Source organism: Spermophilus citellus (assembly GCF_964194105.1).
Source record: "Spermophilus citellus genome assembly, chromosome: 5".
NCBI classification, from domain to species: Eukaryota; Metazoa; Chordata; class Mammalia; order Rodentia; family Sciuridae; genus Spermophilus; species Spermophilus citellus.
The window spans coordinates 158292143-158580500 of record NC_138186.1 but is presented as its reverse complement, the minus strand read 5'-3'; the positions used below and the strand labels follow the sequence as shown (position 1 = coordinate 158580500).

Sequence of the window (288358 nt, the reverse complement as noted above, 5' to 3'; positions counted from 1 at the left end):
TCTGTTGTGATATTGCCTTTTTCATCCCGTATGTTAGTAATTTGAGTTCTCTCTCTTCTTCTCTTCATTAGCATGGCTAAGGGTCTGTCGATCTTATTTATTTTTTTGAAGAACCAACTTTTAGTTTTGTTAATTTTTTCAATAGTTTCTTTTGTTTCAATTTCATTGATTTCCGCTCTGATTTTAATTATTTCTTGCCTTCTGCTACATTTGCTGTTGTTTTGCTCTTCCTCTTCTAGGGCTTTGAGATGAAGTGTGAGCTCATTTATTTGTTGTTTTTTTCTTTTTTTGAGGAATGACCACCAGGCGATGAATTTTCCTCTTAAAACTGCTTTCATTGTGTCCCATAGATTCCGATATGTTGTGTCTGTATTTTCATTTATCTCTAAGAATTTTTTGATTTCCTCCTTTATGTCTTCTGTAACCCATTGATCATTCAGTAACATATTGTTCATTTTCCATGTGATGTAGGATTTTTCCTTCCTTCTTTTATCATTGATTTCCACCAACTGATTCTTTAAATGCTCTGGAAGTTGTAAGATTGGAATCAGGCCTGGGGCAGGGAAGGGCTCTGGAAAAGTCTAGACAGAAGTACAAACATCCCTGCCCCCCCAGGCCATTTGATACAGCAGACAACCATGGTACTAGAAGTGTCTGTGGAGTTTGTGGGAAGCCCCAATGGGAGGATCTCAATGTAGACCCTAGAGTTCTGGAGCAAAACCATGTTTTTTTTTTGTTTTTTTTTTTTTTTTTTTGAGAGAGAGAGAGAGAGAGAGAGAGAGAGAGAGAGAGAGAGAGAGAATTCTACAGAATTTGAGAACCAATTCTTGGTATACTACTTCTTGCCACTGGTAAAGACAGAGCATTTGGCTAAGAGATATTAAGCCACCCATGTTAAGCACTATCCATAGTACTTTCAGACACACCAAGTCAAAGACTGGGTAGACTCAATAGCCGTCCATTGTAGGATGGAGGAGCACCTTCAGGACTGGGAGTGGGCAGGGCTAATGGGCATAGTAAGCTGCACTAGCAGGTGGCCCAGGCCCGAAACCTCCACAGCTGTTACACATGTGAATGTCTAAGGCTACATGGGTGTGTAAGGGGAGGGGATCTGAAGATCAGGAGAGGAAGGAGAAAAACTCAAGTTTAGTCAGATTGGGTTGGCTTGGAATGTGGGAGCATTAAAAGTGGACGCAGATACACCCCTCAGGGGGGTAGGGGGCAATCTTACCAACTGGTGGTACCTCAACTTCAATTTTGTATGGAGAGAAAAGTGGTCTACAATAAGATAAATGGGATGTTGGGTGGTGACAAATAACTTTGCTGGTTGGTTTATACTGTGTGGTCTAGAAAGAGAAATATTGGAAGATTGAGGACAAGGGTATCCTAGGAGAGGCAGAGGCATGTAGAGTGACCTTCCCCATGAAAAAGGCACTAACCAAAGCAAACAGTGATAACAGCTAGGCCCTGAGATGGCCCACTGTGATGTTGGCATATGGGCCCATGAACACAGTAGCTGTCATCAGTAGCTGATGACAGGGTTGAAATGACATGTTGGCACAGACCCACACTCATCAAGACAGTCCAGCTAATGTGCTATGCAATGTCCAACCTGCCAGAAAGCAACCCTCAGAGAATCTCTAATATGATACAGTTTCTCAGTTAGTGACATATTAATGACACTGGAAGAGACTACAGTTCATCTTGACATGTGATGAGTCTGCCCATCTACCCCCAGCATTTCTGACAGGACCACTACATAGAGGGCTTGTAGTCTGTGGGATCTCATGTAATATCTCTTAGGACCAAGGGATATACTTTGGTAGGACATACTTTGAAAGTTGGGGTGGTGGGAGCAAGACCACAGGATCCACTGGTCCTATTACATAACACACCACCCAGAAGCTCCTGGTTTAATAAGATGAGGAGACAGAATCTTATAGCATAAGTAGTTCCAATTTGCAGATGACACTTAGAAAGAATGAGGTGCATCCTCTAAGATTTTGTCTGTACCCTAAATCAGCAATCAGGATATAGTTATGGTTCCCTAAAGGTTAAATAAAAGATCTAGAAACTAACAGGTAGAAGTAGGAATGATTCATTTTGCATTATTTTCGGAAACTCATTGAGAATTTGTGCTTTCTATCAGAAAAATCTTAGGCCCTGTGGTTCTGGGGCTCTGGGTTTTAGAAGGACAGCATCTCCATCAGGAGAGCAGTAAGAATACCTTTAAATGTTATCCTGCACAATCAGCCTGCTGCTTCTGTTTCCTTGTTCCAAGAGAACAGACTATAAAGAGTCAGCATGGTAGCAGAGGCATCAAGGTGATTAATTCTATTCTCCAGGAGCAGGTAGGTAGGGCTGTAGCTACAAAAGCGGGGAAGGGAAGAAACATGTGACTATCATGTTACAACCTGGCATGCCTGCCTCTGCTACTTCTCTTCCCAATTTTGAGAGTAAATGGATGAAATCAGCATCCATGACCTAAGAAGGACATAGTGACCACAGATATGATTGACTGCTTGTAACAAAGGTGCCAATGGAGGGGATGTTAGTCTTTTCAAAAGCAGTGTTGATACAGCTGGAAATTCTTATGGAGAAAGTGTGAAAATTATAACCCCACATTGACAGGGCCCGCCTAAGAGGCCCCAGAGCCAACCGAAGGAGCTCCCGGTGACCAGTGTTGAACAATTGGAGCCACAAAAGAAATCAAGTAGTACTGGATTACAATCCAAATTATAAACTAAATGTTCATGAGTCCACCCTGACATGGACAAGTGATGGAAAAAATACATAAATAAATAGGAGAGAGAAGAGACCAATGTTATATGCAGAATTCCAGTATGATGTGAAGATACCCCACCTAAAGACAGGAGGCACAGTTCTCACTCGTAAAGTGTGAGCAGCAGTGGTGAATCTTTCTAAGTAATGCAGCCTGGAAAGGAGGAGAAGAGAACAGTTCACAGGGGAGAGATCTGACAAATGCTATTTCAGCCCCCTAATCAAGGTCAATGTCAATAGGTGTAAATCATATTGGTAATTTATACCCTTAATGTGATGTGATGAAACTGGCATTTTACCTCCCAGGTAGATATCACAGCCAGGAGAAAACAAAGGGATAAAAAACAGATCAATTAGACATCAGAAAAACTGATAATTTCTGCTTTTAAAAGACTGTTAAGAAAATGAAAAGATGAGAGACAGACTGAGACACATACCAACAAAGGATTTCTACTGAAAATAGATAAGAACTCTCACAATTCAACTTAAGAAAACAAACACTGTAATCCTATGAGAGAAGAGAATGATCTTTTTAATAAACAATTCTAGGTTGGTCAGATATCCTTAAGGAAATTTTTTAAAAAGAAGAACTTTGACCCCTAATTCACACTGTACACAAAAACCAATTCCAGGTACTGTAAACAGTAAAGTTTTAAAAGAACATATAAAATATATGTGCGAATATATATCTCCATTTTCATATAGGCATATTTTTAAGGTTTCCATCAAGATTAAAATAATAAAAACCATGAAATTTTCTTTAAAAATATTAAAAATTAGAAATACAAGTCATGGATTGAGAGAAGATATTCTCGGTAGATATACCATCCAGAATATTTTCCATATAAAAACTCTTATTGAACTTATATTTCAAAAGATGTTAGGGTTATAGCAGAGAAATGCACATTAAAACCACAACGAGATCTTACAACACATCATCAGAATTGCTGGTGGGAATGTGGAACAGGACAATCGCAATGGAAAGCAGTTTGACAATTTCTCATGAACTTACAAGGATCATATGACCGTCAATCTCCACTAGGTGTTTACCTATGAGAAAGGAAAATCTATATCCACACAAAGACTTGTACACAAGTATTCACAGCAGCTTCACTCAAAATATCCAAGGACTGGGAACAACTCAAACATCCATCAGCAGGTGAGTGGGCAAATGGTGGTGTATTTACGTAACTGACTACTATCATTGATTGAAAGGAAGGCACTGATACATGCAGCAACAGGAGTGAATCCTAAAAACATGATAGCAATATACAGAGCAAAAGAAGTCAGGTACAAAAGAATACACACACACGCGTGTGCACCAACAAACACATACTCATACTCACATACATACATATGACCCATTTATATGTAATTCTAGAAAAGATAGTTTAATCCATGATGACATAAACTGGGGTTAGGAGTTCATCCAAGAGAATTAACTGGAATGGAACACTGGGAATATTTTGAAGATGATGGGAATAATCTACACAATTGTGGGTGTACTAGTGGGGTACACTTCAAACAGGTACATTTTGTTATAAGGAAACTGTTTCTCAATAGGAAACTTTAAAAAATGATTGAAGCAGTCCATATTCCTACCATGACGTATAGGTCCATTTCCTGATAATCCCCATGTCATTAATTATTGTTGCATTTTAAATTTGTTGCCATTCTAGGGGGGGATAATGTTTAATTTCCAACTTTTGAGATTATCTTGTTGATTGTATGATAAGTGACTATGAAAGAAGACCGAATTGCAGAGTTACACCCTAAAAGTCATTGCCAATGAAGCTGTGGCTGATGAAGAAGTTCATTTATTTCCTTCAAGCTTGCCTTTCTAAACCCAGATCCTAATATTTCACTTTTTTAAAACAGGATTTCAACATTGTAGGTTTGTTCCAACCTTGTGGTCAGTGTTCGTCTGTCATTTTTATCCATATTCTTATTTCTACCAAATCCTACATTCACATACCTTAGAGCTGAAACCTGCATGTAGCACCCATTTTGGGGGGTGTGGACCACTGATGTATCCTCTGTCTTAGGAAAAGAGTTGTGCAAATGTTGTTTGAGGCTGGCTTGACCTCCTCCCAACCTGGCTGCTGCCCCTGAGTGACTGGACTTGCTAAAGTCATGACTGATCTTGGAAATCAGGTAGTCCAACCTTCACATTTCACAGGAAAGAAACCTGTCAATTTTCACACAGCTGAGAGTCTCAGAGCTGGAACTAAAATTTAAAACGCCTAACTCCCTGCATCTGACTCTTTCTACTACATTCCATTGATTCATTAACCAGCAAAATTGCTGCCTGGTAAAGCATCCAGATGTGACTACCCAAACTTGCAGTTCTTCACATGGCAAAGCTTTGGGACACACCAAAAATGTGTGATATCCAGAGCTTATCCGGATACTTTGTCTAAAGAAAAAAAAAATGTGCTTGTGATTTTTAAGATTTAACAAACAATAAGACAACATGCTGGAAGATTCCTCAGTGACAGCTTAATTAAGGACAAAAACATTTTTTTGTCTAGTGCGATGATTACATGTTTACTCAGAACAGCGCTGGACTCTGACTTTGTCCTGGCATAATGCTTCATAGTGCCTCCTTAACTCCTTGTTTGAAAGATGAATTATCACTGTAATTACAAGGAATTTCTAGCTAATAAGCTGTCTTGTCCCATTTGCTTATTTTTACTGCTAGGAATAAATGGGGAGTGTTTGGGAGGAATGGCTTATTATCAACTACAAAATTATGTTTGATTAGGAGAAATTAGCACGTTTTTCTTTTTTACTGTTTTTTTTAGGGGGGGGGACTCATCTCCATCAACTTATTGCCAGATTTGTTCAAGGATCATCTCAAAAACACTGCTTTAAGAACATTTCAAGATTCCAAGTGTCCATTCATTTATCTGCTTCCCATAAGTAAATTGCAGCTTCATTTTGGAAGAAAACATTCAGATGGAATTTGGTACTAAAGCTCATCAGCCACATTTCACTGGTATACTTGGTGAAGAGTCTGAATCCTCCTCCACGTGAAACCCCAAAGTTCAACAGGACGCGTGTACTATGTGTGTTTGTGTGTTTTAAAATCTCCTGTTGTAACTTTTGGCTACCTATGGACTAAGCATAAGGCCAGGTTTCTAGCACTCTGGATGTCACATGGTGCCCAAGGTCCAGCTTCACTGGGAGGAAGCCCTTTATGGTTTGTGTTGTCAGGTCACAGAGCTCTTAAGACAAGAAACTAGGGTGGCTTAATTTCTGTGACTCCCTCAGTTACTAACCGTGGGCCTTTTGGCCAGGAGTTTCTATAGATACTGATCCAACAAAGGACATATTCGTTCAGCCCTGACTAGTGGGCAGAAGCAGTCCCCGAGTCTCTAGAGGCTGCCGTCACCACAGGCTGGTGATTTAAACCTCAGAAGGCATCGCGTCACCATTCTGCAGGCTGGAAGTCCAAGAAGGAGGTTTGGGCAGTGTTGATTTCCTTCTGAGGCCTCTCCCTTATGCCTGGGGTGTCACATGGCCTTCCCTCTGTGGGGGTCAGTGTTCTAATCTTCCCTTCTTATAAGACACTGGTCACACTGGATCAGGGCCCACCCCAACAACCTTGTTTTAACTTCATTACCTCTTAAAGAGCTTTCTCCAAATACAGTCCCAATCTGAGGTTCTGGGATTAGGACATCAACATATGCTCATATTAGGCATAAGATTTTTTTCAGTAGCCAATATTGAAAAGCATTGCAGGTGCTACTGCCTTGTCACTGGCCCCACTGGGTGGGTCGGGGGGTGTCAGACAAGGGAAAAGTGAATGTACCGATTCACCCATGGTACAGGCAGCAAGCCAGGAGGCACCTTCAATTAACCATGAGCTGATCAGGACGAGGGCATGTCTCAGTGTCCCATCCTGAGGGAAGAAATGCTCCTTAGATTCACTGTTGGAACGCCACTCATCCTCCCAGATGAGGCAAAAACACCACCTGTTCCTGGAGTCCCGATCTCTCTCCTCCCAGCTCCTGCCCTGTCCTGCAGAGGTCGGGAGGACCACACAGCACCCTCATATTGGGCCCATCTCACCTGGTCGTTCTCACGCTGTTACACTTCATATTTACTTGTCCTTCCCATAAGATCTAGTCTTCCCTCTTCTGTTCCCTTAGCATCTGGCCAGTTTTGGTCATGTAGTAGACTGTTGGTAAATAAATAGGTCACTTGGTGTGTCTAGTATTCTTTCGCAAGTAAGGCTAGCAGACAGCTTAGAGGACACACTAACAGAGGTCGACATCAGCCCCAGAATCATGTGCAGAGTTATTGGAAGATCAGGGAACATCAAAGTTCCATTAAGCACCATTACATCAGTGTGTTACACACAAGCCTCACGCAGAGACGACATGCCCATTTGTCAGATGATTTGTTTTCCATGATGGTTATGTGAGACAGAAGAATGAACTCAAAATTGCAGATTAAACTCTGGCCACATTGTCTCAGTGTGAGTGCCAGTTCTTTCATTGATTGGCTGTCTGGCCTTGGGCAAGCCACATAACCTCTCTGCTGCGTCTCAGTTTCCTTTTTATGTAACAAAGATAACATCAATAGCAATAATACATACATACATTCATACTTCAAAGTCTACTTAGAGAGCTCAGGCTAGTACCTGGAAGATAATAAGTGCAATATAAGCTCTACTACGGAGTTATGAGCATCAGTGTTATTAACGAAAGGCAATTCGTTTAACTTGGTTGCATGCTGCCATCGTAATCCCAATCAGCCTTGAGAGTGGACTGCCCTACCAGGGGTCTTGCACTGCAGTCTGCCCCCTTCCTCAGGTGGCCAGTGGTCATCTTGGGCTGGGCCTGCCCTGCCTGTCTCCCGCCCAGCAGCCCTGAGGTCCACCTGTGGCTTCCCAGGCAGCTGCTGTGTAGCCCACAGGGTCTGTGGGGATAGTGCCTTTCATTCTGTGGCCCGAGGCTTTGAGGTAAAAATAATGGTCACAGCCATCACCTCTCCCTCCCCCCACCCCCGAAACAGGAGAGGGAAGAAGGGGGAGGGGTTTGGGAAGCAAGGCCTATGCTTTTCCACACTGATCAGGAGCAGGGAGGACTGGGATGGAGGGGGATGGAGGGGTGGAGGGGTGGAGGGGAGAGGGCTAAGGAGGAAAGGAGGTGAGGGGGAGGGCTGGAGGGAGGGGGAAGAGGGAGAGATGGGGGAGGGAGAGAGGGGGAGAGGAGGGGAAGGAGGGGAAGAGGGGCAGAGGGTTGGGAGGCAGTGGGTCCCACAGGGACCTGGGAGCTTTCCAATGACTCCCCCGTACAAAAACAGCCAGGCCCAGCCTCCCGCCCCACTGGGCCAGCTGTTTCCACTTCCTTGACATATGTTGGCTCACCTAAACTGTTTACTCACTTTAATGTCCAGAGGCTTTTAAATAGAGGAAAACCTGGGGCTCGTCTGCGCCAACCAGAGACCAGAGATAAGGGGGAAACGCAGGACAAACAACAGGCGCAGGCGAAGGGCCCAGGGCACCCGGCTGGACCAGGGGCATGCGGTGCCCTTTGCTTTTATGGCTTCCTGAATTGTCAGGGAACTTGGCTGTCCCGGGGCTGTTCCGCAGGCTAAAGAAGGGGCATATCGGACATGGACTGACTTCCAGATGGAACCAGATAACCAAGGACAGGAGAAAAACAGCATCAGCAGGCAGCCACCTACCGAAAATATTGTACTTGAAAGCTGGACTCATGGGTAGACCTCCAGCTCTGAAGCCCAGCTCTGCCACCTGGGAGCTGTGTGACCGGTGCTGAATTACCCTCTCTGGGCCCATTTTACCATCTATCAAATGGAGGTGGAGTTTTTAACTCATAGGCTTGTTGTGGGGTTCAGTGAATTAATAGGAAGCACTTTGAACAGCATGAGGCCTTTCTTAAATCCCATCTAAGTGTTTGCTTTTTAAATTCTATGTGTGTGTAGGGTTTAACTAGTTCTTCAAACTAGAATTTTTTTGTTCCTGTTCAGTGTCATGACATAGGATTTTTCTTGGGCTTCTGGCTTAAATGTTGGGGCCAACGTTCCTCGTAATCTTTCTGCTGATACCACCATGGCTTCACCCTCAGAACCCCCAAGTAACTCGTGCTTATAAAGCGCCTGGATGTTCAATCCTTGCGAAGGCCACATGCCCGAAGCACACAGAATTTCTACAGATAATAAAATCAATGGAGAGGTGCTTTCTTTTTTATCTTAATCCATATTTTTACCTCTATTTTTATAGTTTTTTTATTATATATTAACAAATTATAGTTATACATAATGATGCAGTACAAAGTGATGTTACAATTTTAATGTAGAGTGATTCTCTATATTTAAGTATTCTCAAATATTTAACATGTTTTTCATGACAAGAACATTTGAAGTTTATTCTTTTAGCAATATGAAAATGTAGGACATTCAATTATTAGATGGGTTCACCATGCCATGTGTATCAGTCAGCTTCACATTGCTATAACAAAATTCCAGAGGCAATTAACTTACAGTGAAAAAAGACTTGTTGTGGCTCACAGTTCTGGAGGTTCCAGTCCAAGACTGAGTATTCCCATTGATCTGGGTCTCTGGTGAGAGTGGCATATTGTTGCAGGAGCACATGGTGTAGCAAGCTACTTACATCATGAGCCAGGAAGTAGAGAGCAGCTCAGAAACCGGGGTCCCACAGTCCTCTTGAAGGGCATATCCCCAAGATTCCCAAGACCTTCCACTAGGAACCACCCCTTAAAGATCCACAGCACCTCCTAATAGCACCTCTCTGGAAACCCAGCCTTTAACACATGGGCCTTCAAGGAATATTTAACATCTGAACTATATTACCACGCCATAGATCTCAAAAATAAATAAAATACTTTTCATCTCGTGGCTGTGGCCAGGAGAAGGGGACTATATAGGGAAAGCAAATAAAGATTATATAATACATGTAAGCACTAATTTAAAAATCATAAAATGTAATATAAAAATATTAATAACAATTAGTATTATGGAAAAAATATAAAATATTAGTGTAATCAGAAAATTAGACTAGAATTACTATTTGGGTGATAAAGGTCAAATGTGGGTAAATGTTACTACAGAAGTAAAAATCCAGTTGGCCATAAGATCAACTAATAATCATCCTGTTTTCCTGGTGTGTTTTCCCCATGGAGTCTGCAGCCAGGTGGGGTTACTAAATTGCTACCAAGATCCCCTTGGTAGACAAGCAGCCCTCTGAGCTGCCCCCATTAGTCCTTTGACAAATGCTTAGAGTTTTCATTATGTAAGAAGTGAAGCCAGCTGTGGTGGTGCACACCTGCAATCCCGTTGGCTCAGGAGGCTGAAACGGGGATTGCAGGTTCAAGGTCAGCCTCAACAATTTAGCAAGGCCCAAAGCAACTTAATGAAAACGTATCTCAAAATAAAAACCAAGAAGGGCTGGGGATGTAGTTTAGAGGTTAAGTACCCTGAGTTAAATACCTAGTACAACAATAACAACAAAAACCTAAAGAACTATGTCTGGAAATGTATTTTCTGTGCATTCTGGGAAAATAAATATTCTTTAGAGGGTTAGACTAATAGGACATAGCTCAACAGTTGCTTCTGTTTGCTTTTTAATTCTTGTGTTTTTCTCACAAACATTTTGGAAAAATGTGTACCCAGCTAGGAGCTTTAATGTAGGAACACGCACAATATTTCTGATAATTTTTGTGATATTTTCATTTTGGGGAAATAGATCTATGGTTACCTGGGGCACAGGGCTATACAGAGCAGTTTCTCCCTACCCAGGCAGGTGCTTAAGGAAGGCACACGAATGTGCTGGGGGCCATGGGAGCCATGGGGTTCCATCATCTTCAAGTCCCAGCAGACAAAAGCCTCCAGCCCACATGTGCTGCTTCCCATGGGCAGGTGCAACTGGGGTGGAGGTGGGAGACACAGATGCACTTCAGACAGCGCCAGGATCTGATCCCAGATTCTCCCTTTCATTCATTTTCAGCAGCATTCCCGAGGGCCAATGCATGCCACATGCCATGCCATTCTCAACATCCAGAGCACAAAAATGAGTACAAGATATGGAGCCACTGCCCTAAGGGAGCCTGCATCAGGGAATCAGAAAGAAACCAAGCACATGGATAGCGGAAAACATGTCTCAGGAGGTGAGAGGTGCAATGAAGATAAAGCTGAAAGGTACATCAAATCCTCTCTTCTGCTGCACCTTTCCTCAGGCAAACACTTGACATGTTCCATGAGGTTCTGCAAGACCTGACCACCCTCCTGGTAAGGTCTCTGCCCCACCTCCTGCTTTTCACACATCTGCAGCTGTACTGGCCAGCATGCTGCTCCTGGAATCTGCCAGGGCTAAAGCCAGGAAGTCCCCCGAGGCCACAGCAGTCACCCAACACCAGGCATGTTACTGCCAGATGGGGTTTTGTTCCAGCAGGTCCCCTCCCAAGGCTGTTCCTCTTCACCTGATTCCACCTCTCACTCGGGCTGTCCTGACTGCCTGGTCGATACTGAGCCTCCTCCCTCCCCAGTGCCATATCTTCATTCTCCTACTCCACATTTTCCTTTTCCCAGGTCTTACCAAGGTCAAGCACATCCCATAAAATACTGATTATATACCTCAGTGTCCTTTTGCTGCTCTTGCTTCCAAAGGCTCATTCCTATAATTCGGCAGACACTGCCCTTGGTGGCATCCAGTGCCCCTTATCCCCATGTACACATGCCTGGCCACAGCAATCTCTACTTTGCCCAAACTCTACTCTTCTTCATTTCCATCTTAGCTCATCAGATCCATGGTGTCTCATTTCATAGCTTTCTTGCAGGGGAAGGACACTAGCATGTGCCTTGTTCTCAAACCAAATAGACTCCATTCCGTTGCTCTACAGACCTCCTCTGAGTGTGGGGGCATGTGCTTATGTGTTCCCTTTGTTTCCTCGATAGTACAATCTTCTAGAAGCAAGCACCTCTTTCCTCCTCCTACAAGCAGCCTGACACTGCCAGGACTGCTCAGGATACACAGTGGTACTCAGTCTTGGCCTCCCTGTGCTCTGACTAGTTCCTTCCAGTGTAACACCAGGGAAGAACTAGAGCCCTCTCTCCTCAGCATCTTTAAGGTACAATTTGCTTCCCAGCATATGGGCATATATGCACAAGGACAGGCATGCACACACAAACACATGCATACACTCACAAATACACATAGGCACACATGTGTGCATGCACACACTTGCATGTATGTGTCTACACACACACACACACACACACACAGTGTCCACCACAATTCAGGGAATCAATTTCCAGTGCAGAAACATCAAGCAGGACTTCTCAAGATAGAACAGATTTAGAAGCTGAGGGAAGTAGACGTAGACGGTCACCCTGATCCACACTGTGGAGAGTTCCTGAGGCCAGCTTTGCCTCATGCCTACTGATATTCTAGGTGAGATGTCACCTATAACATGAATCCTCAACTACCATAAGGGAGGAAGATATATTTTTTTGTTTTTTCCCCAAATCTTGTGAATGCTGGGTAGGAGGGGGAGGAGAGGGAGGGAGGTGCTGGCAGGGAGTTCTTTCCTGGATAGTTGTTTACAGGTCTGAAGACACAGGTTTCAGCAAAGCCAGGTGGAAGGCCGCCAGGTGACTGCAACAGCTGATCTCAAGGGCTCTCTGGTAGAGCTTTGCCCTCCTGTGGGTTACTGAGGTTGTGTTTCCCCACGGTGCCCTCTTAGCCAGCATACAGCCAGGATCAGTGGGTGGCTGAACTAAAAAGATCTTATTCTTCCTTTGCACACACAGCTATCTAATCTGGCTTTAACCAAAACTTTACCTTCAAGTGGCCAAAGATTTGGAGAACCTAGTGAGTATGGTAAATCCCCCTGCCAAAGCACTTGTTTCACCCATGAAGAGGTTTAAAATGATCAGAGAAGTGTTAAAAGAGTCCCTGAGGCTAACTTTGCCTCATGCCTCCAAACAGAGCAGTAGACACTATACATTAGGTTTTTCTCCCAGGGACACCATCATGGGTCATAGTAGATGATGAAAATAATGGGGAAAACCCACACTTCTTTTAAACTCAAAAGACTTCTTCGGATCCCATCTGGTGTAAACATGCAGTGTCTACTTCCTTATTCATCACCCACAACATGGACTTGTCCTTTCCCCAGATCAGGTATACATACTGTGACAACTGAATGCATTTTCAAATATGTATCCAAGTATCTGTGCAGTCAACTCTTGGTTAGCCACAGTGCAGGATAATTGTGCTCTATATGGCACCTGTCCACCCCTCAGCTTTTCTGAAGTGTCCTTTCAGGCATCCCAGTGCTGAAGGCTGGATGTCTCACCTCCTGCTGACCCCTTAGAGAGGTGACTTAAGGGGATGGCAAATGGAAAGAAGAGGTTGGAGCCAGTTACGTACCACCTTGGCTAACTGCGATTATTTCTCTCCTTCCTCACTGTGGATAACTGGGCTGTGAGCACATACCCTGAACATGCTGCCTCTAATCTTGCTGGAATTACCTAGACTTCCATTCTCAAACCTGGCACAGGACATAAGCTGAGAGTACGTAGTACGTGTCAACTTTTACGCTAATGCTCGAATAAAGCAATGAAGACTTCTCTGAATGTCTTTGAAAGATCCATTCCAAGTGGTGTGAATTCAAGGCAAGTTGACTCATTTATACAAAACAATTCCCTCATTTCCCTTTGAGCGATTGTCAAGTGTGCTTGACGCAGAGCAAGTGACCTTCAAATACGGAGGGGGTTTGGCCTGGGCTGTCAGTGTGGATTTGGCAGCATGACTTGCTCCAAAGAATCCTGATTTCTTATGCATGAACTGCTGACCCCGCCACTGGGGCCAGGAGAGTGGACGGGAAGGAAGGTGAACTCCCGCTGATTCAGGGGCCCGCGGCAGGCTTTTCCACCCTGTCAGCAGTATTTACCTTGCTTTCCTCTCCTCCCTCTTCCGCCCCACCGTAAGTCCTGTCCCTGGAAGCACTTTTCATTTGCAGGAATCATGAACATTAGGAAACAATCCAAAAAAACTGGGTGGCTACTGGAGTTTCCACGGCCCACGTGGCCACGCTCAGGTCCTGGCCTTAGCATTGGGTCATAGGTGTGGAAACAGCCTGGTGCAGAGGAAGGAACCTAGGCCAGCAAGGGAGGCGTTCCGTGACTCCGGCACCAAGCCAGGGTGGGGCCCAGGGCAGCCTTTCTTCAGGGCCTGTCTTGGAGGCGACAGAAATATTTGACTTTGCTATTAATTTGAAGTCCACCAACACTTAAACGTTAAAAATGGATACAACCACTTTGGAAAGCAGTATGGAGATTCCTCAAGACTAGGAATGGAAGCACCATGTGACCCAGCTGTTCCACTCCTTAGAATTTATCCTAAAGAACCCAAATCAACATGCTCTAGTGATACAGGCATATCCATGTTTATATAGCAGCACAGTTCACAGTGACTGAGGGCTGAAACCACCCTGGGTGTCCATCAACAGATGAGTGGATGGAGAAAATGTGCATGTCTACACAGTGAAGTTTTACACAGACATCAAGAAGGATGAAATCGTGTCATTTGCTGATAAGTGGGTGAAAATGGAGAACATCATGCTGAATGAAATAGGCCAGACTCAGAAAGTCAAGGATCGAGTGTTTTCTCTCATATATGGAAGCAAGAGAGAAATAAAATAAAGTGAAATAAAAGGAATAATAATAATAATAGTAATAATAATAATAATAAAGAATCTCACCAAAACAGAAGGGAGACCAAATAGAAAAAAGGAAGGAGATTGAGAAGGAGGGGAAGGGAGGCCATGGAGAAATACTGGGGAACAAAATCCACCCAATTATTCTGGATAGTTGCCTACAGGATTGGCAGGAGCAGCAGGCACACTGGGAGGTGTGAACCTTGCTTTCATATAATGCACTAATTAAAATAATAATAATTAATAATAGAAGGGATGTCAGTAGAGCATAGCAAGTAGATCAGGTGGAGCGTGAAAGGGAGGGAAAGGGAAAGTAAGAGGGAATGAGATTGACCAAATTATGTTGTGTGCTATATAAATACAGCATGATGAGCCCCACTATTATATATAATTATAATGCACAAATAAAAGGTATGTTCTACTGGGTTTCCAGGGCTCTCCTCTTGATTTATATCTCGAAACCACTCTTTCCAATGTTGAGATGTGAGCCTGAAGATTACGCTTGGGTGACAAAGACAACCAGGTCCTGAGGGCAGGGTAATTTCCAGGGGATGGTAATAGAACTGGAGGGAAGGTCCTAGAAGTCCATATCCGTGCCTGTGGGGGTCCCAGAAATCCTCTTAATTGCACTATTGGGTCTTAAACTGCAGAGATATCTCCTTTCTCGGAGTTCAAGCATGGCCATGGTGCAGGAAGCATTTCAGGTGCCTTGATTGGAGAAACAGGCTCCCGGGGCCTCCCAGGGTGTCTGCTGCTGCTGTCGATGCTAAGTGGGAAGATGGGCTGGGCAGTTACTAGCTCTCTTTTGACAGGAGGGTCGACAACTTTATGTCAAGCAATGAGGGACTCGGGTATGGAGCAGATGTCCCTCCTTCATGTTTGACAAGGCCTTCCAAAAGTGACAGGGGTGAAGCTTTCCTCAGCCCTCTCCAGCTGGACATCTGCTCCCCTCAGCTGCCTCTGAGCCTCTGGCCCTCTCAACCCAGCTCTCGGATGCTGAAGTTGCTTACTGACTCCTCTGATAGCTTCCTGTCCTTGGTTTTCAAGTTCACCCCAAGGTGTCCCACAAAGAGCCCTGTATGCCTGCGCACATGCTACCACTGATAAGGCCACTGCGTGGTGAGTGGTCCTTCCCACACTGCACATCCGTAAACCTTATCCCGGGATTTGTGTGGGGGCACCTGTCTGCATGGCCCACCCTGACCTGAGAGTCTGCTTCAACCTGGTTAGGTTGAAGACTCTTTCTAGTGCTCACATTCCTGTGAGCTATGTCAAGTGGGTATATTAGCGGTGCTCACTGGAACTGACCAATAAGATCACCTATTTAAAAGTTTTCTGTGCTTTGTTTTAGGGAGAGATGTTAGGCAGTCTTAAGGAAACAAATTGATAGCATGACTTTTGAAAACATCAACCAACAATAAAATATCTCCCAGAACATGCTGGATTCAACACACACAACACCCCGCTTTTCACTCTTCGTACATTAACATACACTCAAGAATCGTATCTGATTTTAGAATGAAGAGCTACTCAGGGCTCCTCAGCAAACATCAGAAAGAGACTGTTAGGTCCCATATTTTACTCTAAAATGGGAAGTTGAACCTGAGTTTTTAGAAACAAATATTAACTAACAGAAAACATAACAGAGAAATTTACTGGCATTCTTAGGGGAAAACTCACTTTCTGATACAGTCAAGATTTTATTGTGTAATCTCTATAATCATCACTTTCTTTTCATTGCACTTGGTCCCCAGCCTCTGTTATCACTGTAGCAGCTCAGGGACACAGAGCTTTTAATTGTCCCTGTATCCACGAAGACACTGGGATCATCTGATGATGAAGCCACCTAGTCTTATGGCAAGTGGGCAAAAGAGAGATTTTGAATTTAGGCATGCTTGACTCCAGAGACTAGGTCCCTACTTTGAAGCCAAGCCTATACAAAATAATATTTTCATTTTTTTTTAATTAAAAAATTTTTATTTTTAATTAACAAGTAATCCAATAAAAAAACAAGTAATAATTGTACATATTTAAAAGGTCATGATATTTCAATACATGTATATAATGTGCATTGATCAAATCAGGGCACTTAGCATTTCTGCCTCCTTATCATTTCATTTTGGGGGAGACTTTGAGCTTCTTTTATCTAGTTCTTCCTAAGCTACATGGTAGGTCATTGTGAACTACAGTCACCCACTATATTGTGGAACTCAAGAACTGATCCTCCCATTAACTTAGTTCTAGCTAACTTTCCGCATCCCACCCCTTCTAGCCTCTAGTAATTACTATTCTACTTCCAGATTGAGTTTTTAGCTTGTACAAATAAGTGAGAACATGTGGTATTTGTCTTTCCACGCATGGCTTATTTCATTTAACATAATGTCCTCAGGATCCGTCCATTCTGCTGCAAATGGTAGGATTCCATTCTTCTCATGGCTGGGTAATACTCCATTGTGCATATATACCACGGTTTCTTTATTCATTCATCTGTCCATGGACACCTCGTTTGATTCCATGTTTTGGCTGTTGAAAAAAGTGCTATGGTAAGCATGGGGGTGCACATATCTCTTCAATAAGCTAATTTAATTTCTTTTGGATGTAGATCTTCACTAGTTTTTAACAGTTGATTAAGAACTATTCAACCATTCCTGAATACTTACCACACCTTAGCTGTGTCAGGGAGTATATAAATTAAAAAGTTACAGCCCCTGACTTCACTTGGGGAAAAAAAGACTTTCTCTAGGGAATCTTTTGAAACACTTCCACAAAATATTTCTAATTGAGTTTGAGATGTTCACTTGACTCTTTTCATTAATTTTTTAGCCAACGGATTAGCTATCAGAATGACAATATCCACAGCATTGTGCTTTCTGTCTGTGTTCATGCATTTACTCCCTGACTCATGAAAAGCTGGATGTTTTCTCTTGAAGGAGAAGATGCAAGTATCCTTTCTTTTCACACTATGAAGATGTAGCATTTAGTTTCAAAACAAATTATACCTATTAGCTTTAGATAATGGTTAGGTATTGCTATCTTTAGACCATAAAAAAAGGAAGCAAAACTAAACCTGCTCCAAGGTATTTTATATAACAAGTTTGGAGTGTGTTTTTGTTTTTGATACTGGGGTTTGAACCCAAGGGTGTTGTTTTTACCACTGAGCTACATCCTCAGCCTTTTTTTTTTTTTTTTTTTTTTTGAGAATGAGTCTTACTAGGTTGCTGGGGCCTCACTAATTTGCCCTGAACTTACAAACTTTCTGCTTCAGCCTCCCCAGTAGCTGGGATTACAGGTGTGTACCACCACATCAAACTGGAGTGTGATTTCTAAAAATTGTAATTTCACAGCGATAGTGGCAGTTGCTAGATAAGAATTCTATAACTAGAGCTACTCATGTGAGCAAAACTGCTTCATATCTAAACTTACAAAGTAGACAGCCGTTGTAGCCCGGAAGAAGTTCCCAAAAGAAATTGGTGAGCTAAAGTTGTATATTTATGAACATTTTTAGTGTTTTTAGTCTTTTTGGAGCACCTGGTAATGGGCTCTGTGGAAGACCACATGTAGCACAAAAAGGTCATTGTTTGTATGCACTCACTAGGATGTTTCTAGAATGTGTCTTTGTAGGTGAATAAAGGTGGTTATTGTTGAGTCTCTCTTCACCAAAAAATAATAAAACTGATTTAGTAGGCTGATTTGGAAAAGAGCCTAGTAAAATCTGCTGCAGAGTGAGGGTTTGCTTTGAAAAGTCTCTCTGTCCTGTGAGGCACACCAATGGAGTGTTTTCAGGCAAAATTTTGAATTAAAAAATGCATATAGGAATTATATTAATAGCATATAACTCACTAATGTCCATGTCCTCTAGTATCCAAAATATGCGATCTATTACAATTTTTTTCAGCAGCAACTATTTTTTTACTGTTTTCTGATCTGTCATAAATTTGTCCAAAGAAATGCTAATTTTCATAATGATAGAAGGAAAGTGCTTTCACATAGGATGCTACACTTAACCACAACATAACCTTGGTGCAGCAGTAGCAGCAGGGGGTAGAGAGATGAAGGACTGATTTAGCAAGCTGTGAGTAGACTCACTATGGAAAAATTGGATCTTGATGGCTGCTGAGTCCTCAGGCTGAGCCCAGTTCAGTAGCAGCATGAAGTTAGGAGGGCTCTGACCCTTCTGCATCAGTGCATGGCAGGGGGACTGAAGGTTTTTGGTGTTATGCAAGTGCTGCAGTTGCCCTCTGTATCCATGTAATCTGCTTCCACAGACTCTACCAGCCTCAAATAAAAAATACTCAGAAAAAAAAGTCACATCTGTGTCGCACATGGGCATATTTTTTTCTTGTTATGATTCCCTAAACAATACAGCATAATAAATACTTACATAGCATTTACATTGTATTAGGTTATAAGTAATCTAGAAATGATTTAAAGTTCATGGGAGGCTGTGGGTAGGATCTATGTTGAGACCATGCTATTTTATTGATATCCATGGATTGTGGTTTCTTCAGGAAGATCAGGAGCCAATACCCTCAGATACTGGGGACCACTGTGATTAGACAGATGTGCCAGCACTGTTCTAAGTGCTTAGTCTTTACTAGTACATGTAGGCTTAAAAAACTTTTTTAGAGATGGGGAAACTGAGGCAAAAAGAAGCTACGTTGCCCAAGTTCACACACAACTGGTGCTGGAGTCTGGATTCAGAGCCTCCCCCCCCCCCTCCTGCTGGGCTCCAGACTCTACACACCACTGCTGTGCTACTGCAGCCTGCAGCCTCCTGGGTATGCCACTGTGCATTTGTGTACTCTTGCAGAACTGGCTCCATTTCTATGCAAATGACCCACTCTCTGTGGCCCAAGATACCTCACCTGCCTGTCCCTAATTCTCACTTTCACAAAGTTTGTATCTGTGGGTGAAACATTGCTCCTAGACACTACTTCAATGGAAATGTACTATTAACTGGGAAAAACTCTAAGGCCATTAGTGCTCCATGACACGTTGTGAGTCATCGGAAAGAGGGCAGGGCCCTAAGAAATGAAATACAAGGTAACTTTGAGGAAGGTAAAGCTAGCATCAGGTCTGCCATCAAGGGTTCAGAAGGGAATTCAGAGAAGCCTGCAGAGAACTTGATAAGGAGTTAAAGTTTGGCAGGAAATTCACTGAAACTTTATTTTTAATAGTGGGAAAAAGGGAAACACCCAAATATCCATAATGAAATGAATAAGCATTTTATGTTCATCTGGCGAGCTAATCCATAGCCATGGGAAGATGTGGCTCTGTGCGTTAGATAGGCGACGAGAACCAGCACTGTGAAATCCCAGGAGGATATACAGAAATAGAAATGAGCAGTTATCTTTTAAGGGATGGGACTGCTGGAAAATGTACTTTTTGTGCTTATAAATTTCAGAATTATAGAATTTTGTCATGCATGTGCATCATTATTATTACAAATGAAAAAATAATAAAAAGGTTTTGCTCTTTTTTTCCAGAGCAGTTGAGCACACATGTTTGGGAGTGAAAGAGGGAGGTTCACAATGTCCTTAAAGGGCGGGAATATCATTGAATAGGTTGGAAATGTGGATATGCAGGATTTGCTTTTCTCTCCTCAGCATACTTCCTTAATCTCACAAAAACTGCTTTCTTTTTGAAGGCACTTTGATGCTTTTTCATTAGCCTCTTGAGTAAAGAAAGAGACAAAATGTGATCTCTGACCTTTGAAGAAGATCCTCATGTCGCCTATTTCTCCTGGTTTCCTGATCTAAGGATTCCCAGGAGACATCTTGCCCAGGCCTGGTGATGGTGACAAGCTACTTTCCTGAACATTTTAGACACCTTTTCATAAGGAAGCTGTGATCCGTGTGAGTAATTGTGCATATCTCTTTGCCTTGAGTGGTGGAAAGAAAATTTTTACCTGTTTAGCAGTTATACAGACCAAACAACAAACAAAAAACAATACCAAAAACCCAGATAGTATAGATGTGATGTGTCTCTCTGACAGCTAACTTTGCTCTGATTCCTTTTACCCTTTTATTCTTTTGTATTTTATGTGTCTTTACAACATGCCTCAAATACGTACGTTTTAAAAGGAAATCATTGTTGAATAGCCATTGAATAACACATGTGCCACCTCTCCATGACCTTTGCAAAGGACATCGTTTGTACTGTGTGGAGCCTAGGGCTTTGTGTGGGTGCAGTAAAGACCATTTTCACTTTCATCTGCTTTACAGATTGGGACTGTAACTGGAACTTCCTTTAATAAAAGGATTCAGTTTCTTCAAAATAGATTTTGGAAACCATCTAAAATAGAAGCAGTTAGGTGCCCTTTAATGCATGTCCTTGAATCACTTTACATAACATTTCAGGTTTCATGTTCCATACAGCAGTCTTTCAAAAATCTTCACCTGTCAGTACTCGTATGTTTTATAGGGCATGCTAACCTTGGCCACATGCATCCCTGCAGCTCCGCCCATCTCTGTTCTATTGCTTGGAGCCAAACCTCTCAAGGGCTGTCTCCACTCACTGTCTCCATTTGCCCACCTCCTGCTCACCACTCGACCCATCCCATCTGGCTGTGGCCCTCATCGCTGTATCAAAACCATCTGCCACAGCCTCCACGTGAGCAAATCCAATGTACAACTTCCAGGCTTTTGGCTTCTCCACAGCATCCGACGCATGGACTGCGCACCGCCACAGTCTCTGGTTCTTTCCCCCTACAAGTCTGGTGGCTCTTTTCTTGCAGTTTCTCCTCTCTCCAGCCACCTTCACTCGGAGGCTCTTGAGGCACCTCTAGGTCCTCTTTTCTTCTCACTTTGCACAGGGCCCCAGATGATTCCATGCACACTTATGTTTTCAAATACAACATTGTCTCCCAAATTTGTATCTACTTACTGCAGACTTATGGGTCTGACTGCGTATCCAACACATCCACACGGTGATTTCAAATCCAACAGGATCAAAACTGCACCTAGGAGGACCTCATGGTATTCTGCATGAGCCAGGTTCCTCCCAGGTTTTCCTACCTTCCTGAATGAGTCCCTCGCTCATCCACACAAACTGGAAGCCCACAGCCTCCCATCCCTTCCCCACCCCAGCCCCTATGCATCTCACAAACCTTGCCACAGTTCTTTGTCTCCATAATCACGACTTCCATGTGAGCCACTGTATTTATTTCAGTGGCCTCCTAAGGCCTCCTAATCTAATTCAGGAACATTCTTTATACCATAGCCAAAGTGAAAAATCTGATCACATCCATCTACTAAAACATGGCTTCCCACTGCTCAGAAAGCAAAAGTGCCAACGCAGCTTAAAAGGCCCTGTGTGGCCTCGTCTTTACTCTCTCCTACACCTTTCCCCCCCTTACTCTCAAGCTTTGTTTCACTTTGTATATGCCACTGGACCTTTGCATGTGTTCTTACTTCGGCCTGGGATGTTCACTTGCCTCACCATCCTTTTTCTTTTAATTTGTATTCTTATTTGGATCTCAGCTCAAACCTTCTCTACTCCTAGACCTCTCGTGTCATGATTGATCATTCATAGACCCCAAAACGTTTCAGACTATACATTTGTCTGTGAGATTATTGGTTATTGTCTCTATCCATGCTAGACTATGAGCTCCGTGATTGTAGGGAAAACACATGTAATTGTGATTGTCCATTATTATGTCCCCAGAAACTAGAACTGCATTTGACCTATGCTGATTCTAGGGAAATATTTGTTGAATGGACTGAATAAACTATTTATAATAATACCTATTAGGTATTAGCCCATGTATCACTGATTTTTTTACTAGGTTCTACATCCAGTATTTTTTTGGAGTCTAATAGGTTATTAGTAGTTTCTTTTTTGGGCGTTGAACTTAGGGGCACTCAACCACTGAGCCACATCCCCAGCCCTATTTTGTATTTTATTTAGAGACGGGGTCTCACTGTGTTGCTTAGCACCTCACCATGGCTGAGGATGGCTTTGAACTCGTTATCCTCTTGTCTCAGTCCCCTGGGCTGCTGGGATTACAGGCTGGGTCAGCGCACCTGGCTATTAGTAGTTTCTAAAAGAAGATAAAAGATAATCCTGAAAATTTGTAATAAAACAAACAAGAAAATAAATAAAATCTGAAACCAAAATACTGTGGATGATTCTTTAGGAAGATAAAAAGAACTTACATATACCAAACAATCAAAGACACAGTTCAATGATTACAGTTAATTAGAAAATAAATTAATAGTCTCTGTGGATTATTAGGGATTTATATATTTTAAAATGATGAGTTAGTAAGAGCAATGATCTACTTTAGAGATGATAGAATCACTGAACCAGTAAAATGTTTTATTACTAAGATGTTACCTGTCAAAAGACAATGGCTGTCCTTAAAAATCAAAAGAGACCAACAAAATGAACAGATGAAAAGCAATCTATTAGTATGTTGGTAGTGGTGACTGAATTGTGGGTCTTGAATCATCCAGTGGCAGAGTTAATGCCTTTCTTGGGAACTCTCAGTGTGAAGACTGCCCAGTTGCTATGGTGATGCCCTATTCAATAGGAGGTTCTGTGCCAGTCACTGAGCTATTTGGTTCTTGACCTTGAGGTTCAGATGCCAGCTGCCCTGGGGTAGAAAGTTATGGGTGCAAGCTGATAATCATAATCGGGTTGCCCATACTCACGACCTTGGTTTTGCCTATTTTGAAGAAACTTTCTTACAGTAAATCATTTTGATGTTTATATCTATATAATAAATGTCCTGTGCTTGTTATGTGTCACTACCAGGGAGTAGTCAACCACCAAGACCAACTTTTTCTCTATTTATGTGTCTGTTTTTCTTTTCTGCATCCTCTCACCACCCGGTCAGGGAACCTGAATTAATGGCCATGGGGGTCATGGCACTAATCGTTGCCCTCTGCATCAGTTTTTACGTCTTTAAACCCAGGCAGCCTGGGGAGGTGGGGTGAGAGAGCTGACGGTCACAGATCAACATGGCAGGCGATTTTCTCTGCTCGAGAAATTATGAGACCGTACACTAAATGACATCAGAATGAGCAGTGCAGTAAGTGAAAGAGCAAAAGGTGACCTGTTCTTAGAAAAGACCCCTCATAGCTTTGCGTCCCCTTGTCCACACATCTCGAGTCTTTGTCAAGATGTTGACAAAGATGCTGTACACACACTAGACTTTAGGCTCAGTCTGACTCATTACATGACTATCCTTCAGAAAGTGCCATGAGTGGACAGGGAACATGGAAGCCACATGAAGGCCCAGGAGCTGTCAGCCACTGAAACAGAACAGATTCAAAAGGAATCACACCTAACATGAAAAGCACACTCCATATGTTCACATGTTGGACTTCATCAACATTAAAGAGTGTGGTCTTTAAGGTACTGTTAAGAAAATGAAAAGACAAGACAGAGATTCATCCATGCATTGTCAATACCTCATTCCTTTTTAAAGAATACCTTTATTTATTTATTTGTTTGTTTTCATGTGTGCTGAGGATGGAACCCAGTGCTTTGCTCATGCTAGGCGAACGCTCTACCACTGAGCCACAATCCCAGCCAGTACTTCATTTCTTTTTATTACTGAGGAGCATTCCAGTGCATGGACAGGATTCAGATTGACCATACATTCACCAGTTCATGGACATGGGTGTTGTTTCTAGTTGTTTTTTTTTTTAATAAGACTCCATAGATAATTACTTATGTGAATAAAATGTCTGCAAAATCATAGATCTGAAAAAATAAAATAATAATAAAAAAAGAAACCTTGTAGCCAGAAAATATAAAGAGCTCTCAAAACCCAATAGTGAGGCTGGGCATGATGGCACATGCCTATAATCTCAGCAGCTCAGGAGGCTGAGACAGGAGGATTTCAAGTTCAAAGCCAACCTCAACAATTTAGCAATGCCCTAAGCAACTCATCAAGACCCTGACACTAAAAAAATATTGAAAAAAGGGCTGGGATGTGGCTCAGTGGTTAAGTGTCCTTAGGTTCAATCCCTGGTACAAACAAACAAACAAACAAACAAACAAAAAACCTCAATAGTCAATCAACATCCTGGCTAAAAATTTAGCAAAAGCTTTGAACAGGAACTTCCTCAAAGAAGATATATAGATAGCAAATACGCATGTGAAATATGCTCAATATCATTTGTCATTAGGTGAATGAAAATTTAAGAAGATACTCCTATATAACTATTAAAATGTTAGCAAAACAAAACTGACACTGTTAAAATGCTGTTGAATGTGTAGAGCAACTGGAACTCTCATACACTATTGGTGCAAGATGGCACTGCCACTCTGGAAAGCAGTTCAGTCCTTTTTGTCAAGTTATATACTTTTCACATAATTCAGTGATCTCACTCTTAGGTACTTACCCAAGTGTAATGAAAACTTATGTTCACATAAGTGATTGTCTAGGGGGGGGCTGGATCTGTCATCATGCAAAACCAGAAACAACCCAAACGTCCACGACTGGTGGACGCCTGACCAATCTGTAGGGCATCTCTACACTGGAATGCTACTCAATGGTAAAAGGGAATACAGTACTAACATGTGCAAAAATGTGGGAGAATCTCTTCTGTTCTCCGTGCTCCTAGATGGTGACAAGTCAGAAGCCCAAGTTCACCTAGGGTGGCAAATGCCCTCAGAGCAAGATGAGTGCTTCTCCTCCTTAACGCTCAGGGTTTAGCTTTCACTTATATTTTGGCCTCAGTCTTCCTTACTGTCTTCTCCAGGCTTCAGTGTTTCCAAGAAGAGATTTTAAAAATTTATCCAGAATTTTTAGTTGTAAGCAGAATAATTGGTCCAAATAACATAGTCCATTATGTCTCCAGAAACGGAAATTGAGTAATTGTGCTTGTGTGTAGCAGTCACAGAGGAGGACAGGTGTGGGCAGGCTTTGGGCAAAGTGGAGATATGTTTGGGGACAGGGGATGCTATCCTAGTGTTACTTGTATGTCATCATGGCGGTGGGCACCTGCTCTCGAGCTGGATTGGGGTGGGACTGAGAGCAGTACCATCAGAGGCATCTCAGGGAAAAGCACTGAGCAATTCTCATGTGGAACGAGGCCAGTCCTAGGGTTTCCTTTAATTCATCACCACTTCCCCACTCTGTGTAGCCAGAACCATATAAACCTGGGACCTGTGTGGCCTCAGCCTGCCCGGGGTTCGTCTCATCCCTCCCAGGACAGGATCCACGTTGCCCTTTCCCTCCGCAGTACTCTTTACTCTCACACTGGGTACTGCCTTCCCTGCTAGTCTTTGGGCCCCCTACCTGGGGTTTAAGCTCCTCAACCTTCCTACTCCACTTGGCCCTGGGCCTGCCTGGGAGAGGCCCCTCAGAGAATGGCAGGTGCTGCCTTCACCAGCCAGTGTCAGCATCCAGAGCTCTGTGCAGGCTCCGCAGCTCTTTGCACAAGAGCCTTGAAAGTTAAGTAATTCAACCTGCATATCTGTCTTCACAGGTGATTCGTTTTTAGGGTCAAGTGCATTTTAAATGCTACTGAAAGACATGTGTTTCCATTTCTTACATTTTAATATCTTACAGGAGTGAGTCATGTTTAAAAATTCTTATAAAAATGATTTAAAGTCACTCTGACTTTAACACCTTTTACTTGTAGTGTCTGTATCAGAGCCAAAAGGAAAATGAGCTCCATATGCAGAAAGCATTCAATTGTAACTAACAACTGCTTTTTGGTTTTTTTTTTTCCTTTTAGTCATTACTAGTAAGAGAAGTACAGAAATCAGCGTTGGGGGCATAAAAGGATAAACAATTGGATTCATATTGTGTTGGAGCTTAAATAACTTGTTTCCTAATATCTAACATGGTTTTATGTGATAAAGATGTCTCACAACTCGTAAAACATGAAGCCTGAGGGTTAGTGGACCACGTTGGTTAAGTGTTTCAACAACACCCTGCAAGCCCCAGGCTCACCCTACTCCACCATCCTCAGGAGAAGCTTTTGGCCTGGGATGAGTGAGGCATAGTCACAGATGGCTGCCAGAATGCTAAGCCCAAGGCTTCACCAGTCCTATGCCTTGACAGCAAGGAGGGCAGGTGACTCCCGTCCCACAGTCCTCTCTTTCTATAAGGAAGCAAATTTCCTCACTGAGCACAGAACATGCCATCTTGGTTTTCGAGGGCCACCTTCACAAGGCACACAGACTGGTGGCTTAAGCAACAGAAATTTGGGGTCTGACAGTTCTGGAGGCTGGAAGTCCAACATCAAGGGCCACCGGGCTGGTGCCTTCTGAGGGGGGGGGGGGTGATGAAAGACTCTACCCCAGCCTTCTCTCCTTGTAGACAGCCACCTGCTCCTGGGGTCTCTTCACAGTGTTTCCCTCTATGTGTGTCTGTGTTCAGATTTCCCTTATAAGGGCACCAGTTGTCCCCCCACCCAATGCTTTCTTCTTAGTTATTTCTGTAAAGACCTGATTTCCAGGAAGGTCACATTTCGAGGTACTGCATATTTAGACTCCAACATTGTGAATTGTGTGTGGGTGGAGGTAAAATTCAACTCACGATACACACCTACTCCTAAACCAATCACTGCCACAGGGGGATTGCTGCGTTTGGCCCCGAGCAGCCAGATTCATCTACTGGATCTGAAAACAAGCCCACCTTCCATGAGCATGGCCACAAGAGCAGACATGGATTTCCACAGATGAAGGAAAGGAAACGGTTATTTGGGGGACCAAGGGCGATGTCTACTACAGATGCCCCCTCAGTTCACTCATGAGGAAACTGAGGCCTAGCAAAGTGCAATGACCCACTTTAAGCCACGTAACCAGGTAAAACAACCCTGTATGCACTTCCTCTGACTCCACGCCGACAGACGTGGTGTTAGTGTCGGGATGGCCTGTCTTCCCTGTCCCAGAAAATAGTCTGTCTTCCTTTCCTTCTCTCCTGAGACTTCTCTCCTCAGGCAGAGTGGGGAAAGGAAAGCCCTGGTGGTACGACTCGACAATCTTTCCTCCCTTCCCTGCCCCAAAGCCCAGTTTTGATTTTGTGTTTGCTGCACTTCAGCCCAGTTACCCCTGTGATGCTACTTGGGTCTGATTCCAAAAATCATAAGCCAGGTAAGCCAATACAACCTTAGAGTTTGTGTGAGTCAGCTTTTTTTTTTTTTTCACTGCTGTGACTAAAAGACCCAACCAGAACAATTACAGAGGAAGAAAAGTTTATTTGGGGGCTCATGGTTTTAGAGGTCTCAGTTCATGGACAGCAGGCTCCATTCCTTGGGGCTCTAGGTGAGGCAGAACTTCATGGCAGAAGAGTGTGGCAGAGGAAAGAAGCTCACATGATGACTAGGAAGCAGAGAGAGAGGAGAGGTTTCCACTTGCCAGATAGAAAATATATACCCCAAAGCCATGTCCCCAGTTCCCACCTCCTCCAGCCACACCCTACCACTTCAATTACTAATCAGTTAATAGGGATTAATTCACTGATTGAGTTAAGACTCTGACCAACCCAATCATTTCTCCTCTGAATCTTCTTGCATTGGGTCACCATGAGCTTTTGGGGGACTCCTCACATACCATCCATCACAGAGCATCTACCTGGTGCATAAAGGAAAGATGGACATGGCCTCAGCCTTGATGCGTCATGATTGAAATGAGGTCATACACAGGCAGCAGGAGGGGGAAGTATTGATCAGGCTGAGTGTCCTGTGGCCGGAACATCCTGCCATGGCAGTCACTAAAATAGAATCATGTACTACAGCTTCACAAGCTTTACTCAAAACAACTTTTTGCAATTCAGCTGCACCTTCCTGATCAGTCCGTACTCCTGTCAAGGATGTCTACTGACCTTCCACCTCCACTGTTGTGCCGCACTGTCTCTTTCCTAAGTGCAGGAAGCACACACAGGTGTGGTTCCCTGGGCTCACAACAGTTTCTCAGGAAAACCAAACAAAATGGGAGCTGAGGAATCCTATGCCATGTACTCATCTTGACATTCAAGTAGAAATACTTACTGCAAGTATTCCACAGCTGCTTCAGTTGTCTCACGTATGTTTGGGACTTTTTGAAACAAATGTTGGCTGGGTCCTAGACGATCCTCAAAAGCCCATTTGGGTCTGTAATGTTTCTGAAGAACCTAACTGTGCATGTAACATACTATGTATATCAGCATAAAAGCACATACACTCTCATATCAGTACACGTACTCTGCATATAAATATAGAAGTATGGAAGAAGTCAGGCACCGTTTCTGACAGCTTCTCTATGGAGAAACGAAGGCCAGCCTGAACTGTCGGGAGCCCCCATCACGTCCTCCCCACCAGCAGCCTTGACGGTGACTCCACAGCTGGGTTCCACCCCTCACCTCACTTCCCTTGTCAGGGGTGGGTGGGAGGGCTCCCTTCTCACCAGGCCCCACTGGGGCCACGGCAACCCCAGTAGAATGAGTTGTGAGGAATAGGAGGGGGATTAAGGAATAGGAGTGGGTGGGTCCTCTTCCTACTCTCCCCTCCCCACTGCCTGCAATACGGACCCTGGTGTGAGAGGTGCCAGGGATAGTGGGCAAACAGGTGCCCGCTCTGGCCTCCCCGCCTCCTCTGTCCTCTCCTCAAGGCTTCCTGTGATGATGACTGGAGACGGAAGGGCCCAGATGTGGGCAGGGGCACCCTGGAGGAGGCCCTCCTCCCTTCCTCCCTCTCTGAGACCTTGAGGAGACAGTCAGGCTGGAGAGGAAGAACTGGGGAAGGGGAGTAGGGAAGAGTTGTACCATGGAAAGGGAAAAGAACGTCCCAGAGAAATGGAAGCCTCCAAGGCTGGCTGCATGGTGATGGCAAAGATGGCGGCCTATGTCAGGCCGCCACTGAGAGTCTCCATTATCCTTTGTCCTGCTTCCTGTTCACCACAGCCGGCCCTGCTCTCACCTCCAAGGAGTCACAGGTCGGTGGAGTGGAGGAAGCAGCTGACTCCCTCGCTCACAGCTTGCGGAGGGAGACTGACTCAGAGCTGTCACCTCCTTATACCTCAGAAAGGAACCTGTAGCATGTAATGAGCTTTTGTTCCAAGGCAAGTAAATGACATCATGCCTTAGTGACTTCACACTTCTCCTTTCTCCTAGGTCTCTCTGCCCCAGTCCCCACGCCCTCATCTCTGGTATTTTTAATGTTAAAATCTGTCTGGAGTTGTTAAAAGGACAGTCCACCAAAGGAAGACAGTCAAAGGTTCAAGTAACTGAAGAATCTAAAGCGAAGAGAGAGAACTGTCTTACATAGATATGGTCCATTTTATTTCACAAACTCCTCTAGAGATGACTGAATAGATCTTCTAATATATGACCTCTCCTCTTTTAGTCAATGGCATGGGGAAGGGCAATCCCTGCCCTTTTCCAGATTTTCATCAGAGGCAACATTTGTGCCTTGGGTTATTTTTGATCCACTTGAAAAACAACAGAACCAACTAATTGGTCATTATCTACTACTTGAGTGTCTGCAGTATGATTTCCTAAAATTAGGCATGACTTCTTCTCTGTCCTAGCTGTGTTTTGCATTTTTTAAAAAAGCATCAATGGGGTAGAAATTTTAAGGTGTTTACCAGGATTGAAGAAAGGTTTGTACTTTGCTTTTAATCCCTTTCAAGGTGATGCCAGTACTACTGTGTGACGTGGAGAAGACAGGGGAGATTATGGGTTTGAGACAAGGCTTCAGAGGTTCTGTTTGGCCATGTCCCACTTGAAGTGTCCATTAGACATTGGACTGGCCATTATCCAGGATCAAGGGAGAGTCAGGCTTGGGGCTCCATGTTTGGAAACCATCAGCGGAAGAATGACGTGTACCTCCATGACAATAGCTGGATTTGCCTTGGGAAGCCCGAAGACTGAGTCCCACACAACCAAGGAAGACTGAAAGGAAAGACCAGTAGGATATAAGGAAAATAGTGTAAGTGGTGGCCTGGAAGCCAAGTGCTTTAAGAAGAAGTGGTTATCAGTTAGTTAAATGCTGCTCGGAGGTCAAGATATGGATTAAGAGTTGGCCTTGGTTAGATGCAGGGTTCAGGACTTCAATGGCTTGAATGTGTCTTTAATTGTTGATGTTGGAAATTAAATCCTCAAATCCATATGTTATTAGTATGTGAATACAGGTCCTTTGGGAGGAAACTAGGATTAGATTAGATCATAAGGCCAGAGCCCACAATGACATTGGTGGCTTTGTAAGAAGAGGTAGAAAGACTGAACGAGCACACTTGTTCTGCATTGTGTTGCCCTCCGCCATGTTATGATGAAACAAATTCTCACTAGATGCTGTGGCCTTACTCTTAGATTTCCCAACTTCCAGATCTGTGAGCTAAATAAACTTTTCTTTTTTATAAATTATTGAACAACAGCAGAGGAGGTAGAGAGGGAAGATGGGAGGGGAGGGGAGGGAAGGGGGGATAGTAGGGGATAGGAAAGGAAGCAGAATACAACAGTCACTAATATGCCATTATGTAATAATGTGAGTATGTAACAGTTGTGATTCTGCAATCTGTATTTGGGGTAAAAATGGGAGTTCAAAACCCAATTGAGTCTGATGTATAAAAGATGATATATCATGAGCTCTGTAATGTTTTGAACAATCAATAAAAAAAAAATAAAAAATAAAAAAATAATAAATTACTCAGTCTCAGAGATTTTGTAATAGCAACAGATCAAGAGAAAGTCATTGTCATGAGGAGTATCTATAGAGATATGTGGATAAAAACCCGAAAAGGAGACTAAGAAGGGAATGAAAGATGAACTGGAAATATCAAGTTGGAAAGTAGAGAAGATTCTACCTCCTGGAGATGGCTTCTCCCACTAGGGAATCATTCTTTAATATTTCATTTTAACCTTAGCACTTGTTTTCTCTATCTAGCTTCCTTCTTCTCTAGCACAGAATATGGCTCTCCAAAAATCTTCTCTTTTGGATGGAAATCTTCCCCACTGTGTTCAAACTAAAGAATAAATCCCTCCCGTGGCAGGAATCTGAACAGTGCAACACTCCCCAAATAAAGCTGCTTGTTTGTTATGCTGCCTGGTCATAGGGTTTGACTTTTGACCTACATCATGCTTATTGTCCCAGGGTCAAAGAGAAAAAAAGGGTTGGATTTTTAAAAATCACTATTGTCATAAACAATCAGATTTTGTTTTATGTAAATTTAAATACTTCCTTTCCAAAATTTATTGGTAGATAGAAATTTGAGTTTAATATAATGCCTGAACATACAGTTATTCTATGGATTTTATCTTCTAGACAAAGGGAAAATGCTGGTGATACATTACATTGTAAGGCAGGAAAAGAGAGTTTGTAAAGCCTGGTGACTGCTTTTGGGGTGAGTTAGGGATTTTGAAGGGTTGTCTCTCTAGTGGATGAGGTGAAACCCTCAGGTAAAACCCTCAGGCTTAGAGGGACAAGACACCTGGCACTGGCACCTGGCAGGAACGGTCACAGAAAACAGGTCCCCTGGGGCTGTCTCTGATCCCCAACCCACGGGCAATGGGGGTTTGAATCTTCATTTCCCACCCCCGAAGGCCCAAGTGTTCAAGGGTGGCACTATTGGGAGGTGATAGAATCTTTGAAAAGTGGGGCCTTATGGGAGGGCCTTACATCATCGGGGATTTGCCCTGGAAAGGGAATGTGGGCCTTCCCCCTGCCCCTTCCTCTTCTTCTCTTTTTTGCCCCCTGGCTCATGAGGAAGCGAGTGGTCTTGCTCTACCATGTGCTCCTGCCATGATGTGCTGCCTCACCACAGGCCCAAAGCAACTCCAAAACTGTAAGCCAAAATAAACCTTTATTCTTTATAAGTTTATTATCTCAAAATATTTTGTTGTAGTAATGAAAAGCTAACACAGTCACCTGCTGCACACTTTTTTTTTTTTCTAGCACAGGTATTTAAAGACTTTAAAAATAAATGAGTTGACTTTTGACTTTTGAGCAGCTGGTGCTGTGAACATAAACCCAAATATTGTTCAAGAATAAAATGAAAACTCAGCCAGGAAAAATTTAAAAGTGCTGAAAAAGAGGCCAGGGGTACAGAATTATTGAAAACTAGAGCTGGGAAAGGGCTGCTGTTAGAAATTATCCAACTGAGGCCCTGAGCGCTGTCCATCCTGCCTTAGGTTCTACCCTCTCAGTAAGCAACATCTAGCGGGAGGGAAATTAGAAACCTACCCCCAGGTCTCCTGAAAACACCCATGATTTCCATCTTTCTTTCTTTAAGCATTTTTTAGATGATGAAAAATACCACATATTCTGAAGAACAGATCTGTATACCCTCCTGTTTCTTTTTTCACATTTTTACTGTGGAAAAAAAAAAGTCCAGGATGCCAAGTATGAGCCTTGTGTATTTCTGGGCTGGAAGGGCAAGGGTGGGGTGACAGGAGTGGGGGCCGCCTACGTCATGCATACATTACCACTGCTGTGCTGGGGGCCTGTGTGGGATAACCACCCCACCCAGCCTGGTTATCTCCCTCAGCCCATGCTAGCAGGATCACGCCCAGCCAGCTCTGCTGCCTGAGCCCCATTGCAGCTGGCCCAGTATCCCCTGCCAGGCAAGGACAGAGCAGCAGGGGCCTTCCTGTCTCTGCTGTCACTGCAGTCTCCTCCTGCAAGAAGTTCCAGGGGGTCCAGTCTTACAGGAGCGCCTGCTAACTGCACAGCTTAATCACAATATTCACAGGCACCAGATGCATGCAAATTAGTTACTCAGCTCATTGGAAATAATTTGAAAATCTTAGCTCCAGACTCTCAATCCACACGATAGAAGCCCTGTTATCCCTATCAACGATAGGATCATTATTGACTAACCAGTCATCTAATTTAAAATAATTCAAGTGAGTGGGCTGTACGGATAACCCGAACCCCACTTTAGCTTAAAGAAGGTGGCCTTTCATCAATTCTCCAGTCTGATTGCTAGGGGTAACGAGGACCCGCCGTCCAAATGGATGGCATCACCACCCCACTTTCTTTTCTTTTTTTTTTTTTTAAACTTTTTGACAATTTTTATTTAAAAAAAAAAACACAAAACACAAGACTTTTTTTTCACTTCAGTATGTGGTATGTTGCATTTTCCAGTTTGTTCAATGCTTTAAAGCTCAAGGATGCCTCTGCTTTCAATTGTACATGGGCCTGAAGCATCCTAGCTTTTGGCAAGCAGGCAGGAGACTCAACAAAAATCAAAATAGGAATAAGGCAGACTAAATGCAGGGCACATCTGTAAACATATTATACATTTGAAAATTACAATATCAGTAAAAGTGATACAGTTTACAGGTGAAATGAAACTATCTGGAACTGGCCTACCACAAGTTTCTGAACCTGGACTGATACAATAAGTTATTATATATATATGTGTATATATATATATATATATATATATATATATATATACACACACACACACACACACACATATATATATATATATATATATATATATTATGTATAAAAAGTTTTGTTTAAATCAAGTGGAATTGGCAATCCATGCTTATAACTTTTTAAAAAATCTAAGCAGGGCAGAAATCCAGACTAAAAAGATATTTTCTCTACATTGAGTCCAACAGCTTCTTTCATGAACTACTTATTAAAAGCCTCAAATAATCAACAAAACAAGAAAACCATCCACACTACAGTCGCTCAAAACTGGACATTTCTTAAGCAAAGGGGTAGAGCAAAAAAAGCAGTTCCTTTCTCCCCAGATATTCCTAGGGGATCCAGCTTATTTTATTAGAAGACTACAACTCTATGTAAACGCCCTGCTATTTTAACCTGTATTTGACATACATGGATATACTAATTTCTCTCTGTGTGTATATGTGTGTGTGATGTTATGCTGTGTCAGGCCAGAGAACTTGTTATTATATCACTAACATCACCCAATCTTAAATTGGACCCTTAGTTTCTGCACAGACACACACAAAAAAATTTATTTCAGTATGCTATACACAAGCTGCATTGCAACAGGATGGCAATGTGATGATAAGACAGGGCTAATGCTCTTTTCTGCCCAAAAGAAAATTTCAGAATTTCACATTATTTTCCTTAAAAACCCATTTTGCTCTAGTAATAAAATATATTTACTAAGATATAATTAGAAGCTAATAAGCTCAGAAGTATAATTTGCATGAAAGCACACCTTCTATAAGCAGGGTTTATTACCTCCTCATTGGCTAAAAACATGAAAAGTTTAGTTTTCATTGCCTTTTTCCCTTCCCCTTTTAGATTTTGCAGAGAAATCAAGAGAATTTACAGAAAAGTACAAGTTTCTCTTAGATGTTTGATGTAAAACAAGGAAAACTGCACATTTAGTGTTAGTGACAGAGAGCAAGTCTGGAGCACCTACAGTTGAAAAGCAGAATATATTTTTGCTCCCAGTTATACAATTACATTAAAATATGGGCAAAGGATTCCCCCCATATCTAAGCCAATTGCTTGTTCTGCAACTTTTCTTTAAATGACACTCATGGATTCTTCAGTTGTTAAAAGTTCAACATATAACCAAAACAAGTTAACTATGTACCCACCAACTACTCCAGAATTGTAGAACTTCAATGCCTTCCCCTATCCCCACCCCACAAAAAACAAAAGGAAAGAACAAAAAGATTTCCCCAATACCCCACAGAGGCTGCTTAAACTCCTGGCAAGACATGCCAATCATATTTGCTAAAAAAAAAAAAAAAAAAATACACCCCTGCAAACTTCAAGGCATTTATCCAGCATTCTCGCAGGGCTTAAAGTAGTATATCACTTTAGTCACAGAACAAGATACAGAGATCTTTTAAGTGGATTTGCCTTTCCAGTGGGTCATTTGTTGCCCAAGTTGATGACAGCAGGAACTTTAGAACCACGCTTGTAAGTCTGTATTCATTAATCACTTGCATTCACACTTAAACAAAAACTTAAAAATGAAAAGAAAAAAAAGAGAGAGGAAAACAACAACAACAACAACAAACTATTCAGTACCGGAGATTAAATAACCATGTGTAGTCTCTTGAAATAAAGTTGATTCCTTAATTACTTTCAGTTGCCTTTTTTAAAATAACTATATATATATATATATATATATATATATATATATATATATATATATGTATGTATATATTATCCTGTGATTCTACTTATGGTTCCTCTGCTGCATTGAAGATCTAGGAGCATAAAAGCCTTGTGTCCCCCATGAACGGTGGCTCTAATGCTGCAGAAAGGTTACAAACAGGCAGTCTGGTCCTTCATTGATCTGGACTATCCATGGCTTCATTGTAAGTGATTATCCTTTTGGGATCTTGCTTCTGCAAATTCCAAATAGATTCCATTTCTTTAGTGTGATATACAATAGCAGCCCTCAGGTCAAAAGAACCCCAGCTATCATTCCTTTCTAGGCCTCTCTGGTATCTCTGTTCTTTGGCGGAGCCTAACAAAGTGTTCCTGGAGAGGCCAGAGGATTTTGATTTTCTATCTCGTAGTCCTTTGAGAGAAACACTAAAGCACCTTGACTACTGGTGTCTGCTTTCTGCAGGTCACCTATATGACTGGGTTCCAAGGATAAGGCTCCACTCTCATTAACAGTCCCAGGTTTTAGAATGCTACCCAGAACTTGAGGACTAGTCCGTTTTTCCAGCTCATAAGCCTTGGGAAACACAGGATGCTCCGTTCCTGAGGGAATTATTTCAGCACCCTGTGAAACCAAAGTGGCAGGATATTCTCCTTGAAATGTCACCTCCATCACTTTATGATCTGATGACTTCCCAATAACAGTCTCAGGGCCAGCACTGGGCTCATTTATAAATGAAAAACCCCACTGATTCTGGAAGATATCCCCCAGGTTTTGCTGATCTGTCTGAGAGGGCAGATCCACTTGTGCTGTGCTCAACAGCACAGTTTGCATATTTGAAGGATAGATAAAAAGGCTAGACTTAATTTGTTCAACAGCTGCTGAAGTTAAACTCATGTCTTGGAGTACTGAATCAGTTCCAGAAGAGACGGGTGTTAGAGTATTAGCAGCAGTAGTTAGCAGTGGCTGGCCCCCTGAAGGATACACACTTCCATCAGTCCCTGCTAAAACAGGCCCATTGGAAAAGTTGGCAGAAGTAACAGATTTCAGTGCTGACATAGGGACCTGGGATAACCGACTTGAAGACTGGGTCTGAGTTTCCCCAGCAGATGACGAAGAAGATGAAGATGAAGATGGTGAAACAGAAGAATTTTGTATAGTTTTGTTGAGGTTTTCCTTAACTTTGCTTGCATAACTTATTTTAGGAACTATTTTAGCACTGCTATTGTCCACTGGAAAAACTGGGGGTGGTTTAAATAGGGTCCATGAGTCCTCTTTGGCGGCAACAGCTGAGGCATGCTTTCCTTTGGGCCGATCATCAAACTTTTTGCTGCTCACACCAGGTTTAATATCTGAACTTTTACGAAGTATATCACCCATGGAGGTTTTCCTCGAGTTGCTCCTCCAGGCCCAGTCTCATATTTCCAAATGGGCTTTGAACCATCTACTCGATTTCCCTTTTGTTCACTATAGTCAGGCTTGAAAGTTTCAAGTCCCTGTTTTAAAGTTGGGACGCTAGTCTCTTGTTGCATTATTTTGTCCTGCACTAAATTAAGGTTTTCACAACCCTTGGCACTATTGCGCCACGCTTTCCTTTTTTTTAGGAGTGGTATATCCACTCTCAGATCCACTACCATCATTATCTGCTCCTTTGCCCATATAACCATTAGTAATGTAGCCTGAATTATTTGTTAGGACACCATTTGGAATTGCTACAGTATCGGTCTTATCTACAGACTGGTTTTCTCCAGATTTATTTTCATAAGACTTCCCATTCTTTTTGTCCATACTGTTTTTCTGAATGAAATTCTTGGTTTTAATTCCTGCTTTCCCAAAGGTGCTGGCCTTTACAGTCTGCTTCAGGCTAGTGTCTACAACTTGCTGGTTGCCATTGAGGACCCTGGAAATAGGGTTGGTAGCTTCATCAGAACCCAGGCTCTTTAAAGATATTTATCTTTCTCCAGCATTACCATTTATTTCACCATAGCCCCAAATTGTTCACATTCTCTCAAAATTGCTAAGCTGTTTCCCTTCTTATTCTTTATTCCAGGATAAGACATTGAAGAATGCCACCTTGAACAGATCAGGGGCTGCTTCTGTTTTCTTCTTCAGCGTTTCCTGTTGCTGCTGGAGGGTGTGTTTCTGCTCGTGTTTCTGCTCATGTTTCAGCGGCTTTGGCTGGGCCTTGGGGCTGCCCTCGGCTCCATGCTGCAGGTATTGGTGAGGCTGCTGGTGATGGTGGTGGTGGTGATGGTTGTGGCTGTGGTTGTCGAAATAATAATGGTGGTGGTGGTGCGGCTGTTGCTGCTGCTGCTGCTGAGGATGATGGTGCGGATGGTGGTGACTGTGATGGTGCTGAGGCTGTGGCTGGCCAGGCTTCTCCTCCACTGAAAGCGGCTGGGACTCCCTGGCTGAGGCTGCGGGCTGCTGCACCGTCAGGATCTGCCCACTTTCTTTTCTTTACTCCTAAAGGACCTTCTTGCCTCAGGGCTGTTGGAGTCCAGAAGATTTTCAGGTCCCACCTCTCAGATCTACTCTCTCCTTCTCTGTAGCCAGACTTTCCCATAGAGTGCCCAACTGCCTCAGCCTTGGTCCTGCAAAACCTCCCTTTGTCCCTTAGACCCATTTCTACTCCAAGTTCCAGCCATCAAGTCACCATCCAGACTCAGACTTCACTGGCCAGAGGGGACAATCAGACAATTCACGCCTCACACGCTACATTGTGGGAAGCTCTTTGTTGCCCCAGACATCCCCCCAGGCTCAATGTTGGCCCCAAGCCTGGTTCTACTGCTCTGTCTGATGCCCCCAGCAGTGCCAGAGATGAGACCTTGGGGTTGCCCTTTTGGTGCAGAGTAACAGAACAGATTCTTTTGGTGTTCGAGGGTCTAATTACAGCTGAAGAGATTGTGCCTAGGGGTCAGAACCCACTAGAATCACTTCTGCCAGACCACCACAGGCAGCTGAGACAGCTGTGGCCTGAGATCTTCCTGTACTTCCTCCCACCAGAAGGCTTAGATTAGCCATGCTCATGTGCACTTGGTGAGAAAGAGTTTTGGGGAGCAGTGTCGTGGTGGGGAGTCCTCCCTGAGGAGGGCAGGCACTGCCTTGCTGGCTGCACTGTTGTCAGTCTGTATTGTTCTTAATTCTTCCCCGCTCCTTTGCCCGCCAGGTGACTGCACAGTGTACCAGATGGGGTACAGTATACTTGCCCACATGTGACCTGGAGCGAGCTTTCATGAAGCACTTTGGGACATGAGATGCTTATTGGACAAGATGGTTAGCCTTGGTTGTGAACTTGACTGGATTGAGAGACACCTAGAAAATGGCAAAGCATACTTCTGGGAGCATCTTTGTTTATGGGTTTGACAGTCATCTTGCGTTCTCAGCTGCTGCCCTTTCCCTGTGTCCTGAGTGGCTGCTCTATTGTGAGTACCTGGCCTGGGGTGGAGGTCTTGTCGGAATGCAGAAGGGCTGCCCAGGCTGGCCGCCCACTCAGTACTCTGCTACTCCCTGATCAGCTGCCCTGACCCTCCTGCTCCGGCTCCTTCCACCTCCAGGAGTAGAGCTCCTTAGTGCATTTCCTCTTTTGTGGGTGACTCCTCTGCACGTTCCTTGGCCACCTCCAGGGTGCTGCCTCCTTTTTCCGTCAGATCCAGCATGCATATTGACTTTCAGAATTTGAGAAATTTGCCTCATCTACTAAATCTTGTTTGTAACTAAAAATCACATTATTTATTCCTTCTCTTGTCTTGTCAAATAACTTCAGTGAAATAGTCTTTCAAAAAGTCACCTACAGGGCTGGGGATGTGGCTCAAGCGGTAGCGCGCTCGCCTGGCATGCGTGCGGCCCGGGTTCGATCCTCAGCACCACATACCAACAAAGATGTTGTGTCCTCCGAGAACTAAAAAATAAATATTAAAAAAATTCTCTCTCTCTCACTCTCTCTTTCTCTCTCCTCTCTCTCACTCTCTCTTAAAAAAAAAAAAAAGTCACCTACATAGACCAGATTTTGAATATAACAGCAGACGGTAATAAATGAATAAATTCTTTTAAGGGGAAAAAAGCAACAAAGGAAATGGTATTTCCAAACACATAGTGTATTTTCAAAACCCCACATTTTGGTTTGTCCACCTAAGGTAATCAAATTCCAAAGCATCAAATTCTTCCCACAGTCCTTGACAACACTTCTCTAAGCATCTTACTGACAAGAATTGGTTGGAACCAAGTAATTATGTCTGTTCTAAGCAAACTCACTTTTGCAAGCTAAAGAAAAGTTATTTCATTATTTCAGGACCATGTAACCTTGCTCTACTTATACAACACAAATTCTTAGTAGATGAATTAACTCTCTTCAGTCAATTAGACACATTTTTAGAGTTGCTTTAAACTTTCGTGGGTACGCAACCTGTTCCGTGATAAAGGTCCCTGAACTCCAAAGGGCTTAAGGCTCCAGGTGGAATGTTGTGCTCCCACCATCACAGCACTCTGAATGATCTTTGAACAGGAAGTCCTGATTTTCACTTTGCACTGGGCTTCACAAATGATGTGGCGGTTCCTGCTTTCAGGTCATTATTAAGAAGAGAAGGCTCTAAGAGGAAGTTTGGTACCTTTTGCTTTCAGATTTTTTATTAATTCACACGCATGTATGGAATCTACTTTGGCAACTGAAACCCTCTTCCACAGTAGACTGAGCTCTTAAAAGCCATCTTTCACCCCTTTTAACTGTGGCAGGAGGGGTCATGGGAGTTGGTCTGATCTCCGTGGCTTTCATGCCACCAGTTAATTCGGAAGGGCACCCCGCCCCTTAGCTTCTGTTCACCATTCCAGGCCGACTTTGCTGCTTCTCTCCTCCCAGAAATAAAACAAACGTGGGAATTTGCTCTTCTGGGGGAAATGACAAGTTTAGCCAACTTAAGTCTGCATTTGTGTCAATGACATGAAAAGGAAATCCAAAACGCGAGGAAATACGAACTTGGAAGGCAGTGCCCAAGGACTATTGATTTGAGATGCAGGGTGTGGAGGCTGGGACTGGAGACCACGGAGGCTGGCTCCAGGTGATGTGGAAGCACCTCCCCTGGAGGAGGAAGCCATCCCACCTCCTCGGGAAGACGGCCTGGAAAGGCTGTGGGCTCGGGCTTATGAATATTTAACCTGTGCCTTTTAATGGTTTGGTCTTCATCATCTTTCTTTTGTAAAAATAAGTCTGACTTCATTCTCCCCTAAACGTAAACGGAGGCTGAAGAGCGCTGAGCAAGCGTTTCGTCCCCTCCCTGATGTCTCTTCTCGCCCAGGCCCACCACTCCCCGGGGCACTTGAGGCTACCAAGTGCTTCGTCCTTCCGCACACCCTCCCACAGCTCCTGTCCTTCCCCGGGTCTGTGCCCTTTCCTGGAAGCATGTCTGAATGATGAATCATCGATCCGGAACAGGGTCCCTCGTGGGTGTTCAGTCGCACCCACCTTGTAAAACAGTGAGTGTAATTAGAGTTCACTCTCCCTGAACAGAGAGCTCTAGGACATCTCAACCTGCTCCCCAAGCTCAGATTCGTGGGCACCATCCCATACTGAAAGTCACGGGAGGAGTGACGCAGATGAGTGATAAGCACCTCTGGGATAAACTGCAAGAGGTGAACAGGACTGAAGAAAGGCAAGGTTTAACATCTAAACTGCGCCTCGGTGAGCCCACCCTGCTCGCTTTAGTACATCAATGACGGCTCATGTGTATATGGTCTTCTGCTGATGATAACTTGTCTTTTAGGTGCATTATGGTATTTTCAGGTCCCTGATGTGAGTAAATGCACAGGGTGAATCCCGTTGGAGATATTCCTTATGGACTTGGAAAATAAGCAACAAAGACAGGAACTTTTTGGAAGCTGGGAAGGGCAAGATGGCACAAAAGGGACACCTGGGCCCTGCTCTCTTCTGCAGAATGGTCTCATAGTGCCTACGCACCCTGCCCGGGGCCCTTTCTGTTCTTCTCTGCACCCCCACCTTCGGCCTCTGTCCCCTTGAAATACTAAGTGGCTGACTTGCCACTTCTTCCCACTTGGCCTGAGCATTCAGGGCTTGCTGCGTCTCCCTGCCTTCTGGAGCTCCGATTACCCCAGGGCCATATCTGAGCTAGGCCCATAGCCACCCAGCTATGTGGCTTCTTGGTCATCTCAGTGTCCTCTCATCCTCAGCCTCCTCACTCAAGGACACTGCTTGGAGCAGGCGGGTGTGCGTACACTCTCTTTTCTGGCCTCAGGCATCTGCCCCGAGAGACCCTTCTACCTGCCCCAAAGGTCCACACACTTTTCTGCATTCAAGAGCTAGAGACTGAGCACTTGCTGCTTTGCAGGACACGAAGTCGGTTACCAGGACTCAACTCACAGAAGCAGTCACCGACAGCGCGTAAACCAACGAGGCTGCGTTCCCCTACAACACGAGTTAAAGAAAGGGAAATCAGAACTTCCCATCACACTGTGATGGATTATAAAATGTTACTTTGTCTCTTGACTTTTTTCAGGCTCTTAAAAATGTAGAAACTAGTCTTAGCTCATGGGCATATAAATCAGGCAGCAAGGCTCACCTGGGCCCATGGGTGTGGCTTGCCAATCCCTAACCTAGACTATTACTAGTCTTTCCAGCCTCACCAACTGTTACCTTCTGTGGGAACCACCCTGAATGTTGGGCAAGTTGGGCACAGGACCTTCTGTGCTCCCAGGGGACCAGTGCATATGTCTTTGTCAGCTCTCTCCATAGAGAGATGATCTGTGCGTGTGTCTGTCTACTACTAACTAAGTCCCTCGGGGAGGGAAGGTGCCTTTCTCCTTTTAGGCTCCTGACCAGGCCTGCTGCTCCCAGCTAGCTCCGGGCTGGGTCCCTTAGTGGTCCCTGGGCAGAGTTGGCCATTCTGAGATGGTGTCTGAGCCCCCTCCCTTGCCTGGGACCCTGGGGAACAGTAGGTCACTATAAGCGAGAAAGGATCACATGGACCACACTGTGGGCCACTCAGAACTCGACCTGGAGAGAAGGATGACGTGAGCATAGAAAGCGCGTACGTCCACCCCAGATTCCTGTGTTGGAATCAACCCAGGTGTGGTGGCATCAGGAGATCTCAGGCAATGAGATTACAAGGAGAGTCCTTCTGAATGGGGTTGAGGCCTCATACAAGAGGCCCCAGAGAGCTGTCTTGCCCTGCCGCCTGTGAGGACACAGAAGAAAGGTGACATCTGTGAACCAGGAAACAGGCTCTCAGCAGACACTGACTGCCAGCACTTGACCTTGGACTTCCCAGCCTGTAAGACTATAAGGAATAAATGTTTATGAGCCACCCAGTCTGTGGGATTCCATGACAGCAGCCCAAATGGACTAAGACAGCATGAAAGGATACTTGAGAAGCCTGGAAGGAGAGAGGTTCCCCCACAGGGGGCACATGCAGAGGAGGGCATGTCTCCCTACTGCAGGGGTCTACTGAGAGCTCAGGGTTGTCCTCCTGTCTCATGATAACCAGCCCTTCCTCAAACCTACAGGCTCAGAATTCCCCGTGAGGCGTACTTTCCCAAACTTTTGGTTCTTCTACACACTGCAGCTGTGAACCACTCCGTCCTGCTTGAGCACAGACTGCTTGGCTCTCTCTGAAGACTGATTCGGGCTGCATCAAAGTTGGAGAGATGGGGAGTAACAGTTGTGCTGAGTACCCATATAGCTCCAGCAGGGAGCAAAGATACCCCCAGGGCTCCCAGAGGTCCTGGACAACACACGTGTGACCATCAGCAGCAGAGTGGACCATGGTGTATCCATAGAGGTGAGCTGAGCAATGGTGGGCAGTGGCCCAAGCAATGGCAAGACTTGAGACTGAGGTAGAGATCCAGGTATGAGGAGGTGAGGCATGGTGGTGGGGATGGGAGTGGGGTGATAGGGGGCCAGCAGACCCAGGACAAGCCTAGAAAGGAACCTAGCACAAGGTCAGATGTATACACTGCAGATGGCCTCTCTGCATTTGAATCCCAGATCCACCTCTACTCTGCTGGGTGACCTTGGGCAGGTTATTCCCTCTCTCTGCCTTGTGTTTCACTAACAAAATAGTAAAATAACAATCCTTAGCAGGCTTGTTGTGTGAGTGAAATGAGTTACTCATTTGAATGGATTAGGATAGCATCTAACGTGTTCATACCAGACTACTGTTTTTATTACTATTATGGCCACCAAGACTCTGCAAGCCAGCAGGACCCAAGGGGACATTCATGTTACTGGGTTAGAAAACAGCTGCGGAGATGCACTGATCTGACATGCAGGTGCAACCTGAATTCCTCAGCACTCAGTGTGTACCATGCTCCAGAACAGACTGTGCCTTCCTCTTGGGGCCCCCTGTATTCCCAGAGAAGTATCTTTGATTTCAGGTGGGCATAAGAGCCAGCATGAAGGAACCACTTCCAATTTCTAGAATGTACCCCCTTGGTTTTGAATACTGACTGCCATTCAGAATATGGCCAGCTGTTTAAACTCTCCAAGGCTTGATCCTCTAGATTTAAATGAATACCATTCTGTTTAAGTAAAATCTCCTTTTCTCTAAATAGACAAGCAATCTAACTAAGGTTATTTGCATACTAATGAACTTGACCTGGTTAGGGTGGCCAGAGAGTGAATCCAGTTAAAACCAACACAACTCTGATGGGATAGGATTCAGTGGTCCTCTCTTCTACCTGCAGCCTATGATCAACCTACCACTCCACATCCTATAACAGAACAGACTGCAGAGATACACTGTATTAGTTAGCTGCTCCTATAAAATAAATTACTCATGAACTTTATGACTTAAACCGACAATAACTATTATTATCTCACACCACTTTGGTGGGTCAGGAATTTGGAGCAGCCTGAGGAGTGGTTCTGGCTTGGGGTCTCTCAGGAGATTGGAAGTCAAAGGTCACCTAGGACTTCAGTCATTTGAAATCTGACTGGCACTTGAGGACTTGATTCTAAGATGGCACACTCCCACGGAGCAAGCTGGTGCTAGCTTTAGAAAGGACACCTTATTTCCTCGTCCTATGGAACTTTCCATAGGGATCCTCAAGTGTCCTTACAATATGGCAGTTGGCTTCTGCCAAAAGTTCATCATCTGGGAGAAACAAAGGAAAGCCACAAAGACTTTTGTGACCTGGCCTTGGATTCTGCACCCTTCATTTTCACTACATGCTATAGATTACACAAGTCAGCCCTGCTCACCATGGGAGGGGACAACACAGGGTATGATTATCAGGAGTCATGGGGGCTTGTTGCAAAATATGCAAAATAGCATAAAGCTATTTTGTTTAAAGACTAGATTAAATCAACTTTAAAAATATTCTAGTTTTTCGAAAAAGTCCCTTGGTCAAGACCTCACCAAGATTCTTGAGTCTAGGCAGATACTAGAAATAGGAAGCTATTTTCCAGGGCCAGATTTTGCTTATCCCTTATTATGTATGGGGTGAGCTGGCAGCTTCTGTTGCAGGAGTACCTCAAGGAATGGGGCATGGCATTTCTTACCCTGAAATAAATAGTTCAGTGTTTCCTTAAATTGTATAGTCCTGGTGTTTGTGTGTATAGTAGATTCCAGATTAGTTCACGTCAATATCCAGGTTCCCTTCTTCTGGTTAGGTCTTTGGGACTAGCTACCACCAATGGAAGGGAAGCAGAAATTATGTTTGCCCCTCTGGTTGGAAGGAGTTGAGTAGAGTGTGATTTATCTATTCTCCTCAGTCTTCATACCTGTCAATGGGCTGCAAATCATTGGAAGAGGAAACCAAGGAACTGAAAGATGACCCGCAGCAATCAGTTTGGAAAAAATCTGGATCCCTGAACCAGCAGGTGAAGCAGAGCCACCTCCCTGCCCCCTGAGAGACTCACACTGTGCTGTGATGAGTGAGAAATAAACCTTGATTTTGTCAGATGCTGAAATATTTGGGTTTTGCCTCTGCAGCCAGCATTATTTGTTATGACTAATATCAAGTATAAGTCATACTCAAATCTTTCCCATCCTGAGATTCAATTTAATTGTTGAAAAACTGAATCAATGTCTACTTCCTTTAGTATTTGAATTTTCTCATAGGACATACAAATTTTAAAAATAAGGATGCCAAAGCTCCAGAACATAGTTGTAAGGTGCAAGTGTATAATGTCACAATTCATTACATGACTTCTGGATCACAGGACAGGAAGGTGTGGTTTAAAAATAAAAAGTGAATAACGGTTATAAAAAATGCAATACTATATAAAAATTGATCCAATGTATTCTAAAGTTAAAGGCACTTTACCTCCTGATAAATATCCAAGTATCCAAGTACCACAAGATTCTTTTTATAGCCCTGGGTCTCAGCAGTTAAAACAAAACAAAAACCAAAACCATATAGTTCCAGGATTAAAGGTCAATTTAGGAGACCTCTGTAACACACTTATAAATAGCTCCTAAAATCCTGTCCACACAATCAAGGGCTGTTTCCCATTCCCTATAAAAAACTAGATCACCCCCTCATTTTGGAATTTCAGCTCTATTCATTTTTGTCCTTTCACTGAACAAACTGAGTGCTAGAAGGAAATTGGGAAAAACTTGACCAATGGGCCTACCCTCACCCCATCACCCTCCACCGCAGGGTGTGGTCCTTTTCTTGCCATCCTCCACTTTGGGGCTGCCACCACTTCAGCAGGTGATCTCATGTTTCATGAGATGTCAAACCCAACCATGTCCTGGGCAGCAGCAGCGACAGGGCTTGTGGAATTCCCAGATTCCCCTGGGGCTTCAGAGCCTATGGGGTATTCTGCCTTCAAACTCCAACTCCTAGCTGCGTTGGCAACATGATGACCTCAGGATAAACACACTTATTCCTGCCCATGAGTCTCTTCCATTATTGTCTTTTGCAGTCTCTGAACTTGTCCCAGATGAAGGCCTGCCAAGCTTCCCTGTGGGCTGTGTGTGTCTGGCTGCAGTGGGTGCTGAATTGGGGGTGGGGACGCCTGGTCTTGCTGACTTAGCCCTGAGAGTAAACTTCTTCCTTTATTTATTTTAAAATAAGATGATAGAGTGACCATTTACTTTGTGTCTTTGGACATTTCTTTTCTCTAACATCTTCCCCCCAAACTGGAGTTCCCTAATCCCTGATGCAGGGCAAAAGAAAATGGGTGACACCTTTAAGAGGGCTGAGAAATTTATGTGCTGTAAAAGAATTTCCGGTATGTTAAAGATGAGTAATTTACCTCTTTATCAGTATGTGTACAAAAGAAAAGAGACCCAGGCCACTGATGTAACTGTGTGAAAAATAAAAGAATGTGTTGCAAAGGAATAGTCCAAATACTTGAACTGAAAACAAAGTGATCATTTTTACAGGCTGGCTCCGGTTACTGAAAAGTTGAATTAGATGACTAACACACACATCTGTATTTACACGATCTGGAAGACATAAATTACCAACACATAGGAAAAATCTGGAACCACAGTAAACCAAACTCCTAGAGGATGTGATGAAGTTACCCAGCAAGACTCTCCTCACCCGGGAGCAGTCTCTGCCACATCCGGCACCACTGCGCCACCTAGCGGCGCCACAGTACCTGTCTCACGCCAGAATCGCATCCGTTCAAAAGGTGCTTTGAGTTTCCCAGGAACCACGATAAAAGGAGATTGGAGGAGCGTGTTTGTGGCATCCACACGCAGCGGTTTCCAAGTTACAGCCACGGAGTGAAAGCTCATGAACATCATGCCTAATATTTATTATTATTATTATTATTCCTCCTCCTCCTCCTCCTCCGATTGAACCCAGGACACTCAACCACTGAGCCACATCCCCACCCCATTTTTGTTATGTTTTGTTTTGTATTTTATTTAGAGATAGGGTCTCATCAAGTGGCTTAGGGCCTCTCGCTAAGTTGCGAGGTGAGCTTTGAACTCGCAACCCTCCTGCCTTAGCCTCTGAGTCGCTGGGACGGGCACACCTGGCCTCAAATGTCTAATTTGAAACTGAAGATTTGTGCTGTCTGCAAGCCTCCACTCAGTGCCCCAGCCAGTGAGCTGTGGCTGTAGGCGAAGCACACCAGCAACCTCTGTGAGCTCAGTCACTGCCCCCCTGAAGTTTATCTGAAGTTGCGGGCTTCTGTTCCTTCCGTTTATAAGGTGCTAGGAGCAAGTAATGAGGATGCAGAAGAACCAACAAACTCATCAAAGCCACTGATAAGCAGAGGCTGATGTAGTTCACATGGCAGCAATACCGACCTACCGAATTTCTTCCTCTGAATTTTTGCCTATCTTCAATAATTTTTGCTCTAAAGTTGGAGTTGAGCCCCACAAGCTGCTGGCTCCCCTTACTTTGCCTGGGTTCTCTCTCTGTCTGGCCTGTGCTCTCATCTATACTTACCTAAGCTTCTCCCAGCTCTCAAATGTCCCCAGTTCTGCACAATTTCGTACTCAGCCACCTATATTCTCAATGGGATGAGGGGGGAAATCAATGCCAACATACTGAAAGAGTCAGAAGAAAGTCGGGGAAGACACATTAGAAAACAATGTCCAGGGAATGAAGAGTGTTATAGCTGTACATTTCAAGTAGATCTGTAGAAACATATGAATATAGAGAATGATAAAATAGCTGAGCTGGGAAGGAAGCTTGGCTAGGCCAAAATTTGGGAGACCAGAGGGGAGAGTTGGAAAGATTGACATATGTTGTAATTTTTAGAACATTCCATTTTTAAAGCCAGAATATTCCAAATAATTGACATTATTTGTATTGGTATTTTTATGATAAATAAATCGCATAACATAAAATCCACCATCTTAATGTTCACATTTGAAAGGTTTTTAGTATATTCACAAAGTTGTTCCACTATCACTTTAAACTAATGTTGTGACATTTTTATTATCCCCAAAAGAAGTTCTGTGTCCTTAGCAGGGACTCCCAAGTCCCTCTTTCCTGCTTCATACCCTGGCAATTGCAAATCACTCTTCCATCTGTATGGATTGGCCCATCCTGGACATCTCAGAGAAATGGAATCACATCATACGTGACCTTTGGTGTCTGCCTTCTCTCACTTAGTGTGATGTTTTCAAAGCTCATCTATATTGCTTCATATGACTGAATGATATTCTGTTGTATAGTCATCAGGGGATAGACACTTGGGTCATTTCTATTTTTGACTATTTTGAATAATTCTGCTATGAACATTCATATGCAAGTTTTATATAAGCATGTTTTTCAATGCTCATAGGTATATATCTAAGAGTAGAATTGCTGAGTCAACAGTAACTCTATGTCTAAGTTTGAAGAACTGTCTGGTGTCTGTATAATTTACATTCCCACCAGCAATATACAAAGGACTTTAAGTTCTCTGTGCACTTGCCAATGCTTTTTATCTTCTGTTTTTTAATTACTACAACACACATCTTAATATTATAAGTGGCCATTGATTTTATTTTTAAAAGCATGTATTCATGCAAACATAGACTAGAAAACAAATGGATGATCTTTGAAAATAGAAAGGCCTCTAAACATAAAGCCCAACTACATACTTCCACTTACCTTCCCAGAGGAGAATCATTATGTGACTGTTCACATGTTTTCTGCTCCCAGGTGTTTATAAAATCACAATCTTAGCCCTGAACTGTCTTGGAGATTCCTCCCACTGATGCAAGAAAGTTCTCTGCAATTCACTCAAAAGTTAGTTATTAGACAAAGCACACAGATTTCTACTGGTGATTGATACCTTTCATTCAAGTGATTTGCAGAGAAGTCATTGCCTTGGGGAGAGGAAGGAGGTGGTTGAGACCCAGAAGGAATTTGTGAGGTCCCATTCATTTGGAATGCTTTCTTTTCCTTATTCCAAACAAAAACATGCAAAATTTCCAAATAAAAAATTCATTCCAAGAGCTGGGTTCTCTACAGTTGCCCTCACTTTTCAAGTCATCAAAATGATATTTCCAAAAGCAAATGTGCAGATTTTAGTGCAAATCAAACTGCCCAGGCAACCATACTTTTTGACATGGCTAAAGGGGAGATGAACAAAGATGTTTGCAATTTACCACCATAAATTTATCATAGGTCAGTAAGGATGTAATTAAAAATGATTTCAGCATTGTTACAATATTCTTTGTAGTTTTTTTAAGAAGCCAGCTCACCTCACGACCCTAGGGAGAGGGGAGGTCCAGAATTCACTAGTATCTTGCTGATTCCTCCAGTAGCTCCAACAATTAGCTTTCATTTAGAGAGGCAGGCCAGGCCATTAGGAAATGAGCTAGGAATAAGATCATAGCAAATGCAAATTGACTGCCTGTGGTGGCAACTAGGAGGAAACCAAACGCATTTGACAAGGATTATTTCTAAGTTACAGGATTCATGTACTTTTCATATATGCTCCAAATATTCCACAGAAAATAATAAAAATTTCCTTTGATACACCCCTTTGTCTTCCAATGTTTTAGCATTCACCTAGAAGTTTATATGTTCTAATGCAATGAAACCTGAAACATGATTGAATTTTCAACTACTGTATAAAGAATTTAGTCCCATGCTTGGGAACACATCTCTGCTTCTCTCTGTCTCTCTCTATGTGGTGCCCACCTAGTAACCACCAATGCTCACTTCTGAATTCATGTCATTTCCTCCTGTTTCAGACCCCTCTTCTCTCCTTCTAAATTCCTAATTCAATTTACTATATGCTGGGAAATTCAGTAACTATGTTTTTTACAATCATTTCTAAAACAGAGTACATAGACTTTAAAATATCTGAAGAATTTGTTGTGGAGGATTGTTCTGGATCTTTAGGAGAGCTTTTCCTTAGGTCTCTCTTGTTAAAAAAAAAAAAATCACCTCTGAGGTTGAAATGCATGAACTAGAGGATTTCCACAAATCCAACAATCCATCAACTGAGTCATCATTATATTTAATAGAAATTCCTTATACATCTCACTTCCCCCTTACAGAGAGCATGAATAAACCATTGGCTGCCACCTTGGAAATTAAAGCCAAGACACGTGAGCCATTGTGAGGACATTACATTTTTTTTTTTTTTTGCAGGGGCTGGGGGTCTATTTCCATACTTTATTAGATAACAAAATTCAGCCTTCTGATTTTTCTAAATCCATCATTTGGAGCAAATTTACTTTACCTGTGTCCTGTGGTTATGTCATTTAGACTAGATTGTATAGACCGGATAGACTGATTTTTGCAGTGCTTTGCAGACTACAATTAATATAATTTTAAGATGTATTTTAAGATGTATTTCCTGTAATTCTTAAATTTTCTCCCAAGCAGTCAGGGATCAAATCAACTATGATGTGAGGCTGCAGTTCATTGCAAAGAGCTGTGTTTTGATTTTTCAGAGATTACTGAATTATTTTTATTCCATTTTAGAGTGACTATTTATTTTACTTGTCCTTCATAATAGAGGGCAATGTCATTGATTCTATTTTATAGGAACACAGTTGGGATTATTTTGGGGGAGTAAGAATGGCTTGCGGGGCTGGAGATGTGGCTCAAGCGGTAGCGCGCTCGCCTGCTATGCGTGCGGCCCGGGTTCGATCCTCAGCACCACATACCAACAAAGATGTTGTGTCCGCCGAGAACTAAAAAATAAATATTAAAAATTCTCTCTCTCTCTCTCTCTCTCTCTCTCTCTCTCTCCCCTCTCTCTCTCTCTCTCTCTCTCCTCTCTCACTCTCTCTTTAAAAAAAAAAAAAAAGAATGGCTTGCATTCAATCTCCATTATTTCTGTTCCCATTGTAATTGTCATTCTAATATCTACATAATGATTTATAGCATCACCATATAGATGCTCTTATTGGATTCATAGATGGACAGTGAGAGCAGGCATGGCCAGTGCTACCAGAAAAAGAAAAACACCAAAATTGTCTGTGACTTCTGGAAGAGGAGACACTTGACAAGGCAGAGCAGTTGTAGGCATCCATCCTGGACACGTCTGATTTTCCTGCAATCAAAGGATCCTGGTCACTGTTGGACTGGCAGTTTCGACTTGTATCTGCTCCCTAAATTTCAGGTGTGATGAATCTTAACTACAAGTTTTCACTTTTTACATTAATGATTCCAAAAGAGAAACACTGAACTCCACACATAAGTTACTCCAGAAAAAAAATCAGTAGGCTGTCAGGATCTCTCCTTTCTAACCTTGATGCTGGAAAAGATAGAGCTTCTGGTAACTGCCTGCACGTATTCCAGTTTACTTTCTAAGATTAATCTTAGAAATATGGCATATAGAAGGGAAAGTGGCATTTTTAAATGCTATCTGTTTGTATGGAAGGCGTGGAGTTGTTTGAAGATCTTGATATCATTTATCATTTTGAAGTGAGCCATTTGTCTCCATGGCTGGGAACTATGGCTTCTGAAATCAAGAAATGCCACATGTGAAGAGTGGCTAAGGTGGCCGTTGTCCCCAGTGAAAAGCAAGCACTGACGCCCTCTTCAGGCAAGCTTACCCACACTCTATTTTCAAGAGACCTTGTTTAGATAACTTAATAGAGTGGGATCATCTTGAACTATATTCTGTATATTTGCACCAGAGTACTGGGAAAGGGAAGCACCTCATCAGAAGCTGTCTTCCTTCTTGTCTTTAACCTTTTGTTTTTTATAGTATGTTTCAATCGTGTCAATTGCCTTAAATCTTTATTGAAAATAGACATATTAAAAAAATAAACAAGAGTAATTTCATGCATTTAACACACACCAATAGTACATCAAGGATGGACTTGACCATCAAAACAAGCCCTTGGGTATGAGGGTTTAAAGAGTTAACACTGCCGTTGATCAGCTTTGATTTTCACGTCCTGCAGTTGTTTTAATTAGTGGACATCCTGCCTCTTTAAGCTGGATTTTCTCTCCAGCTTATCCCCCACAAATTTTCCTTAGAGGTCACTGCCAGAGTTCAGGCTGGCTCTGGTTGAGTTTCTGCCTCTAAGCTAGGAAACTCTGAGATCTGCTTTCAACACGGAAAAAAAGTCATGCGTGGATGAAAATTGGCACAAGTTAAATCATTCCCTTAATTAAGGGAATCGCAGAAGTGTTAATTTAATTATATTTAAATACCTAATTGAAAAACAGAAGTCCACTAACTTCTGGCGCACAGAGTCTGTGATAAGAATTTTAAAGGATCCATTTCAATTTTATGAACTGAATCTTATATTTGGGGGCAGGGGGCTCTTATGTATTTGATAAAGTCCTATTTTGTTCCAGTGGTTCCTGTGTTGAGTTCAAGGCCATGGGTGCTTATGGAACCACTAGCCCAATTTTCACTATTTTAGAGATTAATGCTATAGTAATTTATATTACATTATCAATATATGACATATATTAATACTGTGACTTTGAAGGTGAATAAGAAAGGTGATTCAAAGTATGTGTTTCCTGAGAAACCAGTTTACAGAGGCCTTGGGCAAACTGCTGGCTGCCTGGAATGGTGCAGGCACAGGCCTTTCTCCCTGGGCTGGCTCCTCTGCATCCATCAGGCTCGCTGGCCTGGTGCTGGGTGGCCACATCACAGTGACCGTAGGGCTCTGACTCTGCAGGTGCAGCACAAGAACCCTGGGGCAGCAGCTGAGCTTGGCAGTCATTGAAATGTCATTTTGAGACAAAGGAGAGCCTCCTTTCGTCTTTCCTACTTCCTGCTTCTAGTCTGAGTCCTAGCCAGATGGCATCTGGCAGGATGCCACACTGGTGCTTGACTCCAGTGGAAACAGCAAGTGGGAATAAGGGCTAAGAATTGATGATATTTGATCTCCACCTCCAAATATTGTCACCGGAGGAGGATTACTCCTGTGGGTAGAGCTGAGAACAGGTGAGGACCTCAACCCCACTTTGGCAGCCTCTCACACAGGTGCTGTTCTCGAGTTCTCAAATTAACCCCCTAATCCTTACCATAATCCTATGAAGTAGGGACCACTGCCATTTCCTGTTTTCTGCAAGGAGAGAGATGGAGGTGTGGAGACACTCACCCAAGACAGTCACACAGTTAGGAGTGGAGCCAGGTGGTCTGGCTCTAGGGCCCCACTCCTGCCCCTGTCCCTCAACAAGTCACTTAGGCTGGGGAAGATGTTCTTCTGCAGTCCCTTGGGCACTTTGAGGTTAGGAGGAAAGTGACCATCCCTTACTATTGTCATGGCTACTGAGGGCTTTATAATTTTTACTTGTTCATGTGCTGTTTTCTTTTCTGGTGTTACTAGCAAGCTATAAAAATTTACTTTCTCCTATGTTTTTTTGTCTTAAACACAAATGGGGAAAGAGGCAGATGCAGTGGTGCATGCCTAAAATCCCAGCAGCTCAGGAGGCTGAAGCAGGAGGATCGTGAGTTCAAAGCCAGCCTCAGCAAAAGTGAGGCCCTAAGCAACTCAGTGAGATCCTGTCTCTAAATAAAAATACCAAATAGGGCTGGGGATGTGGCTCAGGGGTCGAGTGCCCCTGAATTCAATCCCCAGGACACCCCCACCCCAAAATATGAGAAAGAAGTAAGGAGAAATGAAGATAGGGAGGAAATTGGTTCAGCAGACAGGAAGCACTGTGGGAAGAAGAGACACAGTATTTCTCCTGGCTGTGACTGCTCTGGCACCAGCCCCTACCTGACAGGTCAGCTTCGGTTCCAGGTCCTCCAGATGGTCTCAGATGCTTCCTTTCTGTCCCTGCTGCACTAAATACCCATCGTCTCCCTGACCCCTTTGGCTTCCCAGTGTCCCCAACACATGTGCAGTTGGTCTCTTCTTTTAAATTCTTCTCTGGAAAGTCTTAGAATGGTGTCTGTCTCCCTGACGGTCCTGTTATGCCCTGTATTGCTTTTCTTAGAGTTTAACAACATGGGGCTTTCTTCCCTGCAAGAGTAGAATATGGGCTTAGAAAGAGTCTTTTGATTCCTTTCCAGTCCAAAAATTTACAAAAGCAAAATGTTTGGTCAGTCCAATGATCCCAGTGCGTGACCAGAAATTAAATTATAAACCCAGAGTAAAAGCGAAAGAGTAAAGGTTACATGTAGTTCAATCCCTTCCTGCCCTCCACACACTACCCCCACCCTCCCCAAATTATGTGGGTTTATCTAACTACTAAGTCTAAGACTCAAGCACCTTTCCCCCAAGAGATTCCCACCCAAAACACAGAAGCGGTTTCAGTGAAGCCTTCCCGCCATCTAGTGATACCATCCAAATTGCTGGGACTCTCTGCAGTGTCTGTTCCACCAGACAATCCTTACCAAGGACCTGCAAGTGCCAGGCCCTGTGCTAGGTGCTCAGAGGACACAGATCTGGGTAGAATGAGCTCTGCTCTCCAGGAGCTGAGATCTGGTAGAAGGCTTCACCCAAGGCAGATCCAGGGTACGATAGTGCACTAGATTTCCAGGCAGAGGGATGGGCCAGCTTTGGTCTTGCCCTGTTGAAGTCTGATTGGAAAATCTGGGGAGACTCCTTCAACAACACAACATCAGGTTGGGCCTTAAAGAATAGAATCATAAAACTGGGAGGAGGATGTGGAAGGGAGTTCTGGGTTTGGGCAGGGAGGCAAGCTGGGAAGGAAGGGGCACAGCAGATGGTCAGAACTGACTCCCTGTGAACCTCACAGGGAAGCCGACCCTGTGATGGTCAAGCTCCCTGGAGCTGAGTTTCTGGGCTTGTTCTCTTTCACATTCTTTCAAGAGGGCTCAGTGTCTTCTCTGTCTCCAGGTATCTGACCTCGCAGAACTGGTCCTCAGGGAATGAGGAGGCCCTGTCCCAGCTCCTGTGAGCTCCTGTCCCCAGCTTCTTTCTGCCACCCCCTTCTCTTCCCGGCTCGGCTTTCTCAGTTGCCTTCTTCAACCCCACTCTGGGGGTTTTGGTTTCCATCCCTTTGGTGGCTCTGTTGTTTGGTTGCTCGCTAAGTGATTTATACATTCCAGGCTGGATCCAAGACAGTGTGGGATGAAAATCAAATGCAAACGACTAGAAAGACAGGCCAGGAGAAACACCAACAGAAAGGCCTCAGACTAACATTTCCAAGCTTTGCATACATCTGAGCTGTCCCACTAGATGCTCCACCTGGGCTTAAAGCAATCTCCAGGCCACCTTCACCAGGACGTGTAAAGAGCTGGGGAGAAGGACGCTTTGTGTTTCCTTCTTTGTCATTTAAACTAAAGACTGATGCAACCTCCCTTTACAAAGGGAGCCTCTGCTGGCTTAGTAGAGTGGGCCACTTCCTCTGCTTGTTACCTGTCAGGATCCTGGAGCCACTGCAGCCCCATGGCCCCAGGAGCTGCGTTCCTATACTCAAGTCCTCACCTACTAGAGAATATTCCAGAACTGCACCTCTAATCTGCACTAGGAGCATGTATCTGGTCCACACCAGTCCAGACACATCGTGGGAAGGTGTTAGGGGCATAGTTATTTATTATAATTTTTATTGTTGTTATTTTGGGGAGGTACTGGGAATTGAACTCAGGAGCACTCAACCACTGAACCATATCCCCAGCCCTATTTTGTATTTTTATTTAGAGACAGGGTCTCACTGAGTTGATTAGCACCTCGCCATGACTGAGGCTGGCTTTGAACTCAAGATTCTCTTGTCCTAGCCTCATGGGATGCTGGGATTACAGGCATGGTTCACTGTGCTCAGCTATTAGTAGTTTCTAAATGAAGATAAAAGATAGTCCTGAAAATTTGTCATAAAACAAACAAAAAAGTAAATAAACAAAATTTGTAATCAAAACACTGTGGATGATCCTTTAGGAAGAGCAAACGAACTTAACTTATAGATACAAAACAATCAAAGCCACAGTTTGATGATCACAGCTAATTAGAAAAACCTGACCTCCCGAGCTGCTGGGATTACAGGTGTGCACCACCGTGCCTGGATCATTATATTTTTTACATGTATTTTTAAAAATTAATTTTTGTTGTGGTACTAGGGATCAAAAAAAAATCAGAACTTCATGTATGTTAGACAATCCCTGTACCACTGAACCATATCCCCAGCCCTATGTGTACATTTAAACTATTGCCTTCATTTAAAAATTTATTAAACAATAAGTGCTCTGAAAAGAATAAATGTCTGAAGTGACTCAGAGTGACTGGGGCTTAGTGGGTGACATGCTGGTTATGGTCAGGTCTGGAATGGCCTCTCCAGGCTCATGCGTCGAAGACTCAGTCCCCAGTGCAACAATATCCAGAGGTGGGCTTCTGGGGAAGTGATTGGATCATGAGGGTTCTGACCTCATTAGTGGATTAATCCCTCGACAGCTAAGTGGACACTGGGTGGTAGGACCCAACTGAAGGAAGCAGGTCACTGGGGTTAGGCCTTGGAAGGGTTTCTCCTGTCCTCTCCCTACCTCTCCTCCTTCTGCTTCCTGGCTGCCAGGAGCTGAGCAGCTGTCTTCCACCAGGCCCTCCTGCCGTGATGGTTCTGTGTGGAGCCAGATAACTGTGAACCGAAACTCCTGAAACCATGGGCCAAGGTGAATCTTTCCTCCTGTAACTTGTTATCATCAGGTATTTTGGTCACAGGATGAAAAGCTGACCGACACGTTGCTACAGTTTGGATCTTAAGTATCCCCATAAGCCCCAGTGTGGTGCTCTTGGGAGGTGGTAGAAACTCTAAGAAGAAGTTCATCTGGTCATGACCTTGAGGGGGCCATGGGAGCCCACCCCCTTCCTGTTTTTCTGTTTTGCCTCCTAGTCATGAGGTAAAGGCTTTGCTATCTATTACACACTCCTGCCACCATGGACTGTCCCCCAGGGACCTAAAAATATGGCTCTGCCTGATTGATCATGGGCTAAAACTTCCCAAATTGTGAACCAAATCAATATTTTATTAAGTTTTTTACTTCAGGTATTTGTTACACAGATTTACACAGAAGGGCCCTGTGGATTGAGTGGCCAAAGGAAGCTTGGTGGGAGGAGTCCCAGTGGAGCTGAAATCATGGCTGACATGAAGGAACCAGACATAACATTATCTGGGGGAGGAGCACCTCGGATAGAGAGAACATCCGGTGCAGTGTAGGAACTGTGCCGGGCCAGAGAGGTTACCCCTCTTGCCAGTTAACAAGGTAACCTGCCTTGGTACTGTACCTGCTGGCAAAAGATTCGAGACTTCTGGGCCAGAGCCAAAGATTTTATTACTCATACCCGCAGACAGTGTGAGCTTTCTGTTTATTGCTTCTTCATGTTGTCTTCCAAGGGTCAAAGTTCAGAGGTAGAGTCAGTAATACTTGTTCATGCATTTGAAAGTGGGGATGAGAAAATGAAAGAAATTTAAGATGATTTTTAGATTGAACCTCCTCCCAGAGGAGTATGCATTGACCCAGGCAAGGGGTGAGATGGCCTGAGAAGTACTACTTTGAGCATGGAAAGTTGAGCTGCCTGAAAGACATCTCCAGGGAAGGGCATAGAAAGCTGTTGGGTGTAAGTTTAGAGTTTAAGGGTGAGGTCAAGCCTGGAGGGATAGACCTGGCAGATGGAAGAGACTAGTAGTAGTCTTGGGACTGATGCTCTGGCTCAGAGTGCTCTCACCATGTCTGGCCTACTCACCTGGTTGACAAAATCACTTGAAGCACCTGTTAAAACAGACTGCCAGATCCTCAATGTTTTTATCCTAACAGTTTATGACTCAATAGACTGATATATACATACATACATACATACATACATACTTCTGCTTGCATTTAGTATTTCCCAAAATTTTTGAGTGTCTGTTTCCAGCATTGTGCTTGGTTGTGATGGGTGAAGTTATACCAGCATTTGGTGGTTATGAAAAATGGCCGAGGGAATTACTGGTCTCACCTAATCAATGGACTTGCATGTGATATCTACCTCCAAACTCATTATGAGAGGAAAATAATCCCCTATTTGCTTGAGCTGATACAGATAGGTTTTTTGGTATGAAAGTATACTGCCCTTGCTATGACTTGAATGTGTCTCCCCACAAGCATGTGTTGGAAACTTAGTCCCAGATGCAATAGTGCTGGGAGGTGGGGCCTAATGGGAGGTGTTTAGATCATGAAGGCCCTGCCCTCATGAATGGATTAAGCTGATCATAAAGGGACTTGAGGTTGTGAGCCGGAGCTTTTTCTCGCATGCTCTTTCACCCAGGTGATGCAGTCAGTCATGTTATGACACATACCAAAAACATCCTCACCAGATGGGGCCCCTCAACCTCTAGGATTTTGGGCTAAATAACTTCTCTTGTTTGTAAGTGACCCAATCTATGCCATTCTGTATTAGTAGCACAAAACAGAGTAAGATAGAACTGATACGCATATTTTATTATTCTTTTGATGAATGTAGTAGATTTAAATAAAATGAAACTACTCTTCTTTTGGAAAGCAGGAATTTGATAAATGCTTGGTTAATGCAAGTTGAATAAGCTAAATTTCCTTAAATCATTGGTGAATCTCCACTGCTACCTCCCCCTCCCCACCTATTGTGAGTCAGCATCTCATATCGAAGAGAACATTTGGCCTTTTTTGTTGTGGGGGGGGTTGGTTTATTTCACTTAGCATGATCGTCTCCAGTTCCATCCATTCACCAGTTTATGCCATAATTTAATTCTTTATGGCTGAGTAATTCCATTGTGTATATGTACCACATTTTCCCTACCTATTCATCTGTTGAAGGGCACCCATTTGGTTTCATAGGTTAGCTATTGTGAATTGAGCTGCTATAAACATTGATGTGGCTGCTTCACTACTGTACAGTTTCTAAGTCCTTTGGGTATAGACGGAGGAGTGGGATAGCTGGGTCAAATGTTGATTCCAGTCCAAGTTTTCTGAGGAATCTCCATACTGCTTTCCAGAGTGGTTGCACCAATTTGCAGTCCCACCAGCAATGCATGAGTGTGCCCTTTCCCCCACATCCTCGCCAAGAATTATTGTTGCCTGTATTCTTGATGATTGCCATCCTGACAGGAGTGAGATGAAATCTTAGAGTAGTTTTGATTTGTATTTCTCTAATTGCTAGGGATGTTGAACACTTTTTCATATATTTGTTGATCAATTGTATTTCTTCCATTCAGTTTCTTTGCCCATTTATTGATTGGTTATTTGTTTCTTTGGTTGCAAGTTTTTTTGAGTTCTTTGTGTATCCTGGAGATTTATGGTCTATCTGAGATGCAAGTGGCAAAGATTTTCTCCCATTCTGTAGGCTCTTTCTTCACATTCTTGATCATTTCCTTTGCTGTGAAGTTTTTTAGTTTGATACCATGCCATTTATTGATTCTTGATTTTATTTCTTGTGCTTTAGGAGTCTTATTGAGAAATTCAGTTCCTAAGCCAACATGATGGAGAGTTGGGCCTACTTTTTCTTCTAGTAGGCACAGGGTCTCTGGTCTAATGCCCATATCCTTGATCCACTTTGACTTGAGTTTTGTGCAAGATGAGAGATGGGGCCTAATTTCATTTTATTACATATGGATTTCCAGCTTTCCCAGCACCATTGTTGAAGAGGCTCTTTTCTCCAATGCATGTTTATGGTATGTGTCTAGAATAAGATAGCTGTGTTTATATGGTGTCTTCTGTTCTGTACTATTGGTCTTCATATCTGCTTTGGTGCCAATATCATGCCATTTTTGTTACTATAGCTTTGAGGTATAATTTAAGGTCTGGTATTGTGATGCCTCCTGCTTCACCTTTCTTGCTGAGGATCGCTTTGGCTATTCTGGGTCTCTTATTTTTCCAAATGAATTTCACGATTGCTTTTTCAATTTCTATGAAGAAAATTACTGGAACATTGATAGGAATTGCATTAAATCTGGTATGGCAATTTTGACAATATTAATTCTGCCTATCCAAGAGAATGGGAGATCTTTCCATCTTCTAAGGTCTTCAATTTCTTTCTTTAGTGTTCTTTAGTTTTCATTGTAAAGGTATTTCACCTCTTTTGTTAGATTGATTCCATTCCCAAATATTTTATTTTCTTGAGGCCATTGTGAATGGGATAGTTTTCCCAATTTCTCTTTCAGTTGATTCATCGCTGATGCATGGGAACACAATTGATTTATGAGTGTTAATTTTATATCCTGCTACTTTGCCAAATTCATTTATGAGTTCAAGAAGTTTTCTGGTGGAGTTTTTTTTTTAATATTTTTTTAGTTGTCAACGGACATTTATTTTATTTATTTATATGTGGTGCTGAGAATTCAACCCAGAGTCTCACACATACCAGTCATACTGAGCCACAAACCCAGCCCTCTGGTGTTTTTTTTTTTTTTTGTTTTTTTTTTTTTTTTTTTTTGCAGGAAGAGTCTGCTAAATATAGACTCATGTCATCAGTAAATACTGATAATTTGAGTTCTTCTTTTCCTATGTGTAACACTATAATTTTTTTCTTCTGTCTAATTGCTCTGGCTAGATTTTCCAAGATAATGTTGAATAGAAGTGGTAAAAGAGGGCATCCCTATTTTCTTTCAGTTTTTAGAGGGAGTGTTTTCATTTTTCTCCATTTAGAGTGATGTTGGCCTTGGGTTTAGCATAGATAGCTTTTACAATGTCTAGATATGTTCCTACTATCTCTAGTTTTTTTAATGTTTTGAATATGAAGAGGTGCTGTATTTTGTCAAATGCTTTTTCTGCATCTATTGAGATAATCATGTGAATCTTGTTTTTAAGTCTGTTGATGTGATAAAGTACATTGATTTCTGTATGTTGAACCAATCTTGCATCCCAGGGATGAACCCCACTTGATCATGGTGCCCTATATTCTTAACATGTTTTTATATGTTTTGATTTGCCAGTTTTTATTGAGAATTTTTGCATCTATGTTCATCGGGGGATATTAGTTTGAAATTTTCTTTCTTGATGTGTTTTTGTCTAGTTTTGGTAATAGAGTGATACTAGCTTCATAGAGTGAGCATGGAAGGATTCCCTCTTTTTCTACGTCATGGAATAATTTAAGGAGGATTGGTGTTAGTTCTTTGAAGGTCTGCTAGAACTCAGCTGAGAATCTGGTCTTGGGCTTTTCTTTCTTGGTAGGCTTTTGATACATCTTCAGTTTCATTGCTTGAAATTGATCTGTTTAAACTTTCTATGTCCTCCTACTTCAATTTGGGTAGGTCATATGTCTCTAGAAATCTGTTGATTTCTTCAAGATTTACTGTTTTATTAGAGTATGGATTTTTAAAAATAGTTTCTGATTATCATCTGTATTTCCATAGTGTCTGTGGGGATAGTTCCTTTTTCATCATGAATTTTAGTAATTTGAATTTTCTTTCTCTTTGTTAGCTTGGCTAAGGGTTTATCAATGTTATGATTTTCTCAAAGAAAGAACTAACTTTCTGTTTTTTCAATTTTTTGGATTGTTTCTTTTGTTTCAAGATCATTAATTTCAGCTCTGATTTTAATTATTTCCTGTCTTCTACCACTTTTGGTGTTAATTTGTTCTTTTTTTCTAGGATTTTGAGATTTAATATTAAGTTATTTATTTGTTGACTTTCTATTCTTTTAATGAATGAGCTCAAGGCCATGAACTTTCCTCTTTGCACCGCCTTCATACCTGTCCCAGAGATTTTGATATGTTGTATTGGTGTTCTCATTTACCACCACTGTCGCCAGCTGACTGGGCTGGCGAGATGAGCTGGGCTCAAAGGAGCTGGCTGCAGCAATAAGCTGAGAATACGGAGAAGAAACCACACAAAACACAAGCATGAGTTTCAAGAGTGGGACTGCCTCAGTGACCCCAAGGATCAACTCCACGCTGGATAGCTCTGGAAGGAGCAAGAGAGAGAGCACACCTGGAACCCCGCTATTATTGGGGAAAAGATACTCAATAGACTATTCCACCCCAATAAAGCAAAGAGTAGGAGTCTTGCTTGGTGATGTCTTGTGGTCAGCAGATTGATTGACATCTTGGCAAGTCACAGCCATCTCAGGTGCTGTGTGGGATCATAGGCAGAGCAAGAGGAAAAGCACACTTGTAGGCAATGCCAGACCAGTTTCTTCATATGCTCAAATGTGCATAGCTCACACACAGCCCATGGATGGTTCATGACACACTCTGTACTTTTTTTTAATTTCATCCATGATTTCTTCTGCTATCAATTAGTCATTCAGTAGCACATTATTTAGTCTCTAGGTGTTAGAGTAGCTTCTATTTTTTTATTTTATCATTGATTTCTAATTTCATTACATTATGATCTGTAGGATGCAACATATTATCTCTATTCTTTTGTATTTGCCAAGAGTTGCTTTGTGGCCTAAGATATGGTCTATTTTAGAGAAGGATCCATGTGCTGCTGAGAAGAAAGTGTTTTCAGTCATTGATGGATGAAATATTCTTTATATGTCTGTTAAGTCTAAATTATTAATTGTATTTTTAGGTCTATAGCTTCTTTATTTAGTTTTTGTTTGGAGGATCTATCCAGTGTTGAGAGAGGTGTATTAAAGCTACTCAGCATTTTTGTGTTGTGATCTATTTGCTTCTGAAAATTGAGTAAGGTTTGTTTGATGTTCATAGATACTCCATTGTTTGGGTCATAAATATTTACTATTGTTATGTCTTGATGTACAATTCTCTTAAGCAGTATGAAATGTTCTTCTTTGTTCCTTCTAATTAACTTTAGCTTGAAGTCCACTTTATCTGATATGAGGGTAGAAACCCCAGCTTATTTATGAGATCCAAGTGAATGATGTTTTTCCCCATCCTTTTACCTTCATTCTGTGGATGTCGTTGCCTATGAGGTTAGTCTCTTGGTGACAGTATACTTTTGCACCTTTAAAACAAAAAATCCAATCTGCCAGTCTATGTCTTTTGATTGATGAATTTAGGCTATTTACATTCAATGTTATTGAGATAGGATTTTTTATTCCCTGCATTTTTATTTATTTATGGTTTTTAATTTGAATTAGTCTTTCTACATTGATTTATTGTTCTTTTAGTGTAGTTCCTCCCTTTACTGGTTTTCACTTTTATTTTTCATTTCTTCTTCATGAAATATCTTGTTGAATATGTTTTGTAGTGCAAGCTTTCTAGTTGTGAATTTTTTTATCATGAAGGTTTTAATTTCATCATCAGTTCTGAAGCTTAATTTTGCTGGGTGTAGTATTCTTGGCTGACATTCATTTTCTTTCAGAACTTGATATATATTATTCCAAGACCTCCTAGCTTTCAGGGTCTGAATTACGAGATCAACTGAGTTCTAGATTGGTTTCCCTCTAAATGTTATTTGTTTGTTTTCTCTGGCAGTCTTAAAAATTCGATCCTTTCCTGAATGTTAGGCATTTTTAATAATATGCCTCATTGTGGGTCTGTTGTAATTTTGTATATTTTGAGTCCTATAAGCCTCCTGTATTTGATTTTTCATTTTATTTTTAGGTTTGGGAAAATGTCTGATATTATTTTATTGAAAATTTTGTGTATTCCTTTGATTTGTATCTCTAAACTTTCATCTATCCCAATAAATCTTGAATGTGGTTTTTTTCCCATATTTCTTGCACATTCTGTTCATGGTCTCAACAACTTTTTCCATGGTCAGCTTTGTTTTCAAGATTATATATTTTGTCTTCATTGCCTGAAACTCTGCCTTCCAATTGATCTAGTCTTATTGGTGAGGCTTTCATTTGAATTTTTAATTTGGTTTATTGATTTCTTCATTTCATGGATTTCTGCTTTTGTTTTTCTTTCAGAATCTCTGTCTCTTTATTGAAGTGATCTTTCACTTCCTGTATTTTATCTCTGATTCCACTCACACTGTTCTTTACTTCATAGATCAGTTTAACTATGTACATTCTAAAGTCCCTCTCTGACATTTCTTCCACTGTGGTGTCAATGAATTCTATTATTAGAATATCTTGGTTTGTTTGGGGTGATTTGTTCCCTTGATTTTTAATGATGCTTGTGTGTCTTCCAATCTAACAGTATGGATTTGAGGACTTAGAGTTTCTACCACGTGGACTTATAGTGTTCCTCAAGGTTTCCAGTACCTCACTGTTTAGGGAGAGACAAGTAATCACAACAACCATGCAAACAATATATAGCATTAAATCAAATAGTTCCTACTATGATGTTTACAGTGTTAATTATCATAATAGACAGAAATGATATGATCATTTATTGCTTACAATAAAAACAGCAAGTGTGCAAAAGGGTTTACAATTTCAAATGGTGAACAGGGAGAGAACAGAAGTTATACAGGATGTGATGATTATGAGGGAAGAGGAGAGAAGATAAAAGTAAAAAATTAAAGGAAGAATGAAAGAGAGAGCAATAGAGATTGGCTGTTTATTGAAGAAAAGAGAGAATCAAGGGAAACAGGTAAGAGAAAAAAATATACATGGTAAAATTTTTTTAAAAATTAAAAGTAAAAATGAAGGAATACAAAACAAAACTAAAATGTATTAATCAAACATCCTAGTCCTCCAAAAATAATCCATCAAAAATAACTGGCTTAAAAATTCTAGAATGAGAAAAAGCAAATATGAATATATATTGATGCCCATGTACCATTAAGGCCATAATTAAACAGAGAAAATAACTTTTTTAAAGAAAAAAAACCTGAATGAAAAGTAAGAATTGTTTCCATTTGAGTTCAAAAGATTTTCAGTTTCTCTTCTCAGTAATTTTAGGTGGAGTCATCTGGAGTGTGATGCTCCACTGTCTGGATTGCTGGAGTGAAAGAGGTAATCCCATAGGTGGAACTCCTGGAGGCAGGGTTTAGGCTTAGGTGGGCTCCAGGCTCTTTACTGAATGCCAGTTGGTCTGGAGATTTTAAATCAGTGCACCTCCATAACCAATACTTGCTGGTCCATGCTGGAAGACAGTACCCCAGAGATCATGGAAGGTTTTAATTTCATCATCAGTTCTGAAGCTTAATTTTGCTAGGTGTAGTATTCTTGGCTATAGTATTCTTGGAGGTGCAGGGCCCCACACCCAGTGCCAAAGTCCTGTTCAGTTCCTGTCTGGGGGCCCCCAGCTGGGCACCCTGGGTTCCACTTGTGTGGTAGGGGAGCCAATTCTTAGTCCCCTATGTCACCTGTATACTCCACGCTTCCAGGTCTCAATTTGAATACTCAAAAACAGGTCTCCAAACAACTTCTCCCACCCATTCACCTCTGAGTTCCCGGCCAGATGTGTCTCTCCCAGCAGGTCCTGCAAGCAGCTGGATTGGAAGGGGAGGGGTAGAGCTGGTGGGTTTCCACCTCTCTCTATGTTTGATTTTCTCCTGGTCACTTAAGCACATTCTATGTCATGCAGTGTGTGCTTACTGGGCCTATACTTTGGGCCAAACTTGGGTTTGCCAGGTATTGGCTCTCTCAGCTGCCAGCCCCCATGGTGTGGCTGCACAATGGCTCCTTCCTTTGTCCTCAGCACACTGCTAGAAGAGATGGTGGCTTCTTTTCCACATAAGGATATTGTGCAGGACACCTTTCAGGTTTGTCAGGCAATGTCCTAAAAGCTTCATACCCAGACACACCTCGGGCCTCCTAAAAACAAGAGTCCCTTTAATTCCCTTATCCTTCCACTATGCTCATGGAGGGACACCTCTGGCTGGTGCTTCTGGCCTGACCACGGCAATGGCTGTGTGGCTGGGGATTTCTTCCTTATTTTATTATAGCCAACCTCCTTAGTCCCTGATCTGCTTTGATTGTCCAGTTTTAAATTCCAGTCAAGTTCTCCCCACCCTTATTTTGTTCATCCACCTTGTGGAGAAGCTGCCTGTCTGCTTTCTTGGTTTCCTGTCATGGATCAGCAAGGAAAGTGACCTGCTCTATTCTACCATCTTGAAAACTCTGACAAGATTGTTCTTAAATTTAACATGAAAGTACCAATATTATGAATCTGATGTATTTCATCATCTCCATTTTGATTTTGAATATCCCCAGAATAGTTGGTCTTGGAAAGTCACATACTCAATAAAGGAGGAGATTTGCTACCTCAGGAATTCAAAGTTACTAGGTCAGCAGCTCATGAACACAACATGGTAGATGTATGTATCAGAGGAGCTGAGACTGCGGAGAAGCCAGAGTCTGGGTAGAACAGGACTTTGGCACTAGGTGTGGGGCCCTTCACCTCCTCTGTGGTTGCTGTGACAATATGAGGCTCCCAATCTGCACCCTTCTGAGTGATGTGATTTTGGAACCTACATTCCAAGTTGCCAAGTGGAGTAGAAGGACACTGGCAGGTCCACCTGTTAACTAACTTCCCATATTACCTCATTAGTGAAAAGAAAGTGACCACAACACTCGGAGTGACCAAAAGATCTTTATTTCAGCAGTGCAAAAGAGGAGAAAAAGAGAGAGAGAGAGAGGGTCCAGCAGGGGAAGGTTTTTATAGACCTTCTGCTGTGCTGCCTAAATCTAACAGGTTCTCTGGGTCTGCAAGCTGCCTTGTTGGCACAAGGAGGGTTAAGTGTTCAGCCTTTAGCAGGGGCTTGAGCATTTGGACTTGAAGCAAACAGGTGATAAAGAACCAGACAGAGGGAGTTTGAGTGGCTGGGTCACCCTGCAGCTAACTTTGTTTAGCATGCCCTGCAGACATTTTAGTTCAGCCTGTCCTGCACCTAACAATTAGGTTCTGCATATAGCTGGCACTCTGAGAACATTGCTAACATAAATGCACTGAAGATGTTCTAATTCTGTTGAACTGAATCCTGAACATTTGGCTCTGAGCTGTTCCTCTCAAGTCATGATAATATCATGTACCATTCCCCTTCCTTGTGAAATCCCCAAAGTGGGATTGTATCATTTCACATTCCATCAAAACCACTGTATTTAACTTGGCAGGATCTCTGCTTTGGGCACTGTTCTACCTAAAGCCTGTCCCAGACATCCTCTATGTCAGCTGAGGGCACCCAGACAGGTTCTGATCTGGTCTCAACCCCAGATGTGTCAGGTCACCTGCTCCACGATTCTGGTGGTAGAGAGAAGGGGGCACAGTTGGAGCAGAGCTGGAGCAACGTTTGTTCTTGACCTCTCATCATTTGTACTTGTGTATGGATCAAAGACATTACATCGTTATTGCTGCCATTTCACACAGAATTATATTTTGCCTGTACCTGGCAAATTAACAATTACATTTCTTGTACTTCTCAGGAAAATATTCACAGATAACTATGCATTTATATTCCAGTTACTTATATTCCTAAAGGATATTTTTACAATATTTTAAAATATATCAATTTGAATACTCAAAAACTCCCATCTTTAGAAAAATCAACTGCTGATTCATTGTTTTAAGGTGAATAATCATCCCCAATTTGTAAATATGGCTTAAAATGGAGTATTCTTTGTTGGGATTTGAGCATGGGAATAACCATTTTCCCTAATTTTATCCATCAAAGAAGCCATTTTTTTCTTTCATAAGAAGAAGCATATAAGAAAAAGAAATAGGGACTGTCTATCAGTACTTCTGAGATAGAAGTCTCGATTAAAATAAGATTATAAAGAAAACTATATGCTTCTACCTAACATTTTACCATATTAGAGCTCTCTTTTTCCCTCTGTCTGAACACATGAACACCCACATACGTACCTACCTTGAAGTAAACTGTAGGATGGTGCTTCATCCCTAAACTCTCCAGGATGAATCACTAATTATTATAACATCACTCAACACCAAATCCACTTGCAAAGTTCCCCAGTTAGCTCTTATGCCTTTTTTCCCCTAAACCAAAATCCAATGAAGGTTTACCCTCTGCTATTGATTGCTAGGTCTCTGGCCATCTGGAACAGAGCTTCTCGATCCTTGGTGCACATGTGGATCACCTGGGGATCTTGTTAAAAGGCAGATTCTGACTCTAGCCATCTGTGTGGGGCCTAAGAGTCTGAGTTTAACAAACTCCCCAGTTGTGGGATGCTGATGATGATCCGGGACCCCACTTTAAGTAGCAGGAATAGGATAGTCCCCCTTCCACTTCTGCCCCTCATGACAGAGACTCCTTGAAGAGTCCAGGTCTACTTCTTATAGAATGACCTATATTCTTTTTAGATCACATACAAACACACACACACACACACACACACACAAAGTTGTCAGTGGACCTTTATTTAATTAATTTATTTATATGTGGTGCTGAGAATTAAACCCAGTGCCTCACACATGCCAGGCAAGTGCTCTGCCACTGAGCCACAACTTAAGTCCAAATGACCTTTGCTCTAATTATTCCATCATGTCAATAACTTGCCTCTCTATCCTTTATCTTTGTGGTAAATTGGATGTCAGGTGTAGTGTTGGTGGGTTTCTGTTGAGATGTTTTTAGTAAGAATACTGTCTGAGTCATGATATGAGCTTTCTAATGCATTCACATAGGAGTCAGTTCTATTATATTTCCTACTAGGAAAAGTGTGCTAAGATTTTATCACTTGAGTAAGGTGATGGCTGGATCGTTTAAATAACACTTAAACATGACTGAAAATATAAATAATAAATAATTGCATATCAAAAAATAATGTAATTGAATATCAAATTAGTACTGTTAACTACAAGAGAAAGAAACCTATCATTTCAAGTTCCAGTGTGATACTCACTGAGGAGTTTTCTGACAGGTAAGGCCAGCTCCATCTGGCCTTATAGTTGTTACCTGAGCCATGATTGAGCTCCTCCAAAGAAGAGAGAGTCTCCTGCCCATTCTTGTTACCTTTGTTCGCCTGGATCCCAAAGCAGGGCTGTCTTACAACGATGATGGTGTCGACCACCACCACCACAATAAGGGCACCTACTATCTATGAGCGTAATTGTTTACCAAGCAGTGTGACAAACCCTATAAGTTAAATGCAAATCCATGTTGAGATCCTAACCCAAAGTGATGGTATTAGGAAGTGGGCCTTTGGCAGGTGAACCCTCATGGGTGGAATTAGTATCATTACGAAAGTAATGAGAGAGCTCTCTAACCCTCTTTCGGCCAGGTGAGGACTCAATGAGAATTCAGCCTTCTACAACTCAGAAGAGGACCCTTCACCAGAACCTGACCATGCTACCACCCTGATCTCAGACTTTCAGCCTCCAAAACTGTGAGGAATAAATTTCTGCTCTTTATCAACCATTCAGTCTGTGGTTCTTGGTTACAGTTGTGGGAATAGGCTGACATGGTAAGTACCACCAGCTGCATTTGACTCCTCAGGAAGGCTTTGGGCAGGGAGCTAGCTCAAGGTCACCACTGAAATAAGAATCTTTCCTTTTAGATGCCCCACAGAACAGGAACCTACACCCAGCCTGTGAGACTAGTCAGCCCAGCACCACCTTTGTCACATGGACATGACTGGTGGGGTAACACAGATTGAGGGCATGTTTCCTACCTTATGCTGGAATCTACCTGTGTCACTGAATTCAGATGCCACAACAGACCTGAGGTTGGTTCCATGTTCATCTTTATTCTACAGAATCAGGAAATGAGGCTGAGGGACATTAAATTCCCATAGCTACACAGCTGGAAAGAACCAGGGGGCGCCTTGACTCTGGGTCTGCCTGTGCTATGCTGTCCCCAGGCAGAGTGACTACCCATTCCCTCCCCCAAGGGAGGCTGGCCTTCCCAAACCTGCATCTGAGCACCTCCGCTCAGGACCTACAAAAAGCCAGGGCTGTTTCTGGGACTGTGATCTAAAGGTGGCAGACCTTTGTGATTTTTTTTTTTTTATTGATTGTTCAAAACATTACAGAGCTCATGATATATCATCTTTCATACATTTGACTCAATTGTGTTTTGAACTCCCATTTTTACCCCAATTACAGATTGCAGAATCACAACTGTTACATACTCACATTATTACATAATGGCATATTAGTGACTGTTGTATTCTGCTACCATTCCTATCCCCTACTATCCCCCCTCCCCTCCCCTCCCCTCCCATCTTCCCTCTCTACCTCCTCTGCTGTTGTTCAATTCTCTCCCCCCTTTTTTTTCCTCCCCCTCCTTTGTGATGTTTTGCTCCAGGGCCCCTAACTCACATGGCAGCCTTGACTTTCTGCTTCCTTTCTTCACTGTAATAACCACCCAGGAGCCAGATTCCCTGACCACCCCATGCCCACCTTCTCCTCCTCTGAGGATGGGCCAGGCCCTGTAAAGGGGGCAAGATTCTGTTTATCCCTCAGCCCTCCTCAGCAGGGAGGACTAAAACACTTCCAATTGAATTCCCCGAGCTCAGGGTTTAGGCATAAGAAATAAAAGTGTATAAGTACAACTTCAATTATGCTTCAGTTTCCAATTTCATAATGCCAAAGTATGTTTATTATTCTGATATTTGGAACTTAGGAGTGTCTTTTTCCTTTAAAACAAGATGACATATAGTGGTTAGGCTGCCATTGCAGCTCACATAGGTCTTCCAAAGCCACAATGAGTTCAAAAAATGCTCATTTCAATAAGGGGACAAATACTTATCACAATACCAATATATTTTTAAAAGGATACAAAAAAATATAAGAAAGTTTGCATTTATTAAAAGGTATTGACTTGGAGAAAGCATGTTTACAGAAAATCAAAGACTTGGATGAAAGACTTTGGATGTTCCAAAAAACAAAACAAAACAAAAAAACAACAACCACCATAAAAAACTTCTGGATATTCCAAAAGACTTTGAGTGTTAAAGGCACAGATTTCTGTAATGTCTAATTGGATTTGAAAGCAATGAAAGGGTTGTCACCAACTCTTGTTCTCATCAGTGACTCAGAGGGCTTTTCTTGCATTGTGTGACTCTCAAAGGGGAATGAAAAGTGGAAAAACAGATTTTTTTTCCCAGGGAACTGAGTTTTTAGAAATAGAACAGGAAAGGGACTGTGGAAAGGAATAAGGGACACTAGAGATGCTAGAGGGCAATTGCCTGAGCTGTGAGGGCAAGCCCTTGTAGAGGAGGCCCCTGGGACAGCTGGTGACAGGTGAAAGATAGGTCTGTCATTCCCAACAGGGCACATGTGACTCCATCAACCCAAATAGCTTTGCTGTCATTTGGAGAAAAAAGTAAGTGTGTTTCATGGGGTCTTGTGGGAAAGAAGTGTTCTGTGTGGTAAATAGTTGTTTTTAAGAAAAATAAGCAAGCCCCAACTCATAGCATCTGCCAATGGCTGTGGTTTAAACATTCCCGCCACAAACAATTTTCACGCTACAGATGGTTTCATAACTGGCTGGCCAATTCCTGGATATTCATCAGTTTCCATGAGCTGGGGGGAGGCAGCTCCAACCCACCAATGGACAGCGCTCCTCATTGTTGATCTGCTTGAATGATTGCCAGTCAGATTCACGTCAGCAGCCCTGCCCTCTCCTGTTCTGTGAGTGACATTTTAGTTGTTTTAATGGTTACTTAATCAACACTGGCAGAGTATCCATAAAGTTCAGTGAAAGAGCGCAAATCCAAAGCACTTTTCTCAAGCTGCCCGAAATCAGAGGGCAGAAAGCTATTTGATTAGTCTAAATTCTAGAATCATCACATAACTGAATTCTTAGGACTACATTATATTTTCTGATGACTCTTCTTCATGTAAAATATTTTTAAGTGAAAGAAAACAATCACCAGTGATTTTCTAGAATAGTTTTAAAAACCAGAATACTTCTTAGTAAAATACACATGCATTTCCAAAGTGGGTGAAAAACAGAAGTGTGAATGCTTGTTGATATCTTGCCCACATGTTCCCCAAATCACACAGCCCATCTGAAACAACTTACTGGATTCAAAGGGCAGGAGGGTGTGGACAAGTCTTCACACATATAGTGGCTGTCCCTGTGAACTGTAGTGCAGAGATCTGAGCCCAGGAGAAAGGGCAGCCGGGAGAACTGAGAGGAGCAACAGATGTCTGAGAATCTCCCCAACGGGCTCTGGCCTACACTGTCACCATGATCTGGTCCAGCGCTTTCCGTTTGAGATCAGGCACTGTGGCCTCTTTGCTGGGGTAACCCACAGGGAGCAGCATCAGCAGCTTCTCATGTGGGGGGCGGCCCAGGAGCATCCTCAGAGGAGGACCACAGTTGAGGGGAGTAGTAGTGACTGTCACCAGCCCTGCATTCTAAAACAGGAGAGGAAAAGGTGCATTTTAACATCAAAGGCAAAATCACGGCTCTGCTTCCCGCTTGGGGACATTCTCATCCCTATTACACCGCTGGGTCCCATTCACTCTGTGAAGTTGGACAGCAGAGGCCGCCCGCTCGGTAGCAGTGTGACGAATCTCATTTCCAGTCCTCCACCTCCCCTCCTGCTGCTTCTAACCAAGCAGTGAGAAGAAGAAAAATGTTGATTTTATTTTCAGTGATGCTCAATAAATATTAATGGTAGAAAGAATTTTGGAGGATCCAGTTATACCAAAGTAATAACAAAAACAACCAGGAGTTCTTTCTAGATAAGAGGTCAGTCTGAATCCTGGTGCATGACCCCCAAAATAACAGCAGTCCCTCAGAGTAATGTGCTAGCCACAATTCTTCTATAATTTTTCTACTATATTCTTTCCTGAATTCCAGTTGTCTGACAATGGCTTGTTATATCTGTCTGTAATGTTAACATTTGACCTCATGGATGTGTATGGATCTGGAGTGATTTAATATGGTTTCCTCTAAAGGTCACTCACACTTCATCATCATAAACATTGATTCATAAGTTTATATTACCTGGGGACTGTTCTCAAAAACATGCATTGAACAAACTGTTGATTTCCTCCTTAGTCATGAGCTTAGATTGTCTCTACCTTCTTATGGTATTTCTCTTCCTATCATATCTTAGCATAGTACTTGAATTTTGAATAAATAAATCTTAAACTTTTCATTGAGGATATCACTTGGTATCATTTTATGTTTCAGTTACGTTTCAAGAAACATAAAAGTTACTTTATACTGAAGTTTGTACATCTTTAGCAGTAGAAATTTGTGAATATATAGTACATAGGAAATAATTTGTTGAAATATAAAAATGATTTCTATTGATAAATTTTATCTTCCAGTCTCTCTTGATGTGAGTACTTTGGTCTTATCACAGGTAAAGAGATTTTTTTTCTTTTTTTTAAGTTCTTTTGTTTGTTCATTTAACTTGGAATCTCAATCTCCCAAGGAACCAAGGATTGAATTCAACATATCCCTGCCTTTGGAAAAGAAAAATACAACTTTATATTCCCTAACCTTTAACTGAAATTTAGCAATGTCTTCAACTGTAAACATAAACAACAAAGTAGTATTAATATAGTAGTGTTAACAGTATCTATGACTTGTTATCAAAAATTTCACAGATATTTTCAATCTACTTTGCAATTGTTACAGATACCTTAAAACATTATTATATTCACTACTTTAAAATTGCAGACTGACTGCTAGGTCTTGGTATTTGATGTATTAATAAAGATTTTACACATTTCATTCTCAGCAACATGTACAGGGATTTCCCATGACTACAGAGCCAACAATGAAAGCAGGGATGCATTCCTAATAAAAATGCGTATGCCCAGCAACTCAAGAGGCTGAGGCTGGAGGATCACAAGTTCAAAGCCAGTCTCAGATAATTAGTGAGGATCTAGGCAACCTGGTCTGAAGCCCTGATTAGAAATTTAAAAAGGGCTAGGGATGTAGCTCAGTGGTAAAGCACCCCTGGGTTCAATCCCCAGTACTGAAGAAAAAAAGAAAGAAAGAAAATACTTATGTCCAATGATAGAGGACCTGGTGGCCAGAAGAGATATTGAGAGTAGAGGAAATATCCCAACAATCTCTCGTTAAGCCTCCAGAAAATAAACATCTAAATAAAAACAAAGGGCACCTTCCAGACTCTTCCCCAGTGGTCCCTCTACCTCCCATGCTTTCCAAGCTGATTGCCACCTGTAAACTGTGCCAGGAAGAGGGTCTGCAGCTGCCTCTGTGCAGCAGAAATGGTGAGCTCATTCCTCCCATCTCTGTGTTTGAGATGGAGCTCCAAGATTTTCCGGTCTCTCTCACGCATCATGACCTACCTGCAGAATTACTCCTATGGAAAGCTAGAGGGCAGCAAAACCAATCCTAAAGTGACCACAGCTGCGCTGCCTGCTTCTGGGGCATACAGCACTTGGTGAACTGAGCTCCTTCCTCCAAGACCTAAAGCATTGGGTGGTGCCCTGTGGTCTGATGCTGCAGAGACTCTCTTATTAATCTGCCTGTAGATTAAGGAAAGAAAGCAAATGCTGGCTCCTTCAGGACAATTGTTCAAATAACCGAAAAGCATATTTTTCTCTGGTGCAATGTGACTATGTTGTGCTACTCAGCATCTAAACTGTTCTTTGAAATAATGAAGGTCATATTTTTAAAAATAAATTGTTTCTTGAAAGTAGGACCACTCACTCTTCCAACCTTGTGCTTTATTACTTTTATGTGTTTGCCCTCTCTCCCCATCCATACCCGAACCCCTATCCTCCCAAATTGTATGGTGCATGAGACAACTACTCCCATGACCCCCAGGATGCTACCTGGAAGGGGCTTATAAAATATTCATGGAGGGGAAGAATGGTGTTGTTTGAAAGGCACAGCTCAGTTTGGCTCCATTTCACGTCTGCATTACCTTCGTTGCTATGTGGGTGGGTTTTTGTAAGATCAGGGTCCTCTTCCTAATACAACTCAGCTTCTCAGGAGAGAAGCTCCAGGGCAGAGCCCTGCTTATGGCTTTTCAGTCATTACAACATGACCTAGGGAATGAGTCTCTGTGACTTTCAGGCTCTGTCGTTCTTCACATACGTCTGCCAAAACCCTTAAGCGACCTGCTGTTACAGTGGAAGGCAAATGCAACAACAAATCTTTCTGTCCCTGAGATGATGTTACAAGTGAATTTCCAGGAAGAATTCCAGCTTGCTGAGCCATCACGCTCACCCACGCAGGTTGCCAGGACTGGTTTTCACAGTGGAGTTGCTTTACTTAGGAATTTAAATTTAGATAAGCAATTCCCAAAGGACACTGTTGGAAACCGAGCTGAAATTTTCTGATAAGGCTCCCCTTGGGCTCCCACTTCTCTCTCATGTCCGTTGGGCCAGAGGGAGAACAACATACCTGCAGCGCAGCCAGCAGGATGCCGCATGCGATGGAGACACTGATCTCATTGTAGTAGTGGACCTTTTTCTTGCCACTTGCAGTAAACCCATGTACTTGTTTGAAAATGAGAATCAAAACAGGGGCGGTGTCCAGGTATTCTTTAACCCAGTTGGTTCTGGAGGGGAGAGAGTCAGGAGAATGTTTACTCTTACTTTCCCCCTCTTTTTACTACCTTACCTTATTCCTGATGAACACACACACACACACACACACACACACACACACACACACACACACACTTGTTTTTTATTTTTAATTTTAAAAGAGTAGAAATTTTTTTGTTTTGCCGTTTTGTGGTGTGCACATGTATGTGTGTACATGTGCTACTCATCCTTATTTTTGTATGTCTCCAAAGTCAATATGTTCAATAAGCAGGCATTAGCAAGTGCCTCGTATATGAAATGCTGAAAGAGAGCAAAGATACATCCTATGTGCCAGAGGGCTCTAAGCCAATATATCCAGCAAATTGAAGGCTGATAAGTGCTGAAAGCAAATGGATTGGGAATCCTTCAAAAATTGAAATATTAATTTTGAGTAGGAAGATTGGGAAAAAGTCCCCAGAATGGCCTCAGGGTGGGCACTGAAGACCAGGTGGAAAAGGGGGATAGGAATGGTGTCTCCAGGCAGAGCAAAGAGAATGAATCTGGAAGGAGAATGCATACAGCCAGGGAATTTCCAGAAGCCTGGTGGGCTGGAGGATGGGTGTGAGCTGGGGCCTGGGTGGAAAGGTAGGTTCTCTACAGACACTGGAGGGTCCTGGCCTTTGGGTGCGTAATGGAGCGTTATCACAGGCTGATAGAGGAAGCATTTCCAATCTGTTTTCAGAGGGAGGTGGGTTGAGGGATGGGAGTGATATCGCCAAGGGTGGTATTTTAAAGTACCAACTATAAAGTCAGAAGGAACTGGACAAGAGACCTTGGCAATGGCCCAGACAGGAGAGTGGGCAAAAGGGCCAGGCTTAGGAAAACTGGGGGAGGGGTAGGAACTGGAGCTGAGGGAATCCAGTGCAGGAGCAGGCAGGGGAGAGGGGACCATGACAGAGAGGCTCAACTGAAATGATGGGGTGAGCAGAGGGAGAGCTGTAGCTCAGTTACAGGAAAAAGGAAGGGACCTTTCTGGGAGCGAGAGACCCTTCATGTGAAGTAAACATGTGGAGCTGAAATTTCCGTTTTCCAGCTCAGAAACTACCCTTCTTGATTCCATTTCCCTGTCCCATACATTTTGGCAGAAGCTTACTTTTAGAACAGATATTCAACGGAGAATCCAACACAGTGTAGTTTTTCCTAAGATATTTTATGTGACTAATTTTTAAGAGATGGTTGCCATACATTTCACTTTTAGCCTAGTTATATTTTGCTGTTTTAAAACCACACTAACTTCATTTGTGCATTTTTCTTTCTTTTTTTAAAAAATATTTTTAGTTGTAGATGGACACAATACCTTTATTTATTTATTATTTATTTATATGGTGCTGAGGATTGAACCCAGGGCCTCACACATACTAGGCAAGCTCTCTACCACTGAGCCACAGTCCCAGCCCTCATTTGTGCATTGGTCTATGGTTCTTTCACTATTAATGACTATGGGTTACACTTTCAAAGCCACTTGATAATACTTTGACAAACAGTCCTGCTGGACTTATTGAGTCTTTTCTCCTTACAGAGAAGAGGGACTAGCTCTGGAGCCAAACTGAAACTCTCACGGCTCAGTTTCCTCCTGGAGCCACTGTGTCCCCAACCTCATGTGATTATATGGAGTGTGAAATAAATAAAAATATAGAAAGTGGCCTTTACTAATACAAACAACAGACTTTTGAATCATGGAAATGTCAGTACAGAAAAAACACTTCCAATCCACTTTCCTGACTCATTTGACTTCTAGCACCCTCCAATCCCTCTGTAACACACCCTGATGGAACCAGGATGCTGCTCTCCACGGTGCCCCTCCAGCCCCGCTGTCCTATGTGATTGAATGTGGCCCAGAGACTGTTGTGGGACAATGAAGTTACAGACGTTCTCAGTCAGCAATATGTGCACACACACACACACACACACACACACACACACACAACTCTGGGGATCCAGGGAGCCCAGATTTAAATGCTCTCATACCACTCAACACCCATCTCTGGGCCACATGGGTTCCATGACATAAATGTGCATTGTGTGTTGATAGTTTCATGCTCTAAAATTCTGATGTTTACATTTTAAAAAATAATTTTTAAAGCATATAAATATGAAAGAAAATGTCAATTCTAAAAATATTAGATTAAGCAGTTTACTTATATTCTGAGGTAGGACAAGCATTTGAAAGTATTTTTGTATTTACTTTGCCTAAGCATGCATTGGAATCTGATCTTTTTTGTTTATTTGTGATTTATTCAGTTTCATACAAATTTATTATGACATAATATTAGAACTAATAAAAAGCAATTCACACCGGGCCAGGTGGCGCATGCCTGGAATCTCAGCGGTTTGGGAGGCTGAGACAGAAGGATTGTGAGTTCAAAGCCAGCCTTAGCAATTTATGGAGGCCCTAAGCAACTCAGTGAGACTCCGTCTCTAAATAAAATACAAAATAGGGCAAAATAGGGCTGGTGACTCAAGTGGTCAAGTGTCTCTGAGTTCAATCCACAATACCCCCCCACCCCCGCCAAAAATAAAAGCAATTCACAAGGACTATTAAAAGGAGGACAATTAGCACCTTCTGCCTGGGGTGGAGGTCTCTTGCCAGCAAGGCAGGGAAGGCAAGATTTGGAACATAAGTTGTATCCATATTGCACATAAAGAATTAATAATAGCTATGATTACAGAGTTGACTGAAACAGGACATATGTTTATCGGCTGTTCATTTTAACAAATATTTATTCAGTTACCTACCATGCATCAGAAAGGTGTTGGGTAGTATGAGTATTTTAAAACCTGGGCTCCCTGGATCCCTGGAGTTCTCTCTGTGTGTGTTTCTATGTGTGTGTGTGTGTGTGTGTGTGTGTTTGTATGTACATTTTGTTGATTGAGAAAGTCCATAACTTAATTGGATTCTCAAGGGTATCTTAGTGTACAACATGGATTTATAAATATTGGTCCATAAAATGGGAAGAAAAGTAATCCAATAATTAAAATGTTATGTAGTCATGGTCATTTCAGCATATGGAAGGTGTATATGAGGTACATTAGGTACTTAGATGAGAGCAATTAATTCTGCCTCGGTTGAGGCAAGTGAGAGGGTGTAGTATTTTGTAGGTACTGTGCTTGACTGGAGTTCAACATCTCTCTAAGTATGGAAACTCACCTTGATTTTTACTTTTCCCACTTCTTCCCATAAACATACAATAAGATTCATAAATGCATTATTAATGTTTTATACTTGTTCCAGACAACAGTAATAAATTGCAACTTCTTAAGTCATCAATTCTGATAGAGTTTAAATATCTTAGAAGAAAACTGTTCTTTGGGGACAATAAATAAAACAGGAGCAGGGCCAAGGGGCCCACCTGTCCTCACCCTGGCTCTGACTCCTGTGCAAGAAGTCCCCACTGTGCCCCAAGGCTGTGATCTCACAATTCTTTCTTAGGCTCATATCACCTGACAGATCTTATACTTGTATTAAATTGTCCTCAACTAAATCTTGCTTTATAAAATCATGTGGAAGACCTGATCTTTTTAGTAAAATGCAATTTACTTCATTTAAGATCTTGAAAAGTGTTTCATAATCTTATGTTCCAGAGAGATCAAAAAGTGAAATAATTCCTCAACATATTTTTTCAGAAGCAATGATGTAAGTCAGAGGCTCTATGGGAACAAGGCCTGAATTAATTTTCAAAATTCCTTCCAGAGGCAGAATTGAACTTTTTAACACTAAAAACCAAACCAGGGCAGGATTTGCTCAGTTTGTGTTATATTGTTATATATGTAATAATGTGTTGAAACATCACATTAATACGTAAAATCAATGCATGCTAATCCAAAATACAATAGTTAAAAAAACCCTACAAAACCATGAAAATGCAGCAATTGTTTCATTTTAAGAAGTCAAACCAAACATCCCCAATTGCACCAACTTTGTACCTCAGTTTCTTCAAGTCCGTGACCCAGCGTTGTCCCATCCTCTTCATGTAGTTTATTTCCTCTTCCTTTTCGATGATCTCCCGGATCTTATGCTTCGTGTCTGGGTCCTTCACCACCACAAAGGTCCAGGGTTCTGTGTGGGCCCCACTTGGGGCTGTTCCTATCACAGGATGAATTAACATCAGAAACCAAGACTGCAGGAAAGCACAAGACTGTTAATGAAGAAGAAGAAGCAGAAGTAGTCACCATTGCTCAAAATGAAGGCAGGCAATCTGGGGAACACAGTGCCTGCCGCTGCCCACTCCATTTTGCTCTGCTTCACTTTAGGTGTCTCATGACTCACCTGCTGAGATCCAGGCCAGGAGCCCTGGAACCGGGGAACTTATCCTTCTGCTCTGATCACCTGGGAGAAAATAGCCCTCAGTGACTGCACCATGACCACTAAGGAGCCCGTAGGGAAGCTCTGACAGCCAAATTCTCCAGAAGGTCATTCTTGAAAAGTCAGGAAGGTGGTTGGAAATGGCAAAATGGCAATGATAAAGTGGTTTTCAAGACACCCCTTAAAAGACTACTGCCTCTAACAAAGCTCTGAGGGTGGCCCCGTAAGGTTTGTGATCTCGGGGATACTCAAGAGTTGGGGAACTCCTGGCCCTGTGTGCTCACTATGCACCACAGTGTGTCTTTCTGCTCTTGTGGGTTTCAGGAACCCTCAGCCGCAAGTGGATCAGTTCTGGCGTTCCCGGATGAAACTTCATGGAGCCCCACCTTTGTCCAAGGGGCTTGAGTTTCCTTTGAGGTTCCAGGGAGGGATTGAGGCTCAGCCTCTAATGGGTGTCCCATCATTTCTAGAGATGTTCTCAGGGGTAGACCACAGTGACCCACAGGTGGACTTTTTCCAGAAGCAGTGATTTCTTCCTTCCTAGTGAGTAATCTAATGGAATAAGCTCTGCCTCTGGAGGGAGTGGGGCCTGTAGACTCTTTCTGGTATTCTTGGTTGCCACATACCACTCCCAATGCTGGAAGTCATGACTGGTTGTGAAATAAACGTCAAAAACTGAAGAGGAAGGCTGCATTTCTGCCAAGTAATTCCAGTTAACTTTGTACCCATTTTATTCATTCACTGAATATTTGTATCTCCAAACATAGTAATTAATTAATTTTCTCTATTTTCAATTATGCTAATTTATCTTAACATCAAATATGTCACATATACATACAGATATATAGATAAAAAGGAAATTTAGTAACTGCTGCCAGTAAAGGACTCAAAAGTCTAGTGCACTTGTATCCTTAACTGAAATGAAGTGTTTTATTCTTACTTCCTTGTAAGAGGGACAATGGGTTCAAAATGGGCATGCAATAATTTCTAAAATGAACCTAAATGCAATTTAGATAGGAATAACAGGAGAAACTCAGAGAGCAGATTTTCTCTTATAACTCCTCCCCTTTTTTCTATAGCTTTCATTTTTCCCCTTTGTGATGATATTAATTTACTTTGGAAATAAGGTTTTCTTGCTTTGGTTTTCTGTGTAAATTCACATGGGTAACTTTTGCTAGCTTGTTAGACTACTGTACATACTCGTTCATTAGAATATTGCACATACATAGATTTTATAGATTATAGATTTTATAAATATATCACCCTAGCCTTAATTCACTATTCCACTGTTGTCACACCAGTACAGAGCTGAGGTTGTTGAGGATCCAGCTTGCAATTAATTACAAACCTGCTGCTTTGATGACATTATTAATGACTTCCATTGGGACTTGCTCATTACTTATGAACCTGACCGACCGTCTCTTATTGAGAAGCTCATAAAATTCCTGCGACCTCTTAGCCATTTCCTTCTCAGGATACCGGGTATGGGAGAATGGGATGTGTTCAACATCTTCCTCCGATTCTGGCCATTCATCTACATCTGCAAAAAAGAACAATAAGAGTAGCAAATTTAATGGTCTCTCTTGGTCCACAGGAGGAAAGGAGATATAGTTCTCAAAAATGTTTACAAAGTTATGTAAGCACAAGAATATCAAGGAGAAGGAAGGGAAAGAGAAAATAAAGGAAGGAAGAAGAGAGAGAGAGAGAGAGAGAGAGAGAGAGAGAGAGAGAGAGAGATCTACAAAACCCTGAAGACCGATCTTGACTATTCTTCCAACTCTAGACTTATTGAAAATCAAGAAAAAGAAATTTTTTACCCACACAAAGTATAAGGATTTCAAATTTGAAATTTGAGATAATTTGAAATAATCTTCCATCCACCAGAAAATGCTTAGATCACTGAATCAGGTGTTTTTAAAAGACCTTTTAATATCACCAGGTTGACGACATAGTAAGAAATCCCCAGGCCAAAACCAAAGGAAAAATACAAGCCTACAGTCAATAAGCACAAAAACTGTGCTTCCCCAATTGCATTTGCTATCACTACACACTGGAATTTCCATTTTTACATTTTTCAGAGATTGAGAGCAACCAAAATCAAATTCCAGGCCTATATACAGTGGGGACTTTAAATGCTGGGACACCAAGACTACAGGAAGGTGAGAGTTATTTTTAAAAATCAGCCCGCAGGTGTGGAGAGCCATTCTGACACGTGATTGGGTGACTCCCGTTAAGGGCCTGAGGCGCTCTGGCTGTGTCGGAGCTATCCCGACCCTTTCCTGATGAGAGAGCCCATCCGTGTGGGTGTGTGCGTGACCACTGACCCTGGAGACCCAATCACTGGCCCTGACCTTGGAGTGCAGCCCCCCCTCAACCTTCATTGGATGGAATTCTCCCCTGAATCTCTTGTCCCCCAAATAAAAGGCCACTCCCCTGCGTGTTCGCTCTGTCTCTCTCCTGCTAGCCCAGAGTAATCCTCGCTGCCCTGCTGGGTGGCTAGAGGCGGGAACCAGGGAGGCGAGCCGTCTCGGACCTAGCAATGTAAAATAAGGTACTGGTTTGTGTGTTTTATTTCGATCTCTTCTAACTAACTTAATGCCTAGAACCTCATTAATGAAACCACTGCGCAGGCCGCGTGGTAGACGCAGGGGCTTATATCACTTTGAAGGGTCCTCCCTCACACATGAATTTAGAATAAGGTGATCCTGGATGACAGTATACCAATTACCTAGCAGAAGCAAAAGCAATGTATAAATATTTCCTGTACAATTACTAGCAATCCACCAAATATAATCAGGCACATAAAGAACCAAAACATCTCGAGCAAGAAACAGAAGAATCAATTTTAAAAATAAAGTAAGATGCCTAAAGACTCCAAATATTGGAATCAGTAGGTTCAGAGGATAAAACAACTAAGGGTTAGTATGTTTAGAAGGAACAACAACCAAGCATACAAATCTCAAAAAGGTAACAGAGAAAATATGAAAGAATATAACCTCTAGATCAGAAAAAAATAATAGAATGAAGAACTTAATGGATAGATCTACTACTAGGTTAAGCTACCTAAGGAAGAAGTAATGAAGGGGACATAGACAAGAAAATATCTAGAATGGGGCAAGTAGAGACCAAGATGGTAAACATAGAAGAACTCAATAGAAATAGAGCAGAATGAGGGTAACTAATACCCATTTTTCATAGTCACAAAAGAAGATAAAAGAGACTATGGCAGAGGCAATATTTGAAAGGTTAGTGTCTATGATTTCCCCAGGACTCATGAAATAGACCACATCTATAGATTTACAAGTTTCAGTAAATCTAGACAGTATAAAAAAGAAATATATCTTTTATAATCAAATATGACATTTTTTCACAATAGTGCCTAAAGAGACCTGTGGAAGAGTGAGGGACTTGCCCACAGGCTGACCCTCTGTGAGTGGATGGGAAATGGAGATTTCCACAAGTAAATTGGCAACTTTCTATTTTTTGTGAGGACAAAGTTGCTCAATTTTGCAAAAGCTAAGTTTGCCCACAGACTTGACGATGTTACTTTTGCTTTTATGATAAAACTTGTAAAACCCGCTGACTAATCTAAAAAACATGGGACAAAAAGCACTTGTCATGTAAACCTTCCAACCCCTTCTCCTGCTGGGTATAAAGTTCAAAGAATTTCCAGGTTTGAGGTCCAGAGAAATTTTAGGCAATCACTCTTCTAGACCCTACAGCCAATAAACATGCTTCCTGAAAATTCCTTGGGTATCCAGTCTTTTCTGTCCTATATCACAAGAACACAGGGAAGAGAGCCAGAGAATCCAAGGCCTGGCCCAGAGGGACCCAGCCATTCTCCAGGTGGAATTCATCAGGGATTAGCCTTCTCCTGCTCTCACGCTGCCTTTTCCAGAGACTGGGAATCCCTGACTACAGTGTTAGCTGTGGGTACCACAGTTTGCTCCTGGCTTCAGTGAGGAATTTTCTTTTTACATTAGCAGGAGTGGCTTGGGGCCAGACTGTACCCACTTAGTTAAAAGAAAGTAGGTGTGATGGGAGAGTAATAATGAATACCTATCAGCTTTCTAGCAATCCGTTCTGAACTACATGCAGATAACATCAATTTCATGACAACCCTGAACTTTATCACAGATGTGATCAAGACTTGCTCCACCATGTGCAATTAATTCTGACGACCTTCACACCATGTGCAATTAATTCTGATGACCATTGCAGCTAGTCTTTGGTACAGGAGCAAATGCATCAGGTGCTCCCTGAGTGTCTGAATGGTAAGTTACCAACTCTTAAGATGCATTCAGTATTTGCCTAAACTACAGGCAGCCTGTTTACATGACTTGGCAGTTTCTGTAAAAGTTCAAGTAGGCTCTTCTGATCTGGTCCAATGGAGTGGGTGGTTGTGGTTGCCTGAGCCTTCTTAGTGCCAGCTGTTGTCTCTCACCAGGGCAAACAAATGGGCCTATAACCTCCAGACAGGAATGTCCTGTGCCAATCCCAAGAACCCCACATGGTGGGCTGCCCTTCTACAGCCTCTCACAGGGCAGAAGGTCCCTAACCTGCCTAGACAATGGAGCAGCCAAGAGAGCCACTGACATGGAGGCCAGCCTGGAGCCCAGGGAGCTCTCCAGAGACACAGCACTAGAGAAAGTAGAGGAACTGAAGAGCAGAGAGCAAAGAAGAAAGGCACCACCTCTCCACCCTTGAGCCCCTGACTACCCCTAGGAATGTGGCCTTGAAGAGAAAAGGAAACGGCCTCTTAAACTCCTGTTTTCTTGCCTCTGCCCTAGAGCCATCAGAGCCACAGGCCACTCATTCACCTCCGAGGCCCTCCTGCTCCAAGACAAACAGTCTGCTTTTCAGTGGGAGTCCTTTGCGGCCACACCTGGGGTTGGTTGCTGATGCCAGAAGCAACTCACCTGCATTATTGCTTTATACCAAGGAACCCCTAAACTGCTCCCTAATTAGTTTCAGCCAGCCAAGAAAGTCTAGGTCACTTCTATCCTCGTTCACAGGGAGGTACTTTTCTGGCTCCACCTCTAAATAAATTGCTTTGGTTTTGGCAGTTCTGCTTCAAAATCTTTGCAAAGGAGCGAACTATTTTCTAATAATGAAAGCAAGGACAACGTGTGTCACATGTGGAGGAGCCTTGATATTGAGGGAGGGATGATGCAGCTCCTGTCACCACAGACAGATGCCCAAGGTGTTGGTAGGGGAGACACCTCAGGGCTCAGCACCTACCAGGAGAATGCCTTTTTCCAAGCTGCCCAGCATGGCTCAGCTGCCAACTCAGCCTCTTGGTCACCTGGCCGCGTAGCTGCAGTATTGACTGATTATTTCACCAGCAGCACGGAGGTGTGTGGAACTGGGGAGCCTGGGGTACCCAGATGACAGACCTCTGATAGAGTCTTGCTATCCAGAAGCTGGTGGGGTTCAGGACACTCTACCCCAAAACATGTCACCTTGGCAGGGATAGGAAGAGCTCTTGGACCTTCTCCTGTCCTTCTTCCCTGAAACAGATCATAAAAACCTGAGAAAGATTTTTTGACTCTTTCCTGAAGCAGGTCATTAGACCCTCATGGGAGGACTGCTCTCCCTTTAGGGGAAAAACCATCCTGATCTCTATAGAGGAGGGGTCTCAGAGAAGGATCTCAGCAGACAGGCCTCCCTGTTCCCTTTTTGTCACCATTAGACACAACCCCATTGAACAGGAGTGTCCCCACTCCTGTTCAATCTTCATCAAACCTAGCAGAAAAATCTACAAGTTTAGGTTCTGGGGATGTGGCTCAGTGGTAGAGCACTTTTCTAGCATGTAGTGGGCCCTGGGTTCAATTCCTAGCACTGAAAAACACAAGCCAAACCCCACTAGTGTAACCATTTCTTAGTGTCTTCATCTTATGAAAGCTCTCCTGCCATGTAAAACTCCTATAATGAAGCACACGTGCATTTCTGTTGTTCATCTGTCCTCTGTTAGAAGGGCCTCAGCCAAGGAGGAGTAGAGAAAAGATATTCATCTTCCCTCCAAGCCAGGAAATGAAGCTGGCAGAACTTGTTTCTGAGACCATCCTTTCTTTGTGGTGCCCCAGGGTCCTGTGCAGATCTTAACTCTCTGCTAACAGGGCCCACCCAAGTATTTCAAGGACAGTGTCTTCATTCAAGTCTTTTTCCTTTCATTAGAGAAATGTCATCTATATTCACCTGTCCTTTGTCCTAAAACCTTATGGACTTTCAGGAGTCTTGGTCTACCAACCTTTTATATCAGCAATTCAAAACTATGGAAGGGGGAGGGGTAAGTCAAAGGTTGAAGTGACCAAAGACAAAGTTGTATGCATTGTTTCAAGATCTATGCTGGTCAAGCTCAGCTCTGAGCAGAGTGGAACCTCACCTTGTATGGAATTTTTGGCAGTGGTGTGCTGGTAAGTCAGCTCTTGGGGTGGCAAAGAAAGATTCATAGCCCATGCCAAAATCCATGATGTAAATCACAGCCTGACTTCAAGCTATTGATGATTTAACCGATAGCCCACAATACTGAATATTCAACAACTATCTCGTGCTAGCCCCCAAAGGCTAGCTCTAGCTCACTATTTGGTGTGGAAGCATAGTGTTCAGGGTTTGGAGGGCTCTCAAGGGTGTAAGTGACTGACATTCTCTGTAGACACAGTGTCTGAGACCTTTACAGATGTGGGGACCTGAATCCATCCCTGGTTGGCTGACATTCAGCCGTGAGAGGCTGACATTGGTTAGCTTGTTACACTGTTACTGAAGTTAGTTGTTGATAATCCTTTGAGCAGGTTTGAAACCAGTTGTGATGGCTAGCTGTGATCATTACAATATGTCACTTTCCAAGTTGGTACAGACATTTAGATTCTCAGGTGTTACTAACAGTAGGTAAAAATTTCAACACAGGCCTTTCTTAACAAATTGGACAATTTGGGACAGTGAATTTTAATTAGAATCAAAGCTTTTGGATGGCCTGTGAAGCTCAGTGCAAAAACATCTCCCATGACATTAAAATGAATGTGTCTTGATGAGGTATGTTTCTAATATCTTTCTTCTTTTATTCATTTCTATGAACTTCCATGAATCTGGGCCTAACTAGAGAATTTGTGTGTTAGATTTTCAGTTAATTTTACAGGGATGATCTGAGGTTTTCTCTTGGGCATAAACAACAGCAACTTCTCCTTCTTAGACCTCTGCTCCAGACAAACAGGGAACTGATCGTCTCAGTAGGAACCACACTTGGCCTGTCACCAAAGGAGATATAGCTTATCAGCTTGGCCACACCAGACTCTCCTTCTGTCCTCTCCACATCTCTTTCACGAGCTGATTCCTGGTCTCTAAGGAACAGGAGTACTTTGTGAATCAGGACTGGAGGAGTTTGGGTTGGTTCCCGTATCTTCCTTACCAAACACCAGAACAACATAGAATATTTATTTTACTGTTTTATATCTTTTGGTTAATATTCAAAATGGTTTGAATTTGCTGTCCATAGTCAATCTCATCATTTCTTCAGTAATGGAATCATTTTTCTTCACCAACTCTCCCCCTGCCCAATGCCTTCTCAACCTGGTGTTAGACCATGTCACTCAACCTGTGGCTCAGAGCAGGAACTTGGGTGGCAGAGAGCCTAGGTTTAAATGCTCATTCTCACTGGTCACCCACGTGACCTTCTCGTGTATCATTTATGTAAACAGCAAACATTTCACCAAGAGATCTGTGAATGCTACCTTCAGGCCAGATGTGCACTAACTGATGATGAGACTGTTACCTTCTCTATCAGAAGACTGTTAGCACTAAGACTGCTATCTCCATTCTGTAAAAAGATAGGAGAAGGACAGGGATGGGAGGGAATGGAGAATGGAGAGGCAGAGGATTTTGCAAAAATGAGCACTAGGTGAAAACCAGAGGAAGGCCATACATCTTTGCTGTATCTCCCACCTTCAGGCCCAACCCCAGGCCTTATTCCTTCCCAGCCTCACCGATCCCTGGTCCACCCTCCATCCTTCAAATCCAGTGGCCTTCCCTCCATGCTTACCACCTCTGATCTCTCAGAGAATTTTAACTCTACTGGCCACCTGCTGCCTCCTATGTTCTAGATATTCTGTGGAAGAGGCTGCTCAGCAAACACTTGGATGCCTGGATCCCAGAGCCTGACTGCCTGGATCCTGCCTCTACCACCGTCTTGGGAAGGTGGCTTACCTACCTGAGCGTTAGTTTCCTTTCCTGTAATAGGGGGATAATAGTAATGCCTACCTCATTGTACTGTCATGAAGATTACTTACTAAGTACGTCACTGACAGGCTACAGAAAATGCTTCACGAGGCTTGTCCTGGAGCCATGTTGCCTACTCATCTTCTTTTCCATAGAACATTTCCCCACTATATCCCTCTTATCTGAAGGTTCTGTCCCCAGCCTTCTCTCTCAATGTGCTCATTTCATGAGTTCATTAGTTCTGCAAATTCCAAATTCCACCCACTGCTGGTGCCTCTCCCGTGAAGGTCTGCTACTGGGATCCCTCACCTGAGGTCACTATGAGCTCAGAAGAACACTCCCTAATGAAAGTCACTGTCTTTCTCTCTAAACTGGATCCCCTTCCCCTTGCTCCTTTATGATTGTATCATTCTGACTCTTCCAGCCTCCAAATCATCATCTCCATCTTCTCCCAATATCCCAGTTTATTATCAAAGCCTGTTGTTCTTCCTTTAACTTCACTTCCACTTACCTCTCCTTGTGTTTCCCCCCCCACCACCACCCAACCCCTCCTTGCCAAGATAAAATCATTCCACAGCTTCAGAACAGATGTCTCCTATGGGAAGCAGTCCCCACCTGGACACCAATGGGTATCAACTTATGATGTTTCAACTTAACAATGTTTTTACTTCATGATGATGCAAAAGCATATACATTATTTCTCACTTTCAGTACAGTATTCTATACACTACATGAGATCTTCAACATTTAATATAAAATGGGCTCTGTGTTAGATGATTTGCACCATGAAAGGCTCAAGAAAGTGTTCTGGGCCTGTTTAAGGTAGGCTGGCTAACCTAAGATTTTTGGTGTTTTAGGTTATTAAATGCATTTTGCACTTATGATACTTTCAACTTACCATGAATTAATCAGGATGTAATGCCATCGTAGGTAGAGGACCTGAGTTGGTATTCTGGGTGGGGTGTCCTTCAACATATGAGCATAAAAGGCGGTCTCCCTAAGAGGTACCTGGGCTTGGTTCCTGGGTGGCATGTTCAGCATTGCTACTGGCTCCCAGCATTGAGGGACAGCAGGACACCCTACTACTCAACACACACACACACACACACTCACAATTCCATTTCCATTTCCAGGCAGCCTCTGTTTGGAGGTGGGAGTCTCACCCAGAATCACACAGCCTCTTCCTGATGGAATCCATCCTATGCACCCAGCTCAGACAAAGCAGCTCTAAAATACCATTGGGGACTCCTGCCATCTCTCTTGCCTGCCTCCTTCATTGTCTCTCTTTCTAGGGCCAGCCATGACCTGCCGCTCCCCTGGTCAGCAGGCCCTCCCAGCTGCTAGGAATCTGCCCAGGGCCTTCTGTTCCTGGGATCAGGTACCCTTGGCTGCTCCTCCCTGATACACCGGCTCCCCTTGCTGATCATCCTCCAAGCCAGCTTTATTCTGTTCCAGTCTCCCATCATGTCCCAAGCCTGCCTTAAACACCTTATAACACTTCCACCCAGTTTGAATCACCTTGTTTCCTAAATTTGACCCTCAGAGGTTACTCTTGACTCTAACCCACAGGGTCTGGCACACAAAAAAAATTAGAAATCCCAGAGAGATGCCACTTTGTCAATTTTAAAGTTTTGATCAAAACCCCATGCTCAGAGCCAAACTGTGATGAGAACCTTCAGAAAGACTGTGACAGCCAGAACAGGATCAAGACCAGGGAAAACTTCCAACCCTCAGAAGCTTTTGACTGAGTAGGAATGAAGAAGGTGGGTCGCCGCAGGTGACAAGCTGATTGCCTGAGAGATTGCTTGTCTCTGTGACATGCTGATTTGTTTGCATGTTAGAGGTCAATGGAGAATCTGGCTTTCACATCTTCCTGGCCATAAGCCCTGCCACCAACTCTCACAAAGCTGACCATGTGCACAAAGGCTAAGCCAGAGGCTGCTGCGGTCTTTACCTTCTTGCACCTGGTGGAGATCAGTGCTGTCTTTTAAGTCTTCATCCACCCAGGGCCGGGTTTCAGGCTCCCTTTCCTTCTTCTGGAGGCTTCTGTCAGCAGGTTTAAAGATCCACACAATCAAAACGCAGACAACCGCCACCAAGACTGCAGTCAGAGAGAGCATGTTTGGTAGCCGGAGCCTGAGGGTGAGCGCAGGTCCCACAGAGTACTTAAACAGCCAGGAGCAGAGATGGGGAATGCTGGGAGTGGGGAGAAGGAGAGGGAGGAGCTGGGGGAAGGAACAAAGTGCAGAACTCTCAAACTCTACAGGACTTTGCAAAAGAGCAAAGATCACAGTCACACATGTGGGGTGGGTCTGGGTTTGGTCCTACACCAGCACATTCACTTTTTAATAATCAATATATTCTTAGACATAATTTACAGGAACTGCGTAAACACAGTAATGCTCTAGATCTGGCCAGTGGTGGTAAAGACATTTAATCTTTCTGCTGTGTAAGTTTTCTCCACGAGCGTCCTTAGTTTGCCCAAAGCTAGGAAACTCCTAGCAAACTTGTTTTTAAAAGAGTACATTTCCAGGTGGCTATTCAGAACTGCCGAAAGAAAATTTCCAGTAAAGAAGCCTAGTTTAAAAAAAAAAAAAAAAAAAAAAGAAGAAGCCTAGTCTCTGAATTTTAAGGGGCATAGTCAAGGCACTGACCTGAGGTGACTTGTTAAATGATGCTCATGCCAACATATGGAGTCAAGAATGAGAAAGTATCATTTTTGCATTATAGAAAAATTTTGATTTGGGGGACTGGGATTGTGGCTCAGCAGCAGAGTGCTTGCCTAGCATGTGCAAGGTGCTGGGTTCTATCCCTAGCACCACATAAAAATAGATAAAATAAAGGTATTGTGTCCAACTACAACTGAAAAAATAAATAAAAAGAAAAAAATAAAAACTTTGATTTGGAAAAATCAACACAAAAAATTTGAATGGTTTATTACATAATAACTTTAAGTAGGTGTGTGTGTGTGTGTGTGTGTGTGTGTGTGTGTGTGTTTTGTTTCAGCAAAGTCTTAATTGGGACTGCTATAATAAAAATACCATAGACTGGGTGCCTTAAATGTGCTTCTCACATTTTCTGGAGGTTTGGAAATCTAAAATCAAGGTGTCAGCAATTCAGTTCTCCTGGCTTATCAGTGACAGCCTTCTCCCTACGTCCTCACATGGCAGACCAGCTGACTTGAGAAACAGCTTTTGACCTGGGGTTGAAAGATGCCATATTGCTAATTTGGAAGGCCCAACGTGCCTGTATCCTGGGTAGTTCTAAAGCATCGGGCTATTTGTTTTCCCATCTCGTTTTCCTGGGAAAGGGAAGGAGCACTGAGGAAGGGAAGATGGCATGAGACATTGGACACCCGGTGTTATGGTTAGTTGTCATTACTCACTTGAGACTTACTGTCCATTTTAATCATTAGGGGACCAGCCATCAGCCTGCAGACCACATTGCAAACTGCACTGTCCCAAAAGACACATTTCTCCAAACACACATACATGATTTTTAACTTTCAGTGCTGATGTTAAATCTAATGATCTCTGTGATTGTTTCCTTCCTGCTTCCCAACATCCCAAATGTATGTTTGCAGGAGAAGTAAAACAAATTTGATAGAGGACTTTCTAGGATAGACACTCGGGCCCTGAGTGAGCGAATGCAGCTCTAAGGTTCACAGGAGCAAGCTGTTATCATGCATGTCTATCAAGTGCTAAATGCTGTCAAGTGTTCAGGTTGAAGATGCAAAATAGGCCTGTGTTTCACCCCAGGATTTTACCGTGGTTCAGGTGTGAAGTTGGAAAAACACAAGGAATTCTCAAGTGTTTCTAAATCTCATCAGCTTCACCTGTACACAACCAACACATACACACAACCAAAACATCAATCCCACCAAAGGGTATTTATTATCTGCCTGACTGCCTGGCCTGCTGCATGATGCTAACACTTGTCACGAGTCACTGTATGCCTGCACTGGGCTCGCTTTTTCTCTGCATTATCCTATTGAGTCCACAGGATGAAGCACTTTAGAGGAAACTCCACTGTCCTGAAGAGAAGGGGAAATGAAGTGCTACACACCAACGCTTAGAGAAGAGGGGGACTCAAAGTGTGGTCCTGCACAGTGACATCAGCATTGTCCTCAGCTTGCTAAATAAACCAATTCTGAAGTCCCCTCCCCCCCATAGAGTCAGACACCCTGGGGGGCAGTGATCAGCAGTTCTGCTCCAAGGGTCTTCCAGGTGATTTTAGTGCCAGTTAAAGCTGGAGAACCACCAGGCTAGAGGAAAGACTCTTTCCTCACATCCCCTACTTTACCCCAAATTTTGATTTTCCAAATCTAAGCCCCTGCCCTATCCAGAGGAATAAAGTATTCCAAATACCAAGTGCATATTGAAACATTTTCGTAAGTGATGTCTCAATTATACAAAGTATTTTATAGATAATAAGCTCCCAGTAAATATAAACTGAAACTTTTAAGAATGGCAATGATATTTTAAAAATTATATTAAGATTAATTTTAATATAATTACTATTGACTCATAAATTTGGGGGACAACAAGCTTGTGATTAGGAAAGGGGTCCAAGAATGCTTGCAGCAGTGCAGGTGAGAGCTAACAGGGGTCTTCTTGGGAAGAAAGTTGTGCAGAGGGTAGACGGATTGTTTGCATACACTTTGGTAGCAATGGAAGTGATTGTGTCCAGACATAGCTATATCCCTCCTTCTCCAAGCAAACCACATATTCCAACATGTACTTGGTCTCACTCCTTACTATCCCTGGGGAAAGGGTTTGGGATTTCACAGGCTTGCTGTATTACATAAGTCAGTGAACCTTTAAGTGGAGTCATTTACGGCTTCTGCAAGGGGCAGGCTCTCCACTAAAGAGCTCTCATGAAAAACCTTGGCAGAACATGTGGGGCTGAGAAAGTTGAAGATTGGGCAAGAGCGCAATTCATCAAGCAAGACTGTCTCTGCTCCTAAGGAAACATTAAATCTGAGATTGGAGGATTTCCCGAATTATTTCCCACTCAAGCAGTATCAAAACAGTGCTGCTCCATGCATGGGCTGTGGGCCACAGGGAAAATGATGATGATTCTCCAAACTTTTATTATATTATCTTTTGAAATCAACGCCCTTTTTATGGAAGAGCTCAGCTACAAATGAATTGACATGCATTGTAGACTGGAGGACAGAAATTCTGGTGGTATTAGTCACACATTTTCCAAAATAGAAAAAATGGCATCTTCCAAAGTAATAATATTTCCTTTTCTTCGGGTGGGGGATGCTGGGAACTGAACCTAGGGTGTTGTGAATGCAAGGCAAACACTTTACCAACTGAGCTATATTCCCAGTCCCAAAGCAATAATATTTAACATTAATCAATACTGTATTTGCTCTCTTTAGAGATTTATTATTGCTTCTTTGCAAATAAAAAATACTAATTACTGTCAGAACTGGCGATTATCTCTCAATATCATTTCTCCTTTAATAATAAATTATGAAGATTTAAAATTTTTTTATTCATTCTGATTTGTTATATATGACAGCAGAATGCAACCCAATTCATATTACACTTATAGAGCACAATTTTTCTTGTCTCTGGATGGACACAGTAGAATCACATCATTGTGTCTTCACACATGTACTTAGGGTAACGATGTCCATTTCATTCCACCATCTTTTTTACACCCTTTGCCCACTCCCTTCCCTTTTTCCTATCTAGAGTTCATATATTCCTCCCATGCTCCCTCCCTATCCCCATTAGGAATCAGCATCCTTATATCAGAGAAAACATTCAGCATTTTTTTTTTCGGAGGGGGATTGGCTTACTTAGCATTATATTCTCCAACTCCATCCATTTACCTGCCAATGCCATGATTTTATTCTCTTTTAATGCTGAATAATGTTCCATGGTGTATGTATACCACAGTTTCTTTATCCATTCATCTACTGAAGGGCATCTGGGTTGGTTCCACAATTTAACTTTGTGAATTGTGCTGCTATAAACATTGATGTGGCTGTGACCCTGTAGTATTCTGTTTTTAAATCCTTTGGGTATAACTGAGGAGTGGGATAGTTGGACCACATGGTGGTTCCATTCCAAGTTTTCCAAGGATTCTCCATACTGCTTTCCATATTGACTGCACCAATTTGTAGTCCCATCAGCAATGTATAAGTGTGCCTTTTTCCCTTCGCCCTTGTCAACACTTACTGCTGTTTGTATTCTTAGTAACTGCCATTCTGATTGGAGTGAGATGAAATCTTAGAGTAGTTTTGATTTCCATTTCTCTAATTGCTAGAGACGTTGAACATTTTTTTCATATATTTGTTAATTGATTGTATATTACCTTCTTAGAAGTGTCTGTTGAGTTCCTTGGCCCATTTATTGACTGGGTTTTTTTTTTTTTTGGTGTTAAGATTTTTGAATTCTTTATATATCCTAGAGATTGGTGCTCTATCTGATGTGTGAGGGGTAAAAATTTGCTCCCAAAATGTAGGTTATCTATTTGCCTCACAGATTATTTCTTTTGCTGAGAAGTTTTTTAGTTTGAATCCATTCCATTTATTGATTCTTGATTTTAATTCTTGTGCTATAGGAGTCTTATTGAGGAAGTTGGGGACTAATCCCACGTGATGGAGATTGGGGCCTACTTTTTTTTTCTATTAGGCTGAGAGTCTCTGATTTAATTCCTAGGTCCTTGATCCACTTTAAGTTGAGTTTTGTGCATGGAGAGAGATAGGGGCTTAATTTCATTTTGTTGCAAATGGATTTCCAGTTTTTCCAGCACCATTTGTTGACAAGGCTATTTTTTCTTCAATATATGTTTTTTGTGTCTTTGTCTAATATGAGATAACTGTATTTATGTGGGTTTGTCTCTGGGTCTTCCATTCTGTACCATTAGTCTACAAGTCTATTTTGGTGCCAATAGAATACCATTTTTGTTACTTTGCTCTGTAGTATAGTTTAAGGTCTGGTATACTGATGCCTCCTGCTTCACTCTTCTTGCTAAGGATTACTTTAGCTATTGTGGGTCTCTTATTTTTCCAGATGAATTTCATGACTGCTTTTTCTATTTCTATAAGGAAAGTCATTGGGATTTTGATTGGAACTGCATTAAACCTGTATAGTGCTTTGGGTAGTATTGGTCATTTTGATAATATTAATTCTGCCTATCCAAGAACAAGGGAGATCTTTCCATCTTCTAAGGTCTTCTTTAATTTCTTTCTTTAGCATTCTTTCATTAAATTGATTCCCAAGTACTTTATATTTTTCATGCTATTGTAAATGGGGTAATTTTCCTCATTTCTCTTTCAGAGGATTTGTCACTGATATACAGAAATGTCTTTGATTTATGGGTGTTGATTTTATATCCTTATACTTTACTGAATTCATTTATTAGTTCTAGAAGTTTTCTGGTGGAACTTTTGGGTCTTCTAGGTATAGAATCATAAAGTCAGCCAATAGTGCTAATTTGAGTTCTTCTTTTCTTATCCATATCCCTTTAATTTCTTTCATCTGTCTAATTGTTCTGGCTAGTGTTTCAAGAACTATGTTAAATAGAAGTGGTGAAAAAGAGCATCCCTGTATTGTTTTAGAAGGAATGCTTTCATTTTTTCTCCATTTAGAATGTTGTTGGCCTGGGGCTTAACATAGATAGGTTTTATAATTTTGAGATATCTTCCTGTTACCCACTAGTTTTTCTAGTGTTTTGAACATGAAGGGGTGCTATATTTTGTTAAATGCTTTTTCTGCATCTATTGAGATGATCATGTGATTCTTATCTTAAGTCTATTAACGTGATGAATTACATTTATTGATTACCATATGTTAAACCAACCTTGCATTTCTGAGATGAATCCCACTTGATCATGGTGCACTATCTTTTTGATATGTTTTTATATTCAGTTTGCCAGAATTTTACTGAGAATTTTTGGATCTACATTCATTAGAGATATTGGTCTGAAGTTTTCTTTCTTTGATGTCTTTGACTGGTTTTAGAATCAGGGTGATATTGGCCTATGAGGCATATTTTTAATGAAACAAGATGCTCTTTATAAAAGCATTGGCGCCTTGGCATCTAAGTAGATGCCTGCTGTATTCATTTCCTAGGATTGCTGTAGTAAAATATCACAATCTGGATGGCTTAAAACAATAGATATCTATTCTCTCAATTCTGGAGGCCAGCAGTTCACAATCAAGGTCCTTCTAAGGCTCCGAGGGAAAATCCCTTCGCTGCCTTTCTCTTAGCCCTTGGTGTTTGCTGGCAATCCTTGCCATTCCTTGACCTCTAGAGGTATCGCCATAGTCTCTCCCTCTGTTGTCACATGGTGTTCTCCCTGTATGTCTCACATCATCCTCCCTCTGTGGCTCTTCTCTTCTTGTAAGGATGTGGTAGGGACTTTCTCAGAACAAAGGACAGATAACATAGTGCCATCAGTATCAATGTGAACCTTCCACCACTCAGTTGTAACATTGTTGCTACTCTAGAAATAGAAAGCTAAATCAGAATGTGTATTACCTTACCAGGGAGACAAAGGGGTGGCAAGTAAGAAAAGGAAACTAACAAAGGTATATAAGGCAACACTGCCTGCATTCAGTTTTCAGCCTTTGGATACAAATCTGCTGGGCTAGCACTGGCACTGATAAACGTGCTTCCTGTTGAATGCTCAGTGCCCTGTCTCTCTGTGTGAGAATCCCACAATAAGGTCACCAATCATATTGAATCAGGGCCCCACCCTAACGACCTTGTCTTAACTTGATTGTATCTGCTAAGACCTATTTCTAAAAAAAAGTTCCTCTAATAGGTACATGGGGTTAGGACTTGAACACATCTCTTCAGGAACACAATTCAATGCATAACACCTGGTAAGACAGAGGTAAAACACTTCAACCCCTTTTTTGCTGAGGATATGTTATGTTGAAATATTAATCCAATCATATAGTCTCCGGGTTTTACTGATTTTAAAGTAGGGGGAGCAGGAGAAATTTCATTCATTTCTCTCTCCATGAAGGTATTCATTCAACCAACTTGTCTGCCATCTGTTCTCTTTTGAGGGTGAAGCACCATCAGTGACCAGCCTGTTCTGCTGGGACTGTGAGATAGCTTCCTACAGTTATTGAAAGAGGAAAGCCCCTCCCCACTTTCAACATCTAGCTGTATCCTTGGGCTCTATGAAGGCCTGAAGTCCAAAAGTTGGACATTTCTAATTATTCAATACATTTTAAGGTCCTACTAGTTAAATAATGCTAACTACCGTAAAAATTCCAAACATGGGTCCAAAATGAAATGTACTCTAAGAAATATGGAAAATCAGATAGGTGTGTCTGAGTGTTAAATCATCTCAGAGAGGATTTGAACAGAGATTTGCAAAGTTGGCTAAAGAGGACAGTGGCTGGCTTTGCTTAGCCAGCTGTGACAATAGTTACAAAATGGTAGCTGATGCTCCCCTGAGCCCTTCCCCTGCGCCAGGCACTGTGGTCTTCTCTGCATAGCATTTAATCCTCACTTCAAGTCTACAAGTTGGGTGTCACAAAGCCTTTCCCTCCTCCTTCTGCATTCACACATGAGAAGGAGGGCACTTCCCTTTGTTGCCCAGGCTTCCCTTTCCTCACTGACTAGCAAAGGAGCCCTCCTTTTTGCTCCTGTGGCTCACAAGCCTCTGGAACCTCTGTTTTCCCCCACGTTCATTGCCCATGGTTTGATCCTCCAGGTGATAAGCAGACTGGAGCAGAACTGGTGCTGGGGCTGGTGGTAACGGAAGAGGGTGGAATAGGATTTTACTGTTGGAGGAAGAATAAGTAGGAATTTAATTCAACCCCATTCTCCAGCTGAGCTTCACCAGTAATAAAACCAATATTTTGGTTTGACCTGTCTAACTCCTGGGTCTATGTCTGAACTTGGAGGAACAGAGAGATGTGGTTAATAGTCATATGCAAGCCTCATAATGGATACACTTATAATACTTATTTATAAAAGAAATTGAGTTTCAAGAGATAAGCAGCATACATGCACATTCGTGGGTACGTCTCCATGTCAGGTCACTGAGCTCACACGGATACCTGTGATATGAACAGACACCTTGCCCAGATCACAGTGTTCAACTTCCTGTCCCAGAGTGTGAAAGTCATGGCCCCAGTAACCGTGGGGAGAGTGAAGGGGAGTTGCTGGGCTACAGGTAAACAGATGCTCAGCTTTATAAAATAATGCCAAACAGGATTCCAAAGTGTAGATCCCTCTGCAATTCTGTTAGTTGATGACATGTTAAAGAAAAAAGAATTGTTCTGACACTTGTTAAAGATGGCAAGGAAGACTGAATTCAAGCACTACTCCAATGGGGGTTTTGATAGAGAGGAGAGAGATTGGCCTCAACTTAAAAAGACAAGTGGGGATTAATAGCCAAAGAGGAAATGGGGGTGAGTGGATGGAAATGGGGATGGTTGGGGTGGGAGTGGGGGGATTCTTGCTTGACCTTCCTAATGGAGATTCATGCAGCAGGTGGGCCAGGGTGGAAACAAAGCAAGAGTGAGGTAAAGGAATTTAATCAGGTTTTGAGGGTGGGAATTTTCACTGAACTGACTCAGCAGGATTCCTGCTAAAACTGAACTGAGCTGGCCAAAGGGCAGTCCAAAATACAGACCTTCAGTCAAGGAGACCTAAGTCAAGGAGGCAATGACTTAAATTTGGTTGAGGAGCTTTTCTCAATAGGAGTTTCTGTTAATGGATGCCCCTCTTCGTCAGCTTGTGATGCTGTGCTCCCAGGGGACATGCAAAGAGCAGCCTTGTCTGGATGAGTGAGCTTCCTGTGGGTCAAGAGGAAGCCTCAAATAGCGGCTGAGCAGGAACCATCTTGCCAACATCCTGCCCCAAAGGCACCACCCCTGCAATAAGGGCCCTCAAGAGTGTCCTTGAGAGCAGGATGTGAAGAAGCTGGGGGAGGCTGGGACGCAGGCTACTTCCTCACAGGCACTCTGAGGCACACAGCACACCAGAGCACCTGGCAAGACGCACTTTTTACACAGGAGTACTGGAATAAGAAGGGGAACAGGGGTTGAATAGAAATTCCAAGTGTACATATCAAAAATAGTATAAATGGAATCTGGAGACAAATTAGAGCACAGTTATAGTAAATACGACAGAGAAAATATATTTTATTTTTATGTATTAAAAGTTTATATAAATTAATCTAAGAAAACCATCAAGATCCAATAGCCAAACAGATAAAAGAATGGTATTAGAAAATATTTGTCTATAAACATAAAATTAGTCTATAAAATATTAGTCCATAAAATATTAGTCTATAAACATAAAATGTGTAATCTCCATAGAGAGTAAAGAAATGTAAATTAACACAGAATGCCATATTTAATATCCCAGCCAGATCCCCTCCCTGAGAGTGAATCATATTAAAATTGTAAGACTCAAGTTTGGCAAGAGCAAAATGACCTTTCTCTTTTTATACACAAATGAGGCATGTAAACTGATACAGCTTTCATGAAAAGAACATTTCCAATATTCATAAGCATTTTTGAAGAGTAAATTTGAACCAAATTTTCTCTCTTAGGAATAAACCTTACAGAAAGAATCTGAAATACAAAAGAAGTGGGGTTTTTTTTCTTTTTGTTTTTTTGTTTTTGTGCATATGTGCACAAGTGGTCATTTCAGCCCTACTTATGATAGCAGAAAATTGAAATCAACAATGATAGAAAATTGATTGAATAAGTTGTAATGGACTACTAAAAGGCAAATTAAAATTGTTCTGAGGAATATTTAATCATATATAAAAAGAATGGAAAATTACATAAATAAACATTCCATTGAAAATATCAGGTGAAAAAACTCACATTGAAATATTTGACTTTCAACCTCTGGCACAGTACCAAAATTTAGAGCAAACTATATGGAAGCATTAGAAACACGCATAGAAAAAACCTAGGACATGTGTGAGAGTGTTAATAATGGTGAGCTCCAGGTAGTACTTGATGTTTAATGTCTCTATTTATGTTTTAATATCTTTCATATTTTCAGCAATCAATATATAATATTTCTATAAAATTTAAAGGCTAAAATGTATGTTTCTTTCTTTTTCCTTTTTGGTGCTAGGGAGCTAGGGGCTAGGGATTGAACCCAGGGCTTTGTGCATGTGAAGCAAGCACTCTACCACTGAGCCACATCCCCAGCCCCCAAATTGTATTTCCATTAAAAATTCCTTCAGTAATGTGGTAGGGTCTAGAACTGATGAAGAGAGACAGTATCATGTAATACACACTAGGGGCACACACTGCCTAGGTTTTGTCCTGTATTTATCACTTAGCAGGGATATGACCTTGAGAGAGTTGACCTCTCCATGCCTCAGTTTCCTTCTCTGTAAAATAGGGTAATAGTGATACCCAGCCCATAGGCTTATTGCAAAGAGTAACTGGGTTGATGTACAGAAAGTATGCAGAGCACATCCTCTGAAAATTATAGTTCTTGCTCTACAGGACAGAAAGATAAAGTTCTCTCTAGTTAGATTTCACACTCCTCAAAATCAAGGCCCGTTACTCTTTATTCTTTTACTTTTACTACCTCCACCCCACTGATCCCTGCATCCCACAAAGACCCCTGCTTCACCATACTTGAGAGAGATGCTACTTGCTTGTAAAGCAAGAGACTAGTGAGTGGCATCTCACTTCTTTTATAGCATTCCGGTGTCAGAAGTGACTTGCCCAGCATAGACAGTCTGTGAGAATACGTGCATTGGTAGCATCAACATTATCATGATGGCATTATTATTAAAAAGTAGTACGATTATTAAATATCATGAACAATAAAATGTTAATGAATCCCCAATAAAGCCACTCGGCTCTTAATTGAAACGCTGTTCTTTTGCTCTTGAAGCAACAGCGACACCTGCTGGAAACATAAGGGAACTACGTAGCCAAGAGCTACAGGGTTGTTGGAATGGAGAGGACAGACAGTTCACCCTTAGGTGCAGGCCCAGGAATCCTAGCACAGGCCTGAAGAAGGTGTTGGAAGTCTCTGTTCCTGACCTTAAGTGCTAGCACCTAGAAGGGGAGAAGGGTCACCTTCAAGCGAAGATGCTGGTATCTTGGAGAGAGCAAGGGCATATTGAGGCTGGTAATGGGAAGTAGGGAACCCAAGTGGAGGAGGGAAGGTGACCCAGGTCATGGTGTAACATGTTCCCCCTCCAGGTACTGGAAGTGCTACTGCCACTCAGCCCAGCTGCCACCCCAACTGGGTCTTGCCTAACTGAAGACCTGGGGGGTTTGTCCACATCATGTCCCCTTCCTGGGGCAGCCTGAAGCCAGCTATAGATCACCAAAGAGGTGAAAGGGCCCAGACCTTGAGCCCAGATCTGGACAGCTCCGCAGGGTCACCCCACTTCAGATCTCCCTGTAAGGGGACTGGAGCATCCTCTGCCCGGTTCTGCTTTCCCTTCCCTTCACTCGTGACCCCAACAGCTCAACCTGGTCAAGGTCTGTGCCTTAGGACAGTCCTCCTCCCATGGAGCTGACACCCTAGTGAAGAGCCAGAGGGAAACAAGGCAGTCAGCATGGTCATCCCTCGATTTCCAGGGTTCCACATCCCTGGGGCCAGCCAATAAAACCTGCCCATACTGAATTGGTACAGACCTTATTATTTTCATTATCCACTAAACAACATAGCAGAACAACTATTTAGGTAGCCTTCGTATTGTATTAGGTATTATAAATAATCTAGAGAGGATCGAAGTATATGGGAGGATGCGCCCAGGCTCTGTGTAAATTCCACACCATTCTACATGGGGGGCTTGAGGGCCCTCAAATTCAAGTATCTGGGAGGGGGATCCTGGAACCAATCCTTCAGGGATGCTGAGGGACAACTCATACCAGGAAGAACATAAACTGAGGTAAATTGTTGAGCTCTAACAAGAATTGGATCAAGTGGTCAGGAAGGCCTTCTGAGAAGACCTTGGAACTCATCACTGAGTGACAGGAGGCTGCCCACTGCAGGAGAGAAAGCTGAGTGTGGCATAAGGTGAAGTTAGACGGGGGCCTGTTAGGGTTTGGATATGAAGTGTCCCCCAAAAGCTCATGTTAGGCAGTGCAGGAATGTTCAGAGGGTGAAATGATTAGATTTTGAGAGCTGTAACTTAATCAGTGGATTAATTTATCTCTCTCTCTCTCTCTCTCTCTCTCTCTCTCTCTCTCTCTCTCTCCATGAGCTGAGCAGATACACCCTTCTACTATGTTATTCTTACCTCATGCCCCAGAGTGAAGTTGGCCTACCATGAACTGAGATCTCAGACACTGTGAGCCAAAATAAACTTCTCCTCTATATTGTTATTTTCAAATATTTTGGTCACAGGAACTAAAAGCTGACTAACTCAGTATCTTTCCATGAATGAGCTTGCAGGCCATGGTCAAGAGTCTGAGCTTTACTCTAAGTGGGCTGGAAGGCTTTAAGTGCTGAGAGACCTGATCTAATTTAGGTTGTGAAGATCGCCCTTGCCATTGGGCGGAAAGTGACTGGAGAGAATTTAAGAGGAGATGTAAGATCTCTGCCTTAATCCCCATCACTGCTTCTCTGAGTGTAAGCTGCAGCCTCTTATAGGCAGTAAATCAAATTTTATTTTTTTTATCATTTGTAAGTGAAATAGCCAGATGAGAATAGAATAAAGTAGAAAACAAAATTGTGTACCTGGCACTCTGTAAGAATAAATACTGTTTTGTGCCACTTAATGTAGCTTCAATTATTTTTGTATAAATTCCAGATTAAAAGCAGACTTCTTCCTATAAATTTTTCTCACAAAAGTTTGAAAGCCACTGGCTTTGTGGTGATTGGTTAGGTGTCCAGGACCAGGAAAAGATGTCTCAAGAAGGAGCTAAGAGCAGCACAGAACAGAGGGAGTGTAATACCCCAGAGTGTTCAGTGGGTCAGAGACACCCCTAGTTGCAGGGACAGAGCAGGCTAGACTTTGAGAGACCAGCATGGAGGTTGGAGCATGCTCCGAAGGACAGAGAGCAGCTGGAGGCAAGAGCTACCTCAGATAGTTTGGGCTTTGATGCAGCATCAACCTCAGGTAACATGCTCTGTTTTGCTTTAAAACAACAAACAAAAAGAAAAATCCAGACCCCACCACAAGATGGCAGACTCACATCTAGAGGGGATCCCAGGAGTTGGCAAGCTCAGCAGGAGCATTTCCATGCTTGGTTCTCCAGGAAGTTGAAATGGACCATAATAGTGTCAGAGCCTTGGAGACCTGGAGGCAGTGTTGGTGCTAACATTCCGAGGAAATCTGAGCCTGCGTGGCAGCGGCCATGCACTCCACAGGGCAGGAGTGCCGCCGCATTCTTTTAAAAAATCTTTTCTTAGTTGTACATGGACACAACACCTTCATTTTATTTGTTTGTTTATTTTTTTAAATGTGATGCTGGGGATGGAACCCAGTGCCTCATGCATGCTAGGCAAGCCCTCTACCACTGAGCCACAACCCTGAGCCCTGCATTGTCTTTGATCAGAAAGTTCTCTGGACACCGGGTGGGGTGGCACAGGCCTGTTATCCCAGATTGGGAGGCTGAGGCACAGGGATTACAAGTTCAAAGCCAGACTCAGCAGCTTAGCAAAGTTCTAAGCAACTCAGTGAGGCCCTGTCTCCAAATAAAATATAAAAAAGGGCTGGGGATGTGGCTCAGTGGTTAAGCACCCCTGAATTTAAAAAAAAGAAAGAAAGAAAGAAAGAAAGAAAGAAAGAAAGAAAGAAAGAAAGAAAGAAAGAAAGAAAGAAAGAAAGAAAGAAAGGAAGAAAGAAAGAAAGAGAGAGAAAGTTAGTTCTGTGGACATACTGGACATATAAGTCCGGGAAACTTTGGATTCTGTAATCTCTTTTATTATGATTTAAACTCTGTTCCTTAAAAGGGTATGCTGAAGTCCTAGCCCCTAATACCTCAGAATGTGACTTTATGTTGAAATAGGGTCATTGAAGATGTAATTAGATTAAGATTATGCTGTAATCTTAAACAGCAGTGGTGGTTCCAACCCATCAGGCTTTCCCATCCGTCCCAATAAGCCAATCAAAGTGAGGGGGAGCCATGGGAAAGTGCAGGAGAGGAGATTTAGTCAGCATGGCCATGTTGGAAACATGGACAAATAGGTCCAGTGACCAAAGACATGCCTGCAAGGGACTGAGAGAAACTTTGAAGTTTTATAAAAAGAGGGACATGCCTGGACAAGACTTGGGGGCTTGCGTACCTGGGGATTTGCATGGTTGGAAGAACAAGTCATTGTTATCTCAGGTGGCTCTGGAGAAGTCCTTGTCATGTGAGGGACAATCTGGTTCCCAGGAGACCACTGCTCCTGCTTAGGGGGGCAGCCTCAGTTCCTGCCATAGGGTCAGTGCTTCCCTTTAGTGGAGTGAGCTCATCATGGAGTAATCTGTCTGCTGGGCTCTGCTGTTCCTGAAATCCAAAATGAAGACAGAGATGCCAAGCTCTAGCCTGCTTTCAGTTACCCCCTGGGCATGTGCACGCCTCAATGATGAGTCAGCGCCTTAGCAAAAGCAGTTTCTAGTTCTCTGTCATAGGGTCATGTGAGGGAAGAGGCAGAGATTACAATGGTACAGATACAAGCCAAGGACCACTCAAGGATTGCCAATTGTCACCAAAACTGGACAAGGCAAAGTTCTCCCCTACAACTTTAGAGGGAACATGGCCCTGTCGAAGTCTTGATTTTAGACTTCTAGCTTCCAGAAATGAGATACAATAATTTTTTTTTTCATTTTAAGTCACCCAGCTTGTGGTACTTTGTTATAGTAGCCCCAAGAAATAAATATCCATCTCAAGAGTCACTCTGAAAGTCAGAGGTCAGGGTCAAATGTTTTCTCTTATATGCAGAAGCTAGAGAAAAATGAGGATTTTTTTTAAAAACAGATATGTGTAATATGAATTGTAGTGCATTCTGCTGTCATATATAACAAATTAAAATTTTTTAAAAAAGGAAAAAAAGGGCCTGGAGGAATCTCATGACCACAGATGGGAGATCAATGGAGTAGAGGAAGAAGCAGGTGGGGGAGGGAGAGAGATGACAAAGGGAAGAGGAGCAGAGTAAGATTCACCAAGCTGTATCATGTGCATGTCTGAACATATCACAAGGAATTCCACTTTTATGTATAAGTATAATACACCAATTAAAAGTTATATCATAAAAAATTAATATCCTGTTTACAAAACTTTATCAGTTGTGGGAAATGGGTAAAGGGTAGATGGGATTTCTCTCTATTATTTCAAATAACTTTATATGAGTCTATAATCATCTCAAAATTAATACAACTGTTTTTTAAGGCTAAAATTAAGATTTTAAAGGCTAAAAGAAAAAAAAAAACAAAAGAATGACAATTTCCCTAAAGTGTCCCAAAGGCCTAAGAAATCAATGGTTGGAGACACACTGACCTAGAATATTACTTAGAAGAAGTGATCCTAACAAAAATATGTGCTGGTCCCTTTTCTACCTATTCTTTTGTGTCTACTTATTCCAGTCTACACTCAGGTGTCCCTGCAGAAAGGAAGAAGTTGAACACTCAGATCATATTTTAGAGAAAAACCTCTGTAGGGCTCAGACGAAATTAAAAGTCCCAAATTCTTTGTTTGTTTGTTTGCTTCTCTTTTCCTAATTGCCTGTTTTTCTAGATCCCAATTTCCTCCTGCTGAGAATAGAAACTAAGAAACTGCATGGGCAGGCACCAGCCAGGGTAGGAAACCAGAATTCGTGCGTAATTCTCCATCACAGCCTGGCTGGATCTCCATAGGCATGTTTCCTGCCTTTTGTCCCTCTGTGCCCTCTTTCCTCTCACAAAAGTTGTTCACACCCCAAAGAGCCCCTAAAGTAGAGATTTGGGGCATAAAGTCTCCAGTCTTCCTCAGGCTGGCTTTGAATACACCGGTTTTCTTCCACCAACTTCCCTCTCCTGAGTGTTGGTTGGAGGGTGAACAGTGGAACCTTTGACTCTGGCTGGGTACCATTTAAGGTTAGTTGTCAGTGATGACTTCTTCCTCTCTCTCTTGTCACCTGCCCGTGAGGCTGACCACCCATTTGTCTGGCAACAGAGAACTCCTAAGACCCTCACCTCACCACTTAATCTGCGTGGAACAAAGGGCCCGAGGGCAGTCTTCTCTCTTTTCTGGAAAGTGTACCCTTGTGAATGGCAGCAGAGAATCCAGAGCTGTCATCCCTTGGATTCCAGCAGAATGAAATTAAGTGGGAGGGCAGCAGCGTGTTCCAACACACCTGACAGAACTGAACTGTCTTTCAACTAAAATGCCTCTGGCACATCCTTCTGTCGGCTGAATAGGGCATTAACACCAATTGCCACCAGTAAAACTAGGAAGAACAGCAGGATGCTAAAAACATGGCAGTCCCAGGAGAAGAGGAGGGTGTTGCTGAGGACAGGTAGCGCTCAGGGACTCCAGGGAGTTGAGGATGGTGGCTGCCTCACCCAAAGAAATCCATTTCTTCACATAGGTTTGATAAACAGCTTAGATGCTGAGGGTGTACTTCTTTATTTCTTTGTTCCTTCTTGTTGGATGGGTTACCATAAAAATTCGGGAATTCAGGAAGCTGAATCTCATTACTGATGGGGAACAGGTCCATTTGTAGGGTCAGAAATTTTGCCAGGAAGGTTACCAAAAGAAATGTGGAGGTGGCTTCAGGTGGTGATGTGAAGTCCAAAGTATCTACAACACCCAGCGTTCAGCCTTTGGAACACCGGCTCTGCTCACACTCTGAAATGAATTGCAGGTAAAGCTAGTAGTTCTGTAAGACATAAGGAGATCCCCATCGTCTTGTAATTAGGAACCTTGCCAACAGCCCAGAACAAAGCCAGAGCTTAATTTTGGATTTAAACAGCACAGATTACTTAAGGAGGTTTGGGAATACTGAGGGACTTTGATAATTCCCTAATATTGTACTTATGTCTGTAGTTCCAGGAAAGAAATGAATGCTCACTGGAAATTATTAACCTGTAGTCCTAATTTCCATACCTTGAGACATTGGGAGGTGGCGATGGACAGACACACATCCCACCAGCAGAGAGCAGCACAGAACTTCAGGGACCTCTCAGGGAAGCCAACTTCCTACTTCCAGTTGACAAGTGGACTTCACCAGCTGCCCAGGCAGATCTAAAACACTGGCCATGTCTCTGGACCCCAAGTCAGTGTTCTTCAACTAAATTTCTCTCAGCCACCTTCAGGCTGCATGACCTTGGGCAAATCACGGAAACCTCTCCAATCTTTGTTTTCTTATTCATAAAATAAAGATGAGGACAGAAGCTTTTCTTTCTTCCTACCTCACAGAGTGGTTGCACAGTTCACCGTGAGACTCCCTCTCTGAAGATAGGACTTCCTTTCTGTGAGTGGGGCTCCCCTCTGCAGAGAATAAATGACATGACATAGGCCCCAGCATTCCTGAGTTCCTGACAGAAAGACAGCAGCCAAAATACACAAACTTTTTTTTTTTTTTTTTTTTTTTTTTTTTTTTTTGCCGAGTGTGACATGGTTAGGAATGTCAGGCTGCTGGGCAGCAGATACATCAGAATTGATTCCATCCGTTTTGCTATCAAACTTCCTGAGAAGACACTTGGCACCACTTCCCTTTCCCCACCTCCAGGAAGCCTCCACCCTCCACTAGCACCTGCCTAAAGGCAAAAGAGAAAGCATGGCGGACACAAGGCCACCCCACACCACTGTTCCCATTGCGCATCCTTCTAGCCAGACTGGCACCTTAACCTAAAATGTAGGAGCAAGGAGAGTTTCTGGAAGATGCTCACCATCCTCCTCCAGTTCATTTCCTTCTGTGAAATAATCCCAATAGTAGCTTCCTTTAAAACACATAACAATAAAGAAACATTATTGCTGGGTCATCTTTGATCCCAAAGCCAGACTGAGAGTGAATTCCCCTTAAACAGAGGAGCTGGGAGTCCTCTGGCTAGTGCCTGTCACAATAGGCATCAGCAAGTGTTATCGACAGAATAAATGAATGAATGGGGAGCACTCATGATTAAAATTATTTAGCAATGTAACCATTTATTTTAAAAAATTTTACTTGAAGCCCAAATGAATTACATAGTCAACCTGGTATCTCTCATTTTACTAGAGACTCTTGAGGTCCCTCTTTGGAGCCTAAGAACAGATAGAAAAATCACAGATATAGAACTATATAGAAGTATGAATTAAATCCAGGGGCACTTTACTGCTGAGTTACATCCCCAATCATTTTCTTTTTCTTTCTTTCTTTCTTTCTTTTTTTTGGAGACAGGGTCTCACCAAATTGCCAAAAATGACCTCCATCTTACAATCCTCCTGCCTCAGCCTCCAGAGTGCTGTGAGTACAGGAATGTGCCATTGTACTGGCAGTATTTTTATTCTTATATTTTGCCTTCTACTCTATATAAAAACATCTATTTTTTAGGCAGGGAGAAAAGGTCAATTGATTTTGCTCAAAGAATATTATCTTGTTTATACCTCATACATTTACATCAAATTGGAATGTCATTTCCAGAAATTACCATGCAATCGCACACATTTGTATATTTTATCATTCCTTGAAGCTATCCCACCTACTTGCTTATTAGTGGAAGTAGTTACAAAAACAAGCCTGAAGGCAAAAGGATCCTATAATGTGCCTGACTGTACCAAGATGGTACAATACTGTATCGATCTAAATCAGGAACAACCTTATGGGTCCCATAGATTCCAGGTGCAGCCAGGACTCTTAAGTAGTTTCTAAGTTGGATAAAAATATTACGTATTTTTGTGTGTCTGAGTAGGAAGGTAAAAATATATTCTTGTGCTACTTACTGCATTAGGGAAGGGGTTTCTACAACCAATGAATCTTAGTGTTGGAAGGTGTATTAGTCTGCCAGAGCTGCTATAACAAAATACCACTGCCTGGATATTGCAGAAATTTATTTCACAGTCCTAGAAGCTAGAAATCCAAGACTGAGGTGCCAGCAGGGTTTGTTCTGAGGTTTCTCTCCTTGGCTCTTAGAAGGTCATCTTCTCATCATCTCCTCAGAGGGTCCTCCCTCTGGGTATGCACATGTCTGCCCAAAATTCCCCTTCCTACAAGGACAGGGGGTGTATTGGTCACTCTAATGGCCCTGCTTCAACTTAGTGACATCTTTAAAGGCCCTATATCTAAATAGTCACATTTTGGAGTGCTGAGGGTTAAAGCTTGACTATATGAATTTGGAGGGACACAATTCAGAAATTAAACATACTTAGTACTAGGAGAAGGGAACTTAGAGACTCTCAACTGTGTCTCATTCAATGGCACAACACGAGATCCTTGATGTTTATGTATTTCTAAGTAACAAATTCAGTTTACAGACTATGATTTCCTTCGTAAAATGTGGTAAATTTTTATTTTATTTATTTATTTATTTTGCAGTGCTGGGGATCAAACCCAGGGCCCCATGCATGTGAGGCAAGTTGTCTACTACTGAGCTGTACCCCCAGCCCTAGTATGGTAAGTTTAATAAAAAAATTGATCTTGTTGGATCGTTATGAATGGTTCTTTCAAGTGAGACAATGGAGGATAGCTAGGCTGGGGATATAGCTCAGTTGGGATAGTGAAGTCCAGTTGCTCCTGCACACTAGTGTCAAAGCAGACTCAGTGTGGCCACAATCCAGTCTACATGCTTATCTGTAGCCTAATTTTTGATGTCACTTGCAAATAACTTAAATCTCTGGAGGTTATATCTGAGATGAAGATTCATATATTTTAAATCACTTAGAATCCCACCCAAGGGATTCTAAGGGATTCCCAACCATCTCTTTATAAGACATCATCCATCAGTTAGTAAATGAGCCACTGAAACCTCACTGCTACTACCCCCAGAGCAAGTGACATGTTCCTCCCAGAACGTTGTTCCAAGGTTCCATGCCTCTTTAAAGGGCAGTGGAGCAAAACTCTGTTCCTGATACCATGAATGTTTCTCAGCATTTTCCATCACCACGGTGCCTGTCAGTATTCTATTTTAACTGGAGAATTTGAATATTGTATAATCAAATAAGTATCAAAAATAAAACATATACCATATACCATCGTTACAGTAGAACTGAGAAACGAGAAAGAGCAAGAATCCCCTACTTGTTTAGAAAGATATGGAGCAGACTTTGATTTGGATGAGAATACATTTATATTCCTGGTGATGATAGGGAATGTTTTAGAAAGTTTAAATAAGATTCTTATTTATTTAGGTTTTTTGCCCATCTCTACAAAGGAATTTAAAATAGCTTACCAACAATGTAGGTACAAAGAAATAGTAAAGTCTTAAATACAGGAGGTTGAGGATTTTACCTAAAGTAATATTCCCTGTGGTCCCCCAAATAAGGCAGCTTGGTGGCCCTTGGTGAAAACACCAAGGTTCTAAGTTATTTTCTGCCAAAACTTATAAAATACCTCACCCAAAGTGTATGAATCCATCTCTACTAGTGCTAGGCTTTTTTACATTTAGCACACTTTTGAAAACAAGTAAGAGATACATGTGACATAAAATTCAAAGGACCAAGAGCCAAGTAATTTATTTCCCTTGCCACGTGTCCCCGCCCCAAAGGCAAGAATAGCCAACCTCCTGCCCACCCTCTGGAGCTACTCCATGGTCTATGCTCGAATAGCAGAGGAGGAAGCTGCCCTTCCACCTCCTTTCCTCCATATTATTTTGGTAGCATTTGTAGGAACAAATTCCAGTTAGTCTGGAGACTTCATGCATACACACCCTGTCTCCCCTGGGCCTGGGCCAAGAGTCCACAAACACAGAGACTGTCTGGCTTGGACATCACTCTTGCCTTGCAGAGGACTTGGCATTCACATAAATGCTGAACGGAATGAATGAACGGATGAATGTGCTATGCTCTCTCTTTTCTCCTCAGTTCTCTGCTCTGTTCTGTCTGTGAGCCCATCTGATTTAGCTTTCACATCTGTCATCTATCAATGAGATAATATTTCCTGCTGCATAATAAAATAACCTTCTCCTTTACCCGCCTTTAAGTTTCCCATCTTAACTTCTTGTAGGTGGCTGCACTCGGGGGCTCTTTGCTACATTTTGATAGACCATCAATTCGTTGGTGGGTTCTACAGTCAACTCACCCCTTTCAGATGATTTCCTTCCCTTCTTTCTACTAAGGCTTTGTTTTACGTATGAATTATGCATTCCCACCTAGAATCTTGGCTGCTTTTTGACCTCACTTTGGGCTGAAGTCTTAGGGTCATGGGAATTGGAAATCTGAACTGCATGGAATTTCCAGCTGAAGGAAACCAACCTTAGTGTGGAGTCTTGCAGACCACGTGGCTCAACTCCATGAATGGGCTGCTTTGTTTAGTGACTGGCAGGTCTGTGAGGCCCACTAGTGTAATTAACCAGCTCACTCACCCGTTGATGAGCACCTTGTCAAAGTGGCCACCACCTGCCAGAGGGTTCTTCAGTCCTCCTACTAGATACCATCAGCCCTCTTCAGGGACCAAACTCACATCACAGAGCTAGCACTGGAAGAGGTGTTAGGCCAAGCCTAAATGTCCGTAGGCTCAGAATTTCTATTGAAGAGAATTGGATGCAGCTATTTGGTTGGAAGACAGGTACTGAGGCTGAATTTGGGAAGAAAATATCAAATGTCAACATCCTAGAATGGAGACAGGCTGACGAGCACTCTGCAGGGGAAGCGAGGTCTCCCCGTGCCCCAGCTTCTGGCCTCCACTGCTGACGCCTCCACGTAACCACCTCAAACAAACCACGGAGTTTTTCGGTTTCACCCCCATCTGGAATAGTGATAACTTTTAATGATGACATTGTTATTTTAAGCTTTCAGAACCAACACAATCTTCATAATTCACTTTATTTTAACTGAAGTACTTAATAAATTTATTTTTATCAGGTGAATATATAGTAATCTAAAGTAGTTAAAACGTGGGATCTCTATATACATTCCTTCCCTAATATTGGGATGATATATTTTACTTTTTGTGCTGTTTCAGATTTACCACTTTCAGAAATATTTCTGAGGTTTTTTTTGGTTGTTGTTTACTACTTGTGTTTTATTTTGTTTAATTCCCCACATCTCTCCCCTTTCCTCCTCGACCCTCTCTGATTAGTTTGGTCCACCAAAACATGGTTGGAAAACATGAAGGAAACCCTGCTCCTCTTTAAGACATCAGTTCACTGAAATCTAAGCCCAAATGTATTCATTTTCACAATTTCAACCAAGATCGGCAGAATGCCAGGGATAGGTTGTCTGTGTTCCAAAGTGAGGAAGATGTCCCATTCAACAGTGAGTAGATAGCCCTCTAGGGCATTTGCTAACCTATCAAAATACATTAAGATTTGCAGACTTTTACTAGGGCCTCTGCTGGAGAACTGATTCTGCAGTTCAAACAAATGGCCACCAGGTGCGGCAAGTGGTACAATCAGGACCAAATCAGGCTGTAACAAAGTTTCCTTGCAACCCTGAAATGTATATTTTATTTTTCCACTGTAGTTTTCCCTGTTAGACAATTGACCCTAAATGGTCTTATTACAGGCTCTCTAAATAACCTCATTTACCAAAGCTTTGAATAAGGGAAAATAAACGTGAACTTGGAAGTGTGAATATTTGTGCACCTATCTTCCCCATCAAGAAGGACACCCCTGGGGCAGGACCATCTCCTCTCATCCTTGTGTTCTGAATGGATTGGTGGCACTTAGGAGCGTGCTCACCCTGAAAGGAGCTCAACAAGTACTTGTTGGATTGATATTTTTGAAACCAAGAATAACCATCTTGCGGCAATCAGATCCTGACTTGATGACACCCTCCCTGACTGACCTCTTTCCTGGGTCCTTCCTTTTGGGGTGTGTCTTCCTGGTCTGGCAGGAGCTGGCATGCCTCCAGGCCTTGTGCTCTGAGAACCTGCCAGCCCAGAGGAGTAGAAAGAATGTGGAGCTGGCAGGGAGAAGTCCTGCTCTGTGGGCCTAGAGCTAGCCATGTGGGCACTAGTCAAAGACAGAGGTTACGCTGTGCCCCTTTGGCTTTCAGCATGAAGCCCACCTGTCCAACCAGTGCACAGAAAAGAAAAGAAAACAATAATAAATAGCAGGCCCAACTGACTGATGTTAGAGGATTTGGATGAATTACAAGCAAGTTGAACTCCCAGCTGGGTGAAGGGGCCACAGTTTCAGTGAGGGCCTTGATTAAGAAAGAATGGGACATTTCCAGTTGGGATGGGAATGTGTGGGAAGACCCTGATGACGCTGGGGATCTCAAGCCCCTAAATTCTGATGAGTCTTTGCTGGTGGAATTATTTGCCCCACTTCCAGCAGAAGCAGCTTCCCCATCCCCTGGGACAGGACCTTCCTACCCCAAGTGGGTCAGCCTTGCCAGTTCTTCTGAGAGAGCACAGTAATGACCTCTTCAGGTGCCCACCTGAAAGACACTAGGGATTCTCCTCTCTTGGCTTCTAGGCTTGTAACTAGTTCTGGTTCCTCAAGTCCCCAGAGAAGGTACCAAGCGTGATCCATGATGAGGTGTGCTATACTGCAAAAGAATGACTTCATTTTTCCAGCATACAGAGATGGAAACCAGGGAATGTATTTGTGAATGCGCATACTTAGGGGAGGAACATGAACTTGGATTGGCCAAGTTTATTCATATGGGCCCCCAAGAAGGGATTCTGAATTTAGCATCATTGCTTAGAGAGTGGGCAGAGTGCTGACGGTGTGCTTGGTTGGTTGGCTGGAACACGAATCAAAAAGGCCCACTGTGAATTGAAAACACTCATCTCCTTGGGTTTCCTGTAGATGAAGGGATTTCAATGCTTTGGAAGATGGGAAGGTGTGATACCACGAAATGTATATTTAGTCTTTCTCTTGTTTCCTGGTGTGAAACTCTGAACATCCTTAGACTCTCCAAAGTGATAGACTCTTTCCAAGTTAATGAGTCAATGAATGGCGGGAAGTCCCTTGGCAACTTCAAGATCATGAATGGCCAAGGATTTAATCAATCGTGCATATGAAATGAATTCTCCATAGACGCGCAGAGAGCTTTGGATACCTGAAGTCCCTGGAGAGTGGTGAGCCAGAGTGGGTGTGGAAGCTTGGTCCTCTTCTCCACACCTTGCCCTATGCAGCTCTCCATCTACATCCTTTATAATAAACTGGTAAACGTGCTTTGCTGAGTTCTGTGAGTCATTCGGGCAAATTAACTGAAATTGAGGTGAGGTTGTAGGAACTTGATTGACAGTTGCGGGTCAGAAACACATCAAAACAACCTGGAACCTGGGAGCAGCAAATGAAGTGTGTATTGTGTCTACCACGCGGCCTGCGCAGTGGTTTCATTAATGAGGTTCTAGGCATTAAGTTAGTTAGAAGAGATCAAAATAAAACACACAGACAGTACCTTATTTTATATTGCTAGGTCCGAGACGGCTCGCCTCCCTGGTTCCCGCCTCTAGCCGCCCAGCAGGGCAGCGAGGATTACTCTGGGCTAGCAGGAGAGAGAGAGAGCGAACACGCAGGGGAGTAGCCTTTTATTTGGGGGACAAGAGATTCAGGGGAGAATTCCATCCAATGAAGGTTGAGGGGGGGCTGCACTCCAAGGTCAGGGTCAGTGATTGGGTCTCCAGGGTCAGTGGTCACGCACACCCCCACACGGATGGGCTCTCTCATCAGGAAAGGGTCGGGATAGCTCCAACACAGCCAGAGCGCCTCAGGCCCTTAACGGGAGTCATCCAATCACGTGTCAGAATGGCTCCCCACAATTGTGGGTGGGTGTGGGGGGGGGACACAGCCCTCAGCCTGTGGGATCTGATTCTATCACCAGGTAGAAGGTGTCAGAACTGGTGTCCACTGCTGCAGAATGGCTTGCTGGCTGGCCGGTGGGAGAAGGCGCCACACCAGTCAGGGTCACAGAAGTCTTCTGTGGTGATTGAGCTGGGAGAGCTGAGGAAACACGGGGCGGGAGTGGACTTGTCATGTGAGACCTACTCACCCACACTGGGAGGGTCCAGAAGATGTACCTTTGAGAAATAAGTTGTGAGGGAGCCCAGCATGCTGGAGAGCTCTGTAATAACTCTTTTCTGGAGACCAGACCTTTCAGTGGGAACCACAACCGCTCAAGTGACAGTTCTAAATGTAATGGAAGCAATAGATCCCGGTGGCAGGGACGGCACTCAGTAGCCAACAGTGAGGTGGACCTCGATGGACAGCACTCTGGAGAGTCTGATGCACCCACATTCGTGACACTCGCTAGATGGTGGTGGCGCTCCCAGAGCTGAGGTAGATTGGAAGCCTACTAAATCCTTCCTTGATCTCTACAAGCAGAAAGGTTTCAGGTCAAGTGAACCAAAGCACTTTTATATGTGTATTTATGTTTAGCAGACATCTGTGTTTTCCTTCCTTTCTTACTTCCTCATCATGCAACATAGGATAAAATGACTTTATATCAAAATTTCAGTACTGTTACTTTCACATCACCGCGTTTAAGTTATGGAATATCAGAAGGAGAGACTTCACTCATAGACTTTATCGCCTCTCCAGAGAAGGGACTAGAGCATTTATTTCTTCTGAAGGCTGTATTATTGTATCATGTGAGGAGGAATCGTGGTCTTGTTCGTAAGAGATGCGTATTGGTGCCCAGTTGATAAGAGGTGGACTTGGGATGATTAATGTTTTTTGTTAATTGGATTGGGCTGAAAGATACCCGTATAACTTGCAAAGCTTTATTTTTGGTGTCTGTGAGTATATTCCTGGAATAGATTCACATTTGAGTTAGTAGACTGAGTAAAGAAGATCCATTCACACTATTATCCAATCTGTTGAGGGCCCAACTAGAACCAAAAGGCAGAGGAAGGGCCAATTCTCCTCTCTGTTTGAACCGGGACATCTGTTTTCTCCTGCCTTCCTGGATCTGCAACTTGCAAACTGAGTATCCTGACCTCCCTGACTGAGTGAGCCAATTTCCATAGTAAAATTTAGTTCATATTTCTCTATATATCTCCTGGTTTCTGTTTTTCTGAAGAATCCCAATGAATGCAAATATATGCTTTTTTTTCTATTTTGAGTAGATTAATCTCTTTCTCTCTTGAGTCTTCACCCACTACTTAATAGAAAGAAAAATAAACCGCCCACATTCCAGTCCAGTGCCAGTGTGATCTGCTCTAGTAACATAGAGTTTTGCTACTCAAAGAATGGTCCGAGCCCCATGACACTGGCCTTACAGGGAACTGGTCAGTCTCAGACCCACCCTGACCTTCTGAAACAGAATCTTCATTTGTAAGCTCACTGGTGACCTTCATGCACATGAAATTTTAAAGGCACTGGGACTGGCCCTTGAGGCAGTGATCAGTCTCTCTGATAAAAATGCCGAATTTCTTAGGCAACTCCAGCCCCTTTGGCCTGGGCCCTTCAGGGTTGAGGTTTGTCACTGACCTCTTCATCCTCACCTCACAACTCACTGTGGTAAGCCCCTCAGAGGCCTGGCACGGGTTGGCCTAGTTTGTGGTCACAAAGCAGCCATAATATACCTTGTGACCTCCAGAAATAGAGCCGTCCTCTGGCAGGGCCCATAACCTGCCAAAGCTACTTTAGGAACTCAGGGAGTATATTAGGCATCTTCTCACCACTGTGACAGAATACTTGAGAAAAACAACTTAAAGAAGGAAAGAGGAAAGATCTATTTTGGTTTGTGATTTCAGATCTTTTAATCTGTGGTTAGCTGGCTCCATTGCTTTGGCCTGAGGTAAGGCAAAAACAAGGCAGGAGAACGTGGTGGAGAGAGGAAGCAGAGAAAGAGAAGAAGGGGACAGGGACAAGATATTCCATTCCAGGGAACTCCCCCAGTGATCTGCTTCTTCCAATTGTCGGGATTGGCAAAAGGTACGACTTGTGCAGTCCAGGGGTAGAAATAAAGAATGTCCACGAGCTTCTGCCCTTTTCAATGCTTTATTCACTCAAATCACTCAATACGATTTCACTCTATAGGTTCTTAATCAAGAAAACGACAATCCTTAATGCTAGGCACTGCAATAGACATAACAATTCACAGCAAACAGTTCTAGATTAATTAATTCTAAGCACTGCAAACAACCTAATCATGACAGGCTTGTGACCGACATTCCCTCTGCATGCTAAGTTCAAGTGTCAGATCAAAAAGTCTCAAGCCTTAGGCTTTAAGTCCAGCAGACATACACTCAGACCGCGGTGATCAGATCCGGAACCAAGGCAGGCTTCTCTTGGGGTGGAGCTGACGGCTGGCTGAGGGGGCAATCCTGGGGAGAAGTTGCAGCTCTCCCCAGGGTCAAGATGTGGCTGTAGAGTTTGAGATTGGTGAGGAAGATGCACAGGTTCAGGAAGATGAGAAGATGAGAAGAGCTAGGATCTCAGTCCAGGTCCTCATCAGGCTCTCCAGCCTGTGTGCATCAGTGTCAGCTGGCTGAATATCTGTTCATTTGCTCTATTATTTATACAAAATTTGGGGGCTTTTGACACCCCTTTGAATCCTTCTCAGCTACTACTGGATTTCTCAGTGACATTATTTACCCTGGGATTTAAACATCTGGTCTTGTGGTCCCCACCCTGATCTTTTCGCCTTTCCCTCTTAATAGGTGAGGACAGCCTACCAGAGGCTTCACTCTGAGTTTCTCAGGGTGGGGGGAAGTGATTTGTTAATGTTTGAGGGCCACACTGGAGGGCTCCATTAGGTGTGCCTGGTGAGACTGCAGGTTTCAAACTGGAGTTTTTAAAATGGAGTTGCTTAGGCTTAGGCCTAAGGCCATCCTCACACCAATCAAGCCCACCTTGTGCATTTTCTACCTCCCCATGGTACATTCAATTCTGAATCATCAGTGGATTAACCCAATGATGAGGTAGGTGCCCGCAAGACCCAATCACTTAAGAGCCCCACCTCTGAGCACAGCTTCACTGGGGACTTCAATACAAGAGTCTTCCGTGTGTTGATAGAACTATTCCTGAGCTGGGAATGGGAGCACACACCTGTCATCCCAGCATCTTGGGAGGCTGAAGCAAAAGGATTACAAGTTTGAGCCTGGGCAACTTTGCAAGACCCTGCCTCAAAACGAAATTTTAAAACTGGGTGAGGATGTAGCTGCTCAGTGTTAGAATGCTGGCCTGGCATGCACAAGGCCCTGGGTTCAATTGCCAGAATAACTACTACTACTACTACTACTGCTACTACTGCTGCTACTAAGACTAATAATAATGAATTTGAAAACAAAACCATTCCTGAGAGCCTTCATTCACCGACTACAGTGAGCTCTGTCTGCCTCCACATTAGTGTAAGTCTGCCTCTCCCCGGTTCCCATATTAGTCAGAGGTCAGGATCTGTTGACTTCTGTAAGACTCTCAGCTCATCTCAGACAGCTTCCTCATGGACAAAAGCCAAAATAGGAAATCCAGAGACACAGCAAAAAGCTTCCTCTTTGCTTTCCTGCCTTCCATTGCCAATCCTCCTGTCCCAGCAGGTGGGTGCCTCAGGAAGACCAGGGACAGCGCCAGGTGTACAGTAAATATGAGACACAAGCACCTCCATCATGCCGCTGCCTTCGTCCCCTCTCCTGGTTCAGGACTTTTTTTTTTAATATTTGGAAAATTGACAACAATCACAACAACAACCCTGTATCACAGGGTGTGGTGGACATCACGTGGGACCATGAATGTCACAGCGCTCTGTATGCCGCGGACATCCCAACAACAAGCACGGCTCCTCTCTCCTTGGTGCTTCTCGTTCAGAAGGCAAGGTTGCACTCACCATCCCATGTGACCTTTACAACAACCTTTTGAGTTGAGTTGAACAGTGATAGCCAATTCTCACTATTTATGGTAGTCATGATCTCTAAAGTCATTGAGTTAACAAATACCCTGTCCTTGTCCCTAGGGGAAGTACAGGGTTGGATTCTTGGGACTCTAGCCACACGGATTTTGTGGACCAGTCAATACATACCCTTGTTTTATGTGTTTCTGCGTAAATGCTCCTTATTGAATGTATAGTTTTGATTAACTGACATTGAATTCAGGGCTAATTGCACCATAACACACCTGGGCAAAGCTGACCTGAAGCCTGCAATTCTTCATAAGGCACAGCACAGCCTTCCCAGGTAGAGTAACACCAGACAGCATCTGGGGGGGGGCATTTTAAATAGTGAAGTCCCCAAAAGAGAAAGAAAAATCAAAATTTATGATGCTAGATAAATACTGTAAAAAAAACCAAGTCCATTTTTCTGTATCCTGTTGGATTTCCACAGGAAAATACGGGCTGAAGGTGTCTATGGTCTGAGAATGAAGTTCTCCACAGAAGCCATGTCTGTAGTGGACAGCCTGCAGCCCTGGATCTTGGCTGCCTAACACAGTGTGATTGTGGAGAGATGGAATGTTAAAGATCAAGAGCCCACTTATCTTTGGCAATTATTTTAGCCCCTTTTAATAACCATTTATTATCAACTCTGTATCTGACCTAGAATTCTTGTGACTACTAGATAAAACTCTTGCAATGTATACTAAGCTGGGTGGGCCTCTGGCCTCCACTGGCCCTGAAGCTAAGATTGTGATAACATCTAAATCCTTAAAAGAATTGTCCCACCTTGTCAAAGACAACATCTAAATCAGACAGTAGAAATCTCCTCGCCCCACCTCCTTAAGGAACCTGCCTTCTTTCTTTTTTGACTATAAACTTCTTCCGCACAAGAAGCATGACCTTGCAGGTAACTTGAATCTGTGTTCCTGGGCCATGGCCACTCATTTGGCTCAGTCTAAACCATTTCTCATTCCTCAAAGCAGAGTTATTTTCCGTGTTCAGTCTGTGCAAAGAAAAGCAGAATCCAGAACTGTGCTCCTTCTGTCTTCCAATCCTCTTCTCCCTTACTCCTAGTGGAATAAGAGGAAGAAAATTCCAAACACTGCAAGGAAAGAGAGCAGGCAGAGAAGATGGGTGAAGGTTTTTTAAAAAGCAAAAAGGGTATTTGTTTTTTGGGGATTGGCTAACTTCTCTTAGCATAATCTTCTCTAATGCCATCCATTTACCTGCAAATGCCACGATCTTATTCTCTTTTAATGCTGAGTAATATTCCATTGTATATAAATACCACAGTTTCTTTATCCATCCATCCACTGAAGGACATCTAGGTTGGCTCCACAGTTTAGCTATTGTGAATTGTGCTGCTATAAACATTGATGTGGCTGTGTCCCTGTAGTATGCTGTTTTTAGGTCCTTTGGGTATAGTCCGAGAAGAGGGATAGCTGGGTCAAATGGTGGTTCCATTCCCAGCTTTCCAAGGAATGTCCATATGGCTTTCTAAATTGGCTGCACTAATTTGCAGTCCCACCACCAATGTATGAGTGTATCTTTTCCCCCACATCCTCTGATATAAGGGGGGTGAAAGATTCAAAGTGGGGTTGGGAGAGAGAGCATGAGAGGAAGATTACCTCTAGATAGGGAATAGGGGTGGGAGGGAAAGGGAGGGAGTAGGGGAATAGCATGGATGGAGGAAGGTGATGGTCATCATTATACAAAATACATGTATGAAGATGTGAATTTGGTGTCAACATACCTTATATACAAACAGAGACAAGATAAATTGTGTATAAAGATGTACTAAGAATTGTAATGCAAAAAAAGAGAGAGTTCATGTACAATGGCATAATTTGGTGTGAACATACTTTATATGCAGAGTTATGAATAATAGTGCTGTGATGGATAATTATGAATGTAATGCATTCCCCTATTGTCATGTATGTAATAAATAAATACAAATAAATAAAAGTAAGACAAATGGAAAAAAAAAAAGCAAAAAGGGTGAAAAAATCAAGCCCTGAGAGCATCTCCCAGCCGTCAGGCTCTGAGAATTTTCGCTCCAGCACTTTATTTCTGCCATTTTAAAGTGTTCTCCTCCGAATGCATTTCAAATTTGTTCAGGGCCTCCCATACTCGATGGCTTCAAGTGCTGTCACACCTGGCCATTCTTAGTGTGACTCATGTAGGCGGGGCCTTCAGGACCTCCCCAGGGGTGTCTTCAAACAGGGCCACCCTGAACTCCTAGGTTCCCCCAAACCGGCTCTTGCTTTAGTTTTCACCATCCCAGAAAATATTCTCTCTCTCCCTCTCCCTCTCAGCACATGTGAAATAGCATCTGCTAACCCTCTTCTGCCACCTCCTTCCACCCCGTGTCCAGGCCATCATCCTCAGGCATTTATCTCCTGCGTATTCTCTCTCCTTTGTCCTGGCCGTGCTAGACTATTCTCAAGGGAACCAGCCAGCGGGATTCTTTTAAACAAGACTTCGGTCACTGCAACACTCTGTCGAAACTCTTGAGTGGAGTTTTGGTTTGGATGTGGAATGTCCCCCAAAGGCTCCCGTGTTGAAGGCGTGGTCCCCCATGCAGCAGTGTTCAGAGGTGGGGCTCTGGGAGGTGCCTGGATCCTGAGGGCTCTGACCTCGTCATTGGGTTACTCCATGCTGGGTGAGTGGACTCCTGGGCGGTGGAAAATGTAAATGGTAGGACTTGGTGGGAGGAAGTAGGTCCCTGGGGACGTGCCCTTGGAAGGGCGTTTCTTGTCCCCAGCCCCTTTCACTCTCTCTTCTTCCTGCTTCCTAGCTGTATAAGCTGAGCGGCCTTCCTCCACCATGACCTTCCACCATATGCTCTGCTTCACCTCAGGCCCAAGCCATGGGGTCACTGGACCATAGCCTGGTTCTTCTGAAACCACGAGCCAAAATAAATCCTTCTTCCTTTACGTTGTTTATGTTGGGTACTTGTCACAGTGACAAAAAGCTAACTAACACAGATGTCTTCCCATCTTACCCAGAAGAAAAACCCAAATCCTACAAGTCCCTGTATATTCCCATCTATAGGCTAAAACTTGTCCTCTCTTTCTTCTGCTCTTACTCACCCTGCTCCAACCACTTGGGACTCTTTGGTTTTTTCCTTGGAACTGCTAGGCTCCCTTCTACCTCAGAGCCTTTGCACTTGCTGTCCGTCTCACCAAAGGTGCACCTCTCCTGCAGCACAGGTATCTGTAGGCTCACACCTCGTTCAAGCCCTTGCTTGAATGGCACCCCCTCAGTGAGGCCTTGCCTGACCACCCTACTTACAGCTGCAACCCTAAACCCTTCCAAACTTTTTACCTCTCCCTTACTTTCTTATTCTGCTTAGCACTCATTACCAGCTGACACTGCGTATTTAGTGTTAGTCTCTCCCACCAGGACAGCAGCTCTGTGCGAGTGGGAACATTTGTCCACTTGATCTGCTCTATTTTAATCGTGGACCTGGCAGGGTTTCTGGCTCACTGGATCCTGCAGGTGCAGATGGGGCAAGGGGAAGACACTTTTGAGATCAGAAGGGCCACCACCTCTCTCACGGAGCAGGCAGCGTGGGCCTGCGGGGCAGATGCCTCGGTCTGCAGCAAGCAGGGAGGAAAGCCAAGAGGGCTTCGGCTGTTAAATGTGTAGAGAATTAAGCAACAAGGACACTCTCAAAATGGACACTGAGCGTGCAGGGTGTTTCCATTTCATGCAACTCTGAGAAAAGAGGATGAACAAAGTAGTGGAAGGGTCATCACGGGATGCTGAGGTCGGCCAGCACAGAAGACAGGCCTCCAGGCCCAGAGGAAGCTGTGCCTTCGGCTGGACGTGGGGCCTGGGGGCCTAGCCTGCCTGCCTGCCTCTCCTTCCTCCCGAACTCCCCTCTCACTCTGCGCCACTCCCCCTCCCCCCACCACTCTGGGCTCATCGCTCCCCCTCTCTGGCGGCCTTGCATTTTCTCATCTGTATGGTATAGGGATGTGGCTCAAGGTGCTGCAAGAACACAGGAGCAGCTTTGTTCTGCACGGACACTCAGAGGTTTCTCCAAGGGCTGGATGAAACAAGGCCCACTTGAAGGCCCAGCTGCAGAGAAGACTTGGCCACAGTGGTGCCGGGCGCCAGGAGACGAGGCAGGTCCTCCTCAGTCCCACCCTGCAGCACGGCTCCATCTGCGAGCTTCCCTGGTCAGAAGACTTCAGGGAGCTGTCAAGGCTTGGGGCTGATTCAAATGGCAATTCCAGCCCAGAGGGTAGGATGCCAAGACCATGGCAGGAGCAGAAATCCTGGAGCTGCAGAGCCGCATCAGGGGAGGTGCCTGCTCCCTACCTCTGCGACGGTTGCTGTCTGTGACAGTTTCTCTCTTTAGGTGCAGAGGTGATCCTAGAAAGCATTCCAGGTGACCTTAGCATTTCTCTGTCTCCACTGGACCTTCTATCCCCATTGGAGATCAGTACATTGACTAATAACCACTAGAGCTGGCATTTCAGAAGAGATTGCAGGTGCCAGGTTCTGGGCTCGGTGCTGCAGAGGTGGTTACAAGCTGGTGCTGAGTCCCCCAGTCCAAGTATAAGTTGAAGCCTTCCCAGCAGCAGAGGCCCCATTGCAGTGGGGGTGAACCCAACTCCAGGACCTCATCCAGCCTTCACAGAAAAAATGAGTTTCTGTGATGATTACATGTTTGTTTGTTTTTTTCTCTTTGCAATTTTCAAGCAGATTTATTTGGCAAATTTCACTTAGTCTAGTATGTATAAAAGGAAATCACAATACAATGAAATATTTAAATCAGAATTTCTTCATCTTAAAATTTCCTTATTAACTTAAAAAAACAAACTTAGGTTATTAAATAAAACTAAAATTAACAAAATGCCACTTTTAATGGTAGACAGAGTTCCTACATTGACTTTTACCAAAAAAAAAAAGCCTTTCTTTCTAAGTATATGCAATGTTTCATGTGGTATAAGAGCAGCATTTATGATAATTTTAACTGCTCCCGTCTAAGCACACTTACTGCTCAAGCACATCTTACAGAATAGCTGAGAAAAGCTGAAAATAGTTGCAAATTGTTTTATTATCCTTCATATTTTAGTATGAATGCATCCCAAGGGCTCATGATGAAGAAGAAAACATCTGTCAAGGGTCTGATAGATACTGACTGCAATTATCTCTTACTAATGGACCATCAGCACAAAATCCTCAATGTGTTTGCTTAACTAACGTGCACTCTGCAGCCATGCATTCAGGACTAACCTAAAAGTTGTCACTAGTCACGAAGTCCTCCTGCGTAGAAGTAACCAAGGAAACAGGCAAATAAGGCCACATGATCTGTGGTATAAGCACACAGTTTTGTTGTCAATGCAACATTGCATTATTTAGGATGTTTATGTATAAAGATATGTGTTTGAAATCTTCTTAAGGATACAAAATAGAACACAGTAAAAGAAACAGAATTATCCTAAACATTTACCAAAAAAGCAATTTGATAAAGAATAGCAAGTACAATTTTCCTTTTGGCACCTCAAATTATCAGATAAGGACTTGTAAAATGAATTACAAAGGTTATGCTTCATCATCTTAAAGGATTACTCAAATTCAGCAGAAGGAAACTCTTCATTTTAAAATACGAATTTCCCCTCTATGTATCTCACTCTGTGGTTCTTTTCCCATGAAGCAAATTTGGCCCTGAAGCTGCCTTTGCTGACTTGGCATTCAGAAGTGGTACAGCCTTAACCTTTTTCATCGCACAGGGTCATTGGGTGCTACTCTGGAGTCAGTTCTGAAAAGATAACTGTGAACAAAGCTGACAACGTGCCTGCATGTAGAGCAGTGCAGATCCTAACCAGGGTCCCCCAAAGCCTTGTTAATCCCTTCAGAGAATGAGGCTGCCAGTGACCTGCTCCTAGGCTGCACCTGTCAAGTTTCCACCACTTCCCACATTAGTACATTGGGGACCAGGCTTCCCAGACACGAATTTCTGGGGGACATTGAAATGGGGAACCACACACACAGATCTGATGAGCTCTCTGGATTGCACCCAAATGAATCTCCTAGTTTTTATATTGTTCTATAGTTGTGCAACATTAACAGGACACTAGGTAAAGAATACCTGGGATCTCCCTGTAAGTTTTTTTTCCTCTATGTCCCCTTTTTTGTAACTTTCTTTAATCCATGATGATTTCAAAATTAAAGTGTATGGAGAATAAACAAGAGGTTTTTGCAACAAATGAGGCATCAAATGACCCAGAACCGAAGTTCTACAAAGGTAGGTATACTAAGGGAGAGGAATTCAAAATGCATTTTTAAATGAGGACAAACAGGACCTCCCAACAGGTTAGATTTGGAGGTGAAGGTGGAGGGAGAAGGGGAAGAATCAAAGATGAGTCAGAAGTTTGTGGGTTGAGCAACTGGATGGATGGTAGTGATGCTTTATAGTTTGGGGTTTTTTGTTGTTGTTTTACTGGAAAAAAAATCTTTTGGGATAAAAAAAATTCTTTATCAACTCTCACTTCAAAATAACAAATCTAAGTAAACATCTTACAAATGCTGTATCATTAATAATGTTTGGAACAAAAAAAAGAGAGAGAGAGAGAAAGAGAGAGAGAGAGAGTTCAGCTTCTAGTCCTAGAATGAACTGACATTAGAACATCTAGTCTGCAATCAAGATTTTGCTAGGAACTATGTGACATTGGCATGTTAGCTTTCTGTCTCTGTGACAAAATGCCTAAGATAAACAACTTAAAAGGAAGAAAGGCTCATTTTTGGCTCACAGTTGCAGAGCTTTCTGTCCATAGTCACTTGGCCACCATGGCTACTTTGGGCGGTGGCAGGAGTCAGTGACAGAAGGAGATGTTCACTTCAGAGTGGCCAGGAAGCTAAGAAGGGATAGGAAGGGGCTGGGTTCCCAATATCATCTTCCAGAGCACATCCCCAATGACCTAACTTCCCTCCACCAGGCTCCACCTCCTACAGGGTCCACCATCTCCCAGTAGTACCCAGGCTGGCAACCAAGCCTTTAGGATATGGGCCTTTGGAGTACACTTACGGTCCAAACCATAGTATCTGGGCCAGTCACTTCACACCCTCAGATCCTCTGTTTCCTCATCTGCAAAAAAAAAAAAAAAAAAAAAAAATGGGGGGGCAGCTATTTGGAAGAGCTCTGAATTCTTAGAGACATGTGACATCAGTAATGAGGCTGGTTGACTCTTTTGTATGCCTCTACTAACTTCCGTCATTGTAAGTACACAATAACATGCGTTCTCTCTGGACACCAATTTTCAGAACATAAGCTGCTTTTAATTTTGTATCCAGGCCAACATTTCCTTCCAGGAGGAGGCCCCCGTGGCTCCTAGTCCTGGGGAAGCAGCACCTTTGCGAGGTATCTGGGGGAACTGGGGCATAGGCTGTAAGAGAACATGCCATGGGTCCTGCAGCACTCTCCTCTTGCATAAGACATTCCAGGCTCCTTGTGCCCAGCACTAGGATTAGCTGAGAGGACACAGGAAAGCCTCTGCTGACTGGGCTGAAACTGTATCTGGGCTTGGACCCAGGGATGGTCCATTGAGTGCAGAGCCTGGTGTGCTGCCCTGACACTACAGTCTGTCACCTCTGCTGCTATCATTAGACCGGCTTCCTCCCTTCTTGTCCTAAACTATAGGCAAGGTCATTTCCTTGGAGGCTACATTTTGAGTCTAATTTGATTGGCACACTGTACTGATCAAACTACAGGTTCTTCCCATTCATGTTAGTCTCCTACAAAGTGTAAGGAAGCTCCGCATGCAGAAGGTGTGGCCTCAAAAAGACACCAGCAGGAGCTCTCCATCCAAGAAAGACCCCAACAACCCAGAAACCCCACCAAGTGCAGACTAGCCCCACTCCAACTCCCTGCTGGACATTTGGTGAAGGCCCACTGGGTGACAGTCATGTGCCAGATGGATAGGGAGCAGGTGTCACTTCCAATCGTCTTGCTAAAACTACTAGTCCTAAAGAAAGACACACTAGAAACGCAATCCTGGGAGCTCCTCGCTCAATGGGAAAATCTCTTTTCAGGCCACAGGTAACCAGATTTTTCAGGCAGTAGTCTCTGGGTGACAATAACAGTCAGAACACAGCCAATCTGTGGGAGAGGTGTTGCTCTCATTTCTAGTGAGTAGAAAATTAGAGTACTAAAAGAATTAAATCTGTGACTCAAGAGGCTGAGGCAGGAGGATCACAAATTCAAAGCCAGCCTCAGCAACTTAGTGAGACCCTGTCTCTAAATAAAATATTAAAAGGGACTGGAGATGTGGCTCAGTGGTTAAGTGCCCCTGGGTTCAATCTGTGGTGCCAAAGAGAGAGAGAGAAGGGGCGGGACTAACTCGGGATCATCACCTCCAGTGTCTTACAGCTATTTTCCATACTCAACAGCTGCTCTGGGTCAAGCATTGCTCTGAAACCCTGACATGGGGACTTGATCCTGAGGGCAGTCCCATGAGATGAGCAACAATTGTCATCCCCAGGAGGAAAGCGAGGCGCAGAGAGTTGAAGTGACGAACCCACAGCTAAGAAGGGGCTGAGCAACTGCGTGCCCAACTGCCAGGTTGTACTGTCACTAGGCCACACAGAGCCCCCTTGAGGGCTTTGGAGGGGAGCCAAGCATGGGCCACACCTCTGACCCAGCACGTATGGTTTCTCGAGCCTGAAGGGAGATGGGGTGAAGGGTAGAAGGGCTTCAGAGCTCAAATGCTCATTTATTTCTCACAGGTTTTATTACAAAAGCCATGTGGATAAGCCAGTGGTTTGGTTTCTCAAAACTGACAAAGACAGCTGACGTCATTTCTAACCATGCTCTTGAGCCTGAGCTCCAGGCTCCACCAATCCCTGCTCTAACGGGCCTCTCTGTGGATGCAAGAGTTTCTACGAGCTTCTCATGTCTGCTGTGTCCTTCGGGTGAGGCCAGCAGACCTGAGAGAACAACTGGCCTCAGTATCAGGTAGTGAATTTGGAGGAAGGGCATGGATATGTCTTGGAAAGGCACTGCTGACAGGAAGGAGAGGCAGTGGATCCTGAGGACAAGCCACCAACTTCTGTTTCACTGGGGATTCATCTCATGATGTGGAAATGCACCCAGGCTGCGTGAGGGAGGTGGTGAGCGCATCTCCCCTGTACCACTGTTTGCTGCATGAATGCAAAATACTTATAAGTACCAAATAAGCAAAACTCTTTTGTTTTGATTTTGTAAGCACCTACTTTTAAAAAAGGGAGGAAGAGGAGAAGGATGGAAGAGGAAGAGGAGGAGGAGAAGAAGAAGGATGAAGAAGAGGAGGAGAAGGAGAAGAAGGAGGAGGAGAAGGAAGAGGAAGAGAAGGAGAAGAAGGAGGAGGAGAAGGAAGAGGAAGAGGAGAATAAGGAGTAGGAAGAGGAGGAGGAGGAAGAAGAAGAGGAGGAGAAGGAGAGGAGGAGGAGGAGGAAGAGGAGGAGGAGGAGGAGAAGGAGGAGGAGAAGGAGGAGGAGGAGAAGGAGGAGGAGGAGAAGAAGGAGGAGGAGGAGGAGGAAGAGGAAGAAGAGAAAGAGGAGGAAAAGGAGGAGCAGGAAGAGGAGGAGGAGGAAGAAGAGGAGGAGGAAGAGGAAGAGGAGGAGGAGAAAGAGGAGAAGGAGGAGGAGGAAGAGGAGAAGGAGGAAAAGGAGGAGGAGGCAGAGGAGGAGGAGGAAGAGGAAGAAGGAGTAGGAAGAGGAGGAGGAGGAAGAGGAAGAGGAAGAGGAGAAGAAGGAGTAGGAAGAGGAGGAGAAGGAGGAGGAGGAGAAAGAGGAGAAGGAGGAGGAGGAAGAGGAGAAGGAGGAAAAGGAGGAGGAGGCAGAGGAGGAGGAGGAAGAGGAAGAAGGAGTAGGAAGAGGAGGAGGAGGAGGAGGAAGAGGAAGAGGAAGAGGAGAAGAAGGAGTAGGAAGAGGAGGAGAAGGAGGAGGAGGAAGAGGAAGAGGAAGAGGAGAAGGAACCGCCACCAAACTCTGAAGGTCAGGGTACAAAAAAGAAAAGAGATGTGGCCCAGTTACTCCAATGGCTGGAGTAACTCTGTCTCTCAGCAAGTACTGTCACAGGCCAACCTGTGACATATGCCACCAAGACAAACACAGACACTCTCCTCAGCACAAACACTTCCCAGCTCCTACTCTCTGCCAACATCAGAGACAATATAGCTGACCTGACCTAAAACGACTTCAGTCTCTAAAAATGCTGTTTCAACAAATAATATCATGGAAATCATCCAAGCTGGGCTCAGAATGTCATTTGCGGGGGGGGGGGACTTGGTCATTCTCTCCCACTCCTCCTCCTTCCTCCCCATTCTCTTCCTGCAGGTGTGCTGAAATGTGAGACAAAATCCCCAACTAGAACGGGGGGACTAACAGCATCATGGACTCCATTAATGGATCAGGCTCCCAGGGACAACCAGTGATTTAAAACTCCCTGTGTATTCCCTTCCTGAGCCAGTAATTCCCCATTTGTCTGCACTTTGCTAAGGTCAAGTCTGTCATCAGCATTAATGTCCTTTTGAAAGATGTTGAGATGCTACATTTAACAAAAGCAACTTGTCCTTCATCAAGGAAGGAGAAGAGAGTTGGCATTCCTCCAGCCATTTCTGGAAAAAAAAAATTAAATGAGTAAATATCTTCTCAAAATCCTCCAGAAATGAATCCCTGCTGCAGAACAAAATTGCTATCTCAGGCAGAGAGACATGCAGAGTCAGCCCACTGAATGTGTGCAAGATCTACTGTCTCTGACACACCTTCACTGTGACCCTGCATGACTTCGGGCTGCAGAGGGCATCAGACATGTCCACGGATCTCAAGCAACGTCACAATACCACGGATAATAAGAGCCATCTCTTAGCAAGTGTCTACTTTGGCTTGTGCCTTGTAGACATTGCCCCTGAGCCTCGAAGCAATCTTTTATGGCATGTGAGTTATAATTCAACCAGGAAACCATAAGAATGAATTATAATAATAATAAAAATGTATACGTCATTTCAAATAGAGCAAGTTACTAGGGTTGTGAGAGAGGAGAGGTCACTGAGGGTGGTCCTGCTTCCAGAGGGCAAGCCAGCAGGAGAGGAGGGGGCAGGCATCCAGGCAGGGAGGGGCAGCCCTGGCCAGCTCTCTGAAACAGGATCTGTGCATAGGAAACTGGAAGAAGAAGGGTCTGGGGGTGTGGGAAGAGGCGAGGTGGAGAGATGGCTCAGGCCAGCTTGGGTAGGGAAGGGCATCCTTTCTTTGGTTGGTAGGTAACTCCCCCTACCCCATTTCTACACACACAATCTCTGCTCTTAATGTACCCCTGAATATCTGGCATTGTCTCAGAGTCCCCAGGGTCACCTTGTCCAGGTCCAGTCTCTCCCTTCCCGGGAAGCCTCCTGCAGCTGCCCCGTCTCCGTTTCTATCTTTCTTCTTGACCTCCTGCAACACTGTAGAGGCCACGTTCCTGTGTGGCCCTGTTTAAAGGGACAGTCCTCAGTCTTTCACGGGTCTAGTGTCTCCACAAGAAACTTCAATCTCCTGGAGGTCAGAGGTCCTGCTCCCTGTCTCTGGGTCAGCCCAGGATTCAACCCTCGCCACTCTGATCTCCGCAGCATCTCCTTCACATGGGCCCAGTCTGGCTTTGATCCATCCTGGATGGATTTGCAGCCAACTCTTTAACCTTTTTCTCGCATTCCTAGTCCTTGTCTCTCACCCAAGTTCTACTCCTCAATCTGCAGCGACCGTGAGATAATTCCACAGCTCCTCCTGTCTCACCTCAAGCATGGTACATCCCAAATAGAATCATCTATATTCCTGCAAAGCAGCTCCTACAATCAGCTTCTTTGCATTTGTCAAATGTATTACAGTTCATTTGATCATGGAAATTTTTATGAAAACACAAATTATAAATGCAATGTTCATTTAATTGAATTCCAATACTCTGGCTGCATGTGCTCTGTCTCCACCAAGCATAGCAAGGGTTCCAGTAGTTCAAATGCCTAGAACGTCTCATCTCTTCAGCCACTGGTAACTCAACAGCCTGCACTACCTGGAACATACCTACAAGCCCAGAAGTGAGCCCCAAATATGCGGTACATTTTTTACTTTAAGTAAAGTTAATAGCCAAAGTGATGCAAAAAAAGTAAATACATAAGAGCCGAAGTTCAAAACTTGTCCATAGCAGGGCCCTACCTTTGATGTCTCACTCAGAGCCTATTTAGTCTCTTACATTTAGTCTTAACAAACCTGTGTATCTGCTTTCCAGTTTCATGGCAGAAGCATAAAGCGGAAATGAGAAGAAAATCCATGGAGGTTAGCAGCAAAAGCAAGACAACACTCTGGGAGAGAAGAAACTGCTTCAAACCCTAAGAAAGGGACATCTGAGAAAAAGGCAGAAAGCCTCACCTCATTTTGAGAGCACCCCTATTTCAGAATAAAGCACAGGAATTGTTGTATCTGATCACAGCAAATATTTGACTAATATTTCACCTTCCCAAACTGTTTTCTGGGCCATTCTGTCTGCTCCCTTCAGGACCCTTTTGAAGGAAACAAGGTGAGCATTACTCAAATTTCGCACAGGAAGAAACAGAGAAATGCAGTGATTACCCCAGGCCCCAGAGACGGAGCCAGGAGACCCGCCACTCTCTCACCCTCAGACACAGTGAGAAGACGGTGGTTATTTCCTTTGGGGTCTCCCATCTCTCTCCTTTTCTTCTACTCTCCAAAGAGTCCTGGAGGCCCAGCCTCTTCCCACTCCCCAGAGTCAGGCCTGAAGTTCTGTAATCTTCTCCTGGCTGCTTCCTAGACCCCAGTGGGCATCCTGCCCCCCAAACCCAAGACCAAATCAGTCTTCCCCAAATGACACCTTTTCTCTGGCTCTCAAATTTACAAACGCCTCCAAGGGCTCCCTCTCCCTGTAGAATCGAACCTGAGTTCCTGAAGCCCCTCAGAATCTGTCTTCTCCCATCTGGTTCAGCTCTGTGTCCCCTCTGCTCTACCCACCCTGCCCCCGCTGAGTGGGACTCACTGCCCTTGATCCCTTTAGTCACTGTCCCATTATCCCTTTTATAAAATGTAATAATCCAAATCTCTGTCATATTTTAAGATCCAGCCTACTGCCACCACCTCCTGGGAGCCCTCTTTGACTGCTCCAACTTTCATTCCTTGCTCTCTTTTCTATCACAGCACATCTCCCCCTCACTGCTGTCCAGTCTTGCTCTTCACTGTGTATTCTTCCATACGTTGAAATCATGTTATTGTTATCTCTTTAATGACATGGGAAGTTTACTAGTGACAGGGACCATGTCCTACTCACTTTTGTGGTCCCTGATAGTGCTGAACACCATGTGCTTGTGGAAGGATCAACAGCAGGTTCCTAATAAACGTGCAGTTATTGTTTGAGATGGAGGCTTCAGTGACTGGGGACATACATCTCTCTGAAGTCAATCTGAGTTGCTGCCCCAAGTCTGGAAGAAGTTTCCAGGCTGGCAAAACTGCAGAGGGGTCATTTTGGGGGAGATGGGTGGGTACCGGGGATTGAACTCGGGGGCACTCAGCCACTGAGCCACATCCCCAGCCCTATTTGGTATTTTATTTAGAGACAGAGTCTCACTGAGTTGCTTAGGGTCTCACTTTTGCTGAGGCTGGCTTTGGACTCAAGATCCTCCTGTCTCAGCCTCCGGAGCCATCGGGATTGCAGGTGTGTACCACCGGGCCGGCTCAGAGGGGCCATTTTGAACTTCAATATCCAGGCAGGGAAGACCATGGGTTGATCTAGCCCATCCTGCCTGCCCTCTCTCCCTTTCTTCCTCTCTTCACTCTCCACACCTTTGTGTTTAGGTTAAGACAACTACACACACCCAGCTGGCCTGGGCTGAGCAGAGCTCAGTTCCTGAAGATGCTGTGCTCCTTCTCCCAGAGAAGAACGTTCCATAAAAGTCCTCTAGAATTAATAATGAACTAAGGCACTTTACAAAAGAACACAACCTAACAAACTATTTACTTTATTCCAATCACTCTTTCAATATTTAACAGTGAACATGTTCTATGTTTCTATCATCAGAATGTTCATGCTATTTTGAGAGCTGTTTTTTTTTTAACTTCAGTATTTCACACACGGCACCCATTTTAATCAGCATGTTCACAGGGCAACTTAGTAACTCATAATCCATTATGTTCGGGGAACATAGCTTGCTAAGTCCATAAAATGTATTTGAAAATTCGTTTTCAGGAGGCTGCAGGGTGGGGTGCCATCTAGGCTGACCCGGCACAGCCCGGTCAGGGAGGAAACCCTGACATTTCATTTCTTTTTCAGAGTCGCTGCCACAAATCTTTTTACAGGAGCTGCCTCCAGCTAAATGCCAGATTGCTCCTCAAGAGTGACAGGGAAAGCTAATTTCCACTCCTGCCTTTCACCTGTCTCTTTCACTTAGACACACAGCCCCGGCAATTTTATCACTGGTAGAAGCAAGTCAGGTTGCTTTTTGTTTTCCTTTCATTTATTTCTAAATTTTTATAGTCGTCCGTGTCCCTTTGTGGCCAATGTGATATCCTACAGGTCACTATCTTCATTAGTCCCCATGAGGCCAGACTCTCCCGGTGTTGGAATAGGGTAAAGGGATGGAGGCCCCACACCCTGAACATGGCCAGGAAGAGGACACAACAGCTCCAAAGACACAGGCTACCCCATCTGAATGTCACTGATCTCACCCACTCATCCAGCAGTGGGATCCAACGTCCCCTGAGCAAGCCAAGAGGCATCATCTGAAAGTGAAACCTGAAAAGTCGTCTGATGAAACTCACCCTAAGAAACCTCTAGGGAACACATGTGCTGGGCCCTGGGAGAGAAGTTAGTAACAGAGAGCCCAGGTTTGTTCCATCTAAGGGTGACGGAGCAGGATAGCATACAAAGCAAGCAGCAATAGGCTGTAGTAGAGGTGTTAACTTTGCATGAAGGGATCTGCCGGTGGCATATACTGGCTGCCCCCTTGGTGTCCACCCTGCTCCTCTTCCATCACCCTGACATCCTGCTGGGGATTCACTCTCTCTTCTCAGCCATGTGGGTGGGTAGGGTTGACTCCACCCTCAGCTCCCAGGGGTCAGGCAGCCTGTGTGGCTTATGCTATTTGCATATCTCATCTTATTGGTTCAGCCATAGACATGTGACCCAACAACCAATATGGCAGGGAGAGATTGCAGGGGCTTCTGGGAGAGAAAATCTCTTCCTTCTGTTAGAACCTCTGGGAAAAAATGATCTCACTCCATTTGCACACGAGTGAAGACGAATATAATTGCTGCAGCCATCTAACATGCACCCAAGGGCCAGAATGACATCAAGGCAGCAGAGCTGAGGGAAGGAGGGACATTAGAGACAGATCACACCACATGAACCCTGAATATAGCCAGACTTGAGGCTAGGCTGTGACTGGGCCTTTCAGCTACATGAGCTGATAAAGTATCTTTTCCTAAGCCTAGGTGATTTGGATTTTCTCTTGCTTGCAACACAATAATAGAATTTGATCATAGGTTGGGGACTCCAATATGATGTGATAGGTGTCATAAACCAATAGAGGTAAACACCAAGCAGAATCACAGGCCATAAACAAAAAGATGGGGGTCCACAATTTGACATGGAAAAGGAAAGGCATGTTAGAGAGAAAAAAAATGGGTGGAAATTCTTATAAAGTAGTGGATCTGGGACAGTGGAAAATTCTCCCATGTTCTTGGTTTGGGGTGAAGGAGGAGTATGGGAGGGGAGGACAGAGTGGGAGGGGATTACCAGAGAGACACTCCATCACTAGTCCCCACGGAACATTCATTATGTCCTCCTTGAATATCACTTTATGAGAAGGAGAAAAATGAGTAGGGGCGGGGGGAACAAACCCTAGGAATAGTGCATTCTACATTACAGGACACGAGATGAAAATGAGTAGAAAAGGAAATGGAGAAACTTTTAAGAGAGACTTATTTAAAAAAAATAAAAATTGGTATTAAGGAAAATAAAAGTGCCTATGAACAGCCTGTGGAAGTAGATGAAGGCTCAAAGAAATAGACCCGCATCCCCCCCAATAAAAAGAATTCACGCCTCCTGCCTTAAACACTTTCTTTAAATAAGAAAATGTTTTCATTTAACAAACAAGGATTAGAAATCAGAAGAAATTAATTCTCTAAAGGGTACATGTGAGTAATAAAGTAAGTGAGCTATAAAGGGCAGTAGCCTGTGCCTGCCAGTAGCTCAGGAGAGGAGACCCAGACCTCCCCCATTCCTGTGATCTTGGAATTAAATGTTGAAGCCGAAGATGTCCAAGATCCATTCAGATCTGAGCTGGGTCAATTTGGAACTGGAGACCCTGACTGATGTCTTAGGATGAGTCCCCAGTGATCTATGAAGTGTCCTAAAAATAAAATAAAACCGTAACTTTATTCATGAATTGCACACAGAAATAGCCAAAATTTTGGAGAAGGGTTATAATTTCTAGCTCTCGATGTCATTTTGCATTGAAAGGAGATACAAAGGGTGTTGCATGAAAACATGGAACGTTGGGTTGACTTGACTTTGGTTTTCTGAGTCACCAGGCTTACTGGGTCAATATCACCTCTTCAAGAGCCTTTGTTTCTGGTCCCAGGTCCTTTAGCATTGGCCTCTGTGCTAAAGAAAATAAAAACTCCGCCCAGGTGCCTTTTGATGGTAACAAGCGATAGAACTTATATATCCTTTCAGCAAACCACAGACTTTTGGGGATGTTTATGCTTCAAACTTCCAGCAGGTTCTAAATAAATTAAACTCCTCCTCTGCTAAATTGTATAAATAAGCAGATGGGAGAGAGAGAGAGACAATTATGATTTTTAAAATCAATATTCTTTTTTCCCCCCTTCTCAGAATACAAAGCAAATACTTGGAATAGTACCTAAGGGCTTCAGTTTTCTAAAAAAAAGACTAAAATGTACTTTCACCCTTGAAATCAAAAATCAAATAAAATTGTTCAAAATTTTAGTATAGATGACAGCTTCCCCCCCTCCCCGTGTATTGATCATGAAGACCCACAGGTTCCAAGAGCTTCGGATTCTATTGGTCTCAAGAATGTGCATCTTTACTCAGCCCTCCAGGTGATTCTGTGCAGGTAACACAGGATGGAGAACACATGATGGAGAACACTCACTTAGAGCCATCCCTGGAGAAAATATTAGCCAGTCGGATTGGACCCATCTGGTTGAGGAGAGAATATCAGAAGTGGCTGGGTCCTTGCACTCCTGGAGCTAATAGTCTATCTAGTAGGTATAAATGCTTGGAAAAGAAAGATCACTCTAATATGAGAATACATTGTTTTCTTAGTTGTTTTGGAGCAATAGTGTCCCCATCTTTTCATTTGTGAAGTATTTTCTTAGAGATGGTTTATTAATGGAACAATCAACAAAACTAATATAATAGTCCATAATAAGAGTTTCTGATTAGTGTGATGCAACCAGTACTTAGAATAGCCCAAGAGAACACTGGCCAAAAGCAAAGAATCCTGATTTCAGTAGGTGTTGCACGTGCCTCTTCCAGCTGTCAGGGATTACCTAATAAAGCTTTCTGGGGTGTGTCCAGCAGGGCCAGAGTCATGAAAAAAGGTGGTGGGGAGACAACAGGAAATGGTGGGGATTGCAGTAAAGTAGAACACTATTTGTCCCCCAGTTCCCACACATGACCAGGGTGGTCAGAGTGCCCAATTTTTCAAAAGTGGACAGAAATCAGGCATCTGAAGTGAAATCTCCTGACTTAAAATTGTTGCTAATTTGTGTAAAACACAACTATGCTGCGCAAAGGACAAATATCCACAGACTGGAACTGACTCTGGGCCATCCATCTGACATCCCTGCTGCTGTCACTTTCTGAAGCCATATTGTACACAAGTTCCAGTAGATTTTGAAACTATTGAAAACAGCTGGCCCAGAGACCCAAATGCAGCGTCAAATGACTTTCTTCCAGGGCCATAAAGTAAACGTTAGATTTTCCTGCCTCCTTGGTCTCTGTTGCAACTACTCAACATTTTTGCTGTAGCTTGAAAGCTGCCACAGATGCTTCGCAAACTAGTGGACGTGGCCATATTCTAATGAAAGCTTATTTGCACAAACAGCCTATTGGCCTGTGAATACCACAGTTTTCCTTCTCCTTCTGTACGGCATCTCATTCTGGGAATTTTTGCCATTTACTTAGTGTGATTTATCCAATTTTAGAAAGAGAAATCTATTTGTCATTGCTTAACCTGGAATTCATTGTGATACACATCTTTCAGAAACAGCCTATGCGCCAATGTTGCTGAAATATATCACACAGGTGACACCTCAAAAGGGAGGTTCGGCTCCCACAGGGCTCCAGCTGACCCGCCATGATCAGTTCTAGCACTCACAGCTCAGAGACCCGCTGATTAACAGCCCCACACTCTTCATGTTCCCTGGGCCAAATGGGCTTTATAACTCCTGTGGATTTCCAGCTGAGGCCATGTGTCTGGGCACTTGCTTAGCACCCTGCCTCCTTGGAATACTCCATACTGGTCAACACCAATAAAGAGACATGCTACATTTAGCAGCCCCATGCCTGTTGGTCTCCAACAGAGCTGTCACCCAGCAATTACAGTCTGTGACACTTCCACACTGCTTGATTCCTGCTGCATTTTCCTGGGTCAGGGTGAAACGCAAACTCTCACTTACAATAAACTGTGGCAGCTGGGTTTTGGTCATTGTCCCCAGAGCTGCTGAAGTCACTGTTTCATGACAGTGTGTCCCCCAACTGCTCAGAAGCAGTCACTCCCCAATGCTTCAACTGTCACAGCTGCACACAGGAAGAAAGGGATGAATTGCTGGTCACAAGGGCAATAAGTGCTCATAACTGTCCTCCTGGAGAGAGCTGGATGGACCACTCATTGAAGGTTATCTTAGCAATTATGTTGTAAGGGATGGCAGCATAAGGGTGAGAAATGACCATGGCCAGGATCTAGGAGTAAATGCCTTTAAAGTTGTCCCCGCCTGTGGATACACACAAAGGACCCATCAACCTGGAAATGCGTATACCAAAGTCCCTCCTCCTTGTAGAAACAGCCAGGGCCCCTGAAGTGTGAGCAATAAAGGAAAGCAAGCCCTGGGTTCTCCATCGCCTCAAAGCAAATCACAAATTCCTATTGTTCACTGTCGAGACAGATTTGATATGAACACATCTTCACGTGATTCTGAAAAGCTGGCACAAATGTGCCGTTGAAGTCTGTCAACTTCCTCTCATCAGGGCATTGCCTGGAGTCACTGCCTTATCCGGGTGACCTAAGGTTGCCTGCAGGCCGCCTGGTTCTGCAAGGATGGAAGAGGACACATGGGCTCACACCTCCTGGAGGTCACAGAGAGGTGAGGTCACAGGAATCTAGGACAGCTGCACAAAGCCATGAGATGCCTTGAGCCAAAGGCTTTTTGCACAAATGGCTTATTTCTTCAGAAAGGTTTGGCATTGTTAACAGGATGCTACTGTGTCCTGTGTCACAATGCCAGGGGCACACAGGGCATGTGAAGGAAATCCATTAGCAGCCTAAGTGATCTCACTCCATCTTCTTGCCGTCGAGCCTACTGATAAAAGGATGTGCCAAGCTATGGTGCAGCTTAAGTGGGTAAGCTTTTGCTGAGTGCACTGTGATGGGACAGTTAATTGTCTGATAAAACCATGCCTAGATTTCTCCCAGAAGTAAAATGGAAAGAGTGCTAGCCTCGAGTCAGAAGATAGGAGTCCCAAGGACAGCTCTGCTCATAACTCAGTGGTTGGGGGCTAGAACCATGGCCCCGTTAAGGCCTCGTTGAAATGTTTACCAGCACCTCGAGGAAGCTGTCATTCATCTTCCTCAATTAGAGATGAGAAACCTAAGACAGAAAAGTTCAGTAGTTGCTCAACTTTGACATCAGTGAGGAAAAAAAGAGATAAAATGAAAAAAAGAATAACATTCAAGGGTTTACAAAAAAAATTAAGAGTTTCAAAAGATAAGAACTAAAAGTTCAAGATAAAAGTAAAAGATGCATAAGAAGAGAGATAAAAGGCAAAGAGCAAAGAGCCAAGAAGTTAAAGAGAGATGAGACTAAGAAATTTTTAGTATTATTTTTCTTTGTTTTTTGGTTTAGACAGTGCTGAGGATCAAACCCAGGGCCTCACATTCGAGGCAAGCACTTTACCACTGAGCTACATTCCCAGCCCAAGACTTAGAACATTTTTTTAAAAGAATGAAATAAACCAAAGAGTAGAAAAGACGTAATTAAGAGTGATAACTTATTTTGATAAAAAAAAAATCTGAGATAGTTAAAGGTAAGAAACTAAGTAATTAAAAAACATGACAACAAGAAATATTAAAAGGTTTACTCTTGTGTGGCCGAAGAATGTGTAAATGCTTCAAAGCGCTTTGATTGGTTTGGTTTGGCTTTGCCACGTCAAATGAAGATCCTCTTACAGAGAATCTCACATGTTCACACTTGTATTTATGGGAGAGAGTTCCTGGAGTTGGGATATTAAATCATAGGGTATAATCTTTTTTTAATTTATTAGTATCAAATTACAACAATTTAGTTTAAAGATCTTTGATGCATTTATTTTTGATTATCAAATTGGACATTTCATTTCATAAAATGGATTAAGTGTTGCATCGAGCAGAAGAGACTGGTTTTACAGACAAAAAAGGACTAAAGAAATCAGAAAAAAACCCAAAAACCCAAGAACCCAAGAAGTGAATTGGTCCTTCATAAGCTACTGTCTTTGTAAGGAGGGACAGGGAGACAGGTGATAGAAAAATCAGCCAACATCAATTACTTCCAGTTATTATTTTTGTGTGTGTATGATTAAGAATTAAGGCAGAGGATTTGCCCTGTGTGGGAAATCTGGCTGTTGTCTGTGCAGCCCTGATTTCTCAGAGAGTGAACTAAGTATCCTGATTTCAGCTTGTTGGCATGGTACGTTGGTATGAGAGACTCCATTTTGAACTTTGGTCTGAGCTGTTGGGGCCCAGTGCGGGTGCCTGGTACAAAACAGTGGCCCCGTGTACTTTCTATTTTATATTAGGTTGCTCCCTATCCTAGATTCACAAATGCCACAATCATTCACATTTTCCTCCTGGTTGATTTATAAGTGATTAGATTAATGAGTGATTGGAGACGTGATTGGATCATGCGGGCTCTGTATAAATGTCATATCTTTGTCCTCTGGATTATATATCATTTCCCCCCCAAATGTCTTGCTTGCTGATTTTATGCTATATTTGTCCATAAAAGGTTCTTCATTTTTTTTTATCTTAAATTTTTAGAAATGTGCTACCTTTTTCTCTTTGGGTTTCTGAATTTCCAGTCTTGGCTATGGCTAGGATTTGGGTAAGGTTCAAATGCGTCCTCCAAAGCCTTGTGTCTTGAAATTCAATCCTAATTGTGAGGTACTGAGACAGGGGAGACTTCATCCAGTGGTGCTGAGAGGTAAGGCCTTTGGGAGGTGACTGGGTTAGGTAAGTCATCAGGGTGGACCCCTCATGGTTGAACCCTGGTAGCTTTATTCGAAGAGGAAGAGAGGACAGAAGGAACCCACATACACTTACCCACTCCCTGCTTCTCACCGTGTGATGCCCTGTGCAATGCCCTGTGCTACCTTGTGACTCTGCCAACAAGAAGGCTGTTATGATTTGGATATAAAGTGAGCCCCCAAAGGCTCATGTGTTGAAGGCTTGGTCCCCAGTGCGGCCAGGTTCAGAGGATGGGGCTTTGGAGAAGTGATTGGATCACGAGGTCTCTGACCTCTGAGAGCTGAATGGACTACCGGGAGGCAGTGGAATCTGTAGGTAGGTAGGGTATGGTTGGAGGAAGTAGATCCCTGGAACCTGCCCTTGGGGACTATATCTTGTCCCTGGCTCCTTCATCTGTCTTTTGCTTCTCAGCTTCCCTGAGCTGAGAAGTTTTCTTCCACCACATTCATCTACCATGAAGTTCTGCCTCACCCTCAGGCCCACAGCAATGGAGCCAGCTGACCATAGACTGAAACCATGAACCAAAATAAATCTTTCCTCCTTTAAGTTGCTTATGCCAGGCATTTTGATCACAGCAATGAAAAGCTGACTAACACAGAGGTCATCACCAGGTGTGGTGCTCAGACTTCTGGAATCACAAGGAAAAAATGAACCTCACCCAGTGTTTGGTATTGTGTTATTAACAACAGAAAATGGATCAGTCATGTTAGAAAAGCACCTTCTCCCTAAGTTGTTCATATCATCATCTAGAGGTGTTACATGATTCGTTTCCTGTTTTACATGGCCAATCTTACCCAGGAGGTGCTGGGTCTCCATCATCATCTTTGAAACTTTCAGCTCAGACATTGCAATTGATAGGAAAACTTGGCCTCAGAGAAAGTCTCAACCCTTCACAATCCTCCAAACATCACAGCGATTTCTTCTCCATCTCCCTGTCTGCTGCCCCACTAACCAGATCAAAATTTAGCAACAAGAAAAGCACAGTCTTCTCAAAGCCTGTCTGTCACCACACGCCAGGGACAACGCTCAGAAATCACTCTCTTCCAGATCGTGGTGAGGAAAAATCTTTTTCTTTCACACAACAATGAAGTGCAAATTGTGTTGGACTGTGATAGAAGGGGTCAAGAGAGGCGATAGCAAAAGCAGTTATGTGAGGACTTTTTCTCCCAGGCAGGTTGTGTGATATTCTGGGTATGACTGAAGCTCCCATTAAGATCACAGTTACTCTGTCCCCATTGGGCACAGAACCCTGGGCTCTGAACCAAGAGGCACAGGGCATGCCAAGTGCCTTCTTTGTTGTTGTTGGCATCAAAAAAGACATTCCCCCAGCACTATTTTTTTTCCACTGCTTCCTTGGGATTGCAAAACTGGGGAGGGGGACAACCAGCTTAATTAGTAACACAAAGTTAATTCTCATCTGCAGTCACTTTACATGATCCAGCAGGCAAGAGGAATGTAGAGATGGCAGTACAAACAACTCTGGGACTGGAGGCATCTGGGTAGTCTGTACTCCACAAATGTGTGCTTGCTAGCCCCCAAAAAACTTCCCAGAGGCCTAGTCTCAGAATTTGCACTTTTGAAAATAGGATTTCATGTATTCCTAGAGAAACTCAGGGTTTGATGAACTGACTGATACTAACCAGCCTCATTAAGGTCTGATTTATAAACCAACTTGTTAGCTTTATGACATGAAACAAGTTTGCCAGAGACTGTTTCAATTCAGAGAGGCTGAACTGGCCATGAATACTTTTAATAACTAGAAAATTTTAAGGCCATGAACAGAGCCCAATGAACCCCACTATCCTCATGCTACCGAGGACCCTTCTCTACACTGGGATCTCTGTCTTTACTACACTCTTCCTTTGCAAACCTTGCATCCCACCACCCTTATCCTCGCACTCCCCCTCTCAGTGCTGCTCCTCAGGGCTTCTGTTGGTCTCCAGAGGCCTCTGCCTTGTTCTTTCCATTCCTGAGACGTCACACCTTTACAGTCTGCATTTTGAGATGCCTTTTTTTTTGATGTCGATGGAAGAACCTTCTAGCATCACCAGAAAGCTGTATCTAAGGTAGAACTCTGGAGGGATGACACCAATCATTTGTGGATTAATAGGTCTGATCTTAGATCCTGGACTGTGTGAGCTTATTGAGGATTCACCTTCATTTGTAGGAAGGTGTCATCTTCTCTCAACCTACTACAGTCAGTTCAACTTAACAAGAAGAAATAGAAAGTCACAGAAAATGGGTCCAGGATTGTGGGAGTTTCCTAGATGTCCTGGGCTCTGGCTCCCTTCTCATACCCACTACCTTGTGACAAAGGAGAGGCTCTCCCTGTCCCTCTTGGGACATTTGCAAGAGCCAAATAAGATAGCATGTGTGAACCTGAGTTATCTGGAGTCAGGTGCACCATAGCTTCCCAGTATGACAGTTGTCTTTCATTGAAGCATTAGGTAGTCTGACTGAGTTAGTGCTCACTTTAAAGTATGACATGGTATTTTATGTAGTCAATGCATTCTTGTCAATGTGTCATCAATTGTTAATTTTTTTTGAAAACTCTGCAAGTTTTCCTTCCATGGGCAGGGGACAGTGGGAATCAAAATTTTTATCCTTTCCTAGCTCTTAATTACTATGGTTTATAATGGTCTTCTGGGGAAGCCTGCAAATGGTATACTTTTTATCTTTTGTGGTAAAATATCTCAATAGGTTATCACCAAATGAACACTCGTGGGACATCACTCGAGCATAAGAAATACAGTGTCAATCAAGATGGTGGTTGCTTCTAAGGGTAGGGTAGACGGTCACAGGTTCCTCCCTGTGACCTATCACCCCTTTCTACCCTACCCTTAGAAGCAACCACTCTCTTGATTTCTAACACTAATGTTTAGTTTTGCCTGTTTTTAGACTGGACAAATATGATAATTTTGTTGGTTTCTTTGTATCCATCTTCTTTTGTTCAGTATGTCTTTGAGATGTATCCATCCTTTTAGAATATAGTGGTACTGGCTTATTTACACTGCCATACGGAATTCTGGGACATGAATCCTGTCTCTACCCTAGTAATGAGGCATGTGGCTATCTCTACATAATTATGCTATGTGTCTCTTTGTGTCTGCAAGGTCTATTTCTGCAGAGTATACATCTAAGAGTGAAATTGCTGCAATGTGTGTACATTGTCACTATAGTAAATAGTTACCAAATGTCTCCCAAGATGGCTGTGCCCATGTACCTTCCTTCCGCCTAGGTACAAGAGTTCTGGTTGTTCTATATCTTTGTCACCAACAATCACGTCTTTCATTAGCTACCTAATTTTCATGAAGTATCTGTGGAAAACTGCTATTTTTATGTATTTCATTTCTTGGCTTTGCTGTCATAGATGCCAAGAGAGTTTTAAAATATTCATAATAAGTATATTTTAAAATGTGGCAATAACAAGATTACAATATTGCTACTTATTTGGAATTCAGCTATATTCCAACAGGCTGAGGCCCATATGTGCCTCTGTTCCCCCACCTGCTTGGACCATGATCCTGATGAATCACCTACACACTTAAAAATGCTAGTCTAATAGGTTATCAGGATTTATGTAGTTATCTTTTTCCCATTTTCTCTAGAAAATAATCTTTAATATTGTGAGATAATTTTAAAAGACCAACTTTTAGTTTTTATAAGAAAATGAGTTAGTTCTTTATAAGCATCAGTTTTCATAAATATAGAGTTGGTGCTGTCAGTGTTTTTGAGAACATGCCAAAAGAGCATGTGTCACATAAGTCATCTGCACATGTTTTTTGAAGTTCCTGACAGAATGACCAGAGAGCACTTCAGAAAAGCCATTCCCAAACTCGCAAAATTGACATCCAACACTGCCACCGTCCCCAAAGAAAAGAAAACAGCAAACTGGAGGAATCCTTGATTCTCATCAGAATGAACAAAGACAAGGATCTGGCTCACTGACTCTCATCAGAACGAACAAAGACAAGGATGTGGCTCAGTGGCCAGAGGCTGCAGTCTGCCCTGCCCAGCCCAGCATTCCTGCACAAGGCTGGCCTGCCCCAGGGTAAGGGAGACATCTCTGCCTCTACTCTAGCTTCATTCGGAACAGACCTTATACAGGCTCAGAACCCAGAGTTGCAATTAAAAGATAAATGCTCATTTTTTCTTTGAATGGTGCAGACTGGGCAAGAAGAAACAATGATAACTTAAAATCAGAGGGAACAAAAGACAAAAATTTTTAAAGTTGCTGGGTCAACTGGTAGGAACACAGACAAACAGACTTGATGCAAGAGTCCCCAGCACCATCAGGTCTTCCCTGCAAGCTCACAGACTCGGCTCCAAGCCAGGCACTTCCTGTAGGGCCACCTTCCATTGCTTCCATTTGGGCAGGAAACGCTCCATAGTCAGCAGTAATGCTTCCTTTTCCAGAAAGTTCTGAGCTTCTCCCCAGTCCAAAAACTCAAGGCCTTGGGGAATTGAAGAACATCTCCTCTCCATAAAATGATCCTGCAACTATCTGACTTGACACACGAGACACATGGCTCTTTCCATGTCACTGGAGGTCGCCAGGAATATTGAATCCCCTTTGGCACCTTCAGTTTTCCTCATGGCAGAAATGCTCTGGGACAAGTACAGCAATGTCCCTCAGAGTACAAAAGCACACACATGCAGTGATCTCAGCTCCTCCAATTTCATTATAACACTTTATTATAGCATAATCCAGGCAGTTTCTATGAAGATGTGACTTTCAATCCTTTCTTCTGGGCATTGCCCTTTCTTTTAATATCCAAGCAAAATGGTGAGATGAGATGGGAAAGGCCAGGTATGAAGCAGCCCAGTGGAAACAAAAGTGTTTCATTTGCCTCGACAATATGAACATTTTTGGAGCATCTAATATATTTTAAAAATGTATTGCTGAGGTACCTGCAAAGTACAGAGAGACGTGAAGTGGTGATCCCATCCTCCAAGAGCCTCTAATCCAGTGGGTTTTCTTTCACCCTCTTGCCACATCTCTGAACATCACCAAAGGTGGCTGGGAGTTGATTTCCTATAGAAGTTGGGAGTGCCAAGATCCAAAGAAACAAAGTGACTGCAGACAGCCAGGTGTGACTATTGGAAGGGAAGCCAATGGCTGATTCTCTAACGCATCAGGATGGCCTGCAGTGGGAATGATAATGCAAATCTATCAATTAATTCTCTGCTGTTTCTGGAGGCATTCAAGGCATGCGACTGTCCTTCTCCTAGCTGTGAACCTTTGTCATCACATTTGCCCATAGTAGAAGTTGGCAAGCCTGGAGGTATGACCAGATGCTTCAAAGGAATGGGATCTAGCTCACTGGGGCCCGTTTTCTTGTGAGGAAAGATCTCTCTTTAACCAGCATTCTTATGTGGCTGCAAAAAAAAAAAAAAAAAAAAAAAAATCACACTGGGTTCCAACAAATTCTAGGTGAAATTAAACAAAAATTTAAGTTTCAGGTAAGAAAAAAAAAGAAGGGGGAGTATATTATATTCTTGATGAGGGCAAAGGAAAGAGACTGACTGCTGTTGCCTGGCAACACCCCACAGCTTCCGGTTGGGGCCCTGACTATGGAAATGACTTCCTTTGTCCTCACATGTGCCTGCCTGGCTGCTAAGCATCCTCTGGCTGCTGAGATCACCCCGTGCATGAGACCAGAATGTCTACCCACATTTACGTTACCCTAGAAATGGCCTATTTCTGAGCTTCTTTCATTCCCAGGAATCCAAAGCCCTTCTGTGCATAATGTGGATATTATATAATCTATATGCAAACAGTATATAGGTACACATAGGCTGCTGGAGCCAGTTCTTTGGAACGACTCTATTCCTTCCCTGTCAGCTGCCAAATCTGGCAGGCCAGCCAACACCCAGCTAGGCCATGTTATTCATCACCGTACAAAACCAGGGTTTGGCCCCTCTCTTTCTAAGAATCACAGAACACAAAAGCTGGGAAGGGCTGGGTGATCCCTCACTTCTCCCTTGACAACCCGGACCCCTTCCTGGGGTTTAGATTAAGCATTTGGCCCCAGCTATTGTGAGCCTGTCTTCCTGGTGATGGAGCACTTGTGGCTTTATTCTTTGGAGAGCGCAGAAACCCAGTCTAAGGAACAGCTGGATGTGCGAGAGGGAGGGCAGTTGCAGCCTCTGGGAAGAATCCCATCGACCGACCGAGGCTCCAAGTAGCAGGAATGTCTGTGGCATGAACTCTTTCATTTCATAGCGACTGTATGATGTAACCCAAGTGTCTGCCATCGGGATGACAATTCTCACGTCTTTCTCCTGGAGCTCACCCTCGCCTTCACAGCTAAGAACAGGAGCTTGAATCCCTTCCATGTTCATTCTGAAGTTCAGTGCCCCACGTCTCCTGGGAGTCTCAGAAGAATTAGATTCCTCTTGGTGTTCTCTCTCTCTCTCTCTCTCTCTCTCTCTCTCTCTCTCTCTCTCTCTTCTCCTTTTCCCTAGAATTCTCCATCCTGGGGCCTCATCATGTTACCCTGTGCTGTTCCTCTTCCTTCATTCCTGAAGCACCACCAACACAAGACTAGTGTGCATAGAAGGCGTTTTAGTGAAAGTTCAAGAATGGAGAAGGTGATAACACACCGCTCAGCATGTACAAGCCAGAACAGCCCAAAACGCCTGTTTCCCTACTGCTCTCTCAACACTCCACGCAGAGCAATTCTGTGACCAGGTGTGTGGTTTTTCTCCAAGCCAAACAACTCTCCAACACCAACTGGGCATCCTGTAATTCCATTAAATTCCAACACTGGAGTTAGAGGCGGATCCTACAGTTAAGGGCTCGGTTCCATGAGATGGCTTCTCGACTTTGGATGCCAGTGGGTAGTTCTGATAAACTGGTATAAATGGAGAGTCCCCACAACTTCCTCCTTGAGTAGATAAAACTCAAGAACAGCCACATGAAAGAGAAGCATAGAGTGATGTAGATAAGCCATCTGAAGCTCTCTGAACCCTGTCTTGTGGGTTTTTCTGGAAGCTTCTTTACATAGGCATGATGGATTGGATCACTGGCCATTAATCAATTAAACTTTCAGCCTCTCTCTCCTTCTAGAAGACAAGGTGGGAAGAGAAGGTGGAAATCAAAGTTCTAACCCTTCAGTCATAAATTTGGTTCCCCTGGCATTCAGCCCTCATACTGGGCCAGGAACCTGGCCCATCGTTCACTTCATTAACCAACAAAGACATTTACCTCTTTCAAAATTCCCATGGTTTTAGGAACTGCATACCAGGAAGTGGGGGCCAAATAGATATTTCTTATTATAAATCAGTTTCACAGCATGAGACACCAGTCGGGCATTTCCTGGCCGCCTCACCAGAGACTTTCTCATGGGCATTCCTTCCTCCCAGGGCTCCGCCTGGTGATATCTACAGGGATTCTGGGTCTTTTACTACCAATCATCTCCTCTCTTTCAGATTATGAGCCCCTGACCCCAAATTCCTGCTACGTATAGTGCAGAGTTAGTCCTTGCACCCAGGCAAGTAAAATATTTGCTTCTGGATTAAAAATAATCTAACCAATTCTTTACCCAATCAAAAAATGAGATATATTTTTCATGTCTACCTATAAGCATTGTCAGAAAAGCCTCTTTAAAATACTATCATGATATATTTCAAAATAACTGGAGGAGTCCAAAGGGTCCCAGCAACATTGAAATAATAAATGTTTAAGGAGATAGAAATGCCAGTGATTCCATTTGGTCATTACACATTATATGTGTGTATCAAATTACCCTAATTAATTAGTATCCCATAAATGTGTACAAATGTTATGAGCCATAATAGTAAAAATTAACTAATTCATTAAATGAAAACTATGAAATCACTTGCACATTTAGAAGGCCTCACTTTTCTTGGTTGAAAAGCTTCACTGGCCAAAAGATAAATGACACGGTTCCCTTAGAATGGAGATTTGCAGCAATCATTGTTTCGTAGCTGTTTTTACTAACATGTAATTTCCAGCTACGTTGTTCTCAGACTCCTGGAATAACCCACCCTCCATGAAAGTATATCATTCATGGCTCATGGAGTAGGGATCCTCTCATCTGAAAAATGAGGGCACCTGGACCAGATCACCTCTGGTTTCTTCTCTCAGCCCATGCTCCCTGGATCTATAAGTGCACCCGTGTCTCTCTCCCTGCACTTGGAGATGGAGGTGAAGCGGAGGTGAACGGGTGTGGAGTAAGACCAGTGGTTTCTGATGTCCCTGCTAGTATCAATGGGCTGGGATGATTCTAAAAGCATTCACTGAACAGTTTGTTCATTTAAGAAATTACAGATCCCCAAGTTCTACCTCTGGGGGATTCTAATTTGAGATATCAGGCAAGAGATCTAGTATCTATATTCTTAAAAAGTAAAATAAATAACTCTACAGGAAATTTTGGTTTTATACACAAAAATGTTTATAAACCATTGGATTTTTATTACAATCAACTATGATAACCAAAACTGCAGGTTAAAACAATCAATTTGAATTATCAAAAAGGAAAAATTATATTAATCTCCTTAAATAGATTCAGGGGGTATCTCAAGTATGAGACTATACAAGCTGATTTGGTTTTGACATAATAAAATTGAGAGCCTAAGTGAAGTAAGCCAACCCCCAAAACCAAAGGCAAAATGGTTTCTCTGATACAAGGATGTTAATTCATAATGGGGATGGGGAGGTCAGTGTGGAAGGAATAGACGAACTTTAGATAGGGCAAAGGGGAGGGAGGGGAAGGGGGGGAATGGGGGTAGGAAAGATGGTGGAATGAGATGGACATCATTACCCTAAGTACATGTATGAAGACATGAATGGTGTGACTCTGCTTTGTGTACAAACAGAGACATGAAAAATTGTGCTCTATACGTGTAATATTAATTGAATCACATTCTCCTATAAGAGATTAGAATAAATAATTTTTTTTAAAAAAATCAAGAGCCTTTCCAAAGGAATGTTTTCATCAAATAGTCATAAAAATGTAGAGTAGCAACCAGGGCTTGGAAGGGTCTCTTTAATATTTAAAAGTAGTGTAACAAAGCTCTTCAGTTAGTACTTCCCAATCTAAGGCATTCAGGAGTGATTCAGAATATCTTTGCAAGTAAGGTATTCCTTCTAAATTAAAAATAATCTAACCAAGACTTTCTTGTTCTAAAAACTAAACCACAACAAAATGTTGTTTTAGTTGACTTTTCATTACTGTGACAAAATACCTGAAATAATCAACTTAGAAGAAGAAAGGGCTTATTTTGGCTCACAATTCAGAGGTTTCAATTCATAATTGCTTGGCATGTTGTTTTGGGCCTGTAGCAGCACACTATGACAGGAACATGTGATAGAAGAAGTCTGCTCACCTCATGGCAGCCAGATAACAAAATAAAGAGAGAGAGAGAGAGAGAGAGAGAGAGAGAGAGAGAGAGAGGGGAAGAAGAGGCTGACATTCCAATATCTCCTTCAAGGGTCCACCTCCAGTGACGTATTTTCCTTCCACTAGACCTCTCCTCCTAAAGGTTCCACCGCCTCCCAATACCACCACAGGCTGCAGACCAAGCATTCAATACCTGGACCTTTTTTGGGGGGGGGGGGGGGGCGGTGAGGACATACTCCAGATCCAAACTATAGCAAAAGTGACACAGTCTGTTCCTACTTATTTAGACAGAAAAATGTCCTCAATGAAAAAGTAAAGTTCAAAGCGTATATTAAGCATAATGCATAAGGCATGAAATTCCTTGCAAATGTAGACAGAGAAAATCTTTATAGTTTCTTTAACTCTTAGTTGAAAACAATAAAATTTCCCCATTAAATGTGGAGAAGAGGTCATTCTAAAGGAACTAAAAACTCCTTTACAAAACATAAGCAAAACTTTTTGTTTCAAAATATGTTTTTCCTTGCTTTTATATTAGTTGTCACTGCTATATAATAAATGACACCAAACTTCCGTGACTTAAAAAACAATAAACATTGGCAAATTCATAGTTTCTGAAATCTGAAGTCTGGGAGTGCCTTAGCTGGGTGGTCTGGCTCGGGATCTCTCATGAGGTGGCATCCAGATGTTGGCCTGGGCTGCTGTCCTCTGCGTGATGGCGTGGGGTGAGGGAGCTGCCTTCACGTTGACTCATTCCTGCGCCGGGGCAAGTTGGTGCTGGCTGTTGGCAGACGGTCTTCACCCCTTTCAACATGGACTCTCCATTGGACGCTGATGTTTCCTGATGACACAGCAACTGGTTTCTTCCAAAGTGAGAGATCTGAAAAAGAACAAGAGAGCAGCAACCAGGTCTTCGATGACACAGCACTGGAAACTCAGTGGTGACTTTCCACAATACCCTATTCATTCACAGGTCAACCTCACTCAGTAATGGAGGGGACTCACAAGGCATGGATATGGGGAGGGAGCAATCACTGGGGCCATCTTGGACACTGGCTAGCACACTGCTTGAAACTAAAATCAGACCTCATTGTTGGGCCTAAAATACCATTAACTACAAAACGTCTTCATTTCATTTTACAATAAGGAAGGAAAAAAATGGCCAGTATTGGGAGACTCTACAAATAGTCCTGGACTACCAAAGGGTATACCTTCCGTGTAGGGGTAAATGAGAAATCCACTCTTCAAAAGTAAGCAGAATTCTTACAAATCTCACTGACAGTGTTGAAGGTGGAGAAAAGGTTCCCTGGAAAAAGGTTCCCTGAAGACGAAGAGGTAGGGCCACCCACCGAAGAGACATTTTAATAGAACTATCTGAAAATGCTCTTCTCAGAAACTTGATTTGAATCCAGGCTGCATACAATTGTAAGACAAATTCCAATTTTAGAGAATGATAAAACGTGGGAAAATCTGCGTCTTAAAAAATCACAAAAATACAGTCAGTCATATCAGCGAAGACTTAGGGGAAAATGTCCAGAAATAGATTCGAGTCAGCATTCCTCAGGGCAAGATTATGAAAATGGAGTCTTGTGAAAAAAGAACAGAATCTCGGCCCATCTGCTGTGTTCTACTGGCCAATACCGTGTCCTTTCTCATGTCATTTTCTTAGACTCAGCTAATTGCAGAAGCAGAAAGAGAGGAAAAGTAGAAAACTGATCAAGGGAATCGTGTAGAATCATAGAAGTGGAATAAAATTTAAAGTAGACCCACTTATGTCCAAGTCTTTAATTGCTGTGTTATCTTAAGCAAATTGCTTTAGCTCTTAGGCCTCTAGTCAGTCGTATGACCTCAGGTAAGGTCAAGGCAATGGCTTACCTGCAGATTAAGAGCTAAGTATCACATATATGGAAAACCCAGCATAGCGCCTACAATGTGTGCTCAGCAGCGATGGCTATTAGTATGATGACCATCTATCAGTTTCTAAGTTCCTACTCCTTTTTGGAGACTTCTTTTTTAAGTCTCAGGCAATCATACCCAAGGAAGACTACCTTCCTCCTGTGTTCATTCAGTAATAAACATGAACATTGCTGAACTTCTGTCTTAATTGAACTGGACTCCTGGACTCCGGTGTTATTTCAGCTGCACAAGCTTGGTGGCCCTGCCTCCTTCCCAAAGGGCCGAGAGAGGAACCAGTCCTAGGGTGGGGCTGCCCTCCTCAGGCCATCACCAAGAGGATTCCAGCAAGACTCCATCCTGAGGAGGGAAGCAAACTTCCCCTTTGGAATAAGTGGCTCTTTGTTCTACAAATCTTTAGCAAGTATCTGCTAAGTTCCAGACTCAGGACCAGGTTGCAGCGGCACAGAGAGTAACAGAGCATGGTCAGTGAGTGCCCTTGAGAAGCTGGCCATCTGGTGGAAGAAAGAGTGGAGAGAATGAATCACGAGAGCCAAGCGCAAAGTCCCACAAGAGAGGTAGGAAGAGGTGTGTGGGGGGGGACCTGGGGACACGTACGGACTCCACCTGGAGAGATCAGGAAAGGCTGCGCCATGAAGGATACCCAGGGTTTTCCAAGGTAGATGACATCATCTGAGATTCAATATGTGACATTCGTTTGTTTCTCCCCATCACAAGCATGGAATCAGTCCAGATGTAAGACACAAGAGACCAATGGAGGTCAGAACGTCAGCTTTATTGCTGAGAAAGTCCATTGGATAACCTGATTTTAATGGCCAAAAGAACATGCCAAGAGGAGGAACCCAACGATCACTACCTGTTAGGTGACCAGGGCCAAAGTCAACAGTCGTAAACCATGCTGACAGCAGGTGCCCTGGAAGTGATACGATGGGAATGGCACTTTACCTCTGTGTCCTCCTCCCCAAAACCTATCCCCCACCTCCCCACTCATGGGACTTTCTACCAAACTCCTGGCCAGCACTCCTCAAAACTGTCAAGGTCATCAAAAAGAAGGCAGGCCTGGGAAACTGCCCCTGTCGAGGGGAGTCGGAGGAGCGATGAGGAAGGAAGGTGCAGCCGTATCCTGGGTGGGACCCTGAAACAGAAGGAAGGTGGGAGGTGAGATGGTGGACTTCAGTTAATAATCATGCCTCAGTACTGGCTCCATTGATTGCAATGAGCTCATCACACTAATGTAAGATGTCATTCATAGGGAAAGCCCAGAGCAGGTCATGCTTCTGTAATTTTGAAAGTGTTCTAGAACTAAATATCTAAAGATGATGCTATGGTTTGGATGTGATTCATCCCTGCCAAAATTCATGTTGGTATGCAGTTGCCACTGGGGTGGTACTGAGAGGCAGTGGGACTTTTAAGACATGTTCAGGTCATGAGGACTCTGCCTTCATGAGTGGATTAATGTAGTTATCATGGGACTGAGTTAATTTTCACAGGAGTGGGTTGTTATAAAGCAAGGTTGCCCCAGGTGTTTCACCCTACTTGCCCGTCCAATTTCCAGAAGAAGCATGAAGCCCTCACCAGAAATTAGGAAGACGATCACATCCTGCTCTCAGACTTCTGAGCTTCCAGGACCAATAGCCATGTAAACCTCTTTTCCTTATAATTCACCAAGACTCAGGTATTCTGTTATAGCCACCGAAAATGGACTAAGCATTAGAAAGAAAAAAAACTAGGGGAATGCCACATGCCCCAGTGCCCCACCTCCAGCCCATGCACACATAGACCTTACTGCAACTATGTGGGAACAGGAGCGCAGTTTCTCTGACCCAGGATTTCTGCCCAGAACAGCAAGGAGAAACTGGATTCTAGGATTTGAAGGCACTGACTGGCCCAACCATGGGCCACTGACTGTGACCTGCAATCAGGTTACTAAGACAGCCTCCACAGAGGGTCAGAGAAAAGGTGCAGAGGCCATGTGTATTTCCAGAGAGTCCCCATAGCAAAGCAGACATGGTGTGGCTGCTGGAGCTCAGCCTCATGAACCCAAAGCTTGGGTTGGCTGCTTTTTACCTATGCGACCTTGGCAGGCTGTTTGACCTGAATGCATCTCAGTTTTGTGATCTGTAAGAGTAATATCAACCTCAACAGGCTGAGAGAAGATCAGAGACTACAAGTAAAGTGGCTGGAAATAGTCACTTTACATGTAAGCTGTTACTATGGTTCACAGGAGAACATAAAATCAGGGGAATGATCAGGATGGCAGAGGATCCTGGGGGCGGGTTGGAAGCAGCCCAGGCCAAGGAGGAGCCTCCTGGGAACCCGTGGTCCCTGCTGTGGCTGCAGCCCAGGGCACATTCCAGGACAGGGGGTCGATCAGACTGGAGCAGAAGAGACAGGTTCCATCATGACAGACAATGAGCAGGGCTCTCAATCTTTCCAGGGGCAGAGGGGAACATGTTAGGCTAGGACAGCAGACTTTTTCTGGAAAAAGACCAGACAGTAAATATTGTAAGCTTTGTGGGAAAAAATCAAATGTCTCATGTAGGTACTTACCGAGGAAAATTTTCCCCAAGTGAAAGTGCATTTCCTAAAAACTATCTGGGATAGGTACTCCTGCACACCAGCTAGAGACTTGAAAACAACGGTTGAGTGAGTCCAACCCTATTGTGTAGCTCCATTGTCACCTCTCTGGATCCCCAACACATACACTTTATTCAAAGCATGGCTTAAAAACTGAGAGCAAAGCAGCCAAGGTAATTTGAGGAACTCTGGGGTCTCTATTTGTTAGCAAAATGCTCAGCACTCACCCAGGTGGGGGACAGTGCCTCAGACTTGCTACCTCCTACTCTGTCTTGGGAGTGTGACATTTTTTTTGGGGGGGGGAGGGCATGGCTCTTTTCAGTTAATTGCATGAAGGACTTACACTAGTCTGAGTTAAAAGCGGACCCCAACATGATACAAGCTGTGAGGTTTTTAAACTTGTGACAAGGGACAGAAGGGAAATTCTACTCATTGCAAGGAAATCCTCACTTAAGCTTCAGTGAGCCACAAGCACTTAAAACCCATGAACCTCCAGCTGATCATCCTTACCAGTCCAGTCTCTACCAGGAACTGGCATATGTTCTTGCGTTGGTCACCCTGTAGCTGAATTGCTTCTCCATATTCTGGATGCTCAATTACAGTACCATTGCAAGTGTCTTCCTAAACACCTTCACTAGGTTCTTTTTATTGTAACCATCAGCGATCCCTTGGACAGTAGTAAGGGTCTTCCTGCCGTTTCTCTGTTGAATTCTTCTATGGATATAATCCTCAGTGTCAGCAGGAAGCAGGTCAGCACCCTTACTTGCATCAGCAAAGGGGTCGAAAGAGTGGAGGTTCTCGATAGCGGACATACGAAAGGATTCCTTTTCCTCCGTAGAAACGGCCTGTGGAAGGTGGCTGCAGGAGAAGGCGGGAGACGGGGTCGGAGCATTGGGAAGTGAGGGGACTCTGAGTCCTCAGTGGCGGCTCCGTGACTGGGGCCGGGAATGTGACATTTTTAATGAAAATAAGATGAAAAGTCCCAGTCCTGATCCTCTGGTAGCAGGTGTGCACTTCAGACACTGGGGAGCTATCGCTGCATCGCCCTGATTTATACCACTCCAAGCAGCATGCCCCCTTTCTATTCCAAAAAAACCTTGCCAAGTTAAGGAACAATGAGAACATGCCTGGGCTGAAAGGTCTAGGTAAATATTACCCGGAAGGACACTGGCTTTCTCTTACGCACACTGGGAACAGGGACAAGTCAGTGTTACCTGTTGAAAGCCACTTTCTTGCATGTACACTGGAGCAGTTGCTGGTCAGAAAAACAAAATGCTGACGATCTCACTGCACCTGCAGTCTAACATAAAACCCCTCCCTGAGTGGGGACCGGCACAGAACTGAGGACACTGTGGAAGGAGCATGTCACTCATTCAGCTGGTTGCCTCTGGACAAAACACCATGAGGGAGAGGAGGCACTGCTTGGAAGGACCTGTACTAGATGGGGGTGCTGTTGTTGGCCCCTGGCCACTGAGCCTTCCTGAGCAGTCACTGATCTCCTGCAAGCTTTCCCCAGTAAACCATGCCTGCGGTGCTGTCTCTGGGCACTTCCTTGGGCTTTCCAGCAGCCTCTCCCACTGCCCTGGAACAATTGGCTCATGGACATGACAGAAGCCCACTTCCGAGATAACACACTCCCTCCCTTGATGAGGCCATTCATCTTCCATTCATGCGCCGGGGAACCTCATGCACCATTCACCTCTTAAGCATCCTGCCTCTTGATCCTGTTAACAACGCAACCAAATATCAACATGATGTTTCCAGAGGCACTCAAACCTTAGCAAGGGTCAGCTCATGTTACAGAGACAAGACCAGAGACGCCAGTTGTTGTCCAAGATCCACACTAAGTGGTGGTAGATGAGGCTGGACCCTCAGTGTCCCCAGACTGGGAATGACATGGTGGAGGCACCTGTCTCTTATCAGGCTGGCTGAATCCACAGGATGAATCTCCTTTATCCCAGCAGTCTCATGTCCTGCTCCTGAGGAAGTGAACATTACGTTGGGTGCACAGGACAGTGTGGTATATATATTCCACCTCCAGCAGCCTTTCCCTCACCACAGTGACTGTTTTGAACCATCCATGGTCACCCTGGTATCTGGCCTGTTGGAAGGGGTAAAGAAATTAAGGTGGCAGACATGACTATGACCATCTGTCAGGCCTCTCCAAGACTCCAGGTCCCGGCTGGAAGGTTTAAAAACCTCTTAATGACATACTTGTTTTCTTGTCCCAGCTGTTGCCATCGGCACCAGCCTGGTTCAAAGGCTTTACAACCCTGCGGTGATTTTTTGCACGAACAGAGGGCCCAGTGCTGCTTTTCAGCCCGTCAGCCCAGGAGCAGCCGCAGGGCAAGCGCAGATCCACCTTCAGCACCTCTGTACCTGCCCCTCGGAACAGCCGAGGGACCTGGTCACAATCCAGAGCCACAACACCAAAGATTTGGAAAATCCTCCCTCCTCAAGAAGATGACTTTGTAGCCAGCTGCCCTTTGGGAAGCAGAAGGATTCGAAGTGTTTACTTGGTATTGAAAAACAAAGACCTAAGTCTGGACAGAGGACTTGCTCAGCAGGCTCTGAGTGTGGCCCTGAGCATCCTGACCGTCAGTTAATGCATGAATTAAGGTGGCGCAGGGGGTCTGTCTTGAGAGCGTTTTCCTGGGTGGGCTTGGACCCCTTGCAGACAGAGGGGTGCAGTCAGATTCCTGAAGGACACCTGAGGTGAGTCCCCTGCCAGGGTCCCAGGCCATCCCTACACACACCACCCATTTAAGAGCCCGATTCAGAGACACTCTGGCCTCTTTTCCCTTTGTGTCTTTTCCTTGGCCTTGTGCTTGTTTAATGGGCTTCTTCCTAGAGCTAAAGGTGAGATCCCCGGGGAGAGATTTAGATTAATGAAAGAATGAATCAGCCAATCAATCAATCAGAGCAGGGCAGAGGGGAGCAAGGAAGGCAGGAGCCAATTACAGGGGTTTGGATCCCGAGAGGGGTTTTGAGCTGCGTGGCGCGAACACCTCCTCTGCGCTCCCCAGGGAATGCAGAGTATCTGGGCTCCCATGATTCAGAATGTCGCCCTGAGCTGTCCTGGCAGTTTCCAGGCCTGGTCTTTCCGTGGCCTCGCCTGCAGCTTGCAGCTCTGCCCATTTACTCCAGGGCACCTTCCATATCACCATGATATAAAAAAAAATCCAAAGAAACAACCGGACTGAGAAACCCTGAAATTATTCCACCACACCCCTGTCTTCCAGCTTCTCTTTAACTGGTTGATTTGGGGAGAAAGTGCTTTCAATCCACTTTGCCATTGAGGGAGACAAGCCTGTCATATTCATGTATTTTTTTTTTTTTTTAATCAATATCAAGCAGTCACTATGGACTGGTGGATGCCAGCTCGGGAACAGGGAGGAAGGTGGCTGAGTGGCTGCCCGGTCACTTCTCTTTGTGTCCCCAGCAGCTAAAACGTGCCATGCTAATCTGTTCCCAGACCTTCAGTCTCAGCCCCTCCCATGTCCCCTGGTTTCTTTCCTTTGGAGGACGCTTCTCCCGGGCTGGCTGTCTCCCCATCAACCTCCTCCTCCTGCTTACTGCAGGATTCATTGTCCCCGGCTGACTGGACAGCTTGAGGACAGAGAATGGAAGTGGTTCCCCCCTGATAGATTCATTGTAAGACTCCTTTGCGCTTCGAAGCGTCCCAGTGTGACCTAGGGAGCTGCTTGGGGCTACTTGGTCCTCAGGCCTAAGCCCACAGGCAGTGACTGCACCGCCCAGTTGCTGAGCCGAGAGAGGCCAGTCAGCCTGCTGCTCTGACCGGTGAGGGTCAAGCCAGGCCAGCTGGGAGCCCCCCCCATAACAATATCTACAGGCAGCGATGCCTCCAGCACTCCTTTTCCCAGAGCGGCAGCAACAGCGGTTAACCAGGCCTGCTGGGCCAGCGGCTTTCCTCTGGGAGAGAGAGGGGTGGCCATATGCTCAGCTTTTGTGTGCCTAACTCGCGGAGTCAGAGCATATGTGGAGGCAGCCCTGGAGACTCTGTCCACTTAGACAGCTTTGTCCGCCCAGTTAATTGGGAGCAGGAAGCCCTCATTCCATTCAGTGCGCTCCCGCACCCCCCTGTGCCAACCAGCCCCACGACTTGGCCAGCAGTGTCTTTATTGTCTGAAGGAGGTTGTGGGCCTTCCCCCAAAGCTTCCGGATGGGGAAGGCCAAACGTAACCGACTAAGAAGATGGGCTCACACCACCGTGCCAGTTTTGTCATGGAAAAAAAGCATTCCCCGACAGAGTGATAAATACTCAGTAGAAACTGGTGGTGATGCCCGAGGATTTGTCTTTAGGAGATGGTAGACCGGGCTACCTGTGAGAGAGGCCCTGACTCCCTAGAGCCTAGTGGATGCTTAGATGGACCAACTCGCTCTTGGGTTGCTTTTAGAATCCTACGATTTTAAGGGAGAAACAGCAACAACAACAAAAAGAAGGCAAAGTGCCAAAATGTAACAATTATAATAGAATTTTAGGTGCCTTTTTTCTTTCCTCCTACTGGATACATTCTCCAGTGTTCTAGGGCCAGCACTTACTACCATTATAATCAGACAGAAGACACCGTGTCCTAACACTGTGTGTGCCTGAGTCTACACCACGCAAATGAACGAACTCAGTGGCAGGTTCTTGTCAGGTGGGATCGGGTGGAGGGGAGACAGGCATCCTGGTAAAGATTTTTCTTTTGCAAAGAACTCAGTGGGAATGTTTATAAAAAGAAAAAGCAAGTGTTCACACACCTGGCTGTGGTGGTGCTCGCCTGTAATCCCAGCAGCTCAGAAGGCTGAGTCAGGAGGATCACAAGTTCAAAGTGAGCTTCCACAAATTAGGGAGATCCTGTATCAAATTAAAATATTAAAAGGGCTGGGGATGTGGTTTAGTGATTAAGTGCCCCTGGGTTTAATCCCTGGCACATACACGTGCGAGCGCCTGAGCACGTGTACACACACACACACACAAGCACACACACACACAGGCACACACACACACACACAGTGGGGGGGGGAGAAAGAGAGAAAGTCTGTACATGCAGGAGCTGTGCACCTCAGAACACACCTCAACCCACCGCAGCAGGCTCTTAGAAGCAGAGGAGCCACCAGCACATCATAAATCCAGTTCAGAAACCTCCTTAGAAACTTGGGTACTTAATTCCATTGAGATCTATCCTCACCACCACCCAGGAAGGGAGCAAGACTGGAAGAGAAGAAAAGTTGAAGGGGCTTCCTCTGGCCCACTTGATTCAGTGTCTCTGGCCTGGAAAAGTGGTCAATGTCAGCAATGTTTTGGGGACTTGCCCCAGTCTGGGTTAGCTAATCAGTTTGTTAAACTGAAGCTGCTCTGAGCACAGATTGGGAGTAGGGGAGAGGGGAACTTTGTAGGTAAATATATGACCGGGCATGCTTAAAATAGGAACACACAGGTGCTGGGGCCCTAGTGCTGAGGAAGCTAATGAGAAGTTACCCTCTTGCCAGTTTCCAGCATTGATCTTTCAAGGTATATACTAGACAAAAGAATATTCAGGTACTGATTCCACTCAGCATATATTATATACAAATTTATCTCTTTATTCCAACCTTCTCCTAGGGGCTTTCTTATACTGCAAATTAAATATCCCAGATTCTCTTGCAACTAGTGTTTCCTAGACAGTCAAGAATTCCACCTACATGCCCTTATGAAGCCTTGATAGGAACTGGGTTAAGTGGGGGTGAGGCAGGGCTCACAGGTGGGTTTGTAACCAGCAGGCTGAGTGGTGGCTTTTGATCCCTGGATTGTAGCTGGAACACTATGTTCTTGCAATCACCATTTGCAATGGCTACTTCCTGCTCTTTGGGGTACAGTGGGGGGGGGATCCTGGAGCCCTGCAGCTGGCAGAGCTGGTTCCCCATCTGAAGGGGAAGCTCCTGTCCATCACAGTGCTGAGAAAACAAATCTTCCCCTCTTCCTTTAGTGAGCTCAAAAAATAAAGCACTTCTCCTGGGAGCACGCTGGGCTTTGGAAGACTTTATTTAATCTATGATATCTACTTTGTAATATTTATCTAGTCTATTAAATCCATATCATTTATTCATCTGGATGCTCCCAAGAGAACTTTGCTCTTAGATTAAATGAAAATTGCAGATCTTCACGTTTTTCCATATAGAGTAGTGTATTTGACCAGTGAAGACATCTTGTCAGCAGTGAGCCAGGTATGGATAAATACCAAATCAGCTCAGGGGACACGTGGCTCTTAAGTGAATCGAGGCTTTTAAACCTGGGGCTCAACTGGCCTTGCTTTTAAAATACACCCTCCACTCAGTGTACCTCTGGGTCCCTCCAGGGACTCTTCCTACATACCACTTATTCATCTGGATGATCCCAAGACAGAAATCACTCCCTTGATGCCTGGCTCTTGAAAGCATCATAACTCTGAGGCCACTTGACCTGCATCATATTATGCCAACTGAATATGATGTGTAGCTGTCCCTGTGCCAGAGGCCAACCTCCAAGGGCTCATGGGGCCCCAAGACCTGTCCCTTTAGATTCCCTTCCCGTGGAATTCTCAAGCTGCCAGAGGCAGATATTTCCATTCATCTCCTGATGATGCAAAGAAACAAACACAACCACCACAACAAAATTCAAATCCAGGCAGAGTTAAATAACCTCAGCCCAGGTCCAGAATCTTTAAATTCCTCAGTGGCTCCCACTTCCCTCAGGATAAAGTCTCTGTGGCTTAATACGAAGGAGAAGACCTCCATCCAGCCTCACCCCACCACCACCTCTCCTGCAGGCTCCAACCCTGCAGAGCCCTGCACTTTGCTGTACCTGGTGTTGAGGATACAGCAATGAACGAGCAGACCCAGTCCTGCCTGCCCAGAGCTTACGGCTCAGCGAGGCAGCGAAGAAACACGTTTAAACAGGCCGGAATCGATGCTATGACAGGTGAGGTGACAGAATAAGAACAGGGGGTGTCAGGACCTGATAACATCAGAGTTCTCCTGAGAAACAGAACCATTAGGATGTTTGGGTGTATATCTATAAATAGATTTATCATAAGGAATTGGCTCACATAGTTAGGGAGGTGGGCAGGTCCCAGGGTCTACAGGGTGAGCCCACCAGCTAGGACAGGGAGAGGAGATGTTCTGCTTCCAGTCTGAGGTGGAAAACCTGGTATCCCAGTCTGAAGGTTGTCAGATGGAGGACTTCTCTTAGTTCAGGAGGGTCCGTATTTTGTTCCATTCCATCTTTCAACCACAGGACTGAGCTCACCCACATTAAAGAGAGCAATCTGTTTTATTCTGTCTACTCAGTAAGTGTAACTGTCATTCAAAACACCCTCCAAGGAACACTCAGAATGATGTTTGACCAAATATCTGGATACCCTGTGGCCAAGTCAAATTGACATATAAAATTAGCCATCTCAGGGTCCAAGAGGACACTTAGACAGAACCTCAATTCTAGAAAGGCTCCATGATCCCCCTGCCTCCATGAGACTGCATGCAGTGTCCTTTTCTCTGTTCCTACGGCCTCCATCACGGTCCATGTCAGAAGTTGTTGTCATGTCATGTGATGTCATGCCAGAATCCCTGATGACTTCTTGTCCTATCTGCTGGACTGTAACCTCCTTGTCGTCTTTACTGAGCTCTTAAGCCCTTGCTCTGGAGTCAGACCAACTAGGCCAACATCCTGGCTCTCCTACTTTTACACATGAACACCTTTCTTCATGACCCCTAGCCTCAGCTTACTTATCTGTCAAAGGAGACAGCAGTACTACCTCGGCCTCACAGGAATGCTGTGAGAATTAAATAAGTCACCTCAGGGGTCCTTAGAAAATAGAAGCCACTATTCTCATTCCTGGTGGAACTCTATCCCCAGCACACTCTCCTGCACATGACAGGCTCCTGATTGGCTCACAGGGCACAACGCTGACTCCCAATTCCTGTTCTACCAGTAACTGAATGTGTCTGTGCCCCATGTCCAATGGCAGCCCAGGATCCATTCTTATAGAACCTGCTAGCACTGCCCAGCTCCCTACAGACAGGCTCGGTGGGAAGGAAGTGCCTGATCATGTCTCCAGAAACAGCACGAGAGCATGGCAGCTGGGCAGAGCGTGTGGGGGCTTAGAGGAGCTGGTCCAGCAACCGTTCCCAATAGGCACTGAACACTCAGTCTTTAGTGACCTGCACTGTCTGGTTTGCTCTTTGGTTAAGAGCAAGAGTTAATCCTAGGCAATTGATTTCTGGCCAATCACTTTAAAAAGGAGACCACAGGACAGGTCATTATCTAGCATTTGTTTTCCTCTTCAAAGAGATACAGCACTCGGTGGAATGAATCAGGTGGGCAATTTCATCTTTTCCCATCATTAAGGAGTTTTCTGAGAACTTTGGAACCCATCCTTTCCTTGTCTAATCTGAACTCAGAGACGTACATATGAGAAGGGTTTCTTGTTCTCCAATCACACAGGGTTCAGGGAGCAAACCCTAGAATGGGAGTTATGTTCCGTGCTTGCGTCTCTCACTAGTCTCTGTCTCACTTGTCATGCCCACTGTAGGTAGGCACCATCACCACCCTACATAACATACAAAATGATATCTACAACGACTAGGTGATCCTCGTGACAATGTGTGGGGCAGGGTACAGCACAGCACAGTACTGCTGGTAGCTAACATGGGAAGGATTCAGCCCAAGACCTTGCAGAAGCCAAGCTCATTTCTACACGGAAATAAACGTGAAGTGGGGAAACAACTTCTCAGAGCATGTGAATCAACGACCACATAATGCTGCTCTTTAAGAGATGATTTTGGCATCATCTCTGATGTTCCCTGGAGCTGCTTCTGCTCTGAAGTTAATAACATGGTGATCACAGGATTTGGCCTCCATTGTATTTTTTAATTTCTGATTTTCATTCCAATCCATTTTTTTTTTTTTTTTTAGCATGAGCACCACCAACTAAATGAAAGCTCATTGCCGCACATTTAAAAAGATGTTGAAAGACAGCAGCAGTGAATGTTAAATTAACAGTCCCTAGCTGCCACCGGTACTCTGGCCGGGGGTTTCTCTGCATGCAATCACAGTGCACTTTGAACTGGGTATTTGCTCCTCAGATAAAAGGACCAGAGCAAAGGCCCAGTTTATGATTCATTGAGCCACTGTGCAAGTTGGGTGTTATGGGTTGAACAGTGTCCCCCTCCCCCAAAATGTTGACGTTCTAACTCCCAGCAACTATTAATATGACCTTATCTGAGTCTTTGCCGATGATGAAGTTTTGAGGCCAGAAGGGTGAGCCTTAATCTGATTTGACTGGAGTCTTCATAAGAGATGGAGATTTGAATACAGGAACAGACACCTGCAGAGGGAGGGTGTCGTGGGGACACAAGAAGAACACCATCTTCAAACCATGGGACTCTGAAGCTTCTGGAAGCTCAGGAAGAACCATGAACCTCAGGAGGAACCAGCCCTGCCAACACCCTGAGCTTGGCCTTCTGGTCCCCCCAAACTCTGAGACAATGCATTTCTATTGTTTCAGCCACCAATCTATTATACTTCATCATGGCAGCTGCAAACAGATATCCTAGGCTACTCCTGATTATTTTAATTTGGAGGGATTAATCCCCTTAAGGTAATATCATTTATTTAAATATCCTGCTTCCAAGGCACACAATTAGCCACGGTAACTTGGATATCTAGGAAATGTTTGGGGAAGAAGAATCCATAGCAATCTGGAGTTCCTACAAGTGAAGAAGGCAAAACAATTTAGGAATATGTATAAATAACTGAAATGGTAGCTAGCATCCATTGACTATCTTGTTAAGCAATTCTCATGCATTGATTCATTTAACTCGCTCAACTCTACCTAACAGATAAAATCATCACCCAAATGGAGCCCAGAGAAGTTTGGTTACTTGCTTGAAGTGGCACAGCAAGAAAGTGGGGATGTCATAGTTTTATCATAGGCAATCTGACCGCATGGCATACCTCTTATGGCTAGAAAGGCCTGCCAGTTAACAATTCTATAAGTTACGGTTAATTCATGATCAGCATCTATGAGATGATAAGGCAGGTTTGTTACCTACTTCTTCAGCATATACTTACCATGGTGTACCATGGCAGGCATTGTGCTGGGCGCTGGGGATTCCAAGCTGAAAACCATGCAGACCTACTATTATGGTCTGGATGTGAGGTGGCCCCCAAAGCTCATGTGTGAGATAATGCAAGTAGGTTCAGAGGAGAAATGATCAGATTATGAGAGCCTCGATCCAATCTGTGAATTGATCCCCTGATGGGATTCACTGAGTAGTAACTGAAGGTGGGTAGGGTGTGGCTGGAGGAGGTGGGTCATTGGGGGTGTGCCCTTGGGGTACATATTGGTATAGCTGAGCTTAGTCTTTCTTCTGTGCTTGGTCATCATGTGAGCTACTTCCTCTGCCGCACTCTCTGCCATGTTCTGCCCCACCTCAAACACCAAGGAATGGAGCCTGCTCTCTATAGACTGAGGTCTTGGAAACCATGAGCCCCCAAATAAACTTTTCCTCCTCGATAATTGTTCTGATCAGGTGTTTTAGTCATAGCAGCAAAAAAGCTGACTAAAAAAAAATACCTTCAAAGAACACACGTCGATGGAGTACAGACCGTGGCATAAATCTTTGGTTTCACTTTTATGTGATTATTCTTAGTACTTCCTACCACAAAATTGAGACTCATACTAGGAGAAAGATTTCTATAATATTCTAGTGGTGGGTAGGCTGTGGTTACTCAATCCAGCACTTCTCAGTATTGCTGAGAAGTATGTGGTTAACATCTACAGTTATTGGACTCTAAGGAAAAGAGATTATACCTCAGGACACGGGCTGGTCTCATTCAGCCCATTAAAGATTTTGCTGTGGTTTGGATCTAGAAAGTCCCCTGAAGTCCCATGTGCTCAGAGTTGTGGCTTTGGGAAGTGATTGGATAGGGGGATAGGGAGGGCCTGACCTCATCAGTGGATTAATCCATTTATGACTGAATGAACTACTTGGAAAGTGAGTCCTGGTTGGAGGAAGTAGGTCACTGGTGTACCATGGCAGGGTTGATCTTCTCTCTGTCCCTTCCTCTCTCTCTCTGCTTCCTAGCAACCATGAGATAAGCAGCTTTCCTCCACTATATCCTTCTACCATGATGTGCCTGCCATGTGTCTGCCATGGAGCCCACCATAGACTGAGAACATGAGCCAAAATAAATCTTTCCTAAGTTGTTCTTGTCAGGTGTTTTGGTTACAGCAATAAAAAACTGACTAACACAAGGCCTAAGAGAAAAATTGAACCTTTCCAGAGAAGAGAAATTTCTTTTTTTCTCAAAATTGCTGCTTTAACTTCTGCCTGAGTTTCCAGATTTTAAACTAGCCAACCTTCACAAGCACATGAGCCAATTCCTTAAAATAATTAATTACATGTGTATAACGTACAGGCACATAAATACACATATTTGTGTATATACACACACATAAATACACATATATGCAAACGTGTGTTTGTATGTGTCCTATTTCTGTCTTCAAAAAACCCTGACTAAAACAATCAATAGTCTAATTTTAAAAATTACAGAACCATATACCAGCTCTGGGACCTTCAGAAAATTCTAGAAGCCCTTAGAATTCTTTTCAGAAATTCTTTTTAAGTTTTAAATTCTTCATCTTCAAAATGACAATAAAAATGTTTCTGAATAACAATACTTGTGTTCACAGAGATGAAAGCACTTTTATACAGTAAAATGTCACACTAATAGTTATTAAATGCCAAGAGTATATTTCTTACAGATGATAACCAATCATTTCTTCTTAATTCAGAGTTTGCAAAACAGGCCTCTGAGTAAGACATTAAAAAGGAGATGCTCAATCTCAGATGGAAATAATACACACAAAAGCAGACTGGGGGTCCCCATGAGCCAGTCAAGGAGGTATTCAATAGGTTGTCCTGCATGGGCTAGCCCGGCCCCAGGCAAGAACTGGGGAAGACAGACTCAGAGACCAGTTCCAGTCAGCTCCTCTTGGGCATGGAGACAGAGGAAAGAAGGCATTTCCCATCTGTTCTGCAGTCTCCTTAAGAGATTTGTGGTCAGGAAATTGGACAGGCACAGTTGTGGCTACCCCTCAGCTTTGTGGGTGAAACTGCTGTCCCCGTAACATGGCTTTGCAGAGCTTGTGTTGAGGCTATCCCTAAGTATAGCCTGAGCATAGTACTTGATGGTGTGATTTGGGAGCCAGGGAGGAAACCTATGACAGACCCCAAACAGTCACAGAATTAAAGCTTTGGTTTTAAGACCATCTGGGGAACACAGAATGCTGGTGAAGTCACAGCACCATGGAGGAATGTGAGCATGGCACCTCGTGCATGCAACACCTGTGCCTGCTGCACCCTGTGCCTGGGGCCTCCAGTGTGTGGGTATAGGAGGGCAGGAAGGAAGGGGTAAGTGTGGGTAGACCAACTGCAAAACTATCAGGCAGCTGTGGTTGGGACTTGCTCTTATTGTCTCTGTGTGAAAAACCCAGCAGACCTGCGGACGAGACTATCCACATGGGAGAGTGCTGCTGAGTTCCTTTGGCAATCTGGTGGTGACTTCAGCACTTGCTCCCTTCCCCAGGCAGTACAGGGAGCTTTGAAGTACCATTTCTCAGGTCTGTGGACAGCAGCCTTCAGTCCCCTCCTTCTCTTTACGCATCCTTAACAAAGACAATGACATCTGTAGGGTCACAGGGCCACACGGCATTTCCCTGGTCTTCCAGAATGCTATGCTTTATTCAAGCCAACAAATTAATTTTGAAAACAAGATGTTTTTTCTTTAATTCAAACAACCAACCCTTTGCTCTCATATTATTATCCTTCTAACTAAAAAATGGCCAGGGTGGCGGGCCTGAGACTGATGGAGGCCTGGCTGTGCCTGGCCTGGGATTCCTCCTTACTATACATTTTCCATAACAAATATTGATGTTATACTCATCCCCTTGAGACTCGGCACACTTTATTTTGGTTATTTTCAAAATCCTTTATCATTTTCTTGATTTTCCAGAATCCTTTATTACCCATACCCCAAGATGACCATGACAATCAGTTTTAATGAATATATTTCACAATTATGGCAATAAATCATACTTGAATTTTATGTATAGCTATGTATTCAATGAAAACTGCCTGTCATACTTGTTCCATACGGTGTCTGTTTGGGAGCTGAAAGTCCCATCGACAGCACAGAGTTTTTTGTATATGGCATGCTGCTCCTCAAACAAAATCAGTAAATATCTGAGGTCAAGTAAGAAGTCCCTGTGGTCCCAAGAAAGGATCAAGTGCTTGTAGTGTGAAGAAACAATGCATTTTGCAAGCTTCATGGCAGAGAGAGACACAGAGGGGGTGGGGGGAGAGGTGATCATGGACTACCAGGGAGAATGGGGAGGTGATAGGGTTTGTGGCTTTCTACTATCACCTCAGAGTATTTGGTACCTCAAATAAATTTAGAGATGGGGAGAGTCCCAGCCCAGGGACACCCAGGGCAGGGCCAGTGCACCAAGCTGGTGGCCAAATCCCCCAGCAGGCTATTCCTATATGGCCCATCAGTCAGGGCCCTGAAGAAGGGAACTGGGAGGAGCGACCAAGCCTGCACGTGGCCTGCAAAACTTAAAATGTGCATGTGGCCCTTTATAGAGAAGAAGTGCCCTAGAGCGTCCCAGACTTGCCTGATCACCTGAAGGCTTGCCTGTGGTGTCACACACACAGATACAGCTGGTGGGGCGTCTGGCGCAGAGTGGGCTCAGAGGTCTATATTTTCAACAATGCCCCCAGGGGTCCCAGGATCAGAGAGTTTGGGAAGGATTGCCTGAAGCCAATTCTCACTTCTGTGGACAAGGAGGGACCTGGAAGGACCACCACAGAGCTACTCCTAATCACTGCAAATCGGGATCACCTGCACATCCATCCAGGGGACACAGGACATGGCCCTTAGCATAAATGAGATGGCCATAATTATTAATGGAAGAAATCCTCACCTGTGAAAATTAAATTGCAGAGAGATCCTCCAAATAGGATACCATTATATGAAGTTTTTACTACATACGAATGGATTCTACACACGGCAAATGCTCAAAGCCAAGCATCGGAAGGACAAATACCAACCTCAGGGTGGTACTTACTCTGTGGAGGGAGAAGAAAGGGGCAGAGAGGGGTACAATCAGGCTTCCATTTTATCTATAATGTTTCATTTCTTAAGTGTCATGTCACTAAACATGATGCAGGAGATGATATATGGAAATCAATAATATTCCCTGGATTTTTCTAGATACCAGAGATATTTTATTCTAATAATTTTTAAAATAACTGCGGAGTAATTTTTAGCTCTTAATTCCAGGAAACCAAAGTCTTTTAGGGTCATATGTGGATCACATGAAAGAAACTTCACATTTTCTTGTGCCTTTTTTTTAAAAAAAATAATATTTTTAGTTGTAGATGGACACAATACCTTTATTTTATTTACTTTATGTGGTGCTGAAGATTGAAAGCAGTGCCTCACATGTGCTAGGCCAGTGCTCTACCACTGAGCTACAGCCCCAGCCCTTCTGTGCCTTTTCTAGTGATCAGTTTATTGAGTGATAAAGATTTTTTTTTAAATCAACTGGCTTTTATCAATCGCTTTAGGGAGAAGGAATAGTAGGGAGATGCTAGACCAAGAACTTGCCCTAACCTTTTTACCTAGAAGGCCCTTTATATTTCAGTTCTTTTAGCTGAAGGAAGGAACATTGCTTCCAGAAGCTTCTCTCAGTAACATGCTATGGTTTGGATCTTAAATGTCCTCCAAAGGCCCATGAGCTAACGCCTTGGTCACCAGCTTACGGTGCAATTGGGAGGTGGTGGACCGTTTAGTAGGTGGGGCCTAGTGGAGGTAAGAGAAGTCACTGGGGGTGTGGCCTTGAAGGGGACATGGGGACCCTGCCCCTCCCACCCCCGGCTGTCACACAGTGAACAGATCTCCTCCACTATGTGCCCCCACCGCTATGCCCTATACTGAGCCACCACCACAGGCCCAAAGCATCCAGGCCACGTGACCATGGAATGCTGAAACCCAAAGCCAAGATAGACCATTCCTCCTTTGAGTTGATTTTCCCAGATATTTTGTTGCAGCAATGGAAAACGGACTAACCTATAGCAGGGAATGCTGGTCAACATCTTTATTAAAACACTATAGGCAGATGTAGACGTGGGGCAAGGTGGGATAGCTGACAGGGTGGTGACGAGGAAGGCCTGGTGGTTTAAGAGAGAGTGGGCTCTGCCCTCAGCAGTGCTCTCAACAAAGACACGCGGGGGAAAGAAAAGGATGCAACCTGAGACCGCAGGGGAGAAACTGCACAGCAGATGCTTCCAGAGAGACTCAAACGGATCAGAGCTACCAGACAATGGTGAGAGCTGCATATAGAGCCTGCAGGCTAGGAGGAGAGATTTCTGCTAATTGGAGTACATAATTCAAGAGGTGAACACAGCACAAACCCCCCGCAGGGACTGACTGCAGGTTTAATTAAAGATGATCTTCCATAACCTTGTCCTGATTTAAAAAACACTGGCCCTGAGAAACGCTCAGGAAACGTGCACGCCTCATTAGTAAGTTTCTTGTTCTTCGAATCTTAGATATTGAGGGCTATTTTCCCATCTGTAATTTGGCCTCTGGGATGGCTATTGGATTTAGGATTCTTTCTCAAAGGCTATCTCCACCCCCAGCCAAATACAATATCACGAGGGAGAAGTGAAACAAACACATTTCAGTATTAAAAAGGACAAAGCGTAACACAGAGATAATAGAGACTTTTTATTTTATTTTATTTTTTTTTATTATTTGCATTCATTTTATTTTATTTTTTTTATTGGTTGTTCACAACGTTACAAAGCTCTTGACATATCATACTTCATACATTAGACTGAAGTGGGTTATGAACTCCCAATTTTACCCCAAATGCAGATTGCAGAGTCACATCGGTTACACATCCACAATTTTACATAATGCCCTATTGGTAAAAAATCCACCTTCCTTCCTTCCTTGTCCTTCCTGTCGTCCCTCCCCCCCCTCCCCCTCTCCCTCTCCCTCTCCCTCTCTCTCTCTCTTTTCCCGGTTCTCCAAGAGAGCTAGAGCATTCTGAGGTAGAGACCTGAAGGTCAGGTGCTCCAGCTCTGCTTCTAGAAACATCAAATCATAGCCTGGCAGACTAGGGGAGCAGCCAGCTTCACTGAAAACCCCTGTTCCTCACCGTGGCTGAGCAGAATCAGATGAATGATGGGCACAGCCCCAGGAGGAAGTCAGAGGAGAAGAAGCAAGGGCTTTGGGTGGCCATTGCTTTTAATAATCAAGTATCCGTGTAAGTGTCCATGCAGGGTCTTCCTGCTCACAGAAGACTGGCAACAGAGGTGTGGCAAGGTGCTCTATGTGTATAAATGCTGTACGTGTGGTCCCCAACCTGTGATGGTTCTACCTGGGATTTTTCAATTTTTCAACCTCACAATGGTGTGAAAGTGATAGGTATTTAGTAGAAATCAGACTTTGAATTTTGGATTTGGATCTTTCCCTGGGCAGCAGCAGCTGCAGCCATAGCCTCATCACGAGGGGAAACAAGCAAGAGTCTACGGAAGACTGTGCTGTTGGCAATTTGGGGGATACTTATGTTTGGTTTTCACATCCCGTCACGTCTTTAAAAGTTACAGGAAGTATTTGACACTTTTATCAGAAGATGGGCTTTGTGTTCGATGATTTTGTCCACCAAAGGCTAATGGACGCGTTCTGAACATTTTTAAGGTGAATTGGCCAATAATGGTGTTGGGTAGCGTGTATTGAATGCATTTTTGACTTATGACACTTCAGTTTACTATGGGCTTACAGGGACGTACCCCATCCCAAGCCAAGGAGCCTCTGGGTACATGCACGATTGCCCTGCTGGCATCCCATTTTATAGATAAAGGAAGCAAGGTGCGCATACCAGGCTGCACTGGGAGCCATGCAGTGGTAGGGTGGTGGGTTGATTGGTTGGGTGGCACCAGGTCTTTGCAGCTGCTGGAGCATCCAAGCTAATGAACACGCGTCTTACGCCTGCAGATGTTTACACTGTGCCAAAGCTTTTCTTGTTAATTGCTCCTGTGAGACTTTCTACCCCATAGGAGCATTGCCGCACATGTTTCTGAGTTTACAGATAAGAAGATCAGAGTCCAGACAGGTTAAATCACTTTCCTAGACACCAGGCTGGGTGCTGACAGACCCAAGTATTCTTTCCTCTCCATCAGCCTCCCATGGTCCACAGAAAAATCACAACAGAGACCATATACACAAACCCCTGTTCCCTTGCGAGGCCTTGTTGTGAGCAAGACCTTTCCCTACAATATACATTGCATGAAGCACTCTGTGGGTGAAGGAAATACCCAGATCAATGTACCGGACTCACAGATATGCAGCACGTGACCTTGGACCTGCCTCAATATATCCACATAACATAAGACGGAGCCATACAACGTAATCGCCCGTGCTTCTCTATTGCAGGTAACTGCTCTACACGGTTCGACAGAGTTAGCTTTGCAGACAGGCTGCCTGCCTTGAAGCCGAAGCTTTCTCATCCCCTGACCTCAGAACAGAACTGGTCTTCCAGTTCTGGGAGTTCTACACCCATGGACTCAACTAACTACGGAGCAGAAGAATTCATTTTGATAAAATTATACATGCATGGAATATATCTTATTCTAATTGGGACCCATCTTTGTGAGTGGTCACGATGGTGGGATTCACCTGGATGTTTTCATATGTATACACACAAAAATTATGTTAGATTTATTCTTCTGTCAATACTTTTTAAATTGTGTCTGTACTGAATTGCTGAGAGCCATAGCCAAGTAAGAATGGCGCATGGCATTTTTGGTTGAAAGGTGACCCTGCTCAGGGATTAGGGTGGCTCCAGGTTTAGGGTGGATCCTGCTGGGAATAGGGCGTATCCTGCTGCCTTAGGCGCCCGCTCCTTGACATCCTGTGGAGTTCTCGCGGGGTTCTGAGAGAATTGGTACGCAGAGCCCCGTGGAGGGAGTGTATTTTTCCCAGAACGCGTGTGTAGAGGGCCGGTGAGAGTTCGGGAATAAAGAGTTGCTGTTTGAATCTACAAGGCTTTTGTGATGGCTCGGTTATTTTGTGCCCAGCCAGACTGCGGCACTGAATATGTATAAATTTTTTCCTTGTCATATTCCCTAAACAATACTGAATAGCAAGCATTTTCAAAGCATTTAAATTGTATCAAGTATTGTAAGTACCTAGAAATGATTAAAATACAATATATGGTACACACTGGAATATTACTTAGCCTTAAACAAGACTGAAATTATGGTATTTGCCAGAAAAGGGATGGAGCTGAAAAATATAATGCTAAGTGAAATGAGCCAATCCCAAAGAACCAAAGGCAGAATGTTCTCTCTGATATGCAGATGCTAGTTCACAATAAGGGTGGGGGGCTAAGGAAGAACAGAGATACTTTGAATTAGACAGAGGGAAGTGGAAGGATGGAAGGGGGTATAGGAGTAGGAAGAATAGTAGAATGAATTGAACATTATTACCCTATGTGTACATATGATTGCATGACTGGTGGAATTGTACACCATGCACAGCCAGAAGAATGAGAAGTTGTACTCTATTTATGTATGATGTGTCAAAATGCATTCTACTGTCATGTATAACTAATTAGAACAAATTAAAAAATACAATATATGGAAGGATGTATGTAGGTTATATGCAAATATTATGCCATTTTATACAAGAAACTTGAGCATATCTTCAGTTTGTTCTCCTTGGAGGCAGGTCCCAGAATGAATGCCCTGTGGATGCAGACGGATGAGTATATTTAATCTCTCCAAGCATCAGTGTCCTTATCTATATTAAGGGGAATATCTTTGGCCTCCTGGGGCAGGTGTAACTCTGAGGGTCTGTGGACAATGCAGCCAACTACACAGCAGCTGGCACAGGGCGCACTCAATAGGAGGGAGCCTGTCGTCTCTGCTTATGTTTGCTGATGATTGACAGCTGCTTTAAGTGGTTGGGCTTGGAAAGCAATTCCTCACGAATTCTGTGGGTAGTCATGGTCACTGGACAGGCAGAAAAGGCAGAGGCTGGAGGACAGTGCCAGGGGTTTTCCAAAACTAAAATAAAAAGGCTCATTCTGGGCTATTCTGGACACAGCTGCTTTGTATCATTATGAAGAGAAAAGAACTTGTCCCCTTTGTCAGTGGGTCACCTAAGGAAGCCAAGCCCACCCAACCCCCAGCTTCTTCAACTACCTGTATGGATCTACGTACCTGCTGCCCTTCTGAGGCCTGCCCAGCCCTTCCTGCTGGAGTTGGCTCGTGCTTTGTTCTGCCCTTTCACCATGTGCACAAGGATTAGGCACATTTTTAGAGGTAGAACTACTGGATCAAGGGGTATTTGCTTGTTATATTTTAATATTTATTTCCAAATTGCCTTCCAAAAATATGGTTCCAGTTTGCATACCTACTTCCCTGTCACTGGGCAGCTTGGCTGCTATTTGGAAATTCAGGCAGGCTGCTGCTCACACCGTCAGGCTCTAGAAGAGGAAGCAGAATGCATTTGGTCAGCAGCCTCACAATATCCAAACAACAGCCACAGTGGTTCTCTGCCCCCACCTTTAACTAGCCCTTCACAGCCCGCATGCCCAGACTCTTCCCCTCAATAAAGAATTTGATAAAGAACCATTGACTTAATGGAAAAAAAAAACATGAAATTCTATAACAGTCTGAACTGTTCTCTAGTGACAGAAATCAGATCAGTAGCTGCTTTTTGTACAAGGTGGTGTGCGGAGAAAACAAGTGCAAAGCAGCACAGAGAATGTGGGGGAAGATGGAAATGTCCTGGATCTTAATTGGGGTGGTAGTTTTACTGATGGGTTATATGTGATAAACTGATTGACTCATACTTAACTGGTGTAAATTTTATTGCATGTAAATTATACCTAATTAAAGTTGATTAAAATAAAGCTTTGGAATTTGATATATATATATATATATATATATATATATATATATATATATATATATATATATACCATTGACTTACAACCCCCCAGGAGTATGTGCAGGTTTGGTTGAAGGAGAACAAACATTGACTATGGGACCTCCCACTCTAACATGGAAGGCCAGTGACATGTAAGGGACTCTCTGTGGCTGCTCAAACCTCCTCTGAGCAGGTGCTTGCCAACTCCACAAATCCAATGTGGATTTGCTGCTTATGTGTCCTTTTCTTTCCAAACCCATGGCGCTGTAGCTTGGCCTCAGGACCATAATTTAAAATGGGGTGGGGAGGATGGCATGGTTTTAAAAACCTGAAGTGTGATACAGAGGCCAAGCTCCTCCACTTCCTTGAGGAAGGCTTTTCTAAAGCCTTGAGTGGAAAAACAAGGAGACTTCCAAGCTCAGGCAATGCGACATGCAGCTGAACAACTAGTCATACAACCTTCTTTCCAAACCAAAACAGACATTAGTGCTTATTTTCCCAGTGACCAATGAATGACCCCCAAGAACTTCCCTAAACTGACAACACAGAAAGAATTGCATTCTTAGTATAAAGTGAGATTCAGAGGAAGGTGATGGGATTTGGGGGAGTTATGATCTTAAAGCCCCTTCATTTATGCTTGGTTTTCCCTGGATAATCATTGAGAGAACAGTATTTGAAATTTGTTGTTGGCAACAAAATGGGAATTTCAGCTATTACAGAGTTTCTGCCTTCAGGGTCTGAGGTTCATCAATAGTATGGCTCTGGAAGGTTCATTATGCGATTGAGTCATTCTTAATCTCAGGTGGTGGATGGCTGAGCAAATACTTCGCCAGGGCAGTTTATTTCTAACATTGAATGTGTGACCTACTTTCTCTGTACAATGGCACTCAGAAGTACCTTTAGGGTTTCCTCCACATAAAAATCATGAATTAAGGAGCGGTGCTTTGGATTAAATGAGACTCATGATAAAATATAAGCAAAAAGAGCAATGAAGGGCTCACCTCCTCCTAGCAGGTATAAAATATTTTGCAGAATTTTAATTCCCAGCTCAAATATAATGCAATAGCTTTGTTTCTTTGCACAGTTATAAACCAACAAAAGAATGAACACAAGAGAAGTGTTTTGTCAAGGGACACAGCATCGTTCTTCTTTCAGTTCTCATTTTTTTCCAGGGACAAGATGACAAAGTACAACTTCCTTGCATCCTTTATTGTGTAATGCACACCAATGCTCACTCACATTAATGTCTTAATTGGTTTGATAACCTAAACACAATGAGGGTAATGGAAGGATCTGGGAGTAGGTTAGGGTGCTGGCTGTGGAGGCAGGCTGGAGGTGAATCTACACCGGGGGCCTGTGAACACGAGAACCCCAAGGCAGAAGGCATCATGGGAAGCAGAAAGGCAGGAGATACCTGGAACCCTTCTGAGCGGCCAGTGTGTGCTCCTGAGCCTGGGAGAGACCCAGGTATTTTAGTCAGCTTTTTTTGCTGCTGTGATTAAAAGACTGAATAAGAACAATTTTAGGGGAGGAAAAGTTAAATTGAGAGCACACGGATTCAGAGATCTCAGTTCACAGACAGCCAGCTCCATTCCTTGGGATTCAGGGTGAGGCAGAACATCATGGCGGAAGAGTGTGGAGAAAGAAGCAGTTCCCATGATGACTGGCAAGCAGAGAGAGACAGACTCCTCTGGCCAGATACAAATATACACCCCAAAGGCACGATGCCAATGAGCCACCTCCTCCAGCCACACCCTACCCACCATTAGTCACCACTCAGTTAATCTCATCAGGGGTTAATCCACAATTGGGGGAAGGCTTCCATAACCCAATCATTTCTCCTCTAAACCTTGTTGCATCGTGTCACAGGTGAGCTTTTTAGGGGATACCTCACCTCCAAACCATAACACCAGGCAAAGCTTCCCTGTAAAACAGGTGGTACTTCTTCCTCAGCCAGCATTAGGGGGAGATGTTGCCATCTGGGAAGGAACTCAGCAGAGCGACCATCTGGGGAGGAGGCCTGCAGGAGAGTCCAGGAAATCCAATCATGGAGGGGGCTGAAGTCGGCACAGGAGGTGTAGTTTGACACCAGCTATGCCCGGCACACCCAAGTGGGTGTGGCTGTGGTTCTTCACCTGTTCTAGGTATGGACATCCTGAGGATCCATTGTCAGCGTGGGCCCTCTCCTCCTACTACATCCATGTCTCTCTGTCACTCTGTCACTCTTTCTGGCTCTCTGTCTTTGGCTCATGGTCTCAGTTGCTCTGTGTGGCTCTGCCTCCATCTGTCTCCCCCTCACCCTCTGTAAATTCCATCTGACTACAGTGTTACCCACATGGTAGTAGAGGTTGTGAGGACCCCACAGGCCCACATGAACTGTGGCTTTAGGAATTCCTAACATAAAAACACAGGGGGAGGGAGGCCCAGCTCTAAGAGGAACACAAATATTTAAACAGAAATTAAGACTAAGGAAAAAGAAATTGTGCTAGGTATTTTTTTTTTTTGATCCATTTGAGAGGTTTTCTTTGAATTCTTGCCCATTACCAATTAAGTGAAGAACTGATTTGCTAAGGTTTTGGTGCTGTATGTGGAGCAACAGTACAGGCTGACTGTACGTATTATTACCATTTTGAGATTGCAGGCCAAAGGGCAAGGTACTGCTCTAAGTGCTATAAAAAAAACACTTTAAAAAGGACAAATAATCTGTCACTTCTCCATAAGTTACCAACAGAGAGGTTTAAGTCAGTGATATTCCTTCAAAATATCAAATCAGCACCAAAGGAAAAATTTCCTGCTACTAACAATGGAAAACAAAATAGCAAATCACTTACCTTCAAGCAACTTGTGATCCAGAGGGTGGGTTGGGTTACACTTTATAGACCACTTAGTGACCTCACAGAACCAATCTGGTAGAACCAGATCTTCCCTGAGCTCAGTTTCTATTTTTGGTTTCAGTAATCACTTGGTGGACCATGACACTGCAAAACTGCTCCTAGAGTTGAGTTTGGGAACTTCAAAAGAGCAAGTGATGATAGACACTGCAAAACTGCTCCTAGAGTTGAGTTTGGGAACTTCAAAAGAGCAAGTGATGATATACTCTTCATATAGTTCAAACACATACATATTTATTAACCTTTACTAAGTGTACATAGTAATGGGATTCAGTATGGTGTTTGCATCCATGTAAAAGAATGCCTCATCAAATCTAACCATCATCCATGCCCTTCCCAATTCCTAGTAGAATCCGATTCTGCTTTTAGGTCAATATGTTTTAACATATGAGAGAGAACATGTGGTGTGTGTTTTTCTGTGTCTAGCCTACTTTATTAACATAATGCCTTCCAGTTCCATATACTTTGCTACAAATTACAAGATTTCATTTTTCTTTATGGCTAAATAATATAATACTCCATTGTGTGTGCATATCACATTTTCTTTAACTCTTCATCTGTTTGATGAGCATCTAGGCTGATACCATTTCTTAGCTATGGTGAACAGTGATGCAATAAACATGGGTTTGTATGTGTTTCTTCATGTGGATTGCACTGCCTTTAGGTAGATTCCAAAAAATGGGATAGTTGGATCATATGATAGATCTATTTTTTGTTTTTTATTTTAAAGAGGAAGATTTGAGGCAAGAACTCCTCTTGGCCTGTCTTCTCTACCTCACTGTAAAAGGTCCTTTTACTAAATTCCTCAGACATTGTCTCTTGTCTATCGGTGTCTCTTTCCCTGATAGTGTTTACTTTGTGTTGCTAACAAGGAGGGTGAAAGAAGGTGCCTTTGTGAAAGTAAATTTTGACCCCAGGCCAACTAGTTCTAGGCATGAAATCACTTTAAAGGAAAACATATGATGCTGTGTAGTTGAAAATGATTAATCAAGCTAAGCAAGGTATCTACTAATTACAAGAATAATACACGTCATATTGAAAGAGACCTAGAAGACAGACCATTGTTAAGACTTGTTTAGGGTCTGAGGTTTTACTGTACTATTAGCTCACAAGTTGGCATGCCACAGTTCATAGATGCTGGTAAAAGACCCAAAACCCCTAGATCCAAAGGAAGGACAGTTTATTACTCTCAGAAACAGCAGTAGCCAGAGTAACAGCACTTTTGAGTATCAATTTGTATGTGTTTTTTTTTTTTTGTGTGTGTGTGTGTGTGTGTGTGGTACCAGGTATTAAACCCAGGGGTGTTTTATGCGCCCAGCCATTTTTATTTTGAGACAGGGTCATTAAGTTGCCAAGGCTGTCCTTGAACTTGCAATCCTCTTGATTCAGTCTCCCAAGTAGCTGGAATTACAGAATGAACGGCCATTCTGAGCTTGGAGTCAATTTTTAATGTTAATTTCTTTGAAGTCCCAATTTCCATAAAGTGTGACAAAGAAGTACAGATGACACCTGCACATGTAGTGGGTTGTTTTCCGGCAGATGGTACTCTGAATTTAGGGAACCCAAATCTTTTATAATGGGCAATAAGATACCTACCCATTACTTTGATCTGGAGGGAAGCATTATTGCTAACTTCCAAGGCTATCTGCTGCACATACAAATATTCTTGAAAAGATAGTCTGATATAAAGCAGTCTGTGCTCAAAAAACATGCACAAGTATGGGGGGCCCATATAAAATTGTCTTCTAATAACTGCAATATGAAATTAAGAACTTTCATTTGAAGAAGATCAAGCAATTCCCTTCAAATACAACTCCCCTCACCCCACATTCTTGCTAGGACCACCTACTTCTAGAGTCCACCAGAACAGGATGAGCCCAAAGAAGGCCACCCAGTCAGTTTCTTTCAACACCCACCAAGGAGCTCAAACATGGAAGGGAACACATACCAAAGACAAATATGGCCTTCATGGTTGACCCAGTAGAATTAACAGAAAAGCAAGTGTCTAGGACCTAATTTGCAGATGTTTTAATATCAGTGCCCTTTTGAGAGGTCTGTCTGGTGTGGTGTAGTAGGGAATACAATACACACATATAGTAGGGAATACAATACGTTCTTGAAGAACCTTTGTCAGTCATCCCCAGGCAACTTACACCAGTCAACAAGTGAGGACTATTCAGTGTTCATGAAAGACAGTAACAGAATGCTTTAAAAAAAAAAAAAAAAAAAAACACCTCTTCCAGCATTATTTCTGAGTGGGGGCTGGAGGGAATTCCATGGAGCCTGGACAGCTCTTTCTCACTTGTAGGAGGCTGGGAGAAGGCATTCAGTATTTTTCAAAGACAAGATACACACCATAAATTATTCTCCAAATCCCAAAGGAAACGAAGCTAGTTCTTAGTAATACCTCTCTAGGATCATCTGGGTTAAAATGAATTCAAGAGAAAACGGTGGGGGGAAATACAGGTATATCTGTCTGTGTCCAATTTTAAAATGGCTTCCAGAGAGTTCCAGATGTGAGGTTTATTTTTTAGATGGACCACAGACAAAGACAGCACTTCCCACTGTGTCCTGTTAGGACATGCAGTACAATTAAAGGGTCCTGAGTCCAGTACCCTAGGACAGGAATCAAAGGAGGAAGGTGACAGGGAGGTAGGGCAGCCCTCCCAATGTGGCTGGATCCCAGGAAGGTTTCCAAGAAGCAGAGGGAATCCCCAGGTTCTTGAGGACTCAGATGTGAAAAGGGGGCTGTGACCCATGGCTGTGTGGCAGGTCCTTCTCTTGTTAAACAGTGGACGTGTTGAAAAGGGCTCATATTCCCAACTGCTGTGACTTGTTAGAAAGACCCAGATATAGCCACAAGCTCATCTATTGTTGCTAAGCTGATTCTGCACAGCATGCAATACTTTATGGGGACTGTAGGTGATAAATAATAACCCAATATCAGTATGTTCCAGGAATTAAAAAGTACTTTACCCAGAGCTTCTCTTACCCCAAAGTTGCCTTCTCAGGAAATAGATGGATGGATACTTCATTCTCAGCTACTGAGAACAAGTCCAGGGCCTTCACATCAGGGAAAAGGCCAAACCTGGACATAGGCCAGCAGCCCAGGGAAGGGGAGGGGCAGGGAGCCCCCTGTTCTCAGGAGTGAGGAAGAGCGCTCGCTGCAGGTGTTTGACCACAAAGCCTTCACCCGCATCCACCAGCTCAGGACCTGGCTCAATTTAGAGGCAATTCCTGGGTTTCACTCCTGTCAGTAAGAGTAGCTAGAGACACAAGTGTCCAGTGGTTATGGGGCTTTGGAGTCAAATAGGCTTGAGTTTGAATCTCAGCTCTGGAACTGTGTGACCTCAGGTAAGCCAATAAACCTCTCTGAGTTTATTTTCTCATATGTAAATGAGAAGACAATCTACCTCAGAAGACTAAGATCAGGATTAAATGAAATAAGTCATGTAAGCACTTAGTGTTGTGCTTTTATTATGATTGTTATAAATGGAAGCCACTCCATAAAGCTTAAACAGATTTCTCAATGTTCAAGTGAGCACTGATATAGAATTAGATACTTTCAGCCCATTTCCCCCAGTATGAGGAAGAACCAGTGTTTGACGTCATCACTGCCACCTACTGTAGTAGTACAAATATGGAAGGCTGAGCTCAAACCAACACATCACATGACATAAGCATGCCTCTATGGCGTAGAGATTCTGACTTCATTGGTCAGAACTGACTGAAGCCTAGGCATGATTTTTTTTTCCTAAAGCTTTCCAGGTGATTCAGATGGAAATTCAGATCTAAGAACCATCACCCTAGCTAGGAAGGAAACTTCTTGAAGAACCTTTGTCACATTCATTCAATCAGCAAACATGCATTGGTCTCTTTGATGGTCCAAGCACAGGACCAGATGCTGGGTTAAGTACCAGTCCCAACCTCCAGGATGTCGGAGGCTGACAGAAGAGGCCTTCAGGCAGGCAGGCAGAGTGGCACTGAGGTGCATGTTACGGGGGTGATGCTGGAGCTGCAAGGAATGGAATCCAGCTCTGTGAACACTGCTGCTGGGGAGGGTATTCTGGGCCAAGGCAACAGATCTTACAGAGCCTCAGAGGAGGAAAGACATGGAATATTCCAGAAATCACCAGGAATTCAGTGGGACTGGATATGGGCTAAGAAGTGGGAGAGGCAAGAGCCAGCGCCTCTGAAGGCAGACACAGGAGGTGAGGTTTGAGCAGGGAGCAGGATGATCATTCTGGCTGCTGGTGGAGAACAGCAGAGAGAGAGAGAGAGGGAAGGAAGGACGTGGAGAAGCCTTTGCCGAGAGAGGGCCGCCTGAGAGGTATTGGCAGAGGACAAGACAGGTGAGTGGGGTGTGTGGGGAGGGTGGGGAGTTAGGGCAGGGGGTAGCTTCTAGCTGGGAGCAGTGGTGCTGGTGGCCTGAGCAAGTGAAGGGAGGAAGGTGGGGGTGCATGGGGGCACCAGAGTCCATTCTTGCTTCACTGGAAGACCATAATCTGGGCTGTCAAGCTTATAGAAACCCTGCAATTTTTTTATACCACCCATGGCATTATGACAATATTTGGAATATGCTTTTTCAATTTGAAATCTTCTTGAGGATTTTTCTGAGATGACAAAGGGAAGTTTTCATAAAATGAACAGGGTCTGGCCTAGGTGAGTGCTGGAGCAGAAGCCTGCCAGGCTAAGAGTGTGTCTGGGTCCTTTATTTCCACCCCTGATCTGAAGAGGCCCCAGGAATAAGCTAGGATTACCTGCCTGCAAATACGTCTCATCTCAAAACTTAAAGCTAGATATATATAGAGTAGGTGCCCTCATCTGCAGAGAACCCGACAAAGTGAATCACCATGTCAATAAATTCTGCAAGGCATATGAGGTTTGTAAGCAGCTCCATTTATTTGAGTAAATAGCTTGTAAATAAATCATTGGTAAACATTACAAAATTAAATACATTTTCAAAAGCTTGCCAGTATACGTAGAATTCACAAACATTGTTCTTTTTAAAAAATAAAATATGTTCAGAGCACCCTTGATATAAAATGCCTGGTCCCTGTCCTCAGACAGGGCTACCTGGAGACATCTTACAGTAGGTGGGGTTTCATGGGGAGGCCGCAGGGGCCTTCTGGAGGGAAGAGTTTCTACTGTCACCTTTTACCCCACCCACATCCCATGTGAATTATAATTCTACTCCAATGAGCTGGTAAGTAACTGAAGGGGCAGGGCAGGTGCTCTGGTCTAGCTCCAGGCTTGAGATCCAGGTCATTCTTAGGGCCAGGAGTCTTCAGAGTCCTTGTCATGAGCCACTGAGTAAAGCCAAAAATGCAACTGTCTTGAGAGAAGGTGAGGCCCTGCTGTCTCCACACTCCCTCAGCACTTTCTTAACCCACCTCTGGTCTGATGTTACAAGGCACAGAGGGACCCAGAGTTCATTTCTAGGGAGTTGGACGCTCAATCTGCTAACTTCCTTTTGACCTGCTTTCCAGAAGAGGGAATAACACACAGTATTTGGTTGAAAGCAGAGAACTCATTGCTACACAGTGCTTCCTTTTTCCATTGCAAAACACCACTCAGACAGCGTGGGCATTTCTCTAGAAATCAGGTTAGCTCTTCAAATTAAGGGTTCATAAAACTTTAAACAACCACAAATGAGGCAATAAGCATATGACCTGGCAAAGCGTCCTGACCAATGAAATCATATAAAGTCCACAAATTAAGCCCTTGACCAACTCCACGTTTTCGTAGTGTAGCACATTAGAATAATGGGTACACTAGATTCTTCCACTTTGGTGCAGAAAGTGAATGTTGAAGGTCAACAGCACTCACATGAAGAATGCCCAGTGGCCTCTTGGAAATACATGTGCTGTGACCTCCCATGAAAGGATGACCACAAGTTTGTTCCATCCATGTGAAATAAAACTCACATCTACATTTTAACTTAGTCGTGTGGAGATATATACAAGTACAGGAAATTTGACATCTGAGTCAAATGTACAACTTAAGAAAAAAAACATTACCAAACTGGTTATAAATAAGAAAGCCACCTTCCCTGCATAGTAAAGTACTAAACATCTGAGTCCTTGAAGAAAACACTGCCTGTCCTGGCCCACACTTGGAAGTCCCCCTGCTTTGAGGATCCTCAGTAGGGCTGCAGTCAAGAGTCATGATATCTTTGCTATTAAAATATTACACTAATGAAAACCTTTAAAACAACAAGAACAAAAGTGAACACTCTTGAATAAATGTCTAATAGATTCCCTCCCCACACACCAAAAAAAAAAGTTGTTCATAAGGACAAATATTGTTTAATAAAAGTCTTCATGACTCCACATCCCAGGACACTTTGTCTCTGAGACAGTTCTACCCTGTTCCAGAATCATATGCTCTTCTTCTGTGGAGGGCTGAGTTTCCTCATGCCTCTTATCCGGGAGAGCAGCTCTTTGATAAATTCCTAAAAGAGATCAAAGAAGTTCACATGAGAGGTCGCACTATTAAAAAGTGTGTTTAAAAATCTGCTTCATGTAATTGATGTTATCCGCAGTTCATTTAGTTGATCAATTTGGTGTTAACTCTAACTGTGTAGAACACAGTTATATTTTTAAACAAAGGAAGAGCACTTGAACTTCATGGAAGCATTCTTTCTTTCTCCCTCTCTGCTCTCTTCCAGGAGGAAGGCAGGCTGTGTCCACTCACTGATGCTACCTGTGGCCTCGGGTAGCATGCGTGGTTTTGCTGTTCCTCGACTTCACTGGGTACATATGCATCACCTGGGCGTCTTGTAGCTTTTGATTGAATAGGTGCAGGTTGGTGCCTCTGCATTTCTGACAAGCTCTCGAGTGATGCTGGCACTGCTGGGCCTAGGAACACCCTGAGAGCAACTGGTCTAGATCATAGGAAGAGTCCACTTTTTTGAATGCAAATCATAGGCAAACAAAAAAAAAATCACATTTTAGGGCTGGGGTTGTGGCTTAGCAGTAAAGCGTTTGTCTAGTGTGTGAGAGGCCCTGGATTCGATCCTCAGCACCACCTAGACATAAATAAATAAAATATAGGTATTGTGTCCAAATACAACTAAAAAATATCAGAAGGAGGAGGAGGAAACAACAACCATCCAGTAACTACACATACCTGAGATTAAAATTTACGGAACTCGTTATATGCAAGGCCTATTTTCTATTCTCTGATTTTTTTCTATTTTATTCTAATTTTATTTATAAGGGAATGCTGGATGAGCCACTAAGATGATTCCATAACTTACAAAGGGATCAGAACCCAAAGAATGAAAAACCATCTAGAATGGTCCCACTTTATGACATCAGGAGTCTGTTACTGTTGCCTCATGTTTTTAATAAGCTATTAAATAAGTCACATGTATTAGGTAATGATTACCTCCTCTTCCTATTTTATATTTGTCAAAGACAGAGCTGACAGCCGGTGTCTGACTTTCTGATCAGCAAGTAACAGGTAGTGAACTGAGCTCACAGGGGCCACCATTGAGAAACCCTGTGGTCCCTCCAGGTGCTCCAGACCCAGCTCTCAGCAATCTCCCTTCTCCAGTGCAGCCCTGCCATGAGCCCCGAGACCAAATGAGCCCTGCACTGCTCTCCAGCTCCAAGCCCCCATAAATTTAAGTAGTTAACATTTGTCTGACACAATTTGTTTTTAATAGTCTTTTTGCCATTATGAAAGTAATATGTGCTTTTTCTAAAAAATTTGGAAAATACAAATCAGCAATGATGTACTCCTTAGAATTAACCACTAGGAACAAGTTTTCCTCATGGATATTGTTTTTACTTAATTAAGATCATACTGTGTAACCACATCCTTTCTTCCCACTTAGTGTTATGTCAGAAGCTTTTCCCCACAACATTAAACAGGCTCTCTCAAGGTTAATGTTAGTGGTTATACAGTCTTTATTGTAGGGACGTGGTTCAGTCTGCTTAATTCCACATCCCTAGAGCTCTGGATGGTTCCTGGCTTTTCATGAACAATGGCACAACTCACTTATGTGTGAGTCTTTGTCTGCAAGTGGACTTTCCCTTTGGAGAACCATCCTTTAATCACCATCTCCAACCTTGAACAGACCAAAAAAAAAAATTATATATATATATATATATATATATATATGGTTATTTCAATTTTCTGAACACTGCCTATCTAATTTAAAGGATTTTCTTGGGTGAAATAATGTTATATTTTCCATTTTTATTTTTTATGATATGGAGTTACACTGGTGATGTATTCATATATGAACACAGGAAAGTTATGTCAGATTCATTCTACTGTCTTTCCTATTCCCATTCCTCTTCTTTCCCTTCATTCCCATTTGTCTAATCCAATGAACGTCTATTCTTCCTCTCCCTACCCTTCCTTGCTATGGGTTTGCATCCACATATCGGAGAGAACATTTGGCCTTTGGTTTTGGGGGACTGTCTTACTTCACTTAGCATAATAGTCTCCAGTTCTATCCATTTACCAGCAAGTGCCACAATTTCATTTTTCCTTATGGCTGAGTAATATTCCATTGTGTAAATACACCACATTTTCTTTATCCATTCATCTCTTAAAGGGCACCTATGTTGATCCCATAGCTTGACTATTGTGATATTTTCCCATTTTTTTTAATATTTATTTTTTAGTTTTTTTTAGGTGGATACAATATCTTTATTTTTTATTTTTATTTTTATGTGGTGTTGAGGATTGAACCCAGTGCCCCACACATACCAGGCAAGCGCGCTACCACTTGAGCCACATCCCCAGCCCTATTTTTAATTTTCATTTGGAAAAGTTAAAGACTTTCCTATTATTTCCTTTACTATGTGATTTAACCAACTGATATACAATATCCTGGGTATATAATTTCAATTTTTTTGCTTTTAAAATGTGTTCTGCAAATGACTACTGCAAAGAGTTTCAGTAGTTAACTATAATTTCCTTTCTTTCTTTGTTTTTTGTTTTTTTGAGTTTTTTTTAAAGCCAAGGTCAGAATCACAAACCCTGTTATTTGTTTTATTAGCAACTCTGGTAATTTTTGCACTATTTTAATAACATGCTTTTCATAAAGTAAACACTAAAATCACATAAGGAATAATGTATTCAAACTATAGACATTCTCTTCAAGACAAAAGTGATTTGGTAATTTAAATCAAATTCAAATTTTCTTAAAAATTTGTCACGATATGCATAAATCTCAGAGGTTAAAAAGTTTAAATAAATGATAAGATCTGTCTTACATTTATGATGTACTAATATTAATGGAAAACTCTCATTTAAATTTTATATTAATTATATGTCTATATCTTAATATACTGCATTGTGCATGATGTGCATATTATACACATATCCATTAAATTTGTACTTCTTGGTATTCAGCTGAATGAGTTAAAAAATACAAGACCAATACTTAGTCTCCATATAGAAACGTGACAACACCCCTAGCAGACAAGGTTACAGATGGTTACAGATGATGCTGTTGGTTACAGATGATGCTCAAGGAAGATTCAAGGATCTGTAATCAAAAATGGTTCATATTACTTGGTTCATATCACTCAAAAGCACTCTCTATCACTGAAAAGCTGCAGGTGGCTTAGAGCACACTGATGGAAATCATGGGCAGGCTTGGTCCATGTTGGAGGTGGAACCAATGTGCCTTGCTGCTGGATGGAATGTTGGGGTACAGTGCAGTGGGGAAAGAGGACAGGAAAGACAGAAATGAAGGTGATTGTTCTTCAGCATTGGGATGGGAAGAGGGTGCAGTTTGCTGAAATTGGAGAGACAAAAGCAACAGGTTTACAGATTTGTGCTGAGATGACAAGAAGACAGGTAAATAGGACTTAGAGTCTCAGCCCATGGCCAAAACATAAATATGGACATCACCAGCATCCAAGTCAGTGGCTTTCAATTTAAAAACAAACATACTACTTGTGATGCTTAGAGATTTCAAGACTGAAACAAGGGTTTCATGAAAAATTATAACTTTTCTTATTTATTTTGGAAAAAATACAGGTCAAGACCAGCTAATGAGTTGCCACCTAGAGATCGTAAACACACATTGATCTAGACCTGGACTGTTTGCTATACTAACCTCATGTGGCTTTGAAACTGAAATTTTCAAATTCAGTAAAAATTAAAGTTCATTTTATTAGTCACACTAGCCACATACCAAGCATGTCATAGCCACAATAGCCACATTGGAAAAGGCAGATATAGAATATTTCCATAATCACAGAAAATTCTATTGGCCAGCCCAGATGATGATGATGGTTTAAATAGCAGGGCTATGAGCAGCCTTGGAGATAAGTGTGAATGGAAAGGAAAAGAAGGCTGAAGATCAAGGCTCCAACTCCACCACCAGTTGTCACTCGTCACAGGGCCACAACAAACAGCAGGCAAAACCAAAAAGAGTACTGCTAAGGCACAGGGAGAAGAAAATGTTTCTGGAAGGAAGAGGTGATCAACAGAGTCAAGTGCTGATGAGAGGTCAGGTAAACCAAGGGCAGAGACAAAGTCACGGGCATGGGCCAGAAAGGGGCCACTGTGTCCTGGAGACAGAGGTTTTACTAGAAAGGATGGAAAGGAGCTCCCACCACTAAAGTGTCTTAGTGACTTTTTCTTATAAACAGCTTTATTAAGGTATAAATGACATGCCATAAAGTTGAACACATTAAAGTATAAACAAGCCTGCTATAAATATAAAGTGTGTGTGTGTGTGTGTGTGTGTGTGTGTGTGTGTGTATATATATATATATATATATACACATACATACATACTTGTGATATAAAGTATATCACAAGCATGCTACATGCATGATCAACATAATGGAATATCCCACTCTCTAGAAGTTTCTTCATATCCCTCTGCAGTCTTCCCTCTTTCCATCTCCAGGGCAACTCTGACTTGCTTTCTGTTATCATGCATTAGTTTTGGCAGCACAAAATGGTTTAAGACACAAAGCTACAAAAATTCAAATCGGGAACACACTATCGTGACTACATTAAGAAAACACAGCCCACCTCGCCCAGCCCTTGGGGGGAGTCTGACAAGGAAGGCAGATGAGAAGTGTGGTGTGTGACCCTCAGCGAGACCCTGGTGCTCAGGTCAGGGTGTGAACATTGCGTTGTGAGTAGTATTTTTATTTCTTCCCAGGAAGCCATGAGCGGTCCCAGCCAAGCAAGTGTTTCTCCCTGTGTGTCTGCCAGTTTCCCAGGCTGCAGGCATGGAGGCCACCATTGCTAGGAAGCCACACCACCTCCTCATCCTGCCTGGTGGAGGGCCACAGTCCCTCCCGCATCTTCCCCATTGGGTTCCTGCCTTGGTCCTGCCCTTCTACAGCCTGAACAAGAGCCGACTACCAAATCAGCCACTTAAGAGCCACTTCAAGTGATAGTGTCACTTCCTCTCTTGAGGGGTTACAAATGAGTGTATTTGCTCTTCATATCATGAAGTGTTAGAAATGGACTTGAAAACATTCCTTTAGAAGCATTTCCCCAGCACCTACCCCCCATACACACACACACACACACACACACACACACATACAAGCTCAATCTTACTAGAAGTTAGGAAAAGGTATATTAGAGAAATAGAGCAATAAGATAGCATCAGATTGTCAAAATCTTTAATGTTTGAGAATACCAAGTTAAAAGGATGTTCTAAAATTCTGTGGGTGAGCCAGTGTAAATATTAAGAGCAACACCATTTCCTGGTATATTCCTTGGAGAAACTTGTACATGAGGCAACAGGTAAGTAATAATTATTTTATTGCACAATCCCTTATAATAATATGAAACTGAGCATAGCCCAAGGGAGCATCAACAGAAGAATGGGAAACTATATGATAGTATATTAAAACAAAGAAATGCTATGCAGTAATGAAAAGTAAATGAACTCTATGACAGCCCCCTGTGTTAACACAGATAAGCTTCCAACATCTAAAGCTGGGCAAAAATAAGCAAGCTAAAAAAGGACACTTATAAAATGTTATCTTCACTGTGACAAAAGCACACAAAATAATCCACATGCATATTTTTTTCTCCACTTGGTTGCAAGAGTCTTACTCACTTTGTTTCCTAGCATACCACTTAATATGTAAGAGGTGCTCAGCAAAGGTTTGCCAAGTGAAGAATTATATAAACGGACAAATTAATTCACACGGCTGTGGCATGGATGGAAAGAAAGGGGGAGGGGGAGCACTAGAATCTTTAATGTCCACTCAGTGATGGGGGGGGACATACAAATTAGGCCCCCATAAATATGAAGGCTGTAAAGTGATTCTGTGTGTGTGTGTGTGTGTGTGTGTGTGTGTGTGTGTGTACATGGTACTGGGGACCAACTGAGGGCCTGCACACTGAGTTAGATTCTCAGTCTTTTTATTTTGAGATGTGTTCTCACAAAGTTGCCCAGACTGGCCTCAAACTTGAGATCCTCCTGCCTCAACCCTCAGAGTCTCTGGGATTACAGGTGTTCGATGATGCCACACTGACTAAAGGTACTTCTTTTTTGGGGGGAGTAATAGGGATTGAATTTAGGGCCACTGGACCACTCAGCCGCATTCCCAGACCTATTTTGTATTTTATTTAGAGACAGGGTCTTGCTGAGTTGCTTAGCACCTTGCTTTTGCTGAGGCTGGCTTTGAACTCACGATCCTCCTGCCTCGGCCTCACCAGTTGCTGGGATTACAGGCATGACCACTGTGCCCAGCTAAAAGGTACTTCTCTTTAAGTACTGGTAAACTAACAAAGCCAGGGGAGTTAGGGAAAAGCTGAAAGAAGAGTGGAGCCTAGGATGTTCTTCACAATCTCTCTCTCTCTCTCTCTCTCTCACACACACACACACTCACACACACACACACCCCCCCACACCCCCACACACACGTGCATCAAAGAAGCAATAGAAAGAAGAATAACATTTCCACGGAGTTTGAAAACGGACTCTTTGCAGCCTGATCTGTGAGTCTTCTAAGAAAGAAGTCCAGACAGGTTCTGAGGGATCTGGCAGCAGCTGGGAGAACAGAAGATCCTTTCTCGCTCTGAAGCCTCTGCTGTGAGGCTCTGTCACCAGGGCACGGCAGTGGCACACTCTACTCTGAACTCTCTTCCTCCAGATCCCTCCTGGTCTCTGTGGCTTTCAACATCCACGGCCCCCTCCCTGTCACGAGCCTGCTCCAGCCTGTGCCAGAGGAGGCAGAAGGACACACGATTTGTAATTATCACCAGAGCCAGGCATCTGGGAGCCCTCCTGGTCATTCTAAGTAATCTGTTACACTCCCTGTTACACTCTAAAGAAGACAGACCATTGGAAAAGAGGAAATGAAGGAACCACAATGTCACAAACCGCATTTGTGTCATTCTTCCAAACATTTTGAGCCATTTTAAAAGAAACAAGATAAACAGATATTATGCAATGTCCCTTTAATTACAATTATTTGCCAACAATATAACTTTTAAAAGAAATGCTCAGAATCTCTGTCCAGGGAATGGTGTCACCAACCACAATAACTGTACCAGGCAATAAGGGGAGTCAAGAAGAACTCCAGATGCTCAACCCACTTTTCCAGAAAATACCACTTACTCTTTACTTAGGATTTGGTTACTCCTTAGAGAAACATGTATATGAGGCAACAGGTCAATTATAATTATTTTATTGCACCATCCTTCATAATTATATAGTGAGCATAGCCCAAGGGAGTATCAACGGGAGAGAGAGAGAGAGAGAGAGAGAGAGAGAGAGAGAGAGAGAGAGAGGGAGGGAGGGAGGGGGAGGGAGGGAGGGAGGACGAGCAGGGGAGGTTTCCAAAGGTGGGGACCACATGGGTCTCAGGACCCACCTGTGTACCATCTCCTCTTTCTCCCCAGACCAGTCACCACCTTAAACTGGGGAAGCCTCTGCCCTGCCCCCAGTCTCACTCCAACTTAGTGCAAATCTAGTCAACTTGAGTACAAATTCTAAGTAGCTGCCTTACACTTCTTCCAAAAAGTCTGACATTCAATAGCCGAGGTGGGAGTGTGCTGCTCTGCTTTGGATATGAAATGCTCCCCAAAGGTTCATGTGTTGAAGGTGTGGTCCCCAGAGCAGCAACACTCAGAGGTGGGGCCTTTGGAAAGTGAATGGATCATAAGGGTTCTGATCTCAACAGTGGATTAACCCACTGATGGTTCATAATTGAACAGGGAGGAGGTGGAAACTGTAGGACTTGGGGCCTAATTAGAGGAAGCAGGTCACTCTAGTATACCCTGGAAGGGGATGTCTGGTCCCCAGCCCCTTCAACACTCTCTCCCTCCTATCCACCAAGAGGTGAGCAGCTTTGCTCCATCACTTTCTCTCCGTGTGATATTCTGCCTCATCTTGTGCCCAGAAGCAACAGAGCCGGGGTGATTCTGGATTCTTTTGAAACTATGAGCTAAAATAAGTCATTAATTCCTCTAATTTGATTTTATCAGGTATTTTATCTAAAATTCTGACATACTTGGAAAGGTACGAATGGGATGGAAGCAGAGAAGAATTTCCAATCCACCAAAGTTTAGATGAGTGAAGAAAATTCCAGAAGTGTAGGATGTACCTCTTTAAAAAGATGAAGGTAACACCTGAAAACCATTCCAAATGGCAAAAGCTGTCACCCAAAGAACCAGAGAGGCACTGAAAAATCATGCTGTAAATTTTAGTCACCTTGACCACTCAGGTCGCCCACGGGCCACAAAGTGAATCAGAACAGACGAACCCTGCTTTGGGCGTGTAAGGACTGTGCCATAGCAAGCTCCACCCGTGTCACTCACCCCTGAGACATTCAGTTTCCCCTCTTCTTGGGGGGAGGAGAGGACGCCTTGTCTTTAGAGAGGCTCATTTGCTGACAGGGCACACCAGAACTGATTCTATTTTTTATTATCTGAAAAGAGGCTTATGATCCTGTTAGGATCATAATGTAATGGCATTTGCCAACACCACTTCCTGAAGGCCTTGGCTACATGCTGGCTTTTCCTTCCCTCCTTTAACTTAACGCCACTGATACTATGTTATCCATTTATTTTCCTGACTATCTGCCTGTAAAGATGAATTTGTTCTGTTGTGAGAGCAGTTCCATTACTCTATCTTAGAGATTCAGTCCACCACTCTTAATTTAATTTTTACCTAAATTCCAACCTTTAGTGGTGTGCCAGGGGTGGTGGGGGGGGGGGGGGAGTCACCTGCAATCACCATTTTCAACCTTATGCTCTTAATTCTTTCCTTCCTTACTAACAGGTTTCTCAGAGTCTTTACATTTGCAATTCAGGCAACACAAAATAAAATTTCCCTAAGTAATCTTACCATAGAGAATAATTCATGGAGTAAATTCAGCAAAATTATAATCTCTCACTGAGTTATTACTAAGGAAACTAAGTCATTTCACCTAGATTCCCATTATCCATGAAAGAGAATATTATTTCCCATCACATCCAAGGAGGTTATCTGTGAAGCAACAAAACATTTATTTGTGGTCCTACAATTCCAACTTTGGAAGCACAGATTCCTGCAGAAACCAGAATGCACCCCATTAAGGAGGGATTCAGAGGGTGCTCTGAAAGAAAGAGAGGAAGTTAAGTGGGTCACTCAGATGTTTATCACAGGATTGGGGGATCAATTGACTTCCAGCTCATTGGCTGCATTTTTTCTAGGAAAGAGATTGTTTTATACAATCCTCAGGATGTTCCTTCTCAACAAATAACTTTTCCTGTGGCATGTCAGTAAGTCCACAGAGGTCACCACAGCACAGGATAGGGTCTGGGTCACAAAATGGTGTTCCTGTGGTAAACGTTTTCTCACAACTTCAAATACCTGAATCTTGTCTAAAGAAAGGAAATGCATTTTCAAAGACTTTTGGATTTGGTTTGATCCTGTCTTTGTCAAAAATATAGAAAACCGAATATTATGTGTTAAATAATCTTTAATTCATGTTTTTTTTTCTGTCCAGATAAGTCTAAATATAGGGAGGGAGGGTAGATCTGTTTTTAATATAGGTATGACCTCTCTGAATTTAGTGTCAAAGAAAAGATCCTAAAATCATAATTGATAGTTAGAAAATGTCATCCAGGTCCAGCTCCATATAAAATCTGTGCTTTGTCCACCACGTCTTTTAAAAATCGACATCATTAATTATTGGGGGCAGGGCCATCAAAAGCAAGACACATGTGGCTTTTCCCATAACAGTATGCTATCTTTCCTTATGTCACTGTTATTGTCACCATCACCATAAGCAGGGTCATCCTGTGTCTAAAAAGCACGTGGTAAAGATCTTAGCCTTGTCAAAAAAGATAATCTGGTCTCTGCCCTCAGCTCCTGAGAAGTGAGCTTCAAACCCTTAGAACTTCTGCACTCTCCCCACCCCCAAAAAAGTTTTTATCTAACAAGGTGATTGAGACTGGGTGCTTTGGGTCATGTTGTATCAGCTACAGCTGCGAAAAGCCATGTGGGCAGTCAACCATGTTAATGTGACCAAACTCCAGACACCAGGGCTCAGAGCTTCCTGGTGGTTACTCTGCATGTACATAACTGCTGAGAAAATTAACTCTGTCATTCCATGGGGAGGAGACACCTGGGAGCTCCATTTGGGGGAATTTCCCTGACTTAAGCCTATGAGTCTCTTCCCTTGGCTGATTCTAATTTGTAACTTTTTACTGTAATCAACTAGGAATGTGATATTAACCAATCTCAATGAGTTCTGTGCGCTCCTCTAGTGAATTATCAAATCTGAGGTTGATCTTGGGAACCCTTAAACTTGCAATTGGTGTCAGAAGTGAGGATAGTCTTGTGAACTATTCCCTAACTTTGCAAAAAGTGTTGAATAAAGATCAGGAAATAAATAAAGAGTGTTTTTCATGACTGCACGCCTAGGGTGAGCTTACTTAACAATTCCAGGTTGGCTTCCCTGATGAAGACAATCCTATTAGGTTTTATAAATATTCCCGAGTGAAGCTTGCGTTCCTCTCATGTGAACTCAGAGAAAGGCAATGGGAAGTAGACAGAGTAGAGGATTCAGACTGAAATGTGGATCCAAATCCCAGCTCCAACATGCACTAGGCTTTTGATCTGAGCAGAAGAGACATGGGAAATGAAGAGTCCAAAAGAAAGTGTGTGAGCAACTGGCAGACGAGGCCCAAGATGCTTTTGGCTACCAGGAAAAACAGTATGTTTCTGGCTAATAAGTCCCACTACTTTAACATCTAGCTGCCCAATTACACTAAAACATTGCAGGGCCTTCTCAGCCAAGGGCCACACCACTAGAGAACAGTTTTCATCTGACTTTGGTCTTTTGTTGGAAGCACTCAATTCTCTCTCTGTTCAGAAACATTGTTCTGAAGGTCACAACTGCCCCTTTAAAAAAATTCATATATTTATATGTTTACTGTGATACTTTTCACCAGTTTTTTTTTTAACCAGGGATATGCAAAAAAATTATCTGAGGATTTTGGGAAGGGTGCCACCTTTTAAAAGGTGACATCTTTTTCACTCATTAATCTCTCACTCAAGCTCTTGTTCATCACCCCAGCCCCGAAGTGTAGTCTTTTTGCCAGGAGGCCAAGAAGGGGCCATATGGAAAGGGTCTGCCTTGAGGGAGGGGTACCCCTGCCTATGGACACTCAGACCCATTAAACTGAGTAACGTGGCTGCTCCTCCAGCAACAGCAGGTCCTGACAACCACATTCTGGCAAGCAATTTGGTTCCTGACTTAGAGGACCATTGAATGAGCTGAAAACCTGGCATTTTGGTCCTTTTATGTCTATCTTAATAGTCTTTGAGTGTTTAAATTCTCATTGAAGGTACCTGTGGCTTTCTAAGCAGTGGTTTTAAATATGGATGTAGATAGTCACTTCCACGTCCCGGTCCTTAGATCAGAGACCCACAGATATTCCATGAACATTTGCTGAGCAAATGAATGAAGGGAATATAGTGAACTTGCTGGTTTATGTGCTGTAAATAACACATTTAGATATTCTCACTCTCATTAGCTCAGTGAAGGACTACTTCCATATATACAAAAAACAAACAATAATTTTAAGAGACAGATTAGGATGCTAAATGAATAGCCAACTGATGTGAACAAGATGAGTTGACCATGGCCCCTGGCAAAGTCCATCAGGGTAAAAGGCGGGTTTGCCTTCCTACTACCAACACAGGCAGAACAGAGCAGGCCTGTCTTTCAGAAAACACTGGTCAATTTCTATTTATAAACCAGGATCACCCATAACCATAGCACAGCCATGACATTTCCATGACCTACCAGATCACTGGAACTTGAAATGCCTCTTGCCACCTACTCCCAGACTGAGTCATCCTAGTGAACTCTGGGTGCAGAGTTCAAAAAAATGAAATAAATGCACAGAAAGAAACGCCTTCAACTATAAACAGAGACTTTGTTTAAAAGTCCATTAATTGGCCTGACAACTCCACCAACAGATGATAAGAAAGATGCCCTCCAGCCAAGAGCAAGCAGGCTTTCTGTTTGTCATCTTAGTACAAAGGAAGTACTCCTGTATGATCCCAAGAGTTGGAAACTATGCAAGTAAAGAGTAAGAAACAGGCAAAGAAGTTTCTCCCTGGCTTGGCAGTAGGTGCCCACCCCTGACCCCTAATTTGTACAAGTAGGCTATCACTACATATTATTCAAATCCATGTAATATCCTCAATACAAAACTTCTTTTCTTCCGCTTCATATAGAAACATCCCAAATTGCATTTACTTAAGGGGAAAGTAATGAAACAAGTATCCTTATTAATCAATCACTAACACTTTACTATGGTGACCACAATTATATTGCTGGGTTTTAATGTATCCAACTCAGAAAAAAATATTATATGTTAAGAGTCCACAGTTTGAACATGAATCAAATGGAAAAATAGATGACCTTCCCCTATTAGCCTGTGACCTACACAGGAGAAAACCACAGACCCAAACTGTATGACAGAAGGTGATGAACCAAACCAATATCACATCTAAGAAATTAGCAGATTCCTTAAAGTACAATCACCAAATTTAATAATTCAAGGATACCTTTTGGTGAATTGGGGCATTTTGTATCTTGAACATGTGGTAGAGAAGCATTACTTTAAACAGAATCAGGTTCAACTAACATGTTAAGGGCATACGTGTTAGTTATGTTAAATACTTTCATATGTACTCTTACCAACTGTGTGACCTTGTGCAATTCTTCCATGCCCAACATTATTTAACTGATAGCAATTCTGTCCTTCTCATAGCTTTGACTTGAAGATTAAGTAAGACTTCCTCTTTCCATTCAGGCACACAAGAAGCTTAGATACCACCACTCCATCCTACCAAGCTGAACAAACTCAAAAATCAACAATGTTTTTTAGATTCATAAGAGCAGTGAAGTCAGAGGGCACATAATGCTGTAGAGAGGCTGACAGGTGGATACAGAGAATCCCAGCTCACTGGAGCAGAAACCACAGGCAGCAACTTCTGTGGGAACCAGAGCCACGGTGGGAAACGTCAGCTGCAATTGAGAAATTGCTAGAATCAGAGTGGACAAATCTGAGGGATTAAAACTCCAAGGAGACTCAGTTATGAGGGCTCCCCATATTTTGTGAGTTTACCTCTAAGATCTTTACATTGAACATCAGAGAAAAATTCCTTTGTGCTTCTGGCAGGAGAAGAAAAAAAAGAACAATATGAAATACACCGGAGCATTTTATTCTTAACAAATACTGTACTTGGGAAAAACCAACCTGAGCCTACCCTGCTGGATTTTATCAGAGCCTGACTTAGAGAAAGGGAAATACCAACTCCTGCTGATTCTAGCCATCTGTCCCAACTAAAGGGAGTAGGGTGTATGGTGTAGGGAGAGATGAGAAGCACTTGTAAAGTTCACAGTCTAGGGACGCAGGTTCAATGAAGATTAGGTCCTAAGCACAGGACTACAGAATGTTTCCTTCCCCAAACCTTAACTCCACATTACTAAAGGACTATTTTCAGCAGTTCATTTTACCCGATTCATCCTGTCCAGATAGCAAGAAAAATTACAAAAGTAAAAGGCAAAAATCATTGTTCAAAGAGAAAGAGCGATCATTACAACCAGACTCAGATATAGTGGGGATGTTGGAATTATCAACTTGGGAATCTAAAACAACTATGATTAGTGCTAAGGAATCCAATGAATAAAGGAGGCAGCTTGCAAAAACAGACAGCAATGCAAGCAGAGAAATGGGTGTTCTAAAACCAAAATGCATTGCAAAGATCAAAAACAATGTAATAGAAATGAAAAATGCCCTTGATAGACTCAATAGTAGATTGGATGAAGCTGGAGAACAAGTCTAAGTTCGAGGCTATCTCAATAGAAATGGGTGGAGAGATATTCCATGTTTGTGGACAGGAAGACTCAATATTATCAAAATGTGAGCATTTCTCAGCTTGACCTATAGATTAATGCAATCTCAGTCAAAATAAACTAATTCCAAAGTGTAGATGGAGAGGTAAAAGATTCAGAATAACCAATACAATATTGGAAGAGAAGAATAAATTCAGAGAACTGACACTAGCTAACTTCAAGACTTGCTATAAAGCTACAGTAATCAAAACAGTGTGGAACTGATGAAAGAGAAAACAAATTGATCTATGGAACATAATAGGCCCACATGAATAAAATCAATTGATTTTTTTTATGAAGGATCAAGAATATATACAAGAAAGCCACCCTCAACAAATGGTGCTGAGACAAGCAAATATCCACATGCATCATACATAGATCTAATTGTAAAAAGTAAGTCTATAAAACTCTTCAAAGATGTCATTGGAAAAAATACAGATAGTCTACTCTTGGGCAATTGGTTTTAGATACATCAAAGACAAGATTGACAAGAAATGATAAGCTGGATTTAATCAAAATAAAATTTTTCTGCTCTATGAAATACATTGTCAAGAGAATAAAAAGAGAAGCTACAGACTGGGAGAAAATATTTGCACGAGATAAATGAGATAAAGAGCTGTTAGGCAAATATACAAAGGAAGTTTTTGGTGTGTGGTGCTGGAGATTGAATTCAGGGCCTTATACATGTTAGACTAGAGCCACACCACTGAGCCACACCCCCAGATTTTAATAATTCAATAATAAAAAATAACCTGGTTAAAAAAATGAACCAGAGACATTAACAGACACCCCACCTAAAAAGACATACAGTTGAAAAACATGTAAATAGATGCTCCAAATTATACATCAGGGAAATGCAATTTAAAGCAATGATATTTCATTCAATGATATTTTATTCTTATTTCAAGTTACATTCCTAACTTGAAAATGATAGGAAAATGGTACAATAATATCATAAGAGTCTGATGGTTTCTTACAAAACTAAACATACTCGTCCCATACAACACAGCAACTGAAATTCCTTGAGATTTACACAAAGGACATTAAAACACTGCTACAAAAACCTACATAAGAATGCTCATAGCAACTTTATTTATAATTGCCAATACTTGGAAGCAACCAAGATGTGCTTCAGTAGATGAATAAATAAACTATGATACATTCAGACAATGAAATATTTTTCAGCACTAAAAAAGAAAAATGTGCTAACAAGCAATGAAAAGACACGGAGCAAATTTAAATGCATATTATAAGGAAAATACACCAGTTTGGAAAGGCTATATGCTATATGATTTGAATATGGCACTTTGAAAAATGTAAAACTATGGAGAGAGTAAAAAGATCTGTGGTTATCTGAGGTTAGAGGAAAGGAAGGATGAACAGGCAGAGCACAGAATTTTTAGGGTAATGAGAATTGCTCTGATGGATACTGCAATGGTGGACATGTGTGTCATTATATGTTTGTTAAAACCCATTAAAAAAGCAAAACACCAAGAGTGAGCCCTGATGTGAACTATGCATTTTGGGTGATCATGATATGTCAGTGTGGGTTCATCAATAGTAACAAATGCACCACTCTGGTGGGAGATCTTGACAGTGGGGGTATGGCAGGGGTTGTACGGGTTGTGTATAGGAAATCTCTACCTTCTGGTCAAGTTCACCATGTACCTACAACTGCTCTAAAATGAAATCTACTAAAACATCTTTAAAGTTATGGATGATTGAGTAAATGTTTGAAACTTTCATGAAAAAAAAAGATTAAATGAGTTAACATAAGATTAGATCAGTGCCTGGCATATTAAATGCTTAATAATTATAGTTCTTACTAAATAGTTCTTACTAAATAGCATATAGTTCTTACTAAATCCAACTGGTTTTAGATACATCAAAGACAAGATTGATGAAATCTCTGTTATGACTACCTCCATTTTACACATGAGGAAACTAGCTCAGAGAAGCTAAAAAAAAAAAAAAATTGCTTATAGTCAGTGAGTACTGGCACTGCTGTGAATCTCTTGACTCGAAGTTTGGTGTTTTTTCTACCACCTACCCTACTTCCACAATGAGACTATAAATAAATATATCTGAGTCAGCAAAGACATCTTGCTTACATTCCTAACTTGAAAGTGGTATACTAATTGTATGTAAAATAATTTTGATCAAATACCACACCTCCAGAAACAGCGATTTTTAAGGATATCATCAATTGTTAAGCATTTAGTTCAGATAGGACAAGGTCCTTTAAAGTCCTAAATCTCTCATTGAGTTAAGTAGTTTAAGAAGACTGCAGACAGACAAAGCACAAGATCAGGGGTCAGAAACTTGGGGTGGAGTCCTGGTTTGCTTGCTCACTGCTCTGGCATCCTGGATAAGTTACTCAAACCCTCTTAATGTTAAGTGATCATTGTGAGTCCAAAATAAGATAAAGGAAGTTAGTGCAAAGTGAACTACAGAACTCTGGAAAAATAGAAGGTATTACTCTTATCTCACAGTCCAGATGTCAGAAAAAAAACTATTTCTTATGAACATTGCCTCAAAGCAAAACTGCCCCCTGACTTTCTGAAATGATCCTTTCATAAATAAACAAAATTAAATGAAATTTCTCAGCATTTCACAGCATTTCCATTCCTAGAAACCATGAGCTAAAAAAAGAACACAGAGATATTCACTTGGAAGCTCCAGCTTATTTTCCTCCTTTCTTCTTTCAAAACTCTGAAGAATATTCAAATATTATATCCTTTCATCCTTAAGCCTCCACATCAAAACTGGCTGAGAAGATTTTTGTTCCAGGGGCAAACCCACCATCTTCCTTTAATTGCATGACTGTTAACCACTGTAAATATGTTGTTCCCTAGACACTGCAAAAACTGGGAGGTGGGGTGGGGAGGGAGAACAGGGCTCATTGAGAAACAGTGAGAAAATGGGGTGTCCACTGATGGCCACCTGTGGAGCCAATCAGAAGAGAAATCTGCAAGTCCAAACCTTCTCACCTAAATAAACAAAAGGAACTTCTCCACCTAGGTGAGTACTGAAGTAAAAAGGAAAAGCAAATGAGTAAACGCCATTTCTACATCCAGTCCAGGTGCCCTGAGCAGCAACCTCTCCACCCCCACATCACCTGGTTACTCTGCATAATCCATCACTGTCTTGTCTACAGTCCTACCTGTCTCGTCTAACTCACCACAAGAGTTTAAAACCACTCTCCAAATAACCAATTGTTTTAGCTCATATTAACTCCCCAAATAACTGTAAGTAAAGTTCTATTCCAGATTGTACAGATGCTCCAGAAAAAAAGTCTGGAGGTAGGAAGATGGCAATGAAGTGTTTAAGCACAGAGGAAATATATTACATGTTTGACAAAAACACTGGAGCAATAAAATAGCAATAGGTACTAGACAAAATAAAAGACAAGGCGGTTATCAACTCCAGGAAAAACAAAGAGCTATATAAGAGAGGAGTCATGGTCATATGTTATTGTGGGCTCAGTAATGAAAAAATACTTTTAAAATCGTAATATTATTACTCTCAACTACTAATTTAACAACATACTGTTATATAATTTTATTGTGGGATGGATGGAAAGAAATTGTGTGAAGAGTAAAAGTGCTATCATCTTTCCCCTTAAGTCAATAAACAAAGAAGAAATAGTAAATGCATGTTTAGGATAAAAGAGCAAATAACAGGGAAGCAAAGGTGTTATTATATTTATATGTGATATATATATATATATGTGATATATATATATAAATATATATATATATAACACATTTATACACATATGCATAAATGTGTGTATAAATATATATATATATATATTTGTAAATATATATGTGTATGTGTGTGTGTGTGTGTATACACACATATATCCATTTTTTCAGAGTTCTGTAGTTCACTTTGCACTAATATTCTTTATAGGGATATAACATCCATTACAGGGATGGATGGAGATATATATATATATATATATATATATATATATATATATATATCCTATAAAGATGGAGCCAAGAAATGGAGAAACACACTATTTTTTTCTTTATGAGCCTTATAATATTTTTTTGGTTTTCAAAAGTATGAATATGTATTACATTGACTAAAAGTATATATCTTAATAACTAAAATTTAAAATCTCTGTGACTATAAGATATAATCAAAAGTGAAGGTTGTAGGAATACAACTCAAATAGGTAATTAGCCTCAAACCAAATAATCATAAACATCTTTATTGTTGAAATCTTACACACTCATAAAAATGTTTTCTTCTCTCTTTATAATATACCACTTCAAAAATCACAAGACTCGCCACCAATTGCTTTGATGTTACAACAAATTCTAAAACATCTGATGAATCTTCCAATGCCTCTGATTTATCACAGGAATTAACCTAAAGTACTTCTTTTACTAATATTTTCAGATTAATCTCTACCATGTTCTTGCTTTTAGTAATCAGAGTCTACATTAAATACCTTAATTTATTCCAACTAATGACAATTGTTTTTTATACTAATATTTACATATACTATAAATACCTAAACAAAGCATAACATTTTTCTCTCAGTAAAGGTAATTCTTTTGAAAAAACAGAATCAGCTTTAAGCTTTTTAAAAATATATGCCTATAAACTGAAAGGATATATTCTCCAGTAATAAATCTAAAATTTTACAATGATTATATACCATTTCACAATTTTCTTTGAAGTTTGGCTTTTATCTAAAGCAAGCAACACACCCCATTCCATTAGCTTTAAGTCTTCCTGAACTAGACATTTTAAGCTTAGAAATAATGAAGTTGTACTGTGAAACATACGCATTCATAGATAATAACAGTCGATTAGCATTCATCTACTGTGATTTAGCATTAAAAACAGACAAATTGTTTTAATAAAAACCAATTCAAACATCACATTTAGGAAAAGTGATTTGTTTACCTCTGTTGGTTTGTAGCAGTCTACAAGAGCTTCCTAGAATTAAACACATGGAAAATCAGTTTTATTATTTTAAAATTCAATGCCACTTTTAAAACGCAATTAAAATCATTTTGTCTCTATACTATTATTTTTACAATGATAAATCAAGACTTCATATTGGTTATCCACAATCAAACTTTATTTCAACACCAGCTGGTCATTTGAACATATTAAAATATGGAAGGATGCACATACATGCATGCACACCTTTACTTTAGAAAGTTTTGAAATAGAAAAAGACAGGGTTTTAATGCTCTTATAGCATTGAAAACAAACCCAACAACTGACTAGACTACAAGCACCACTGAGGAGAAGGACTTACTTTAAAAAATCAGGGGGAAATGAAAGTGACCATCAGGTTCTAGTCTGCAGAGAGATGCATACTGACTCTGAAGCTCAACCCAGGATGGCCCTTAACAGGAAGTGAATGTCCCATTGCATTGTTCTTGCATTAACTGAACCAGAGGGATCCTCTAATCCACCTACCTGGTGCGTGTCCACCTTTCCTTTGGGCTGTATACTTTGTTAATATTAAACTGTATAAACTTGAAGTTGAGATCACCTGTGCAAGAGGATGGTGATCACAGTGGACCTGGAGAGGGAGCTTGGTCATAATTCAGCCTCAGGTCAGCTTAGGACCTAATCTCTTCAGGTTCCATGTCTCAGCTGGGAATCAAGGTGGGGGAATGACAGCTGAGAAAGCCCCTTTCAAGTTCTTGATTTTAAAACAACCTTTTTATGTCACTCTACTTCCTATAGAACTGGTATCTACCTTATCTTTTTTTTTTTTTTTAACTTTTATAACTAGGATGCTGTTGTCTTCCAACTAAATCTACCCACAAGAAATAATCATTACAACTGAGGCTGTCCACCACTTGAGGGCCACTAGTAATTATTAATACATTATACATATCAATGCATTAAAATGTGCCCTTTGATTTGCTTTATGACCATTCATCCTTGGTGATAACCATTAACAGTAATTATCAGTGGACATTAAGAACAATGGCGGGTTAAAGGTTAATTAGTTTTAGAAACTTCCAAATGCAATTTTTAAATGATAGATTTGGCCTCCCGTGGGAAAGACTGCACCTATTTTATTGCTTTCCACTAGGGAAACAGACGTTGGCACCTTGATTAATTTGCTAGAATGCTGTCAGGTGAGATCTGTTAAAAGATATCTTACTAAATAGAATTATGCCATAAGCAAACTAATCCAGAAATTAATGTCAAGCATGATACAATCCACCTCTGGGCTTAGACAGTCCCAGTCCCACTCAGTTCATCTCCCTCTTATATGCTCGTGGGCACCACTATCCTCCCTGGAAAATTATCTTTGGAGGTGAAACCAGCCCTCTTCCAATAAAATGAAGCTGGAGAAAGTCACACCCAAAAGGTGTTAGAGAGCAGACCACAGTCAAGAGCTGATTTATCATCAGAGATGCAGCTTATGAGGGTGAAGACCCAACAGTGAAGACCCTGCGCTTCCCTCTCTGCAAAATGCCCCCACCCAAGCCCTGGTACCAATGCCCCCACGGGGCAGATTCAGCTCTGGCAAAGCCTTGGAGACCAAATGGATTCAAACATCTGAGGCTAGAAATATCTTGAATATCTTGAGAGCTGCTCACCTGTAGTTTTAATGCTCTTTCCTCCTCACTGTCTGCATCAAGAAGGTCGTCGATGTCGATTTCCACATCTGGCATTTCTTCTTCCTGTGGGCAAAAATGAAGGCATTTTATTTATGGGAAAATATATATTGTGCCAAATCAATTTAGTTGAGTTAAATAAATGACTATGTTATCTATGGAAAGGGGATGAGGGGTAAGAAAGGGAAGGAGATACTTCAGGGAAGAGGAGGGGAATGGGAGAGGATAAGGAAAGGGAAGAGGGGATGGGGAAGGAGGGGAAAGAAAAAAGGGGGAAAGGAGGGAAGGGAGAAAACACAGAGGGACGGAGGAAGGGAGGGAGTCAAGAGCTTTAAGAGTCACAAAACAAAAAAGTGCTATTCAGAAATGACAATTTTCTACTTGCTAACAGATCACACCTGTGTGTACAATGGCTGGGCAGGCAGACCACAGACCGGGTGGGAAGAGTTGTAGTTCCCCACCCAGCATCTACCCCTCTCTGCCTACTCAGTCTTTATGAACTGACCCACATGTCCCTTCAGAGCTCGGGGTCTGGAAATACCCCGAGACCCCACAATGCCACCACAGGTTCTGGGGCATTAGCAATGCCCCAGCCATTTCTGATTTGAAGAGGATGTGTGATCCAACTCAGACCCAGGGAGACTCTGGGAAAGAAGCTCTTCCCTCAAGAGCACGCGCGCGCGCGCGCACACACACACACACACACACACACACACACACACACTCCCTGTGAACTGAGCATGGGTTGAGGAAGCACATAGCCCTGGAAACCACGAAGAGAGGCTGGTTCAGGATGAGGCAGAATCCATGCTGGAAAAAGAAGGGAGAAACAACAACAAAAAAAGCAGGTTCTGGATAAAATTACCAAGACATCAGGTCAAACCATGTCTGAGTAGGTGAACAAACTCTGCATGTGGCTTTAGCCAGTATAGGTTGAGCAACCAAAGACATCCAGTCCAGAAAAGAGGGCTTTAGAAAGGTGAAAGACTTGGCTAACTTGGAATCTGAACTTATTTTTTCTCTTTTTAATTTGTTCTAATTAGTTATACATGATGTAAAATTCATTTTGACACATCATACATAAATGGAGTATAACTTCTCATTCTCTGTTGTACACGATATAGGATCACACTGGTTGTGTAGTCAGACATGCACATAGGGTAATAATGTTTGATTCATTCTACTATCTTTCTGTTAATGGTTTGGATGTGAGGTGTCCCCTCAAAAGTTTACATGTGGAACAATTCAAGAAAGTTTGGAGGAGAATGATTGGATCATGGCCTTAACCTAATCAGTGAATTGATCCCTAATGAGATTAACTGAGTGGTAACCTGGAGGCAGGTGGGGTGTGGCTGGAGGAAGTGGTTTATTGGGGGTGTGGCTATGGGTATATATTTTGTATTCGGAGAATAGAGTCAGTCAGTCTCAGTCCCCCCACCCTCTCCCCCCTAATCTTTATATTAGCTGCTTCCATTTGCCACACTCTTCCACCATGTTGTTCAGCCTCACTTCAAGCCCTGAGAAATTGATCCAGCCTTCTCTGAAACCTTGAGCCCTCAAACTTTTGCTCCTCTACAGTTATGCTGGTCGGGTCATTTAGTCACAGTGGTGAAAAAGCTAACTAAAACACGTTCCTACCCCCTTACCCTCTTTCACTCCACTCTGCTAATCCAAAATACCTCTGTTAGAATCTGAACTTCTAACACAAGTAGACCTGGGCTCCTTCTCATCTCTTCTGTTACCTAAACCACCTCTATACCTCCCAGATCTTAAAATGTCAAAATAAAGTAGCATGTAAGAGAGACCTGTAATTTTGCATTTCATTTTCTATGTGCAGTCACCTGCAGCCCAACTCCTCCCAGCCACCGGGATGGCGGAGCACTATCCTCAGGAGCTGGAGAGAAAGCTGCACACTAGGACACCTGGGAGGCCCCCCACCTGGCTTAGCTACTCTGTGTAAGCTATCTCACCTTGACTTCTGAGGCAAGGCTGACTTTCTGAACACTTCTTTTCTAGGAAAATGAACTTGGTACTCGACCTGTTATGTGTTTGGTTCCAATATAAAACAAGGACCCAAGTACATTGGAGAAACAGGAATATGACCCCCTATCTGTAGTAACACTAGATTCCAAGGGCAGACCCTTAATGGGCAGGAAAATTCCAGAGACAATCCTTCATTTGAGCCACTAGTGACTTATCCCTGGTCCCATGGAGAATTTCTGTTTAGAGATTTTGTTCAGATATTAAGAATTAACCCACTTGGACACAGTATTGATTATGGATGTGAACACTTTAGATCTCACCTGCAAGGCTTTACCTGGTGGAAGGAAGGTTTTGTATTTTCATATCTGCACTTAATGAAAATTTACCTATTAGCGGAAACTGGTGATCTAGCAGTAGGAAGCTTCAATGTTTTGACAAAAGTCAGCCTGCAAGGTGACCTTTCTCTTGTTAGGACATGGATTCTGGGAGTCTGGCAGCTGGGTCAAACCAGTTGTGACTCTGGGGCACATTATTCTGTATATAAATGATAATTAATGAATATAAATGATATATTAAATGCCAACTACCTTTGATGCATGGATTAAATTAGTTAATTGACATGAAGCCATCAGAATAGTACCTGACACACAGATAAGACAACCAGAGCACTGGTGATTATTTCTAAGGTATTATAAAATAAATTTAAAACACAATCACCTGGTTTCCCAGGATATCAAGGTGAGGGGTATGAATATGACTTTGAGAATTGCTGAGGGTACCTTCCTTGTCCTGGGAACTTCATTTGTATGAGCCAATGAACACAGGCATCCCTGGCCTCTGAATGGATGCTGCTGGGCTGCTGTGACTTTTCCGTCCTTCCCTGGATCCAGCCATCTCACACATCCAGCCAGTCAACCTCTCAGACTAATACAAAGCAGCTGTTTCCAATGAGATGTCATGTTTAACCTCTCCTCAGGGAGAGGAAAGTGGGTACTAGTGTGCCTCCCTCAGGGAAGAGGATGCTGGAAGGATCTCAGAACACCGGAAACCCACCCAGGACACCGGTATTGCTTCGCTCTACAGGTGCCAGCCTCCTTGGCACCACCACTGACCCTCCACCATGTTGTTGTTCTCTTGTCCAGGTGTTCTTGGGTCCAGCCATCTAATTTTGTGTATATTTGGAATCATGTTTGAAAGGAACACTGGTAGGAGAAGAAGAGGAACTTTTAGGAGGACCCCAAATAGAGAGCAGCCATACAACTTTAAAGTACAGCTTGATAAAAGCAGCAGAGCTTTCAAAGGTTGGCCAGAATTTCCAGGGAAAGGACCACTGGGGACACAAACACCAACAAAGAAACTCACTAGATTACAGAAGAACTGACAACCCAGAAACAGGAACACAGATCGATGGTGGCAGGCCCCAGCACAGATGAATCACTCTCAGAACGGCCCAGTCCAGTGGAGGGCAAAGGCCATCATGAATCAGACCCTGAAGAAGAGCTGAGCAAATGCTGCATTTGTGTTTTGGAAAGTGCAGCTCAAGATGAATTCAGTTACGTCCACGATGCCAGGTAGCTTTAGTTACTACCATACAAGGCCAGAACAGCCCAGCGGGTCTCAGCCAACTCCATTCAAGAAAGGCCAAACAAAATAGATGAATCGGCAAGTCCCAATCTGTGTGACAGTCTACAGAGCCTCCTCCTACCTTTTCCTGCTCTTCCCCTCAACCAGTCCCTTGGTTCCGTATTTATATTCTGTAGACACAAAGCATACATTATGTCATGGCTTAATGAAATCAAGCAAAGGAAGCTGGATGTGAAACCTATTGAAGGAACTGCAGCCAAGAGGAGCTTGGTGTCTACTATTCTTAAAGGCAGTGAAAGAATAGTACGTTCCCAATGCTCTCCTCAGAACAGCCACACGGTTCCTGCAAACTTTACTGACACACTTTTGATGACACTTGGTCAAATGGCTTTCACTGTGAGTCAGCCAGATGTCCCTTCATTAGGACTGCACAGGGATCTCTGTTAGGTACTGTGTTTGACCTATCTTCCCCACCCTCGAGATCTGGGCTGTACTTAAACTTAAATTCATAACAATGATGACTTCCATTCTCACTCACAACCAGCCACATGCACCAAACAGCTACTGCACTAAAAAGCACAGACTTAACAACACTTTTTCTCATCATAGAAGGTTCCATTGGTCAGCGCTGACCTGTAGTCCACTAGCTCTCTGGCCTAAAATTAGGAAAGCAAAGCCCCTTTCCCCTCTCTAAAGGGCCTGACAGAAGGCAAGGAACCTGGTATGTCAAGGTCACTCCTACCACCCAAGGGCGTGTGGCTGGGAAACCCTGGGCAAGCTGAAGCAAGCAGAGTGCTCATGGAGTAATCATGGCCCTCATTAGGCATCAACACTTTCCACCCATCTGTGAGTCTCTCCTTTCCCAATCAGATTCTTCAGGCCTGGGAGGAGAAAGAGCTCAGCGTGTTTGCCAGGAGCACAGAGCAGGGTGTTCCCGATGCTGGAGAGTCTGCTTTCAGGGAGAGTCTCCTCAGCCCTGTGTTCCAAATATTAATGCTAGAGCAGTAGGACGGAAAGACCTCAGTGACAGGCCAAACCCTTACAAGGGAGTGAAGACACCCACAGCCACCCACCTCAGTGTACCAGGGTTTGGTTGCATGTGGATATCTGCCTCACATTAAAGATGTCTCCCCAAACAGTGGCTGTGGTGACAAGAAGCGAAACAATGGTCTTCAGAGTCACTGGGGAAGGTTACCAGCTAGCACAGTTCCTCATTAGTCAGGGGCCCTCCTGGTGACACGGATGAATCCCCATTGAGAAGCAGCGGCAGAGGGGCGGCCTGCACAAGCTGGAGTGTGGGCTGTGGGCACCAGCGGCTGGGAGCACACTGGTGGCTGGCGGCTGGCGTGGGCCGGAAGCCTGGTAAGCCAGAGCTGAGGTGAACCAGCGGGGGCCCCACCCTGACTGGTGAATGTGAGGAGACGGAAGTGAGGGCAGATCCTGACAGAGATTGAAGGGAAGTTCAAACTGGGCTAACCAAAACCACTGGCACTTTCTGAGTCCTGATGAGCATAAATTTGAACCCACAGCATGCTGGTACTTTTCCGGAACCATATTTTGATTAGCAAAATATGAACAATAGCATTGACCCAAGAGCAATATAAAGCCCTAAACTTACACATTCAAGTGGCAACCCCTATAAGGTCCCTTATGTGAGAACTCTCTCTTCTTCTCACTTGAATAAATTCTACTCTTTTACACTCACTCTTCCTGGTCTGTGAATTTCATTCTTCAAATTCAGGAGATAAGAACCTGGAAAGAAGAAATGGGCAGTCTGAGCTGCTGGGGTCTGCGGTGACCCTGGAGGACACAGCCTGCCATTGAGAGCTGTGAGGACGCTCAGAGCTGAGGCTGGCAGGCTGTGATCAGCTGCTAACACTAGAATGGGTTTTCCCTGCGGCAAAAGCCTGTAACTTACGCAGACCCCATTTGGCAGCAGAAGTGGAGAGCCAAGTTTCATCTCAACTCCAGTCTCACTGCAGCACGAGGCCTGTGGTCATCTCCGTCATCTATCTGGTCCTGCCTCCCTTGAGAACCCGCTCTGCCCCAGGCATCGGGTGTGAGACACTGTGAGGCCTTGGGCCTGGGGTACAGGCAGTAGAAGCAGAAACTCCAATAAACAAAATAACAAACAATGGCACCAAAAGCCACTGAGCTTTAGTGATTCAGGGAGAGAGAAGACTTCCACCTGGGGCAGGCAGGGAGGTTTCATGGGGGAAGTGGGGAGGTGGGTCAGCTTGTGGAATGACAGACTTAGAGGGGGAGGGAGCATATACACCAGAGGCAAATGGTGCACAGGCAGCCAAAATACAAGGTTTATTCTGAGTATTGAGTGTAGAAAGGTCCACAAGCTAATATTAATGTATGGAGTCCAGACAGATGACACAAATGGGCCACCTGGGGGTGATATAAGGAGCGGTGGAGAGTGTGGCACGCTGGAGAAACATGGCCCAAGGAAAGGCAGTGGGGAACACTTCACTCCCACCTTCTGTTGCCTTTTGGGGATGTGTGCTCAGTACTGCCAGATTTTCCAAGCTCTCAGGGAAGGCCCGAAATAGATATTTTTAGTATAAAAAAAATCTCCATTTTTAAAAACTGGCTAACAATTCCTTAAAAGATTGTGTAGGACAAACAAAATGCGTCAGCTTACAGGCTGCCAGTTTCCCCCATCCTGTAGGGATTGTAGTCACTGAGCTCCTGAGGGAAAGGACAGAGCGGAGAGCTGGCCTTGATGCAGGCCCAAGGTGAGAGGCAGAGGGGGCCGAGATGCAGCCACCAGGCCACAGCACGAGCCATGAAAAGAATGAGCAGAAGATTTTAAAACAGCAATAAACAGGGAGGGAAAAACAGGTGCAAAGTGGGGATAACCTGGATGTTGGATGAAGAGAAGAAAAAAGTAAAGAGAAGATGCAGGTTCTGAGCCTGAGAGGTGTTGGAGAAAATGGCAATGACAAGGACACGGGACCTGGTGGACATTCACAAGCCAACCAACAGTTCAGAAGTCAGCCACTTCCAGCCCCACCCCAACTCCTAGGCAGAAGCAGGGTGCCCACGCTGCCCTGCACAGGGACACACTGCAGCGCTGAGTGCCAGGTGCACAGCCTGGGCAGGCAGAGCAGATCAGGCCCTGGAACTGAGGTAGAGTCCCCAACACAGTTGGCCTGCAGTGGAGATGCACATCTGCACACACACCACCATACATGACTCCCGCCACACCATGCACACGCTCACACACCCACACACACACACACACTCACACACACACCCACACACCCTTCCAACTAACCAGAAGATCAACACTGAGCCCTGGCAGGTGTCATGTGAGCTTTTACAAAATGAAACACTCAGCCCGGTCTCGAGGTGAGCAGTGGGCAGGACTACTCAGGCTGAAACTCAGCTTGAAAATGGATCATGTCTTTCAAGCCCCATCAACACAGCTTAACAGCAGTTCTCAACAGTGGTCTCAAACTAGGGATGGTAGAGCACCGTGGGATTCCACCGCTGTGCAAGGTGGCAGCTGGCAAAGGGGCAGCAGGAGGAGGCGACGATGGGGAGTGGCATGCACCGGCTCCTATGGCCTGTCCAAACATTCTCCAAGAATAGCCAAAGCCTCTGCTGGCTCACCTTTCTCTAAGCCTTCCAGGAGAAAGCAGGCAGAGGAAGCCTGAAATAAGAACTGAACCCTTATATGAGCTCACTATGATAATATTGACACTTTGGGTTTTCATTTTAATGACAATTCCAAAAAATTCCTGTACACAAACATATTCTCAGAATGCTCTGTGTGGGCATCCTACGACCAACTCTGGCTGGGCCCACTCTGTGTCTACACATTCACATGAAGCAGAATTATGTCAGCTGTCATGAGCTAAAGAGAAAAAGGCTACAGGGCAGATTTAATATATAAATTTAATATATAAGTGACTCATTCATACCATCGAAGCCAGAATTTGTCCTTCAAAAGACACTGAGCTGCAAGCAATCTGTACCTAATCCCTGTTACAAAAGGAATAAAGTCAGCTATCACAGTAAATTAATGGTGTGCATTTCAGTCTCATGGATTGTATTTTGCATTTAATTTGCAATCCTGATGTGATTTTATAGTTGGAAGAACCATAAACATAAGGTTTATACCTGGCTTTAAGTGATACATATTCAAATAATATTATAATATTAAACATAGAAATCAGCCCTGGAATCTGCAATAAATTATCTCCACTTAAAAAGAGGCCGAACCTACTTATGGCACATCATGGCAGAATATCAGAACATCAGGGGTGGAGGCAAGATCATGGAAGCTCTCAGGAGAAAAACAGGTCACACACAGAAGGATAGAATTCAGGACAGAATTGAGCCCCAAGGCTTCCCAACAGCAACACTGAGTGCTCAAAGCCAGGAACAATGTCTTAGTCTGTTTTGTGTTGCTATGACAAATTGTATGAGGCTGAATGGTTTGTAAAGAAAAGAGGTGTATTTAGCTCACAGTTCTGAAGGTATAAGAGCATGGCACCAGCAGGCCCTGGTAAGGATCCTATTGAGGCCTCATTGTGATGGCATCCCATGGTGAGATGTGTGTGAGAGGTCTCATTGCAAGATAGAAAGCAAGAGGCCAGGGAGGGACGAGGCTCTCTCTTTTGCAGCAAGTTGTTCTGTCAGGAACTGATCCACTCCTGTGAGACCCAATCCACTTTGCAAGCCTGATATTAATCTGTTCATGAGGGTGGAACCCCAGTGACATAATTATATTCCACCCCTTAAAGGTTCTACCACCTCATCAGTGACACGCTGGGGACCCAGCTGCCAGCTCATAAACCTTGAGGGATAAGCCACATCCAATCCATAGCAAGCAATGATTCCAGAATCCTAAAGAGAAATGGTTTCCAGTCTTGATATCTACTTCCTCCTGAACTGTGTCAATCAAAAGAATGAAAATGGCCAAATTTTGTGTTGTGAATGTGTGCATAAATCATAATGAATCCCACTATTATGTAGAACTAAATGCAACAATTTACAAAAGTAAGTAGAAAAACCATAGACATTTTGGCACACTGGGTCTTCTGTCTTCATATTTTATCTCCACTTTTGGGAAGAAGCACTCCAGCAAAACAAAGAAACCAAGGCACTCACCTGGACTGTGGCTCATGAGGAACAGAGGGTGCTTAATGAAATCAAGACTGAGGCTTGGAGAGCCAGCAGCTAAACAGGAGGGGTGTGGAGGAGCCTGATGTGGGCACAGAGGCCAGCGTCTGGCGGGCACACATCTGCACAGGCAGCCCAGCCACCTAGGGCCCAGGGCAGGAAGGCCTAACAGAACTAACCTGGGTGAACAAGTGTATACTGTCTCAGTTTGAAGCCACGTGACCAGTACTTCCCTAATACATGCTTGTTTTAAAATTAAATAACCCACAATGGCTGAAAGTTGCTCTGAGCCAAAGAGCAAAATCCCCTAACTCCTTCTTTGAAATTATCAAAACAGCCCAACTGAACTTGACTCGGTAGTAAAGCAAAAGGATGTTTTCAATAATATTTCAGGAATTGCAGTTCTTGCTACTCAGGAGACAGGTCTCGGCCCACCTTCATCCCCTGCACCCCACAGCTCGGGGTCACTGCCAGAGCATTGGAGGCATACACAAGTGACCACTGCAGCAGAAAGGAGAAGCAGCATGGGCACATGCCATCCTGCACCTGGTGCAGAACGCCTCCCTTCCCTCCTGCCCGAGACACAGTAGGACACAGTGAGCAAGAGCAGGCTTATTGTTCAAACACACTGGAACATGTTCTAAGTTTCTGAGGGTTCACAGGCTTTATTTAGCACTGCCAGTATTATTAACCAATGACTTGTGACACACCCGCATGTCACCTGTGGTCTCAAATGGCTCATGAGGCCACTTCGTTGTGGAGTAGAAGGACCCCAGAGAGTCCACCTGAACAGAGCACAGCATGAGTGCCAACTGACCAAACCTCAGTCTTCCCTCCTCTGCACAGGCGGCCCTGCTTCCAGCAGAAGCCAGGCCCCTCCAGTCAGGGCCAGGTAGGGCGTGCCCTGAGCATGGGTTATGGAGAGAGCCAGGCCCAGGTGTCTGCCATCTCCAACCTGTGTGAGCTGGGGTGAGCTCTCCTGTTCATCTAATGCTCAGGGCTGGATGAGGAGCTGACATGATCGTGCCCAGTCACACAGTGCAAATGTAACACATGCCAATATGACCTTAGCAGGTACCAAGTTGAATGGGCACCTCTGATTAGCTGATTCTTCTTGTAAAAAATGAATAAAGGTGATTTGGGTTGTGGCTCAGTGGCAGAGCATTTGTCTCACACATGTGAGACAATGGTTTCCATCCTCAGTGCCACATTAAAATACATAAACAAAATAAAGATATTGTGTCCATGTATAATTAAAATTTAAATTTTTTAAATAAAATAAAGGAAGATAATGAATGTCAACACAAGTGTCTCTTCCAGAGAATCTTTCACTGCTGATGTCTGAAAATTGCAAGTGAAGACCTAAGACATTTCCAACTTATTCAAAACCACAGGATTAAAAGGAAAAAATGAGAGAGAGAAGAAAATGTAAGCAAAAATCCCCAGGTGCAGAGCTTTCTGGAAACAATAACACTTGTCTTTGCCTAGGAACACTAAATGTGCACAGCTGGTCGTCATTAACAATGCCAAAGTGACAAGAACACCAGGAAGTTGTTCCATATAAGGTCTTTGAGAATAAGTTTTAGCTAAGACAGTTTGGCAAGGGCTCTGGATACAGGGGACAGAAGGCCACCATCCTCATGCCCATTGTGCCTGCCCTCAGGACCCCAGCTCTCCACGGCAGCACTTACATGGGAATACCCAAGGGACACAGGCAGCTCAGGGACACAGATATCAAGACACACATCCTGAAAAGACAGCACCCTCCCCCTCACTCAGGAGGCGCTGGACAAAGACAAGCCACCAGTAGCTTAAACTGGTGCCAGGCCACAGTCAATGGCAAAGGACACGGGGGAAATAAAGACATGCTCCAAAACCAAGGGCTGGTGTCAGCCAAGGAGAGAATGATGCAGCGACAGCCTTTCCTGTCCCTAGGAAGGCACATCTCCTGCACTGGAAGCTCTGTCCTGCTTCCCAGTGCTTTAGGGATGGGGCCTGAACTGAAAGAAGATGAGCCATAACCACTTCTTAGTGATACTGCACTCTTAGGCTAGGAACCCTCAAATGACCCCACTGTGACACAAAGACAAGGGGAAGAAGCCTGTTACAGCCCACTCCTTAGAGAGAGAAGATGGCTACTAATTCTACCAAACCTAGGCCACAAGGGTGCCAGGGCCAATATATACTCTGATCCTGGTGGTCCTGGCACCAAACATGATCCCCTCTTTCCCCTCTCTCTCTCATGTGGTATGAGGGAATTAAAGAAAGGAACTTTCCAGCAATTCCTCATGCTCATGTAGAACAGCCCAAGGCTGTGGAACAGAGAGAACTAAGTCATCCAACGGCAACCTGGCGCTTCTGCAGTGTTAGGTTTCCTAACACCAAACACTAAATCCAGTGATTGGCAGGTGCGCAGAGGAGTTAAGACTGAGAAGATTATGGGGAAAAGCCATTTGGAGGAGACTGAAAGGAAACTGAACCCCATCCAGAGGCTCCAGGTGGCAAGGAGACACCCTGCACTTTCCCGTTTTAAATGACTATTGTCAAAATGAACTTTCAAGCTGCAAAAGGCCACAGAGGAACCTTAAATGCAAATCTGGAAAGGCTCCTCTGTCTGGTGGCAACTACAAGACCTTCTGGAAAGGGCAAGGCTGTGGAAGTCATCAAAAGACCATCACAGTGGTTGCCAGGGGCTGGTGGGGCAGGAGAGCATGGGATGTATGCTGGGTGATCTTGTAGGTAGACGCTAGTCATCATACAGTGGTCAAACCCAACCAGAGGGTAACACACGCACTCAGAGAATGTTTAAGACCAATGGTGGACCCAAGGGAAACCTTACACCTCAGCTGATAATACAGATCAAGATTGGCTCCTCTATGCAACAAGTGCCCCTAATGCAAGGTGTTCAGAAACAGGGACACTGGAGGGGCGTGGAGTGGGAACAAGTAGATGAGAATTCTCTGTACGTCCTGCTCGATGTTTCTGTAAACTTAAAACACCTAAAAAAATCAAGTTTGTTAATTGGAAAAAACAAACAAACCATGACTTCAGGGATGGTGGCAGCACATGGGAACAGGGGATGCCACTTCCGCTGGGCAGCTTGTTATAATATCTGGATGTGTAAAAGGTCTCAGGCGATTCGGACAATGACATTCAGCCAAGAAGCCGACCTAGCCCTCGTCACCATGTTCAGCTGCACCTCCAAGTTGTGGGAGGTGCCATGGGGCACTGCATTAGTGAGGAAGGAGTCGCTGAGCCACCCAGAGTCTGCTCTGCCAAAAGGGGGACCCCACTCCATGCTGAGAGGACTCAGGGTCACAGCCAGCAAGACAAGAGCCTGGCCAAACCTCAGAACAGAGGGGGTTTTGAAGGAGGCAGACAAGGCCAAGTCAGGAGAGCATGGAGCAGGGAGGTAGGCTCCATCTGAGAAGAGCTGCCAGGGTCAGGCTCTGCTCTTCTGTGCCTGTGTGGCAGTCGGGCCTAGGGAGGGACAGAGGGAGGAACGCAGACTTCATGCTGGCAAGCCTTAGGCTGTTCGGCATGAGCATGAGGAACTGATGGAAAGTTCCTCTCTTTACCGCCCTCATACCACATGGCACGGAGGGAAAAGGGACTCATGCTTGGTGCCAGGACCACCAGAATCAGAGTCCGGGACCCTGGCCCTTTAACCCACTGCTTTGAGTCAAATTCCATTGTTAAAGTGAGAGGGTGACACCTGGATGTGAAATGAGCAGATGGAGGGGCACGCTCATTGTAAATAACTGGCATGGCCATTTCAAGGTTACAAGCGGGCCCTACACAGGCAGTGGTGTGTGGAGGCCTAGGTGGGGGCTGTGTCATGGGATAGTAAGGAGTGGCACTGAATGGAAAGGAGCCTTTTGCCTTCTGCCATGTGAGCATGCATCACATCAGACGTGTGACTCTTCATAGCACCCCGACCCCCTCTACCATCTGACCAAGACCTGAATCAGTTCTGAATCTCAGTGTCCCCAAGCCTGTGCTTTTTACCACCTCCCCTGTCCCCAGGCTGAAGACAAAACACCCCCTGCCTAAGCTACTGCAGGGACCTCCTGACTAGCTCCTGTGCGTCCACTCCCATTCCTCCTCCAACCCCATTTTCACTCTGTAACCAAAGTAGCACCTTCAAGAACACAAATCTGTCATTCTGCTGAGAACATTTGGATGGCCTCCCAGTGCTCCTAAAACCAAAATTCTAACCATCCTGTGCAAGGCCTAGGGTGTTGGGTTTCCGGGCTCCTTTCCATTCAGTGCCACTCCTTCCTATCCCATGACACAACCCCCACCTAGGCCTCCACATACCACGTGGCAGGCAGGGGAAAGAGGGGCTCATGCTTGGCACAAGGGTGGAATGCTGTTCTCATTATCCACCTCAGCTATCACGTCCTACGGCAAAACGTCCCTGGTCATCCTGGTGACAAGGTCAGCCTCCCACCCCTTGAAGCTTGCTCCGTAGCACTGTGTCCCTCATTGCACTTACTGCGCAGTTACAATTTGACATTGTCCTGTCCCCTCTCTGTACTGTTAGCCCACAGAGCAGCGCTCTGCACGGTGCCAGGCACACAGCCAGCCCTTGGTAGCCATTTTTTGAATGAAAGGACAAGCAGCTCCCTGAGGTGGACATTGCCATCATCTCTACTCATAGACAGGAGGTCTGAATGTGTTGTCCCCTGGGGCTGACAGCTGGGTTTCACACCTAGACAACCTGACCCCAAAATGGATAGCCCCGGTGGCTCGTGCCATGACCATTCAGGGCGCAGCGCAGCGGAGGAAAAGCCTTCTCCTCTCTGACTTCAGGGACCTTCAAAGCAGCAAGAGGAAACAGCAGAGCCTTTCCAGCAGGGCAGCCTGCAGCCCGAGAGGCCTCCCGGCCACGCTACGGCTCCAGCCCCCGTGTGTGGGAAGTGGGGAGACACCCTCAGACACCTAGAACCCGGGGCCTCCATGGAGACCTGGAGGATGACAACCCTTGTGAGACATTCAAGGTTCCACAGCCCCTTGTAAGACACGAACAGACGCGGGGTCAGCGGAGACCTGGGAGAAGCGCGAGTGAGGAAGGGCTGATCATCTCTGCAACATGAGAACCCGCGGCTGAAGGCCCAGGCTTAGCCTGTTACAAATACAGCAGAGGAGGTGGCTCTGGATGTTGTTGTGCTCTGGGCCTGTCACAGGGGAGGCCACATCTGCACCTGAGAGGAGTGTCCAAAGGGAAGGGCAGCCAGAGGCAGGGCTGAGAGACGAGTCGGAGGGTGACCCCACTGCCTCGGCTCAGCAGAGGAAAGGGAGCACTCCCAGAGTACCACCTGGGCCTGGGGAGGCTGACTTAGTGAAAAGAGTGACCCTCAATCTGCAGACTTGGTGACAGCGTTCAGTTAAGATTATCGGGAAGGAAGAGGCAATGGCCCCATAGAGGCAAGTCACGAAGGCCCTGGCCCCACAGGGGTAGCCATGACAACTGCCAGCCTCTGGGGAACAAGAGAGTTAATTTAAGATCACAGGATCTTAAATTAAATACTTAATATTAAATACTTTAGAAACTTAATTGGTTTTTAATTGTTTATCTGTAGTAATATTTATTTATATGTTTGTTTCTTTGTTTGTTTTGGTTCTCCTGTAAAAGTACTCAACAGGTATTTACCATGCTGCTGAAAGTTTGAAATTGACCTCAAGATAATTGTACAGTGTACCTGGCGGACTAAATAAAGCAGCCCAAAAGAAATCAAAGTGTGGAAAAATCTCAAGTCAAAGATAAAAGAGGTGAAAATGAGCCACTTGAAAAATATCTTCCCGGAGCACATCTGTCTTTGTCCATTTGTGCCGTTATAATGCAATACCACAGACGAATTGGTAAAGAATTTGTTCTCACGGTTCTGGAGGCTGAGAAGTCCAAGGCACTAAGGTGCTAGCAGGTTCAGCATCTGGTGAGGCCACCATCACACTGCCAAGGTGGCCCCCTGTGACGGTGCCCACCCCAGGGGAGGAGTGATGCATGCTCACATAGCAGAAGGCAGAAGGGAAAGCAGATCAAACACTGCTCACTGCACGAAGCCCCTTTTATAAGAGCCTTGATCCCTTTCATGATGGAGGAGCCCACGTGGCCCAAGCTCCTCTTAAAAATCCACCTCTTAATCATATTTCATTGGCCATCCAGTCTCAACACCTGAATTTTAGAGAAACACATGGGAACCATACCAACACCTCAGCAGAGAGCCTGCAGTGCTCTTTTTCAAGTCATGACTCATGGAAAACCTGCCTCAGAATCTCCCTGTGAATGTTTAGAAATGCAGATTCCTGGGAACCCATCCCAAAGTCAATGAAACCTAAGATCTGAGGCAACCAAAGAGGCCACTATGAAGATCCACTGGCATTAGCATTTGAGAATGAGATGCTTTTAGTTCCTTTTAAATAAGAGAAACCATTCCATTGCATATGATAACAAGGAAAAAAAGAGGGAAAGCCACCACTCCTGAATGGTCACTGATCTCCATGCCCCTTTTAGAGGAAATACTCATTTGCGCTATGCCAGTCTGCTCACTTCAGGCTGGGCACCGCGTAGGTGCTGGGGATTCAAAGATCAGCAAGATGCAAGACCCATGCCTACAGTTTGTGCAGGGTGGGGGCAAAAACACACTGAAAGCAAAGAGAGAGAGGCAGATGGCGGCTGCCTGAGGAAACCCTGCCCCTTGGCCAGGAAGCAAAGCTCAGTAGTGTGAGGGGCAGCAGGGCTGCCTGGTCTCCATGAGGGACATGCCACTCTGCCACTGCTAATCTTGGCTTCTCCTGAGACCCTCTGTGAACAGATGGCATTGCTGAGGCCCCCTTAGTGTTTCTCAGCCCCCGTTGGCACCTCCATTTGGAAAATGAGTCAAGAAAAGCATCTTCCACAATTTTTGCAACCATGTAGGCCTTCACCCCAGCGTGAGGCAGGCTGGGTAAAGTGTTGGCAAGAGGCTGTTCCAGCAGGGGGCCCACCCGTTCACACCCACACCCAGCAGGGTGCTCTCCTCTCCTCTCCTCTCCATGGGCAGGGATCACCTGACAACCATGCAGCCAGGACAGGGGCATACAGGGTCAGGCCTCCTGGTCCTCCTCCTCCCTGACTGTGGCAGGTGGGAGACAGATGTCACACCAGATTGTCTCCACACTGGAAACACAAGCATCTTCTTTCACCCTGCTTCAGCCACCTGCATGCCCACCACCAGGCATCCTCTGACGGTATGGAAATCAGCAATTCTCCAGCCTCGAGCTCAGCGCATCAGCTTGTAGGCCTAATTCACGGACCCCAGGCAGGCAGTGAACATTCAGTTCAATTCATGTAAGACAAGGTCCCCTGGAGAAAGCAGTTTGGGGCCATCTTCTGGGAGTGACTGTTGGTGGTTAGAGGCCCATGGTTTAACTTCTAGACACCCAACAGAAGCTAGAAAGTCAGGCTGCTCCTGTGCGCTGGGCCTGTGGCAGGTAGTCTAGACTCATCAGGCTGAGGCTGAGCCTCTCAAACAGGGCTCCTCACCAGCTCTTTCCTCCCCCACAAGACTCCTTTACCTTCCACCTCTCGAAGGCAGAGGAAGACAAGGGCAGCTGACAATCCTGTGACCCTTCCACAGCCCTCCAGGCATCCCCTGAGGTTGCATATCAGGTAGCTGAAGGGGTGAAGCAAGCAGCAGAAGGTCAAGCCTAAGTAGGTGAAGGGCAGAAGGTGAAGTCTATGGGGGAAAGTGGGAGCATGAGGCCCTTCTTCAACACTGGGACACGCTCGTCTTTCTTCCACAGGTGCTGCAGGAACTGATGAGACAGTTTCACCTTTGCAGCTTAGACTACAGGCAACCAACCAACAATCACACTCCAATAATTTCAGAAACCACATTTTGTCCTTTGGATTCAGTCACAAAGTAAGTTTCGACTACAGAGGCAGCGAGTTTTCATCTCCCCCACATCTGCTCCTTTTGCTACCCAAACAGACACCCCAAGCAGACACGAGCAAAGGCAGATGGAAAGAGAGAAAGGGATGCCATGCTTTAATTTTAATAAACCAATGGACTCTGCATTTATTTTACAAAGGAAAAATAGTGGTAAAACTTAGGGGACAAAGTCTATGCTGATCTATATTTTCATTCAGAGAAAGAGGGGGTTACATGGTGAAATCTTTCCCTGGAGCTTTGTTTATTTTTCTCCTGGGCAGGGAACACTTTGGATTGATGACAAGTTCAAAACAACCTTGCTGATTAAAAAAAAAAAAAAAAAAAGGCTTGAAACAAAAATTAGATCCAAAAATCTGATGCTTTGCTGCTCCCACTCCTGCCAAATATTGACACAAATGAAAGGAGAAAACAAATGTCCCACGCCTGGTGGGTGCTCCATAATGATCTGTGGAGTGACTGACTGATTTACTTTGAGTCCCATGGCTCTTCACACTAGCAAGCTTGCTCCATTGTCTCAAAGCAAGCAGTGCTCAAGATTTATGGGCCCAGTTGCCCCCATTGACCATAAATCCTTGCTGGCTTCTAGGCTGTTCCAGGAGGCCCAGCTAGTAAATGAACGGGCGTAACCAGGGTCTACTGTCATGAGTCCTTCTAAGGAGAGTGTGCGTTCCTGCTTAGAAAGGGGAGGGGTCAATGAGGACCACAGTTCTCCCTGTCACAGGAAAGGAGTACCCTAGTTCTGTACTCTCTGAGACACGTTCATCAGCCTATATATAGAGTGGCCAGGCTGAAGACCCTTGGATCTTTGATCCTTGGGTCCTTCGTGAGGACTCCCAGAGGCTATTCACCATTGGGAGATGGGGTGAAGGCCATTCAGGATGATCACTGCCCATGACCATGACCTGACACTATGTCAACACCAGGAATTTCTGTTCCTATAGTCTCCACAGCTCTGTGGTCATTTGCATGTTCAAACGCATCTTAAATGGGTCTGGTGTTCCAATTTGGGGGGATGAGAAAGTTCTGGGGATAGATGATGGGGATGGTTGCACTAAAATGTGGAATGTGCTGAGCACATATTTTAAATGATATGAATACTTAAAAACGGCTAACATGGTAGCTATGGTGTGCACACTTGTGATCCCTGTGACTCTGGAGCATTGCAAGATGGAGGCCAGCCTCTACAACTTAGCAAGATCCTATCTCAAAATAAAAAAAAATAAAAGAGGTGGTAGGATTGTAGCTCAGTGGCAAAGCAACCCTGGGTTCAATCCCCACTATACAAGCATACACACAAAAAGACTAAAACAGTACATTTTATGTTATGTGTATTTTAGAACAATAAAAATAAAAACAAAACTACGAGATATATGAAAATTGTCTCAATCAGCAATAAGAACAATCTTCAAGGGCAGGGAGTGTCTCATCTGTTTTTGAAACTCTCACACCTAGCACAGTAGCCAGGCCCCTCCCTAGCATAATTTTTGTTCTGATTAAAAAAATAAATAAAGCTCTCTCTCAAGTAAGATGCTTAGGCCTGAAAATTCCATTGAACATCTTTTCTGGAATGTTCAAGTTAAGAAAGAGTGTGACCCATAGAATTACATGGGTACTTCACTTCTTCTAGAAATTGGCCCAGAATTGGAGACAAGCTGATCACACAGTTGATAAAAGGGGCAGGGAGAAGGGAATAACTAGTAACCAATCTAAATATGTAAGTAAAGAAAGTATAATAGGAAAGTGGACATACATTGTTTTTATCACTCCTGGCTTTTTAATGGACTCACCCAGACAGAGAGACTTCAGGATTAACTGTCATATTTATGAGCTGGCTCCATCTGACCTTTAAAATGTGTCAATAACTGTATCCAACATGTGTATATTAAAGAAGCAGACTTAAATTGCATGGAAATGAAGGGAGACCCTCATTGCTATACAAAATTACATATAAGAGGTTGTGAGGGGAATGGGAAAATAAACAAGGAGAGAAATGAATTACAGTAGATGGGGTAGAGAGAGAAGTTGGGAGGGGAGGGGAGGGGGGATAGTAGGAGATAGGAAAGGTAGCAGAATACAACAATTACTAATAGGGCATTATGTAAAATTATGGATGTGTAACCGACGTGATTCTGCAATCTGCATTTGGGGTAAAATTGGGAGTTCATAACCCACTTCAATCTAATGTATGAAATATGATATGTCAAGAGCTTTGTAATGTTGTGAACAACCAATAAAAATAATAATAAATAAATAAATAAATAAAATAAAGGTCTATCAACAACTTAAAAAAAATAAAATAAAAAGAAGCAGACTTCCTCTGCACTCTCTGAGATGCTAGACAAATAGCAAACATCCACCACAAGGGCAATTCAAATAAACAAGACAGAAGCTTTAACTATGTAACAAATTTTAAGAGCCTCTTACTTTAACAGCAGGCCAAGGAGGCATTTTATCAGGTTTATGAAGGACAGAGTTGCTTGTGCCAAAGACAAGAGGAAGGTAGCAGGAGGCCAAGGTGGTGCGGAGAATTGTAAAATATTTTAAATGAAACACTATTTCATCATTGTAAAGGGACATTTTAAAAACATCCTAGGATCATAAATGTTTGGTTAGTACACAATCAATGGAATAATTAATTAATGGAAAAGAACAACTTATAATTGACCCACAAATCATAGCAGAACATAATTTGGTTCTCTCCACTAAATTACACACACCACTTGAAGCCCATCTTGCTTACAGTGTCATTTTGAATGCACTCTCCAGAGAGAAACAGGAGTTTGCTCTACGAAGAGAATTCTTGGCTCAAACTGTTTCCAAGTCCTCAAAATGGTTTTGAATTAGTAGAATAATCATTTCTATGGGGGATGTAATAGAAAAGGGAGATGGATTTTGAGATTTAAAAAAAAAAAAGATTAATTAAAAAAAAAAAAAAGCCCTCATCAGGCATTCGGTAATGTCTCCTGAAGAAACAGATGAGAACCAGGGGCAGGAGGCTGCTCTGGAGCCTCATCCGATGAACGGCAGTGAAAGGAAATGGGGAAGGAGGTGTTGCCAGGAACAGCTGTTCAAAATCCAGAGGGAGGGCCTGGCAAGGACATCCCAGATGTTGTGAGCACCCCTGCAAAGGCCGTTGGAGTTCTGCTGTCCCAGATGCACATCTCTCTCATCCTCTGTCCCGAGCCCTCCTGACAGCACGTGAGTCCTTCTAACCCTTTCACCTCCTATCTCTTGACCTGGATTCTCTGCATTCTTCATCTTCCTAAACTCCCACCTGTACCCGAAAATCCTTTTGAAAATGTAGACTTTGTTAAGACAGCTTCTCCAATTCTAATAAAACAAGGGTACTTTTTTCTTTCTTTTTTGTTTTCTTACTTTTCCGAATAGCTCGGCATTTGGAGACCACTGACATAGCCAGCCTTCTGCCCGGAACAGTCATCTCTGAGATTCCCCCACATTCTGAGACACTTTTCCTTTGTAAACACTGATGCTTGGGTCCACTCTCTGGAGATGAGGAGAAAAGCCTGGAGTACCTGTTAAGACTCCTGGACAATTCCCATCATCAGCAGCTTTGAGGACACTAGACCTGGTATCTCTGAGCTGCTTCTTTCTGTGAATCACAGCTTGGCCCATATCTGCCAGGGGAAAGCTATAGAAATTGTTTTTGCTTTATAACCAAACAAGAGATTAAGATGAAAACTGAGAGAGAGAGACAGAGAGAGAGAGAGAGCGCTGATCACTCAGAATATTCTAGAGTCAATCTCCCTTTAAGCAGCTGACGACCAGTATACAACTGTGCTCTGGTTGTTCACCCTCAAGTACAGTAGAGTCGTCTGACCAGGACTAGGAGATGAGGAATATCTGCTTGAAGTGCCAGCAGCAGGTCAAGTCCACAAATCTGCAGCAGCCAAACCTCTACTATGGAATTTCTATGCTTTGTGAGGACCCCCAGAGGCCATCCAATAGAACCCTTCTAGGGAGATTCTGTACTTCAAGAAGACTTGGAAACAAACAAAACCAAGGTGTTCATTCCCCACGCTGAGTCTGAAGGTTCCCGTCTCCGGGTACCTGGTCATCTCTGCATGTGGTCTTCCCCAGCCCTCTACGCCTCAAAGCTCAGCTCAGAGACCTCCCTGGTGCCTAAGTCCACTTCTTTCCTGAATAGTCAACAGGGTAATGTTTCTTTCAGTGTCTCACCTTTCTGTGTCAATAATTATACACAATGTGGATGAGTACTCAAACAAGCAGACTCCCCTCTATATCAGTGAGATGCTAAAAAGGGCAAACAAGTATCAACAAGTAGTTCAAATAAATGAAACGGGGTCTATGACCTGAAATAATGATCATGAAGTAGGGATCATGCACTGATCTTTGCTCTCCACTGTGAACTCTCAGAGCATTATACATGTCTGGTTTACTTTTGCATCTCTCTCAATTCTGAGCACTGTTCTTTGTGCACAGTGAATAAATAAGCATTTGGGGGATACACTCATTCCTCAGACATTAACCGTGCGCCCATAATGTGCCGTGAAGTGCTCTAGGGCTACGAATAAAGACCAAAATAGACATGATCCTTGCCCACCTGATGTTCAGATATGCAAACTCTCCTATGAGGATAAGTGCTACAGGGAAAAGGAAAGCAGGAAAGGGACACGGGCAGTGTAGAGGGGGGACAATTTCAAAATCAACTGATCCTAGAAGGGTCACAGGAAGTTGACCTATGAGAAAAGCCCTAGGGAGAGAGCTACATAGAAATCTAGCAAGCTGCAAAGCCCTTAGAAGGAACATTTTTGCATGTTCCAGAAAAGAGGGGAACAATGTGGTGGGTGGGGTGGGCAGAAAGAGCAAAGGGGAAAGAGTAGAATATCAAAGAGGTAACAGGCAGGAGGGGTGGGGACTTGGATTGCACCTGCTGCACAGATCAGCATGAAGACAGTATGTAAGGGGACTGACATCAATAGGATGGCTGTAATCTGTGTTGAGATTAGAGTAAAGGGTAGGGAGGAGAGAGGAAGCAGAGGCAGCAGGTAGAAGGTACAAGATTATTCAAGCAAAAGAAGTTGCAAAGGGCCCGGGGTAGAGGAGGTCAGATTTGGCGTGTGTTTTAAAGGCAGAGTGAATGGGATAGATAAGGGGAAAGAGAGGGTGGTCTGCCTTGCGCAACTGCTAGACAGAGTCACCATTCTTGAAATGGGCAGGAAAAGTGGCTAAGAGCTGCTAAGGGAGGGACAGGGATCAGGCTCAGGAGCTCAACCTTGAACATAAGCAGGTTGAGCTTCCTGCTAAAATGAAGACTTCAACGATACAGCAGATGTAACAGAATGAAGTTTGGTGGAGGGGTCTGGGCTAGAGAGATAAATGTGGGATTCACCTGTATACAGATGTCACTGTAGGTCGCATGACTAACTAACTAAGAACTCCAGAAGACAATATAGAAAGATCAGATAAGAAGGCTCAGGCCTCCTGTGTGTGACATTGGGGAGCTGTGGGAGAACCAGCAAAAGGATTGGGAAGAGTCTGGTGCCTGGGAAACCAGATGAAACAGCACATTTCTTAGGAAGAAGCGTGATCAGCCACCAAACCCTGCAATGAGATGCAGACTGAGGATGACGGGATATTAGGTTGAGCAACCTGGAAGTGACCAATTCCCTAACAAGAACAGCTTTGGTATCATGTTGAGGTAAAACCCAGAGCCGGTTCAAGACACAGAGGACCACAGAAAACTTTCTCAAGAAGTTTGGTTTTGAAGAAGAGGAAAGAGAGTGCTAACTAGGGAGAAGGGTCAAGAAAATATTTTTCTTGATCCATCAGTCTTCATGAATTTAAAGTGAACCATGGCCAAATAGTAAAAATGAATGAGTATATAGACATATCTTTTGGAAGAGATGAACAAACCAAAACCTGCAGACAAAAGAAAATTTGGCTCAGTCTCTTTTCCCCTCCAAACAAGTAACAGCAGCGTTGGGGATGTTAGGCAATGGAACATGTTGAAATGGAATCTTGTTTTTAGTAGACCACACATGATCTTGTGCACTCCTGACACTCAATTAAATATCTGCTCCCAGAGGAACATTTTTTCAAAAGCAAAGCCAAGCAGTAATGATAATTAAAGTAGGACTAATGATTTAAGAGCACAGAATTTAGAGTCGCAAGATCAGGACTAGCTGCGTGTCTAACTTCTCTGCATCTCAGCTTCCTCATCCAGAAAATGGGAATATCTAACAACAGTAACAACAGTACCTGCACACTGTGCTGATTCAAAGATTAAACAATATGTTCTTTGCTTGACACTATGCTTGTCTTATAACCAGTGTGACTTTTTTTTTTCTTTTTCTTTTTTTTGTTACTGGGGATTGAATCTTAGACATGGCGGGGCTTAATCACTAAGCTACATCCCAGTCCTTCTAATTTTTTATTTTGAGACAGGGACTTGCTAAGTTGCTTAGGGCCTCATAAACTGCTGAGGCTGGCCCCAAACTTGCAATCTCCCTGCCTTGGCCCCCTAGTCACTGGGATTATAGGTATGTCCCACCATGCCTAAATGCTCATTGGGTAGTTTCTGAGAGTTTCTGGCCTCTGTCCAGAACACTCCTTAACAATGATTTGTACCCTCTAAGGAGCAGTAAAGTCTTCAAGACTATCATGTTCATTGATTAACAATAAAAGGCAAATTCCTAAACCATAAGTCTGTGGCTTAGAGTCTACATGTTTATTTTCTTTGGAAACGTGTATGAGGTGTAAACTATCACAAAACACTGTCCTGCGTCTTCTCACAAAGTGCAAAACTGAATAAGGCAGACCCTTGTTTTCAGAATAAAAAGAGCCAAGCACTATGTAATAACTTTTACAAATGAGTTTGATTACTTCTCACATCAACTCTAGTAGTGGCTACTATTGCTACACATGAAGAAGACTTACAGACGTGATGTGATTTGCCCTGGGTCACCAGCTTGAAGGGGTGTGACCAAAACCATTATTTTCTTCCTGCAAATGGGAGTCAAGTCTCAGCTAAGAGTCTGGAAGGCTGTCCTGGACTTCACCTTCCTGTAGATTCCTGGGTATTCTGTGTTTGTAGAGGGTGGGGCAGGGGTTGTTACAACCCAGGTCAGATCTGTGCTATTCCATTCAAAAGAACAGGAGGAAGGAGCAGAAGATGCTGATTTCTTGCTAGAACTAGCCACGGTAGGTCAGGATTCCCATGCATGGCAGTTGGCCTCAAGGTATCTACAGCTTGCAAACTTCATCCAGAGGCATGCTGAAGAACAAGGCATTTTGTGTCAGTCTGAGGAGAGGTTTGAAGAGTTCCAAATGGGGGTGGCCCTAAAATACAAGATCAAAAAATGTTCCTGCTGAAAGAAAAGCTAAAATAGTCACTACTGAAATGATGAGATTCACCATCACCAGAAATTCCTCCAACAGGAAAGATGGTTTGATTATGCATTGCACATGAGAGAAGAATATATTCCCAACCATCCACCAGGAGATCAGAATGTTTCCAAAACCCAGCCAAGGATGCCCAACTGTTTCCTCATCCAATCAAGAGACCAGAGTCACCTGAAATCCCTTAACAGTCACCATGAAGAATGGGACCAGCATGTAAACTCAGTCACCAAAGACCACTGAAATCTGCTCTACTGCAAGTGACTTCTTTCTCTGAAGTAGTACTGTGTCAACAGAAAGAAATAATAAAGAAATGCATGAAGTGGGGTGGGGTAGTACCAAAGGCTCAATGTGCATCACTGTCACCTGGCACTTCTGAAGAAAAGGGGTTGCACTGACCCTCAAGGATTGACCTCGGGGACATACAGGAAAAAAGAACTTATAAGACGTAAATGAGTGAACATGGGTTAATTAAAATGTCCCATAAGAAGTTAACCCTTTGTTCTGTCCCCCACCAGACAACCTTCTGAGTTTCTATCTCAATTTCCAAGTGGACCTGCCCTCCAGGCCAGTGTGCCCTGAGCAAACAGCCACTGCCTGCCGAGCACCTGCATCCACCTGTCACTCCCTGTCCCTGTGGCCAATGTGACCACGTTTCACTCTCCTGCAAGGCCACCCAGCTCTGTCCTGACCTGCAGAACTGCCCATTTCAGGCTATTCTCCACAGGGCAGCAGGGTCTTTTTAGTATTCGAATCTGCCTGTGATCACTTAAGAACAAAATTTATGGTTTTAGAATGTGTAGCAAAAACGTGTCTGGCCATTTAATTAAGCTATTAGCAAAAGAAGAAAGATTCAAATACAAAGATTATCCCACCGAAAACCAACAAACCCAGAAGTAGATTAATCTACTTAAATTAGGAACTCTCAATGCCTTCAGCACATAAACACAAAGTTCAATTTTGAAAAAAAAAAATTGACAACAAACAAGAGCAATCACCTAATGAAATAAGAAACCATCATAAGAAACAGATCTTTCTCATAAGTGATGAAAACTGATAGAACATAACATTTCACTCCTTTTTTTAAATTGTTGAACTTTCTGTGTGAGTGAAAAATATTGAAAAGAATCACCTTTAAATGTGTTATGGTTATTTAGCATAAAATACACCTTTAGGGTTAACATCAATACTGCAGAAAGGAATTAGCTGTGGGAATATAAATCATTTCAAAAAGTAAAGCACAGAAAAAAGTAAAAAACGAATAAATATGATTTAAAATATTCAAACCTGACCACCTCACTCCCTGTGTTGATGGTTCATTTGGACTTCCTCCCATGGCCCACAAGGTTTTTATGGTCTGACCCCATCAACTTCCCCAGCTTCATCTCATGCAGTAAAGCTCAGCCAATGTCCATAAAATAATTAACTGAAAGGTTTTTCCCGTAAAACGCTCCCCCTTTGAGGCCTAGCTCTGGATTATGCAGGACATTTGCTGTTCGGTTCGAAGAATTGTACCCTACAAAATAGATGGGAAATGGCTCCTGAAGGCTTCAAAGACCTTCTCAAAAAAGCAAAGCCTTTGTTAAGCTTCCTGTAATATCTTCTCCCCTTAACTCCATAAAGTAACTAGTTAAGATGAGGGTGGAGTGTGGCAAGAACAATCCCCTGGGGGAGTGCAACCAACAATGAGGGAGCCCTCTGCCTATCAGCAGAGTCCCCCTCTGGTCACAGCAGCCACTGGGGCTACACCCGAATATTCTGGTGGCCTCCTTCCTGGCACAGGGTAGGTGGGTGCTCTGAAGTTAGGCTCCAAGGGTGTGTGATTTGCTTTGGCCAATGAACTCCAAGGCAGAGCAATGTGAGCACTGGGTGCTTTGCATGACCACTGTGAAACTGGTCAGAATAAAAATGAGGTTACTTATGTCAAACCCTAATAAAACAGAGTCAGGAGGCCTTGAGGGGAAGTTCCTCATGCACACTTTGCCCGATATCAGGAACTTGTGCAAGAGATCCCATCAAACATCCGCATACAGGAAGCCAGACCCTTGCACAAAGGTCACCTCTACAAGGATATCTGCTCAGGAATTGCCTATTAAACCCCGGACTGGTACCACCCTTGTTACTAATCCTTGTAGCCCAGCACAATTGTTTCAAAACAATTTATATAATCCTCCTCATTTTACCTTTGTAAACCCATCTTCCTTTCGTACCCCAGATCTGCCTATAACCAATCCATCACAGCGACATACCTACATATGCAAATTCCCAGCTTGTTCCTGAATAAATTCAGTTTCCTTCACTTTGCTCTCTCTTTGAGTCTAGATGGAGCGCCACCAGCTTGGGTCGCTGAGTGGCAGTGGAGGCAGATCCCACACCAGCCAGCATGAGCTGCTCAGCATGAGCTGCTCAGCATGAGTGAGAAAAGCAACTTGGTGGTTAAGCCACTAAAACTTGGGGTGGCTCTGGACTGTGACACAATCTAGCCTATGCTAACTGACACACTGAGTGGACTCGTCACTGACAGGATTATCAATGATCACTGGGTTCTCACTGCAGACGAGGAAGCTGCAGAACCATTGTGCAGTTGTAGCCGTCACAATGCAAAGCCCTGAGTCCCACGCCCAGCAGCAGGGTTGGGCAGGCAACCCCAGAACCTTCCAATCAATAATTATTTATTGATGCACTGTTTGCCAGATGTTGGGCTAGAAGCCAGAGGCATCAGAGGACTATGCTGGACATTCTGTGGTTAGTGTGTGGAGGGTCCATAGCAAGATGAGCAAAGTTGGCCAGGGTAAATTAGAGGCAGCAGGGTCTCAGGAGGAGCTGCTATGTGTGTGTGGAGACCCCACACATATGGTTGGAGCTGACAGCATTACCCCCTCATCCTCACAGCCAACCTGTAAGACAGGCAGCCTCAGTGAGATAAGGAAAGGGAAATCAAAAGAAGTTGAACACTTGCCCAAAGCAACCCAGTCAAGCTGAAAAGCACTGACTCGGGAACACTACAGCAGAAATTGGGTATGACTAAGGTTAATCTGGAATCAAGAAAGACCCTGCTGTGCTTTGGACAGACCCAAGCTTGGCCCTCAGTAAGGTCTTGTAGGAAGTGATTGATCCTTTTGAGCAGTGGTGCTGGGTGCAGGTAATTAGGTCACTGGGAACACGGCCCTCAGAAAGGGTTGACGGTTTTCCTGAGATCCCAGTTAGTTCCCACGGAGTGAGTTGTTATAAAAACTGAGTCAGTCCCCTGAATCTCTGGCTTCCTATCATTCCATGCAATATCTTCTCTCTTCACCTCGTATTCCTGCCACTGTGATATCATCCATTACCATATGGCCCTCACCAGAGGCTGAGCACATGCAGCCACCCAATCTTGGCCTTTCATCCTCTGAAACTAAGTTAAATAAACCTATTTTCCCTGTCACATACTCTGTCAGAAATTATGAGATAGCCAAGAGTCCACAACAGATGTTATTTTGGGCTAAGAAGAGATCCTGGCTGCAACCACCGGCACGAAGGGTATGGAAGGGGAATTCGTTGATCCCACCCTCAATGGATGTAGAAAGACTAGGCCCAATGGTCAAGAATATCTCAGCCAGGCTGTGTGGCTACCCATGTGTGCAGTTTGCTCCAAGACATAAAACCAATCACTTGTTAACTCATTCACAGATTTGGGGAGGGGGGCACCTGCTATGTGCAAGGTACTGTCTTACACTCTGGGATGCAACCGTAAACAAACTGATGGAGAGGCTGCTCCCGAGGGGCCTTTACCTGGTGCAGAAAAAAGACATAAACTGGGGGTGAGGGCCCAGAGGGGGCAAAACACAGGTCACTTATCCTCACCTCTGGCTCAAAGTACACTCTCCCCCAAACATGACTAATGGCAAAACCCATCATGTGGCCATAAAACGATGGGGTAGGGAAGAAGGCAAAGGGATTGGCAGCCATGTTTCCCAGAATGGCTGGAAGTGTCAGCTCAGGGACATCAGGCTTGCCTGCAAGCAGGGCAGGAGACAGCCCTCTACTGCATTTAAGAACCACCTCAGGTGCTGGGTTGTGGCTCAGCGGTAAAAGCATTCACCCAGCATTTGCGAGGCCCTGGGTTTGATCCTCAGCACCACATAAGAGTGAATAAAATAAAGGTATTGTGTTCAACTACAACTAAAAAAATAAAAGGACCACCTCAGCCCAAAGACATGATCGGCCACAGCTAAGTCCTCCATGTTCACATTATGTACTACCCAGGATGCCTGCCCGGCAGGTACATGAGGACAAATGGCCATTCCCACCAATGAGTTACTGAGCTGTCCACATATTAACTTCGAGGTGACATCTGACCTGCTCCAGTTAGCTCACCAGGTGTTCATATCTAACTAATCCTTCTTCAAAAGCCAAAAGAGCCACTTAAATGTCTTCAAAAGGGACAACTCAAAGCTTGGGAAATGTACGAACTATCAAAAAGTAAGCATCACACCCTAGCAAGTCACTGCTGTTTTTCTTAGATGCTGAAAATAAATATGCTTATAAATGTGCCACCACAAGATTATGCATATATCACTGAAACTTTTCTGGGGCACTTACTTACTTTAAGAGATATCACAGTTTGGTGACTCAGATAGAACCCACATTCAGAGATAAGCAGTAGACTCATCATAACTCTCCATGAACCACGACATTTGAAAGACTTTTTCCTCAACACTAAATTTCCCTGAATTTCTAAGAGAACATACATTTATTTTTTATTATACTTCTTTTCCATAGTGGTAGAGAGATAAAGTTGAATTTATAAATACATGTTAAACAACTCATTTTCTTTTAATCCAGTGCTAACTGTACTACAGAAAGTTCAAGTAAAGTTCAAGGCTAACATCAGCCAGAATTGCTTGCTAATAGTCCAAGATAACTCATTAAAATAAAAAAAAAAATCACTCCCTTTCAAGTGCAAAAAATCTAATGTACCATGGTAATCATGAAATGATAATCTGCAACCTTGTGGAACATTTGTGTTTTAAATGAGTACTTATGGATTTCTATCATACGTGGTGCTTACTTAGTGACAGGCACCTTACATATATTATCTCATGGAGCCCTCAGAATGACACTCTAAAATGGGTTCATGCCTTTATTATCCTCATTTTATAGTTGAGCAAAAAGGATGCTATGAACTAAATGCATGCATCCTCCAAAACTCATACTGAAGCCCTAATGCCCAACATAACATGATGCTATCTGGAGGAAGGGTTTGGGGGAGGTAATTAGGTCATGAGGGTGGAGCCCATGTGAATGGGGTTAGTGCCTTATAAGAGAAGGAAAGAGATGATCTCACTCCATCATGTGAGGACACAATGAAAAGACAGCCATCTGCAAACTAGGAAGCAGGTCCTCACAAGACACAAAATCTACTGGTACCTTGGTATGGACTTTTGGGCTCCCAGAACCATAAGAAATAAATGAATGCTACTTAAACTATCCAGTCTGTAGTATCTTGTTATTCATTTCCTGGGCAGATAAAAACAGAGAGGTTGAATAATTTACCCCAAGATATCTGGACACAGCAGGTCCAGATGTACAGTACGCCCTTAGACATTATGCTAACCAAAATTGTTACATTGCTGACCATAAGCTGAAGATCTACATATACACACAACAATTTGAAGATGCCTGAATTTAGTCAAATGATAAGACTAGGTTTTAAGTTTCTTTAATATCTTTGACACCCAAGCTAGTTAACTATGTAGCCAATTTGACACCCAGCATTTCCAGAAAAAACTCATTCTTATTCCACCCCTGAATCCTATTTCCCACTTCAACTGGCAACTGCTATGGAAGAAGAAGGAGAAAATAAACATACTGCAAACCATTTACTGCAGAAAGCAATTCTATTTCAAGTCAAATTAGAGAAGCAATGAAAAGGAAAGTCTGTCACAGCCCCAAATCACAAATAAATCAAGCCACAGTTAATGAAAGATTTTAACAAAGATACACGAAAGGTTTGCTCTGTTTGTCAGAAAGATGGCTCACACAGACCCAAAATGAACCTGGCTCAGCTCTCCAGCAAGGGACAAGCAGCAAAGGGACAAACCATTGTACTGTGCTTGGAAACAAGGCTAGACTCACAAGTGACATGTTTCCTAATTAAGACATAAGATGCGCGCGCACACACACACACACACACACACACACACACACACACATATGGAGCCATGTTTTGATTGTAGAAGTGGATCACCTGGGGGACAAGAAATACAGTAAAAGGCCAGGCACAGGAGCACATGCCTGCACTCCCAGCAGCTCGGGAGGCTGAGGCAGGAGCTCAAGTTCAAAGCCAGCCTCAGCAACTCAGTGAGGCCCTAAGCAACTCAGTGAGACCCTGTCTCTAAATAAAATACAAAAGGGGGCTGGGGATGTGGCTCAGTAGTTAAGCACCCCCCGGGGTTCAATCCCCAGTACCAAAAAAAAAAAAAAAAGAAATATAGTAAAAGTGGAGAGATGGAACTAACTAACAGTTAAATATGTTTTTCTACATTACTAAAATGTCTTCTCTAAAGCCAATCTGAATTCAAAAGTAGAAAGGAAGGGGGAAATACCCACCAGGGCCCCACTTCCTGAAAAGCATTTATGAGTAATAATAACGTCCAGGGTGGAGCCAGAGCAGGCAATCCCTTCAATTACACACCTTCACACACCTCAAGTGGTCAGCTACTGCCCTTCCAAAGAAAGAGCTGCCGAATTTCACTCCTCAAAACATATATCAGCCAGCTATTAAATGTAAATGTGAACTTCAGTCCCTAAGGGAGGAACTAGTGTCTCTTGCTCTCCCCTAGCAAACCTCAACTTTGACATTCTGTCCCTGTTTTGGATGCACCAGTCAAGTGAACAAGAACACTGATGCATTTTTCTAGTGATGCAGACTCACATCCAGGGTCCTTCTTAGAACCCCTGATCTAGTCCTTGTTGGGCATTAAAAATACAGCACTCCAAACAGCTCAGCAGACTGCTTCCTTCATTTTGTAGGTGCAGCTGAGGCTCAGACAGGGAGGTTTAGGTATTTGCTCACTGTTACACAGCTAGAGGCCAAGACTTGTGCCAATGTGTGCTATTCTGTCTCAATTGCAATAATCACTGGCACTCAGTGACCACTTCTATCTACTCGATACTGTGCTAAAGTCTTCATGACGTCAATCATGTCAGCTAAGTCTCACAGCTTCCCTTTTATTACCACCCCCCAAACCACACACCAAGTTTATAGATGAGGGAATCAACGAACAAAGAGGCTGAGAGACTTCAGCAAGGTCACAATGTCATATTGTGTGACTTAAGTTGGGACTTACGCCCTGGTCTTTCGTACATATTATTCTTGTACATTATTCTTCAGTTTTGCCACAGCCACACTGTCATAAAAAAGTTGTCCCATCTTACAATGGATATCACCAATGTTTTTTAATAGCCCAGGAAACCAATAGCAGAGAGTTAGCACAAGACAGAATGTTGGGAATAGAGATCCTGATGAAGGGCAGATCTGCAGTTAGTTTCCTTTTCAGAAGACCCTGTGGCCAAGTCAAGGGATGAGACGCCATCTGGCTCTCTGACGTGGGCCATCCTCTGCAGCCCTCACTGTGAGGGTGCAGGCTCCACAGGCAGGCCCTTCCCTCCCCACAGGGGTTCTCATCCAGGACCAGTAGACTCCACAGGCCTCCCTTCTTTCCAGGAGAAAGTAGGTTGTGGGGTATCTGGTCAAGTAGACCCAAGCTTTGAAAAGTACTTCTCTGCTCCCGGTGACAGCCTTAACCCCAACAGCACAGCTGCCTGGCTCCGCCTCCACAGCGCACTCACCTCGGTGCCTGCTCACTCAGGGGCTCACCCAAGGGGTGCATACATGCGCCTCCTTCCCTTTCCTATGGATGAAGAAATTTGTCACCTGGGAGATTTGAAAATTTGAATGTTGGAGAGTCACCTAGATGCTTCCTGGTCAGATACCATTCCAGGAAAGCCCAATCAATCAATCAATCAACCTCTCCCCCTCTGTCTTTCTCTCCCCTACATCATCACTGCTAATTCACAGTAATGACTAAACAGTGGCCTACAGACCCCTGTTAGTGTTTCTGACACAGTGTTTTGTATCCTTTGACAACTCTGAAAGCTAAGACTGATTTTATTCCTAATGATCCCACAAAAATCTCAGCAAAGCAGCTGGGAGATAGCAGACATCTCTCTGCTGAGACTCTCACAGTAGGTCTGCAAGCCAGCTGTGTCGACTTTGCCCAGGTGAAAGAACTGAGCTCTGGGTTCCTTCCCTGCACCACCTTCTCCCCTTCCTTTTCTCCCCAGAGACTCTCCTCAGTCGTCTCACACAGGCAGCTTCCACTGTCCCTGCTGTCCCTTGAGGGGCCCCTCTGCCTGCACTTGTCCAGCCTCCAACACAAGCCAGACCAGCTGGACCTGCATCTAGACCTCCCTCCACAGCTCTCCAGTGGGGCCCAGGAAACATGGCAGTGGGGCTCACTGTGACCAGTGAGCACAGGATGCAGATTTACCAGGAGGATGCAAATGGCAAGAGTGAGCCTCTGTACAACAACCCACAGTGTCTGGGGGAGTACAGGGGCCAGAGGCTGCATCTGGAACCAGGGGACACTCACACAAGCCCCCTAAGAAACTGCAGTCCTATACATCTGAGAAAAGGACGTCTGAGAAAAGCCCTTTCACAGGCAAGGGAAGACACTAGCCAACGAGAAATTGGATAGTATACTACCATGAACAGGGCAAACGGCACCTTAATGAGGAAAAACAGATGAAACAAACCAAGTTTGTTTAAACAACCCAGAGTCGTTTAAAAAGATGGCACTTTGGTGATGAGTCTGTCCCTAGCCTACTGGTTGAAGAGTCATTGTGCATATTTGGTCCCTGGGGTTCGGTTACAGGTCCAATTAATCCAGTTAAAATAACTCCCCCACCCACTTTCTACCTCTCCATCACAGGGTGCCAGGACAAACTGGAATCCAAGAAGCACACAGAATTGGGAATCTGGGGGCGGCAAGGAGGGACAGGTGCTCATGTATGTGCACCCCACACATTGTGTAGGCCCAACCCTGCTGGGCAGAGAAAGATGGGAAGGGCAGGCAAGGCCTGGCTAACAATGACATCAACATGTCCTCACAGAAGCTCCAGGGCCCCCAAGGCCAGTCCTAGAACTCTGCACACACACCCCTGCTTGTTCCCTGTGTGTTGACAGACAGGTTCCAGGCCTTGGGCACCCTCCGAAGAATTTCCACTTATCTACCAAAATAGTTCTCTTCCCAATATAGACCTGGCCCTGATGCTCACTCCATGAAGCAAGACCCATATACGGGCCCAAACTATCACTTCGTTTTCCCTCTTTTCCCCAGACCCTTTCACACAAGCAGCCACTGCAGGTAGAGAAGCAATGTGTCTCAGTTCCTGTGGAATCCCGAGTGCATCTCTCTGACACATGAATGTGCAGTTAGGAGGACCCAGGCCCTTTCTGCTGACTGAGAAGATGGCTTAGCCATGCTTGGAGGGCTGCTCAGAGTCAAGATCATCCACACAGCTGCCCAGCAGGGCATCCTTGAGAGTGAGGGTCAGGTTTGCAGGCTGGGAAACATGGACATGAGGATTTCTGGTAAAAGGGAGGCAGCAAACAGGACATGGGTCAGGAGCATAGGAAACAGGAGGAGAGTGAGTGAAGGCCAAGTCAGAACACAGGGGAAGGTGGGATCACTCGTCCGTACAGAACTGGCTTTTCCTAGTGGCCTCTCATCCTAGTTTCCTGAGTGGCCTCTCTGTAGCAAACCCACCTCCTCATCTCAGCATCCTCACACAACAAACAGGATTCTCCTATTGAAGACACTCCTTCAAGTCCTCTGCCAAACTCAGGCCCATGTGGCAAAGGCAGGGCCCTGCCCCTACTCAGACCTCCCTCCTGAGAGCTTAAAGAAAATCCCTACCTCTGTGAGTTGCCAGGCATTTGCTAGAATGTGGACTGTTTGAAGATGATGAGAAGACCCCTCTGGACCCAGAAACACCAAGTACTTATTTATCCAAATATCAGTAGGAAGATGCAGAACGTTAATTAGGCTAAACAATTCCTTCAGATAAACTGAGGATAGTCTCGCATTTCTTGAGCCCCAAACTCAGGTGGTATTTTGGATGAGACAGCATAGATGGAAACAGGATGCTGTTCTTATGGTGCTAAGACAGTCAATCAAGGGGAAAGTTCAGCTTAATTGGAAGGATATTAACGCCATGATGCAGGAAACGAGGCGAGGGGCGGCTTCCAAGGAAGCCAGACACTCTGCACCATGGCATCCTGTCCAGAGTTTTGTTTTTAGAAGCCATTCCAAGCTACAGAACTCAAAGAGGCCATGGGCACCCTTGTGGAAAGGGAGGAGCCTGGCCAGTAGGGTGTGTCAAGGGTGCCAACCCACACTCCCTTACCTCGTGGTGCCAACAAGGTCCCTCCCTTTCACCCTAATCCTGAGAACCCAGAACCCCTAAGAAACAGGTAATTAAGGAATCACCCCACAGGACAGGGAGTCTTAGGAACACCAGACCATGCCAAGCCAGGGTTCTCAATAGCCCCTGTGGAGTTTTGAACCCTTCTTGGGTAGAGTAGCTTATAACTAAGGAATGTCAGGTGTAGAGAACCTACCACCAGAGAATCTCAGAAATCCTGGGCCTGCTGTAACAAATAGGGCTGCCCAGCTACACAGGACTTTGAAACACCACAGGTATGCTGCGTCGGCAGTTTAAACTGCATGTTCCAAAACAGACCAGGAAATGCATCCTGGTTTTATTTTAACTGATTCTGCTGAGGAAAACAGCCCTAAATCCAGCACAGTCAAAAGCCATGGGTTAGCCGAGCGTGGTAGTCCACGCCTGTAATGCCAGCAGCTCAAGAAGCAAAGGCAGGAGTATCACAAGTTCAAAGCCAGCCTCAGCAAAAGCAAGGGACTAAGCAACTCAGTGAGACCCCGTCTCTAAATAAAATAGAAAATAGGGCTGGGGATGTGGCTCAGTGGTCAAGTGCCCTGAGTTTGATCCCCAGTCCCCCCCCACCTCCCAAGAAAAAGCCATGTGCTATGTACCCAATACCACCCAGGTAGGTGCTGTGAAACAATTACTCATTGGCTCAGGGAAAACAGACAAAGCAAGACCTTCTGGAGGTTACCAACCTCCCACATGTGGGCTGACCAGGCCACCACCGGGGAAATGTCAAAGGAACTTTCTTGCATTTAGAAAGGCGTCCTCAGGAGCTTGCTAGTACTTTTTATTGATGAAAGAATATTTTGCAAAGGAAATTACTAGCCAGTCATAAGTAGCAAGGAGTTCAATATGTATAAAGGCTCACAGTATTAAAAAGACTCACTTTCCCAAAAATGTATTCGACATATCAAAGCTTTGTATCCTCAGTACACGACCCCTGTGACTTTCCAAAAACAAACAAATAAAAAGGCACATTCTAGGTCCTTCTGAAACCTCTGTGGGCAAAGACCCCACCAAGGAAGATCAGAAGACAAAGCCCATAGTGGAAACTTCGGCTCTATCACCAACTCATCAGCTCTCAGAAAGTTACTGAACCTCCATCTTCAAAATGAGGCTAGTCACACAGAAGACAGAGGACAAGTTCCGAGACTCAGTGGATTCCTGAAATGGCCGATAGTCCCAAACCCTACATATTTTGTGTTTTTTCCTTTGTGCCTCTTCATCTTTGCCACAGGGCACCAGAGTTAATCTTTCCATGTTTCTGCCTGGTGCCTCCTTTGCATCACCACTCTTCTGCTTCGGAGTCATTATTAAGTAAAACAAGGGTTCCCTGAAAATAGTACTGTACTACTGTAACAGTCAACCCGATAATCATGACAGCTACAAAGTGACTAACAATATGGCTCAATGGGTAACAGGTAGCAAATACAGTATGGATATGCTGTACAAGGGACGATTCACCTTCCAGGTGGGACAGAGCAAGATTTCATGACACTTCTCAGAAAGACACACACTTTAAACTGTTTGAGTTATTTCTGGGATTTTCCATTTACTATTTTTGGACCACAATTGACCGCAGGTAACTCAAACTGTGGGAGGTGAAACCAAGGGTAGGGAGGATTTCTGTAGCCTCCACTTCACACGTGGATGACATAAGTTGACACAGAAAGGCCTTGCAGAACAGAGCCCCACACATCACAAATGCTGAGCTATTAGTGTTATTGTTGTTTTAGGTTTTATTATTTGCTCAACAGAGAGTAAATGTCATTACAACAACTTAATCCATGCTGAAACCAATGTTTCAAAAAGAATAAAACCAAAAAAGAAACATTCTTGTCACCATGTATTGTCAAATGGTCTTCCAGGGAATCATACATATTTAAAACATATATACTGAACACTGAATATTTGCCAGGCTTTGGGAGGACATACTATATTATTAAACAAAGTTCCTACTCTGTAAGAACTTAGTCAAATTGAGAAGATCAGCGACACAGATGTAAGAAGCTGCACCACAGGCCGCAGACGGCAAGTGCCAGCCCAATGGACTGTGGCATTTCTTTATAAATACTATCATTTCTTTATAAATATTAAAATAGTAAGTGTTCTCACCACAAAACAGTAGGTCTGTAAGGTGATGGATGTTGCTAGTTACCTTAATTGCATCATTTTACACCATATGTAGATAGATGAAAGCGGATCATTGTACACTGTGAATACATATAATTTCTATTTGTCCATTATGCATTAAGGAAGCTGTGGTGGGAAGAGAAGTTCTAAATAAGCAAACTAATTCCAGTCTATTATGAAAGAACCGTGGCAATGGAGTGTGAATTCAGAAAACAGGCAGGATTCTGAGAGAAAGGAAGGTTTGAGGAAAGGGGATTCTGGAAATGGTGTGAGTGGATATTATGAGACTATTTCAAATTTGCAATGAGATACTGGGGTGCTGAGAGCGTGAGGTCTGAGGTCAGAAATACTCCAATCCTTAACCTCCTGCTAGCTGGCGACTGTGAGCCAGTTACTAACCCTCCCTCAGGTCCCCAGCTGCTGTCCCTCCTAAAGACTAAAGGAGATAAAATACGTGAGGAGCTCATGCTAAGAACAGGGCATGTTAGGAACTGAGCAGTGTCAAGGAGATCCACCTTCCGCAGAAGAGGGCTGGAGTCCGGAGTGGTGCAGGATGCAGTTGGAAGTTCGTTCAGGCATAGTTTGAGCCACCTGAGAAGAGCTCTTCTGTGTAGGTTCACCCTGCGCTCTGGGAAGCTCACAGTGGGAGAATCTGGAGACAGAAGCCCAGAGACAATGTGCAGGAGTGTACATGTGGGTGGTAAGGGGCTGGGCCCAGGCACTAGGCAGACTAGACAAGAAGGGTGGGAACAAGGGACCAAACTAGGAGGTTCAAAGGTGAGCAGAACATGGGAGGAAGACACACAAAACCCACGAAATGAAATGTGCTGCCTGGAAGAGAAATGGGACGGTAGAGGAAAAACCCAGGGAGTCTGAATAAAGACTACAGCTTAGCTGCACTGGACCACTGCTGATTTCTCAGTTTGGACAAATGTACAAAGTTATAGAAAATGTTAACAATAGAGGAAGCTGGGCAAAGTGCACATAGGGAAATTATGCACCAGCTTTGCAAACTTTCTTTAAATCTGAAATTATTTCAAAGCACAAAACCCTGCAATCTTTTTGTGTGATCCATGAAGCAAGCCCCACCAGCTTGGAATCCAGGTGATGAGTTGACTGATGGGCATACAAAGCAACACGGCAGAGCTTGACTGTGAGCCTGACCTCGTAACCTGCATGCAGCCGGCCATGGGACTAATCCCTCCAGTTAAATCTGGCCTCAGGGATGTGGAGCGGCTGACTGTCCTCTCAGGTTACTGGGCTTACATTCTGTTCTTTGTCACAAGCTATCTCCCCACCCAATAAGACACCCCACACACTCTGCTTCCTGGTACAGCAACTGCCCACCAGGAGCGGGGTCAGATAGCATTTTCAAAGAACTTTATCTTCAGGACAAGAAGCTTCTATTTTAAGGCCCATAATAAACCAAAGCTTCATTAAAGAGTGTGTGTGTGTGTGTGTGTGTGTATATATATATATATACTGTGAGCCTGATCTTGTAACCTGCATGTGTGTGTGTGTGTGTGTGTGTGTGTGTGTATATATATGCATGACATCAGTTCTCAAGAGTCTAAATGAAGAATAATCACCCACCTAGTGAGCAGCAGACCTGCAGTCTGGACTTGGCCCTGCTTGTTGGGTGTGCTTCTAGGGTACCCCAGCGCCTCACACAGCAGGCTATGAAGGGTCTAGAAACACATGCATGCAAAAATGCAGCTCTATAGAGGAACTTCATCTTGTCACAAAAGTACCAAAACCTAGGGCTAAAGAGATCTAATATAAAGCTGCCTGGTCCCATCAGCCCCAGGGAATCAAATATTTCCTATGTATAATAACTTGAACCCTTAGTCCTTTAATAAATAAATAAATGTGTTACATATATTATATATACTTTATATATATACAATATAATCATATATACATAAATATAGATTAGTTGGCATATATATGTTATAATATATATAATATGTTAGACAACATATATAATGAATGCCTTTATAAATGGTTGTTGAATGAACAAAATAAATTCTTCACAGGAGAAGAAGAGAGAAATCCTGACCACCTACCACCTAAGAAGCATGAATAAACAATGGTTGATATTACTTAATTAAATTAATCCCTATGTAAATATATCTTATTCTACAAAATGAAATTGGGAATATGGTTGTTTTCATGAGAATAAAATTAGAGAGGAACAAGAGGAAGGAATTAAATTCCAGCCTTGGTTCATGGCCTGAAGAAGGTCCCCTAACTTTCAAATGCGTACGTCAATTATGAATTCTGCGTGGGGACATGCGAAATCTGAGCAGCGGTAGCCTGGGAGATCCTCTTACCAGACTGGATGGAATCTATGTGTCAGCCAGAAAGGTCAGAAGCGACCATTGCAAGGGTCTCTTAAACTCTGAGCTCCTGGGATTCTCTTATAGAGTTTAGATTGTTGAGCTCAAATAAAATCACAAAGCCTCCCTCAGCTATCGGATATTACACATGTGTGGTGGTGTGCAGGGGCTGAGAAATGGTGTGTGGTGGAGGCAAATATTAAATTTTTAGAAAGTTTACAATTTGACAGTTAAACGCGGTAATCAGAGAATCTATTGGGCAGTGAAGCTATCCTGTACAATACCATAATGGTGGATACATGTCATTATACATTTGTCCAAAGCCACATTTGTACAATGCCAAGAGTAAACCCTAATGTAAAATATGAAGTGTGGGTGATAACAGTTTATCAATATAGGCTCATTGATTATAACAAATGTACTGTTCTGTGGGGGGTTGGGGTGTTGCTAGTGGGGGAGCATGGGGGTAGAAGGTGAGTGGGAAATTTACCTTCCCTTCAACTTTCCTGTGTATCTAAAACTGCTCGAAAAAGAAAATTTTTAAAAAATTTAAATGTACTTTAAAAAAATATGCTAAATAAAAGTGAACTATACAGCAATAAAAATAATAAGATCATATCACTTCCTTGCAGAAAAAGACATCATACTTACACACCAAATTCAAATTCCCTATCATGAAAAAAAAAATTCCTTTCCATGACCTCCAAGGCTCTGTCTTTCTAACCTCTCATTTCACTAGAACATAAAACCCATAGGAAGGAAATTGACTTTTTTGTCTCATTCTGCTCACTTTGGTGTCACAGGAGCTTCAAAAGGTATCCAGCACATGGCAAAAGTGCAAAGAATATTTGTTGAATTCAGTTCTCATCACCCATATTTTTTCCTTCTCAGGTGGCAGATTATATTTCCCAGATTGGCTTCGACACTATTTCCCATTCCACTTCCCTTTCCCACTGCCAGGGACTCTACCTCCCTCCCATCAGAAGGTGAGCTGCAATGTCTCCTTTCCTTGAATTGTGGACAGAGCTGGACTAGAACCTAAGGGACGCCACGTGACCTCCAAGACCAAGTTATTGTAAATGATACAACAAATTCTCCCTGATTTTATTTAAATGTTCACTTAGAACCCAGTCACTTACTGCAATGAAACTGAAGTAGCACATAGAAAAGCATATATGTTGACTGGCACAGTGGCCACAGCCCCAAGTTCCCTGAGCATGTGAGTGAGGCCTCTGGACAGTGGACATTCCAGCCTCAGTTGGTCACCTGGCTGATTCCTCATGAGTCACCCCCTACTAAATGCTACCCAAAACGCACACTTGTACACAGAATGTTTTGCCACTAGGATTTGAGAATGTCTGATATGTAGAATTAGCAATTTATAACTTAAAAGGAATTCTACTTTCAATTTCTTCCTAAACAGGTTTTTGCACTTTTGCTTTTGTCTACCTAGAATTTTCTCCACTCAGAACACACTTGTCCTGTGCCCTCAGCATATGCAGGAGTCTGGTCACAGGACATCTTCTCTGTCAGGAATGGTTTACTGTGGCCAACAGTAACACTTTCTCCATTTCACCACACGATCGCTGACCCCAAGTTAACTGTATTCAAAAGTATTCCATGTACCCTAACCTTGCACCAACGACAGTTTAATAGTAAATGGTTGTTAGTAATAATGGCACAATTTTTAAAAAATCTTCACATAATGGTCACACCCCTCTTTGTTTGTAAATTTAAAAAATGGAATAAAATCTGGTGGAATATAGTTCTTAACAGCTGTTACAGAACCAAATAGGGCTTTTTGCTTCCATATGTGGAGAAGTCCAAGGGAGATGGATATTGGCATTTGTTCAACAGTTCAAAGATGCCACAGATGAACCTTTTTAGTTGTTTTTGTTTTTAATTGTCCTGTCCCCTTCTACTTACATATCAGGAAGTCAGGGCAAGGACTAAAGTTCCCATGTCAACAGAATCAGCTACCATTAAATTTTTATGCAGAAGCTCCATAAAATGAATTCCATTTTCATCTCATTGGTCCAAATGTGTCACAATATCACCCTTAACTACCATGGAAGATTATGTCATTTGAAAAGAGCATAAAGTCTTATTAATGATTTTATGTTGATTGCATATTAAAATGGTAATGCTTGGATATATTGAGTTAAATAAGGTATAATACTAAAAATGTGAACATTAAACCACATAAACGTACAAGTCAATCAATTATATTTAAAAACAAAGTTGTGAAGTACTCAAAAACCCATCACTTTCTAATTATTTTGTTCCATTTGACCACGACCTGAGATTTTGAGGTTACTCTGATCCACTGTGTCTGTGTGGAGGAAATATCTGCTCCCCAGCCACATTCAGCAGCTTCACAGCGGGAGCCTGAAATCAACCCTGGAGAGAGCTCTTACATGAGGAGATCTGTGCAAGCTGTGAATCGGGGGCCTTTTCTTCTTGAGAGGCAGTGGTTAAACATTTACCCGCAACCCACTGACGGTATGTGAACTTCAAAGACAAGGAAAAATGGGAAACCGTATTGTGTTGAGAAAGGGCAGGAGTCAGGTGGAGGGGCAGAGAGAAAGTGAAAGGGAGAAGAAAAGCTGTAGGGGAGACAGCCATGCGGGGAGGGGATGAAGGAGAGAGAAGAGAGCCATCAGGGACAGAGGAAGGAGGGAAAGGAAGGGAGACAAAGGAAACAGGAAGAATGATTTTATTTATTTAGTACCCGAGGCAAAGAGTGGTCCCACAAAAGAAAAGCATTTCATGTACCCTACATGCAAAGTCTATCTCTGAGAATCTCTACAAATGGGTTAGAAGAGACCCACGAGGTTGGGGTGTCCTTAATGACTTGACCCCATGATCAGGCACCCACTGTGCTGCCTGGCAGGGAGACCCTGCCACACAGGGAACTCTTTATATAAAATGGCTCCAGTCTCCCGAGCTTTTTATAGATTCTGTCTCCTCCCTTGCTGACAGGCTGTCAGCTGTCACTTCTAGATGTTCTCCCAGGGTTTACATCTAGGAGCCTTGTGCTTCCAAACCCCAGCGAACTGAGAAACCAGAAAACCACACTTGTTAGGATCTGTCTAAAGAAAGCATAAACAAGCTCTAAGTGACAGCCCACAACTCCGTCCAATAAATAAGGAGCCCAGCTCTAGGATCCCACTGCGTCCCCAAAGTTCCTCCTGCTTCCTTTCAGGTTCTCCATCTGTGCCAGATAACTGAGGATACAGAATTAGTGGCTTTGGGGATAGGTGAGGTTTCCCTAACTACATAAAATATTCAATAGAAAGAAACTAAAAATTAAAGAAAACTGAGATGACATTGACTAAATAAGAAAGAGAATCCACGTCCTGTCAAGCAGGTCATAGTCCATAGCATCCGACACCCTGTTCCCTTAGTAATCTATCTCCTTTTCCAGGGGCAGACCCAGCTCCACGGCATCCTTTCCTGTGTCCACAAAAGGCTCTGGAGCTGCCGACACTGGCAACCAGCAACTGGCAGAGGGAGGCGAGAAGTGCTGGTGGAGGCGACCCCCACTTCCAACAATCGAGGTCTGGGGATGGCACCAGCCAGGGCCTCTGCCCACTCCCTGCCACTCCTAGTTCACAGTCCTCTAAGGAGCAAGGAGCAGAGAGGCCCTATGACACGAGCCAGGCCCTGGAAGAACCCAGCAAGATGGCAGCCACAGGAGCAGCCTCCTTGCCCCTTACCCCAGACAGTTCACCAGGAGCAAGAGCAGCACTTTCCATCCAATCTGAAATAAGGACATGCTGGCATATCCCATGTCCATGCTAACTGCCCACAAATGCTCCTCCCTCCACCCCCCTCACTTCTTTGTCAAGGGTCTTAAGGGCATTAAGTTCTGAAAGTGAGAAGAGTATTATGCTGCTTAATGAATTTGCTATATGAAATATCATACTTTTAAAAACAAACCTCTTTTCTTTTGCAGGGTGTTTGTTTTAAAATAGTTTGATAGCAACATAAAAGCTCTAATTACTAAGCTCGTTGCCTATTTACCCAGACTATCATACACACAAAAAAAATTTAAATAACTATAATAGAACAAAGCTATCCCAGAAATAAAACTCCCAAAATTCTCCCTGTGCTGAGTGTTTAATTTATAAAGGAAGAAATAACAAATATTCTAAAATTAAAAATAGAAACTCAAGAAAGAATTTCACTATTTCAGTTCTACCTTTAGCTTGGCACATAGGAGACCCATAATACATATTTATCAGGTGACTAGACAGTTAAATAAATACAATACAACCAACTGGATATTCTGGTCTTCCCTAGGACTTTGGCCACCAGGACAGTTCCAAAACCATATTTGGACCTGTTGAAGAAATAAAATTAACTAACCAAGTAAATTGTTCTCAAAATGAAATCTGAGTATCTTTTCTGAACCTAGTCCTCTGGCAAAGGGCTCATATGCTACAAGTAATTTCAGACCTATCAACCAGCTGATATCTATGGACCATCTACAGAACCCAGGCCAGGGTGCCACAGAGAAGGAGTCTACTGAGCAAGACAGGAAGGCCCCACTCAGCATTGGAACCCACTCACTGGAATCGAACTGGACACACACATGAAAGGTGTCATGCCTCAGTTCGGACTGCTCTAACAAGTACCATTGACCAGGGGGCTTAAACAATAGAATGTATATCTGACCAGCAGCAGAGTGCAAGATCAAGGTGCCAGCAGATCCCATGTTGGTGAGGCCAGCTTCCTGGTTCTTAGGGTGCCCACTTGTATCCTCATATGGCAGAGAACCGAGAGGGAGAAGACTTTCTGTGTCTTTTATAAAGACACTGATGCCACTCATGAGCGCTCCACCCTCATGACCTAAGCATCTTCCCAAGGTCCCATCCTAGCACCATCACACTGGGAGTGATGATTTAAACACATGAATTTCTGGGAGACACAAACATTTGGTATCCCCCAAATGCACACATTGAATAGCATCCATAGCACTATATGACTACAGTGAATGGGAGAGGGTGGTCTTTTCAAGGGAAGGTGCTGGATCAACTGAATAGCCAAGTAGGAAAAATGAACTTTAATCCATAGCATGCCTCTAATCCCAGCCACCTGGGAGACTAAGGCAGGGGGACCCCAAGTTCAAGGCCAGCCTGGGCAACTTAGGGAGACTCTGCTTCAAAATAAAAATAGTTGGGAATGTAGCTGAGTGGTAGAGCACCCCTGGGTTCAATCCCTAGTATGGGGGTGGAGGGAACATAGGAGAAAATTGTCATGACCTTGGAGAAGACAAGGGTTTTTTAAACAAGGTACAAAATGAGTCAACCAACTATACAGGAAAGATGGACAATATTCAGATTAAGAACTTCTGATCACCAAAAGACACCATTAAGAGAGTGAAAGAGGCAACTCACAAAGCAGAAGAAAATACCGACAGCACATGTTTCTGACAAAGGATTTGTACCCAGGTGTACAAGGATCAGTCCAGGATATAGGTCAGACAACCAAACGGAAAATTGCTTTGCTCTCCCTTTCTTTCCCTTTCCTTTCTTTCTTTCTTTCTCCCCCCCCCCTTTTTGTGGGCACTTCAAAAAGAGGATACTCAAAGGGCCAAAACACACACAAAGGGGCTGAGCTCCAAGGTAGAAAAAAATCCCTGTGAGCAGGTGGAAGGAGCCAGGCCCCTAGTGAAGGGCAGGGGTGACCTGACCTCCCGTCTAACTTTCCTTCTGTCCAGGGATGGGGACACCATCCTTATCAAAAGTAGTCTTTTTACCCCCCTCCCCAAAATGAAAAGGTCTTAACTTCCCAAATTGGCACAATTGCTTATTCTGAAAATGTAAAGAAATGAATGTGAACAAATGCTGGCTTCTTTTTTTCCATTGTTTCTTACAATTTTTAAAAGTGTGAATGTCAGCCTTCCTCAGAAGGAGAAAACGCAAGACTCCATAGGAGCTGCTGTCAACACTGGAAAGCCCAGTGCGGGACAGGACCTACCCTCCGCAATCACCCCAGGGCCCCTCCACAACTCATGAAATTTCTCTGCCACAGTAAGCACGCAGCAGGCCTTGAAGAGGTGCAGAGGTCGGGCAGAGCCCTCGTGGACAGACAGAGGCCCTCACAGAGGAGTGGGTCAGTGAAGGAGGGAGTGGGCTTCTCCCGAAAAGGACTAACTAGGTCTGGCTGCTTAACTTCGGAGACAAGACTGAGCTGTTTGGGGGGCTATGGCTGCAGAAGTTGGGAGTTTGGCCCAGTTCTTTGCCTCCATCCTGGGCAGGTTCATTTGCTCTTCCACCAAGTCAGGACACAGCACAAAGGCTCTTTCAAGGTGCCAGCACCTCGTCTTGGATGTCCCAACCTCCAGAACTGTGAGCCAAATAAACTTCTATTGCTTAGAAAGTACCCAGTCCGCACGGTATCTGTCACAGTGGCACAAAAAAAGACTTAAAACATGTCCTACTCTTACCCATGACTGTAAGAAGAGTGGGATATTCATGCCCACCTCTTTCTAAAAACAACTTCAGGGTTCTTCTCTTATAAAAGAAATGCATGTTTATTGCATACAACATAAATAAAATAAAAATATCCATAATGACACTAAAAAAGCACTGTTAATATTTATTATGAATTGTCCCTTATCTTTTCTGGGCACACATAAAAGATACCCTAGGAAAAAAAAGATTTTTACTCAGAATGTATGTTTTCCATTGTTATTTACTTAACTCAAATATGATATATAGATGGTGTTGCAAGAAGGTAATTCTCTTGAAGCAAACCAAAAGATTTTTTTCATTCTGAGGCTCTGATTAGATTATCTTATATTCCTAAAACATGGTATGTAACCAACATTTGAAATGAAGGCAGAAACTCTACCCAAAAATTTAGAAACAACAACAAAAAAAAAAAAACATGGGCCTCCACCCCCTTTCTGGTTGTAGAACACACCTTTAATTTGAATATATGTATTAACAAGGTAGAATTAATTTTGATAAAAGAATACTAGTTATCACTAATGTTGCTTTCAGAAATATCCTGGGCTTATCTTGGAGTGATTTTCAATACTATTAATTCTTAGACCATCTCTGAGAGGGGGAAATTAAAGCTAGCTAAGGACAGCATATGACAACTATTCTAGGAAGAGAAGTGGATGGGGGTAGGTGGCCACTCCATCCTTCTGGGCAGACCCAATTCCCCCAAGGAAATGGGAGGGACAATCTTAGAAGGTAATGACCTCTAAGTGGGCGTAAAGAACTGTTGTGGTAACCAAGAGGAAACCAGACCAACCATTCATACCTCCCATGAGAAACCACACGTAGGAACTTTCCAGTTGTGATTTTGTAAAGCAGGCCAGAGGGAGGAGGATACAGCCCTGTTTCTGGAGAGGAAGCTGATTCCTGCCTTCTACCCCTGGACTCCAGGTGGGGGCATTAGCCTTATTCAGAATGACCAGCATGACAATTTCAATTCCACTATATCAAATGTTTTATCTGGTATCTCTGTCTCAAGCTTTTCCCTCCTTTGCAGCTTATAGTAAGGAGTCAGGGATAAACTAGCTCCTCATTTTCTTCTTTGGAGTTGCTAGGTAATTCAACTTCGGGATGGTTCACTCGTTGGATACAGCCCACCATCCAGCCTCTCAAGTTTAACAGGGGACCCCTCAGACCTTTGAGGCATGGCCAGCAGATAAATGTGTTCTGAGTCTCAGGGTAGAGTAGATGATGGCTTATTTATCTAAATGAAGACAGGTGTTAATTAGTTAAGCATATATCCATCTAATCTGGTATAAGATTACTAAATGGTGAACCTTCTGGCGTTTGATGAAGAAATGGAAAATTTTAGCTTAACAAAAGGCACTTGTCTTCCAGAGAGAGTCCGTGTTGTTTTTTTTTTTTAGTTTTAATATTTGGAGGGTGTTTTCATTATAGCAAGCATAATCATGTTTTAGCACCAAATCAATGAGTCATTTGCTTTTGACTTGTTGGGGAGCTGCCACACCCCACTGCACACATGAGAAAAGCCAGTTGACTAATGTATTGGGAGAGTCTGAGCTCCCAAGAATGAGGCAGAGAAGCAGCCATCTTTGCCAATCTGAAAACTCAACACCTTCCCTCCTTAGCCTGAAACAGATTTGAGTCTATTAGAATTAGTAGAAATGACTGAAGTAGTTCTGGCAGCTGCACTACCAACACGTAAAATAAAAGAGAAAGAGATTAACAGATCATCAACCACTGTGCTGAGGGCTGGAGCAAAAGCCTCTGTTAGCATAACCCAAACAAGTTGTTCAGGGGTTTTCACAACATATTTACTTGTTTCATGTCAAAAGTAATATCTGCTCTTTTTAAATACACACACCGTATCCCGTGATTTTTTTTAAGTGACCTTCTAAGGTCTGGGGGTATAGCTCAGTGGTAGAGAGCGTGCTTAGCATGCACAAGACACTGGGTACCACCTGCCACATCACAGAAAAATAAACAAACAGAGCATCTTTTAACCTCAAAAGAGATTGAACATGGAGCCAATTCCACCTAAATGGATAGCTAGAGAACATAAGGACCCCTTACTAACCGCTTGTGCAACTTGGCAATCAAAGAAATAAACAACCCACTCATTGAGATGTATACTTGAAAGCTAATGGATCTGAATTTTTTCTAAAGAAATGGTTGCAATGGTTTGTCTAAGAAAGAACAAAATCCTGTAAATAGTTCAACTAAGATGAAGCATATTGGAAAATGTATCAAATTAATTATAAAAGACTTGCCCAGAGGATGGGGTCAAACATGCTCAAATACATGGAACTGATCAGGGCCTAAGGTGAGATTGGTGCTCACAGTTTGGGGGGACGGCTTCTGGTCTCCTGCTCTTGTCTCTGGCAGTTTAAACCCAGGCATGTTAGGCAAAGTTCCTCTGAGCTTCCGTTTTCTCATTTGAAAATGGGATAACTAGTTAGTTACATCACCAAGCTTTTGTGGGGGTTGAATGGGATTATCTGATGGTGCTTCACGATTCTATCATTCTACAAAATAAACAAATATTATAAAGAGTAATAAATTTTGCTTTCCATTTCCTTCCAGGACTGCCCACGAGAAATCTCAATTTCTTTTTGTTAACCAGAACATGACATTCCGGTGAAAATTAATTTGCTTAATATGGATATATTCAGACTGTTATTCAGACTGATTTGTAATTTCACCTTTTTAAATTTTATCCCTTAAAACTGCTGTGGTTTTCCCTCTCTGGTACTCATTTTATATCTCAACTCAAACCTCCCCAAGTTAAAATAAACACAACCATTAGCTCATTAGGAGCTGCCAAGACAAAGAACAAATAATGAGAACAGAGAACCAATGTTATTAGTTATACGCCTAAAATTGTTATGTCAAATATGCCAGCTCCTCCTAAAGGTTAACCCAATTAAAGGCAAAAGAAATAAAAAGCAGACAAGGTGACTCTAAGCAACTATACTCTTAGATTTCAAATTTAACCCAAAAGCTGATAGGTTGGGGGAAGGGAAAAAGTAAGTTCTGAAAATGAATCTGATCCTTGCCTTCCTGGTCCCTACCCTAGTCCCATCACAAGAGAGATCACATCCAGTGAAGTATGACATCACCCCCACGCCAGCCAGGAGTCAGCCATGCCAGTTAGACTGTCCTACGGAGAACTAGTTTAACTCTGGCCTCAGGTTTGCCTGGAAGAGGAAAGACATTTCTGTTTCTTCTGCTCTCAGGATCACCCTCCCTTTAATTATATTCCCTTTCTGCAATACACAGCCAATTGTATCACAGAATCTCTGAAGGTTAGAGTGTAAAGCCCCAAGCCTCCCCATTTTTTTTTTTCACATGAGGAAAGAAAACCTAAATATAAAGCACTTGCCAAGGCCACCCAGCGGGTAAACAGCAGCCAGGCGAGAGCAGAGCTGAGCAGGCCAGGGCCCCTCCCGAAGGGTCTGATTTCACAGATGCCAACAGGGCTCTCGAAGCCCACAAATAATAATCCTGCCCTGGCTTACTCGCTGCTGAACTTCAGTAGGGAGATCACTTTCTCTTACTTAAGCCCTCACTCTTCCCGATAAAATGAAAAATAATTAAATCGGTTTTAGTCCCTTCCTTTAAAATGTCAACTCATTTGTCACATCCTCTCCTGGAAACAGGCTTTGAGTTAAGGAAGTACATGCACGGCTATCACACTCAAATGCACATGTAAAGACACACAAGTGGCCACAGGACACAGTTCCCCTCAAAGTCTTTCAGAAAAGAAAGGCTCTATGTGGATCATTTTTTTTTTCCTCAATCATAAAATGATGCTTTAGAAACTCATCTACACTCTGGTCTCTTCCTTTTTCCAAGCTTTTACTCAGTGGAACAGATTTCCAAAATGCCAGTGCTGACTAAGAAAAACCTGGAGAGGATTTATTGGCCTGAACTGTCCACAGAGGCAGGAACCTGGGCTTTTTCATTCCTTGTTCTGTGGAGACTTGTGCGAACCTGTCACCCTGAATCTTATCTGCGGATGGAAAAGCACTCAGCTCTTCTTAGTACAAGCAGCACTTCCACTCCCAGAGAAATGAACGATTCCTTGCCATAAAACAGTGTTCTTGTGCATGCTGAAAACTAAAAATTACAGAGAAGAATGGCAGTAGCCTGTGATTGCTTCCTTTGAAGACTCGTATCACCCCTGCATCTGGGCTTTATATCATGACAACTTCCTTTTAACTCCCAGGTTCAAAGGACTGTATCGTTATAATTCATGACCACGACAAAGGACTATTAACTTCAAGTCGACAATGAAAGAGCGGGTTTCGACGCAGGCAGAGCCAAACTACATTAGTGCACTTAATGTGGGGTGTGTGTTTCTGGAATGCACAGTAAACTGCCCTAAAGGACCAGTTTCTGTCTTACTCACTCCACAGTCAGATACGGGACAGTCTTGGTCGGCTTGGGCTGCTATGACAGAATTCCTCAGACCAAGTGGAAACAGCATTTGTTTCTCACAGTACCAGAGGCTAAACCCAAGATTAGGGTGTGGGTGTGGCTGGGTTCTGGGTGAGGGCCCTCTTCTGGGCTGGATGGGGCTGCCTTCTTGCCATGTCCTCCCGTGGGAGGGAGAGTGCTCTAGTCCCTTCAGCTCCTTATAAGGGCACTAAGCCCCTGTTGATGACAGGGTCTCTACTCTTAGCACCTCATCTGGCACTAATCACCTCCCCAAAGCCTCACCTCCAAATACCATCACAGTGGGGGTTATTTCAACCTATGAATTTTGAGGCAACATAGTCCACAGCAGGGACACCCAAGAGCAGTCAGAAGCATAAGAGTCACCCTGGGGCTACAAAGAGGTGAGATTCTGCCTCCAGGAAGTGCAGCCAGGTGGGAGATGGGATTGCAGAAAGGGGTCCTAGAAAGGCCGGTCAGCCAGCCTGCAGTGGGGCAGAGCGGAGGGGCTTCCTGGAGGAGACACCAGCCAGTGGCAGCCTGAAACCCAGGCAGGAGGCAGGTGCTGAGGTGGAGGATGGGGAAGATGATTCTGGCCGAGGAGTGCCTGCTGACACACGTTGGTGTCTGAATTGAGAGGTGAAGAGGTAGGTGGGGGATTGAGCACAGGTGACTCTAGAGAAGACCCCTGATCCCTGGCAGTAAGCTAAGGTGCTCATGCTCTGCCTAAAGGCTGGGAGAACAAGCTCCTACCTGGATCTTAGGAAGTTCTCGGGCAGCAGCGTGTGGTGGTGGCTACTCTGAACACCGCAGCAAGGCTAAGCTGGAGGCTGGGCCCAGGAGGCCCACCCAGCCTCCCACCAGGGCCTGCAGCTCAAGCCCTCTGTGCCTCAGCTTCGTCACCTGGTCTGCAGAGTTGCCATCAGGAAGGATGAGAGCTCTTGAAGGACAGAGCACGCTCTAAGAACTGAACACTGTATGTAGCTGTCCGAAGCCAGAGCGGCATCGTGGCCAAGTGACTTTGGCGTCACTGTGACCTTAGACCAGGACAAGCAACAACCTCTCTGATCTCAGTCTCTTTAGCTATAAAATAAGAGAATACCACTCACTTCACAGAGTTATCTCCAGGATTGATGGCAAGAGAGGAAATGTGCGGCCCTCACCTGGGAGCTGAATTAGCAGCAGAAGCCGTAGCAGTAGCGGCAGCAGTAGAGGGTACTAGTAGTACTCGTAACCTGAAGGAAACTAGACTCAAGTGGCCATTCCTATAATACCAGTGAGAAACTACAAGATGCTAGACTAAAGCAGTGATGGGGAGAAGTCAAGAAATTAGTTTCCAAGAATAGATGTTCACTGGATTAGACAAGAGGAATGATGGAGGGGAGGAGATGGGAAATAGGAAAGACAGTAGAATGATCAGACAGAACCTTCCTGTGTTCATATATGAATACAAGACCAGGGTAACTCCCCATCACGTACAACCACAAGAATGGGAAGGTATACTCCGTGTATGTGTGATATGTCAAAATACACTCTACTGCCATGTATGCCTAAAAAGAACAAATAAAATTTTTTAAAAGAAATTAGTTTCTAGAGCTCTAATAACAAGCATCAACAGGACTTCATGAGTGTTGATGTGACCGGCAGGGAGGGCAAGAGATAAGGATGCCACATGATATTTTACTGGGACAGCAGCACTGCCTTGCATGGAGGGAGTAAGGAAGAGGAGCAGGTGTGCAGAGGAAGATATCAAACTCCTCTCACACCATTGACCCCAGGTTCCCCTGGGGCACCCAGGGAGTTGTCCATTTCTAAGAACTCTGCATATGCCTGGCACTCGGAAAACGGATTGAGGACAAAAACACAGATTTGGAAGTTGTCAGCAGATGGACAGCAACTGACTGGGAATATATTCACCACCCAGGGAGAGTGTGAGGGAGCGAAGGAAGCGGAGAAGACAGTGAGCTGGGGGCCCAGAGACCAGCCCGGGAAAGAAAACCCAGAAAGGGGGCCGGGGCTGGGAGAGTAAAAGAATGAGACCTGGGAGACAGGCTTAGGAAGGAATGTGAACAGCTCACTAGGTGGAAGGTCAAGTCAGAGAAGGACCCAGCGAAACCAACAGGGTTGAGAGACAAGAAGGTTCTAGGGCAGCCATGGTGGGAGCTGACCTCAGATCATGGTAGACAGAGGAGGTGCGTGTCTTGGGTAGGGACAGAGCTTCTAGAAAAATGAACAGTCGGGGAAGGAGCAGGGCAAGGTGGCAACAGGGCCATGAGACAGAGGAAGGGAAGCCATTCCTGTGTACAGCGGGTGGTGAATCCAAGGGGCTGATGAAAATGGAAGATGACCAGAGGGCTGAGAAGAGAATGGTCATGGAAGGAAGTGCCTGGAGGACAGCAGGGCAGGCCTGGACAGGAAGAGGCTGCCAGGACACCAGCTGAGAGAAGGGGCCATAACCAAAGGTACCTTGAAAAGACAGGTGAAGTTTGAAAGAGTAGAGTGCAGGACCCAACCTATGTGCTCTTCAACAGATAAATGGATAAAGAAAAGGTGGCATCTATACACAATGGAATATTACTCAGCCATAAAGAAGAATAAAACCATGGCATTTGCCAGTAAATGGAGACTATCATGCTAAGCCAGTCCCAAAACTCCAAAGGCCGAATGTTCTCTCTGATATGTGGGTGCTAACCCACAATAACAGGGAAGAATAGAAGTTCATTGTATTAGACAAAGGGAAATGAAGGGAAGAGAGGGGAAATGGGCATAGAAAAGTCAGTAGAATGAATCAGACATAACTTTCCTATGTTCACATACGAATACACAACCAGTGCAACTCCACATCATGTACAACCACAAAAATGGAATCCTAATTAGAATAATATCTACTCCATATATATATAATATGTCAAAGTACCCTCTACTGTTTGGATATATATACATATATATACTGTGTTTTATATATATATATATATATATATATATATATATATATATAATGTATATATAATTATATATATTTATAATCAATTTTAAAAGAGACAATAAGAAACTAAAGAATAAAATCACATGGACAAAGCACAGCTAGAAACATAATTCAGACCACATTCCTCCCAGCATGTAGAAGAGAAGACTTCATGGAGAAGAGCTACAGCATTGGCAAGGTTGTGTCCAGGCTGGGAGGAAGACAGAACACACCAGACGTGCACGTGCAGCTGAGATGGCAGGCAGAGCCTGTGTGTGCCTGCTGGAGCCTCAGAGCAAGGAAAAGAGCAGTCAGCGACTCAGGAAAGAAACAGTGAAATTTCCAAAGGCATTTTCTCAATCTAAACTTAAAAGCAAATGGCTACCATTACCATCTTTAAGTTCATGTTTGGGGCAAGTAAATCAATGAAAATAGGTATATTTTCCAGCAATGCTGAAATAAAACAGTAATGGTGCAAGAGTATGGTGTGGGTTCTAGTAACAAAAGAATACATTGATTTTTTTCACCTCTCTGACTAAGAAACACCGACTGGAATGATGGGAAGGAAGCAGGAATGGGAAGAGGAAAGACAGTGGAATGAATCAGACAGACCTTTCCTATGTTCATAATATGATTACACGACTAGTGAAACCCCACATCATGTACAACCCCAAGAATGGGAAGTTATACTCCATGTATGTATAATATGTCAAAATATATTCTACTGTCATATGTATCTAAAAAGAAAAAAATTTAAAGAAACACCACCAACTAATTTCAGTATACAACATCAATGACTTTGAAAACATCTTGTGAAAATTCCTCTTTCATTCATTCAAACAAATCCTTCAAGATTGAAGAACTACACACTACGAGGGATATATATGATGACAGTTAAAATGGCTCCTGCCTTCAAATTCTTAAATCCACCAAAACATTTAGGATGAGAAAGGCTCAAGGAAAGGAGGGAATAATTTCAAGTATATTTGCCAAGTTCAAGTTCAAGCACATAGTGACACCTCTGACTACAAAGTACCCACACATCACTTTCCTAAAACTCTAGCACCCAATCTATGTGAATATCTTGTCCTTTCCCTGCCCCCTGCTCCCACTCTCCCTTCCCCACATCACAGAGAATATCCAACAGCTAGTTGCCAGTTATGGCCCCAATAACAGCCCTAAGCCCACACCCACTGTGTTCCGGGTCCTGTACTTGGTGTTTTCTATCCAGTCCTCACCACAAGATGATCCCCTTACACACATGAGAAAAGGGGGGCTCCAAAGGGTTGAGAAAACTGCCTGACCTCATACACTCAGGTTGGTCTAGCATACAGCATGAACTCCTACCCCACTGCCCGACACTAAAATCCCCTGCCCATTGCTTCAAGGGGAACTAAAAGTGCAGTTTTATTCCTTTGCAAATTAGACTTCTTTTATCAACTGATCCTTTACGTTTAAGATACTCCTTAGTTCTTCATAGGTTGAGGTTATGGAGATCTTTTCCTCAAGCAGTTTTATTGAAAAGTCTGTTCCCAAATACTAAATCAGTGGGGATGCACCAAATAATCCACAAGCTGAGTTCTAAGCAGCAGTTTTACCTCCCAGAAGACATGCTAACAAAGCAGCAAAGCAGGCTGACCTGATGCTGCAGAGTGGGAAACTACACACAAAGGAGGGACTTGAACTTAAAATGAGAGGCCTCATCCAGGCAGAAGAACAAACCCAGTGACACTGGTGTCCCTGAGGGCACTACCCAGCATATCAGAAGTTACCATATCAGCAATGGGGGGACAGGCAATTAGGGGTGCGCAGAGGGGCCAGCTCTCATTTCCTGGCCACCCCCCTGCTCTGCCACAACTCATCTGATGGCCCTGGGATAACTTCACTGCCCTGTGCCTTAGTTTCCACATCCACAAAAGGGTGGCAGAAGAGGTTGTTAGTAGGATAACATGAACCTTGCATATGCAGAGAAAGTATCCATCAATGTCAGCCAAATCTATCACTTTATGAATATGCCTTTCCATTTCTCAAATAACATTTTTTTAAATTTTTCTTTGCTATTTTTCTTTTTTATTTATTTATTTTAATTAGGTATATATGACAACAAAATGCATTTTGATTCACTGTACACAACTGCAGCACAACTTTTCATTTCTCTGGTTGTACGTGATGTAGCGTCACACCCTATGTGCAGTCTTACATGTACCTAGGATAACGATGTCCATCTCATTCCACCATCTTTCCTGTCCCCATGCCCCCTGCCCAACCTCTCTCCCTTTGCCCAAAGTTCCTCCATTTTTCCCATGCCTCCCCCTTCCCCATTATGGGTCAGCATCCACTTCTCAGAGAGAAATTCTGCCTTTGGTTTTTTGGGATTGGCTAATTTAGCATGATATTCTCCAACTCCATCCATTTACCTGCAAATGCCAGGATTTTATTCTCTTTTATCACTGAGTAATATTCCATTGTGACTATATACTATCGTTTCTTTATCCATTCATATATTGAAGGACACCTAGGTCGGTTCCACAGTTTAGCTATTGTGAATTGGGCTGCTATGAACATTGATGTGGCTGCATTACTACAGGATGCTGATTTTAAGTCCTTTGGGTATAGACCAAGGAGTGGGATAGCTGGGTCAAATGGTGGTTCCATTTCAAGTTTTCTAAGGAATCTCCATACTGCTTTCCAGATTGGTTGCACTAACTTACAGTCCCACAAGCAATGTATGAGTGTGCCTTTCCCCGCCATATCCATATCCCCATATCCTCCCATATCCTCACCAACATTTATTGTTGTCTGTATTCTTGATAACTGCCATTCTGACTGGTGTGAAATGAGTAGTTTTGATTTGCATTTCTCTAATTACTAGAGATGTTGAACTTTTTTCATATACTTGTTGATCAATTGTATGTTTTCTTCTGAGAAGTGTCTGTTCAGCTCCTTAGCCCATTTATTGATTGGGTTGTTTGGTTTTTTGGTGTTAATGTTTTTGAGTTCTTTATATATCCTGGAGATTAGTGTTTTGATGTGTGTGTGTGTGTGTGTGTGTGTGTGTGTGGCAAAAATTTGTTCCCAAAATGTAGGCTCTCTGTTCACCTCATTGATTGTTTTCAAGTAAGATTTTTTTAAATTGCAGGTCACAACTCACAACTGTGTTAGGAAATCAATTGGGGGTCTCAACCAGCACTTACAGAAAATAAAACAGAATAGAAAGTTGCATTTATTTTTTTGTAAATATAGGGGGATTTTTGTAGAATGATGCATTTAAACATTAACAAAATCATGGTTTATATGACTCATAATTTTTCTTTAGTACATGGAGTAAGATTAACTGGTGCCTAGTGAAACTCTTTTTCTATATATCTATGTGTCTGTGTATGTATCTGGCAGCAAGCTACTGGGTATTTCTTTCTGTGTCACCATTGAAAACTCAAAAAACACTCTTTTATAGGATGAGGATTTTAGAGTCAGGGAAGATGAAAAAAATGTAATAAGCTAGAGGCCCCTTTTAAAAAGGCAGATGCCTGAAGCAAAAGGAAGACCCCAAATGGACAGTCAGAATAGCACAGCAATTACCCCAGCACACAGATTGTTCATGGCTAGGCAGCTACTGGCATTTCAATAATTTGAGCTTAGCAACTTACTTTCTTTTCCAAAGCAGACCAAACTGCAAAACTGGAAGTACAGATGTTATCTTGACTGAAAAAAAAAAATCGATGACTTATCCAGTAATTCATCTTGCAACACTTGTCAGAGTAGACAGTATGCCAGATTTCAAATGCTCTTAAAAACAGTCAGGGTTTGGAAGAGATATGAAAATGTCTTAAAATAGACATCCTTACATATGGGTGTAGATTTAACCTAACAGTTCCATTACAACCAAATTCCTAACTAAAAAAAAAAATTAACTCTCTGTACAAGCTTTCCCACAAGAAGATGAAATGAAAAAGAACTAGAAACACATAGCTAATCGTTTTAGAATTTAATAAAAACATCCATCTATGTATACAAACTGTATGATTCCTTTCCATGAATGCTGTCGGACAATGTAGCCCTCAGACTGGGTAGGAGGGGCCACATCCCTGGGCTCTACGCCTGTCACACCCTACCTTCCTGGAGCTATCCAAGGACTAAGTAGACCCACCTATCTGAAACCTGATTTTAAGCTGAACTTCAGGTCCCCAGAATCCTCTCATGTAATACCAAACAGCTTCCAGGGTCTGCAGGGTGTCCTACCAGATCTGGGGTAAGCCAGAGGCATGCATGGTCAAGGGTGGCCAAAAATGCATACAAAGATTGGTCATGCAAATGGACACAAAGGCCTCACCAGGGGGGACTGTACCAGAGTGGGAACCAAAAGGGAACACACCCAGGCCAGGGATTGATTGCCCCAACTGCATTCCTGCTAAGAGCCCGGGGAAGTGCAAGAAATCAAAATTCAAACCTAGCTTTCTAGTACATTCTGAAGATTACAAGTGTCGAGGTAGGGGAATAGAAGAGATTTATATAAATATCTATGAGCTTTTTTCATTCAGGTTTAAGTATTGGGAATATGTGGATTTCCTTGTGCTCATGCAAAGAACCCTGTAAAGTTATAGGCTGGCCTGGCAGGTGTGGGTGGCTCAGAGTCACAATGCCTGGCTTCCTACTCCTCACCCCCATTCCATTTCCCAGCTAGGTGAGCTTTGGAAAGCTTCTCAGCCTCACTCAAATCTCAGTTTCCTCATTTGTAAAACACTGTTAGTAAGAGCACCCTCATCAAAGGGGTTGCTGTGAAGACCAAATAAATTGGTGCATATGAAGGGCCTAGAACAGTACCCGATACTTCAGTACTCAACAAATACTGTTTATTGTATTTTTCTCCAAATAAAACTGCCCACTATAAACTTCTAGGCAAAATCACAGTCAGGTCTGTGTACTTCTTTCCCATTTCTTTCTAATTTTAAATATCTGGCTTTATGCCACTCTAAAAGAAAATGATTTTCTATCCTGAAAAGGACAAGGACAAGTCATCTAACTGCTATCCTGTCTGATACCAAAGTTCTGAACTTAAACATCTATTTACCCTCTACCTCAACTCAGCAGTTAACTCAGGCCTTGGCTATAGTGAAGTTTGAAACCAGGCAATTTGGCCTTCTGTGTCAATTTCATGCAATAAACATTTTAAAATATTATCAGTTTTAAATATAAGAAGGCTACTTCCTAATCTTCATAGTCAAGAGGATTCAGAGCTATAAGTCAGGGTAGGTCCTTTTAGATCCAAAAACCAGAGGCTGAAATGCTTGCAATCAGCACAGAAAGGCAATCAGAGAAGAGAACCTAGAGCTAAAAATAGAGTCCCACCAGTGGAGAAATAGATGGGAAGTCATAATCCTTGATTTGGCTACTTTTTAGTCCACAGTGTTTCTTTATTATCAAATGAAGGTCTGCCACCATCATAGTAATGACAAATGACCAACTAGCCTTCTCAATGATATTTATCCCTTTGCCCTTTAATGACTGCACAAACAATTTGCAAAGAAATACTTGCCACATTTTAATGACATATACAGCATCTTGTATTGTAGTACTATAAAAGCCTCTCTTTCAAATATTAAGCTGTTTGCTACAAATTGAAGCTCTAAAACCTGAGAAGAAAAGTATAAGGAAAAGATTCAAGGTCATATTTACTCTTTAAAATGCATACCTCACCAATATGGTCAATACAAAGTACATTTAGCCCCCATCCCCCCCCCCCAATAATAAATAATAAAATATATAGTTTGTCAACCTACATAGTAAGTAGAACTCTTTCTAGTTTCCCAAACTACATCTATTGAAACATTGTTAATTTTAACAATAGTTTTTTTATTATTATTAACTCAAACCTCCTTAAATCTACTCTAAACCCAAAATGGAGTATAAAGACAGTAGGAAGTAAATGAAAATTAGATTCTACAGAGGCAAGACTGAGCATATCTATTTGTCCAATTGGAATTCCACCTAAATCAAACATAGTTTCTTTAAAGAGTTCCACCAACTTCCAATAAAAAAAAAAAAATCCCATGAACACTTCTTAATTTGGCCAGTTTTTATTTAGGCAATTAAATTGGCTTTTTGTAAGAGCTGGGATGGAGAAACAATATATTTTTACGAGCTCATTATACAGTCAAGCTTCATTATATCATAATCATTCATCAGTAGTCAGCAATGAGAATGCTGTTTCTTTGTGCAATAAGAATGTGGAAGAAAATATGTATTTGCAATAGGCCATAAAACGTGTGAAATACAGAATGCCCCCAAATCAGTGGTAAAGCCAGGGAGTTCATCTGGCTTTCATTTTTGCTGAAGAGTGTAACAGTTTTATGGACACAAATCTAGCTTTAACTTAGAAGCCATATCCTTAATTATTAATCCCCTTCATGCTTCCACCTTTCCAAACTCCACTCCTGTAAGAGAGGTAGAATGCTTCATCTCTGTTGTTAAAGGACTCTCTTGGGAGATCATTTGGCTTCCGTCATTTTTCTAGCATGTTTGTTACCATTTATTTTAAATATTTCTCCCCGTATCAAATGTGTACGTCAGACCCGTGGATAACCTTAGCTCCTGAACTGTGGGCAGCCACAATGTGATGTGGAGGGAAGCTGAGCGCCCCAACTGGCAGATCCTGGGCATCCCGCACACCACCCGTTTAGGCACTTTACGAGGTGGGCCCAAGGGTTTCCTTCTGCGCCCATCTGTGGGAATGAATAACTGAGCTTGAATAGCCCCAAAGAAGCTTCTTCAACAAAGGCCAACGTGTGCAGCTTTGGAAATACAAGAACGAATGATGGGGAAACGCATAGGGTCTGGCTGGAAAAGGGAAAGCATTCATCTCATGGTTTTGATATCTGAGATCCCCAGAATCTTTCCTCTCTGTTACCCAGCTTAAGATTTCTTCCCTGTTCCCTCTCCATCAAAATCTGGGCTGCCCAGCTCCGGGTAGTGGGTGCTGTTCTCTCCTGCTGCGGTTTCCCCAACCACTGCTTGGGCACAGCTGGGATGAGTCTCTCCGAGCCCCGCTTCGTGTAGCTACTGTTGTAGCCCAGAAGCATCCGGATCTTGGAGAAAGACAAAAAAAAAAAAAAAAATCTCTTCCCCAGACCCAGCACGTAGACCTCTTCTACCGCCCCGCGCCATCAAGGGAGCCCGCAGGCTCTCCAGGCACCCAGCAGCTAAACTCGGCAGCGGCGTCCCAGCCGCAGCGTCCCGGCGCCAGAGGGCACCCGGGGGAGAGAGATCGCGCAGCTCCTGGGTCCCAGAGCTCAGTGCCCGGGAGCCAGGACTGCGCGCACCTGGGAGCTGGAGCCGAAGGGAATTCCCCCGCAAGCACAGAAGAGCCAGCGAGGTCCCAGCCTTCCCGTCCCCTCGCCCAGGTACCTCGCAACCGTACAGCTGACCCAGCTGCTCCACGATCCACTCCTCCAGCACCAGCCGCTTCCGAAGCTCCTTTCTGTCGTATTTCACTGTCACTTTTCCTTGCTGGTGGCGCCGCTGCTGCTGTTGCTGCTGCTGTTGCTGCTGAACCTGCCCGGCAGTGGCCGCCGTGGCCACCGGCGCTGACTCCTCCCGGGAGGAGCCCGAGCTGCCGCTGGCACCGCCGCGGGGGCTCTGGAAGAAAACCCGCGCCCCACTGCCACCGGCCCCGCCGGCGGCCGCCTCGCTGCTGCCCGTCACCACCGACATTTCCTCGCGCGCCGGAGTCCGAGTGCGGCCCCGAAGAGGGGCGGGCGGAGCCCCCGGCGCCGCTACCACGGTCAGTCGGGCAACCTCATGCGAGGGGCTCGCCCGCACCTGCTCCGCGCGCAGCGCAGCGCACGCCGGGCTCCTCGGGGAGGGCGGGAGGAGCGGCGGCGCGAGCGAGGAGGCGGGCGGGAGGGCGGGGACCGCAGCCTTAAAGACACGGCCGCAGACCCTTTGGGTCCAGTCGCTGGAGGTGGGGTCTGGCGCCCGCGGGGGGAGAGGGCCCCAGGCGTGGGAGTCGCCCGCGGGGGCGGGGATTTGTGAGCTTGGACACAGCGATCCGCGGTGTGCGGGCAGCGGAGGGCCCTGGCGTGGGTCTGGGTGGCAGCTGTGCCGAGCTCTCTCGAATTGGAGACGGAAATTGCCCTTCTCCCGCTGTCCCGAAGCTCACCAGACCCGTCACCTCCCGCGGCCTTTGGCCCAGGCTGGCCGGGCAGGGGCCCACCACTGAAGGGACAGGGAAGGTTCTGCTAGCCGCTGTGATTCCTCCGAGGGCGGAGTGTATCCCCCCCCCTCGGCCCCACCCAGAGACTCCAAACACGCATTCCTATTCAGGCCACGACGGATGCCGCTTCCTCTCTGGGATTGTGAGAAAAATTGATGAGGCGATGTTTGTGCAATCAGACAATTACCGCGCCTGAGCAATTATTTCCAGATCAGTTCTTCTTTCCTTACCAAGCATCTGCTTAACCATAGGCAGGGCACTACGATAACTTTATATCTAAAGGGCCCGAAGGCTTGATCAGCGCTGGGGCGGAGGGGCTAGGGACACCCAGACACTAAGAATTTCTCTGAGAGAGTCGTCGGTTGGGGCTTGCTGGGCTCACCGATTTTTAGTATTGCAATCCCTACTCAGCCAGCTTTCCTCTCTCTCAATGCCTTTCCAAACAACCTCTTTTTACCCAGGAAAACAGATGCATTGACTAACTCTATTTGAAAAACATCATGCAACTGAATAGAATTACGAATGAATGAGCTTATTATAAGGTTTAGTGCAAGGATGTGGGGAGGGAAGCTAGAAACCAAAAACTGGACGCGCATGTGTGTAAAATTACAGGGAGACACACTAACATATTTCTGCTGTGCGTAACAATCCATTTCTGTTTCGGCAACTGAAAGAAACCACAAAGATGTTCCAATACAAGTGAATAGAGTGAGTAGCTTTTATGAATCAAGAAAAGTTGGTAAGGGTTACTTGTAGCTATTCAAAGAAATTTCCCTGAGGTAAAAGAGGCAACCGCATTACATGGAACACTGTCTATGGTGGAAACCATTGGGTGTGGGATTCTAGATTGACAGCTGGAAACGACACCAGAAATAAAAATAACTAGCTGGTGGGACTCTGATGTACAGAGTTGCTCTACTCAGATTCATGATGACCTTTGTTCCCTCAGTTTGGAACAAACAACAGTTTGAGCAAGAGACCAAATAGGGATTTTCCCAATGTTCCATGACTGCAGTACATCATAAGGACACATCAGGCCTTGAAGAGTGATAGGGAAGGATCTAAGTGTGAAGTATTAGAGGGTCAAGGCTAAAAGATCAGATCTCCACCCCCCAAAGAGACCAGCTGTCCTGTAGAAGATGAGGTTTTGTGCCAATCTATCAGAGACAAGGGACAGGAATTACCATAATTGGCCCATAGAGACTGATGATCTTTCTCCATATCACCCACCCCATCTGCCTTGTAGGGTAAGTCATCCTCAATGCTGAACCCATAGGCAAGAGGGGGAGCACTACCATAAAATGGAATTCTGTCCACAAGGAGGAAAAAGAGGGGGAGCAGCAATCCACAGGGGTGTCTCCCACATAGAGGAAGCTTGTCTCCAGACATCGGGCACCTTGCCAAATTCACTAGCACCAGCTTTAACCAACCCACTAACCCAGAGAATTTAAATCAAAACAAGAACAGCTACAATTTTAATTAATAAGAAGAAACTACGTGAAATCTCTGCCCTGTTCCGGAGCTGAGATTTCTGGTAATAATTGTAACTGTGATCCTGCAGTATGGCAAAGAGTGGGAAATTCCAACTCCTTAGTCTGAGTCTTTGGACAATGAAGTCAGTCATTTAAGAATAACTTCAAAGAATTTATGGAAATTCAGAAAGTTCTTTCTGAGGAAAATTCTTGTGCCCATTTTTTTTTTCCTCACAGCATAGGATGCTTTTTCCTCTGTGCTTAAAACTCAGCTTTTGTTTACAACTTCAATAATGACAGATACTAAAAGACATAGTTGTAGGCATCTGAACTTGTAGAAAATTGTGAGTAGTCAGTTTCTTTCCATGGGCATATTGGCCTTCAAAGGCCCGAATAAGTCACCTTGACTAACAACTTGAGGTTGAACTAACATGGAAAGCTCCTTTTTCTATAAATCTTCTTGCTCCACCCAGGACATAACTTATACTGGAAGTGAACTGGATGTCCCTGTCCCCCAAACACACATGCTTTATTTCATGCTTGAAAAAGTAAAACTCAGTATTCAGATTTTGACAGAAAGTAGAAATAAATAATGCTTTTGCAGATTTCCCAAATGGAAGACAAAATATTTGGGGGGGGGGGAACTATGCCCAGGCTAGGGACCCTTTTACCTGGATGACTGTTTGAGGTGTAGCTCACTGGTAAAGCATTTGCCCAGCAAGCCCAAGGCTCCTGTTTCTTTTACCAGCACCATAAGAAAATAAAAATTATTAAGAATATAATAAGTTGAGCACAACCAACCACATTGCACATCTACCACACTCACACACACACACACACAACACACACACACTCATACACACACACACTTGTTGAATGCAAGTTTTATTTTGAATCTGGCTAATGAAAACAATGAATAGTTTTTAGTGAATGGAAGGGTCTGGAGATTTTTAAGAATAAAAGGGAAGTACTTTTACCCTAAGGCAATTACTCCCTCCTGTGAAATGCCTACCTAAGGAAGCGTCACCTGTTCATCATAACTTTGCATTTTCCTAACTTGGCCATTTGTTTTCCTCATTCCTTAATTTTTAGAAAGGTTTTTTTAGGGGTGGGGATTATATAGAGACTTTTATCTCTGAATACGATCTTTGTGTCCAAAAGCTATTAGATAAGATGACTTATACAGGGATTCCAGAGCTTTCCTCAGGCCCCCCCCCCAAAAAAAAAAAAAACCCAGGGAAATAATTAAATACTGTACAAATGTTTATACTCAGATGCAAATTTTCTTACTCCTTAAAGACTAGATGTCACAATAATTATGCAACACCTGGTAATCTACCTTGAATATGGTATAATTACCACCCAAGGCCCCAAACCTGAACATAATATTCCAGTCTTGAGTAATGATGCCTATATTCAGATTCTCTCAGAAGTTTGGTAAAACCAAAAGACCAAAAGAAAGCTGATTTTAAGTTTGATCATCACCATAAACATGGAAGAAATTAAATCTGTCCTTTGGGATTTTATCAGTTACCCAGAGAATTTTGCTTTCAGAATATCTCATTGTTCTTTATGGAACCATGTTGTTTACAGGGTATGGATGTGATTTTTGGAAAAGCTACTGTTTCATCCTTTTTTGTTCCTTCTCATTTCTGCCTCCTCCTGGACCTTTGGTTCTATGATTTGGAATCATAATTTTAAAATAGATTTCTCTACTTACTCGCATAAATAAGAACAGCCATTGTCACAAGGCTAAATTTTGTCTCAGCAATTAACAAAAATTCTTCTCTGGTGTTCAGACGTGATGAAAAGTAGGGAAAGAATTCACAGCTTCATCTCATCCCCTTTAACCAAGACGGAATACTTCTCCCCATTCCAGGAACCCTAGCTTGTAGAATATTTTGTCTCTTCCTATAAAACTAGGTTCAAGTTTGTTCCTAGTGGACCAATTATCCCCCTTCTAGCCAAGGTCCTCTTGCTGTCCCCACTTTCCCTGCAAAACATTTGGGAAGGGTTGTCCCTACCCCCACATCTCTGTCTTCCACTTTGGGCCCTTCACAATCTGGCTGCCATCTCTAGACCCGAGGTGCCTCCCCAAGGTCACCAGCCCACTCTGTGTTGCTCAAGTCCATGAGCATGCTCACGTTTCAGCACTTACGTAACTCGACCTCCAGTCACAGTTGACAATCTTGAACTTCTTTCCCTGCAAAATGCTCTCCTCTCTTGGCTTCTGATGCCAGGCCCCTCCTGGTTCTCATCTGCTGCTTTTCTGCAGGACAGTGGTTTCTGTGAGCCGCTTCTCCCACACCCCTGTCTCAGAGTGACAGTGAATGTAAGCTTGGTTTTGTTTTGTTTTTTAATCTGGCTAATGAAAACAATGAATAGTTTGTAGTGAATGGAAGGATCTGGAGATTTTCAAGAGGTCGGTGGTTCCCAGCTCTGCTCACGAACCCATTTCTTGCTCTTTGGCAGGCATCTGCTATTTATGTCAACCTGTACACAAACAGAGAATCTCCAAAGATAACGAATGCATTCTGGAGTTGCAGAGCAGTGTCCCAAGAACACATGTGGGAATATCAAAGAGATTTGAGATAAGGGGAAATTTTAAAGGTGAGACCAGAAGAATTGCACAAGATGTTTTGCAGCCACCATCTTGGCTACAGGAATCAATAACAAGAGTGGCGTCAGTTGGACATGGAGATACTGGGAAGATGTCCTTGCAGAAGTACTTTTTGGACTAGGTTGTGATGGCCTTTGTGTGACGTTGTCATTTTTGCCTCTGAAGCTGTGACTTCACCTGTCTGCCACAGGTTCCCAAAATCAAGACTTGAGCAGATCTCAGGCTCCAGCTTCCCATCCACAGCACACCACGTTCAGTACCAAGTAAGGAGTGTTCCAGCCCAGTGATTTTCACATTTTTTTTAATCACAAAGCACAATAATAAATACACTTTAGCTAGGTGCACTGGCACACACCCGTAATCCCAGTAACACAGGAGGCTGAAGCATAAGGATCACAAGTTAACAAGTATATTGAGGTGGTTCCCAGGATAGACCCAGATCCCAACTGCCTGGATTGAATCGGGTCCCAAATAGGAAACTCCTTCAGTCTACTTCTGCCTTTGCCTACAACCGCTCCTCCTCCACACTCCCCTGGTTCCAGGGTAGTCCCTTGTTAGGGTCCGTAAACAAGTCAAGATGGCGCCTGGCACTTTGCCAGAGGGAGTGGTTTGAGAAGTAACACCAGTGAGCCATTAAGATGATAGAGATTCCTTAATGACTGACTGCTGTGTCTAGATTATGTCAATTAAGTTAAGCTGTGTGTAATCATTAAGATGATGAGGATTCCTTATTGGTTGTCTGCTGTATCTAGTTTATGTTAATTAAGATAAGCTGAGTGTAATTAGTTAAGTATATATACCTCTGCTGTCCTGCAATAAACGGCTCCCGCTGTATCAATCTCCACAAGTTCTTTGTCACTCACCCCCAGGTTATTTTGCCCAGCCAGACTGCAGCAGTCCCTCTCTCCCCTACAAGACCAGCCACCTAGATACTGTGTGACATTGTTAAGTTATTCAACCTCTCTGTGCACTCTCAATACTGCTTGTTTCACCAGTTGTTGTTAAGATGTTGTTACCTGGAAAAAGCAGCCAAAACAGCACTTGCTATTGTCTGTGAAAGGACTATAAACAATGGGACATTCCAGTAATGTCCCACTTTGGCCACAGCATATCCTGACTTTAGAGATGGGAAAACATCTCCACATGGGGTCCTGTTCCAACTCTGTATATAGAAAATTCAATTATTTCTTCCTCCCATTGATGAGTCCCCGTAAATGGAGGGTAATCATGCATCTCCAATGGTCTCTCAGTTGGCACCTGCACCTGGATGTTTTGAAGATACCTCAAACTTAAAGCAACTCAAAATGATGTCGCTGTTGCTAGTACCTGTGTTCCCTAAAATTCACATGTTAAAACGTTTCCCATGCAATGACATTAAGAGGTGAGCACTTTAGGAAGTGATCCAGTCGAGAGGGTGGGGTCCACATGAATGGAATAGGATACTCATAAAAGAAGTCTGAAGGAGCTAACTCCCTCTTGCCTTTGTGCCCCTTCTGTCATGGGAGGATACAGCAAGAAAGTCCTTGCCAGACTCAGAATGCCAGAGCCTTCAGCTTGGACTTCCCAGTCTCCAGAACTGTGGAGGAAAAAAAAATCTCCATACCTTATAACTTACCTGATCTCGGGTATTCCATTATGGCAACACAAATAGACTGAAGACCCATCTTCCACAGCTGAACATGTTTCACTCTTGTATTCCTTTGGCCAGAAATGTTTAATACCATTTATTTTCTTGCCCAGTCTGGAAAATTGAGAATCATCCACCTCTCTTATCAGTAAGCACATTCTAATGATTCCATGTTTTCTGGATTCCATGTCTTTCCCCTCTCTCCTGGATTTCTCCTTTGGTTTCCCAATTTGTGTGCAGGTCCTTCAGTACTGATTGCCCTCCTTCCATTATCTCTATTGCTCCTTCAGAGAGATTGCTAAATGCAAATGTGATCGTGCCATGCTGGCTGAAATGAGGCTTAAAACACCTCCATTTTCCCCTTTCCCTTCAGGCTGCAGTCCAAAACCTCTTGGCCTGGCACACAGGCTCATCTTGAGCTGACCCTCACTTTCTGCTCTGTTCACAAGCTCCCCACCCCACCCACTCACTCTGCCCAATACCCTACCCAACCTGGGGCTCCCAAATAGGAAACTCCTTCTGTCTACTTCTGCCTGTGCCTACAACCGCTGCTACTCCACATTCCCTGGTTCCAGGGTCGTCCCTCTCTCCCCTGCAGGACCAGCTCGGGTGTCACCTCCCTGGCAAAGCTCTTCCTGACTTCCCTAATCTTAGCAAAATGTCACTTTTGCACTAGCTCATGGCCACCATCCCTGTTTCTATCACACCATCCATGAAACCTTTGCATGAAGTCTCTGATCGATGTCACCTCCCCAGAGGGACCTTCTCTCTGCACACTCTCTCCCTTGTCCTTTACATTTCTCTTCATTGTGATGGCTTGAAAATTACATATGTATTGGTTCATTGCCTTACTCTTCCACCAAAATGCAAATTCACAACAACAGGGACATTGGTATTCACCTCCATGTCTCCACTTCTTAGAACCAGTAAGACAAACAGTAGTACTGTCCAACTCATTGATGACAGAAAGGGTTTGTTGGGTCGTCTGTCCCTCCCAGTACATTGCAAGCTCCTGAAGACAAGGACATGGCTAAATGTGTGTGTACTGTCAGGACCAAGAATGGTGCTTAGCACGTGGTTGGTGTCCCAGATTAGTGAATGAGAAGGCTACTCCACTTCCAGCTGTGCAGATTATTTTTCTTGATTCCTTGATGCAAATATCTAAAAGTGTAGGTTTTAGATATTTGTATCTTTCATCCCTCATCAGCATAGGCCCAGTTGGGTACTGTTAGTTTTACATCCTAAGAAGTCACAATTGTCCCTCTAGAGAGACATTCCTGTGGGTTTATTATGTTTCCATAATGAACAAAGAAACAACTGTCACTCATTTCTTCCAAGGTCCTACCCATGAGTGGAATCCCTGGTCACCTTTTCCTCCACCTCAACCTCAGCTTTTCATACCTTGTTGGTTCAAGCCACCATTGTGAGACCGTGGCTGAGGAAGCAGGTATAACATCAAGTTGTAATTCCAGTTCTAATCCTACCTGGCTGTGCCATCAGTGCATCACACTCCCCCACTCCAGTGGTTGTTTTTCCATCTGCAAAGTAGGATGATTCTGAGGGTTACCACTTGAGGCCATCTATTGGGAGGACCAATTTCATTTTCCCCAAGTTCATTGCAGAGCAATGTGTGGTCCTGCCATGTGCAACTAATATGGAGCTTGTGCCACGTGACTCATTATGTGAGTCTGACACTCCGAGGGTCGGAACCCTGTTCTATGAGACCCATTCATACCACTGGTCTTGTGACATGGTCAAATTACCTGGAAACTTTCTAAACATCTATTCTCCTTTTCCGTTCTCCATTTCTGTGCTTATCTCACCATGGACCAACAGCAAACAGCTCACCAGCGGGCACTGGTTCAGAAACTACACCCCGAAAAGCACTGTGCCTTATAAAGGTCTCATTTTGTAATTATGAATGGCTTGTAAACTTTAATAACCATAATAATAGAAATAATAATTGGGCATTCTTGATAGAATGAGAGACTGATTTTAATTTCCTCTTCTGGAAATTTTTCATTAAAATGCAGATGATCCTAGTGACCTGGAAAGATGTGACCTTTCTATCTGAAGCCACACAGTCTTTGCCTTGTTCTCTTACCAAATGTACCATGGAGGATGGTGCAAGAATCCTTGTTTGAGAAATCAACTTCCTGGTTCTATATGGGTCTCTATGGCTGTTGGAATCCTTGCATGCTTCTGAGTGCCACAACAGGCCCCACCCCACAGGCAAGTGGCTGAGTATCTGTGAAGGGCCTCTTATTCCCAGTGTCAATCATCTGGTCAACTGAGAGCTCCTTCTAGTAGCCAGAACTCCAAAAGACCTGCTGATGGAATGGGAGGAGCCATTTTACTGTGACCTTGCGATTAGAGTCAGAGGAGATTTCTAGATCTCATTACACTTGTGTGTTTCCACCATCAGCAAAGGACCAATATGCAGGGTAGACAGGTCCAAAGCTAATCCCATCTATAAACAGATGACTCTGGCTTATAATAGTTTAGGTCTAATAATACCCAAAGCTAACCATCACTAACACCCATTAAATTTCAGGCATTTTATTATAAAATACTATCTCAATAAAATTTTCCCACAACCTTGCAAAGTTCCCACAACCATGCCCTTCCCATAACCTCTTAGTCCATTTCCTGCTACTGTAACAAAACACCTAAGACTGGGTAATTTATAAAGAATAGAAGCAGGTGTAACATCAAGTTGTAATTCCAGTTCTAATCTTACCTGGCTGTGCCATCAGTGCATCACACTCCCCCACTCCAGTGGTTGTTTTTCCATCTGCAAAGTAGGATGATTCTGAGGGTTACCACTTGAGGCCATCTATTGGGAGGACCAATTTCATTTTCCCCAAGTTCATTGCAGGGCAATGTGTGGTCCTACCATGCGCAACTAATACGGAGCTTGTGCCACGTGACTCATTATGTGAGTCTGACACTCCGAGGGTCGGAACCCTGTTCTATGAGACCCATTCATACCACTGGTCTTGTGACATGGTCAAATACGGAGCTTGTGCCATGTGACTCATTGTGTGAGTCTGACCCTCTGAGGGTGGCTCATAGTTCTGGAGGTTGGGAAGTACAAGAGCATGGCTCCAATATCTGCTCAGCATCTAATGGGGGCCTTCTTACTGAATTACAACGTGGCAGAAGCATCACACGGCTAGACAGGTCAAGCTACCAGAGAGAGGTTGCTTTTATAACAAAGCTATTTCTGTAGTAACCCATAAATATGTGAATCCATGAGTGGATTAATCCAATTATGAGAGTAGAGAGAGACCTCATGACCAATCACTTTCCCAAAGTTCCACTTCTCAACACTTCTGTATTGGGGACCAGGTTTCTAACACATAAAATTGGATACACATTCAAATGATAGCAATAATCTTCTTGCAAGGTTGATTATTATGTTCTTCAGAAGGATAAAGAAATCAAGTTACTAGGTCTGTAAGGCAAGGCTGTGTGTTTGAGCTCTCAAGGTTATGGGTGTGCAGCACCCCTTCTTCCCATCCTAGCTTGTCTTGGTGGAGCCTGGGACCCATGGGAGAGCATCAGGTCAGCCTCACCTCAGAAAGACTACTGCTCAAGTTCCAAATTTGAAGTAGCCAAGTTCTGTTTTGATAAATGAAGGCATTTTTTCTTTGTCTTTCTCTGCTTTTGAGAATTTGAGATCTTCTAGAATCAATTGGTAATTATATTGTGGTATCTGCTAGATTCCATCTCCACATTCCCTGACACATGGGATGCTTGGCCCACCCCAGACCCTCCAACACAAAGTCAAGCCTGGCTCTGGTGTTGCTAAAAAGTTTCCACGTGATTCCATTATGCAACCAGGGCTGAAGACCAGTGTCCCAGATCATTTAGAGACAATGTTGTGGGTGAAAATTGTATTATTCTTCAAACATTGCTCTTTCTTCTTGGTCTGCCTTTATGCTTTTGCACTCTTAAATGCTCTCTCCTCCTCCTCCTTGTTTTTTTGTTCCACAAAAACCTCAGAGTTAACACTATCATCATCATAATTATCATCATCTCCCCCATAATTTTTCATCAAATATGCCCATGTCTATAGAAATACGCTATTCAGTTGCCATGTGAATCCCATTGTACAGTTTGAAATTGGTAAAGCAATTTTTCCAACAGTTTTGAAATATGGAGAGCAGATCTTTATGAACATACAAAAACATTTAGACTAAGTAGTATTATAAAGGGGGTCAGACATGTACAATTGTACAAATAAAAAACAATCATGCCATCCAGAAAGCTACTTCTTTATTTAAAAAGAAAAGAGTATGGTCTGTCAGAACCTTGTGTAGAGAAGTTGTGTTAATCCTAGGAATCATAATATGTTGAAAAAGTGGAGAGTGGCATTTCTTTCTAGTTTTCATGTCTAAGATAACAGGAAAATCTGTTACAGTATGTCACATGCAGACAGTTTGAAAAACAGACCAAATTATTACATGGTAGAATGTTGCAGTCTAAAAAATGGACTGAACAGTAAGTGTGCTAGTATATTCAGAGTAGACAGCAAAGCAATAAGTTGTAGAATAAGTAATAAATGATATTAACCTCCTCTGACCTCACTGCCCAACCCATGGAAAGAGAAAATTATAAAATATTCCATAGATGCCCTTTGGCTCTCTGAGCTCCTGTGAACTTAGAAAGAGGTTTTACACTAAAATCCCAGAAATGCAGCAGAGCATAACGAATGACGATGAGCCTCAAGGTACTTCCAAACTGTCACTGTATATATCATAGAACTACAATAGTGGCCACAGCCATCATTTCAGAAAATAAAAGTTCTAGTAAATTCATGATTCCAGTGAGCCAAGAAATGGGCAGTCTTTCTGGAAAACAGTTGGGATTTGATTTACACATGGCACTGCATCCTCAGTGTTGTCCTTTAAAATCAGTCCGGCAGGGCGAGGACCTGGCCAGACCCCACACATGGGGAGGTTAAGCCGGGCCATGTGTGGTTGCTGATTCTGGAATGCAGCTGTGGGTGGGTTCTGGGCCCAGAGCCCCGCTGTGAATAGGTGGACTGTGTCCCTCCTTCTAACTTCCAGGCCACCACCTCCCTGGGTCTGTGTTCCAGGTACCCTGTCCTCCACCACTGTCCTTCCAGCAGTTCCCCAGGATCCCTGCCACATCCCCCCCACCGCTTCCTCCTCCCACTGCCTACGCTCTTTCTGATCCTCCAGGACCAAAGTGGCAGCTGCCAATTGGGATAAACCCCTGTGTGGCGATGACAAAAGCAAAGAGCCTGTGCTGGGTTGAGAAGTGCCCCCCACCCCACCTGCCCTTCCTGGAACATCCCAATGTGACTTCATTTGGAACTGGGACCACTACAGGTAGACTCAGAATGGGTCATGCCAACCTGACTGGTGTCCTTATAAGATGAGGAGGAAGACATCGAGAAGGGATACACAGAATGTCTTGTGATGGTAAAGAGACTGGGGTGATGTGTCTTCCAGTAAGGGACATCTCAGATTGCCAAGGATTGCCAGGAACCACCAGACACTGGAAAATCAAGACCAGAGTCTTCACAGAGCCATGGCCCTGCCAATGTCTTGATTTTGAATGTCTGGGCTCCTAAACAGAATGGACTTCTGCTCTTTTAGGCCACCGCATGCAAGGGACATTATTACCCCAACCCTGAGAACTAGCACAGAGCCTTCCAAGGCAAACATGTCCCTGGCTGCTATAACTTCCTATAGAATTGGAGCAGAAAATAAGCCTCATCTCCAGTGACAACTCACATTGCTGCACAGAGTCACTTGGTTCTCTGTATGGGGAAGGGCTCAAGGAATCTCGCCCTTGGGCATTAGTGTTGTCTGCCATGGACCCAGGAAAGAGAATGTCAGCCTTGTGCCCATTCCACCTCCCACAGCCCAAGCCTCAGCACCCACGGAAGCTGGGTGGCTTCCATAGTCACCTGCCCACCTGTCATGTCAGTGTTTCTCATTTTTTACTTTATGGGAGAAAAAAAAAAGGAAATGGACACAAAATAGCACACTTAGAATCAGGAATAATCTTTTTCAAATGCTATTGGTCTAAAAGTCTAATCCTTTTTACTTTTCCGTCTTTATTGGTGTATTATAATTATACATATCAGGGGGATTCATTGTTATGCATTCATATAAGCACACAACACAATCTGGTTAATTTCACCCCCCCTGTACCTCCCCTAGTCCCCCTCCTTACCCTCCAATCCCCCCTCTTCCTGATTAAAAGTCTAGTCTTTTTTTTTTTTGAAAGTAGAATAATTTATTCTTTTACAAACACAGCGAATGTCAGTTGATTTCTTAACTAATGGAAACTGGCCCCAGGACCTAATATGTGGTAGGCCAAAGAACATTAGGGAAGAGTCAAGAAAGGAAGGACCAGGCTATAAAACTTGGAAGATTTAAAATATAACGTCAAAGTGGTTTTAGAAAATTTGTGGGGCTGGATAAAAGGTTTTTCACCAACAGGGCTGATTATGAATTCTCAGAAGAAAAACAGAATGGATTTGGCTTATTGTATTAGCTTAGCATTCCCAGTACTTAGCATAGTATTTGGCAAGCAGTTAGTTCTAATGAATAAATTGAAGACTACATATGCTAATTTTTAAAAATAACAGATATTTAAATACCAAAAGCTATTTGAACCAAAAAAAAAAATACATACATCATCTCTATAAGCTGTAACTATTCCATACTATTTCTACTCAGTTTATTTAAGAACACTGACAGTTACTTCAATGTTCTTAAAATCAGTATCCAAGGAGAATATTAATACTGCTACTGTAAAAATAATAGCAACAGTCACATAACTGTCTCTAAATGCCGACCACTGTCATGGAGCTTTATTTACATCTCCTGTTTAATCCTCACCACTCATCACCTTGGAGAGAGGAATGGCTGAGAGGGCAAGTCACTCGCCCACGTCAATGGGCTCAAGGGGCAGGACTAGCCAGGGAGCCCCATCCCATGCAGCAAAGGTTTACTAAGTGCAAGCACTGTGACTGGCCATCACACTGAGGAAGGGGAACCGGGAGTCTCTGCAGAGGGGTTTCCTCCTGGTCGCAACCTACTGATACTCCTCCAGACCTTCAATGCTGAACTTCCACAGATTTATCTTCATTAATCTGATTTTTAGACTCAGCAAGCTCTCCCTTACCTAGTTCTCTCTCCCCGACTCAGGCAGGTACATAGCAATCCTTAGAGTCACACCATGAACAGGGTGTGAATTGTGGTGAGATAGGAAGAACCCAGGGTCCAGGATCATCTTCCTCAGGGGGGAAGGGAGTGTTTGCAGTAAATTAGCTTGTTTTAAAAGCTGAACTGTTTGTCTGCTCCAATAACTTCTTTTCAGCCATTGCATTTCCCCTGGGCATGGTTAGAATGGCGAGAATTGCCATGAAATGTTAAAACAGACAAGCAAGAGGACAGCCATGATGCTTCCATTTGCAGAATCCAGACCTATGACTTTCTTTTGTCAAACCTCCTGGAGGTTTTAGTAAAATTTCTGAGTGTACATGAGAAATTAGAATGGAATCTGGGGAGTTCTGCTAATGGGGACCATTACTTAATGTGGTTAAGATAATGTGTGGCTCATGTTTATTTATGGACTCTTTAACCTGCCCCAGGACACCTTCCAGGCTGCAGCTAGAGAGCCAACCCTTATTGGCACTAAATAATACCTTAACACTACTAAGAAAAACTTGAATCGATACATTTATTTTTCTGGGAAGTAAGTAGCAGTATCAGCAGACCGTGCCTGGGTCTTCCGGAGCACTTAGCTCCATCTGGCCTCTTCATAAGCTTCATCCTCTGCTTAGGCACCTGCTGCTGCACCAATAACGCAGTGCAGGTTCCTTAGAGTAAGCTAATTGCTGTGGCAGACACCCAAAATATACAATGGCTCCACCACTGTGGATATTCATTCTGCACTCATTTATAACTCTGGACAGATGAACAGCCCTCCAATATGTGGTCATTTCATGAGGCCAGGGCTCATGAAAGTGCAACCACCTTTGATTTTTTTTTTTACCTCCATCTCTTCATATGTTGAAAGTCAAGTAATTTCAAGGTGATCCTCAGTGTTGAAATCAAATCTACAGGAAGGGGGAAGCCTGGAAGACAGCATGGGATGGGATTTCCTGGGCCAGGCAGGAAACGGAAAGCATCCCTTCCACTCACATTTTCTTGGGTTTGACTCAGTCACATGAGCCACTCCTTAGGGCAGAGGGACCTGGGAAATACAGCTCAGGTTCAGCTATGTGCCCAGGGAGAATAGGCAAACCAAAGTTTTGATGCACCCTTACCAGTGTGTGCCCCATAATGATCTATGAGTTTACAAATAAACCCTGAATCTTATTCCCCACTTTCAATAAAGTAATGTTTCATTCTGAACCACACAGGCTGCAAAAGACCTTTTACTTAACAATTTAAAGTTCTGTTTTTAGGGCTTTTCTCGACAAATGAAAAACTGATAGGTAAACATCTACTGTACTAAGCTTTATTAAGCCTGGAGGCAGATCTGAATCTGGGTTCTGTCACTTTGTAGCTGGTTGATCTGGATGAGATGCTGATTGCTTTACCTCCATCTCTTCATATGTGAAATAGGTGTGAGAATAGTATGTATCTCACAGAGATGTCATAGGACCATAGACTGTATTTCAGAGTGATTAACATGGGCCTAGTCCAGAGTAAGCCCTGGAAACAGGAATCAAAGCACATTTTACTGTGACCCCAAATGACCACAGAGATCACGTTCCACAGTAAAGCATAGGACCCACAAAGAGTAGAAGGTAGAAGTCAGGCCACTCAAGAGGAGGAGTTGGGAGTGGGGTGCTGCTGCTGAGAGTGCAGCTCATCCAGCCCCAGGACACACAGGATGCAGGGCCTGACTTTAAATCCATGAGGGTGGTTCCAACCAGGGAACTTGGTGGGCTAGCATCTGACTCAGACCTAGAAACCAGACAGAACCTGGCTGGCTGGCTGCAGTGCTGGAAGAGAAAAAAGAGGCAACTGCGGGGGACAGGCCACCCTCCTTGAGTTTGTCAAAAAAGCCTGAGTGTTCCCTGGAACCCACTGTGGAGCCCCAGTGAGAACCAGGGGAGACCAGGGGAATAGGGGACAAAAGGGGGTCATGGATCCTGATCAAAGGGACCTTGCAGAGGGGTCAAGATAAAACAGCAAATGAGTCCTTCCAGAAGACACAGGGGTGTGGAGAGGTGACTCTCAAGATGCAGTACTGACCTTTCACCTATGTTAAGTTGCTGCAAGTGAGAGATTGAGGGATGTGCACTTTGACTGGGCAAGGGGGTCCTTCCACCAACCCACAACCTGCTAAGCCCAGAAAGGTGCATTTCTTTTTTTTTTTTTTTTTTAATTCACTCATTTGTACATCAAAGGCTTACTCACTGAGCACCTGTTCCTGCCAAGCATGCGTCCAAGAACTTGGAAGCCATCAGAAAACAAAACAGATTTCTCTTTTGTACAGATTATGTATTAGTGGACGAACAGTGAGCAGAACAAATAGGTAAACTATATAAAGTATGTTAGAAAGTGATGAGTTCTAGGGAGAATAGACACCCTATTAACATGAACAGGGGTAGGGCTGTCATTTTAATCATGAAAGTCAACTTTCCTGCCTCTCTGATCTGCTTTTCCTGCCTAAAACTCCAAACCCTGGAGGACTCAATGCCTGAGGTAGTTGATTTAGAGGAGCCTCTGTTAGGTTTTTATCACTGTAACAAAATACCTAGGGCAGTTAACTTTAGGAAGAGACAAAGTTTATTTATTTACATTTTAGAAGTTCAAAAATCAATCCAATATTAGGTGATACCATTGGTTTATCCTATTGGGAGAATGGTAAATGGTGGCAATCATGGCAGAAGCATGCTTGTTTGGAAGACCTTAAATCACCAAAAAGGAAACCAATGAGAGAAATCGGAGACTTATATTTCCCTCTAAGACACACCCCAAAAGTCCTAAGTACCTCTTTCTAGACCTCACCTCGCAAAGCACCTCCCAACAGTGTCACCCTGTTCAATCACAATGGACTCATGGGGTACTCTCAGAGCACACCCAAACCATAGCATGGCTCAATTTCAAGCAATGAAATTGAAGATTCCATCAGAAAAGCCCAGGATCAGATGGATTCTCAGTCAAGTTGTAACCAGACCTTAAAGGAAGAAGGTGTTAGCACCACTATTCCTCAAATTATTCCATGAAATAGAAAAGGAGGGAACCCTTCCAAACTCATTCTATGATATTATATCACGATGATACCAAAACCAAACAAAAACACATCAAGGAAAGAAAACTTTCAATATCCCTGATGAACATAGATGCAAAAATTCTTAATAAAATACTGGCAAATTGCATACAAAAACATATTTTAAAAAATAGTGCCCCATGATCTCATCCCAGGGATGCAAGGTTGATTTAACATACAGAAATCAATAAACATAATTCATCACATCAATAGACTTTCAGACAAGAATCACATAATTACCTCAATAGACGCAGAAAAGGCATTTGACAAAATAAAGTACCCCTTCATGTTCAAAACACTAGAAAAACTAGGGATGGTAAGAATATACCTCAACATTGTAAAAGCTATCTATGCTAAGCCCAAAGCCGACATCATTATAAATGCAGAAAAATTGAAATCATTCCCCCTAAAAACTGGAACAAGACAGGGATGCCCTCTTTTACCACTTCTATTCAACATAGTCCTTGAAACTCTAGCCAAAGCATTTAGACATAAAAAGAGAAATTAAAGGGATACAAATAGAAAAAGAAGAACTCAAACTATCCCTATTGGCTGATGACATGATTCTATATTTAGACAATCCAAAAAACTCCACCAGAAAATTTCTAAACTCATAAATGAATTCATCAAAGTAGCAGAAAATAACATTAACACCCATAAATCAATTTCATTCCTATTCATCAGTGATGAATCAACTAAAAGAGAAGTAAGAAAAACTATCCCATTTGCAATAGCCTCAGGGAAAAAAAGAAATATTTGGGAATTAATCTACAAAAGAGGTAAAAGTTCTGTGCAATGAAAACTATAGAGCATTAAAAAATTGAAGAAGACCTTAGAAGATGAAACGATCTCCCATGCTCTTCAATAGGGAGAATTAATATTGTCAAAATGATCATACTAACAAAAAGCACTATATAGATTTAATGCAATTCCTATTAAAATTCTAATGATGTTTTTCACAGAAAAAGCAGTCATGAAATTCATTTGGAAAAATAAGAGGTCCAGAATAGCCAAAGTGATCCTTATTGAGAAAAGTGAAGCAGGAGGCATTACAATCCATACCTTAAGTTATACCATAGAGCTATAGTCATGAAAACAGGATGGTATTGGCACAAAAACAGACATGAATACCAATGGTACAGAATATAAGACACAGAGACAAACTCACATATATACAGATATCTCATAGTAGACAAAGGCACCATAAACATACATGGGGGAAAAGATAGCCTCTTCAACAAATGGTGCTGGGAGTACTGGAAATCCATATGTCGTAGAATAAGATTGAATCCTTATCTCTCACTCTGCACAAAATTCAACACAAAGTGGATTGAGAACCTAGGCATTAGACCAGAGATCCTATGCCTCCTAGGAACAAAAGTAGACTGGAGTCTCCATCATGTTGGCTTAGGAACTGAATTCCTCAACAAGGCTCCTAAAGCGAAAGAAGTAAAATCAAGAATCGATAAATGGAATGGATTCAAACTTAAAAAGCTTCTTCACAGCAAAGGAAACAATCAAGAATGTGAAGAGAATGGGAGAAAACTTTGCCACCTGCACCTCAGATAGAGCATTAATCTCCAGGATATACAAAGAGCTCAAAAAACCTTAATACAGAAAAAAAAAAAAAAATCAATAAATGGGCAAAGGAACTGAACAGGCACTTCAAAGAAAAAGAGATATTAGTGATTAACAAATATATGAAAAAAAAATGTTCAACAACTCTAGCAGTTGGAGAAATGCAAATTAAAATTACAGTGAGATTTCACCTCTCTTCAGTTGAAATGGCAATTATCAAGAACACAAGTAACAATAAATGTTGACAGGGATGTGGGGGGAAATGTTTGCTCATACATTGCTGGTGCAACCACTATGGAAAGCAGTATGGAGATTCCCCAGAACACTTGGAATGGAACCATCATTTGGCCCCATTATTCCACTATTCAGTTTATACCCAAAGGACTGAAAATCAACATATGACAGTGATCCAGTCACAGCAATGTTTGTAGCATGTAAATTCACAATAGTTAAGATGTATAACCAAACTAGATGCCCTTCAACAGAGGAATGGATAAAGAAAATGTGGTATATATAATGAAATATCACTCAGTCATAAAGAAGAATGAAATGATGGCATTTTCCAGGAAATGGATGAGACTGGAGACTCTCATACTAAGTGAAATAAGCCAATCCCCCCAAACCAGACTGAATGTTCCTTCTGATATGTGGATATTACCACACAGCAGAGAGGGGATTGGGTGGGAGAATAGAAGTTCATTGGATTAGACAAAGGGGAATGAAGGGATGGAAGAGGGCATGGGAATAGGAAAGTCAGTGGAATACCTCTGACATAACTTTCCTGTGTCCATGTATGAATACACAACCAGCAAAACTCCATATCATATACGGCCACAAGAATGAGATCATAAATAATAAGTTATAATCCATGTATGTATAATATGTCAAAATACTCTCCATTGTCATATATATTTAAAAAGAAGGAAAAAATGTGTGAGATCACCAACTTATAAAGATCACCAACTTTATTTTGTTTCATAAATTAGAGGTTTCAGTCCATGTATGGCTGACACCATGGCTCTGGGTTTGTTGTATGGCAATACAATATGGTGAAAACATGTGGCAGAACAAAACCACTCAAATCAGGGCTAGTAGCTGAAAAACAGAGACGGGGAGCCTCCAATATCCTTGAGGGCTGTCCCCAGTGACCCAAAGACCTCCCAGTAGTGCCCACTTCAAAGTTTCCACCAAATCCCCTAGCACCAAGTTGGAGACTGATCCTTTAACACATAGGCCTCTGGGGGGACATTCAAAGTCTAAACTATAGCCCTACATTAACAGAATGAAGGACAAAACCCATATGATTATCTCAACAGATGCATGAAAAACATTTGACAAAATTCAATATCCTTTCCTGATTAAAATTCTCAACAAATCAGTTACAAAGGCAATGTACCTCACTACAATAAAGGCCACATATTACAAGCCCACACTTAACATCATGTGTTATGATTTGGATATTAGGTGTCCCCCAATGGCTCACATATGTGATAATAAAAGAAGGTTCAGAGCAAAAATGATTGGGTTGTAACAGAGTCTTAACCCAATCAGCGCATTAATCACCTCACAGGATTAACTGAGTGGTAACTGAAGTGTAAGTGTGGCTGGAGGAAGTAGGAATTGAGGCATAGCTCTGGGGTGTATATTTGTATCTGGCAAGTAGAGACTTCTCTCTCTGCTGCCTGATTGTCAGGTGAGCTGTTTCCCTCTGCCACACTCGTCTGCCATGATGTCCTGCCTCACCTCAAACCCCAAGGAGTGGAGTCTGCTATCTATGGATGAAGGCCTCTGAAACCATGAGCCCCTAAATAAACCTTTCCTCCTTTCTAGTCAGTCTGGACAGGTCTTTTAGTCACAGCAGTGAAAAAGCTGACTAAAATATGATGGCAAATAGCAAAGAGTTGAAAGCTTTTCCTCTAAGTTCAACAAGACAAGATGACCTCTCTCATCACTTCTACTCAACATAGTGTTTGATGTATAAGTCAGAGTAAATAGACAAAAGAGAAAAATATAAATTAAAATTGTTCCTTTCTGTAGATGACATGATCTTATGTATGGTTATCCCCCAAACACTCCATCAAAAAAACTATTAGAAATAATACATTAGTTCAGTAAAGTTGCAGGTTATGAAGTCAACATATAAAATATAGGTAGCATTTCTATGTACTAACAGAAAGCTATGGAAAAAAATCAAGAAAACAATCCCATTTACAACAGAATTTTAAAAAGCATCTGGGAGTCAACTTAAGAAAGAAGGTAAAAGACTAATATGCTGAAAACTATAAAGTATTAACTGAAGAAAATGAAGAAAATTCAAATAAATGGAAAGATATCCCATATTCATGGACTAGAAAAATTTAAATTATTAACATCTCTCTATTACACAAGATAGTCTACAGATTCCATATAATACCTACCAAAATTTCAATGACATTTTTCACAGGAATGGAAGAAAACAATCCCCAAATTCTTATGGAGCCACAAAATGGATTAAAGGCTTAAACCTAAGACCCAAAACTCTAAAACTACAAGCAGAAAACACAGGGGGAAATCTTGACAGCAGTCTTGACAATAAAGTTTTAGATATGACTCCAAAGCACAGGTTACAAATGCAAAAGTGGACAAATGGGATTGCATCAGATGAAAGAGGTTCTGTGCAGTGAAGGAAAGTATCTACAGAGTAAGAGACCAGCTGCCAAAATGGGAGAAAATATTTGCAAACTCTACCTCTAAAAAGGGACTAATAACTAAAATATATCAGGAACTCAATAATAAGAAGATCATTTAAAAGGGGGCAAAGCACCTTAAATAGACATTTCTCAAAAGAGGGCACACAAATGGCCCACAGGCACGTGAAAAAAATGCTGAACTTCAGGGAAATGTAAATTCAAACCACAACAGGATATCACCTTACACCTGTCAGGTGGTCATTAGCAAAAAGACAAAAGGTTAGTTTGGCAAGGATATGGAAAAAAGGGAACCACTTGTTGGTAGAAATGTAAATTAGTACAGCCATTATGGAAAACAGTCATGAGGTTTCTCAAAAACATTAAAACTAGAACTACTATCTGAGCCAGCAATCCAGGTATAGATCCAAAGGAAACAAAATCAGTAAATCAAAAAGATAGCAACACATCCATGTCCATTGCAGCACTGTTGACAATAGCCAAGATAAGGAACCAATCTAAGTGTCCATCAACAGATGAATTGATAAGAAAAGGTGATAGGGAATGTATATATGATGCAATACTATTCAGCCTTAAAATGAAGGAAATTCTGTCCTGCATTTGTGACAACATTGATGAGGCTAGAGAATATTATGCTCAGTGAAATAAACCAATCACAGAAAGACAAATACTGCCTGATCTCCCTTTGAGGTGGAATAGAAAAAAGTCAAATTCAGAACCAGAGAGTGGAAACGTGGTTACCAAGGCCCTCAATGTGGGGGAGTTTGGAGAGATGTTGGTCAAACTCAAAATTTCAGTACTAGAAAAGAAATAAGTTCAAGATATCTATGTGACTGTAGTTAATAACAGTATACTATATACTTAAAAATCATCAAGAGTAGATTTTTAAGGGATCTCACCACAAAAAAATAAAGAAGTATGTGAGATAGTACATGTTAATTAGTTTGATTTAGACATTCCACAATGTATACCTATTTCAAATAATTGTTGGATAAACCATAAATATAGAGAATTTTTATCAATTAAAAAGTATTTTTAAAAATCATTTTAATTACTACAAAAACCACATGATTTGGAAATTTTTTACAAAGAGGCCAATATAGTATAGTTGCAAAAATATTATTATCTTTTTGGTCCCCAAAGCATTTGGTTGAGTGCCCAATGTGGTTGCCAGATATTTCTACTGTATTTCTCTGGAAGGAAACTAGTAACCCCGAGCCCACTCTCCTGAGGCATCCACAGCATCTGCTGGGACAAAGAAGCCACGAGGAGCTGCAGCTTCCTAGCACTGCTGTTCCACCGCAATCTGCAAAAAAGTTTCTGAGAGCAGAGGAAGCATTCACTACCCTCTGGGTGTGACAGCGGTCAACAGTGAGTGTGCAGACTCGTTCCCTAGCAGCGCCAGCATGCATTGACTGGATTCTCTACTTTCACTGATTACACGTGGAATTACTCTCTGCACAGGACTTCAGAGGTGCAGGGTTCCAGCAACACTTTAAGTGTCTAAAGCACCCAAATCTCAAAACTACCTCCTTGGGACCTTGGGACGGTAGGGTCCTGCTTTGCTTAAGCTCTGCCAGGACTGGTGACATCACATGGGGAGGGCACTTGTTGGAAAATGATCAGTCATTTCAAGAGAGCATCAGCAGAGCCTGGGACCAAGCGCGAGGCGTTGGGAGCCTGAGTCCGCCCTTACTGCATGGGCCGGCTGCTGGTGAGACCAGCCCTGAGTTCCTCTCTCCTGCTCAGCACTCAGTTATCCTTGACCTCCAAGGAACTTCCTGAGCCATGCAGCTCTGAGCTGGTAGGAGTGTTGACACGGCTTCATTGTGAAACCATGTTTACGCAGGTGTGCCTTTGTCACTTTCTTTTGATTCCAGGCTGGAGGGCACTGAGCAGAGAATCTTGGCTCTGGCTTCCTTCAAGTTTGTGCCAAGGACCAGTTAGCCATTAGCCCGGTGGCTCCTCACGTCCACCAACAATGCCTTCTCCAATCTGGAGACCTCAGAGCCCCCGCATGTTAAGTATAGGGGCATCTTCATTCCCACCAAGACCTCTTCAAGTCCCAGGTTCTCAGGTTTCCAGGGTAAATCCAGATTTTTATGTAAAATCTCCTAATTTTAAAATGCTGACAACTAAATTTAAAAACTTTAAAGAAAACTGCAAGCAAAACAGAAGATGTCTTTGGGTCCTGTTTAGTTCTGAGCTGTAGTTTGACAACTTTGTCTTATCTGAGGATTCCTCTATGGTCTGGATATGGTTTGATTGTGTCCACTAAGCCCTTCAAGTGTGGAAATTTAGTCCCTATTGTGAAATATGAAGGGGGTAGATACATAATCTGACTATGATGTTTACAGGCGAGGCCTTTGGGAGGTGATAATTAGATAAGGTCCTCAGAGTGGAGTCCCCATGATTGACTCCCTGTCCCTTGCCATGTGATCCCCTTTGCTACCTTGAGACTGCCAGCAAGAAGGCCATCACCAGATGTGGGCCTTTTCCCTTTGACTTGAAATGTGAGCCAAAATAAACCTCTTTTCTTTTAATTACCTAGCCTCAGGCATTTTATTACAGTAACAGAAAGCAGATTAATACTGTTCCCTCTATAATATCTACATGTCTGCAAGTATCATTCCCACCAGCTTGCCCATGAAAATATGTCCACAAGGGTGGGGAAATTTTTCCTCTACCTTCTCAGGGTTTGTAGCTGGTTTAAAAAAAAAAAAAAAAAAAAATATATATATATATATATATATATTTTTTTTTTTTTTTTACAGGAGAAAACATACAAATTTTATTTACAAGTACATGAGAGTCCCCACAAGAAAAATGAAGCCCCAAAATGAGGAAGCCTAAGTTATTAATACTAGCTTGAACACAGAGCAGCAATTGTAGGAAAGTAGCTAAATATGTGGGGGAGACTAAAGGAAGATATGAGGTATTTTAACAAG

The 288358-nt window shown here is 43.4% G+C and overlaps 2 protein-coding genes, 1 long non-coding RNA gene and 2 pseudogenes across 6 annotated transcripts; all 5 read right to left on the bottom strand.

Moving 5' to 3' along the window:
- Window positions 1-35481: 35481 nt before the first annotated feature.
- On the bottom strand, window positions 35482-37454 carry LOC308650324 (FMR1-interacting protein NUFIP2-like; annotated as a pseudogene). Its single transcript has one exon. The product of its transcript is annotated as an FMR1-interacting protein NUFIP2-like (transcript).
- A 34718-nt stretch (window positions 37455-72172) lies between these two features.
- IYD (iodotyrosine deiodinase) lies at window positions 72173-90154 on the bottom strand (the record flags this gene model as incomplete). Its single annotated transcript, XM_081296189.1, has 5 exons — window positions 72173-72355; window positions 75336-75492; window positions 79445-79604; window positions 81172-81363; window positions 89989-90154. 5 exons carry the CDS (start codon window positions 90152-90154, stop codon window positions 72173-72175), a joined length of 858 nt encoding a protein of 285 aa, XP_081152315.1.
- A 59982-nt stretch (window positions 90155-150136) lies between these two features.
- On the bottom strand, window positions 150137-265120 carry PPP1R14C (protein phosphatase 1 regulatory inhibitor subunit 14C). Of its 2 annotated transcripts, none has more exons than XM_081295233.1 (4): window positions 264344-265120; window positions 204055-204138; window positions 202388-202420; window positions 150137-150567 (listed from the first exon to the last, which is right to left on the bottom strand). In XM_081295233.1, exons 1-4 carry the CDS (start codon window positions 264647-264649, stop codon window positions 150355-150357), a joined length of 636 nt encoding a protein of 211 aa, XP_081151359.1. In that variant the 5' UTR covers window positions 264650-265120; the 3' UTR covers window positions 150137-150354. The 2 variants fall into 2 exon arrangements, with proteins under 2 accessions (XP_081151359.1, XP_081151360.1); XM_081295234.1 differs by lacking the exon at window positions 150137-150567 and adding an exon at window positions 183398-183558 and having other exon boundaries at window positions 264344-265030.
- On the bottom strand, window positions 154654-156543 carry LOC308649666 (eukaryotic translation initiation factor 1-like; annotated as a pseudogene). Its single transcript has one exon. The product of its transcript is annotated as a eukaryotic translation initiation factor 1-like (transcript).
- Window positions 172871-177133, bottom strand: LOC308650228. The gene is made up of 4 exons (XR_014022281.1): window positions 177045-177133; window positions 176108-176233; window positions 173502-173767; window positions 172871-173024 (listed from the first exon to the last, which is right to left on the bottom strand). It is a non-coding gene; the product is annotated as an uncharacterized lncRNA (long non-coding RNA).
- Window positions 265121-288358: the final 23238 nt, after the last annotated feature.

Coding starts and splice junctions, on each gene's coding strand:
- PPP1R14C (XM_081295233.1), bottom strand. CDS start 264,649: ATGTCGGTGGTGACGGGCAGCAGCGAGGCGGCCGCCGGCGGGGCCGGT. Junction 204,139..264,343: donor GTCAGCTGTACGGTTGCGAG/GTACCTGGGCGA, acceptor TTTTGCCCACAG/GAAGAAGAAATGCCAGATGT. Junction 202,421..204,054: donor AAAGAGCATTAAAACTACAG/GTGAGCAGCTCT, acceptor GTTTAATTCTAG/GAAGCTCTTGTAGACTGCTA.